The sequence below is a fragment of the Hyperolius riggenbachi genome, chromosome 1 (genome assembly GCF_040937935.1).
Source record: "Hyperolius riggenbachi isolate aHypRig1 chromosome 1, aHypRig1.pri, whole genome shotgun sequence".
NCBI lineage: Eukaryota > Metazoa > Chordata > Amphibia > Anura > Hyperoliidae > Hyperolius > Hyperolius riggenbachi.
In genome coordinates, this window is record NC_090646.1 from 559,839,844 (window position 1) to 560,128,201 (window position 288,358).

The window sequence follows — 288,358 nt, forward strand, 5'->3', positions numbered from 1 at the left end:
TGCCAGGGCAGTATAGGAACCCCACAAATGACCCCATTTTAGAAAGAAGACACCCCAAGGTATTCCGTTAGGAGTATGGTGAGTTCATAGAAGATTTTATTTTTTGTCACAAGTTAGCGGAAAATGACACTTTGTGAAAAAACACAATTAAAATCAATTTCCGCTAACTTGTGACAAAAAAATAAAATCTTCTATGAACTCGCCATACTACTAATGGAATACCTTGGGGTGTCTTCTTTCTAAAATGGGGTCATTTGTGGGGTTCCTATACTGCCCTGGCATTTTAGGGGCCCTAAACCGTGAGGAGTAGTCTTGAAACGAAATTTCTCAAAATGACCTGTGAAATCCTAAAGGTACTCATTGGACTTTGGGCCCTTTAGCGCAGTTAGGGTGCAAAAAAGTGCCACACATGTGGTATCGCTGTACTCGGGAGAAGTAGTACAATGTGTTTTGGGGTGTATTTTTACACATACCCATGCTGGGTGGGAGAAACACCTCTGTAAATGACAATCTTTTGATTTTTTTACACACAATTGTCCATTTACAGCGGTATTTCTCCCACCCAGCATGGGTATGTGTAAAAATACACCCCAAAACACATTGTACTACTTCTCCCGAGTACGGCGATACCACATGTGTGGCACTTTTTTGCACCCTAACTGCGCTAATGGGCCCAAAGTCCAATGAGTACCTTTAGGATTTCACAGGTCATTTTTGTTTCAAGACTACTCCTCACGGTTTAGGGCCCTTAAAATGCCAGGGCAGTATAGGAACCCCACTAATGACCCCATTTTAGAAAGAAGACACCCCAAGGTATTCCGTTAGGAGTATGGTGAGTTCATAGAAGTTTTTATTTTTTTGTCACAAGTTAGCGGAAATTGATTTTAATTGTTTTTTTTCACAAAGTGTCATTTTCCGCTAACTTGTGACAAAAAATAAAATCTTCTATGAACTCACCATACTCCTAACGGAATACGTTTGGGTGTCTTCTTTCTAGAATGGGGTCATTTGTGGGGTTCCTATACTGCCCTGGCATTTTAGGGGCCCTAAACCGTGAGGAGTAGTCTTGAAACAAAAATGACCTGTGAAATCCTAAAGGTACTCATTGGACTTTGGGCCCCTTAGCGCAGTTAGGCTGCAAAAAAGTGCCAATCATGTGGTATCGCCGTACTCGGGAGATGTAGTATAATGTGTTTTGGGGTGTATTTTTACACATACCCATGCTGGGTGGGAGAAATACCTCTGTAAATGACAATTGTTTGATTTTTTTTACACACAAATGTCCATTTACAGAGAGATTTCTCCCACCCAGCATGGGTATGTGTAAAAATACACCCCAAAACACATTATACTGCTTCTCCTGAGTACGGCGATACCACATGTGTGACACTTTTTTGCAGCCTAGGTGCGCTAAGGGGCCCAACGTCCTAATCACAGGCCATTTTGAGGCATTTGTTTTCTAGACTACTCCTCACGGTTTAGGGCCCCTAAAATTCCAGGGCAGTATAGGAACCCCACAAGTGACCCCATTTTATAAAGAAGACACCCCAAGGTATTCCGTTAGGTGTATGGCGAGTTCATAGAAGATTTTATTTTTTGTCACAAGTTAGTGAAAAATGACACTTTGTGAAAAAAAAACAAAAATCAATTTCCGCTAACTTTTGACAAAAAATAAAATCTTCTATGAACTCGTCATACACCTAACAGAATACATTGGGGTGTCTTTTTTCTAAAATGGGGTCCGTTTCTGGGGTTCCTATACCGCCCTGACATTTTACGGGCCCAAAACCGTGAGTAGTCTGAAAACCAAATGTCTCAAAATGACTGTTCAGGGGTATAAGCATCTGCAAATTTTTTTTTTTTTAAAGAATATTTTTATTGAGTTTTAGTCTTTCATAAACATACAAAACATTGCAATATAAAACATTGCTAACCATAACAACCTAACTTGTGGCAATCAAGGTGTACCCAATATCTTCCTAGACAAATTGTGTGTTCCCCCGCCTGCTAGTCCCTTAGATTAGGCAATAAATGTGTATATTATCATACTTTAGTCATCAATACGTAAGTTATAAAAGGAGGTCCAGCATGACCAGACCTTTAAGAATTTTTTCCGGCACTTGCGCTTGTGATATATCCGCTTCAATATCACTACCTCTTTATGTACTAGCAATATCCAGTCCCTCCTTTGAGGGGGTATGGGTTTATTCCAATTTAGGACAATCATCTTCCTCGCATAGGAGGTCAGCATACGAAATGCCAGCAGCCCATGCGGGGAGAGCGCGTCATCTGGCAAATAGCTTAATAGTAGGGATTCCGGGGTAAAGCCCAGGGAGACCTTAAAAATATTCTGGAGCTCTGTATGTATTTGGGACCAGTACACTTGTATGTGTTGACACTGCCAGACTACATGGTAGAAATCTGCATTCATCTGGCCGCACCTATTGCAGGCCCCTGATGACTCTGGAATGAATTTCTGTAGGCGGGCTGGGGAGAGATAGCTCCTATGTAGGAACTTGAAGGCGATGAGTTTGTCTCGTGCAGATATGCTGACTGTGATATAGAGACCCAGGACGGAGTTCCAGATCTCCGTAGTTAGTGTAGGGATGTTCTCTAGCCATTTTTGATACAATTTGTTAACCCCCTGCTGTCCCCTGTATGGAAATGTTTTATAAAGTACTGAGACTACATGTTCCAGATCTTTTTTTGCCAGTTCCCCCTCGGTGGCATGGGACTGCATCAGTATGGTTCTGTCATGTGCAAGGAATTGGGCGTGGAATGCGTGTTTTAATTGCATATAGCGGAAAAACATGTGGTTAGGGAGGCCGAATGTTCGTTTAAGAGCTGTGAAAGGTTTGAGCGTATTATTTTCTGTTATGTCAGTGAGTTTGTAGATCCCGTGATCAGCCCAGATCTTAGGATCAGGAACTGTAAGGAATTCGGCAATAGAGGGATTGTTCCAGAGGGGTGTGTGGGGGGAAATCTGGCCTGGATGGTTGGAGAGTTTATTAACTTTTTCCCATATTTGCACTGTTGCTAGCATGTTAGAAGTAGCTCTTGGGATATTTTTGCTGCCCCTAAATGGGAGGCTGGAGAGGGCCATAAAGGATCCCATTATTTCAGCTTCTAGTGTTGTAGCTGGGTTTTGTGGGGATTGCTCAAACCACCACCTAACGGACACCAGGGAAGATGCCCAGTAATATCTTTCGAAATCTGGTAGCCCGAGGCCACCCTGAGTTTGGTCTATTTGTAAGGAGGAGAGGGCTATCCGTGGGGGTTTGGGATGCCAAAGGAACGAGGTGACAGCTTTGTTTATTTCCCTGAAATATTTAGATGGGATGACAATAGGTGCGTTGCGGAAAAAGTACAGAAACTTGGGTAGCATGTTCATCTTTATGGCATTCAGTCTTCCCACCAGCGTCAGTGGAAGAGACTGCCATGCTTTGCATTTAGATTTAAGTTTGGCGAGAATCGGGTCTAGATTTAATTTGTGGTAATCTTTAGGGTCTCTGGTGACTTTAATACCTAGATAGGTAAATTCAGATACCCATTGCAGTGGCGTGGGATTGGGGGAGATTGGGATCTGGTTATCGAGTGGTAATATCAGCGATTTTTCCCAATTTACCTTGAAGCCTGAGAATTTGCCAAATTCTTGTATGGTGCTGAGTGCTGCAACCAAGGAGGGGCCAGAGTCAGCTAAGTACAGTAAAATGTCGTCCGCATAAAGCGATAATTTTTCTGTCTTCTCCCCAAAGCACAAGCCCTTGATTTGGTTGTTTGAGCGGAGCAGCGTTGCTAAGGGCTCTACTGCCAGTGCAAACAAGGTGGGGGATAGGGGGCAACCTTGTCTGGTGCCCCGCTGAAGGTGGAAGGAGGCCGATACATCCAGACCAGTGCGTACTCTGGCCTCCGGTGCGGTGTATAGGACCCTCAGCCAGCTGACAAACTCGCTGCCGAATCCAAACTTTAGGAGGGTTTCCCATAGAAATGTCCACTCCACCGCATCGAAGGCCTTTTCGGCATCCAGTGATACAATAACACGTGTATTGCTATTTTTGTGTGTTAGAGATAAGTTTGTCATAAGCCTTCTGAGGTTTATGTCAGTGCCCTTCCCGGGGATAAAACCTGACTGGTCCGGGTGTATCAGCCCCGCCACAAGTGTGTTGATTCTGATGGATAAGATTTTGGCTAAGATTTTGTAGTCCTGGTTGAGCAGGGAAATCGGCCTGTACGATGGACATAGGAGAGGATCTTTTCCTTTTTTAGGTAGGACTGTGATCAGGGCTTCTCGCATGGATTGTGGAAGGGTATGATTATTGAGGGCATGTTTGAATATTCTTTTAAGGCGGGGCACTATCAGTTTTTTATTTTGCTTATAGAATTCAGGGGGGAAGCCATCAGTTCCTGGTGACTTTGCATTGGGTAAATCTTTGATAACACTGAGGATCTCTCCTTCTGTAATATCTGCTTCCAGAAAGTTTCGGTCATCGGCTGAAACTTTAGGGAGGTGAAAAGTACCCAGGAAATCGTGGAGTTGTTCTGACTGATATGAGGTTTGGGAGGTATAAAGGGATTGGTAATATTTTAAGAATTCTTTATTGATGCTAGAGGCATCTGTCAAAATAGTTCCTTGACTGTTCTTTATGGCTCCTATGTGAAAAAACGGCTTTTCTTCCCCAATCAAGTAGGCTAATAGCTTACCAGTTTTATCTCCCTGTTCATAGATGCGAAGATGCCGGGCGGATTCTATTTTGGAGGAGGCTTGTTTCTGCTTGTCTGCCAGGTGTGCTAGGGCACTTTGCCACTGTGTGTAGGAGGTATTATTTTTCTGTGAGATGTAGTCTGCTTCTGCTGAAGCTGCTGCTTGTTCGGCTTTTGTTAAGTAAATTCTGTCTTGTTTTCTGGCTTCATTGATTGTTTTAATGTAGTGCCCTCTTGTCACTGCTTTGTAGGCATCCCATACCACCGAAGGGTCTGCAGATCTGTCATTGTTACCCCAGTATTCTTCGAGATGGGGTTTCATTCCCATTTGTACGAAGTCGTGGGTAATCCAGCTAGCTGAAAGCTTCCATAAGGGGCGAGCAGGAGCTTGTAGGGGAGCAATTGTAAATTCTAACGGAGTATGGTCTGAGATTCCCCTAGGGAGTAAAGTAATCTGGCTCACCTGTCTGGCCAGAGTGGGAGTCGCTAATATAAGGTCTATTCTGGATAACGAATGGTAGGATGAGGAGTGACAGGTGAATCCGGCCTGGTCTGGGTTGCGTTGGTTCCACATGTCTAATAGATTGAGGGACTTAGCCCAATCCCTCAGATGAAACGTGTCTCTGGGGTTGGGCGTCAAACGGTCCCTAACAGGTGAGATGACCATATTGAAGTCTCCACATAGTAAAATATTCTGAGTTGGGAATTTGGAAACGTATGACATAATGTCGCCAAGCATGTCAAGGCCCGCCGGGGGAGGGTTATACAGTCCTACAATAACTAACTCCTCTCCGTGAATCCTGGCATGCAGTATGACATATCTGCCCAGATTATCAGAGAAGGTGTGTAAAAGCTGGAATGGTAAAGTTTTGCGTATAAGTATGGATACCCCCCGGGAGTAAGAGGAGTAAGCGGTGTTGTAGTAGTGGCCTACCCAGGGTTTTTTTAGGGACATAATTTTGCTACCATGGAGGTGAGTTTCAACAAGTATGCAAATGTGGGGGCTGTAACTTCGCAAGTAGTTGAAGACTAGTGACCTTTTAACTGGCGAGTTGAGGCCTCTCACATTCCATAGTATAACCTTAGTCATCATATCTTGTGAATACAGTGCCTATTTTCAGGTAAGCATACATGATAATTAGCAAGGCGGGGTGCAATGGTTGAGCATACAAATCATCTAGGAAAGCCACAAGAAACACATGTAAAACATAATACCCAAACCGTACCATACCCTGAGATAGCAGTCTATCAGGGTTGTTACCCTAACCGTTCCCTAACCCTCCCTGCTAATCCTTTTACAACTAAGGTAGCCTGGACCCCCAACTAAACCACCCTCTATGCTAAGCTATGCCTACACAGAGAGCTAATAATAAAAGATGGTGTTGCCCCCTCCCCCCTTGTCGGGATCGATCAAGAGTGTTAGGGCAATTCCTTACCTCCAGAGCTGTGCATTTGTTAATTATGCTGGGTAGCTGGATAGGTGTCTGGATCTCCCCCCCCCCCCCCCCCCCGAGCCATATCAGCCCCTTCCCCCTCACGCTTGTTTTCAATCCCGCCTCTTAGCCGGTCTACTGTCAACCCAGCCTCGCTGTTTTTAGTGTTAACCCAAAAGTGTCCATAGGTAGAAATACTACTAAACGGGTGTATGAGCCTACTATCTTTGCTGTTGCGAAGAAAAGCAAGGTGAATCTAACTCACTATTTAACTATCTGTACTCTGGTTCTATTCCTATTCATGATATTATTAATTCTTGTCGTATCATGCATGGGAGTTTAAACCTTATCTGCCCGCTAAGTTGTACACAACACAGAAGGTCTGCATAACAGTTTAACATTTTCTTGTACATGGAGTGTGAGGGCTGTTGCAGTAAAAGGCATCCTGCATGGTGATTTTGCAGCCCCGCTACTGCTTAGATAGTAACGCATGTTCTTTGGTGGGCATCGATAAAAAAAAGGAAAAAGAAAACCCGAGTTTTCTAACGGATTTTAGAAGTATATCACAATTAGTGATACACTTAAGGTAGTTAAGGCCTGCGTCGCCCCATCGTCAAAGGGCAGCCAATGTCCATAGAGTGTGGAGAGAAGCCTTGGGCATGCTGGGGTAGATAGCCGTCCCCAGGCCTATGTGTATGTACCGCTTTTCGCTGGATGTAAAACATGAGGTACATAGGTTGGAAGGCGCAGTGCATATAGTCAGCTTTCGAGATCGGGTAAGATCGGGTTAGCAGGTCACCTGTGTGTGTGGGGGAGAGAGGAGTTTACTCACAGTGTCTTAGGATGCTTGTCTCGGCAGCTTGTCAAGCCAGGTCATGGCGTCTTCCGGAAGAGAGAAGAAGCGGGTGGAATCTCCATGTATCACCTTTAGCCTGGCGGGAAAGAGCATGGAATATTGTATTTGTTGGTCGCGTAAGCGCTTCTTGACCGCCTGGAAGGCTCTACGTTGTTTCTGGGTTTCCACTGAGAAGTCCGGAAAGAACTGGAGTTGCGCGTTTTGAAATGTGATCGGGCCCAACTTGCGGGATTCCTGCAGTATTACATCCCGGTCTCGGAAATGTAGCATTTTGAAGATGAACGTGCGGGGTGCCGCTCCCGGTGGGTTCGGTGTAGCAGGCATGCGGTGAGCTCGTTCGGCAGCCATGAACCGGGTAAACGGGGCTTCAGGCATGATCTCTCTTAGTAGGCCTTCTAGGAAGCTGACCGGGTCTTTGCCTTCCGCACCTTCTGGCAATCCCAGGAGTCTTACATTACTCCTTCTATTCTGGTTCTCGGAGTCTTCAGCTCTAGACTTCAGTGTTTTTACCTCTGCCTGTAGTTCTCTGATAGAAATGCTGCGTGTTGCCGAGGTATCCTCCAAGTCACTGATCCTGGTCTCCGTATTAGAGACACGCTGGCGCATGGTGGCCATGTCTTCCTGGATTAAAGCGAATTTTGCCTCCAGGTGATCCATCTTGCCGGTGAGTGTGGCTTGGCACGTTCGGATGGCCTCCATCAGCTCGGGGGCTCCGATGCTGACCTCGGTGTTCGTTGCACAGTCGGCCATGATGGTCTGCGTGGCTTTGCACTTGGTCTTGATAGGCAAGATGGCGCTGGAGTCCCGGTGGGAAGATTTCAGCGTGTCGTCTCTGAGGTGAGTGTCTGTCTTCTTTCCCCTCCTAGACATATCAGGGGGTGCAGGAGGGATGGGGGCTCCGTTTAGGATACAAAACAAGCTTGTATTCCCTGCTGGTGTAAGTCGGCTGGAAAAAGTAATGCAGCAGCTCTCTCCTGTGCGTCCGCTCAGGCGGCCATCTTGCTCCGCCCTCGCATCTGCAAATTTTGATGACAGGTGGTCTATGAGGGGGCGAATTTTGTGGAACCGGTCATATGCAGGGTGGCCTTTTAGATGACAGGTTGTATTGGGCCTAATCTGATGGATAGGAGTGCTAGGGGGGTGACAGGAGGTGATTGATGGGTGTCTCAGGGGGTGGTTAGAGGGGAAAATAGATGCAATCAATGCACTGGGGAGGTGATCGGAAGGGGGTCTGAGGGGGATCTGAGGGTTTGGCCGAGTGATCAGGAGCCCACACAGGGCGAATTAGGGCCTGATCTGATGGGTAGGTGTGCTAGGAGGTGATTGATGGGTGTCTCAAGGTGTGATTAGAGGGGGGAATAGATGCAAGCAATGCACTGGCGAGGTGATCAGGGCTGGGGCCTGAGGGCATTCTGAGGGTGTGGGCGGGTGATTGAGGCCCTAGGGGCAGATAGGGGTCTAATCTGATAGGTAGCAGTGACAGGGGGTGATTGATGGGTAATTAGTGGGTGTTTAGGGTAGAGAACAGATATAAACACTGCCCTTGGGAGGTGATCTGACGTCGGATCTGCGGGCGAACTATTGGTGTGGGTGTGTGATCAGATTAGGGGCTGATTTATCAGTGGCAGTGACAGGGGGTGATTGATGGGTGGCAGTGCCAGGGGGTGATTGATGGGTGGCAGTGACAGGGGGTGATTGATGGGTGGCAGTGACAGGTGATTGACAGGTGATCAGTGGGTTATTACAGGGAAGAACAGATGTAACTAATGCACTGGCGAATTGATAAGGAGGGGTCTGAGGGCAATCTGAGCGTGTAGGCGGGTGATTGGGTGCCCACAAGGGGCAGATTAGGGTCTGATCTGATGGGTAACAGTGACAGGTGGTGATAGGGGGTGATTGATGGGTGATTGATGGGTAATTAGTGGGTGTTTAGAGGAGAGAATAGATGTAAACACTGCGCTTGGGTGGTGATCTGATGTCGGATCTGCGGGCGATCTATTGGTGTGGGTGGGTGATCAGATTGCCCGCAAGGGGCAGGTTAGGGGCTGATTGATGGGTGGCAGTGACAGGGGGTGATTGATGGGTGGCAGTGACAGGGGGTGATTGATGGGTGATTGACAGGTGATTGACAGGTGATCAGTGAGTTATTACAGGGAAGAACAGATGTAAATATTGCACTGGCGAATTGATAAGGGGGGGTCTGAGGGCAATCTGAGCGTGTAGGCGGGTGATTGGGTGCCCGCAAGGGGCAGATTAGGGTCTGATCTGATGGGTAACAGTGACAGGTGGTGATAGGGGGTGATTGATGGGTGATTGATGGGTAATTAGTGGGTGTTTAGAGGAGAGAATAGATGTAAACACTGCGTTTGGGTGGTGATCTGATGTCGGATCTGCGGGCGATCTATTGGTGTGGGTGGGTGATCAGATTGCCCGCAAGGGGCAGGTTAGGGGCTGATTGATGGGTGGCAGTGACAGGGGGTGATTGATGGGTGATTGACAGGTGATTGACAGGTGATTGACAGGTGATCAGGGGGGATAGATGCATACAGTACACAGGGGGGGGGTCTGGGGAGAATCTGAGGGGTGGGGGGGTGATCAGGAGGGGGCAGTGGGCAGGGGGGGAGATAAAAAAAAATAGCGTTGACAGATAGTGACAGGGAGTGATTGATGGGTGATTAGGGGGGTGATTGGATGCAAACAGGGGTCTGGGGGGTGGGCAGGGGGGGGTCTGAGGGGTGCTGTGGGCGATCTGGGGCAGGGGGGGGGAGAAATCAGTGTGCTTGGGTGCAGACTAGGGTGGCTGCAGCCTGCCCTGGTGGTCCCTCGGACACTGGGACCACCAGGGCAGGAGGCAGCCTGTATAATACACTTTGTAAACATTACAAAGTGTATTATACACTTTGTATGCGGCGATCGCGGGGTTAACATCCCGCCGGCGCTTCCGTATAGCCGGCGGGATGTTGCGGCGGGCGAGCCCATGCCCTTAAATGGACCGCCGCCTCTGTGGGTGAGCTGGTCCTTCAGGGCTCCACTTCCCGGCCGCCTCTGTGCGTTAGGCGGTCGAGAAGTGGTTAAACCCCATGTTGTGACACTGTGCTCATTTGCCCAAAATCTGCTCAGAGCACACATAGGCCTCAATTCGCTAAGTTTAGCTCCTGTCTTTAATAACTCTTCTGAGCTGTTTTACAGTTATCACCATGGTGATATAATTGTGATAACTGTAAAACAGCTCAGAAGAGTTATTAAAGACAGGAGTTAAGCTTAGTGAATTGAGGCCATAGTACAAATGGTAAACTTAGACTGAGGCCCGTTTCCACTAGCCGCCATTCGTCCTGCGAGACGCGAGGCAGCACTTCCTTTCTGTGCTAGTACACAGCCGAATCCCGGATGCCGTGACATATACAGCTATGGGATTCGCTGCCTCCCGCATGAAAAATGCTACAATGACGGCCGAATCACTAAGGCAATCGATTCAGATGGTGGCAGTATTATCCCCTATGGCAGAGTTTTCCGTCACTAATTACTTGCCGGATTTGGCCCGATTTCTGCAGAAGTGGAAATGGGCCCTGACCACTATTCATAGATCAACATTTTTATACATAATATTCACTACTTTATTAATGCCAATCAATGCCAATGGAGACCTCATAATTTGGGCAAGGCTGGTAAAATATATCTACCGCACAAAGGGCAGATTGGCAGTGGGCATTCCACTGAAAGACTATGTTTTAGAAATATCTAATAGTGTCAGCTAAACAAAATATGGTGTATAGACGCTAGGCACATTTTAAACAAATGTGTTAAAAAGTTCAAACCTTCAGTATGCATCTCAACCAAAATAGTTGAGTCGGACTTCCTGTTCAAGTTATTATAGTAACTGACCAAGGAAATGTATTTTGTAGCGCAACAACATTGAAAAATACGGTCCGCACAGGAGCAGTTGGTAAGGCCACACAGCAATTCTTGCCCCAGATTAAGAATATGTGAATAGGTAGGGGGCTCAAGACAACACTGTGCTTTATTGATATTGTCAGTGCCTGAAGTACATTTTGTGGATAATAGCCTCTTCAGAGGCTAAAAGAGGAACTTTGCTGAATATAACTTAATTTTTAAATGTGCTTATTTTTTACAAGAATTATTTATAAATTATTAATTAACATTTGGCAATTGTAAATTGTAAGTACCCTGAATTACATAATGAAAGGATCACTATCGCATCAGAAAATCATAAAATGTAAAATACATGTAAACATAAGATATATTTATATATAAGATATATATATAAGATGTACATTTGTCCCAGAGTAAAATACACTTTTATTTTTTTTTCCATAGGTCGCTGTCACAGACCTACCCTCAGATCGCCTCCCAAGTGCATTGTTTACATCTGTTCTCCCCTCTAATCACCCATCAATCACCCATCAATCATCCCCTTTCACCACCTGTCACGGCTACCCATCAGATCAGACCCTAATCTGCCCCTTGCGGGCACCCAAACACCCGCCCACACCCTCAGATCGCCCTCAACCCCCCCATTCACCTCCCCAGTGCATTATATACATCTGTTCTACCCTCTAATCACAGACTGATTACCCATTAATCATCCATCTATAACCCCCTGTCACAACCTGTCACTGCTACCCATCATACCCATCAGATCAGACCCTTATCTGCCCCTTGCGGGCACCCAATCACCCGCCCACACCCTCAGATTGCCCTCAGACCCCCCCTGATCACCTCCCCAGTGCATTATTTAAATCTGTTCTCCCCTCTAATCACCCACTGATCACCCATCAATCACCCATCAGTCAACCCTGTCACCACCTGTCACTGCTACCCATCATGTCCATCAGATCAGACCCTCATCTGCCCCTTGCGGGCACCCAATCACCCGCCCACACCCTCAGATCGCCCTCAGACCCCCCCTAATCACCTCCCCAGTGCATTGACTGCATCTATTCTCCCCTCTAATCACACCCTTATCACCTATCAATCTCCCCGTCACCCCCTGTCACCACCTATCACTGCTGCCCATCAGATCAGACCCTGATCTGCCCCTTGCGGGCACCCAAACACCCGCCCACACCCTCAGATCGCTCTCAGACCCCCCCCCCCCCCCCCCATCACCTCCCCAGTGCATTATTTACATCTGTTCTCCCCTCTAATCACCCACTGATCACCCATCAATCATCAATCACCACCTAGGCTGCAAAAAAGTGTCACACATGTGGTATTACCGTACTCAGGAGAAGTAGTATAATGTGTTTTGGGGTGTATTTTTACACATACCCATGCTGGGTGCGAGAAATCTCAGCTGTCAGATTCTGCAGCTGGCCGCTGGCCAATCAGAAGAGGCGGAGAGGAGAGAGGCGGTACAGCGGGAGAGGAGGAAGCCGCAACGTCATAGCTGGGGGCGGCGCTGGGCACAATGCATCAACGCACGCTGCCCGTTGCCCCCTTCACTCGCCGGAGTCTTCATTAGAGTGCCCATCTGCACTCTAGCCAGCACGGCTGAAGGAGGGGAGACCAGGAGGAGCCCCAAATACTGGAGGGAGGTGAGTGGCACCTACGCCTAACTACACTATACCTGGCTAACTATACTGAAGGCACCTACACCTAACTACACTATACCTGGCTAACTATACTTAAGGCCCCTACACCTACCTACACTATACCTGGCTAACTATTCTGAAGGCCCCTACACCTAACTACACTATACCTGGCTAACTATCCTGAAGGCACCTACACCTAACTACACTATACCTGGCTACATATACGGAAGGCACCTACACCTAACTACACTATACCTGGCTAACTATACTGAAGGCACCCACACCTAACTACACTATACCTGGCTAACTATACTGAAGGCACCTACACCTAACTACACTATACCTGGCTACCTATACTGAAGGCACCTACACCTAACTACACTATACCTGGCTAACTATACTGAAGGCACTCACACCTAACTACACTATACCTGGCTAACTATACTGAAGGCACCCACACCTAACTACTCTATACCTGGCTAACTATACTGAAGGCCCCTACACCTAACTACACTACACCTGGCTAACTATACTTAAGGCCCCTACACCTAACTACACTATACCTGGCTAACTATTCTGAAGCCCCCTACACCTAACTACACTATACCTGGCTAACTATACTGAAGGCACCTACACCTAACTACACTATACTTAGCTAACTATACTGAAGGCACCTACACCTAACTACACTATACCTGGCTAACTATACTGAAGGCACCTACACTTAACTACACTATACCTGGCTAACTATACTGAAGGTACCTACACCTAACTACTCTATACCTGGCTACCTATACTGAAGGCCCCTACACCTAACTACACTATACCTGACTAACTATACTGAATGCACCTACACCTAACTACACTATACCTGGCTACCTATATTGAAGGCCCCTACACTTAGCTATCTGTACTGAAGGCACCTATACCTAACTAAACTATACCTGGCTTCCTATACTGAAGGCCCCTACTATTCCTAGCTATCTGTACTGAAGGCACCTATACCTACCTACACTATACCTGGCTTCCTATACTGTAGGCCCCTACTACACCTAGCTATCTGTACTGAAGGCACCTATACCTAACTATACTATACCTGGCTTCCTATACTAAAGGCCCCTACTATACCTAGCTATCTGTACTGAAGGCACCTATACCTACCTACACTATACCTGGCTTCCTATACTGTAGGCCTCTACTACACCTAGCTTTCTGTACTGAAGGCACCTATACCTAACTATACTATACCTGGCTACCTATACTGAAGACATGTATACCTAGCTACCTAAATATTGGTAGATCTCCTGGACTCGGCAAATTTTAAAGTAGCTCGCGAGCCGAAAAAGTGTGGGTACCCCGGCACTACATGCATAACCTTAACTCGCAATGCAGCCCCTTGTTCTAGTTAAACTTTTATACCATTAACATAAGCAAAACCTATCTCTTCTACATTTATTCTAAATTTAAATGTCTGGTTGTCATGGAAATGAATTTGCTAACTTAAATTCACAGCCAAGAGTAAAATCATGATTATATTACAGAATGATATGCAACAATAGAAATAAAGGTGCTCAAGGAGTCTATTTTTTAAGCAGTAAAAAAAGGTAACAACTTCTTACAAAAGAGTTGTAAAAGCAAGCATAATGCCAAATGATTTATAACTTTTTTTTTCTTTTAGGGTGAATGGTGTTTCAGATTGTAGATAATTATGCTGATTTATTTTGCAAAAAATGAGAAAATTAGCTTTTCTTCTCTGTCATAATTAAGTTATTATGTTACATTTTTATACCTTTTCAACCTGCATTAACTTGAAACACATTAATAAATAGATACTGGAGATAACCTGACTACTAAAACACAGAGGCTTGGCTTACAAAGAAGAGTATCAGCCATGGAAATCTTACAAAAGGGCTCAGCTCAGCACATTTTAATATATTTATATCTTTTAAATTATCATTTTATTTAGTGTACAACAATTCAATATTATAAATAAATAGATCGCTAGTCTGGGGTATGGAGAAAGTACTTCAAATTAAAATCAGACTTACACGTAAAACAACCAGGGTTTTCAAAATTGATATTTTCTAATCAGTATGTTGAGTTGAGAACATTGATCCTCAGTTCACTACTCAATCCCATCAATCTTTCTCAGATTACTCATACACACGTGATAAGGACCTGTTGATGGCACTTTTAGAAATGTCTCAGTTACTGATCCCCATTGGTGATCATGTTTTATTTTAAGATGCTTCTGATCCCTATCCTGATCAACTGATCAATGTATCCCTCAAAATGTATCAAACACATGGCTCTGAAAGGTTGATACATTTGTTTCTACAGAGGATGGTAACAGTTTCCCCCAAAAAACGTATGAAGTAAAGTAATGGAGTTCATTAATATACAGTACATCTACTCTTCTCCATGCTACTGTGCTCTGTTTGAAAATGAAGCCCTATAGCTGACTCAGCTGACTGATTCAAGCAGCTCTGAATATTAACCTCTGGAGCCCTAGAGGTTTATTCGGCCCTTCACAATTGTAACGGTTTATTGCTCTGTCATACAACTTAGCATCCAAATTAATTTTACCTCCTTTTCTTCTCACAAATAGAGCTTTTATTTGGTGCTATTTGATTGCTGCTTCTATTTTTTTTTTATTAATAAAAAAAGACATACATTTTGTAAAAAATACATACAGATAAGTTAATCAGCTTCCCCCTAAATTGGCCCTAGACTAAGATACATAAATTTGCTACACAATACATAGACATAGGGGCTATGGTAGGGATTAGATTGTGAGCCCCTCTGAGGGACAGTTAGTGACAGGACAATATAATCAGTACATCACTGTGTAAGATGTCAGTGTTTAAATAAATATTCAATAAATTAAAAAAAACAGCCTGCCAGCTCCAATAGCTGGCTGGCAGGCTGACTGCTGGGGTCCCCTGCATGCAGTGACGATAGAGCATGCTCATGCGAGCACAAGTTCCCTTCTAATCTAGCTCCTCACAAGATGATGCCATATGGCATTGCTGAGACCTGAAAGAGCCGCTGTCCCGCCTCCATCCTGTGTTAGGTGGACGGGAAGCGGTTAAAGTAGTCTGATTAGTCAATGGCCAAGTGGGAGGCTGGCCATGTGAAAAGTCTTTGTAAACACAAGCTTGTCATGCCAAATCTTTCTCTCACTGCTCAGTCTGTGAACAGAGAGATATACTATGTGAAATTTAATAAAAATACTGTTAAAGGACAAAAGAAATAAAAAAGACATAAAACCAAAAAAGGGTATATAAATAAACAAAACATATTAATAAATAATACAAAAAAAATTTAAAAGAAGTAGAGTATTGTACCATGTTGTGTGACTTGAAGCCACCCATTAATACATTAATGAAAATGCGTGACTTCCTGTCACATAAAGAAATATAAAAAAAGAGACAAAATATATACATTGCTTCAAAACTGTAGATAAAGGTTTGAACAAGGATAGCAATTTTTGTGCTGGCATGATGTTGATGGCTTTAAGTGCCACATTTCCTTTTAGCCTGTAACAATCTGCCCAGAGATTATATGTTCTCCCTGTATCTGTAAGGGATTCCTCTAGGCACTCCGGTTTCCTCCCACATTCCAAAAATATACAGATAAGTTGATTGGCTTCCCCCCTAAAATTGGCCATAAACTGTGATGGACATATGGCTATGGAAGGGATTAGATTGTGAGCCCCTCTGAGGGACGGTTAGTGACAAGTAGAGTTGGGCCGAACGGTTCGCCGGCGAACTTACGTGGTTCGCGTGCGGAAGCCACTTTTGGCCAGTCACCCCCTTGCCCGGCGTCTGACAGCTGGCGTGGCGGAACTGTTAGCTCGCCAGCTGTTACCATAACGGCTGGTGGACTCTGAGGCCTTCCGTAAATTTGTGGCCATCGGAACACCGCAGTGGAAGATGCCAGGCCGCACTTATTTTTCGAGAAAGGCCATACCCCAACTGCACCGTGAAGTTGAGAGGCAAGTGGTGTCATCTCTTGCGAAGAGCGTTGGGTCAAGGGTACACCTGACCATGGATGCCTGGTCTGCCAAGCACGGGCAGGGCCGCTACATTACCTACACAGCCCATTGGGTGAACCTGGTGGTGAACGATGGCAAGCAGGGCGCAGCGGACCAAATTGTGACACCTCCACGGCTTGCAGGCAGGCCTCCTGCCACCTCCTCTCCTCCTGCTACATGCTCTTCGCTGTCCTCCTCCTCCTTGGCTGAGTAGCAGTTCTCCTCTCCAGCTACACAGCCCCAGCTCCGCAGGGCCTATGCTGCATGCCAGGTACGACGGGGTCACGCCATCTTAGACATGGCTTGTCTCAAAGCGGAGAGTCACACTGGAGCAGCTCTCCTGGCTGCTCTTAAGAAACAGGTGGATGAGTGGCTGACCCCGCACCACCTGGAGATAGGCAACGTGGTGTGCGACAACGGCAGCAATCTGCTTGCCGCTTTGCATATGGGGAAGCTGACACACATACCCTGCATGGCACATGTCATGAATCTAGTTGTTCAAAGATTTGTGGCAAAGTACCCTGGCTTAGCGGATGTCCTGAAGCAGGCCAGGAAGTTCTGTGGGCATTTGAGGTGGTCTTACACAGCCATGGCACGATTTGCAGAAATTCAGCGGAAAAACAACATGCCGGTGAGACGCCTCATTTGCGATAGCCCCACTCGCTGGAATTCGACCCTGCTCATGTTCTCCCGCCTGCTAGAACAGAAGAAAGCCGTCACCCAGTACCTCTACAACTGGAGTAGAACGAAACAGTCTGGGAAGATGGGGATGTTCTGGCACGACAACTGGACACTGATGAAAAATGCATGCAGGCTCATGCGGCCGTTTGAGGAGGTGACCAACCTGGTGAGCCACAGTGAGGGCACCATCAGCGACTTAATTCCCTTACTTCTTGGAGCGTGCTGTGCGTAGAGTGGCGGATGAAGCTACGAATGAGCGTGACCAGGAACCGTTACGGCAGGAACAGGCATGGGACCAATTTTCATCAGACCCAGCTGTTTCCTCAACACCTGCGGCAGCACAGAGGGGGGAGGAGGAGGAAGAAGAGAGGTCGTGTGCAGAAGACGAGTCAGACTCAGAGGATGATGAGCAAGGTGTTTCTTTGGGGGAGGAGGAGGAGGGGACAGCGGCAGGAGAACCACCGCAGCAGGCGTCGCAGGGGGCTTGTGCTGCTCAACCTTCCCGTGGTATTGTTCGCGGCTGGGGGGAGGAGGTTGACTTACGTGACGTCACTGAGGAAGAGCAAGAGGAGATGGAGGGTACTGGATCCGACTTTGTGCAGATGTCGTCTTTTATGCTGTCCTGCCTGTTGAGGGACCCCCGTATAAAAAACCTCAAGGGGAATGAGCTGTACTGGGTGGCCACACTACTAGACCCTCGGTACAGGCACAAAGTGGTGGACCTGTTACCAACTCACCGGAAGGTGGAAAGGATGCAGCACATGCAGAACCAGCTGTCAACTATGCTTTACAATGCCTTTAAGGGTGATGTGACAGCAGAACGCCAGCAAGGTACCACTGCCACTAATCCTCCTCCCGTGTCCACGCAGTCAAAGACAGGACGCTCCAGCAATCTCATGGTGATGTCAGACATGCGGACGTTCTTTAGTCCAACGCCTCGCCGTAGCCCTTCCGGATCCACCCTCCACCAACGCCTCGACCGGCAGGTAGCCGACTACCTGGCCTTAAGTGTGGATGTAGACACTGCTGTGAACAGCGATGAGGAACCCTTGAACTACTGGGTGCGCAGGCTTGACCTGTGGCCAGAGCTGTCCCAATTTGCCATCCAACTTCTCTCCTGCCCTGCCGCAAGCGTCCTCTCAGAAAGGACCTTCAGCGCAGCTGGAGGCATTGTCACAGAGAAGAGAAGTCGCCTAAGTCACAAAAGTGTTAAGTACCTCACCTTTATCAAAATGAATGAGGCATGGATCCCAGGGGGCTGCTGCCCGCCCCAAGACTAAGTCAGTCCCCGCACACACAGCATCTCTGCCTGCATGCCGTGTGACTGGCTGCCTGGCCTGCCCCAAGAAGACTAAGTCGCTCCCAGTCCCTCCACACAGCATGTCTGCCTGCAGGCCGCTTCACTACCTTCTCCGCCACCACCAACAGGGTCCGGGACTCCAGGCGGATTGCTGAATTTTTTAGGCCGCTGCTAGCAGCGGCCGCTGTAATAATTTTTCGGGTGCGTGTACATGACTGCCTAATTTTTCTGGCTGCACTGCGGGCAGCTGCAACAACAAAAGAAAAGGCATGTACATGCGCCCATTCCCCTTCGTGATCATTACCTTGCCGTGGTGAAGGGGCTTGCGTATCACAATGAAGCAATGACCGGCGCCTAGATGATTGTCTCGGGGGGCACACAAAAGATAATAAGGTCGTTGCTTCATTGTGGTCAGACCAAATTTGATCAGCTGGACAGTCACTGTTCTGTCATTCAGCTACATCAGCCAGGCCGGCGACCATATGGGCTGTAAAGCCACCAAAACCTGCACTCTCGCCATGGTGCGCACCAGTCCAGCACGGTCGTCACTACACAAACAGCTGTTTGCGGTGCGTTACACGGTGAGTTTGGTGTGTCAGTGTGAAGCAGTACCTTAATTACACTACCTGATTGATGTATACACATGCAAGATGTTTTAAAGCACTTTAGGCCTGTCATTTAGCATTCAATGTGATTTCTGCCCTTAAAACGCTGCTTTGCGTCAAATCCAGATTTTTCCCGGGGACTTTTGGCATCTATCCCACTCTGCCATGCCCCCCTCCAGGTGTTAGACTCCTTGAAACATCTTTTCCATCACTTTTGTGGCCAGCATAATTTTTTTTTTTCTTCAAAGTTCGCATCCCCATTGAAGTCTATTGCGGTTCGCGAACTTTAACGCAAACCGAACTTCCGCGAAAGTTCGCGAACCCGGTTCGCGAACCTAAAATCAGAGGTTCGGCCCAACTCTAGTGACAAGACTATGTACTATATATGTAAAATGCTTCAGAAGATGTTGGGGCTACATAAATAATAATACTCTGCTTCCAAGTTAACTTTTGAACTCTAGATTTACAATCTCTCTGTCTCACCCTGAATCTGAGGTATGTGATGTTTAATTATACAAAAGGTCTTATCTATTTGTCCTAAATTAGCAAAAATCCTTGCTAGACCCCTCTGAATTAAATTTTTAGATTTTCTTTAAAAAAGGCCTCTATACATCATTCTAATGTTATATGTGTATAAGCTGTCTATCCTAACATTTTGTCAGCAACAGGAATTGAGTCTGAGGAGGGTTATTAGGTGAAATCTTACTTTTTTTTAAAGTTAGCTTATAAATGGTAACATCCAGATTCAAAACTTCTTGCTGTTAGTGATGGCCAACACAGTACAACATTCTACTGCTACAGTTTATTTTTAGTTCATGTTTGCTTTAAGTAATTTACACATTTATTGTTACTGTTGCATCTAAATATCAGGCTCAAATCTTGAGGCGGCACTATGGAGAACTTAGAACTTATGCTTTGCTGTAGGTACACAATGTAGTGGTTTTCAGCAGGTGAGGTACGAAGGGGAACAATGGGCTCAGGGGTTGATGTTTTTAAAGGAGCCCAGGTCAAAGTTGTACTCATTGGATTCTCATCTGAGACAGCCTGAACAGTCACCTTGTTTACTATAAAGTGTGTAATTACAGTAGCTTTGGCTTGGCTCAATCACAGATAAAATCTAGGAAGCGTACCACTCCATAGTAAAAATGAGTGGGAGAGGGCAAAATTCAGTGTCTCGGTGGATGTCATGGAAAAGAGGGTTTACTAACCTTGGTCACCACCTCTGGCTGCAACACTCCACACCAAGCTCCATAATCCCGACACCTCAACTTTCACATCGGGAACACAAAAGTCTGAGGAGGTTCTAGATGGGTGTGGAGTGGCTAGAAGGGGTGATGGCCAAAGTCCACCAACACTCAGTTTCAGCATCTGATACATTTAAGAATGTAAATCAGAGTGAGTTAAATTTAAAAATGGGCAAACATTAATTAACTTATAAATTAATATTTGGAGCTATGTCCTCAATTGTACATTATGTATTTTCCACTTTTTCACAGCTTATATGTTGTTGTATAACTGATTTTTTGAAGAAAAAAAAAGTACATTCGTATTTGTACAGTTTGCAGTATAAACCTACTGTATGCTGTATATACATGGTTGTAAATGCTACTGTTATAAAACATATTTACAGTTCAAAGCTTAAATTCTAAGTATGGTAGAAAGTAGAAAACAATGAAAAATATTTGCCAAGATGAAATATTGGGCTTTCTTCCCCAGAAAATCAGACACAACTGATGTGACATTTTTATATTCCATTAATCTGACCCTAGAATCACGTAGATGACAAGATGATAAAGGATCACAATTTCAAAAGGCACAAACAGGTAGCTGTAAGGCAATCCATAAAATGTGAAAGGGCTCAAGGATGAACTGGCTGATTAAACTTTGTTAATATAAATTTCAGTGGTGCAGGATTTTAGAGTAAGTATTCAAAAGGAAGGAAAACAGTGCAAAATCCAATCCCTGCTTACCAGTAATTATGCTTGAAAAATATCTCCTCCCCACCCCAAGCATGTAATATCTTCTAAACTTACTAGTAAAAAAGGCCTGCCCATTAAATAACGGGCTCTAGGCCAAAGGTCATGACCCAGATGCATGCTCGCACAGCCGCAATCTACATACGCGCGCATGCCCACAACTGCTGCCCGAAAGTCCGCCCGCAAGCCAGGCACAATGGTCGCACGGACACAGGGACACAGGAGGACGTGAGGACAGAGAGATTATTATATAGGATGGGGTTTTTTGTGTGTATATGAGATTTGAATGTAATGGTGAAGGTCATTTTATTGCTTAAAGGAGTCATCAGGCAAGTTAAAACATAGCTGATTTACTTACCTTGGGCTTCCTCCAGCCCCTTGAAGCTGTCTGCCCCACGTTGACAGCTCCGTTCACAGCTGACGGCCTGGGGTCCCTGCACGGTGCAGAAGCCGACCTCGAGGTCGTCCTTATTGTGCTGGTGTGAACCGCCGCTGTCAATCAAGCTCACGTTGTCCACAGCGCACTGTGCAGCTGCAGAACTACTGCACCTGTGCAGTATGCCGTGGACACCGTGAGCTTGATTGACAGCAGCGCTTGCACAGGCGCAGTAGCGGAGGTTGGCCTCTGCACAACGAGCGAACCCTGAGCTGGTGGCTGCAATTAGAGATGCGGCGTGGGACATGTCAGCTGCAAGGGGCTGGATGAAGCCCTGGGTAAGTAAATAAATCAGCTACCGTATGTTTTATTATGCCTGATGACTCTTTTAAACATTGATTGGGAAAGGCCATTCTTTAAAACATGAAGCAGCTGTAAGCTGCTAGGAGGAGGCAGGCTTAGTGGTACAAGAGCAAGACTGAATTGACATAATACTACATGGTACACTACAAAAATAGCAGCTGTAGTGGTTTAGAAGGATAGAAAAAGGAGCAATGCATGAATACAGCTGGCCAAGTGGTAGAGATGGATCTGGAGGAGAAGACTTAACAATCCCCCCCCCCCCCCAGAAAATAATGATGGAAAAGTGAACCTAGATAACAGATGTCCCCCATTTATATCTACTTTGGACAGACACTCTTGATGGCCTCAGAAAGTGATAATAAAGAATTGCGATATGAACAGATTGGATCCTCATCTATCGAGGATGTTTCCAAAGAGGCCCAGATTTGTATATAACAAAGGAAAAAACCTTGGTTGGCTATAGCTTTAATTTAAAAGTATATATTGCAAACCTGTAACTGCCCACTAATATTACCTTTTACAATGCCCCCTCACTCACAATTTATGACAAAGGGCAACCATGCATAGAAAACAGGCTCATTTTTACTATGATATTTCAATAAGGGCAGAACACTTTTCCAACTAATAAAGGTTGAGTTCTGGGTACTTTATATTGCTACAGGAGAAGTATTCACCCACAGGTTTAGGTTAGGCTCAGTTATTATAGGGCTAACAGTTAGTATTGGGCCAGGCTACTGGCAGGTTTTTCTATTCAGCATGGCTACCTACAGGGTCTTTACCATTGTTTCAAGAGGAAATATCGCGAAAATCTTAAAATTTAAACACATTCAAATAAGAAGTACATTTCTCCCAGAGTAAAATGAGCCATAAATTACTTTTCTCCCATGTTGCTGTCACTTACAGTAGGTAGTAGAAATTTGACATTTGGGCCAGTCCATCTCTTCATGGGGAATTCTCAGCATGGTGTTTATTCTTTATAAAGACATTCCCTGAAAATGATTAATACAAAGATGCTGGCCAGCCTCTCTGCTCACCGTACGCTATTTTGACAGTTGGACAGAGCAACTGCCATTCACTAAGTGCTTTTAAAAATAAAGAAAACCCTGAGAACCCCCCTATGAGAAGATGGGCTAGTCCAAAATCTGTCAGATTTCTACTACTTACTGTAAATGACAGCAATATAGGAGAAAAGTAATTTATGGCTCATTTTACTCTTGGACAATTGTACTTCTTATTTGTATATGATTTAAATTTTAAGATTTTCGTGACAGTTCCTCATTAAGTCTGTGACAGTACTGATTTGCATACCTCCTGTTCTTATTATTTTGCACTTTATATCACTAGACGACACGATTGCACAACATGTTGTCTACTGTTTGTTGGAGATGCCTGCAAGTTGCTTAGGATAATGTTAGGCATCTAGGAGACAAAGGCTTAAGGTTAGATACAAGGCTAGGCCTTAGGTTATTTGGAGGGGAGACAGCTGCTGTTAGTATTAGGCTGGATTCACACTGTGCACCTTATAATGTGTGTGAACTGCAATGGACACTGCATGTGTTATGCCTTACACATTCATTCAAAGCCTGCATGCAGCGAGTTAGAATAATGCAGACTTGTGAACAGGCCCATAGAATTATTTGGACAGTGAGTTAACATGTAGAACTATTCTGCAACCCCCATGGATGTTATTGACAAGTGCAGAGAGTTATGTTAGGGTTAGACAGAGAAAGGTGGGGTGACGGGAAGGGAGGGTAGAGGGGGAGTGGCAGCAGAGGTCAGTAAAGAACTTAATATAGGAATACTTACACCGCTATTCTGCATCTAGACAACACAAAAAATACATGTATGCCAATGGTGGACCCGGCATACTGCATCAAGTGGATTATTAAATAAAATATGTCAGAGAACCAGGTGAAAATGCTAAGTTAAAAATAAGTAAACAATCTGTTTAAAACTTTACATACACTGAACGAAAAACCACTTAAACGTATGAAATAAATAAGGAAATAATCGTGTGCCCTGCAGAGGAAAGGAGGGAGATGAAACAGACTACAATAAAGAAGCAAACCAACTGCTAAGAGATAAGGCGACATGCAGCGGTTCTTAAGATCAGACACATTTTTAGCAATATAACCTTAAACCAAATTCATTGCTAGATAAGGCTTGGCATGTGAACATCTGGAACATCAGAAAATTTTACTTGTCAAGTATCCAATATGATATATTTGCTTCTGCTTTTTCAAGATACTGAACATTCTGTTTTTGTCCTCCCGGCAGACTTGTAATAGTGATAAGTATTAGTTTTATTACCTGTAATCTGTCTAAATATGTGTATTTCTATTCTGTTTGGTGACTATCCATAGTGTCTTTACAGAAAATTGCTGAATATTTATGTTTAGTATTATACAGTGTAAATCACCTACTTTTATACTTTAGTAAAGCATCAGTGGAGACTGAACAGGCATTCCTGCCAGTACTCTGGAGCTGCTCACTTACAGTAGTGTGATTGTATAACTGGTCTTCCTAACAGGAAGCGGCAAGTGGGAGGAATTAGTCAAACAGAAAAATATGGCACCCCAGGCGTCTCCAAAGACATATGCTCCTATAGTAAAAGTGCCATATTCTTACGATCTGATAACAATGATCAAATTGGTTGAAATTAGAGGGTGTTGATGTTGCCGATTGACAATTAATGATCGTTGTATTGATCGGTTTCCCTGCCAGTGTTTGATACATTTTTGGATTGATTTCACCTGATGTGATCAAATTGTTTTTTACATTTTCATTCCATTTATGGGTGTGATAAATGACTTCTGATCTTTTCCTTAACCTCCTGAGCGATAATCCCGAGCTGAGCTCAGGGTATATCGTGCAGGAGGATTTCTCAGGCCCTGGTGGGCCGATTTGCATAATTTTTTTTGTTACACGCAGCTAGCACTTTGCTAGCTGCGTGTAACTTCCGATCGCCGCCGCTCGCCGCCGATCCGCCGCCGCTCGCCGTGCAGTCCCCCCCCCCCCTCCCCGACCCCTTGCGCAGCCTGGCCAATCAGTGCCAGGCAGCGCTGAGGGGTGGATCTGGACTCCCTCCGACGTCACGACGTTCATGACGTCGGTGACGTCATCCCGCCCCGTCACCATGGCGACCGGGGAAGCCCAGCAGGAAATCCCGTTCTGAACGGGATTTCCTGCTTACTCTGATCGCCGAAGGCGATCGGAGTGGGTGGGGGGATGCCGCTGCGCTGCGGCTATCATGTAGCGAGCCCTGGGCTCGCTACATGATTTAAAAAATAAAAAATTTAAAAAAATAGTGCTGTGCCACCTCCTGGGCGATATAATTGTATCGCCCAGAGGGTTAAGAACTGTATTATTGGATTGGAAAGTCAAATGGAACAGAAAATTGTACCGTTAATGGACACCCTAATGAATAGTCCTGTAAATCGGTGAGACGATGAGTTTAAGGGAATGACTGAAATTTTACAACAGATTTCTGGGTAAGCAAAAAACCTATGACACAAACAAACAAAATACACCTATAACCTCATACTGTGGCACAGATTGAATGGTTGTCCAGGGCCCCCTTGAATCTAGGTATATCTTATAAAAGGAGTTAAGGACTTTTTCCAAAATCATAGCCAAGCTCATCTCTTTCTGGTATTTGGTCTCAGCCTATCCATTCAGTAATTTCAAGAAAAGCAATTTCACAAAGTAGAATTTAACTCAGAACTTCTACTCTGAAAGATTAGCCACAGCATGATAACCCTTATGGGAAAAAAAATTCATTACAATTTTTGGAAATCCTAAATAGAAGCAAGTTTTACTAGACTACACGTTTGCAGGGAACACTAAAAGAGTTAAGCCTCAGTGTTTACTGTAAGCCAGAGCTGCCTTGGCAAAGCTCTCCTGTAGTCTATTCACAGTTTCTAATAAGTGATAATTGTACAATACAATAATACAAAACAATAACATTTGTAAAGTGATTTTTCCCCATAGGACTCAAAGTGCATAGATATGTCTCAGATTAATACGAGATTGCAGGCTGGACTGCAGTACAGAGGAAATAGTTAAGTGTTCATAAATGCCAGAATAAACAGGTGGCTTTTTAGTTTGGACTTAAACGCTTCCAGGGATAGAGATGTTATGATTGGGTGAGGCAGGGAGTTCCAAAGTGTAGGGGCAGCATGATAGAAGGCTCTGTCTCCAAAGGTTCTGAGGCCGACTCTGGGGGTGACCAAGTTATTAGATTCTTTTAACCAAAGATTGCGGGGGGTGTGATGCAGTTGCAACTAATCCTTCAGTTATTCGGGGCCCACACAGTGCAAGGATTTGAATGTCAACCAACCAATCTCAAACAGAACTCTCCATTTTATCGGTAGCCAGTGGAGTGAGCGAAGGGCTGGCACTATGTGGAAATGGCAGGGTTGGCTCACTAACAGCCCTGCAGTGGCATTCTGTACTAATTGCAGGTGGTGCAGGTCTTTGTTTGGAAGGCCTGTATAGAGAACATTGCAGTAGTCTAGCTGTGATGTGATGAAGGCATGAACCACTGGAGGTATGAGGTGTTTAATTTTTGCAATGCTCCCTAGGTGAAAGAAGGATTTGATTCCTTAGGTGAAATAAGAGAAAGAAGAGATTTGATTCCTGATGCCTAATTCCCTATCAATCAGTGCACCCAGGCTACACACACAAAGTCTGAGTTGTACAGTGCTGGATATTAGTTAAGGTTACAGACAATATTTAGGGGTGACATACAGCAATAAGACAATACAGGAATACATGCAAACCAGATCACACAGCACAGTGTGAGTACAAGGTAATGCTTAGTCAGTCACTAGATGAGAGCATCGAGATCAGGCAAGTTGAGTTCACTCAAGAGTTCACTCAGATCCGTAGGATGGGTGTACAGTAATGGAGGTGCGTGAATAGGTAGGAGACACAAGGAGGATGACCCCGCCAAAGGCTTACAATCTAGGTGGAGAGGTAGGGACACGAAAGGTAAGGGACCAGAGTTCAGCTATGGGTTTAGAGCACCAGTGAGGATAGGCGTTTTGAGGGCCTTCTTGAAGATGTTGAAGGAGGGTGCAACTTTAATGAGGAGGTAGGGGGCTCCATAGTGTTGCAGCAGCTCTTGAGAAGTTCTGGAGGTGTGCATGGGACTGGGTGATGCGGGGGGTTCAGGTGAAATTCATTGGAGGAGCAGGGTGAGTGGCTAGGTATGTACTTCTGAGTAAGATCAGTAATATAGGTTGGGAAGGTTTTGTGGACAGATTTGTAGGCCAGACACAATATCTTGAATCTGATTCTGGACTGGATAGGAAGCCAGTGGAGGGATTCACAGAGAGGAGCCGCCCTGGTGGAGCGATGGGAGGAATGGATCATTCTGGCTGCCGCATTACTGGGGCAATTCGGGTCATAGGGAGACCAGACAGAAGGGCATTGCAGTAGTCAAGACAGGAAATTATGAGGGTATGGATGAGGAGTTCAAATAAACATAGACCTTTATTGGCATACATGTATTATCGCTGTCCGGTCACTTTGATGCAGGGTAAGCTGAATGACAGCTCACCCTGCTGCCGCTCAAATTCCGGGTGCCGTTAAATATTAAATACTATTCCCCCTCTGAGTCGTGGCAACCCGGAGGGAGAAGTAATTTGGGGTCCAGCGTTTGCCGTTACCCCAATTACACCACTGCGTGGCCATAGACATAATAACATATGTCTACGGTGGCGTCCAGGTTGGGTGCAGGGCAGAGAAGAGCGTGCACCTAAATGACCTGCTTCACTTTATTACTGTATGTTAAAATACAATGGATTCACTTTTAATGTAGATTTCTTCATTACCGTCTGTACTGTGCTCTGTACAGGGTCACACAGGTTGATCACACTATATAAATAAATTAAATAATAAATTACGAAAGTCTACTTTTATTACAAGCTCAAGGCGAAAAGTATTTCAATTTGTCCTACTTTCATCTTCTTTGTAGTCAGTTGCAAAATAGTACTATTTAGATTCTGCTCCCCTGACTGGTTTCACACTGCATCATTGTAAGTAAAGGAAATTAAAGCAAAAAGTATACACCTTTACTTAATGTGAACAGTAAAAATTTAATTTTAAAAAAGCCAAACTAGTAACTTCTCCACTCACCACTTTACAGTAGCATTGTTGTATAATGAGTTCTAAGCCGTTCTGCTTGATCATAATTCATTAAAACATGAGTGTGTTATGCAGCCAAGGATTATAGATGATCTGTTTTATTTCATTGATTCTTTGTCAGCAAGGGGCAATAAACTGCATCACTTTCTGAGCTACAAATTAATGATCACAGGGAAAAGGTAAACAATGTGTCAGCAACACCAGACAAATGAGTCCAAATTTAGACAAAAAATGTAATTTATACATTTTGGTAGTCTTGGATTTATGTTCACTGACCAACACAACTAACACTATAAGGCATGAAAATAAAATTGTGAAGGCAGAATTTAGATTTAGATTTAATTTTTAGCAGAGAGCTCTCTGCAGACCACCTAATATTAAAGTGTATTTGAACTTTCCTTCACAAAGATGAATTGACACATTTGTATTCACATCCGAGTTTCCTTTCAGTGTGTGTTTAATCCTTCCACTATAGACTTAGGCATGGTCTATGAAATACTAATATTGCTGATTTGCTTCAAATTTGAGAGTACATTTGGACATTTTTTGAGTTGGACACTAGGTGGTGCTGCTAGTAAAGAAATATTGGGAATTTACTGACATTTTACTATGCAGTTACCCGGCACCCATTCTCACTTGAACCCTCCCCTCCTAGTGCTCAAAAGTAACCTACCCCTCCTATTTCATAACATTCACTCCAGGCCCAAATAAACACTAGTTGTAGCTGATCGTCTACAATGGTGTTTCTTAACCTGGGGTTCTTGAACACCTGGGGGTACATTGGAACCTGTCAGCGGGTCCCCCAGGTGCAGTGCCCAGCGCGGCTGCGGGACTCTCTCAGCAAATCTGGCAGAAGGGCTATGGGAAAATGGCGTCTGAAGCCCAGCACTGGAATCTATTTGTGTCTCTAGTGCCTGGCTCCAGCCGCCATTTTTCTGTAGCCCTGCTCTTCTGTAAGCATAACAAGCCAGAGCTACGAAATGCAAAACACATTTTTAGGGGCAACTAGTGCCTAATTGTATGTCTTTTTTGTGAGGGAAATTCTAACAATTATGTGTATTTCTCGGTCAACCACTGTCTAATTATGTGTCGGCTTATGAAAAACATAGTCGGTACATAGGCTCTGGGATAACCCGCAAAGGGTTGCATGTGCTGAAAAGGTTGAGAACCACTGGTCTCCAACCATTATTTCCTATGTAGTAGCTGCTCAGCTACTATCAGCATCGGGCGCCCAACTCACCGCTTGGTTGCCTGGTTACCAATAAATAAACTAACACAGGTGTCTACTAGGTAGGCGCCTGCTGATCCCCACCTCCAAATGACCTGATCCGCAAATGTTATGCTACTGTATCTGATTCTTCCATTTCTAAGCTACATACATTTACATAAATATTGCATAAAATGTGCATCAACTAGGAACCATTAGCATCTTTCTGACCTATAGTGACTAACTCAGTGCTCTTTGATGTCATAAGATGTCATAAGATTGTCTAAATGCTTAAAAGCAAACTAATGTCAGGAAAGCTGGAGATGCAGAAATAAACTTAGAACATCCTTTGTGCAGGTAAGATAAGTTTCAGAATTTCCAGAAAGCATGTTGGCAGCTCCCATGAAACAGAAACAATGGAAGCTGCAGCTTTAGCCAGCAACCTGATTTTCATTCTCACATTTATCAGAGATGCCGGTATCTTTACTGCTGGCAAGGTGAATCACCGAGAAATGTGTTGTTTTTCCCCTCTGAGAGTGCTCTAGGGTAGAAATGGCCCGAACGGTTCGAACGTGAACTTGTTCGCGCGAACAACACGAGTTCACTTTCGCATCGAATCACGAACTTTGTGCGAGTTCGACCCGCCCCCTATACTACATCATTGGGCTAAACTTTGACCCTCTACATCACAGTCAGCAGACACATGGCAGCAAATCAGGCTGCACGCCCTCCTGGACTACTTCACCCCCCCCCCCTCCCCTTATAAAAGGCAGCAGCATCGGCCATTTTCTCACTCTGTCTGCTGCTGATATTAGTGAGAGAAGGGAGAGACATTGGAGAGATAGGGAAAGCGATAGTTAGGAGGTCTGTTAGCTTGCTCCTTACTGATATTTATTGCTGAAAAGCACCCCAAAACAGCTCTTTTGAGAGCTAATGTTCTTGTGATGTGTTTTTTTGTTGTTGTGGCCCACTGACACTGCATATACAGCCCTATCTGTCGCAGCTGGCCCTTGCTAATTGCTGTACTGTGCCAGGCCCAGCACATTCAGTGCCAACCTTTTCACTGCACCTGTGTGACTGCTGCACATTGTATTATAATACCAGTCACTGCATACCTTTCACTGCACCTGTGTGACTGCACATTGTTATTCCAGCAGTCACTGCATACCTTTCACTGCATCTGTATGACCGCACGCTGTTTTATATAACGGTCACTGCATACCTTTTCACTGCACCTGTGTGACTGCACATTGCATTATACCACCAGCAGTCACTGCATACCTTTCACTGCATCTGTGTGACAGCACACTGTTTTATATACCAGCAGTCAGTGCATACCTTTCACTGCACATGTGTGACTGCACATTGCATTATACCAGTCAGTGCATACCTTTCACTTGAATGGATGGCAGACTTGCCTTCCATAACAGATTCGCGTTATAGGATTTCAAGTGTATTCGTCTCATCATTATACAGCAGTCAGTGTATACCTTTCACTGCATCTGTGTGACTGCACATTGTATTATACCAGCACTGACGTATACTTTTCACTGCATTTGTGTGACTGCACATTGTATTGGTCAAGTCAGTGCATACCTTTCACTTCATCCCCCTCAATATGGACAAAACAACAGGCAAAGGCAGAGCCAGAGGCAGGCCACCCGGCAGGTCTGTTCGAGGTCATGCTGACATGATTTTGTGCAGTCTGGACCAAAGTACAGTGTTCAGAAGGCAAGTGCCATCAACTCCCAAGATTGTCAGGAGGTAGTTGACTATTTAACACAGCACACCTCCTCTTCCTCAGCTTCCGCATGGAAGCGTGACATATCTTCCTCCTCCTGCTCTGATTCTGGCACCCCACTTAACACTCAGGCGGCAGCGTAGGGACAAATGCCTTACGAAGGCACATGATGAAAAAGCACAAACTGCAAAGGGATGACCACCTAAGGGAAAAGCAGCACACAAAAGCAAAGCCACACACCACAGTGGAAGATACCAGGCCGCAATTATTTCTCAAAAAAGGCGATACCCAAACTGTACCGTGATGTTGAAAGGCAAGTGGTGTCATCTCCGGCACACAGCGTTGGGTCAAGGGTCCATCTGACCACGGATGCCTGGTCTGCAAAGCACGGTCACTCCTGCCCGCAGACTAAGTCAGTCCCCACACACAACATCTCTGTCTGCACGCCGTGTGACTGCCTGCCACAAGACTAAGTCAGTCCCCACACAGCATATGTGCCGGCAGGCCGCTTGACAGCCTTCTCCGCCACCACCAACAGGGTCAGGACTCCAAGTGGGTTCCTGAATTTTTAAGGCCGCTGTTAGTAGCAGCCGCTAACAAAATCAATAACATTTTTTTCTGGTGCGTTTACATGCCCCCCTAATTTTTCTGGCTGCACTGCGGCTGCAACAACAAAACATAAGGCATGTACATGTGTCAATTCCCCTTCGTGATCGTTACCTTGCCGCGGTGAAGGGGCTTGCAAATCACAATGAGGCAATGACTGGCTATATGAGTGTGTTGGGGGGCACACCTGACCCAAGATAATAAGGTCATTGCTTCATTGTGGACAGACCAAATTCTACCAGCTGGACACTCAGTCACTGTTGTTCTGTCATTGACCTACCTCAGCCCAACCATATGGGCTTGAAAACCGCCATCACCTGCACTCTCGCCATGGTGCACACCAGTCCAGCATGGCCATCACTACATAAACAGCTGTTTGTGGTGCGTTACACAGTGAGTTTGGTCTGTCAGTGTGAAGCAGTACTCTAATTACACTACCTGATTGATATATACACATGCAAGATGTTTTAAAGCACTTTATGCCTCCAGTTAAGCAATGCAATGTGATTTCTGCCCTTAAAACCCTGCTGTGCATCAAATCCGTAATTTTTCACGGGACTGTATTCTTCTCTGCCATGCCCCCCTCCAGGTGTTAGACCCCTTGAAACATCTTTTCCATCACTTCTGTGGCCAAAATTAGTGTTTGTAGTTTTGAAAGTTTGCCTGCCCATTGAAGTCTATTGCGGTTCGCGATGTTCGTCGGTTCGCAACCTTTTTCGCATTCCAGGTTCGCATTCCAGGTTCACGAACCTAAAATCAGAGGTTCGAGCCATCTCTACTCTGGGGGAGATGGCTGCATGACATCATTGGCAGCCTAGGCTAAACATCACTGGGTGTTGGGTTCCACTTTTAGTAAAATCCTGTTTAGGATTATTTGTATGGGTACAACTGTTCATTTCATCATATTTTTTTCCATTTTAGGTTGACTTTGGCTTTGTTTACATCTAAAATTGAAATTGCTGAAGCCAGCGATTATTGATTTTTTGCGCATATTTCCCCCCTCCCGGCTATCACTTGTATGTTGCGATTTTGTGTAAAGCGCTTTTCAAAGCTCTTTTGCAGAGCAATTTTTTTCTAGCTTCCTGATGCAAGTCAGGAAGTGAACTCTTTGACCCAGAAGATGTATTTATTCTTAAAAACGCTAATGCAACTGCCGGATAAAGCAATTTGTGAGCGCTTTGCGCTTTTCCTATACCATCCATTGTAGCAAAATCGCCCCGAAAATGGTACATGCAGCTCTTTGCTGAGCAGGAAAGTGGACAAAACATGCTGATATGTACTGTCCCATAAGGATCCATTGCACTAGCGATTTCAGGGCATTTTTAAAAATCGCCGGCTTTACAAAAAAATGCAAAAGGCTCTAGGTGTGAATGAGCCCTTTAAAGGGGAACTTCAGCTGAAACAAACATACTGTCATTAAGTTACATTAGTTATGTTAATTAAAATAGATGGGTAAGATAATCTTTTACCCACCCTGTTTTAAAAGAACAGGCAAATGTGTGTGATTTCATGGGGGCAGCCATCTTTTTGGTTGAAATGAGGTGACAGGGAGCATGAGACACAGTTCCAACTGTCCTGTGTCCTGATCACCCCTCCCAGCTGCATGCACTAGGCTTCAAGTCTCAAATAAAAAAAAAATCTGCACCAAAACAGCAGAACGAGAACAAAAACATCAGAAATCCTGTCATGCTTTGCACAGCATCAGGGGAAAAATGCCCGGGCAGTTTTCTTCTGTGCAGCTAAAAATGAGGCTTGGGTAAGAAAAACAACGTTCTGATGCTGTGAAACTGTTAAAGAAACAACAAGCCTTTTCAGTGCTACTGAGTAGATTTTTGGTCTGGAGGTTCAGTTTAAGTTTTAATTAGCAGCAAGGGAAAGCAACTCAGGCTGAATTTACTTTTGCCCAAAGTTCAGCTTTAAATCTACACATAAGGTTTTCCTGAACGTTAACCCCAAAAGTATGTTTAACGGGGAACTGAAGAGAGAGGTATATGAAGGCTGCCATGTTTATTTCCTTTTAAGCAATACCAGTTGCCTGGCAGCCCTGCTGATCCTCTGCCTCTAATACTATTATCCATAGCCCCTGAACAAGCATGCAGCAGATCAGGTGTTTCAGACTTTAAAGTCAGATCTGACAAGACTAGCTGCATGCTTGTTTCTGGTGTTATTCGGATACTACTGCAGAGAAATAGACCAGCAGGGCTGCCAGGCAACTGGTATTGCTTAAAAGGAAATAAACATGGCAGCCTCCATAAACCTCTTACTTCAGTTCCCCTTTAACACAGCTCATCTGTTTTTTTAGAGTTTAAAAGTCAATTTAAACAAACATAAATTCTTAAAAACATTATTTAAATGTTTACTACTCTCTGATTGCGGTTGCTGGCTTGGAGATGCAAAGTGAGATTTTGCTGGATTGTTTAGACAAATCATTTAAAGAAATGTAATTTTCTGCTGGTAAGGAAACAAATCATTAAACTTTCCACTGGGTTAATGAAGGTCTCGAAATGCAGGAGTGTTGATTTCAGCAGATTATCAAACTGATTTACAGACAATTCTAATTAAAAATGTAAACTAAGATATCAGCGCTGTGGGGTTCTGGCAAGAATGACACAGATCTCAAGGGCAATATCCCTGGAAAAGGCAAAAGCATAAGCCAGCAGGGAGAATACACAGGGAGATCATTTTATGGCGAATCATTACAAAGAGCACGGTGTTATTTATAGATTATTAAAATGGGAACTGCAGTGAAAAAAAGTTAAATCAGCATGTTAAAGCACTGAATGACATATTTTATATTAAAAAGCTGCATATGGTGATCATTAAAAATTGCAACAGCAGGGTTGTTTTTTACTTATAAATGTATAAAAGGTGGATATATAGCTTTATATATTTAAACTGTATTTTTTGGTATAGAGTAGCAGTATAAAGCAGTGGCTTGGGAGTAGTGTTGGGCGAACAGTGTTCGCCACTGTTCGGGTTCTGCAGAACATCACCCTGTTCGGGTGATGTTCGGGTTCGGCCGAACACCTGATGGTGTTCGGCCAAACTGTTCGGCCATATGGCCGAACTAAGAGCGCATGGCCGAACGTTACCCGAACGTTCGGCTAGCGCTGTGATTGGCCGAACGGGTCACGTGTAGTGTTGGGCGAACATCTAGATGTTCGGGTTCGGGCCGAACATGGCCGAACTCCGAACATAATGGAAGTCAATGGGGACCCGAACTTTTGTGCTTTGTAAAGCCTCCTTACATGCTACATACCCCAAATTTACAGGGTATGTGCACCTTGGGAGTGGGTACAAGAGGAAAAAAAATTTAGCAAAAAGAGCTTATAGTTTTTGAGAAAATCGATTTTAAAGTTTCAAAGGGAAAACTGTCTTTTAAAATGCGGGAAATGTCTGTTTTCTTTGCACAGGTAACATGCTTTTTGTCGGCATGCAGTCATAAATGTAATACATATAAGAGGTTCCAGGAAAAGGGACCGGTAACGCTAACCCAGCAGCAGCACACGTGATGGAACAAGAGGAGGGTGGCGCAGGAGGAGAAGGCCACGCTTTGAGACACAACAACCCAGGCCTTGCATGAGGACAAGAAGCGTGCGGATAGCAATTTGCATTTTGTCGCCATGCAGTCATAAATGTAATACAGATGAGAGGTTCAATAAACAGGGACCGGAAACGCTAACCCATCACAGATGTTCATTGTTCATGTTACTTGGTTGGGGTCCGGGAGTGTTGCGTAGTCGTTTCCAATCCAGGATTGATTCATTTTAATTTGAGTCAGACGGTCTGCATTTTCTGTGGAGAGGCGGATACGCCGCCGATCTGTGACGATGCCTCCGGCAGCACTGAAACAGCGTTCCGACATAACGCTGGCTGCCGGGCAAGCCAGCACCTCTATTGCGTACATTGCCAGTTTGTGCCAGGTGTCTAGCTTCGATACCCAATAGTTGAAGGGTGCAGATGGATTGTTCAACACAGCTACGCCATCTGACATGTAGTCCTTGACCATCTTCTCCAGGCGATCGGTGTTGGAGGTGGATCTGCACGCTTGCTGTTCTGTGTGCTGCTGCATGGGTGTCAGAAAATTTTCCCACTCCAAGGACACTGCCGATACCATTCCCTTTTGGGCACTAGCTGCGGCTTGTGTTGTTTGCTGCCCTCCTGGTCGTCCTGGGTTTGCGGAAGTCAGTCTGTCGGCTTACAACTGGCTAGAGGAGGGGGAGGATGTCAATCTCCTCTCTAAAGTCTCCACAAGGGCCTGCTGGTATTCTTCCATTTTGACCTGTCTGGCTCTTTCTTCAAGCAGTTTTGGAACATTGTGTTTGTACCGTGGATCCAGAAGGGTATAAACCCAGTAATTGGTGTTGTCCAGAATGCGCACAATGCGTGGGTCGTGTTCAATGCAGTCCTAGGCCGAAGAGGTCATAGCCTAGGGTCACAAAACCTGTTTATTGGGCAATTTCAATGGTGGCGAGTCTGACGTACATAAATCGCAGCAATAGCCGTTAGCAACGTCTGAATCTCACGAAATGTCTCATGCAGGTAGAAGACATATTGTTAGACTTGGGCTCCAAAGATGGGTTCCCTACATCTCTGCAAACCAGAGTTACAGGGCTCCAAATTTGGTAAAATCCCCCATAGGCTTTCATTGGGCCTCCTATTTACAGTTCCAAAATCTCACATCTTTTCAAAGGGCAATTACTCAGCAGTGGCAAATTTTCTAGCATTGTAGGGACCCTTAGGGGGAACATGACTGGTGAGTTTCGGGCCCCTAGGCCGAAGAGGTCATAGCCTAGGGTCACAAAAACCTGTTTATTGGGGCTATTTCAATGGTAGTGATGGTGACGTACATAAATCGCAGCAATGGCCGTTAGCAAAGTCTGAATCTCACGAAATGTCTCATGCAGGTAGAAGACATATTGTTAGACTTGGATTCCAAAGATGGGGTCCCTACATCTCTGCAAACCAGAGTTACAGGGGTCAAAAATTGGTAAAATCCCCCATAGGATTTCATTGGCTCCCTATTTCACTTTCCAAAATCTCACATCTTTTCAAAGGGCAATGGCTCAGCAGTACCAAATTTTCTAGCATTGTAGGGACCCTTACAGGGAACATGACTGGTGAGTTTCGGGCCCCTAGGCCGAAGAGGTCATAGCCTAGGGTCACAAAAACCTGTTTATTGGGGCTATTTCAATGGTAGTGATGGTGACGTACATAAATCGCAGCAATGGCCGTTAGCAAAGTCTGAATCTCACGAAATGTCTCATGCAGGTAGAAGACATATTGTTAGACTTGGATTCCAAAGATGGGGTCCCTACATCTCTGCAAACCAGAGTTACAGGGGTCCAAAATTGGTAAAATCCCCCATAGGATTTCATTGGCTCCCTATTTCACTTTCCAAAATCTCACATCTTTTCAAAGGGCAATGGCTCAGCAGTACCAAATTTTCTAGCATTGTAGGGACCCTTAGGGGGAACATGACTGGTGAGTTTCGGGCCCCTAGGCCGAAGAGGTCATAGCCTAGGGTCACAAAAACCTGTTTATTGGGGCTATTTCAATGGTAGTGATGGTGACGTACATAAATCTCAGCCATGGCCGTTAGCAACGTCTGAATCTCACGAAATGTCTCATGCAGGTAGAAGACATATTGTTAGACTTGGATTCCAAAGATGGGGTCCCTACATCTCTGCAAACCAGAGTTACAGGGGTCCAAAATTGGTAAAATCCCCCATAGGATTTCATTGCCTCCCTATTTCACTTTCCAAAATCTCACATCTTTTCAAAGGGCAATGGCTCAGCAGTACCAAATTTTCTAGCATTGTAGGGACCCTTAGGGGGATCATGACTGGTGAGTTTCGGGCCCCTAGGCCGAAGAGGTCATAGCCTAGGGTCACAAAAACCTGTTTATTGGGGCTATTTCAATGGTAGTGATGGTGACGTACATAAATCGCAGCAATGGCCGTTAGCAAAGTCTGAATCTCACGAAATGTCTCATGCAGGTAGAAGACATATTGTTAGACTTGGATTCCAAAGATGGGGTCCCTACATCTCTGCAAACCAGAGTTACAGGGGTCCAAAATTGGTAAAATCCCCCATAGGATTTCATTGGCTCCCTATTTCACTTTCCAAAATCTCACATCTTTTCAAAGGGCAATGGCTCAGCAGTACCAAATTTTCTAGCATTGTAGGGACCCTTAGGGGGATCATGACTGGTGAGTTTCGGGCCCCTAGGCCGAAGAGGTCATAGCCTAGGGTCACAAAAACCTGTTTATTGGGGCTATTTCAATGGTAGTGATGGTGACGTACATAAATCGCAGCAATGGCCGTTAGCAAAGTCTGAATCTCACGAAATGTCTCATGCAGGTAGAAGACATATTGTTAGACTTGGATTCCAAAGATGGGGTCCCTACATCTCTGCAAACCAGAGTTACAGGGGTCCAAAATTGGTAAAATCCCCTATAGGATTTCATTGGCTCCCTATTTCACTTTCCAAAATCTCACATCTTTTCAAAGGCCAATGGCTCAGCAGTACCAAATTTTCTAGCATTGTAGGGACCCTTAGGGGGAACATGACTGGTGAGTTTCGGGCCCCTAGGCCGAAGAGGTCATAGCCTAGGGTCACAAAAACCTGTTTATTGGGGCTATTTCAATGGTAGTGATGGTGACGTACATAAATCGCAGCAATGGCCGTTAGCAAAGTCTGAATCTCACGAAATGTCTCATGCAGGTAGAAGACATATTGTTAGACTTGGATTCCAAAGATGGGGTCCCTACATCTCTGCAAACCAGAGTTACAGGGGTCCAAAATTGGTAAAATCCCCCATAGGATTTCATTGGCTCCCTATTTCACTTTCCAAAATCTCACATCTTTTCAAAGGGCAATGGCTCAGCAGTACCAAATTTTCTAGCATTGTAGGGACCCTTAGGGGGAACATGACTGGTGAGTTTCGGGCCCCTAGGCCAAAGAGGTCATAGCCTAGGGTCACAAAAACCTGTTTATTGGGGCTATTTCAATGGTAGTGATGGTGACGTACATAAATCGCACCAATGGCCGTTAGCAAAGTCTGAATCTCACGAAATGTCTCATGCAGGTAGAAGACATATTGTTAGACTTGGATTCCAAAGATGGGGTCCCTACATATCTGCAAACCAGAGTTACAGGGGTCCAAAATTGGTAAAATCCCCCATAGGATTTAATTGCCTCCCTATTTCACTTTCCAAAATCTCACATCTTTTCAAAGGGCAATGGCTCAGCAGTACCAAATTTTCTAGCATTGTAGGGACCCTTAGGGGGATCATGACTGGTGAGTTTTGCCACTGCTGAGCCATTGCCCTTTGAAATGGTGTGAGATTTTGGAACGGTAAATAGGAGGCCCAATGAAAGCCTATGGGGGATTTTACCAATTTTGGACCCCTGTAACTCTGGTTTGCAGAGATGTAGGGACCCCATCTTTGGAATCCAAGTCTAACAATATGTCTTCTACCTGCATGAGACATTTCGTGAGATTCAGACTTTGCTAACGGCCATTGCTGCGATTTATGTACGTCACCATCACTACCATTGAAATAGCCCCAATAAACAGGTTTTTGTGACCCTAGGCTATGACCTCTTCGGCCTAGGGGCCCGAAACTCACCAGTCATGTTCCCCCTAAGGGTCCCTACAATGCTAGAAAATTTGGTACTGCTGAGCCATTGCCCTTTGAAAAGATGTGAGATTTTGGAAAGTGAAGTAGGGAGCCAATGAAATCCTATGGGGGATTTTACCAATTTTGGACCCCTGTAACTCTGGTTTGCAGAGATGTAGGGACCCCATCTTTGGAATCCAAGTCTAACAATATGTCTTCTACCTGCATGAGACATTTCGTGAGATTCAGACTTTGCTAACGGCCATTGCTGCGATTTATGTACGTCACCATCACTACCATTGAAATAGCCCCAATAAACAGGTTTTTGTGACCCTAGGCTATGACCTCTTCGGCCTAGGGGCCCGAAACTCACCAGTCATGTTCCCCCTAAGGGTCCCTACAATGCTAGAAAATTTGGTACTGCTGAGCCATTGCCCTTTGAAAAGATGTGAGATTTTGGAAAGTGAAGTAGGGAGCCAATGAAATCCTATGGGGGATTTTACCAATTTTGGACCCCTGTAACTCTGGTTTGCAGAGATGTAGGGACCCCATCTTTGGAATCCAAGTCTAACAATATGTCTTCTACCTGCATGAGACATTTCGTGAGATTCAGACTTTGCTAACGGCCATTGCTGCGATTTATGTACGTCACCATCACTACCATTGAAATAGCCCCAATAAACAGGTTTTTGTGACCCTAGGCTATGACCTCTTCGGCCTAGGGGCCCGAAACTCACCAGTCATGTTCCCCCTAAGGGTCCCTACAATGCTAGAAAATTTGGTACTGCTGAGCCATTGCCCTTTGAAAAGATGTGAGATTTTGGAAAGTGAAATAGGGAGCCAATGAAATCCTATGGGGGATTTTACCAATTTTGGACCCCTGTAACTCTGGTTTGCAGAGATGTAGGGACCCCATCTTTGGAATCCAAGTCTAACAATATGTCTTCTACCTGCATGAGACATTTCGTGAGATTCAGACTTTGCTAACGGCCATTGGTGCGATTTATGTACGTCACCATCACTACCATTGAAATAGCCCCAATAAACAGGTTTTTGTGACCCTAGGCTATGACCTCTTCGGCCTAGGGGCCCGAAACTCACCAGTCATGTTCCCCCTAAGGGTCCCTACAATGCTAGAAAATTTGGTACTGCTGAGCCATTGCCCTTTGAAAAGATGTGAGATTTTGGAAAGTGAAATAGGGAGCCAATGAAATCCTATGGGGGATTTTACCAATTTTGGACCCCTGTAACTCTGGTTTGCAGAGATGTAGGGACCCCATCTTTGGAATCCAAGTCTAACAATATGTCTTCTACCTGCATGAGACATTTCGTGAGATTCAGACTTTGCTAACGGCCATTGCTGCGATTTATGTACGTCACCATCACTACCATTGAAATAGCCCCAATAAACAGGTTTTTGTGACCCTAGGCTATGACCTCTTCGGCCTAGGGGCCCGAAACTCACCAGTCATGTTCCCCCTAAGGGTCCCTACAATGCTAGAAAATTTGGTACTGCTGAGCCATTGCCCTTTGAAAAGATGTGAGATTTTGGAAAGTGAAATAGGGAGCCAATGAAATCCTATGGGGGATTTTACCAATTTTGGACCCCTGTAACTCTGGTTTGCAGAGATGTAGGGACCCCATCTTTGGAATCCAAGTCTAACAATATGTCTTCTACCTGCATGAGACATTTCGTGAGATTCAGACTTTGCTAACGGCCATTGGTGCGATTTATGTACGTCACCATCACTACCATTGAAATAGCCCCAATAAACAGGTTTTTGTGACCCTAGGCTATGACCTCTTCGGCCTAGGGGCCCGAAACTCACCAGTCATGTTCCCCCTAAGGGTCCCTACAATGCTAGAAAATTTGGTACTGCTGAGCCATTGCCCTTTGAAAAGATGTGAGATTTTGGAAAGTGAAATAGGGAGCCAATGAAATCCTATGGGGGATTTTACCAATTTTGGACCCCTGTAACTCTGGTTTGCAGAGATGTAGGGACCCCATCTTTGGAATCCAAGTCTAACAATATGTCTTCTACCTGCATGAGACATTTCGTGAGATTCAGACTTTGCTAACGGCCATTGCTGCGATTTATGTACGTCACCATCACTACCATTGAAATAGCCCCAATAAACAGGTTTTTGTGACCCTAGGCTATGACCTCTTCGGCCTAGGGGCCCGAAACTCACCAGTCATGTTCCCCCTAAGGGTCCCTACAATGCTAGAAAATTTGCCACTGCTGAGTAATTGCCCTTTGAAAAGATGTGAGATTTTGGAACTGTAAATAGGAGGCCCAATGAAAGCCTATGGGGGATTTTACCAAATTTGGAGCCCTGTAACTCTGGTTTGCAGAGATGTAGGGAACCCATCTTTGGAGCCCAAGTCTAACAATATGTCTTCTACCTGCATGAGACATTTCGTGAGATTCAGACGTTGCTAACGGCTATTGCTGCGATTTATGTACGTCAGACTCGCCACCATTGAAATTGCCCAATAAACAGGTTTTGTGACCCTAGGCTATGACCTCTTCGGCCTAGGACTGCATTGAACGCGACCCACGCATTGTGCGCATTCTGGACAACACCAATTACTGGGTTTATACCCTTCTGGATCCACGGTACAAACACAATGTTCCAAAACTGCTTGAAGAAAGAGCCAGACAGGTCAAAATGGAAGAATACCAGCAGGCCCTTGTGGAGACTTTAGAGAGGAGATTGACATCCTCCCCCTCCTCTAGCCAGTTGTAAGCCGACAGACTGACTTCCGCAAACCCAGGACGACCAGGAGGGCAGCAAACAACACAAGCCGCAGCTAGTGCCCAAAAGGGAATGGTATCGGCAGTGTCCTTGGAGTGGGAAAATTTTCTGACACCCATGCAGCAGCACACAGAACAGCAAGCGTGCAGATCCACCTCCAACACCGATCGCCTGGAGAAGATGGTCAAGGACTACATGTCAGATGGCGTAGCTGTGTTGAACAATCCATCTGCACCCTTCAACTATTGGGTATCGAAGCTAGACACCTGGCACAAACTGGCAATGTACGCAATAGAGGTGCTGGCTTGCCCGGCAGCCAGCGTTATGTCGGAACGCTGTTTCAGTGCTGCCGGAGGCATCGTCACAGATCGGCGGCGTATCCGCCTCTCCACAGAAAATGCAGACCGTCTGACTCAAATTAAAATGAATCAATCCTGGATTGGAAACGACTACGCAACACTCCCGGACCCCAACCAAGTAACATGAACAATGAACATCTGTGATGGGTTAGCGTTTCCGGTCCCTGTTTATTGAACCTCTCATCTGTATTACATTTATGACTGCATGGCGACAAAATGCAAATTGCTATCCGCACGCTTCTTGTCCTCATGCAAGGCCTGGGTTGTTGTGTCTCAAAGCGTGGCCTTCTCCTCCTCTTGTTCCATCACGTGTGCTGCTGCTGGGTTAGCGTTACCGGTCCCTTTTCCTGGAACCTCTTATATGTATTACATTTATGACTGCATGCCGACAAAAAGCATGTTACCTGTGCAAAGAAAACAGACATTTCCCGCATTTAAAAGACAGTTTTCCCTTTGAAACTTTAAAATCGATTTTCTCAAAAACTATAAGCTCTTTTTGCTAAAAAAAATTTTCCTCTTGTACCCACTCCCAAGGTGCACATACCCTGTAAATTTGGGGTATGTAGCATGTAAGGAGGCTTTACAAAGCACAAAAGTTCGGGTCCCCATTGACTTCCATTATGTTCGGAGTTCGGGTCGAACACCCGAACATCGCGGCCATGTTCGGCCTGTTCGGCCCGAACCCGAACATCTAGATGTTCGCCCAACACTACTTGGGAGACATAGTTATAGCATAATTGAGTTTTCTTGGTTTGGAAGCAGCAGGTCATCTCATTAAATTAATCACACTGGTTTTTATTTTTATTTTTAATATTTTTTGTTTTGTTTTATTGGGTTCTGTACTAAAACTCACCCTTTAAGTAGTTTTTTCTTTAAAACAAAATGAATATATGGATATATAACTTTATACAGTATATTTAAACAGCATTTTTGGTATAGAGTGATCGTATAACTCATTGGTTCTAGAGTCATAGTTATAGGATAATTGAGTTTTCTTGGTTTGGAAGCAGCCGGTCATCTCATTAAATGAATCACACTGTGATTTTTTTCATTTTGGTTTTATTGGGTTCAGTACTAAAACTCACCCTTTAAGTAGATGTTTCTTTAAAACAAAATCTGGAAATAGTTATTATTACAAATGAAATGTTTTTTTTTGTAAAGCCAGAGGCACAGAGTTCCTGGAACAGATTCTCCTACTACCTTTTTGTCTATGGAAGCGGGTTAAGGCCTCGTTCACATCTGCTGCGCTGAAAAACGTGTTAAAGCGCATGGTAAAAAACGCATGCGCTTGTGCGCGCTTTAGTCTGCGTTTCTGTGTGTTGCGCTGCGCTTCTTTAAAGCACGTTTTGCTTACTGTAGCAGCAGCAGTTGTCAATAAAACTTTGTTTTTGTATGTAAATGTATTTTTTTCTCCAATTAGGGGTAAAAAACGCATGCGCTTCTATGCGCTTGTACGCGCTTCTATGCGCTAAAAAAGCGGACCCATTCACTTGCATTGCTGTGCGCTTTCCAGCTCAACGCACAGAAATGCCTGCAACACTACGTTTCTGTAACGCTGCTCAGCGCAGCGCATAGATGTGAACCAGCTACATTTAGTTACATGGAAAAATCAATACCTTGCAGAACGCACAGGGCAGTGCGCTGTGGAAAGCGCACAGAAACGGCCCTGATGTGAACGAGGCCTAACCCAGCTTCCATAGACAAAAGGTAGTGTCACAACTTGAGGTTATTCATTTACTGTATACTGATCTTAGTGTCTTCAAGCAGGAGATAAGTCTGAATCTACCTCCTGATTGGTACCTCTGTTTACTGTTTTTCTGCTGATTTGATTTTTAAAGCTCCCTCTAGTGAATTGCTAGGCAAGGTTTGCACATATCTGAAAGGCCTATTTTTACTTATGTGCAATAAACATAATACTGCTCCATTCCGAAGTCAGGACATTAAAATAAAATATAGCTTAGACTTGATTAAATCAATGTACAGTTGAGTCTGTCTCTTTTCAGTTCAAGTTTACCAATAAACAAGCAGGCAAAGTTATTTAAAATGGTTTGTTGTTCAACTGTTTAAATTGACCCTCCTTGCGCACTGGTTGAATTAACAACAGAGTAGGGGCAAGTAATTTGTTAACCGCAAATGCTGAAATATAATCAAACAATATTTGTTGACATATTGGAATATTCTATAACATTTTGTTCCTCTTCTCTAATCTTTTTCTTTCTTCTCGCAAATTAAAATGATTTATATACACCCTCTCTAACATGTTTCTATTGAAAATAACATTAATTTCCAAAATATTATTCTTTTGTAATAAACAAATCTGTATTGTTTTTTTGTTTTATTTCCTCACAAAGGAATATGAGTCAAGGGAAAAAATAAAAATATTGTATTCCATTCAGTTTGTGCAGGGCTATCCATTAGTGTTGGGCGAACAGTGTTCGCCACTGTTCGGGTTCTGCAGAACATCACCCTGTTCGGGTGATGTTCGAGTTCGGCCGAACACCTGACGGTGCTCGGCCAAACCGTTCGGCCATATGGCCGAACTAAGAGCGCATGGCCGAACGTTCCCCGAACGTTCGGCTAGCGCTGTGATTGGCCGAACGGGTCACGTGGTTCGGACCCGAACGCGCTCTGATTGGCCGAACGGTCACGTGGTTCGGGTAAATAAATACCCGAACCACGTCATATCTCCGCCATTTGTCTGTGGGTTTAGCTTTGGGTAGGCAGGCAGGGTAGTTCGCGCTCCAGCCACGCTAGCCAGGGTCCCCCCTGTCATTGTGTCACTGCTGGGAACAGTAGTACACCGCTTGCTCAGCCACACTATATAGCATTCTGTTTACTGCCACTCTGTGTACCTCGCTCAGCCACACTATATAGCATTCTGTTTACTGCCACTCTGTGTCTGCTGGGAATAGTAGTACACCGCTTGCTCAGCCACACTATATAGCATTCTGTTTACTGCCACTCTGTGTACCTCGCTCAGCCACACTATATAGCATTCTGTTTACTGCCACTCTGTGTCTGCTGGGAATAGTGGTACACCGCTCGCTCAGCCACACTATATAGCATTCTGTTCACTGTTCTGTGTCTGCTTGGAATAGTGGTACACCGCTCGCTCAGCCACACTATATAGCATTCTGTTTACTGTTCTGTGTCTGCTGGGAATAGTGGTACACCGCTCGCTCAGCCACACTATATAGCATTCTGTTTACTGTTCTGTGTCTGCTGGGAATAGTGGTACACCGCTCGCTCAGCCACACTATATAGCATTCTGTGCACTGTTCTGTGTCTGCTGGGAATAGTGGTACACCGCTCGCTCAGCCACACTATATAGCATTCTGTTCACTGTTCTGTGTCTGCTGGGAATAGTGGTACACCGCTCGCTCAGCCACACTATATAGCATTCTGTTTACTGTTCTGTGTCTGCTGGGAATAGTGGTACACCGCTCGCTCATCCACACTATATAGCATTCTGTTCACTGTTCTGTGTCTGCTGGGAATAGTGGTACACCGCCCACTCAGCCACACTATATAGCATTCTGTTCACTGTTCTGTGTCTGCTGGGAATAGTGGTACACCGCTCGCTCAGCCACACTATATAGCATTCTGTTCACTGTTCTGTGTCTGCTGGGAACAGTAGTACACCGCTCGCTCAGCCAGAGTATATAGCATTGTGTTTACTGCCACTCTGTGTACACCGCTCAGCCAGACTATATACCATTGTTTACTGACACTCTGTGTACACCGCTCAGCCAGACTATATACCATTGTTTACTGACACTCTGTGTACACCGCTCAGCCAGACTATATACCATTGTTTACTGCCACTCTGATTCTGCTGGGAACAGTAGTACACCGCTCGCTCAGCCAGACTATATAGCATTGTGTTTACTGCCACTCTGTGTACACCGCTCAGCCAGACTATATACCATTGTTTACTGACACTCTGTGTACACCGCTCAGCCAGACTATATACCATTGTTTACTGAAACTCTGTGTACACCGCTCAGCCAGACTATATACCATTGTTTACTGCCACTCTGATTCTGCTGGGAACAGTAGTACACCGCTCGCTCAGCCAGACTATATACCATTGTTTACTGACACTATATAGCAGACTATATAGCATTGTGTGTACACCGCTCAGCCAGACTATATACCATTGTTTACTGACACTCTGTGTACACCGCTCAGCCAGACTATATACCATTGTTTACTGCCACTCTGATTCTGCTGGGAACAGTAGTACACCGCTCGCTCAGCCAGACTATATACCATTGTTTACTGACACTCTGTGTACACCGCTCAGCCAGACTATATACCATTGTTTACTGCCACTCTGATTCTGCTGGGAACAGTAGTACACCGCTCGCTCAGCCAGACTATATAGCATTGTGTTTACTGCCACTCTGTGTACACCGCTCAGCCAGACTATATACCATTGTTTACTGACACTCTGTGTACACCGCTCAGCCAGACTATATACCATTGTTTACTGAAACTCTGTGTACACCGCTCAGCCAGACTATATACCATTGTTTACTGCCACTCTGATTCTGCTGGGAACAGTAGTACACCGCTCGCTCAGCCAGACTATATACCATTGTTTACTGACACTATATAGCAGACTATATAGCATTGTGTGTACACCGCTCAGCCAGACTATATACCATTGTTTACTGACACTCTGTGTACACCGCTCAGCCAGACTATATACCATTGTTTACTGCCACTCTGATTCTGCTGGGAACAGTAGTACACCGCTCGCTCAGCCAGACTATATACCATTGTTTACTGACACTCTGTGTACACCGCTCAGCCAGACTATATACCATTGTTTACTGCCACTCTGATTCTGCTGGGAACAGTAGTACACCGCTCGCTCAGCCAGACTATATACCATTGTTTACTGACACTATATAGCAGACTATATAGCATTGTGTGTACACCGCTCAGCCAGACTATATACCATTGTTTACTGACACTCTGTGTACACCGCTCAGCCAGACTATATACCATTGTTTACTGCCACTCTGATTCTGCTGGGAACAGTAGTACACCGCTCGCTCAGCCAGACTATATACCATTGTTTACTGACACTCTGTGTACACCGCTCAGCCAGACTATATACCATTGTTTACTGCCACTCTGATTCTGCTGGGAACAGTAGTACACCGCTCGCTCAGCCAGACTATATACCATTGTTTACTGACACTCTGTGTACACCGCTCAGCCAGACTATATACCATTGTTTACTGCCACTCTGATTCTGCTGGGAACAGTAGTACACCGCTCGCTCAGCCAGACTATATAGCATTGTGTTTACTGCCACTCTGTGTACACCGCTCAGCCACACTATATAGCATTGCGTACTCTGCCAGTCAGTGTGTATATTGCTGGGATCAGTAATACTCCACTCACCGTCAACCACTATATGAGCTCAACATGAGTTCCCCAGAGACCTCCGCTGTGAGCAGCACTCCCAACAACAGCAACAGCCAACGCCCCACGCAAGCTATAACATCCACCCCAGCAGCCAGTGGTCAGCAGCAGCCCTCCCCGGAGGAGAACGTTGTGTCCATCAGTCCGTCGCCAGAGCGATTAATGAGGGCTGCCATTGAGGAGATGATGGGGCCTGATGTGGAGGAGGAGGTCTGGCTCAGGCCAGCATCCCAAGTTAATGTTGAGGACGATGAGGGGTCTGTGTCTGGGGATGTTGGGGTGGCAGAGGTGGTGGGTGGGTCAGACTCAGGAGAAGAGTTGTATGATGAGGATGATGATCGGGACCATCTGTATGTGCCTCAGAGTCCGACCCCGGAAAACATGTTGTATCGTGTGTTTAGGTACTAAAATCTGCGTTCCCTCCCAGTAGTGTTGGGCGAACAGTGTTTGCCACTGTTCGGGTTCTGCAGAACATCACCCTGTTCGGGGTGACTATATAGCAGACTATATAGCATTGTGTTTAATGCCACTCTGTGTACACGGCTCAGCCACACTATATAGCATTGTGTTTACTTCCACTCTGTGTCTGCTGGGAACAGTAGTACACCGCTCACCCGCCACTGTATAGCATTGTGCTCTGTGTCACTGCTGACAATAGTGGTACACCGCTCACCCACCACTGTATAGCATTTCTGTACTGCCACTGTACTGCTGCCAGTCAGCGTGTACTTTAAGGATAAGTGAAATGAGGAAGAAATCCGTTGAAAGAGGGAGGGGCAAGGGAAGAGGTGTTTCCCCTGACGGTTCACGTACAGGCCACAGGGGAGCACCCAAGAAAACCCACTCAATACTGCCCATGTTGTCCAGGACAACAACCCTCACAGATCCAAAAGAACAGGACCAGATAATTACTTGGATGACCTCTCAAGCGTCCAGCAGTGGGTTAAGCAGCACCAGCACATCACGCACGAGGTCCGAGTCCTCAGCCAGTTAAAGTCTGGGCTTTCTTTGAAGACTGCACTGAGGATGTTACCATGGCGATTTGCAAGGTGTGCAAGACCCGCCTGAGCAGGGGGAAAAGTATTAACAACCTCTCCACCACCAGCATGAGCCGCCACATTCTATCCAAACATCCCACTCTGTGGGCAAACGCGGCAGGACAGGGTACCACCAGCAACACTGCCTCCCTTGGGTTCACCAGACTCACCACCAGACCCGCCTCAGCAGCAGCAGTAGCCCAGCCATTGCGTGGTTCACAACATTCACAAACATCAGACGATGCTGACACTGTCACTTTCCGGACTAGTGCTCTTGAGGTCTCCCAGTGTTCATCAAACACAACAACCAACAGCCCTTCGGTGTGCAGCGCTACGGTTGAGTTGTCTGTCTCTGAGATGTTTGAGCACAAGAGGAAATTGCCAGCAAATGACCCCCGGGCCGTGGCAGTAACAGCCAGCCAGCATAGCCAAGCTTCTGGCCTGCGAAATGCTGCCATATCGAGTGGTGGAGACAAACAGCTTCAAGGGCATGATGTCAGTGGCCATCCCACGTTACGTTGTTCCCAGCCGCTACCACTTTGCGCGCTCTGCAGTGCCTGAGTTGCATGAGCACGTGGTCAGCTAAATAACCCGAAGCTTGAAGAATGCCGTTGCCTGCAAGGTTCACCTCACCACTGACACCTGGACGAGTTCGTTCGGCCAGGGTCGATACATCTCCCTTACCGCGCACTGGGTGAACCTTGTGGAGCCTGGCAGCGATTCCTCACCTGCTACGGCGCGGGTGTTGCCCACGCCGCAAACAGCTGGATAACAACAGCAGCACCTACCTCTCTGACTCCTTCTCCTCCAACGCATCTCAAAGCTGTACCTCATCCGGAAATGCTAACCCAGCACCAGCAGCAGTAGGATCGTGGAAGCAGTGCAGCACAGCTGTTGGCATGCGTCAGCAAGCGTTGCTGAAGCTGATCTGCCTTGGGGATAAGCAGCACACAGGGGAGGAAATTTGGAGGGGAATAAAGGAACAGACGGATTTGTGGCTGGCACCGCTGGACCTGAAACCGGGCATGAAGCTAGACACCTGGCACGAACTGGCAATGTACGCAATAGAGGTGCTGGCTTGCCCGGCAGCCAGCGTTATGTCGGAACGCTGTTTCAGTGCTGCCGGAGGCATCATCACAGATCGGCGTATCCGCCTCTCCACAGAAAATGCAGACCGTCTGACTCAAATTAAAATGAATCAATCCTGGATTGGAAACGACTACGCAACACTCCTGGACCCCAACCAAGTAACCTGACCGATGAACATCTGGGATGGTTTAGCGTTTCCGGTCCCTGTTTATTGAACCTCTCATCTGTATTACATTTATGACTGCATGGCGGCAAAAAGCATTGCTGCTATATCCGCACGCTTTTTGTCCTCATGCAAGGCCTGGGTTGTTGTGTCTCACAAAGCGTGGCCTTCTCCTCCTGCGCCTCCTCCTGTTCCATCACGTGTGCTGCTGCTGCTGCTGCTGCTGCTGGGTTACCGTTGCCGGTCCCTGTTTATGGAACCTCTTATCTTTATTACATTTATGACTACATGGCGGTACAAAGCATGCTATCCGCACGCTTTTTGTCCTCATGCAAGGCCTGGGTTGTTGTGTCTCACAAAGCGTGGCCTTCTCCTCCTGCGCCTCCTCCTGTTCCATCACGTGTGCTGCTGCTGCTGCTGCTGCTGCTGCTGCTGCTGGGTTACCGTTGCCGCGTGGTCCCTGTTTATTGAACCTCTTATCTTTATTACATTTATGACTACATGGCGGTACAAAGCATGCTATCCGCACGCTTTTTGTCCTCATGCAAGGCCTGGGTTGTTGTGTCTCACAAAGCGTGGCCTTCTCCTCCTGCGCCTCCTCCTGTTCCATCACGTGTGCTGCTGCTGCTGCTGCTGCTGGGTTAGCGTTGCCGCGTGGTCCCTGTTTATTGAACCTCTTATCTTTATTACATTTATGACTACATGGCGGTACAAAGCATGCTATCCGCACGCTTTTTGTCCTCATGCAAGGCCTGGGTTGTTGTGTCTCACAAAGCGTGGCCTTCTCCTCCTGCGCCTCCTCCTGTTCCATCACGTGTGCTGCTGCTGGGTTAGCGTTGCCGCGTGGTCCCTGTTTATTGAACCACTTATCTTTATTACATTTATGACTGCATGGTGGTACAAAGCATGCTATCCGCACGCTTCTTGTCCTCATGCAAGGCCTGGGTTGTTGTGTCTCAAAGCGTGGCCTTCTCCTCCTGCGCCACCCTCCTCCTGTTCCATCACGTGTGCTGCTGCTGGGTTAGCATTACCGGTCCCTTTTCCTGGAACCTCTTATATGTATTACATTTATGACTGCATGCCGACAAAAAGCATGTTACCTGTGCAAAGAAAACAGACATTTCCCGCATTTAAAAGACAGTTTTCCCTTTGAAACTTTAAAATCGATTTTCTCAAAAACTATAAGCTCTTTTTGCTAAATTTTTTTTTCCTCTTGTACCCACTCCCAAGGTGCACATACCCTGTAAATTTGGGGTATGTAGCATGTAAGGAGGCTTTACAAACCACAAAAGTTCGGGTCCCCATTGACTTCCATTATGTTCGGAGTTCGGGTCGAACACCCGAACATCGCGGCCATGTTCGGCCTGTTCGGCCCGAACCCGAACATCTAGATGTTCGCCCAACACTACTATCCATCTGTAAATAATGTTATGTTATGCTAGTGTTTACCAAATACTACTGTACAAATAACAGCTGTTTATCCACAGATGGTTTTGCTTAATCTAGAATTGATAAAACAACATTTAGAAAACTCATAACAAAACAAACACTGTAAGGGACAAGAGGTTAAACAATTAACACCGTGTATAGTGTTGATATTTTGTGTAAAGTAAGTCTGGCAGTTTATTTTTAATAATATAGATCAAGACAAAGACATGAGAAACATTTACATACTGTATAAAACTGAAGGTTTTGTTGCTTAAACATTTTTAGCAAAGAGAAATACATTTAAAGGTATATAAGTAGCTATACAGAAATTGCTATTATAAAATAACAGAATTCACTGAAAAATGAAGCTGGAGAGTGACAGAGAAGGCATTATATTATCAATACCTTTATCATTAAGGTTTCATTGAAAAATGGCCATATGTTTGCACAATCTTACCTTAACCCATTCAGGTTCCGTCGTTTTCACGTGAGAAATGTTCACTTCCCATTCATTAGCCTATAACTTTATCACTACTTATCACAATGCACTGATCAATATCTTGTTTTTTCCGCCACCAATTAGGCTTTCTTTGTGGGGTACATTTTGCTAAGAGCCACTTTACTGTAAATGCATTTTAACAGGAAGAATAAGAAAAAAATGGAAAAATGCATTATTTCTCAGTTTTCAGCCATTATAGTTTTAAAATAATACATGCCTCCATAATTAAAACTCACGTATTGTATATGCCCATATGTCCCAGTTATTACACCGTTAAAATTATGTCCCTATCACAATGTATGGCGACAATATTTTATTTGGAAATAAAGGTGCATTTTTTCCATTTTGCATCTATCACTATTTACAAGTTTAAAATAAAAAAAATATAGAAATATTTCATCTTTACATTGATATTTAAAAAGTTTAGACCCTTAGGTAAATATTTACATGTTTTTTTTTTTATTGTAATGGTTTTTTTTTTTTATACTAAAAATTTTATTAGGGTACTTTTGGGAGGGTGGGAGGTAAACAATAAATATATAATGTAAATGTGTGTTAATTCTGTTTTTTTTTTTTTTCAGGTGTAGTATTACTTTTTGGCCACAAGATGGCGGCCATGAGTTTGTTTACATGACGTCACTCTAAGCGTAGCACGCGCTTAGAGTGACTCATCGCAGAGGGAACGGCCAGAAAAGGCGCAGCTTCCGAGAGAAGCTGTCGCTTTTTCAGCGGGGATGAGGAATCAATGATCGGGCTCCGTAGCCCGATACATTGATTCCTTGGCTACCGAATCCGCGGCCGGGAGTGCGCGTGCACGGTAGCGCGCATGGTAGAAACTACGTCCAGGAACCAAAATAGGTTAATCTTCCGACCCACTGTAAGGGACTTACCTGAACGATCCCACGGTAAGGCTTCCCGCAGCGATAAACAAGCGCTCCGTCTTCTTCCTCCTCTGCGCGCGCAGCCCATAGCAACGCGGCGTCCTTCCCGACGGGGCTGCGCGCACCGCTTCAGGTCCTCTGCATCCTAACACTGTGCGGGGACGGACGTTCTGGAGTAAATGTCCGTCCTATTCCCTAAGGAAACATAAAAGTTAGTGTCAGCTGACAGTCTTAGTCACCTGACACATAGTTAGGATTTGTAATGTTGTGTCAGCTGATCTGTTAGTCAGCTGACACTCAGGCAGGGCTGCAGTTGAGTGATTGGTTTCTGTGTTGTGTGGCCGGCCACTGATTGTATGCTGTCAGTATTTAAACCTGCTGAGTGCAATCTGTCATTGCCCGTGATAGCTTTGGCTGTGTGCTTTTGCTGGTTGTGATTATTGTATTGGATTATCTGTGTATCGACCTTCTGCCTGGAAATTGACCACTCTCTGTCTGCCGCCTGTACCGACCTTTTGCCTGGAATCTGACTACTCTCTGTCTGCCGCCTGTACCGACTTTCTACCTGGAATCTGACTACTCTCTATCTGCCGCCTGCATTGACCTCGGATTGTCTGACCTTGATCTTGCCTGCTCCTAATGTACTTCGATACTTCTGATACTACGTGTATGACCTTGGCTTGTTACTGGACTTTCGCTATCTCTTGTTAGGTTCTGGTGAGTTACATAGTTCACTCTACATTCAGCTCCTATACCTTGCACCTACAAGACCTAGGTGTAACCAAAGTCAGGCAGGTGTTGCTCTAAACCTCCTGTTCAAGTGGGGACATGCCACATAGTGTGAAGAAGGTGGTGGTAGATTGGGGCATAGCAGCTGAGCTGTGAACTGATAACTTGCCAAGCCTGACACCCACCTTTACCAGGGAAAAGTGACTGGCCAGGTTGGCTTTTTTTCAAATAAATTACATTGTTTTCTTGTGAGATGTGGGCCCATATGCAATTAACTTTTTCTCCTGAGTTTTCTTCTAGGAGATAATTTTTCATTTTCGATTTAAAAACACTTTTTAGCACCTTGCAATGGAAAAAATAGCAAAAAGTAGGTGAAAAAGTACTTTCAAAATTAGGTTGAGTATTTGTTTTCTTGCTGGTGGTTTGAAAGGCATTTATTTACAAGTTGTGAAAATATCACCTTGGAGAAAATGGCCCCTTGTCAATAAAATCCCCCTAAAACCCCCAGCAAGCAAGTCAAAATAGTATTTTTTCACCTACTTTTTCAATTGCAAAGAGCTTAAAAAATATTATAAAAAGAAGATGAAAACTGTTTTCCTAGGAGAAAACGCAAAAGAAAAAGTTAATTGCATATGGGCCATGGGACCATAAGCAATTATTGTTTATCCTACTTCTTCCTCTAGGTGATATTTTCACACCTGTCAATGAAATGCATTTTAAACTATCAGAAAGCAAGAAAATATTCAAAATATTATTGATAGTACATTTTCCTACTTTTTGGTACTTTTTTAATTAAGTACTGAAAAGGTATTTTAAACAGAAGATGAAAAATTATCTCATAGGAGAAAACTCAGGAGAAAAAGTGAATTTCACATGGGCCATGGGCCCATATGCAATTCACTTTTTCACCTGAGTTATCTCCAAGTTGACATTTTCACACCTAGTCATCAAATCGCTTTTAAGCCACCAGCAAACAAAAAAATACTCAAAATAATTTTGATAGTACTTTTTCTTTACTTTTTGGTATTTTTTAGATTACAAAATGCTGAAAAGTTATTTTAAAAAGAAGTTGAAAAATTATAGTGAATTGCATATGGGCCATGGTCTCCTGACCTCCTCTTCTCTTGACCCCTCTCCATAGATGTACAAAGCTGATTGGGTTGGCTGAGATACTGTCCATACAAAAACTTGTTTTGAAAAAATAAAAGGTTGCTTGGGAAGCACGAGTCAAAAACAGTTTCTGGTATTTGCCACCAGACTTAACGTCAGTGCCCTTCAATAAGATTAGCCTGCAGCAAATATTCTCAAGCAGTGATTTTAGGTAATGTGCAAAGTAAACAAGTCAGTAAAAGTAAATAAATAAGAAAAACATAAACTGAAAGATAAAATAAGGAACATTCAATAAAAAAATGTTTGATACATTTCTGTAAATGTTATATCTACATCTTAAATGTAAACTAGTTTTGCTTTAAGTCTTTTGGTTAAAGATTAATTTCAGCAACAGAAATAACTATAGAAGCCCAGCCCTAACATTCAGAAGGGCTCCCAATCTTAAGAACATTTTGGCCCCGAGCCGACTACGCTCACACCCCACTGCCACTGCAAAAACACTGAAATTGAAACAACCAGGCTCCGCCCCTTGTCATAACCGCAGATGCCAAGCATGCCAATTTGTCTCAACCACTACTATCTTCAAATCTGCATCTACCAAAGTAGAATTTAAAATTAAAGACCCCATTACCTGTGATTCTTCATATGTCATTTACCTAATTTCTTGTCCCTGCCAGCTGCAATATGTAGGCCGCACCAAACAAAAAGTACGGAGTAGGGTTGGTCAGCACAAAATAAACATTCTAAACAACTTCCCATTACACAGCCTGTTGAGACACTTCACTACCATGCACAAAAGCAACCCAGATTTGTTCTGTATCACCCTAATCGAAACCAATAACCATGCACTCCCAGATGCCTTCGACAATTTGAAAAAATGCAAAATGTACTGGATCCAGTTACTAAATACCCTCACACCTAGCGGCCTCAACGAGCAGCTAGAAAAACTATATTAATGCACTCCGCTTTTTCCTTTTTTATGGACCTCTCTTTTATTTTTATGTTTATGTATATTTGTGGTGTTGTTTATATTCAATATGTCTTTTATTAATTAATTATTAATATAATTCTGGCTTTATACCCATTCCTTGCCATGTTTTCACTTTTTTTCCATTTTAGACCCATCCAACTTTTAGACCTTTTTAGATCATTTGAATTTTAGACTTTTTAAACTTTTAACCACTTGAGGACCACAGTCTTTCTACCCCTTAAGGACCGGCCACTTTTTTTCCATTCAGACCACTGCAGCTTTCACGGTTTATTGCTCGCTCATACAACCTACCACCTAAATGAATTTTGGCTCCTTTTCTTCTCACTAATAAAGCTTTCTTTTGGTGCTATTTGATTGCTCCTGCGATTTTTACTTTTTATTATATTCATCAAAAAAGACATGAATTTTGGCAAAAAAATGATTTTTTTTAACTTTCTGTGCTGACATTTTTCAAATAAAGTAAAATTTCTGTATACATGCAGCGCGAAAAATGTGGACAAACATGTTTTGGATAAAAAAAACCCATTCAGTGTATATTTATTGGTTTGGGTAAAAGTTATAGCGTTTACAAACTATGGTGCAAAAAGTGAATTTTCCCATTTTCAAGCATCTATGACTTTTCTGACCCCCTGTCATGTTTCATGAGGGGCTAGAATTCCAGGATAGTATAAATACCCCCCAAATGACCCCATTTTGGAAAGAAGACATCCCAAAGTATTCACTGAGAGGCATAGTGAGTTCATAGAAGATATTATTTTTTGTCACAAGTAAGCGGAAAATGACACTTTGTGACAAAAAAAAAAAAAAAGTTTCCATTTCTTCTAACTTGCAACAAAAAAAAATGAAATCTACCACGGACTCACCATGCCCCTCTCTGAATACCTTGAAGGGTCTACTTTCCAAAATGGGGTCATTTGTGGGGTGTGTTTACTGTCCTGACATTTTGGGGGGTGCTAAATTTTAAGCACCCCTGTAAAGCTTAAAGGTGCTCATTGGACTTTGGGCCCCTTAGCGCAGTTAGGCTGCAAAAAAAGTGCCACACATGTGGTATTGCCGTACTCAGGAGAATTAGTATAATGTGTTTTGGGGTGTATTTTTACACATACCCATGCTGGGTGGGAGAAATATCTCTGTAAATGACAATTTGTTAATTTTTTTTTACACACAATTGTCCATTTACAGAGATCTTTCTCCCACTCAGCATGGGTATGTGTAAAAATACACCCCAAAACACATTATACTACTTCTCCTGAGTACGGCGATACCACATGTGTGGCACTTTTTTGCACCCTAACTGCGCTAAAGGGCCCAAAGTTCAATGAGTACCTTTAGGATTTCACAGGTCATTTTGAGAAATTTCGTTTCAAGACTACTCCTCACGGTTTAGGGCCCCTAAAATGCCAGGGCAGTATAGGAACCCCACAAATGACCCCATTTTAGAAAGAAGACACCCCAAGGTATTCCGTTAGGAGTATGGTGAGTTCATAGAAGATTTTATTTTTTGTCACAAGTTAGTGGAAAATGACACTTTGTGAAAAAAAACAATAAAAATCAATTTTCCGCTAACTTTTGACAAAAAATAAAATCTTCTATGAACTTACCATACTCCTAACGGAATACCTTGGGGTGTCTTCTTTCTAAAATGGGGTCATTTGTGGGGTTCCTATACTGCCCTGGCATTTTAGGGGCCCTAAACCGTGAGGAGTAGTCTGGAAATCAAATTCCGCAAAATGACCTGTGAAATCCTAAAGATACTCATTGGACTTTGGGCCCTTTAGCGCAGTTAGGGTGCAAAAAAGTGCCACACATGTGGTATCGCCGTACTCGGGAGAAGTAGTACAATGTGTTTTGGGGTGTATTTTTACACATACCCATGCTGGGTGGGAGAAATAACTCTGTAAATGGACAATTGTGTGTAAAAAAATCAAAAGATTGTCATTTACAGAGATATTTCTCCCACCCAGCATGGGTATGTGTAAAAATACACCCCAAAACACATTATACTACTTCTCCCGAGTACGGCAATACCACATGTGTGGCACTTTTTTGCACCCTAACTGCGCTAAAGGGCCCAAAGTCCAATGAGTATCTTTAGGATTTCACAGGTCATTTTGCGGAATTTGATTTCCAGACTACTCCACACGGTTTAGGGCCCCTAAAATGCCAGGGCAGTATAGGAACCCCACAAATGACCCCATTTTAGAAAGAAGACACCCCAAGGTATTCCGTTAGGAGTATGGTGAGTTCATAGAAGATTTTATTTTTTGTCACAAGTTAGTGGAAAATGACACTTTGTGAAAAAAACAATAAAAATCAATTTTCCGCTAACTTTTGACAAAAAATAAAATCTTCTATGAACTTACCATACTCCTAACGGAATACCTTGGGGTGTCTTCTTTCTAAAATGGGGTCATTTGTGGGGTTCCTATACTGCCCTGGCATTTTAGGGGCCCTAAACCGTGAGGAGTAGTCTGGAAATCAAATTCCGCAAAATGACCTGTGAAATCCTAAAGATACTCATTGGACTTTGGGCCCTTTAGCGCAGTTAGGGTGCAAAAAAGTGCCACACATGTGGTATCGCCGTACTCGGGAGAAGTAGTACAATGTGTTTTGGGGTGTATTTTTACACATACCCATGCTGGGTGGGAGAAATAACTCTGTAAATGGACAATTGTGTGTAAAAAAATCAAAAGATTGTCATTTACAGAGATATTTCTCCCACCCAGCATGGGTATGTGTAAAAATACACCACAAAACACATTATACTACTTCTCCCGAGTACGGCAATACCACATGTGTGGCACTTTTTTGCACCCTAACTGCGCTAAAGGGCCCAAAGTCCAATGAGTATCTTTAGGATTTCACAGGTCATTTTGCGGAATTTGATTTCCAGACTACTCCACACGGTTTAGGGCCCCTAAAATGCCAGGGCAGTATAGGAACCCCACAAATGACCCCATTTTAGAAAGAAGACACCCCAAGGTATTCCGTTAGGAGTATGGTGAGTTCATAGAAGATTTTATTTTTTGTCACAAGTTAGTGGAAAATGACACTTTGTGAAAAAAACAATAAAAATCAATTTTCCGCTAACTTTTGACAAAAAATAAAATCTTCTATGAACTTACCATACTCCTAACGGAATACCTTGGGGTGTCTTCTTTCTAAAATGGGGTCATTTGTGGGGTTCCTATACTGCCCTGGCATTTTAGGGGCCCTAAACCGTGAGGAGTAGTCTGGAAATCAAATTCCGCAAAATGACCTGTGAAATCCTAAAGATACTCATTGGACTTTGGGCCCTTTAGCGCAGTTAGGGTGCAAAAAAGTGCCACACATGTGGTATCGCCGTACTCGGGAGAAGTAGTACAATGTGTTTTGGGGTGTATTTTTACACATACCCATGCTGGGTGGGAGAAATAACTCTGTAAATGGACAATTGTGTGTAAAAAAATCAAAAGATTGTCATTTACAGAGATATTTCTCCCACCCAGCATGGGTATGTGTAAAAATACACCACAAAACACATTATACTACTTCTCCCGAGTACGGCAATACCACATGTGTGGCACTTTTTTGCACCCTAACTGCGCTAAAGGGCCCAAAGTCCAATGAGTATCTTTAGGATTTCACAGGTCATTTTGCGGAATTTGATTTCCAGACTACTCCTCACGGTTTAGGGCCCCTAAAATGCCAGGGCAGTATAGGAACCCCACAAATGACCCCATTTTAGAAAGAAGACACCCCAAGGTATTCCGTTAGGAGTATGGTGAGTTCATAGAAGATTTTATTTTTTGTCACAAGTTAGTGGAAAATGACACTTTGTGAAAAAAAACAATAAAAATCAATTTTCCGCTAACTTTTGACAAAAAATAAAATCTTCTATGAACTTACCATACTCCTAACGGAATACCTTGGGGTGTCTTCTTTCTAAAATGGGGTCATTTGTGGGGTTCCTATACTGCCCTGGCATTTTAGGGGCCCTAAACCGTGAGGAGTAGTCTGGAAATCAAATTCCGCAAAATGACCTGTGAAATCCTAAAGATACTCATTGGACTTTGGGCCCTTTAGCGCAGTTAGGGTGCAAAAAAGTGCCACACATGTGGTATCGCCGTACTCGGGAGAAGTAGTACAATGTGTTTTGGGGTGTATTTTTGCACATAACCATGCTGGGTGGGAGAAATAACTCTGTAAATGGACAATTGTGTGTAAAAAAATCAAAAAAGATTGTCATTTACAGAGGTATTTCTCCCACCCAGCATGGGTATGTGTAAAAATACACCCCAAAACACATTGTACTACTTCTCCCGAGTACGGCGATACCACATGTGTGGCCCTTTTTGCACCCTAACTGCGCTAAGGGGCCCAGAGTCCAATGAGTACCTTTAGGCTTTACAGGGGTGCTCAAAATTTAGCACCCCGCCCACTTGCCAGGACAGTTAACAAACCCCACAAATGACCCCATTTTGGAAAGAATACACGCTAAGGTATGCCATGAGGGCCATGGTGAGTTCATAGAAAATTTTATTTTTTGTCACAAGTTAGCGGAAAATGACATTTTGTGAAAAAAAAAAAAAAAACACAAAACCACAATTTCTGCTAACTTGTGACAAAAAATAAAACATTCTATGAACTCACCATGCACCTCACGGAATACTTTGGGGTGTCCTCTTTCCAAAATGGCATCATTCGTGGGGTCTGTCCTGGCATTTTAGGGTCTCTGCAATCATTACATGTATGGCCAGTATTAGGAGTTTCTGCTATACTCCTTATATTGGGCATAAGGGTAATGCACTGTGGGCTGAAAGGAAAAATGAACGTCAAACAATCAATCAATGTGGATGAAAAAATATCTGCCAAAAAACTTTGGAAAAAAAAAAAAAAAAGAGGAGGAAGGCGTCTGCCAGGACATAGGAGCTGCCGCCCCAAAAATCCAAACCCACCAGCTCGTATGCCCTGGCAAACCTGATTTATCCATTCACACCGATCGATGTGGATGAACAAATCATTGCCAGAGTTCTTTTTTGATACAAAGTGTTTGCCAAAGCATATGAATCCCCAACACCACTCCTCGGCCCATATGCCTCGACAAACGTATCTTTTTGACTGCGGAGGAGAAATCTCGTCCTGCAGCGCTGCATGCACCGACTTGTGTGTAAGCTGACAGACGCGCAACGTTCTGTCAGGATGCACCATCAGTACTGCAGCTGGTTAGTCATTCGCTCGGTCCAGGTGGAAGGTTATTGGATGGAAAAAGAGAAAAAAAAACCCAAAAAACAAGCAAGCAGCAAAGCAATTACTTCATTAACATTAATAACCTTTGAACTTTTTTAATAAAAAACTTAACATTGCAAACCAAACATTAACTTCTTTGCTTACCTGTTTTTTGTTTTTTTTTAACTTACCTCCCGAGGACAAACCTCTCCTCCCCCATGGAACAATGTGCGAAGTGCAAATTGCACAGAGTTGTGGCGAAATACATTACGCAATTTGTCCCAAGTGAAAGGAGAGGTTTCTGGCAGCCCTGTGTATTAGGGTCTCTGGAAACCCGATGTTTGGTTTCACACTGCATATTGACATATCCGGTGGGTCGAGCCCGCCGCACCGTATCGTCCAAAACAGACCTTCAGGCAATACCACAAGAGTAGCATTCGGCCTAGTAATGAACTGCGGTGCCATAGACTAACATGACTTCCGCGCCGATCGATATTGCCACAGAAGCCACGCAGTAACGTAGGCATGCACTAGCGTTAAGTCAAGCACTTCCGGCGTAGGGGGGGACCGCAAAGTGTGACTTTTGCTAGGCATTTTGCCCTAACGCATCGCAGCAGTGTGAAATAGCACTGAGAGACCCTTGTGTGCCTACCGCTGTGTGTGGAGTTCCCTACTCTCTAATAGTGTACCTGCTCGTGGTACCTCTCAAAACACTCCCCTAGGCATAGGCCAGGCTGGTCAGGACAGGTGGGACAATAAACAGTGGTGTCACGCCTTATTCCAGCCCTGCTGCAGACACGACAGCGTTTTCTTCGGATTCGTTGACCTGGGGTAGTCGGAATTGGATAGGCGTAATGCCTTCCATGCAGCCGGCTAGTTGCATCTTGGGGTTGGGCCACGGCACCTCCTGGATACAGGAGTTCCATCACGATCTGTTTATTAAATTGAATAAACGAGCCAGTTCTCCCAGCCTTACTGTAGAGAACAAAGCTGTTGTAAATTGCCAATTGAATGAGGTAAAAAGACACTTTTTTATACCAGCGTCTTGTTTTTCGGGCAACTAAATAGGGCGCTAACCTCTGGTCATTGAAGTCCACCCCTCCCATGTTAGTATTATACTCGTGGACGACAAGGGGTTTTTCAATGACCTTAGTTCGCCGTTGAATTTCAACTGTCGTGTCTGCGTGAATGGTGGACAGGAAGTAAACCTCCCTCTTGTCCTTCCATTTCACCGCGAGCAGGTTGTCAGCACACAAGGCGGCCCTCTGCCCCCGTTGAAGTCTGGTGGTAATGAGCCGTTGGGGGAAGCCCCGGCGACTAGGCCGCACGGTGCCACAGCATCGGATTTTTTCTATTTTTAAGTGCTGAAAGAGGGCCACACTTGTGTAATAATTGTCCACAAAAAGATGGTACCCCTTCTGGAACAAGGGTGACACCAAGTCCCACACAACCTTTCCACTGCTCCCCAGGTATTCAGGGCATCCGACCGGCTCCAATTTTGAGTCTTTTCCCTCATAGACCCTAAAATAAGATGTATAGCCTGTGGCCCTTTCACAGAGCTTATACAGTTTCACCCCATACCGGGCGCGCTTGTTTGGGATGTACTGTTTGATGCGAAGGCGCCCGGTAAAGCGTATGCTGGACTCGTCTACGCAGATGTCCTGGTCAGGGGTATAAGCATCTGCAAATCTGGATGACAGGTGGTCTATGAGGGGTCGAATTTTGTGGAGCCGGTCAAAAGCAGGGTGGTCACTTCGATGACAGGTTTCGTTGTCATTGAAGTGCAGGAAGAGCAGGATGTTCTCAAATCGTGTCCTGGACATGGCAGCAGAGTACAGGGGAACATGATGTGCTGGGTCCGTAGACCAATAAGACCGCAACACATTCTGCTTTACTAGTCCCGTGTGAAGGAGAAGGCCCCAAAAAATGTTCATTTCGGAAACTTGGACTGGTTTCCACCGAAAAGGCTGGGCAAGGTACTTTTCCGGATTGGCGGTTACATATTGTGTGGCCTTACGGTTGGTCTCTGCCACAATTAAGTCCAAGAGATCCTGGGTGAAGAACAGATAGAAAAAGTCTAGGGCCGATCCTAGATTATCTGTCTCCACCTGGACTCCAGACTGGGCGGTGAAAGGGGGAAGTACGGGTGCGGCGGAATCAGGGGATTGCCAATTTGGGTTTGCCAGCACCTCTGGTAAATTAGGGGTAGTACGGGCCCGTCTTCTTGGTGGCTGCGACTGGGATCTTACTGCACGTGCCACCGAACCAGTTTCAACTTCCATGCTGGTGCTCGCCACTTCACCAGGGTCTACGGAAGTACTGGTGCTAGGTCCAGGAGATGTTGTGCTGCTGGTGCCTGCCCCACCATGAAATCTCAGACCAGCACGAACACCACTCTGCTGCCCTTGAGGCTGATCCTGCGCCACCTGCGGTCCAACAACATGGGGTGTGGTACGCCTGGCTTTAGCCGGGACCTCAACCTCGTCATCACTATCGGTCAGTGAGCCACTGCTCAATTCAGGTTCAAACTCTGACCCGGAAGATTCGTCGAATGAGGCGTCCCAATCGTCCTCATCCGACTGGGCCATGTACCTGAGAACCTCATCATCGGAATACCCCTTTCTTGCCATGGTGGGCTGCTAAATTTAGGGGGTATTCCTCTGAGACTACGCAGAAAAAAGAGCACCTACCTAGCAAAAGGGAGTATTTGAGAGGTAGAAAGCTGTGCTCACTGAGTTTTGATAAAAAAAAATCAAAACTGAGGTTTACAGTGCCACAGCTATTGTACAGTGTTTTTTGCAGTGATCAGAAAAAAAATTCTGTCACTGCGGTGGGGCGGGCTGAACGCAAGTGCAGGCGAACGATCAGGCCTGATCGGGCAAACACTGCGTTTTTTTTTGTGGATCCTAGTGACCCTAATAGATCTGACTGCGATCAGTAATGATCACTTACAGATACTATATAGTACCAATGTTGATTAGCGACAGTGATGACGCTAATTAGTGACTGTGGTGCAGTGGGCTGAGCACTAACTGACACTTACAAAGGGGCCTAGCTAACTGGCCTAACTGCTAACACTAGTGATACTAAAAAAGTGACAGTTTTCACTGTTTTTAGATCACTTGGATAGTGACAGGGGGGTGGTGGCGAGTGGGGAATCGGAGGCAATCAGAAACAATCACAGGACAATCAAAGGCAATCACAGGGCAATCGCAGGCCAATCACAGGGCACTCAATTCCCGGGACAATCAAAGTCAATCACAGGGCAATCAAACCAATCACGACACAATCAAAGCCGATCACAGGCCAATCAAAGCAAATCACAGGCCAATCACAGGCCAATCACAGGGCAATCAAACCAATCACGACACAATCAAAGCCGATCACAGGCCAATCACAGGGCAATCACAGGGCAATCACAGGGCAATCAAAGCCGATCACGGGACAATCAAAGCCGATCATGGGACAATCAAAGCCGATCACGGGACAATCAAAGACGATCACAGGCCAATCAAAGGGCAATCACAGGGCAATCACGGGACAATCAAAAAAAATCACGGGACAATCAAATACAATTACAGCACAATAAAATTGAATGTCAGCACAATGAAATTGAATGTCAGCACAATCAAATACAATTGCAGCACAATCAAATACAATGCACTGGGAAGGTGATTGGGGGGGGGGGGGGGGGGGCTGAGGGCGATCTAAGGGTGTGGGGGGTTGATTAGGTGCCCGCACGGGGCAGACTGGGTCCTGATCTGGTGGGTGGCAGACACAGGGGGTGACGATAGGAGATCAGTGAGGGATTACAGGGGAGAATAGATGTAAACAATGCACTGGGGAGGTTATCAGGAGGGGGGGGTCTGAGGGCAATCTGAGGGTCTGGGTGGGTGATCAGGTGCCCCCAAGGGACAGTTTAGGGTCTGCGCTGATGGGTGGTGGTGACAAGGGGTGATAGACAGGTGATAGACAGGTGATCAGTGGGTAAGACAGCTATATAGCTGTATACAGCATACAGGGGGGTGGTCTGGGAGGGGGGTCTGGGGGGGATCTGAGGGTAGGGGGGGTGATCAGGGGACCCTAGGAGGCAGTTAGGGACCTAACCTAGGGGATAGCGTCCCTAGATAGTGACAGGGAGTGATTGATGGGTTTTTAGGTGGGTGGTGGGGTGCAGATGCTGGTGTGCTGGGGTGGTCAGGGGGGTTCTGAGGGCTGGGGTGGGCGATCGGGGGGTCTGTGTGGGTGAAAATGTGTTGTGTTACACTTAGCTGCAAGGCTGCCGTCCTCTCTGATGGTCGCACGACGAGTGACCATCAGCGGAGGAGGCAGCCAGTATAATACACTTTGTTACAATAACAAAGTGTATTATACTCCTCTGATTGGCCGGATCGCCGCATTTGAAACCCGCCGGCGCTGCTAATTGGCCGGCGGGTTTCCGTGCAGAGTGGGCGGAGCCTATTGCCGGCGGCGATCGCGTCATTGATGACGCGATCGCCGCACAGCCACCGCTGATGCCGCCCCCGCCGATGGGCGTATTGCGGTCGTTTGGGCCCGGTCTTTGCCGCCGCCCATCGGCTGGGGGCGGTCCTCAAGTGGTTAAACCACCCAGTCTCAAACTGTATATATGGGTCTATACCCAACAATCCTTCACAGTGTATAAATCATTCATTTGCCATTTTGCACAGCGTTTGAGTTATTTTTATAATTACTATTGAATGTACTCATTTACTAATTTTATTGGTCTAATGGTCTTATGTTATATGTTTTACACTATTCATAATTTCTATCTCGTTTATTACTCGTGAACTATTATGTCTATTAATTATTTTTATCACCACATCGATTTTTAATGTTATATCTACTTTTATGTTGATTTTTCCTTTATAACCTTTATATTTTTTATACTCAAAATGAGGTATCTCCCAAAATAGGCATAAAACAGCCATGATTAATCCCCCTCTCAACATGCTGCCTGTCCTAACTAACATACTGGCAGGTTATATACATTTTGTTGGGGAGATTTTGCCCGGTGTCTCCTGCTGGGTGAGTGCTGGCTTGCTGAGCAGGCAGAGCCGGGATTCGAACCCAGGTCTCCTGTGTCAGAGACGGAGCCCTTGACCAGTGCACTATCCAGCCATTACAACATCAGACATGCAAATCCTGCCCTCACCAGTTCTTACCATGGGGACTGCATTAGACATGTGGGTGATGTCATACACAAAGCGACGGCCCGCACTGATGATGCACACCCACACTCTCCCTCCCATTGGCTAATTACCCCCTAATAGGGGATTAACACAGTATAAGAGGCCTCATTCCAACATTGCCAGGTACAGAGGTGCCAGGCTATGTACCGGACTGCATTGGGTGAGTCTTTTGATTACTTTATTTAACCCCTTTTTAACCACTTGTTCAATTACTGAATTTTTTGTATGTAGGAAGACTCTTTATCCACACACATTACAGGTCCCTATGTTTGCACATGTAAGACCACTTAACTATATGCATATGAGATTGCTTCTTTTACTAGCCCACACATTGATGCCCCACCCAACCCCCCCCCCCCCCCATCTTTTTTTGTAGTTTCTTTCCTATATATATGTGTATGCAGCAATGTGAGCATGCATATACACATATATATATATTTAATTCAAAGCCCGTTTTATGAAAATATTCTAAGTATAATTTTTTTATATCTCGGCTGTCTGTATGAGTACCTAGCATACTGTCTTCTGTCAACAGTTATATGCTCCTATTTATTTCCTGAGGAAGTGGGATATACCCGTGAAACGCGTTTGTTCGGAGTATGTAAATAAACTAATTTTTGCTTAAAATGGCATTTTTTGTGTCTGTTTTAGAGGGGTAAGTCCACCGCTACCTACTTCATTTTATCCATTTTAAAGAAATATTGTTTTTATCCTGTTGGTGCCTCTGTACTACTATTGCAGTTGTTTCCACCCCTGGTGGAGGGGAATTCTTCCTTTTTCCTGATGTCCAGAGAGAGACTTCTTAATCCTGAGTGGGGACAGGTCTAATCTCCTCACCTGCCTTCATAGTGGTTACCTGGACAGTAACCCTTGTTTGTGAGTATAACCAACCTATACTTACCTTCCATACCCAATTTACAGTACATACAACACTATACTGGGCTCTCTGCATCTTCCCTTATAACTATAGAAGCCTGTTTTGGCTCAGACCTGATCCTGAGACATTAGCGATTTGAGAGTGCAAGCCAATTAGTCACAATGCTGCTGAGATACTTCATTGTGAGGTGAGTATGGCTACTTTTTTTTAGAACCACATGGCCATATCAATAAGAATAAGTACATTATGCATGTATAGATATGTTTTATAAATGGAGACTTCAAATTCTAACTAGCTAGCATCTGGATTTATGTCCTTGGTCTGCCACCCCTGTCACAGGTAAGTGTGGCTTTTTTTCTTGTTACAAATTTAGGTCTGTCAATAAATTCATGGTCATTCATGGCATTTTGTGTTATAAAATTTCCCTGAGGCTGTGCTGCTACTCTGAAGGGCAAAAAGAGGTAGCAGAACATAACGATCAATACAATACTAATGTGCTTATCCCCATTGGATTTCTCCACTTGCCAGCTTTAAATATATTCTTTAAAAAAAAACCTAAGCCAATTTCTCTGTATTCTAAGTCAAACCTTGGCAACTACACAGTACCCAGCTTCTGTATGTTGTTTGGAAATGCCGCTCTTTCAATATCTGTAATTCATTTCAAAGCAATTATGTCTGAAACTATAGTGAGCCTTATTGCTTTTATGACAGACAGTTGTTATTATTGCCCTTTCAAGTAATGTGATTTTCTACCTTTGATTAATTTTCCGGGATTCTGTCACATACAAGTGCTTTTATCTCTTCAAAGTTTCATATTGCTCTATTTCATATCTGATCTCCATAGATGAACTTTGATATGTATATCTGAACAAACATGACCTCATCCGCACCATCAGGCTGGAGCCAGTAAGTATGATCTGTATTAATCAATACATGGAATCCTCCGCTGCCTCTTACCATGTTAGCCGCCCAATGCGGGTGGCAAAAAATGAAATAAATAATAAGAATAAATGTAATGCAAATGGAAATTTTTTACTGTTTTCCATTTTGGTTAAGTACACCGAATGTGTCAGTTTCACGTAATACAATAAACAGGGCTGCTAATCAAAGACCATTACATATATGCTAGATTTAATAAACGTGTGGTACATAACAATTTTATTTGATTACAATAGTATTTTTTAAAATAAGCTCCAGAAGTGCCTTTTATTGACGTTAAGAAAAAACCCAAAAAACAATAAAGGTCCGTACACACGCCCAAACAAAAGCAGAAAACAGACAGTGAATGCAGTGGAAATTACCTTTACAGCAATGCCATTGGAAAGACTTGGGGCTTGATTCACAAAAGGGTGGTAACTGTTAGCATGCTGTGAAAAGTGTTTTGTGTGAAATTTCGTGTGCAAAAATTTGCGTTCGCATGATAACGCAATTTTTTTGCACGTTAATGGTCGTGTTTGCATGATAAATTCATGTTATTGCGCGAACACGAGTGTTAATGCGCAAAAAATTTGCATCAACTGCGTTTGCATGAAAATCGTTTTTTACACATGAAAACGTGCTAAAACACACAAAAAGCTGTGCTAACAGTTAGCACCGTCTTGTGAATCAAGCCCTTGTTGTTTCTGCACATCGATATTGCAAATGACCAACTCATTTAACCTCCTTGGTGGTAACCCTGAGTCAAGCTTGGGGTGAAAAGAATCCAGGAGCGGTAACCCCGAGCCTGACTCAGGGTAGCCGCCAGGAGGTATAGCGTCACAGGGAAGCATGTGCGGCATTTCAACTCACCACCCCTGGGGATCCAGACACTGGCAGCCATTCTTCTTCTGACCCTCTAGTTACCTCAGGTAAGATCGCCATTTGTCAGCAAGATGACAGACGGCGATCTCACTATGGGGTAGAGCGCCACTCGGAGGATTTAGGGAGAATTGCAGCACTGGATCCCAGGGAGCTGAGAAAGTGCAGGGCTGCTGCAGATCTCACTGTGGTATAATTTCTTCCTGCTTTTAGGATCTAAAAGCATTGAAAAAAACTTTTTTTCTGCTTTTAGACTCCAAAATCCAGAAATAATCATTAAGCCAGGGGGATAAATACTGCACGTTCAAGCAGAACACGCCAATACAATCCTATGGGCCTGTTCACAGTACTGCGTTGTAACTGATTGTATTATTCTAACTCGCTGCATGCAGGCTTTGAATTAAAGTCTGAAAAACAGGTCTGCACAACACTTCTAACAAAATGTAAAATTCTTAAATGTGCATGTAGCTTTGAGAGAACCTGATGCCAAAGCTCGGGTTCAGAAAAACACACTTACCTAAGGAGAGACAAGAGAGAAGCTTCGGGATCCTCCAGGGGCTTCCCACGATTTACTCCGCTTCTGCCTGGTACCCTCCAGCTGATCAAGGTTGCATTCCTTTTCTGGCATGACCACAACCACACCTGCGCATCAACACAGAGCCATTCGTGCACAAGTGGCTGTACTCATGCAGGTGCAGTACGGCCATGCTCATGCTTGAAGAAAAGCATGGCCCCAATCAGTTTACCCACAAGCCCTTGTCGCTAATCTTTGGAGGGTTCATGAGCGGCAACGGGAGACTGGAGAATACCACATTAGGATCCAGAGACTTCCCTCTTTATATCTTTATAGGCAAGTATACTTTAGTAAGAGGGCTTTTTGGTCCATTGTAGCGAGTGCTGTAATAACAGCGCAGGAGATTTGGGCGTAACCGGGGCCACCATAGACTGTAATAGGAATTACAGCTATAGCAGCGCACAGTGAGTAACTTCGGCGCCGTCAGAAGATGGAGCTGAAGTTACTTTTAAAACACTGTAATTCCCCACCATCCACATGGACCTAGAGGGGGAATAGTATCTAATGCCGCCGTGAACTTGTGCAGTAGCAGGATAAGCCATATACGGGCTGTTTTCTGCACCCAAGTCTCCCGACGGCGAGATCACAGGGGCGCCATTGTAGCCCCTTTCACACTCCTAGGAGTTCTGGTTCACCATGAGCTTGCTGGGCAATCTGTAACTTTAGGAAAGTATGTGATTTAAATCTTAAACTCACTACATTGCTTGAACAGGTTCTTTCATTCTGTGCACATGGTATTAACATAAAATGTAAAGTGGATATAACACTGTAAGGACATTATCCATTTTTTCAAGAAACAATGCCTATTGTTAATAGTAAAACTATTTATTATGTAAAACATTTATTTTTACATAGCTTTATTTGGTGGCATGTAAACACGGAGAGTGTCAATTTAAATCTATGAATCATTCTGCAGATTTTGAACTTGAGCATTTGTTATAGGAAAGGTTGCATCCCTAGATTCTTTTACTATGCATCTGTCACTTTCTCTGCCCCAAGCTACATGTATAATAATTCGGTTCTGTTCCCTGAATTTGAGGATGCTGAAATTTGTAAACTGGCTAACAAAGAAAAAAGAAGAGGTTGTCTTGTTCATAACTTATCTTGTTATGATCCCTCAACACACCCTGCAGCCCAGGCTTAGATGACCACAGACTAGAGTTTGCCCCACTGTTCAATTAATATTACATCAGATAAACAATCGAAATCTTTTAGATATCAGTCGCTTACCTGTTCTACCGCTCTGCGCTGTTCAATATTAGACAAGATTTCAACAGAAATCTTATCTTATAACAAGGTCATCACTACAGCCACAATGCATTGTACTGCCTTATGCACTACAAACTATGGCCAACCTCCATCACGCAATGCCACTGCACACCCGGTGTGATCAGTCAGCAAAGAACCAGCATTTCTGATGTATATTTGATCAACACACCATATTAACAATAGCAAATGCCAGTGTTTCAATAGATTTCTATTATATTAGATGCTTATATTAAATCTAATGTCTAAGCCATTAAAAAATATATTGCTTTATAGCCATATTAACAGCTTTAAAGATAAATAAATATATATATATATACATTTTTCTGTTTTATAAGTTCCACTTCAACTGCATTTGTGTCTGGAAGGTTTAATCTACTGGTTAAAACAACTGTTTAATATACAATATTTTTATGATTTAAAAGTCATCATCATCATTATTATCATTCACCAATAACCCTCATGATTAATTCATCAATTAAGACTCATTGATATTCATCAATCATCATTATCATATTCATCAATCGTAATAATTCATCAATCACTAGTAATATAATCCTCATTCATATTCAGTAATATACAGTACAGTTTATGTTTCCACATTCCAAAGGGACTAGACATTCACATCTCCTCCTTCCCCTCTGCAATTGGCCTTAAACATAGTTTGCCCCCTTCACCCCAGACACCCCCCCCCCACACACTTCACTCCTTAGTATTTTCATAGGGTGTTTTTCCTTCATATAACTATAGGTCCATACAATTGAATGAACTATTCAAGCCTATTGCACACTTAAAAACTACTGAACATCCCATTAATTATGCCTTCTCTTGACTCAATGTATTTCATGCCATTTCTTTTTTTATATTTCACATTTTGCAACAAAAATGGTTTGGGTTTTTTGTCTCCATTTAAATCCATTTAGCCAGTATTTCATTTGATTTTTGTGTTGCAGTGCAATGCCATGTTCCTGCCGCATTCCACCGCATCGCAAAACATGACAAACATATGACCCTGTCGCAGAGTGCGCCGACGGTCATATGCATAGTGCTTCCCCACATTCAGTGACAAACTCCCTGCTGGGCAGGATTCTTGTCAGTCTGCGCATGTGCACTGCTAAACACCACACTTACTGCATCACTGATTGACTTCCATTACACCACGCACCGCGCGTTAAGCATGGTCCTTGCGGTAACATGCTGCAGGCTGTGCTTCGGTTTTGTGGCTGGATGAACACTTCCGGTGCAGTGCGACGCAATGTGATGAGTGTAAAAGGCCCCATTGACTTGCATTTCCATTGCGTTACCATGTGGTAAAACAGGGTATTTCAGGCCTAAAGCAAAAGTAGCGTGGATTATCGCTAAAGAAGAAAAAAAACCTCTTGTCCACCTAATAGCAGACAATTTGTAATAAACCCAGACTAAGTTTGTGGAAAAATTTATATTTTCCCGATTGTCTCCAGGCCAGACAACCTTTGTTATCCAGTTCAGCCTATCTGGACGAGCTTCCTCGTCCAGATAGGCACTGCTGCTGCCGCCGCCTCGTGCGCGCGATCGGGCGCCGCCCCCGCGCGCGCTCCCGCTGCCCGCCGCTAGCCCACCGATCAGTGAATGGGAATATAATTCCCATTCACCGATCTATCTTCCTCGCAGAAATACCGACGCTTTCTCTCCAGAGAGCGCGGTATTTCTGCCCCCAGGAAACATTTCCCCTGCTTTTAAGTTCCTAGATGCGAAATCGTTCGCATCTAGGACTTTTTTCACTGTGGCCATCTTGTGGCCGAATAGTAAACTGCACCACAATTCATTTTTAATTAAAAAAAATATATATTTTACATTAAAAATTAACAGTTTCCCTCCCACACCAAAAATTACCCACATACACTTTTTTTATTAAAAATAAAAAATACAATAAAAAAAAACCAAAAACAACATAAATAGTTACCCAAGAGTCTGAACTTTTTAAATATGCATGTCAAGAGAATATGTTATTATATTATTTAAAATTATAAGCTTATAAATAGTGATGGACGCAAATTGAAAAAATGCACCTTTATTTCTAAATGAAATATCGGCACCATAAATTGTGATAGGGACATCGTTTAAATGGTGTAATAAGCGGGACAGATGGGCAAATAAAATACATGAGTTTTAATTACGCTAGCGTATATTAATTTCAAACTATAATGGCCAAAAACTGAGAAATAATGAATTTTTTTCATTTCTTTCTTAATCTTCCTGTTAAAATAGATTTAGAAAAAAATAATTCTTAGCAAAATGTAGCACCCAAAGAAAGCCTAATTAGTGGCGGAAAAAACAAGATATAGATTAATTCATTGTGATAAGTAGCAATAAAGTTATAGGCGAATGAATGGGAGGTGAACGTTGCTCGGATGCATGAGATTTTCGGACTGTGGTGCTGAACCGGTTAATAAGCCCCATGATCTTATAAAGAGTCAACCTTGTCAGGTTTAGGGTCGGTTTGTATAGAATAGCTGAATTGATGATCTAATAACTGATGCATATAATTATTTCATGCTTAGCGTTGCATTAGGGAAGCGGGAAAGGAAGTATCACATTGATTCTAGAGAGCAGAATCTTTCTCTGCATTGATCTTTTCTGCTAAATGTAATTAAATAAATATATTAGACATTTAAAGTTCTCAGTGCATAATTTAGACGCTTAAACTATACTTACCTTTAACTGCTTGTATTGTACCACAAGAACTGGACATCAATATAATAATCATTGAGGCAGACGTGCTTTAAATAACTCACAATAAAACCACATACAAGCTTTAGTCCCCTTAGCATTGATTATTCAGGCCTTCAAAGACTGCCTGCATTTATCAGAAACAGTGCAAACCTTTTATGTCTGCATTCCCCTAAAGAGAGAAAACAATCCCTGCTAAAGACTTGTGCCTGGCTTGTCATTTAAGCATACATTAGAAGCTAAAAATTAGATGAGCAATTTATTTTGGAGGCTTAACTTTCAAAATATTTAAAATGGTCCTTAAAGAGGCACTGTAGTGACATAGAATGCATGATACCCCCTCCTACGGTAAATTTCCAGGTTTGAACATAATAAACACGTGAAAAAAAATCAACCTCCGCATTAGGAAGGTTCATAATAGTGTGTGCCACGGGGGTGGGGTGGGGGGGGGTCAGGAGGAGCACCATTACTTACCTATGGGTTGCTGATCCTCTGGCTCTCTGGTCTGTTCAGGATGCTTCATCTTTTTGAACCAACTGTAGGCATTTGTAATTCTCAACAGGGAGATGTAGTCCAGGGAGTACAGTGCTGCACTCACATCTCCCGGGCTACATCTCCCATCATGCATCACAGCGTGCACACGTGACCCCTGTTATTACAAATGCACCAGAGCAACTGTAGTCAGCTTGAGACATTTGAGGATCACAAAGGGTCTGAGGTCAGAGGAGCAGCACCCCATAGGTAAGTAATGGCCCTCCCCCAACCCCCAAGGCACACACCATTACAAACCTCCCTTATGGTGAACCTTTTTTTTAACATACAAAAATGCTGCTCAGTACACTTTAAATCTCCTGTCAGGGTCCATTGAATCAATATGAATCCTCCCAGTTAAAACACCAATGTGGAGCCCTGGTGGTAGACTCAAAAATGCTTCATGCTGGAACTTTTACAATGTACTATTGCAGCAGTAATTGGAACCCTGGCAAAAGTATCTCTGAGTATGAAGATGAAAATGCCAGAAGAAAAAAGATGAATACAAAAAAGAAATTTCATTTTTTTCTTTAATAAAATGAGGGGGGGGGGGGGGGGGGTGGTTAAGTCCCTTGTCCTTTACATGGATGGGAGCTTTGCAAAAGAGAGAGAAGGATATCTTCTCCTGCAGAGTCCCCTCAGTCTCATGGACAATGTTGCCTGGTATGGTTCAGTATATGGCACAATATGATTTCAGAGTGCTCAGACCAAATGTTAAATCTCTTCAATAAGAATAAAACAATGATAATAAAACACTATTGGTTACAATTGGAACCTGATATGTACATACACATCCACTCAATTAGCTCACACCCTCACTAAAGTGAGTTCAATCTTTGGTTGCAACTACAGTTCGGGGAGATCAGGAAAAACTATGAATATATTTGTTGGAAAAAAAATCCCAGGATAAAATTCAAATAAAATGTTCCTTGCACTGAAAATGTTGTCATAGCTAGAATGCAATGTTCAAGGATGTACCAAAGTTGTGACGATACTAGCAGTTTATGCTGGATAAAGTGGTTAGACACATCTATGACATTAAGAGTGGATTGGAGCTTACCTTCTGCTTATTTGAAGTCTTCTGGAGCTGCTCAATGCACAGCGTGCATCGGCACGCTGCAATGCTTCAAGAGAGTCTTAAAAGCTGACACAGAAATTAGTGTCTGGAATCGAATGCAGTGATCCTGTCTCTGTCCTGTGATGATACTGCAAAGTTCTGTGCACCAGATCCGGCGATGAATGGTGCTAGGTGCTCAGCTGATGAGTGCCAGCACCAAAGCCTATATGAGTTGACTAGTTCCAAGAGGCCCACCTTCCTACTTTAGAGTTGGCTACAGCAGGCACTCTGATCAATTTTTATTTAGCAGATTTACATAGGTTCAGTATATTCTCTCTGGCTCAGCCATTCTGGCCATATGAGCCTGCATGTGATGGACAAGGTATTAAAAGGGTTTGGGAGGCAGGGAGATGTATTTTTTTTTTTTATCAAAAAAATAAAAAAAATAAGAAAACACTGAGACGAAACGTAGTGCATGGTTGCTGGCAGAATAGAGCTTCACTCACAGCACCTTGCTCAGTAATTCACAAGAACCTATCATCTCCACTGATTTGCTCCCATTAACTTATGTGTAATGCCCCGGAGATTTAGCCTCCCTGGTGGTATGATTATTTCCAAATTTATTGTCCAAAAGCGGTGCAATTTTTCTTCAAGCTTTTAGACAATAAAAAAACATACTGCTACAGGTCTTCGGCAGCCCTGCACATACCACACCTCCGATGGATCCAATTCAGGATTATCACTCTGAGCCGCTACTTTTCGTCCCGAGCCTGACTCGGGGTTATCACTAAGGAGGTTAAGACTTGCATAGGGCCAAAGTATCACTGCCTATAAGGTGGTTCCAATCCTGGCCTTTGCATGAATGAAACTTGGAAAGAGTCCCGTACTTCTACTTCATTTTAGCTTTAAACTTAGTCTTAATTTTATACTTCTCCCCCACTGTTAAAAAGATTAACTTTTAAATGACCATATATCAAGCATTTGAATCATGATCAATCCAAGTGGAAACATGCTGTAGTCATTCCATTATGTACATTATTTACAAATGAAATCTAAAATGCAAAACTGTACTCCTTTGTTGATTTTGGCCCCTTCCATTTTCTCAAATGCAACCAAAGATACTGTTATGTGGTAACCTTAAACTCATGAAAAGCTGATGGACATTTTTATTGTGTAGTTTATGGTATAGTTTTGACCTAGGCATCATTTGATTATAAATGAGGATGTTTCTTAGGGGCAAACATTTTTTTTTTAATTCTTATTTCTAATGATTCTTTACCCCATTCTTCCAAATAAAATTGAAAAAACAAACAAACAAAAACAAGAGTCAAATCCCTTCTTATGTCTCTGCCAAATATGCCTGGAGGAATTTCCTAGATTTGTAAAAGTTATTTGGGTAATATAATAAGTCTTGATACATCTGCTCCACCATGAATTATGTATGGTTCCAAACAACCTATGATGACTTTACAGTCTTCTGTAACCCAAAAACACAAGAATCCTTTCTCCTTTTGGTATCTCCACACTGAACATGATAAAAAAATAAAAATAGGAAAAGTCAAGTGAGGATGCACACCCCTAATACAAATAAATCAACTTGATACAATTAAAAGCACAAGGATGCTTAATAGGCGCTGTGTCACAAAATAGGACCATACATGTACAACAAGTCATGTACAGCTAGCAGTATTTGAATGCAAAAAGAGCTTTGTATTAAAGATTGACAAGTAATCGATCAAAATATGCCAAAAATTACAAATCTATACACAATATTTACTTAGAGTACATAGTATAGTAACAGCAATGTACTGTATATGCAAGACTTATAACTTAAAAAGGAACTCCAGTGAAAATAATGTAATAAAAAAAAGTGCTTCATTTTTACAATACTTATGTATAAATGATTTAGTCAGTGTTTGCCCATTGTAAAATCTTTTAAATCCCTGATTCACATTCTGATATTTATCACATGGTGACATTTTTACTGTTGGAGGGTGATGTAGCTGCTGCATTCTTCTTTGGCAGTTGGAAACAGCTGTAAACAGCTATTTCCAACAATGCAACAAGGTTCACAGACAGGAAACTGCCAGAAGTACCACGGTACTCAGAGCTTCTTGTGGGAGGAGTTTCACCACAATATCAGTCATACAGCGCCCCCTGATGGTCTGTTTGTGAAAAGGAATAGATTTCTCATTTAAAAGGGGGAATTAGCTACTGATTGGGATAAAGTTCAATTCTTGGTCGGAGTTTCTCTTTAAGGCAGGTATTTAACAGGATCACCTAGTGGTCCTAATGGCATATGCGTCAGGATAGAGCAGCCAATGCATATAAACACACTGTCACAATCAAAGTCTAGTGAGCAATGCAATAACAGAGTTCCAGAAAATACAGTGTGGCATAGAGAGGCATCAACCACCTATTTACCCAGACGGATGGCGTCGTTTTGAACAAAAGTTCTTTATCAATGGGCCAACAGCAGAGGAGCAACAGAAGCGGTGCTGGTGGCGGAGGTGTCTTGTACATTGCTAAAAAAAATAAAAATACACATTACTTCTGCTTTCAAAATACATTTTGTTTTGGCAAACAAAAAAAATGTTCATTTGTTTTCATACGTGTTTTTTTTTTTTAAATCTAATGCTAATGTAAAGATTTGGTATCAAAAGAAGGCCCTATTCATTTACATAAATTATACAAAGATTGTTTACATCAGTACATGAACAATTGTAAGCAGCAAAGAAAAACTTAAATTAACCAGTACTGGGGGTGTTTGTTCTGGTAGTAGTCAAGTGGCTAAGTTTATAAAAATGTAAGAAACAGTAAAGTCAATAGGATTTGAAGCTCGAATCAGAGTTCACTTTTGTAAACAGTGGTCACATTGAGAATGGACTGTAAGAGCATCAAAGGATCTTTTTTGCAGTACCGAATAATTTAAGAAGGGAAGATTAAAACAGGAAGCTTTTTTAAACTAGCAAAATATAATTTGCAAATTCTATTATATTCACGCTGCTGGAAAGCCAAATTTACAAATACTTAAACCAGTTTTGTTGTATAATTTAGTTCCAAAATCCAGAAATCAAATGTGTTTAGACCTACAGACTGGACACTATTTTACATTTATCATATGTTAATCACTGTTCAAAGTATATACATTAAGCAAAGAAGATACAGTGTATCCAAGGTCACATTTTAAAAACATTTCGTTAATTAATAAATGCTGTTCCTATTTTGCATGATTATGGAGTACATTTGTACTTCTTTTCCAATGTAATGTTATAACATTATGATTTTGGCATGTTTAACCACTTGAGGACCCTGGGCTTAAGCACCCCTAGTGACCAGGCCATTTTTTAGAAAATAGGCCACTGCAGCGTTAAGGCCTCACTGCAGGGACGTACAACTCAGCAAACAAGTGATTCTCCCCCTCCCTTTTCTGCCCACCAACAGAGATTTCTGTTAGTGGGCTGTGATGGCTCCCAGGATGTTTGTTTGTTTGTTTGTTTGTTTTTATAAATATTTATTGTTTTTTTATTTAAAAAAGCTAATTTGTTTTATTATTTTTATACCCCTCCCTCCCTCTTTCTGCCAGCCTATGACAGTGATCGGCTATCATAGGCTTCAGCCAATAAGAGCTGATTGCTCTCCTGCATCTCAATGGACAGCCGTGTCTCACAGCTAGATCTCAGCGCTGTACAGACTAAATAGACGGCCATCTATCAGTCTCCTAGCAGAGTTGTGAGACTGGTGACGGAGTGGAGCTCCGTCATGAAAGCGGAGATGCGCGCGCATCAGCGCACACGATCTCCTGCAAATCCCCGTTAGGCGGTCCTGGGGCTTCCGCCACGATCATGCCCATCGACATGACGCGGTCGTATACTGATCAAATCCTCATGATCACTAGCATGAACCTTGATGAAAGCAATTTTTTTTTCTGTGGCAATGCTGTGTGCATCCAATTTCACTGTAGAAAAGGATCAGAGTTAAGGTGGTCACACACAATACAATAAAATGATCTGATTTTATGGAAATTCGATAAAAAATCTGGTCGGATTTCCCGTTTTTATTCTATAAAAGTCGATCGGGAGTGTTGGATTTTCCTGATCAATTTTTATGAAAATTGAATGGTGTGTGGTATATTGTCAATTTCTTAATATATACACCCAAGCAATTTCTTTAGAATTTTCAATCATTTTTTTCATAATTGGGGAAAGAAAAGTGTGTGTGTGTGTGTGTGTGTGTGTGTGTGCGTGCGTGCGTGCGTGCAATTTTTGAAATGTTACAATCAGTCAGAAAAATTGATTGCAATTCTTGAATTGGAAAGAAATTTTAAAAATTGTATTGTGTGTGACCACCTCTACAGATATATAGTATTAATGAGGTACTGCAGAGTTTCCCATAAGTCTGAAAACTTGTACAGCAATATCTCTGTTTTTAATTAATTTTACAGAGGAATTTTTTTGCAGATCTATTATAAGTTTTTGCTTGGGTGCTGGTTTACTTATTAATTTATTTTTTATTGCTTGATTGGGTTATTATTACCTCATTTATTGTGCTCCACCCACAAAAGTTATACGTTGAAATTAAACTATGGCTTTAAGAAGGAAGAGAGAGGCTAACACAAGTCCTAGCACCTGGCGCCCCCCTAAATCATTAATCCTAAACCATAGCCCACCTAGCCATCCTCCCCACCTGCAACTGTAAGTGACTTTTTTATCTTGCTTTTTTGGATAAAGGCTTAATGGCAGTGCCAGCCTATCGCCTCCTTCTTAAATCCATACACACTTGTCTACTTCCAAGGCTAGAGCATACCTCTAAGTACAATCCAGGACAATGCAGCAAGGCATATATTGGTATGGATCAGTCTAGTCTCCTATTAGCGAATGGGGAGTGCTGAGAACCCTCTTCTCTTCCCTGAAATAACTGAAATTAAACAATGGCTGTCTATTTTTAAGCTTTGTAGTAGAGATAGCTAGGGTCTGCTGCAGCCATTTAAGCATACTTGGTACCTGATTATGTATTCCACTCAGGTCTTCTGCTCCTATTGTCTGTCTGCTGCAATATATTTTGATATTTTCATTGTAGAGCAGGACCACAGCTACAGAGACCGCCTTGCAGAAACATTGTGGCTTTTCATATGTTTGCAGAAATGTGCAATCAAAATATCTGTTTTTAATTCAGTTTTCTTTTACAGACTAGATAGGGGTTTGAGCTGGGGTGGCTTTTTGTTTTTTTACAGTGCATTGGGGAAAAAGTGTAAGTGCTCAAACCAAGCAACACCTAACTTATCAATGACTACAGGAAAGATTTCTCTGCCAATTCAAAGTAAACCAGAGACAGAATAATTAAAAGTTTTGATACTTACCCGGGGCTTCGCATGTGCAGAAGACCCCAACTGACGAGACTAAGCCAGTTACCCGGGCTGATTGCGGCTGAATGGCAGACTGCAGGAGGACGGCGAGGGAATCTTATGTTCTTATGGGGCTGGAGGAAGCCCCGGGTAAGTATCTTTTAATCATCCCGTCTCTGGTACACTTTAAAGGCACATACTGCGCTTTTACTTCTCCAGCACAAATACAGCAGGAGCTGAAAACCGAATGCAAGAGACGTTTGTTGCACATAATGCAACACATGTTGGAAAGGACACTACTTACAGAGGTAGTAGAATATAAGTAAATTTACCAATATTCTACTAATTCATTCATATAGTAAAAATATCTGTAATATTTATTAATATTTTACTATGACTTAACTTCTCACTACTCGCCCACAGAATCCCCCCCCCCCCCACCCGGGGGTACTTAACCTTCCGTGGAGGCCAGTGCACACCATCCAGTTAGAAGGGAGTAAATGCACCTTTAGGCTAGGTTCACAGTGGGACATTGCGTTGTGATGCAACGTTAAAGTTACAACGCAAAATTACAATGCAACTAAAAAATAGCAACGCACCTTAATGCCGCATTAACATTGCATAAAGTAGGTACAGTGAGGCATACAGGCAATCAAAAGTATGCTTCCCTGTTTCTGTTAACATCTGCCTTTAGAGGTAACGCACTGCAGCAGTACATTACCATAATGCAACATTTACAACACAACGTTAAAGAGAATCTGTACTCTAAAATTCTTACAACAAAAAGCATACCATTTTCTCTATTATGTTCTCCTGGGCCCCTCTGTGCTGTTTTTGCCACTCTCTGCTGCAAACCTGGCTTGTAATTGCCAGTTTTAGGCAGTGTTTACAAACAAACTAACCAGCTTGTGGTAGGCTCACATAAGCAGAGTGTGTGAGTCATACAGAGCCTGCAGCGGGCCTGGAGAGGGTGTGTATAGCTTCTATGCAATCACAAGCAGCCCTGCACATTCCTGCCTGACTGCCTCAGCCCAACAGAGCCAACAGAGGAGAGAAGATTAGATCATATAACAGAGATAATACAGTCACTGTGCAAGTAGGAAAGGCTGCAGTAAGCCAGACCACATTAGAACAGGTATAGGAACTTAAAGGATAGAAGAAATAAGAATGAAAATTTTGTTACAGAGTCTCTTTAACATCGCACTGTGAACGCTGCATATTCATTGCACTGCAGTAAACTGCGTTATTAAAACTTTATAATGCAGGATATTAACCTCCCTGGCGGTTAATTTTTTTTTTCAAATAGGAAAAAATCCTTTTTTTTTAATTTATTTTTTGTTTCATGTAAAGCTACCAGAGTGGTAGCTACATGAAAAACCACTAGAGGGCGCATGTGTCCCTCTAGTGCGATCGTCGCCGGCACTAATAGCAAACAGGGGAGCGCGTATATAACGCGTTTCCCTGTTTGGCTTCTCCTGTCGCCATGGCGACGATCGGAATGACGTCATGGACGTCAGCCGACGTCCTGACGTCAGGCGCACCCGATCCAGCCCATAGCGCTGCCCGGAACTCATTGGTCCGTGCAGCGCAGGGCTCTGGCGGGGGGGGGCCTCTTTCGCCGCTGCGTGCGGGCGATCGCCGCAGAGCGGCGGCGATCAAGCTGTGCGCGCGGCTAGCAAAGTGCTGGCTGCGCGCACAGCACTTTGAATGGGGAATAGAGCCGGAGAAATCCTCCTGCGCGGCATAGCCCGAGCTCAGCTCGGGCTTACCGCCAGGGAGGTTAATGTCCCACTGCGAAGTGAAAGAAAGATTGCTTTCTTTCACTGCACAACAAAGATCTAAATTGAAAATATTCAGTCTTTCATGATACAATACAAACAGTCCTGAAAGTCACTTAAATAATATTTATATTCACTGCAACCTATTGTGCATTAAACTTTCATGTCTCAATCTTCAACTCAACATCCATGCACTGCTAAAATTACCTTGAGACATTCAAGCTGTGTAACAAAGAAAAGCTAATTATGTTATTGGGATTTAAATTAAAGGACCTTTAATCCAATTGAGACTAATGTGACTGTAAACCTAATTGCAGATACTCTGAAAACAGTGCCATGAGATGATAATAATTACAGACCAGCAAACATATTGAAATCCAACAGCAGTTTTCCCGACACACACATCCATGAGACTGTTAGGCTGGATCTGATCATCTGCGTTTCTGTTCTTTTCCCCTTAACTAAAGACTTATGTTTATTTGGAAATATAAACAATACAACACATATTGGAGATGGAGAAGGCACCCCTGTGTTATGAATACGGGAAATATGATCCACTCTATGCACAAATACCAGTTTTCCTGCCTGTTAGAACTCAGCTTATGTTTTAGGAGAGGGGAAGGAGGCAAAACAAAACAGAGCCTGCCTTGTGAAAAATGTTGCTTGATGATGATGACTACTAGGTTTTCCCAGTTTTTCTGTACCCTAAAAAAGATCTTTAAATGGGCATATTTATAATAATTTATCCCTACTACAGTCATATGTCTATATCATGTAGTGTATGTATCATAGTCTAGGGCCCATTAGGGGGAAGCCAATTAACTTATGTGTATATTTTTGGGATGTAATGGATAGCGCCCTGGTTAAGATTCAAACCGGGGACCCATCGCTGAAAGGCAAGTGCCCTAACCATTACGCCACCATGCTGCCTCTACTGCAGAGTTCAAGCATTTTGGATTGGCGTCAGTGGTTGGCGCAGTACCATTACTCCCAATCATGTTGTCTAACTAAGAACTAAAACATAGCATCAATTTGTAATATATTTCCCGCTCTTCAAATAAGTATGGGATTATTACAATCTCACAATGTCATGGTGTGCAAATCCCGATGTATTCCTCCCTCTTATGCCTATGTCTGACTTCATAAGGTAAATATGAGTTTGGTTATTAAAACTGTAGCCATTAAGTAACTGTGCAACGGAAATTCTCTTCCTAAACAATAAATGTATCTGGTGACACAATCCTCAGATAAAATCAAAGTATTGGTTTTACTCAGTGAAGTTAATGAATGGCAACAGGAGATACAGTGACAGCAATGACCTTTCCTATGGTGGAATTATAATTTCGTAGGTATTACAGTACAAATAAATCAATGGCAGGAAAGGACATAATGTTTATAGCTGACGTCACTATTTTAATGATTGGAATGAAAAGCGACATTATTTCTAAATTAAAGACTACTTTCATTTTAATGAACATGGAACTTACTAAACAAACCATACTCTCCATTACATTTTTTCAAAAATAGTTAGCATTAACTTGGTAATCATATTGCTTTTACTTTGTAAACTGCTGTGGTTAGTCTCAAGCAAACATTTGCAGAGATATGTCTTAGGTTTCACTGAAGTATTGCATCATATGTTTTTTGATTTGAGCATTTTAAAGGATACCTAAGGCGACTTCATTTGTATTAATGGAGGGAGCAGGCATGTATGCGCAGCACATGCAGCATCCTTGATCACACCCTCGTGGCCAGGAGCGCTTTGCCCATAAGCACCATGAGTCCTTGCGTAGCGCACACAATCACAGATGCGCACCACCAGGCCAACGCTTGCGCAGCAGCACACAATGTGGCTAACTTGACATGGCTTATGGGGGCTTTTACAAGGGATCAGAGGGAATTGGAGGTGAATGGGGGGAGTGGTGGGCATGAGGACTGCTGCCCATAGATGCCTGCTCCCTCCGCTTCTGCAAATCTAGTCGCCTCGTACACTTGAAAGGGGAATTCCATTTTAAAGAGACTCTGAAACGAGAATAAATCTCGCTTCAGAGCTCAAAGTTAGCAGGGGCACGTGTGCCCCTGCTAAACCGCCGCTATCGCGCCGCACAAAGGGGGTCCCTTCACCCCCAAACCCACCCCAGCACGAGTGAAGGAAGACTGAGAGGGGCGGGGGAGAGGCGGAGATACGCGCTGACAGACGCGCGTGGGGCAGGGCTGCGGCGGTTAGCCCTGCCCCAACCAGGAAGCGCTCCCCCCGCATTACGGAGGGGGATTTGGGGGTGAAGGGACCCCCGTTAAGCCGCGCTATAGCGGCGTTTTAGCAGGGGCACACATGCCCCTGCTAACTCTGAGGTCTGAAGCGAGATTTATTCTCGCTTCAGTCTCTCTTTAAGTCCATAAATATAGATCAGTGCTGCAGGAATCGAACAGAGGCGTCAACAGGATAAAATATTCTAAAAACATTAAAACTGCTGAGGAGGCAAAGGTGGACTTACCTCCTCAAAGCATCAAAGGTTTAGATTTATTAATATACTCCAAAAAACAGTTGCAATGCTATCGCAGGTGTGGCCCTGCTCCACCAGGCAATAGGGGATGGAGCATACAGCAACAAGTGTCTATGTCTCAGCCTAATGCCTCTGACAGAGCCGCTAGGCTGAGACATAGACACTAGAGCTTAGGTTCTCAACATGTGGTACATGTACCCTAGGCAGTACTTCTGATGGGTCCAGGGGGTAAAATACACTGCCTCCGGGTGAGAGGTCCTTGCTGATCCACCCCAGTGGCTGAAATTCAGTCAAAAATACTGGGGTGTAGCTATTCACACTGCAGCAGAGTAATTGTTACATTTGGAACATAAGACGCAGGTACTTTACAATAAATTACAGTGCTGGTGTCATTCGACTAGGAATAGTTTCACTCTATAAAACAAGCGCTTCGTCAGGAAATAGAACACACAGTGTATAAAATAAAGAAAGCATCCCCCCACCACAAAAAAACCCACAGCAGTATAGCCCACAATAGAGCTGGAGCGTTCGCCGCTCTCTGCTCTTAAATACACACAACAACTGGCTGTATCAGCCTCACCTGTATATGTCACTGCCCATCTCAGCACTTAAAGCAACCATGTTCCCATCCACCACTTTGTCCCACAGTACGTTCTCACCATGAAAAACAGGCGTCGGGATGTCTGCATGTGTTCATACATCCCTTCCACGCTGTATCGTACAATGCAAAATCGTAATGAAAAATTTCAGAAAAAAATGTAATTAATTTTGTTTGTAATCAGGAACTGTAATTTCTCAATTAGGGGTAAATTTGCGTAATTTTGCACTGACTATCTGTTAATAGTAAAGACCCATACATGCTATCATGCCAAAATTGCTACATACAGTGGGTTGCAAAAGTGTTCGGCCTCCTTGAAGTTTTCCACATTTTGTCACATTACTGCCACAAACATGAATCAATTTTATTGGAATTCCACATGAAAGACCAATACAAAGTAGTGTACACGTGAGAAGTGGAACGAAAATCATACATGATTCCAAACATTTTTTACAAATAAATAACTGCAAAGTGGTGTGTGCATAATTATTCGGCCCACTTTGATCTGAGTGCAGTCAGTTGCCTATAGACATTGCCTGATGAGTGCTAATGACTAAATAGAGTGTACCTGTGTGTAATCTAATGTCAGTACAAATACAGCTGCTCTGTGAGGGCCTCAGAGGTTGTCTAAGAGAATATTGGGAGCAACAACACCGTGAAGTCCAAAGAACACACAAGACAGGTCCAAGACAGGTCAGGGATCAAGTTATTGAGAAATTTAAAGCAGGTTTAGGCTACAAAAAGATTTCCAAAGCCTTGAACATCCCAAGGAGCACTGTTCAAGCAATCATTCACAAATGGAAGGAGTATGGCACAACTGTAAACTTACCAAGACAAGGCCGTCCACCTAAACTCACAGGTCGAACAAGGAGATCGCTGATCAGAAATGCAGTCAAGAGGCCCATGGTGACTCTGGACAAGCTGCAGAGATCTACAGCTCAGGTGGGAGACTCTGTCCATAGGACAACTATTAGTCATGCACTGTACAAAGTTGGCCTTTATGGAAGAGTGGCAAGAAGAAAGGTATTGTTAACAGAAAGTATAAGAAGTCCCGTTTGCAGTTTGCCACAAGCCATGTGGGGGACACAGCAACCATGTGGAAGAAGGTGCTCTGGTCAGATGAGACCAAAATTGAACTTTTTGGCCAAAATGCAAAACGCTATGTGTGGCAAAAAACTAACACTGCACAACACTCTGAACACACCATCCCCACTGTCAAATATGGTGGTGGCAGCAGCATCATGCTCGTGGGGTGCATCTCTTCAGCAGGGGCAGGGAAGCTGGTCAGAGTTGATGGGAAGATGGATGGAGCCAAATACAGGGCAAACTTGGAAGAACACCTCTTGGAGACTGCAAAAGACTTGAGACTGGGGCGGAGGTTCACCTTCCAGCAGGACAATGACCCTAAACATAAAGCCAGGGCAACAATGGAATGGTTTAAAAGAAAACATATTTATGTGTTAGAATGGCCCAGTCAAAGTCCAGATCTAAATCCAATCGAGAATCTGTGGCAAGATCTGAAAACTGCTGTTCACAAACGCTGTCCATCTAATCTGACTGAGCTGGAGCTGTTTTGCAAAGAAGAATGGGCAAGGATTTCAGTCTCTAGATGTGCAAAGCTGGTAGAGACATACCCTAAAAGACTGGCAGCTGTAATTGCAGCAAAAGGTGGTTCTACAAAGTATTGACTCAGAGGGCCGAATAATTACGCACACCCCACTTTGCAGTTATTTATTTGTAAAAAATGTTTGGAATGATGTATGATTTTCGATCCACTTCTCACATGCACACCACTTTGTATTGGTCTTTCACGTGGAATTCCAATAAAATTGATGCATGTTTGTGGCAGTAATGTGACAAAATGTGGGAAACTTCAAGGGGACCGAATACTTTTGCAACCCACTTGTGAAGAAACGCGGAAAAGCCGCCGCATGGATGCAAGATAAGGCGGCTGTTTCCGCTTCTGGCATAGAGGAACGTAGAGAAACCGCCGCGTTTGATGCGGCGGTTTGTACGCATAGGCCTGCCTCTCTCAGTAAGGTGGGACGCGGAGAAAACACCGCACGCTCGGGCAGCGTGGTGGCGGATTCCGCATCCCATACGGCGACTACATTACAACACATGACTGGTGTGGCTGGGACTGATAGTCCACACTGGTTTAGGAGGACGCGTGCGCGCGCAGAGAGGCAGGGCTTTTATGGCAGTCAGAGGAAGGTCAGCTGACCAGGCCGGATACAGACTCAGACCTGTCTGTATCTGTGTTCTAGCATAGTTTCCAAAGGTGTTGACGGCCAAGGATCTCACACCTTAGCGTTAGGTAATTATACTGTATTATTTGTTATGACCTTCTGCCTGCCTGACTATTCCTTTGATCTCTGATTCTGTACCTTGCTATTTCTGATAATCTGTTGCCAAACTCTGCTTGTTCCTGGACTCTGTATCTGTCTCCTGATTCTGTACCCTGCTATTCTGATACTCCGTTGCCGAACCCTGCCTGTTCATTGGATTCTGTATCTGTCTCCCGAATCTGTACCTTATCTGTCTGTGTGTTAACGACCTGGCTTGCCCGACCTCGAGAACTAGCCTTACTGTTAGAGGCAGTTCCCAGATCTGTCAGTGACACTCCCTCATTGGTGTCACTCACACTCTGTCCTTCCTCTCTCTGCTTAGCTCCTCCCCTGGGAGAGTCTAGGCCACGGAAGGTACTTACTTCTGTGTGAACTCAAAGTATTACTGTTGCATTAACACTCACTCGTTGCTCAGGTGTCCAGAGGTTAGAATATATATCTGATTATCGGTGATACTGCAGATCATCAATAATCGGGTATATTCTGCATTGTCGGTGATACTGCAGTTCACGGGTAATCAGACCCTCTCTGTGTTACACCGATCGTTACAGAACGCCAGACCATAAAATACAATGGACGCACATCCCGACCGTCTGGGCGCACTTGCTACTTCGGTGGATCACATCAGCCAAGTGCTGGGTAGCCACAAGACGATGATTTACGCCTTGTCTGGCTCTTTGCAAACCCTCCAGACAGCCGTGGAGGAGGTGAGATCCCCTCCTAGTTCCGACATACTTATGCCAGTACCTGAGAAATTTTCTGGTCACAGATCAGACTTTCGAAATTTTAGGAGTAGAGTGTTATCCTACTTTGAGTTGAGACCCCGATCTTTGGGAACTGTGGCCCAAAGGGTCACATTTATTAAGACCTTGTTATCAGGCGACTCTCAGACCTGGGCATACAGTTTGCCCCCCAGAGATTTAGCCCTGATCTCAGTGGATGAATTCTTTAAAGCTATGGCTGTAATTTACGACGACTCAGACCTTGCTGCGACTTCTGAGCGGAAGCTCAAGCTTTTGCGTCAAGGCAAGGGTCCAGTCGAGGATTACGCAGCAGAGTTTAGGAGGTGGTCAGTCTCAGCCAGGTGGGACACTTATGGCCTCCTAGACTGCTTCTTATCAGGATTGTCAGATAAGGTATCAAATCTTATGTTAAGTCTGCCAGAACCTAAAACTGTCGATGAGGCCATTTCATCAGCCATCCGAGTTGACCGCAGACTACGCTATCAGAAGCAGACCCGGGGTAGTAGTCAGGTCAGATTGGTGTCCTACGCTGCGCCTCCAGTCACTCCATCTCCTTCCGTCTCGCCTCCACCCGAACCTATGCAAATTGGGCAGTCAAAACTATCCGAAGTGGAGCGAAGACTTAGGATGTCTGAGCAGTTATGTCTTTACTGTGCAGAGGGGGGCCATAGAGTACGCAATTGTCCAAATAAGTCGGGAAACGCTACCGCCTAGGAGTTGTAGAGGGTAACACCCTAGGCGCACGACTTTCACCCCTAGAAAATAAACGATTACTTCTCCCTTGTACTGTCACATGGGAGGGTAAATCTGAAGTCTCTGAGGCTTTCGTTGATTCGGGCTCAGCGGCAAATTTTATGGATTACAAGTTTGCTAACAGATTAGGTGTTCCGCTCACCCTGGTTAAACCACCCCTGCAGGTTACGGCAGTAGACGACTCCCCTCTACAGCGTAATCATCCACTGTCCCAGACTCCAGAGGTAGAAGTCACCATAGGGGTATTACATGAAGAGAGGCTGCAGTTTTTTGTTTTACACATGACAACCTCCACTATCATCCTTGGTATGCCGTGGCTACACATCCATTCGCCACAGATAGATTGGTCCACTGGTCAGTTAACGAGCTGGTCCCTCCATTGTGTTCAGCATTGTTTAGGGAGGGTGAAACTAGGCCAGACCAGGATTCAGGTGGAGGGTGTCCCAGAGTCTTACGTTGAGTTCTCAGACGTATTCTGTCCCAAAGCTGCTGATAAGCTACCGCCCCATCGCCCATTCGACTGTCCGATTGATCTCCGATCAGGTTGTATGCCCCCTAGAGGCCACCTATACAATTTGTCTGGGCCGGAAAAAGTGGCCATGCAGGAATACATCCGTGAAAACTTAGCCAAAGAGTTTATTCGCCCTTCCCGGTCGCCTGCCGGAGCAGGTTTTTTTTTTGTTAAGAAAAAAGACGAAGGCCTTCGTCCATGCATTGATTACCGGGCGCTGAATAAAATTACAGTTAAAAATCGCTATCCATTACCCTTGATAGACGATTTGTTCACTCAGGTCACTAATGCCAAGATCTTTTCTAAACTGGATTTGCGGGGTGCATACAACCTGATGCGGATCAGAGAGTGCGATGAGTGGAAGACGGCCTTCAACACACCCGACGGGCACTACGTGTATCTGGTCATGCCCTTCGGGTTGTGTAACGCCCCGGCCGTCTTCCAAGAACTCATGAACGAGGTTTTTAGGGGGGTGTTGGGTAAATTTGTCCTAATTTACCTAGATGACATTTTAATCTTCTCGAACAACCTCTCTGAGCACAGAGCTCATGTTAAATTTGTGCTGCACAAGCTTAGACAGAACAGGCTTTATGCTAAACTAGAGAAATGCATTTTTGAGGTGACAACTGTTGCTTTCCTGGGATACATAATTTCCACTTCTGGCCTGTCTATGGATCCCGCCAAAGTCTCTGCGGTACTGGAGTGGCCTCTCAGCCAGTGGGACTCAAATCTCTTCAGAGATTTTTAGGGTTTGCAAATTACTATAGAAGGTTCATAAAGGGATACTCTACAGTCATAGCACCCCTCACCAGTTTTACTAAGAAAGGGGCAGATACCAATCACTGGTACCCCGAGGCTCTGTCCGCCTTCTCCACTCTGAAGGAACTGTTTTGCTCTGCACCCATATTGAGACACGTAGACACCTCTTACCCATTCATTGTGGAGGTTGACGCCTCAGAAGTTGGAGTAGGGGCTGTGCTGTCTCAACGTTCTGGGCTGCAGGGGAGGTTGCACCCGTGTGCCTATTTCTCTCGGAGGTTTTCACCTGCGGAGAGAAACTATGATATAGGTAACAGGGAGCTTCTAGCCATTAAGTTGGCCTTTGAAGAATGGCGTCATTGGCTAGAAGGGGCAGAACATACGATTACAGTTTATACTGACCACAAAAATTTGGAATACATTGAGGGGGCTAAGAGATTGAGTCCCCGTCAGGCTCGGTGGTCACTGTTCTTCTCGAGATTTAGGTTTATAATTACGTACACTCCGGGCAGTAAAAACATTAAGGCAGATGCCCTGTCCAGATGTTTCAAGCCGGAGACAGCACAGCCCCCTGAACCAGAGCCCATTGTTCCATGGAAGGTGGTGCTGGGAGCCACAGAGACTTGGAGAGACTGGACAGAGACTTTAAGTCCCTTTCAGCAGGATGTCCCTGAGGGAAAGCCTGAAGGGGTCATGTTTGTGCCTCTGCCATTTCGTCTCCAGATTTTGCGGATGTTTCACTCGCACAAAAATGCCGGGCATCCAGGGGCCTCTAGAATGCAAGACTTGGTGGCTAGATGTGCTTGGTGGCCTTCCCTAGCAACAGACTGCAAGGAGTATGTTAGAGAGTGTGCTGTGTGTGCGAGAAGCAAGCCCTCCCGTCTGGCATCGGTGGGAACCTTGCAACCTTTGCCCACCCCAAGTGAGCCGTGGACCCATTTGTCCATGGATTTTGTAGGCGAGCTTCCTAGGTCTGAAGGCATGTCGGTCATCTGGGTGGTAGTCGAACGTTTCAGCAAAATGGCCCATTTCGTGCCCTTGAAAGGACTCCCCTCTGCCCAGGAGTTGGCCGATCTCTTTGTCACCCACGTTTTCCGACTCCATGGCATTCCGGAAAACATAGTGTCAGATCGGGGAGTCCAATTCATTTCCAGATTTTAGAGGGCATTTTGCCAGCAAATGGGCATGGAACTGTCATTTTCGTCGGGCTACCACCCACAGACCAATGGTCAGACAGAAAGAACGAATCAATCATTGAAACAGTTCTTGCGGTGCTATGTGGCAGAGACACAAAATGATTGGGTCAAATTTCTACTATATGCAGAATTTGCGCACAATAATTTGAAGAGCTCTTCCTCCAGGTTCGCTCCATTTCAGGTGGTAACTGGAAGGTTGCCCAAATTTTCCCCGTTACCAGTAGCCTCCACTCCGTTTCCAGCTTTGCAGGCTTGGCAAGAGTCATTCAGAACCACTTGGGGAATCGTAAAAAATAATTTGGAAAAGGCTTTTCAAAGTCAGAAAGGTCAGGCTGACAAAAGACGATCTGTTGAGTGGAAGTTCCAACCAGGAGACCTGGTCTGGGTGTCCACACGCCATTTAGCCCTGAAACAACCCTCGGCTAAGTTAGGTCTCAGGTTTGTGGGTCCTTTTGTTGTATCTAGGAAGATCAACAACGTCACGTATGCCATCGATCTTCCTGCCAGCATGCGTGGCGTAAGATCTTTTCACGTGTCACTACTTAAACCAGCTGTCCACGTGGGTCCCATTCCTCCTCCTCCTGTGATGGTAGACGACCAACCTGAATATGAAGTAGAAAGGATTTTAGACTCACGGATAGTGCAGAATTCACTACAGTATATGGTGCACTGGAAGGGGTATGGTATGGAGGAGAGATCGTGGGTACCTGAGGGTCGCATGCATGCTGACAAACTGAAAAGTGAATTCCACGCTTTACATTATGAAAATCCTGGAAGGAGCTGTCCAGGGTCCACTGCTCGGGGGGGGGGGGGGGGGGTACTGTGAAGAAACGCGGAAAAGCCGCCGCATGGACGCAAGATAAGGCGGCTGTTTCCGCGTCTGGCATAGAGGAACATGGAGAAACCGGCGCGTTTAACGCGGCGGTTTGTACGCATAGGCCTGCCTCTCTCAGTAAGGTGGGACGCGGAAAAAACGCTGCACGCTCGGACAGGGTGGTGGCGGATTCCGCATCCCATATGGCGACTACATTACAACACATGACTGGTGTGGCTAGGTCTGATAGTCCACACTGGTTCAGGAGGACGCGTGCACGCGCAGAGAGGCAGCGCTTTTATGGCAGTCAGAGGAAGGTCAGCTGACCAGGCCGGTCAGCTGACATTTGCAGCATCTTTCATTGGTCCAGCAATTAAGGGAGGTGCTGGAGAGCACTGAAGTATATATACTGGATGCTGGTCATTCTCTGGTTGTCTGGCGTTGCGATCACTACGTGGTAGCATTCAGACCTGTCTGTATCTGTGTTCTAGCATAGTTTCCAAAGGTGTTGACGGCCAAGGATCTCACACCTTAGCGTTAGGAAATTATACTGTATTATTTGTTATGACCTTCTGCCTGCCTGACTATTCCTTTGATCTCTGATTCTGTACCTTGCTATTTCTGATAACCTGTTGCCAAACTCTGCTTGTTCCTGGACTCTGTATCTGCCTCCTGATTCTGTACCCTGCTATTCTGATACTCCGTTGCCGAACCCTGCCTGTTCATTGGATTCCGTATCTGTCTCCCGAATCTGTACCTTATCTGTCTGTGTGTTAACGACCTGGCTTGCCCGACCTCGAGAACTAACCTTACTGTTAGAGGCAGTTCTCAGATCTGTTAGTGACACTCCCTCATTGGTGTCACTCACACTCTGTCCTTCCTCTCTCTGCTTAGCTCCTCCCCCGGGAGAGTCTAGGCCACGGAAGGTACTTACTTCTGTGTGAACTCAAAGTATTACTGTTGCATTAACACTCACTCGTTGCTCAGGTGTCCAGAGGTTAGAATATATATCTGATTATCGGTGATACTGCAGATCATCAATAATCGGGTATATTCTGCATTGTCGGTGATACTGCAGTTCACCGGTAATCAGACCCTCTCTGTGTTACACCGATCGTTACACCACTGTATGTTAAGGGGAATTGTGAAGACAAGTACATTTTATCAAAAGACGTAGTTTTTGAGAAGACCAATTTTAAAAATTCAAAGGAAATGGTTTTTAAACTTGGTAACCACAGCAAAATGTAATTTTACCAAGTTTAAAAAACATTTTTTCTTTGAACTTTTAAAATCCATATTCTCAAAAACGACAAGGTCTTTTAAAAAAAATGTGTTTTACTTGATTCCACTTTTCTCCTTAACATACATAGCAATTTTGGTGACGACAGCATGCATGGGGACTTTTACTATTAACTGATAAAGTCGATGCAAAATTACACGTAATTACGCAAAATTACAAATGGATTATCTCAAATCAATTGAATTTCAAAATCTTAATTACTTGTGGCTGTTGTAATTGCAAAATTTTATGTGGAATTTTACATAATCTCTATCAACTAAGTATAATAAATTTAGAGCTTTGTAAAATGATAAATCCTATCTAATATACAGTATATAAACATTGCCAAATTAGTATTTTTTTTTCAACAATTTTTATTGAAGAGGAAGTAAGACAAAGGGGAATATACAGAAAAATTCACAATTGCAATTACGAATATTAAAAAGGGAAAGCAATCACTAACAACAGATAGTGTTATTATGACAGAAAATCACATCAGACCGTTGGCAAAAATCCAAACGAGTTATATGAAACACACACAAAAAAAAGGAAAACCCAATATCAAGTTGTTCTAGATTCTCTTATCACAAAAGGTGGATCATTTTAGATCTCTCTTTCTAAATACCACTTTGTGTAACGGAAAGTTGCAATAATGCTCTCCTTAATTGGCTTAGATAATGTGTCCTCAAAGACATTTTCGGTACAAGTCTCCTTCTTTTGGGATGTTTCCACCCAGTCCATCAAGAAAACATTATAGAGTTTTCATTTGAACTGAGTGAGCATTGGAGGAGTGCAGAAATGATAAGAGCAAGCTTCTTACAACCTTTAGTAACTCTTATTCCTTCCATCTCTAAAATGCCCAAAAGTGCCCAATCTGGCATAACCAAATTAGCATTTTAGCTGAATAAAAAGAATAGTACATGCTGGAAATTGTTTAGAACCAATTACCATGTACTATGATTACATATAATTTTGTCAATGGGTACTCATAATAACCTTTACCATGCCAGGGGGTACTTGGTATACACAGGCTTTCACAAGGGGTACATTCCAATAATAAACGTTGAGAAACACTGCTCTAGTTTACTCTTATCACAAGACTGTCCAGAAACTCCCACCTTGCTAATAAGTAATTAGTTGCACAAGATAACCTTTACTACCCAATTTTAACTCATGGACTAATCCTCTGAATGAGAGCAAACTTTCACACTCATATCTGCCACTTTGGCCCATATCCAATTAACTTTTTCTCCTGAATTTTCTCCCAGGAGATAATTTTTCATTGTATCTAAAAAATAGCTTGCTGGGAGTTTTAAATGTACTTTACTGCTAAGGTGTGAAACAATTTCCTTGGAGAAAAATTAATAGGATATGGGCCTTTCTGTTAGGAACACCATGGAAACATATCATTTCATAGTCCTATAAACACAAAAACAAACTGAAATAACATCTGTTAATCCTTGTAAAATATATGATCAAGCTAAAAGCAATTAGTTTGTAAGCCTTTGGCCCTTATGCTGGGAATACATCATACGTTTTTATCCCCGATAGATGTGTTCGATAGATAATTTCAGACATGTCCGATATTCTTTCCGATCATTTTCTGGCTCGATTTCTCATAGAAGTGAATGGAAACAAATAAGAAAAAACAAGCAGAAGATAAGAGAATTGAGCGCAGAATCGAGCGAAAAAAACGATTGGGTGGAAAATCGAGTGGAAAAACGTATCGTGTGTACCCAGCATTGGATTGTAAGCCTTTGGTCCTGCCTTCCCTAGTGTATTCTACATGATTGTGTGCTCTTTTTCTATGACCGCCTTGTACTTGTATTACTGGGCCTACCCAATCAGCCCAGAATCACATGATCATGTATCTTGTACCCTGTTTTCCTTGTGAAGCTTTCTCCTACGTTATATAACCTGGTTACGTCTGTCATCCTTTGTATCATTGTATGTACTATCTACTGTTAACGCTGCATAATACAGTATGTTAGTGCTTTATAAATAAAATAAATAACAATAATAAAGCAATACGTTTTCATAAACAAAGGTGGAATTTCTTTTTAAGCAACATACGGTATTGGTCCTAATGTACAAGGGCACCCTTGGGTGCAATGTATATTTACCAAAGTGTTTATTCCTTATAATTCCTCTCACCTTGTTCATGTCTCAGTGCTGCGTATCTCTAAACGTATATATGAGACCTACGTATATAGACTGTGTGTTCCTACATTTGGAATCTTACTTCTCCACAGGCACACATACTGTACAAGACCATGACATCCAGGAAAATAGCTGCTGGCAATGCTAGCTCTAATATTTTTATAATCATAGGCTCATGAAATAGCACTGTTGGGAAGACCTATAAAAGGCTGATAAATATGCCCCTAAGTATATGTCTTTAAATTGCAGCACTTTGCAAAAAAGCAACCCATTGATGCATTTATAAAGCAGGCTTGACTACATTGAATGGTGTGACCAATGATAGTGTGAAGAACAAAAATCTTAACCCAGCCATTAAAAATATAGCAGTAATTGGAGTCAGTGTGGTAATTACCTGATATCCTGTAGTCGAAATTATCTGTGCACAATGCAGTTCATGCAATACATTTACTTTGCTACCCTTAAGGTTACAAAGTTCCACTTGCAATGTCATTACGCAATATAATTTATAAATATGCTATGCAGGCTTTGCAGTTATGAAACATGAAACATGAATTTCAGATATTCAGTGTTCCACTATCATTAATTTAATGTTTAGCTGTCTCTTTGATAGCATTGTCTTTACCTTCGTCTGTTGTTGGAATCACTTAACCACTTCACGACCGCAGTGGTAACCCCCCTTAAAGACCAGGCTCATTTTTGCATTGCTGAGCTCTGCAGGCTTTTCAGCCTTCTGCACAGCCCAGCTTAGATGCCCAGCAATCGGACTCACCTCCTTTTTTTTGTCCCTAAGGGGACATACCGCCGGAGGGGTCCAATCGCTGCAGGCTTTGTTTATTTTTCATTTCAATTGCCTCAGCGAGGCTCTCTCTCTCCCCGTCCCCCTCCCTCCCCTTCCCTCCTCCCCTCTGTCACAAGAATTGGAACAGGACGGCGATCCGTCCTGTTGCGCCTCTCATAGGCATCAGCCTATGAGAGGAGGGCGCTCCCCGGCCAATCAGAGGCCGGGGATCGCTGATCTGTACAGCACTGCGTCCCCCGACAGTGCTGTACGCTTGTAAACAAAGGGGATTTCTTTCCCCTTACGTTTACAAGCAGCCTGCTAGCCGCGATCGGCGGCTAGCAGGCTCTTCACGGAATTCCGTTCCGTGAAGCGGCAGGGAACAATCGCGCATGCGCGCGGCCGTTCCCTGGGAAACTGCAGCCCCAGGACTTGACGCCAATTGGCGTTAGGCAGTCCTGGGGTTGCCGCCGCGGTCACGCCCATTGGCGTGAGGCAGTCGTGAAGTAGTTAAAGAGGAACTTCAGCCTAAACAAAGATACTGTCATTAAGTTACATTAGTTATGTTAAAGAACAGGCAAATGTTTGTGATTTCATGGGGACAGCCATCTTTTGGGTTGAAAGGAGATGACAGGGAGCATGAGACACAGTTCCAACTGTCCTGTGTCCTGATCACCCCTCCCAGCTGCGTGTGCTAGGCTTCAAATCTCAAATAAAAAAAAAAAAATTTGCACCAAAACAGCAGAACGAGAACAACATCAGAAATCCCATCATGCTTTGCAGAGCATCCAGGGAAAAATGCCTTGGCAGATTTCTTTTGTGCAGCTAAAAATGAGGTTTGGGTAAGAAAAACAAAGTTCGGATGCCGTGAAACTGTTAAAGAAACACCAAGCCTTTTCAGTGCTGCTGAGTAGATTTTTAGTCTGGAGGTTCACTTTAAGAATGGCTTCACATTATGCTGGAGCATTATTGTATCCATTGTAACCCTTTACAAATCCTTTACCCGATCAGCCACATCTCCTCCCCCTCCCCCCACCACCCTGCATTTACATTTTTCAGATTACTGGGGGATGTGGTTGATCAGAGAAAAGGTTTGGGGGTGATCCGGAGAGCCTTTACCTCCTGGCACTAAAGGGAAGAGGTGACCCGACACCAGTGGTAGGGGTAGGGCCAGTTGGAGCTGTAGCTAACCCCTCCCCCCCCCCCATGCATGCACACCACAGTTATTCCATTATTGGGCTGTATAGAGGCTGGATAGAGGGAACACCATCGCCAGTGGTGCCTCTACAGCAAGCTCAAATGCACTCACTTAATATTTTTGTTACAAGGGGCGGTGGATGGGGCTGGAGGTAATCAGACTATTGGACTTAGTCCAACACTTTTATTTGATCTCGCACTTTGATCTGATTATTGGCAACAGCGCCTCCTAGCACCACCCATTTTTTCACTATGTCGGACTATGTCTGACATTGGACCTATAGAGGAAAAGGCCAATGTTAGACATAGTCCAAAATAGGATTGGAAAGAGTTAATGGGTGCGTTGTAATCCATTCGTTTCTGTTTTGGTCCTGTGATGTCATCCTGGTTAAGAGCACTGCCTCTGACACAGGAGACCAGGGTTTTAATCTTGATCCGATTCAGTAAGCCAGTGCTATACAGTAAAGAGTCCATGCGTAAGACTCCCTAACACTACAGGGTGGCCTATTGAGTTCATAGTGGCTGCAGCTTTCAGGTGCTTGGTGTCCTATAGGAGAAAAGCGTTATAAAAATGTTGGTATTATGGTTATATCCTTTTTTGTCCATTGATATCTGATTTGGAGTGAATTTTCTGTCCTTTCTAATGGCCTAGAGATACCAGTTTTAGTTTCAAAGATGTTTATTGATCTTTGTTCCCCAAAGAGGCAAAGATTATTGCAATGGAGTCCCCACACATGGGGCAGTCTTTAACAACATACACACCAAAATATATCAAAAAAGGTAACAAAATATAGGTCAAACAAAAAGCTACACTAAAATGATTTGGTTATTCAGTTGAATATAGTGTTTAGAGGATCCACCTGGTTTCCTCCTGTTAGATTGAAACTAGTGAGGAAACCCCCCTATCCAATGGAGATTCTAACTGGCTATTATGGGTTATAAAAAGGTGTCTTCTTTAGCACACAGTTCAGATATCAAGTCCATCATTAGCAGTATAACCTTTTTGCTGCTCATTTCTAATTTTGAGCTTTCCTCTGTGCAATGTTGGTTCTTCTCAGCACTGTTATTTCACATACACTATGAATAGGCATGCAAATTATGGATGTCATGATACCCAGTTCATGGAACAGTATCAGGCCAGCAGTTCTGCTTTCAGAGTGTCAGTTTTCAACATTTTTGTTTAATCCTTTGGCTAAAAACCTTAGCGCAGCTAATTGAATGCAACTGCTTTTCTCTTTCTCCGCTTTAAATATTGTTGTTTAAATTGATTTTTCAGTGTTGGGGTTGCCAATAAAGCAAGTGCAATTTATTACAATTTCTACTGAGATTTTGTATGTTAAATTCTTGCTTGAATAATCAGTGATCCAAAATCAGCATTTTTTTGAAGAGACTCTGTAACAAAATTTTCAGCCTTATTTCTTCTTTCCTGTAAGTTCCTATACATGTTCTAATGTGGTCTGTGTTACTACAGCCTTTCCTAGTTGCACAGTGACAGTATTATCTCTGTTATATGATCTAATCTTCTTTCCTCTGTTGTCTTTGTCAGGCTCAGGCACTCAGGCTGGAATGTGCAGCTCTGCTTGTGATAGGATAGAAGCTGTACACACCCTCTCCACATCCCCCTGCAGGCTGTGTGAGTCACAGACTGAGCTTCCCTGAGCCTATTACAAGCCATGTCTTTTGTTTGTAAACACTGCCTAAAACTGGCAATTACAAGCCAGGATTGCAGCAGGGAGTGGCAGAAATTATTACATTATCATGTGACCACACTTTTTGGCAAATTATAAATGTGAATTTTTATCTAATAGCATCAGTATAATCTGCGAGGTGGAGGAATTATAATATTAAAATATTAAGAAGTGATCTTAGTAATCAAAGCTCAGACCTCAGATAATACTGTGTGGCATCTACAGCTTAACCCTCTGGGCGATACAATTACATCGCCCAGGAGGGGGCGCAGCACTTTTTTTTACATTTTTTTATTTTTTAAATCATGTAGCGAGCCCTGGACTAGCTACATGATAGCCGCTGCACAGCGGCATCCCCCCACCCACTCCGATCGCCTTCGGCGATCAGAGTAAGCAGGAAATCTTGTTCAGAACGGGATTTCCTGCTGGGCTTCCCCGGTCGCCATGGCGACGGGGCGGGATGACGTCACCGACGTCATGACATCAGAGGGAGTCCCGATCCACCCCTCAGCGCTGCCTGGTACTGATTGGCCAGGCTGCGCAAGGGGTCGGGGAGGGGGGGGGCTGCGCGGCACGGCGGGTAGCGGCGAATCGGCGGCGAGCGGCGGCGATTGGAAGTTACACGCAGCTAGCAAAGTGCTAGCTGCGTGTAACAAAAAAAAAATATGCAAATCGGCCCACCAGGGCCTAAGAACTCCTCCTGCGCGACATACCCCGAGCTCAGCTCGGGATTATCGCCCAGGAGGTTAAAACCCTTTTTTATTAAATGGAGAGAAAAGAAAAGGATGGACACCACTCTCTTGTGAAGTGTCCATCCACAGATAACAGCGGAAAGTATGAGCTTTCACTCTGACCACTGGGTCCCTCTGACCGGTGCCGCCTAGTGGTACTGACTACACAGATAACTACATCTGCACAGAGCCTTATTGCTGTACATTATCAATGACATTGTCAGCCAACAAATCTGTTGGGGATTCTTTATTTAAACAAATATATGTCACCACACTCAGTTTCCCACTGTGATGAAACGCGGAAAAGCCGCTGCCTCTCAAGGTGAGGCGGCTGTTTCCGCGTCCAGCATGGCGTCACAACGCGGAAAAAACGCCGCATGCCGCATAGGCAGAGTGGCGGAATCCGCATTGGTAACGGCGGAATCCGCATTGGTAACGGCGGAAGCCGCATTGGAGGCGGCTCCCGCACTCGGTTCACTGGATACATTGCAAAACAGTACTGGTGTGGCTGGGACTGATAGTCCACCTAGATTCAGAGTGACACGCGCGCGCGCACAGAGGCAGAGCTTATATAACAGCCAGAAGGGAGTCAGCTGACCAGGCGGGTCAGCTGACATTTTCCACTACTCTCATTGGTCCTGCAATTAGGGAGGTCCTGGAGACGTCCTTGTGTATATATACTGCTGGCTGTTCACTTGCTCTTTGTCTGGCGTTGCGAACACATACGTGGGAGCACTCAGACACGTAGTCAGATCCTTAAGTGTGCCGGGACCAGCTGGAGCTGTAATCCTACACTTAGCTAGATTCTGTTGATAGCTTAAAGTACTAGTTTGATTGTGATTATCTGTTATGACCTTCTGCCTGCCTGACCATCCTCTTGTATTCTGATCTTGTACCTTTGCTATTCTGATACTCTGTTGCCGAACCCCGGCTCGTCCTTAGACTCTGCTTCTGCCTCTTGATCTTGTACCTCGATATTTCTGATACCCTGCTGCCGAACTCTGCCTGTACCTAGACTCCGCCTCTGCCTTCTGAATTTGTACTTTATCTGTCCGTGTGTTACGATCTGGCTTGTCTGACCTCGAGAACCAACCTCACTATTGGAGGCGGTTCCCCGTCCTGTTAGTGACACTTTCTCCTGAGTGTCACTCTCAGACTTACCTTCCTACTCGCAGCCTGACTCCTCCCGTCTCGGAGAGCTCAGGTCTTCGGAAGGAATCCGTGCAGTACACCTCACTGCACTGAGGCTCAGTCCTCTTAGTGTTACTGTTACACCAAACACTACACTCTACTCTAGTACAGAGGTTATCTGGTATATCGGATTATTGGTGATACTGCAGATCACTTATAATCTGGTATACATCTGTATTCCCAGTGATACTGCAGATCACCGGTAATCAGATCCTCTCTGTGCTCCACCGTTCGTTACACCCACACAGGGAGCGCCTGTACCTTTTTTTTCTCTCCATGGTTTAACATTGATGTCTGTGGTCAAAAGAGGCTGCACACCTGTTTCAAGATACTCGGTACAGACTAATCTGAATAGATTGGTACAGGGAAATAGTCAATGCAACACATTCCTATTGGTACCTAAAGCTTAACCTTTATTGGATATATATTAAAACTTAAAAGTAATGAGAAGTATAAAAGAGTATTTACACTTTTACATGTGGAATAATTCTAACATGAGCAAATCCTCAGTAGTAGCCTCTCGTAAATGCAGTCTTTCCCTTTACAAGTCTGCCCTGTCAGGCTGCTCAAGACTGTAAGGACAGTAGTGCTGCAAAGGATTCCCCCAGCCTCCAGCTCAGTATAGCTGGATGGGAAAAGTGCACTGGTCCACAAGGACAATACAAGTGTGTGCAAACACACATACACAGCTGAAAGCTACTAGGCATCCTGGCAAGGCACGATCAACAAAAAGAGGGAGCTAAGCTCAAGAAGTATCAATGGACCACACATATACAATGGTACAATCACAGTTTTTACCGGGAACATCAGCTAGCATCTGTATAAGAGGAAAAAAAATAGCTTTTTATAAGCATGATATTTCAATATTGTATATATGATCAAATTTAATACTATGTTTTAAAGAGACGCAAGTCATTTATTGTGTGAAACTTTTTTTACTAGTGTTTGTATACTGCATCTTAGCCCTTTCTTCCCCAGTTCCTTTTTCTCCATTGACTTGCCTGATGAAGCGTGTTTTTTCCCGTGAAACGGGTTGCCTATTGGAGCTAGGATTAAATGTTTTTTTTTTTATTACTGAAATAACGACTCCTAGTCTGTTTCTTCTTGAGAGAGGTAAGTCCACCAACTTCCACCTTTTAAACTGCTTTTAGACGTTTTTATCCTGCATTGGCGCCTCTCTTCAAAACCTTTATATATAAGCTGAAGAAGGGCTGGGGGAGTGCATTTACGGAAAGGAGATGTTCCATCATTGTGTTGGGTGATTATAGCTAAAGATTATAGACAAGGATGCATCTTCCCTCTTATTTATATTTATTATACAACCACTATTGCAAAAAAAATATGCAGTTAAAATCTGACAGAACCCACAGGTTTTGGGCGAGTCTATCGCCTCATGGGGGATTCTCAGGGTTTTCTTTGTTTTCAACAGCAATTCCTGAACAGCTGTTTAACTGCCAAAATAGTAAGATACCAGCCAGTCTCCCTACTCACTCACACACTATTTTGTCAGTTAGACTTTGCATCTGCTGTTCAGGAAATACTGTTACAAACAAAGAAAACCCTGAGAATCCCCCATGAGTAGATGGACAGCCCAAAGCCTGTCGGTTCTGTCACATTTCAACTGCCTACTTTTTTTTGTGATAGTGGTCTTTTGAGAGGCAGTACTGTTCTAAGCATCTAAGCCAATTCCAACATTAACCCAGAAGGAGTTGGAAACTCAATATGAGGGGGCGGTACACTGATTGGGGGATGGATCCTCCCAACCTATTAACTCACATAAATTTGAGTGCCAGTTCAGAGATGCTTTACCTCTGATAGGAGCCGCACGTATATGTGACAGCTCTCATGTCTTTGCTGCGGGGGAGAGTGGTATTGCTTTGATGTTTTAAGCACGTTATTTTGCGCACTGCTAGTTTCCCTGACAAAGTCCTTTCCCTTAATTTAGACATAAAACACTCCAAATGTGTTTCACAAGAATCTCCTGCTTCTTCATGCAAAAAATGTGGTATAATCTGTGGCACAGTGATGCAATTGGGGAGTCGCCAAGCCTTGTATCACTGTGTCACAGATACAACCACATTTTTAGCCTGAAGAAGCAGTAGATTCCTGTGAAACATGTCACATGGCAATATTACCCTTACCAGCCGCAAGAACCGGGAGTTATGCTATTAGCGCAACCTGCGGTAATGTGCGTTACTAATGAGCGTGACCATAGCAATGGTCTCGCTACTCAAGCACCGCAGGTCGCAGTAATAGCGTAACTCCTGGTACTTGCTGCCAGACGGAAGGGTAATATTGCCATGTGCTGTGTGTGCACGGCATTGTTATTGCGTTTTTGTGCATCAGGCCCACTGTGTCATATACCTGGAGGAAGGCCCACCAACATATTTAACCAGATGTTAGCGTATTTTATTCTGTTTGTGCCTCTGTTCACCCACATTTTTATATCATAAAATGTAACCTTATTTACAGTATATACATTAAAAGATCTATGTCTCTGGTGTGTACAGAAATTATATACAATCATTAATCACTGATTGTATACAATATGCTGCGCCACCTGCAATATTTTTGCACAAACCCAATGTCTACAAAAAATTTTCAGCAATGTCCTGTTAGTGCACTGTGTTCCATCCACTTGAGTATGTATTCCAATATAAATAATCCACCGCGCACTTCCAGGAATCCCTGCAAAAGTAGCTTCACATAGCAGCCCCTGATGAGTCTTGATGACGAAACGTGCAGGGCTGAGCCAGTACGCCTGACGCACGTCACGTGGTAGAGGTGGAAAGCGGAAGGATTGGGTGGGTGCGGACAGCTGAGAGCGCGGGACGCCGCGTAAAGCACATGGAACGTCAAACGCCGGGCCTGAGAGACCTACCGCTGGAACACACTATCCTGTCTTTTAAATCCTGTAAGTTGCTGGAGTTGAGTTATTGCAAATTGTATGGACATACTGCGCAATTAATTTTTTATCTGTTTTATTAAAAAGGCCTATTTTTACAAGTTTATGCTGAGTATGGATCATTGATGAGCGGAGTGAAATATACAGTTTGAGCGAGTTTTCCACCTGAAGATAGGTGGTTTGGATCTGGTGAGCCTCTTGGTTTATGAGGTGGTGGGAACACATTATTGCACTGTTTCACCTGCACGGAGAGTTGGGTGAAGCATGAGGTTTTGAAAGTGAAGCAGTATTACGCTATGTGAAGCTATTTTTGCAGGGATTCCTGGTAGAGCGCAGTGGATTATTTATAATGGAATCAGTAATCACTGCTGTATGGAACACTTGTCAGTTTGCTCCTACAGTTCAAAAATAAGTATGGAACACTTGTCAGTTTGCGCCTACAGTTCTGAAGTAAGTTTCCCCGCAGTGAGCGAGAAGGGGGAGAAGAAAGGTGTCTAGTACTAGCACTATCCATTGTCAGTGATCCTATTTCTTAGATTTAGAGTTACTGAGACACTGTCTTGCAGACATATTCATTAGCTAGTACAACATGGCAACTGACACTTTTCTCTTCTTCCCCCCTCTCTCTCTTCCTGTGGAGAAACTTACTTCAGAACTGTCTGCAAACTATATATTACAATTGCACGTCTCCCTACTGTTAGGAGGCATGCCGACCGGCAGGCTGGGTACCTAGATACTAGAATGGTAATATACAGGCTGTTAATCAAAGTGTGACATTAGAAAATGAATTGAGTGCACACTATGCAGCCTCTCCTGATATAGGAAACACTTCTATACACTTCTTGCAGACTGACAAGTGTTCCAAGCAGCAGTTTTTTATGATTGGATACAATTTGGGTACATAGATCGTTTAATATAAGTCAATAAAGGTTACATTTTATGATAGGTGCCCTTAGGATTGAAAGTTTACCCGAGGTGACGTGACATAATGAGATAAACATGTGTATGTACAGTGCCAAACACACTAATAACCAGGCTGTGTTCCTTTTATTTTTATTTTCTTCTTGAAAGAGTTAATGCATGCAAATGACAACTTCTGTCTTGTTGGATCCTTGTCGGGTTATAGCGTAACCCTTAATGATAAGGAAACACAGCCACAAAACTTTTCCTAACAGAACAACTTCTGAGAGCAGTGGACAGGTAAAAAAGGTCAATAGTTCATATATTTCAACTCTGGGACTCTTGAGACACTGCGATTGAGCAGAGACAATAAAACATAAAACTACTTTGTAAATGTTTAAATGTGTAATTAAAACCATGGGTTGTCTTAAATAGTATTTTTTTAGGAGTAGGAGGATAGAGGCAGTTGTTTTATCTTCTCAGTTTATTTTCACCTTGGGTTCACTTTAAAGGAAACCTGAAGTGAGAGTAAAATGGAATGTGCCATTGCTGACTTGCTTACATTTTTTTTTTAAACTCACTAGTATAAACAACCCAGAATAAATACGAGGATCAGGCCTTCTAGTTGCTTTCTCATTGCAGTTAAAGAGGAACTCCAGTGAGAATAGTGTAATAAAAAAAGTGCTTCATTTTTACAATAATTATGTATAAATGATTTAGTCAGTGTTTGCTCATTGTAAAATCTTTCCTCTCCCCGGTTTACATTCTGACATTTATTACATGGTGACATTTTTACTGTGGGCAGGTTATGTAGCTGCTGCTAGCTGTTTTGGCTGTTAGAGACAGCTGTAGACAGCTATTTCCTGTCTGTGAACCTTGTTACATTGTGGCAAACTGTCAAAAGTACCACGGTCCTCAGAGCTTCTTGTGGGAGGGGTTTCACCACAATATCAGTCATACAGCGCCCCCTGATGGTCTGTTTGTGAAAAGCAATAGGTTTCTCATGTAAAGGGGGGTATCAGCTACTGATTGGGATAAAGTTAAATTCTTGGTTGGAGTTTTTCTTTAAGTGGCTCAGACTGCTGAAGCCAAATCATCAGCTAACTGATGTATTTGAAAAGGAATAAAGTAGGCAGCCACCATTTTACTTTCAGTTCAGATTTCCTTTAACCCTGTGCTCCTGGAATTGGATCATGCATTTGAATTTAAATATGGTATGTGTTTCAATACATGTATAAAATCTGATGAAGAATAAAAGGAGCAATAAACTATGAACTGATTCAATTCATACCCGTAACTCCAAAACTGCCATCAGTGTCATAAAAAAATCGGTAAACGATAAGGTTTCTATCCACCGTGTCATGTTTTATTACTTTTAGTGATTGTAGGTGGAATATGGCATTACTATTCTTATTTTTGTCTAGAATAAATGATATCACTGACCTACAAGAACTTATCCTAAAAAACAACTATCATTTGCCACAAATTCCATTTCACCGTTCATTTGTTGCAAGCAATGAGGTATGAAACTGGCCAACAGATAACTGAGGAATCTGAACGTCATGGTTTGTTACCTTTCTGTTCACTTGACTTGACTGCATAAGGATGGAATTCATTTTGTTTCCAGAGTTCACACTAACAGTACAAAAGGAATTAGTTGGTGAGTTAGTTCATATCTCACAGTGATAATTGTTTAAATTATCAGCCTAAGAAGAAAGTGTAGCTTTTGTCCTAAAACATTATTAAGACATATATCATTGGTGCTCAGGCTGAAATTGTTGCTAAAATTACTTTCCCATTCCCGCTTTCAGTCAATCTATGATCATCTAGTTAGAGCGCGCGGAAAGTGAGGAAAATAATTATATTATACCCTGCCAATTTGTACGTTTTGTAATTTTTATGGTAGTTCCCTTTAATAAAGAGAGACAAAGGCCCATAAACAATTAACTTTTTCGCCTGAGTTTTCTCCTAGGCGATAATTTTTCAACTTATTTTTAACTACCTGGAGACCGCTCCACGCCCATGGGCGTGGCCGAGCCGGTAGCACCTGGACCGCCTGACGCCAATTGGCGTCAAGTCCTGGGGCTGCATTTTGCACGAGATCGCGCGCAGGCTGCGCGCTCATCTCCTGCTCGGGGGCGGAGCTCTGCCTTGCTTTCAGTCTCCGAGCGGCTATTGCAGCTCGGGAGACTGTTAGACGGCGAAACCGCCATCTTTACTGTTAGTACAGCGCTGCGATCAGCAGCAGCGCTGTACTGGGGACAGCCGTGTGACACGGCTGTCCCCCTAGGGGACAAGAGAGTGATTGGCTCTCATAGGCAGAAGCCTATGACAGCCGATCGCCGTGATTGGCCGGCTGGGGGGAGGGAGGGGATTGAAGAATAAATAAATAAAGAAAAACAGTCAAAAACAGTCAAAAAATCAAACATAAATATTTATAAAAAAAACAAACAAACAACTTGGGGGCAATCAGACCCCACCAACAGAGAGCTCTGTTGGTGGGGGAAAAAGGGGGGGGGAATCACTCGTGTGCTGTGTTGTGCGGCCCTGCAGCTTGGCCCTAAAGCTGCAGTGGCCATTTTCGAGAAAATGTGCCTGGTCTTTAGGGGGGTTTACCATTGTAGTCCTCAAGTGGTTAAAAATATCTTTTCAGCACTTTGTAATTGATCAGTTGGGATGTGTATTCATCTGGGATCAGCAGCTGCTGCAGATCCCAGATGAATACACATCCCTGTGTGCGAGTGTCTAGAGGAGCCAGACTCTCACTTCCTCTAAAGGCACTTTTGTACAGCAGCAGACAGATTTTTGCCTCCGAGCAAACATTGCCTTGATAAAGGGACCTTACGTGGCTCTAAAACATTGGCCATATTTTTTTACATGGAACCAATAATGATTAACTTTGGATGTGCCAGCTCTTTTCTTTGTTGAATACTGCATAGATGGCATCATCCCTCTTTTTCAGCTGTTGTACTCCCCTTAAAGACTATGGGTTTGATCCTTTAGTGTGTGCTAGACAATACTACTAATGTGATGCCTTTCCTGCAAGAGGGCGGTACTACATGCTAGAAGTTGGTGCAAATAGGTCTAGTTGAGAAATTTGAAGAAAACAGACTCGAGAGGTAATTATATCATTTTACCAGAGGATCTATCGCATCTATAATTTTCACTTAATATGCACTTTAAGAAGTCACTTTCCTCTGGGTTCATATAAAGGATAAAAATGATTGATAACAGGGGCCAAACGATAAGGGGAGCAGCTCCTGCGGCTGCAGGAAAGGGCTGTGAAAGACCCCCAACTGTTTGCCCTCCCTCCTTCTGCTATTAGCTGCCCCATTCCAGATCAGGTGTTTTTGAGTCCACACTTGTTATTGGTTCAGTGAGATTGCAGCCGTCCATGTTATCCGATTCCTGCTATACGGGCCTCCTTGCCGTGAGTGTCACCATGAGGGAAGGGCTCTAACAATGTTTGGCTGAGGGACCTTATGATTTATAGTTAAGTCTCTGACTAATAAAGTTCACTCATTGAGTTTTTGATGGGGCTGCATTCCAGAGTTTTGCCTCACTACCCTTTTTACCCCTTGAAAACCAATTATATTTATTTTTTTGTTAAATTGTTCTTTAAACTCTGGTATGTCCCTTTCTGAACCTGCTAAAATATTCACAAATTACAACAATTACTTTCTGTTCCCTTGAGAAGAATTTCACTCCAGCAGCTACAGTTTTCTACAGTTTATCACTTTTTGACGAGCGAAAATTAGTTTCTTGAATGAAAATGATTAAGTACCTCGGCTTGCCAAAAGGCCAAAGTTAATTTAATCTTTTTTTTCCCTACAGTTAATTTTCATAATTATGCAATACAGACTAGTATACCTGGCAAATTATGTGTATTCTTTTAATTACGCCGCAGACATTGCTGGAACATTTGCAACTGCTCGAAAATTAACTCAGTCCATTTATTTTCTGTATTACAACAGTTTAATTGGATATTCCAATACTATCGTCAGTTTTGTTTTTCATGCTCAAAGTTACTACTAGTCCAGTTGTGTAAATACATAATTCTTCCTGTAAACGAATAACGATTTATATTTGTGTATCTGTCTCTGTGTGCCTTGATGTGTTGTCTGTTGTGTACTTCCCGTCTCTGCATACCTAGCTTCATACCAGATAGACCACACAGTCACAGTCAGTGCCTTCTGCTATCACACACTACATTATAGTACACCTGAAGGGAGAGGGATATGGTGGCTGCCATATTTATTTCCTTTTTAGACAATACCAGTTGCCAGGCAATCCTGCTGATCTTTCTGGCATCAGTAGTGTCTAAAACCCACATGAAATAAGCATGCAGCTAATCCAGTCAGATAAGTTAATTCGCTTTCCCCTAAAATTGGTCCTAGACTAGGATACATACACTAGACTACGATACATACATATAACTATGGTAGGGATTAGGCTGTGAGCCCCTCTGAGGGATGGTTAGTGACCAGACAATATACTCTGTACAGCACTGCGGAAGATATCTGTGCTATACGAATATTAATTAATAATAATAAGACTTCTGCCAAAAACATCTGATCTGCATGCTTGTTCAGGGTCTATGGCTAACAACATTAGAGGCTGAGGATTAACAGGACAGCTGGGAAATTTGCATTTTTTAACAGGGAATAAATATGTCAGCGTCCATAAGCCTCTTAGTTCAGGTATCCTTTAAGTTTAGTACACATGCTACACTACAAACAGTCAAGGCAACCATTCGCAGTCATGCTGGTCAAGAATCTCTTGGATGTTTAGATGTCCCACGAGGTTGATTAAAGATCCAGCAAACCGGATCTTTTATCGACCATGATGGCTGAGCACTTTGATTCCCTCTGAATCCCGTTACACTAGATTGCAGGTAGATGATGTAAATTATCATTATCTACCAGATACCAGTTATTTACCTGGCCTGCCACCTTACACCACTAGATTGTAAACTGGATTGTAGCATAAGTCTTGTCCAATATGAATCACATTGGCGCTGTCTCTAGCTTTGTACTTTCCAATGGATTAAAAAGCTATACAATTGTCACTTGCATTCTACTCCCACCCACGGCATACCTGCATTCCCAGCAGCAGGCAGTCTCCAATGAATAAGATACCATACCATTACTTGTGCTATTTTCATATTTGATGCAGCTGTCTAGATATCATTTAAAAAAGTCAGTCACATGGCTCAGAGATCTGTACACAATATATAAACATAGGGAGAGTTTCTTGCTCAGCACAGAGCCAACACCTGACTCCTCCCACCTGCTCCCTCCTGTGTAGTGCATAGAGGTGCACAGAGTTCATCTCTGTTTTCACAGGAAAAGACTGGCTAATGCCCTCTCCCAGTTCGAACAGCTCCCAGGAGCTTGAACAGCTCATAGACTGTTCCTTAGTCCCGCCATGTTGAATGTGACATTCATACAGGAAGAAAAAAAATCCAGTCAGGTAAAAACGAATAGTGCAAAACAGGATTACTTGCAACTTACAAAACTGTGCACACTCATGTAAATGTGCATTATTAAAACTTGACTATGAACAAGGGCTTTAAGGTTACAGACTGTATTTTACTGCAAGAGTAAAATAACACTCTCTTCTGTTACAAGGTATTGTGCTATTTAAAAGACAACTGTCACAAAAAAAGTGTAAAACTCAAAATAGAATAAATATAAACATACATTTCTCCCACAGTAAGATGAATTGTAAATTACCTTTTTCCTATGTTGCAGTCACTTCCAGTACATAGTTAAAGCTGACAGATTTTGGACTAGTCCATCTTCTTATAGAGTATTCTCAATATTTACTTTATTCTTTACAAATGCACTCCCTGGAATGGATGTGTATACAAAGATGTCAGCCAGATTCTGTACTCCATTGACCAGTATTTTGGAAGTTGGACTGCAGTTCAGTAAGTGAATTCTTAAAAAAAAACAAAAAACTTGAGAATACTCCATGAGAAGACAGACCAGTCCACAACCTAACAGCTCAAACAGATTTTCACTACCAAGTGTAATTGATCATAGTAAAAGGGAATACATAGTGCATTTACTCTGAGAGGAGTGTACATTTTATATGTATGTACTTTACATTTCTCTATTTCTCTCAATAGTGGTCCTTTAACCTCCCTGGTGGTTTGATTATTTACAGATTTTAGTCTAAAAGCGGTGAGATTTTTCAGCATGCTTTTAGACCCTAAAATCAGGAAAAAAATCACACCGCAGATATCTGTGGCAGCCCAGAATTTACTCACCTCCCTGGGATACAGTGCTGCAATTCTCCGTCCATCCTCTGGGTGGCGCTGTAGCCCTAAAGTGAGATCACCATCTGCTGTCATGATGACAGATGGCGATCTCACAAGGGGGATGCAGAGCCTCCGAAGAGAGGAAGAAGAATGGCTGCCGGCATCTGGATCCCGGAGGAGGTGAATAAAAATGCCCGCTGCACTTTGCATAGAGCTCCCGACGGCTACCACGAGTCAGGCTCCGGGCTACCGCTCCTGGCTGCTTTTTTCCACTCCAAGCCTGACTCGGGGATACCACCAGGGACGTTAGCCTGACAAAACACAAAAAAATTAAAAATCATTATACATTCTCTTTTAAAAACAATAAATCTTTCTTTATTTTGTTCACAAATTTTAAGTTAAAACCATTGTTAGGCAGTGACTGGGGATCATGTGTAATTTGCACCTTGAAATCCACTTTAATATTACCTAAAAAAATGAAAGAGGACATTGACAAAAAATTACTTTAATTAAGGAATGGCTGCTTATCCAAGTGTTCTATTCTAATGAACTGATTGCTTTTAGCACAGCTCAGTGATGTGCAGCAACACATAAATGCCAATAAAAATCTTAACCATTTAATGAAGGCAGACTAATGGCGGCTTCTTCATTGGTCAGTATGGTTTATTACACATCAATGTGTTGTGTTATTAAATGCAGTTTAAAATATATTAAACACAGCAGGATCCTTCATTGGTAATCAGTGCAGCTTAGTAGTTTCACCGCAATCAGTTGGGAACTGCCAGAATATACCTCTGATTCTCCACTGCTTATAAAATAACATGCTACACAAGCTAGGAGTATGTGTGGGAAGCTGACAAGCTGAAGGATTCATGTGAAACACCCAGTTAGGCTGACCGTAAATGTAACTGATGAGAAATATAACCTGACTGGAGCTGTGCAGTGACAGTTTTAAATGGAAGTCGTCTTGTGCCCACCTGAACCATGTGAACCACAAAGGGGTAGCAAGAAATTTGGGAGCCGGAGGCGCTGTGGAAGTTTGGGTGCCCCATAGACACTCATGTTAATATTGGCAATAATCAGAAATTTGGGTGCTGGAAGTGCCAAATAAAATAGTGAGTGTCAGAGCACCCACTATACAAACTGGTGTCCAAATTTCCAATTAGTGCTAATATTAACATGGATACCTAAGGGGTGCCCAAACTGCTGCGGAACCTGATATTTAGCATATATAGAAGTGAAGGAGGCACAGATATTGTCGGGTTTGCAGTGGGGGGGGGGAACAATATGGGTTAAGCATGGGGGAGGTCGATTAGGGTTATGAATCGATAAGGCAGTCAGTTAGGGGGAGGCATGAGTTGGTTAGGGTTAGGCATTGGTGGTGTGTTGGGTAGAATTAGGCATTGGAGTGAGGAGGGCTCATGTGAGATTAGGGTTAAAAACATACTGATATTTCACTTGCAGCACACATGTTCAAATGATCCATTTCTCGTCACAATTAGGTGGAATGGAGATTTGCTTTTGAACGCTCATCCCTAAATAAAATTATAATTTTACTTTCGCGAAAAAAAACCTAGCTATTTAAGTGTACCCAAGGTGACATGTGACATGAGATAAACATGTGTATGTACAGCTCAAAACATATTAATAACCAGGCTGTTTTACTTGTTTTATTTTGCTGCCTGAAAGGGGTAATTTTTTGGGATGGAAGTGACATCTTCTGTCTTGGTGGTAGCTTGTCGAGAATTTAGTAAACCTCACTGATAAGCAAATTACAGCCATAAAAGTTTTCCTGGCAGAACACAACTTCTAAAAGCAGAGGGAGGTACAAAAAGGTCAGTAGTTTGTTTTGTTATTTAGGGACACTTAATAGACTGCGACTGAACAGAGACAAGAAAGCATTTAATGTACGTTGTAAATGTTTAAATAAAATAATAACCATGAAATATCTAAAAAGCGTCATTTTTCGGACTATAAGGATAAATAAAATTGCTTATCTCATCAATTTAATTTCATCTCGGGATAACTTTAAACTAGTGCTCTCTTCTTTAACTGACATATATATTAAATTGCAGAAAGGCAGAATAAAAACCATAATCATTTTGCATTTTTCGATGAGGCGAAAAAAATTGTGTTATCATACAGACTATACTCAAATCATAAATACTGATTTGTAGCACAATCTCATTGGCCATAATTGGAGTGTAACACGGATCAAATTGGAAGATTTGAAATGACCGTACAGCTTTTATCTCTGGATGATTTTCACAAACGACACAATTCATTTTCAATTTACAATGACAATACAGCCTCTTTATGTTCATTCTTTTGCCAGAATGTTCAAAGGGAACCAATTTGCTTTCCAATTAAAACAGGCAAGCATTTTCAAATCCAAGATCTAATTTAACTGTCCATTTGATCACAAGAGACTGCTCATCATCTACCCCAAATCATTCATTTAAGAATTGTTTTTAATGAAGACACAAGCAAACCATGAGATGGAGTTTAAAAGGGGAAAAATAGTCTTTCAAATTGGATACGGTTGTTTTACAGGCAATTGAAGAATAGTAATTGTAGGGCCTTTTCAAACAATAGCAGCAATCACAAAACATATCACTTGAAAACTGACAAGTATATTTTCAAAGTATCTTCACATTTTCGGCCTTGTTTTGTGCAGATACACAGTTTATCTGTTTTGTGATAATGAAATGTATTATTATTATTATTATTATCAATTTATGTAGCAACAGTATTTTTGCAGTAGGGTCAAGTGGTCAGCTCACCCAAAACACTCAATTATGACCAAAGTATAAAAAAGATTAATCTGTGCCCCTACATATAAATACTTAATTAGAGTCCTAACAATATTTGTTTACTCAAATGCAGAATGGAATTTGCATAAAATCAGCTCATTACACAGTAATATTTTAGAGGCTATAATGTTCAAATCCTTACCATTTGTTATTTTTAGCTAATTTTTCAATGCTGTGTTATCTTGATAGTTGCCTAACACTAACCTTCAAACTGAGGCTAAAACACACTACTACTAGCTAAACAACAATAAAACAGTCTTATAGTACAGGTGGTAAGGTGTAAAAACGCTGGGTTTAACACAGTGTAATGCACTTGCTTCAGCCAAACACACTGGAGTTGTCTCTCAGTGGCAGTCACATGCAAGGACGAGATTCTCATCATGGCCGCCTCTTTATATAAAGGAGGGACTGGCCAAGGTTCCCCTCTGTGATTGGTTGCTTGGACTTAGGCTAGGAGCCCTCTGATTGGCTCAATGATGTCATGGACGTCATCTCCATGGTAACAGTACCAGGATCCGGATATCTGCCGGATATCCGCGGATATCCGGTATGCGCCCAAATATCCGCATAGAGCTATCCGGATTTGGGTCCAACTATCTGGAATCCGAATCCGGTCGATAGGGCCTAAAAAGTTTGGATATCCGGGTTACCCGGATATCAGGAATCCGATTAACAACCCTGATAATGAGGATACTTATCTATAAGCAGAGTATTGCACAATATAGTCCCGGTACATCATAGGATTGGTCTCAGATGAGGCAAGTAAGAGAAAGGTTCAAAGCGCTAGGTGGCTTGACATGCTTTGAGGCATTCAAACCACTTTCAAATAGAGCCCCAATCCAAAAACCAGCATTTTGGGCTCTATTTGAAAGTGGTTTGAATGCCGCAAAGCATGTCGAGCCACCTAGTGCTTTGAACCTTTCCCTCACTTGCCTCACCTGAGATCAATCCTTTGATGTACCAAGACTATATTGTGCAATACTCTGCTTATAGAAAAGTATCCTCATTATAGTTGTTAGTGCATGCCAAGCCTGATGCAAAAAATGACAAATAAAATGGGAATTAGAAAATCAGAAATCTTTAAACCGAAAGATTTAAAAATTGGGAAATCTGAAATTGGAAAATGGGCATTTCTGACCATCCCTAGCTGGTACTATAGAAATGCATAATAATCGTAACAATAACAGAAATAATAATAATATACTAAAGAACAAAACAAAGATCAGTGAATAAAATATACTGTATATCATAAATACTCATCTCTGTTGAAGGTTGCTGATGTTAATAACCCTAACGCATTATTTAATTACTCTTATTAATGTGAACATGATTTCTCTTCTGACATGGCATTAGAGGAAATAGGAAATCCATTGTCTTTATGTAATGTCACAGTTAGGCCAGGCCATTTTCCTAATAAGAAGGGCCCATTTTGTTGCCAACCTTGCAAATGCAAAATGAATGAGGAGAGTTTTTAGCTGCATGGAATGTAGAAATGTTAATCTATATGTACTACACAGAGAAGTAGGTTTTCCTCTAAGAAGAGCATCAGTTTAAAGGGCTTATTAATAAAAGCACATACACATATCATCAACAAGATGATAAGCCATTTTCATTGGAGCATAAAATGAAATTGAGAACTTTATTGAATCAGCTTTACTGCCAGAACATAACTCAGCAACATGGCGCTAATTGAGTGCTTGTTGGCTGAGACTACTTTGCGCTTTCTTACTGTGCGCGTAGATCAATCATGCAACTATTTCCTTATTGCAGTTATTATTGAAGGAGCAAGCACTTTAAGCAAAGGATCCTGGTGGCTATTTCTTTTTAACTTGATGCTAAAAGTCTTTAAGCTTCATGTAGGCTCCAGGGAGATGTAATGATTACTCTTATGATGTCATTCCTACAGGGAGCATCTTAGGCATTTTTCTATCAGTATTGCAGACACTGCTGCAAAGCTAAAGGCAATTTCCTTTCCATTACAGCTGTAAATGTGAAATGTCTAGGAGCTAGCTTTTTGAAGGAGTTATTTGAAAGTGTTATCAAGATGTTATTCACACTTTTCCAATGAAAACCTCACAAATACGCTGTGTAAATGTGGCATTAGAGAAAGAAGAGAAATACTTGGTGTTTAAGTAATGTCATAGATAGCAATCTGTCTGGATAACGGGGCAATTTGGTGGTAAAATAAGAACTTTCTTATTAGCCAAAGATTTATCTCATTCATTTTACAAAAATGCTTTTTTTTGTAAGCAGCGAAATTAGAGCATATCTGAGTATCGCGGCTTCTGTCAGGCAGGCATTTTTTAAAAAAGAATTAGCCAAGATATTTTGGTCTTAATTGTTAATATTACATTAAGAATAATTGTATTCCAACCCAGCAGGATTAGATTCGGTATATAGATTCAGTAGCTTTGAGAACATAAAAGAGCCACAATGTCATTTGTAACAAAAAATTGCTTAAAGTGATACTGAAGCGTAAAAAAAAGTATGCTATACTGGATTGTATGTGTAGTATGGATAATTAACCTCCCTGGCGGTGCATTTCTATCTGGAATTAGGAGCCAAAAGCGGTACATTTTTTTTCAAGCATTTTAGATCTCCAATTCTTAAGTCTTAACTCACCAAAATATATCAGAATAAAAGACTGGAACACAAATTTGCTGAAATAATAAAATTTATCAATAAACTGAAAAAATAGGAAAAACTGTACAAATAAGGCAGCAAGAAGATAATTATACATTATACACTATGTACATGTATACTTAGTACACCTACCGTGTATGATAAGTTTTAAAGTAGGGAGCAGCACAGAGTCCAACATTGCAGTCAGGGCAGTAGATGCGCAACTCCTTCCTGACTTTTTTGCCCCTCTCATCTGTCTTGGAGCAGCACACCACACATGTCCTGGTTGGTGTGTTTTTTTTGGCAGTGGGAGGTATGTGCTCTGGGAAGTGCCGGCCAGTGAGTCGGTTAACTACATAGGAGGCACGTCGGCCGGTTCTGGCATCTGCGGCAGTCTGGTACCTCAAACAGATACACTCGCGCATCCTCCATATGTAGTCCGCGTGAGTAATTGGCCTTTCACTGCGCTGCTTATAAAGTACATAGGAATTCCACAGAGACTGCTCCAGAAGATGTCAGAATATCTTTTTGTAGTACTTCTTCTGCTGTTAGCGGACTGTGGGATAAAATGTCACTGCTTCGTCCGCTCTGTCCACTCCACCCATTGTTAGGTTGAAGTCCACCACAACCTGCGGCTTCTGTATTTCCTTTCTTCCTCTCGTTTTGGTGGGAACAGTGGAGGTGTCGTGGACCGTGGAAAGGAGACAAACGTCTTTTTTATCCCACCAGCGGAGAGCCAGCATCTTTCCTTTCTGCCAAGCAGCTATGTCCCCGGTTTTCAATTTCTGCTTCCCAAAAGATGTAGGCATCTCCCGCCTGTTTGGCCTAACTGTGCCATAGGCATCAGTGCGACGCTTTATGAGGATCTCAAAGAGTTCCGGGGAGGAATAAAAATTGTCCGTGGTGACACAATATCCCTTGTCCAGTAACCGCTCAGCAAGTGATAAAATGAACTTGTCGCCACTCCATAGTCGCTGAACCGGGGATTGAACTTTGTTCCCTTTCCGGTGTACAAAACTGTATTCCATATGTACCCAGTTGAAGACTCACAAAACATATAAGATTTTATTGCAAAGCGGGCTCGCTTAGAAGCTATAAATTGCAGCCAGCTCAGCCTCCCCTTGTAAGCCATCAGGCTCTCATCCACGGATATATCCCGCTCTGGAACATACGTGGTCCTGAAGTTCTCCACCACCATCTCGTACACTTCCCAGATTTTTTTCAGCTTGGGAGCAGGGTAAGTGGACTCCTCAAAGGTGTCGTTATTGGCGAAATGGAGAAATTTCATGATGAGCGAAAACCGGTACTCGCTCATCACTGTACCAAAGAACGGGGTCGCTATCATTTTGTTGGTAGTTCAATACCACTTCTGCAGGGGCTTCCCCACCACCTCCTGCAGAATTATAAGTCCCAAAAATAGCCAAATATCTTCTTTGGTCACCGGCTCCCAGGTCCTGCTACTTGAGAAAGGGCGTCGTGGAGCAGCCAGTTGTTGGGTGGCATAATGATTAGTCTCCTCCACAATCTTCTCAATAACGGCCTCATCAAAGAAGAGCTGCAGGTAGGCCAGGGGGTTGTGCTCGCACACTTTCTTCAGGCCAGTCTCCCCAGTAAAAGGAAAACGGGGGCGGGGGGGGGGGTGGCGGTGCCTGAGAAAAGTCAATGGGGCACCAGACCCAGACATTGCTAACATCCGTGGTGATGGAATCACTCTCGCTGTCGCTACCTGGGTCGGATGAGAGGTCCCCAGGTGCGTCACTGTCGCTTGAGTCCGCCAGTGACTGCAAATCGCTGTCCTCCAACTCCACCAGCGATTCCGCAGCGAGCTGCCTTCTTGAAGCTGTGGCCATAGCAGAATACAGGCAGACAGAGGTCAGTGAAAATGGCAGGCAGAGAGTTGTCAAATCCACGCAGGGGTCGGTACAGGCAGCAGGAAGAGTAGTCAAAGTCCAGGCAAAAATCGGTACACAGTAAATCAATCAAAGTCCAGGCAAAATCAGTACAGGGAGAAGGCAAAGAGAATAGTCAAAAATCCAGGCAAAAATCAGTAACGGGTATCCAATAATCAATGATCAGCAATCAGCAACTCACAGATCAAACAGCCAGCAGCCACGGTCTCCAGAGAGCAAATGGCAACATTGAATTGAATACAAACCAACTTGTATTCAATGCAATGCTACTTGTGGCCAATCAGATTACTTGTCATTTTTTTTTTTATATTCTGCCTTCCTCCCCCTGTGGCCAATCAGATAATGTGTGTTATTTTTCATTTTTTTACTCTCCCTCCCCCTGTGGCCAATCAGATTGTTTATTATATGTATTTCATTATTCCTTCTCCCTCCCTACCCCTGTGGCCAATCACAGTCTTTTATTGTTATTTTTTTTTTCCATGACTCCCTCCCTCCTTCCCCCATGACCGCACGCCGCCCCCAACGTCACGCCGCACCGCCGCTCCATGCCACCGATTGGCCGCCGGGTCCCCGGAAGATCAGACAGGTAATGGGGACTCCGGCGGTCGAGAGGGAGAAGCCTGGGTCCCGCTGTGCGGCGCGATCAGCGTGCGGGACCCAGAGAGACAGAGCGCGCAGTGTTTTCAGCCAGCCCGACCTGTGTTCGGGCTCACCGCTTTCAGCACACAAAGCGGAGCCCGAACACAGGTCGGGCTTACCGCCAGGGGGGTTAATAGAACGTTAGTGACAAAGAAAAGAGTCTCATATTTTTATTTTCAGTTATATAGCTTTATTTTTATGATATTGCATCATTCTCTAATATTTGCAGTTTACAAACTACACTCTGTATTTTAAACTATGAAACAGAGCAGAGCTAATGATCTTTTGAACTTTCCTGTAGTAAAACCTTAAAACAAGAAACAGTGAGAGACAGTTTGGGATAAGTGCTTCAGAAGACAGCACTATAGCTGACCAACCTTGGTCAGAGAGCTCAGAGAAGCTCTTTTGCATAGATAACCACTGAAGTTTAACTCCTCCTGTTCTGGAAAACAATAGGAGACTCATATCTGTGCTAATAATGTTCTATTTCTTAGCTGTACTACACATACAAATCATTATATCATAAGTTTATTTTCACTCCAGTTTCCATTTAAAGGATACCTGATCCACTGCAAACCTACCTACGGTAAGCACAGAGGAATCTTCATGCAGGAGCCACATACCTTTGTGCATTGTCCGGTTCTCTCCTCATTCACCCCCCCCCCCCTCCGTCTCCATAATCACTCCGTAAAAAATATGACTTCCAGCTAAAGTCAAATTTTTAGACAGGAAGAGGTAGGCTTACAGCAATGTTCCCTACTATCACTTTCACATTCTTTTCACCACCATATTCACGTCCCGTAAAAGGTTGCTGTAAGATAAAAAAGAGCCCCTTGGTGATACTTACCTCGGAACAGTGGTACCATTCGGAATGCTCATACCTTATTGTGAGTACTAGTGTTAAAGTAAACCTGTAATACAGAAGACTTTCCCTGGTGTGTACGTACTTCAGGAGGGGGAAGCCTCTGGATTCTAATGAGGCTTCCCCAGCTGTCCTAAGCCTCGGTGATCCAGCCCTGGCAACCCCCGAATGGAAGTCATGTCAATATTTAGGTTTGGTGCTCTTACGCAGGTGCAGCTTTCCGATGGGCTTCAGTGGAAATAGCTGAGCCCGATCGAGTCCACTCTACTGGCAGGTGCAAGTGGACTTGAACACTCAAATAGGTAGAGAAAAAAAGAGCAAGCAGTGATGAGCGAAAATGCCAATATTCTTTTTGCATTCATTTTCGCAAAAATAATGTTAAATTCGACTTTCAAGTGAAAATGCCATCAACAATCATTTTATATAATAAGTTTGTGATTTTTCACATTTTTGTGAATTTTCACATGTAAACAATTTTTTTGCGGTTTTCACAAATTTCAGCCTCTGAAAGAAAAATTCATTTTCTTTGACCATATTTTTCGCAAATATATTCTTGAAATGGACAATACATTTTCAATGCAAAAATGACTTTGGTGAAAACTCGCTAGCAACACTGAGAGCAAACAAACATCTGTATTAATCACAATGATGGGACAGAAAAATGTATGGCCACCCCACAATATTTGTCATCAGTGAAATTGCTTAGTATATGGTCTAAATTGGCTGTAAGTAGACAACATTTTTTTTAAATGTAATTTAAATTATACATATATTGTGATCATCTCCAAAATTCCTTTTATTCCTAATATACCGTGTCTTAAGAAAGTGAGTACACCCCTCACATTTTTTTTAAATATTGTATTATGTTTCTATGAGATAACACTGAAGAAGATATGTACTCACTTTTGTGAGATACTGTATCCAATACGTTACATATCACTTTCTCTTAAACTAGGTTATTTTTGGAATATATATCGATTCTATTTGTGCACTCACATCCACTTTGTCTATTGGCTCAGCAAGCTGGACAGATTGCTAAATTGATAAAAGATTGCTTATCGAGCTCTCACCTGTATTCTGGCATCAGTTCATAAAGACATTATTGCTTTGTACAGCTGTAAATCCATAATATATCTGAGTATTACAAGGCACAGCTCTGGATGCAAAGGTCGAGTCACTTTGAAGCATGGAAATATTAACTGACCTTGTCTTATCATAGGTAACTAAAATGCAGCTAAGCATACAAGACATAAGCTTTATTTGTTTTTCTACTGTTTTCAGATCCCACACTTAATATAGATTATGCAAATGGATAGAGACTTTCACCCAGGCACGTGCACAAAGGGGGGCTCTAGGTGCTTGAGCACCCCCCTCCCCTTTTTTTCCCCCTGGCAGCATGTCTGGCCCTTCTTCCTTATTACTATTGTTACACTCTGGGACAGAGTTCCTCAAAGTCCAGAATGTCGGGGAGGAGAGCTGGGGGGAGGGATAGGAGGGCAGAGACAGGAGATCAGAAGAGGAGGAAGAAAACAGCCTGTGGGGAGATGTAACTACAGAAGATGCAGGCCCTGTACTGTCACTGCCAGTTCTGAACATCAAGAGGTAGAGAGTAGCCAGAGTCACTGGCAACTGTGATAGAGGATTCTCTGCATGGCCCTCCTTTCGCCCTTCTCCCTCCCCCAATACCAACCCAGGTGTTCTGAAATAGCATGTATACATTAACTGAAGCCTAGTACAGGCTTGCAATTTTGGTGGCCTTTTCCTGTACAAATACCCTGTATGGGTTTCTGCCAAGCAGCGTATTCCGCCCTTTAAAAAGGGGATCTTAGTGTTCATGTCCATTTTAGCCACCCAGCTAAAAAAGAAACAACATTGAGTTTCTATTACGTTATACAACTGCTTTCCACAATAACCACAATGAACAAAAATATTAGATCATCATTAAGCAGCCATATTCCCCAAATAAAATGATTAGGAAGTATATACCCCCAAAAAGCATGATTAGGCAGCGTATCCCTGCAAATGGCAAAATTAGGTGGCATATACCCTAAAACACAAGCTTAGTTCTGCATGTCCCTCAAAAAATGTAATAAGGTGGTATGTACCCCAAATATTGTAATGTGGTGGCTTGTACCCCCAATACCATCATCTATTATTTTTTACTTCCCAAATAACATAATGCAGCAGTATGTACCCCCAAATAATATAATGCAGCAGTATGTACCCCAAATAACAAGTACCTCCCAAATAGCGGAATGTGGCAGAATGTACCGCCTGAAAGAACATTATGAGGCACCATACACAATTTAATTAAACTCCTCCTCAAATATATAACCCCCACCACCACAATAATCATATCACATTTGTAATGTCTTAAAGGGAACCTCAAGCGACATTTGACATGATGGGATAGACACGTGTACAGTACAGTGCCCAGCACACAAATAAATATGCTGAGTTGCTTTTCTGCTTTCTCTGCATGAAAGAGTTAATATTCTACTATGCAACTGGCAGTTTTTCTCCAGTCCAGACTACTGATAAGGAATTACAGCCATAAAATACTTTGCTCTAGGAAGCCCAGGTCTCTGCAAGGAGAGAATTGATAAAAAAAAAAGGTCAATAGTTCATATATTTGAGCACTCGGAGACACAGACACAGACTGATACATTCAGCTGAGACAAAACAAAAATCTGTCTTTTAAAGTTTATAAACATAACATAAAACTGGGGGATATCTTAAAGTAATTTTAGTAATCTTTATCGCTTCCCTTTATTTTCACTTAAGTATCACTTTAAGCCTGTACATACAAGGTCCTCCCAATATTGTACCTTGTCAAAGCTTTACCTTTATTGTATGTTATATACATGAGCTATGTAAGCATTTATCTTACTATTGGCTGTATTGCACTTTAATGGCTGGATAGTGTACTGGTTAAGGGCTCTGCCTTTGACACAGGAGACCTAGGCTCAAATCTCAGCTCTTCCTGTTCGGTAAGCCAGCACCTATTCAGTAGGAGACCTAAGGCGGCACGGTGGCATAGTGGTTAGTGCTCTTGCCTTGCATCGCTGGGTCCTCGGTGCGAATCCCAGCCAGGTCAACATTTGCAAGGAGTTTGTATGTTCTCCCCGTGTCTGCGTGGGTTTCCTCCAGGCCAACCATTTTCCTCCCACATCCCAAAAACATACAGATAAGTTAATTGGCTTCCCCTAAAAATTGTGTTTAGACTTTAATACATACACTACAGAATACATACATAGACATATAACTATGGTAGGGACTAGATTGTGAGCTCCTCCGAGGGACAGTTAGTGATAAGACTATATATACTCTGTACAGCACTGCGGAAGATGTCAGCGCTATATCAATACTAAATAATAATAATTATAATAGGCAAGACTCCCTAACACTACTACTGCCTATAGACCGTGGTTGCAGCTCTGGTGCTTTGATTCTGCCAGGAGAAAAGCGCGATATAAATGTTATTTGTCTTTGTCTCTGTACAGCAGTGCATACAATAACCGTGCTTTACAAATAAATAATGATAAAAATCACAATAATTTCTTTTGCAAGAAATTTTCCTGAGACAGACGTTAAATTATGAACACATTGCTTCAATTATTGAGTGTTTCGAAAGACTTTATTCTATTTACCACTTCAAATCTACACATTCATGAGTGGTAGCCTGACTTCTGTAAACTCTCGATGATTGATACCTTAAATAATATATTGTTTGAAAAAATTAAGCATTATACAGGAAGTAGAATACATTTAAAAGCAATTGACTTTAATTGTATCATTGGGATTACTTTGTTGAGCTTGCAGCTGTTTTTTAACATGAGAAAAGGCAAAGTCCGTGATACACCCTTCAATAATTGCTGAAATAGTAAAATCATTCCATGACTAATCTTCACCCGCTGAATAATTTTATGCTGCTTAGAGTCATGATTTGTATTATTCAACAACCTGGAGACTTTAAGTGCAACGCCTCACTAGGTTTAATTGTTTTCAAGAAAGATATAGCTTGCATCGAAATTTTAAAAGCGGGGTATTTTAAGTGATTAGAAGCATGCTGCAAAGTAACGGTAGACTTAAACACAATTGTATTCTTTGCTCTCTACTTTTTAATTTTAGGCTAAATCTTGTTTAAACAAACAAGAATGCTTACTTGTTGATTTTACGTTTAAAGCGGAACTGTAACCAAGGATTGAACTTCATCCCAATCAGTAGCCAATACCCCCTTTTCCCCATGAGAATTCTCTACCTTTTCTCAAATAGATCATCAGGGGGATCTGTATGGCTGATATTGTGGTGAAACCCCTCCCACGGTGTGATGTCACGACCTAGGTCCTGACAAATTCCAACTGCCAAGCAACTTTGTGCATGTGTAGATCTATAAAGAAAAAACTTTTAGCCTATCGCATTATTAGGGGTGTGTTTATAGATAATGGCAGTTGGTGCTGTTTTTTTTCATGTCGGTCAGTAGTAAAGATGATTACCTGCAGGCTGATTGTGGATCAAACAGTATGAGCAAATTACATGGCGAATATCAATCATTTCTTGATCTCTCTTCTATATTTTAACTTCTTACTTTAGCAATGTATTGATTTATTTTTTACCCTACAACTATTTTTCAGTTAAAGTTCCTCTTTAACTCCTCACACAAAGCTTTCTTATCCTCCATTTTTGTCACCCCCCCCCCCCCCCCCTCACAATTATGAGTCCTCAATTTTACTTCCTTTTTAGAACTATCTTTCACATTTCACAACACGTCTTCAAACCTTACAATGCACCTCTTCAGACAAGCATATATTCTGTTATAGTCCCCCTCATAGATCTGACCCCATCTGCACCAGATGTCATAACTCGCTGCCTCATCTGCATACTCCTTTATCAACTCATTTGGGCAGAGTCCTCCCCCGAATGTTTCTCCTAGCAGTACCGATTCACTGAAATGAACATGGACCTGTACAGCTGGACGTTAACTGCTCATGTATTTTGTAGGTGTGTTATATGTTCAGATTGTACTGTGTATAAAATAACTATGTACTTTGGTCCTCACTGTTGTCTGTTTTAAACAGTTGGTCAGCTTATGGACTAATTAACATTGTAATTCCCAAGCTAAGAATCCATTTTTATTCAAAAATATATAGACGCGAATCCTTCTTTCCATGCTGAAGCAGCTCTGTTAGTTAAATTAATGGTCCAAACTCCAGAGTGTTTAATGATTTGTTGCAATAAGCCTATAGTAGCAGCAATGGTTATAAGCAACTGCACAAGCCACTGTAATAGACATTCTTTGGCCCTTATTCAATTAACTATTTATCCTACATTTTCTCCTTGGTGTTATGTTCACACCTCATCAATAAAATGCAGTTGAAGCTCTCAGCAAGGAAGAATTGATTCCAAATAATTAAATAGTACCTTTTCAGCTACTTTTTAGTACTTTTTTTAATTGCAGAGTGCTGGAAAGTTACTTTAAACAGAAGATGAAAAAGGATCTCCTAGGATAAAACTTAGGAGAAAAGGTGAATTGAATAAGGGCCTTTTTTGTCTTATGTATCCAACAAACACTCTTCTACTGCCTTTTCCATGTGGTCTTTAACAAAATGTAGACAGGTAGTAATGCTATTTTAAAAAATTTAGTGGCTTTTCCTCGCAGGCTTGGCATTTACAACACTGCTATTCAGAATTGGTTGATGGTGGATTCATTAATATTGATTGACCTTTACCACCACAAGAGAGGTGTTTGGTTCCTTAGACCCAGGGTTCTTTGAGATCTCCCCAATTACGACATAGCTTGCTCTGCATGTGATTGTTGGTGGTGGCCCACTCCTGAGGATGGTAATAGTGATGAATTTATCCTATATGAACAGATCTGTCATACTGTGGTCTAAAATAATCCTGAATTTGTATAAATAGTTTTGTAACCATTTCTCCTGGTGAGCATCCACAGCTGTTTTTCACAGGCTTGCAAAAGGTTCCTTAATTTGACTCCTGACAACTTTCCTAAAATGTGTGTGCCGTAAAATCCTACTTGGATAGTGAAGAACCAGATTTCTGTTCTGTAAATAAGGTTGGGCTTCCAACATTCACCCTTGATTATCACAATGCGAACTGAAACACCTGACTCTAATTTCCCCTTCAAATGAACTGATAACTCCAGAGGTTCATGTACTGTCCTTTGCCAACAGCAACTATGTAGTTCTGAATTAATGGGTTTTACTGCTTTTCCTAGCTCTAGAACTTGTGAGAAAAAAATAGATTGCATTTTAGATCATGATTATGCAGCAAAATTGAAAATGTAAAACAGTTCACAGGGTTTCAAGCAATACTGTTTATTGTAATTATTTACGCTGACTATTTGTAAACAGTGCTATCTGACCTCTACTCACAAAGTAAGTGCACAGCTGGTCTCAGAATATTTATAATGCATTCTCTAATAGCTAACTGCACCAACTGATTGAAATAAAATTAGTCGCTTATTTTACCTTAGAATACCCAAGCTGCTCAGGGTGACCCAGAGCCACTAGGAAAATGCAGGTAGCCCTCCTACTAAAAAGCAATCTTCTTCTACCTTAAAGAGTTCTCCCTCTAGGTGAAGTAGGTTAGATTTATGGCATGAATGCTTTAAGGAAATAAACTCTAGGGTCCTTATTGAATTCACTTTTTCTCCTACGTTTCCACCTAGGTGATAGGTTCACACCTTATCAGTACAATGTCTTTTAACCTTTTGTCAAAAACCTGAGCGGTTTTTGCCTTTTTCATGATTGCTAACTCAGTAAAGGACCAGCCCTTAAAGCGTTGCTATCATATAAATCCGACATAGTGGGGTCTGAACCCTCTATAACAGTAATTATAGATTGACGGTATACCTTGAAATGAATCAGAGCACTCAGTATATGATTTTATATAAAAAATTGTATTTGCTTATCATACAGCATATATACAAAATATGGACAGTTCCAAGTAGTGTTTCCTTCTAACAGTATTCCATCTTATCAAGGCTTTATAGCCAAGCAATCATCAATCTTCTAAGTACATTATAAAAAGAATATAACGGTTGTGTTATGTAGAATACGATCAAAAATAGTCTCATCTGTATCAATAGCTGTGTATCTAGTAGCTGTGTAAAACTTGTAGTAATCTTCTTAAAGAAATTGCATAAAAAATAGCTTCTAAAAAAACTTCTTGCTAACATCTTAACAAAACTTAATGCTGAAAAATTAATAAAGTAAATCACCAGAATATTAAGCACATTACCCCTTCTCTGTTATCTCTTCAGCATCTAGAACCACTTGTGGGAAGGTAGCTTCTGCCTCATGTGTCTTCTCAGGAGATTGTTGGGCTTCTGCAAACTATGAGCTTACAGCTCCTACCTTTATAGGGGCAGGATGCAATATGGCTGCCTAATCTGGAATTTCCCTGGATCCCAGGTTCTGATTGGCTAAAGCTTCCGTGCGTCAAACGCTATCTATGTTTTGAATACCTAAATCACAATATTATTGTTTATAAATTCTTAATTACCTTATCTTGTGGGAATTTACGTAGGTTTGCAATGTTTACACATTCTAATCAGGTCATTTCTGACGCAGTTAATTAAAAATGGACGTCACCAGCCATCTTGTCTGCTGGTTTGCCCCAGACATTGAGACTAAACAATGTCATTCATGACGCATTTCTGATAAAGTGTTCTCTGCTAATTAGTTTTTGGAAGGTGTCTGTACTTTCCCAGGTCAACTTGACACTATAACACTGTACACAGACCTGTAAGAGCCTTCAGCAATTTAAGGCTTATTGAAGCATACAGGGCTTCTAATATACTTATTTAAATATAAAGCTTATTATATAATTCTTCTTAAAACAATTAATCATATAAGATATAATTGCATATTAAATCTTAATAATATAAAATCATGTTGTATATATTTGTCTTTCTTATAAAATAAACATTATATGTCTAAACGGCAGACGTCGCTATCTTATCATAAATAACAATCTATTAATAATAATTATCAGACTATGAAACCGCCAGGTGGCATCATTGAATCATCTTTAACTAATTGGGAAAACCCCTTGTTTTATATTTTATATCTTTCATATTTTGACTTTCTCTGTCTGGGAAATGTTTATCTTTTCTTGCTGGCCTTGGCCTTCAAGAAAAGAAACATGTAAACAATTGTCTAGCTTACAAGTTAAAACAATCTTATAAAAGTTTTACTTTCTCTAACTATCACTGACAGAATCTATTACTTTGAATTGCATTTAATGCTGGATTCTAATATATAGGGTTTAACAATAATTATTTATTTCTTTAGAAGGACTGTATTGATTATTAATGTTTATATATACATACACATATGACAGTTTTTCCTGCATAAATAAAACCGCTAGAATTCTGACACTTTTGCAGTCCAAATTCGGCAGTAGATTATTCTCCTCCAGCTCAGATGTCAATCAGTAGCTGCTGCTAGGGGTGCCATTGTTGGAAATAATTGTAATGAAAAATCCGCAATGCCGGATGGATTGCGGAAATATGGTCGCATCCAGTCCGGCAAGCGGACCTTCCAACGCGGGATGCGGAAATTCGTCCGCATCCACTGCGCAAACCTGTCCGAGCACTCTGCTCCAAACTCACCAGCATGCTGCTCACCAGGGCTCTGCCATCTTGCCTCTAGGGGGCATGCGGGCACGACAGACACGCCTTTATACTCTTAGAAAGCGTGTCAGCTGACCTGGAGGTCAGCTGACATTTTAGCCTGCTCTGATTGGTTGCTGCCTGGGGTGGAGACTTCTCTCCCAGGAAGTATATTAGGAAGTGCTTTTCAGTCACACTTCGTCTGTGTTTGCGATACTCTGTGTCAGCACTCAGACCTAGTCAGCTTTGTCTCTGATATTGTGTTATATATTGGTTTATCGCCAATATATACACATATTATACTGTTTGATTTATCGTGTATGATTCTGTGCCTGTCTTAACTACTCTTCTGCTTCCTGATTCTGTACTTCGCCAGCCCGTACCGTTATCGACTATTGGCTTGGTTTCTGACTATTCTCTTTTCTCACGTTTCTGTACTGCTGCCGCCTGATCTGTTGCCGAACCTCATTTTGTCTGACCTTTCTCCCTTCAGTGGAACGTCTCCCACTGTAGGGTTCTATTAGAGGCTTGCCTCTTTGAGATGACCACCACTAGCAAACCCTTGCTGCTAGAGGCCGAGAATCCTCCACTCCGTCCTTTGGAGGATCTCACACACGGGGTTCCCATTCAGAGGTAACCACACCTCTGAGGAATTACAGTGTGGTGGATATTTCAACAGACTTGAATTTACACTGTATATTATTATTGTTGTCTGCTGTTCCAGCTTGCTGGAGGTTGTATCTCTGTGCCCTATAGAGATACTCTATTGCACCAAGCACCCTCTTGCATACGATTGTATCGTGTCACGCTATACTTGTATTATTGGTGATTCTGCAGATCACCATATAATCAGGTATAGCATCTGTATTATTGGTGATACTGCAGATCACCAATAATCAGAATATCTGTGCTTGCTGACACCAATCGTTACAATAATCCAACTTTGAATACTGCTGACCCCACCCTTTGCTGCAATATAAAATATTATGTGGCCACATTTGAGTTGCTCGCTGCCTGCGCCACTACCAGATCGTGCCTATCAAACTTTCAGGCTACTTCGATCAGTCTAAGTCGGACACTTTGATCTTCTTCGGCACCATGCTGTGCTGCATAATTACGTATTATGCTGGTGTGCATGCAGCGCAATACATGCAATAAAGTGCAGTACAATGCGTGAGCCGTTCCTCTTCACATTCTGCAGCTACTGACTGCTTTGCTACATCTACTGTAAAGTTCCCAATGCATGCATTTGACCCAATGCGGGTCAGGTGACACTTCGGGAGCTGTATGGAGGGGGCAGCAGAGCAGCCGGCAGCTGTAGAAGAGATAAAGACCGGTGCCCGCAGCTCTGCTAGGTGGTTTCTGCTGCAATTCCTGACTTGACTTCTCAAGCAACTAGAAAGAACACATATCTGGGATCAGGCAATCCCCACCTGTGCCAAATAAATGAGACTGTATTTTTCTGGGGAAGAAACACACACACACACACACACCAGGGCCGGGCCAAGGCCGAGGCAAGAGAGGCTCCAGCCTCAGGGCGCAGTGTAGAAGGGGGTGCACAACTCACTCAGCTATCATTCTCCTATTGTGTTTGAAGCAGAGAGAAATAAGAAAAGGGGATACATGGCAGTGACTGCAAGCCAGATAACTAGAGATTAAGGTGTTGGGGTCCCTGGGCACCTCTCATCTAATAGCAATCAGTGTGTGATGGCTGGGGTGGGAGGGATGGAGGGGTGCTGTTTGGTGTCTCAGCCTTGGGTGCTGGAGGGAACACACACACACACACACACACACACACACACACACACACACACACACACACACACACACACACACACACACACACACACACACACACACACACACACACACACACACACACACATACATATAATCAAAATCAATCTTTATAAAGCTAATAACTAGAAAAAAAATGAAAGAAAATCATAGTCCTTTTAAATAATACGTAATTGTTTATAATGCAGATCAACACTTTCCATGCTGCTCTTTACAGTTAAGTACTTTGCTGAGTTGGGTTTTACATAGCAGTTTACCCATAGCTATAATCGACATCCCAGTGTATATCCTGTCTGTAAAATTATACAATCAATCAGTAGACATGACAGTCATTGTGTTAGGTAGCTGCCAGAAAAAAAACCATAATGATAAAGGCAATTAAGAATTGTTTCCTAGCTGAAAGCTATTTGTAAACAGAGCAGAGCTGAATGCTCTCAGAATAAAGTAGCAAATGAACCACGTGGCAAGCACATTAATTAGTTAGATAACAAACCAGGAATACAATCAGTATGCAAATAATTCTGCAGCCTTAATGAAGTACTAAAGCTTCATTTGGATGTGCTCTCAGTGTAATTTGTGATCATGAAGTACATCTCGCATCATGCTATTCCCTCTCCCAATAATATCCACAAGAGGACCAACCTGCTGAAGTGGGTTATAGATTCTCTACTGACAGATAGAAAATAGCAGCTTCATCATCTGTTCTGTGTTGCCAGCTTTAATGCTCAAGGAGTACAGCACAACACACTTTTTTCTACAGCCACTTAAAAAGGAACTGTAACCACGGATTGAACTTCATTCCAATCAGTAGCTGATAACCCCTTTCCCATGAGAAATCTTGCCCTTTAATAAACGGATCATCAGGGAGGGGGGGGGTCTGTATGGCTGATATTGTGGTGAAACCCCTCCCACAGTGTGATGTCAGGACCATGGTCCTGACAGTTTCCTGTCTTTGAACCTCATTGCATTGTGGGAAATAACAGCTGTTTACAGCTGAGTCCAACTACCAAAAAAGCAAGCAGCATCTCCTTCCACTGACATCACCTGCCAGCAGTAAAGATGTCACCATGTGATAAATGTCAGAATGTAAATCAGGGAGAGGAAAGATTTAACAATGAGCAAACACTGACTAAATCATTTACATATAATTATTGTAAAAATTAAGCACTTTTATTCATTACGTTATTTTCACTGCAGTTCTTCTTCAAAATTACACACAGACATCTGTCGTACAGTAACAGAGAATGCAGAGGTCATGACTTCACCTGGGGCCCATGCAGATCAATTTGCATTGTACAATTTGAACTGAGTCCTGTGATCTAGCTATGTCACTTAATGTTTCCTAATCAAATTGCAGTTAAAGCAGGGGTGTCAAACTCAAATACAAAATAGGCCGAAATTGTACAAAGGCAGCTAGTCGCAGGCCGAAATTGTACACTGGGACCAAGTCGAGGGCCAACCTCAATGTCTACTGGCCACCATCCTCCATTATATTATAAAGTTCCCAGGTGTCTAATGGATCCCCTCCCACCCCTATACAGTTCCCTGGTGTCTAGAAGCCCCCACCCTCCCCTATACAGTTCCTTAGTGTTTAATGCATACCCCCTAACTCCCCCATATGACTTCCCTGCTATTCTAGGGCTTCACCTAAAATATTGTTTCCCTGGTGGTCTGGAATGGGCCAAACATAATGCAAAGTGGGGAAACCACTTGAGGACCAAATTTAATGGCTTTGAGGGCCAGATTTGGCCCTCGAGCCAAAGTTTGACATGTATCAGTTAAAGTAAGAGGGATATGGAAGCTGCCATAGTTATTTCATTTTAAACAATGCAAAAAAAAATCAAATTGCCTGGCTGCCCTGCTGATCCTCTGCCTCTATAGGTGCGTACACAACTTTGACTGATGTCGCCTGTCGGTGATCAGGACCTTATCCCCTTTGGCAACATCACTGGGCTGGGCTGCACACAAGCGTGTCAGCTGTGTGTGTGTGTGTGGGGGGGGGGGAGTGACAGAGGGACGATGATCAGCGTGTGCGTAAAATGTCATGCGGCTGGTGGGGGAGAGGTACGTACAACTGGATTGGCAGGAGATTGTGGGGGGTGAGTAGATCCGCTGGGTGGATCGCTCGCGGGTTGGGTGCTGCCGTACACACGCCTAATTATCTGCTGAGGCGGTCGTTATCGTTGTGTGTACGGGCCTTTATACGTTTAGCTGTAGACCCTTAACAAGCATGCAGGTCAGATGTTTGTCTGAAGTTTGTCTGGATTTGCCATATGCTTGTTTCAGGTGGGTGATTCGGACCCTGATGATGCATGAAAGATCATCAGGGCTGCCAGGCAACTGGTATTGTTTAAAAGGAAGTAAATACAACAGCCTCCATAACCCTCTCATTTCACGTGTCCTTTAATACTACCTCTATACAAAGTGTATGCATCTCGTGCATACAGTATCTTGGTTTGAGCCATGCTGCATGTTTATAAGGTATGTTGCAGTTTGAAGATAGTTGTCAGATCTTGCTAAACACAGTCACAGGGGCCATAGCAATAGCCATAGCTGCCATAGCAGCTGCTATGGGGCCCTGGAGCAGAGGGGATCTACTTGGTACTTGATGTATTCACTATTCCCTTTCTTGTGTTCCTCCACCCTCTGACTTTCTCTTTGTCTGACTGTCCATGGACTATACAGTGTAGATTGCATGAGAATATACATAGCCCAATTAACTCCTATTCATAGAGCAAAGGCAGGTGGAATTGTTCAAGAGTGCCTACATCTGATTGCCTTATGACATTTTTGCTATGGGGCCCCATAATATCTAGCTATGCCACTACACAGCCACCTAATTTCTGTGCCCAGTATAAACTTACTGTGTGCCAGAAAACATATGTATTGAGAAGTATTAGTTCTGTATGGTGGACCTTGGAGAGGGGTACTTCCCTGCCCTCTTGTTTAAAAGGGCGCAGGAAAAGTGGTAGTAGAATATCAGTAAATGTACTGATGTTCTACTACTTCATTCATATAGCAAAATATCAGTAATGATATCGACATTTTACTATGACTTAACATCTTCCTCCACTGGTGGTGCCTAACCCTAACCTCCCCCTGGTGGGCAACTAACCTTAACCCCCACATCTAACCTTAACACCCCCCACCCCTTGGAGGATTACACCATTTTATATTTGGCAGACCACCACTCCTCTATTCAAGTTGCATATGACCTTATTGTAGAGATGAGTTCCTACTCGGGTCCTTCTATTAACTAAGGAATTCCAGGTTTAGATAATTCTGCAGTTTATTTCTTACCACTTCCCTGCCCTCTCCAAATTGTAACCTCATCCAAATACTTGGGCCTCACATTTCATGCTAATCACAATATGTACATCCCAGATAATGTCAAGCCCCTTCTCTCCCTTACATATCATAAACTGACAAAATGGACCAATGGTGGCCTGGGTGAACCTTATTAAAATGGTTCTACTCCCGTACTATACTATATTACACAAATCCCCTGTTTACATCCCTATGACTTTTTCCTATAAACTTAAATCCTTTGTGCCCAAATCTAAAGCATACTATTTTGCAAGATCCCTCAGGTTCAGGGAGTTTGGCCTTGACTGTCCCTCGATAATATTACCTGGCTTCTCAATAAGAACATATGTCTAATTGGTTTGTTTCCAACTCTGCACCTGACCCTAAACTTTCTGGCTTTTCTGATTTGGACAGATCCAATAATCTACCATTTGCTTTACTCAAGGGCACTATAACCCAATCTAATCATGTCAATACAAAACTGAATCAATCTGCAAAGGAGTGACACCAGACGGCCAAGATCCTGCCGTGCACTACCTTGGAACATTTTACCCCACTTTGGCAAAACTGCCTAAGTTAAATAAACTGGAAAATACTTCCCTGTGGGCTGACAAGTGGGTAGTATAATTGGGACAAGTTGTGCAAAATACCCATTTGATTACATTTGCTGCTTTACATACTCTGTATGGACTTTCCTTCAAATACCATTTTATGTATTTACAACTTCATAATGTCCTTAGGGCACAATTCCCCCTTAGTATTCCTCTTTCTGGTACTTCCCTGGTGATGGAGAGTATTAAAGATGGACTGGTCAAACATCATATAAGAAATCTTTCTTGTTTATTGAACATCAGGCTCTCCCCACAATTGAAAAAGCTCAAGCTAAATGGATGAGTTTGAGAGTTCAAATATACGCAGAGGAATAAGAAGAATGTCTGCTAAACTCTTGTTACTTTTCACTTTTCTTGTTACCTACACAATTAGACATTCTACACCAATGCTATCTCACTCCAGCTTTACTCAATATTCCCCAAATGCCTCTAATGTTTGTCCTAAATGCTCTCTGCGTAATCTCACATTTCTACATCTATTATGTAGTTGTCCCCCTCTGGAAGCAGGTGATAAGATTTATCCATGACACAATGGGGTCACCAGTTTCAGTAGTTCTTAATCTGCATTTTGAATGTTATTGAGGAAGGTTTGCCAAAATATGATAAAAAGTTTATAGCACAAACACTCTGCCAAACAGTGTGTAGCTTATAGGTGGTTATCCACACTCTGTCCTTCCATTGATGACTGGAAGGCAAGAGTTAAAGCTGTGCTACCATTCAAAAAACTAGTCTACAAACATAGATGTCCTCATAAATTCCCCAGTGTTTGGAGTAGATGGAAAATCTGCGTATCTAAGTGATTTGTTTTCTAGACTTTTATACAGCTTAACATATATCTACATACCTTTTTCTCCTAGTTCCATACAATGTTTCCTACATAAATTTTGCAAACACGTGTTACTGTATATTATAACTGGCATGTGAACTATTTTATTGATTTTTTTTGTACTGTGCTATTTTGATACTCAATAAATAACCTTTGGTTAAAAAAGAAAAAAAATGTGTTGGAGGCGAAGAGATCAAAATGCAGCTATAGATAACAGACGTTCACACAGCAAGCAGGTGGGCCTGAATGCAATAAATCCCTGGAAGAGTCTCAGGGGAGTGGACACATTCAGAGAAAGCCCACAGCTTTTGCATGATTGCTTGGAAAATAGTAGAGGGTCTCCTGCTGGTGCAGAGAGGAATTGCAAGACAATGCAGGCACATGCTACCCACTGATGAAACATTAAGTTACAGGTAATAATATAGAGCACCTGCTGCTGTTTGGAAAACCATGCATGCCTGGTAAAAGGAATTGCTCATGCATGTCTTCTTTCCTTCATGCATGAGCAGGACCCTTTATTGGGCATGCACAATTCCTGAGATTTTTGCTTATTGACGGGTGGAAATTTTTGGTATAATTTTTATATTTTTGCGTCTTTTATGCAGACCGCGGTCTATCTGCCCCCACTTTTCACCTGTCTCCGAAGTTGGACTTGTGTTAGCGAGGGATTGGAGCAGGAGCCCATGTCACCCACATGGCTAATTTGCATACACACTTAGCATGTGTGCGATTTTTTTCTTCCGCCCTGTTCTTTGGCGGACGCTGTAGGCTTTTACCTTATTGGTTTATTTTCCACCTTGTCCCTAGGCGGACGCTGTAGGCTCTTACCTTATTGGCTGATTGGGGCACATGATGCGGTAGTATTCCAATCACGTGGTCCCCTTATATTTACATGCCTTAGTGCAGACGCTGTCGGCATCGCCCTTATTGGCACTGAGACGTTGTGACTAGTGTTGATCGAACAGTGCTCGACACTATTCGTTATTCCCTGAATAATGGGCCGTTCGGGTTCAAGTCGAGCACAGCCGAACACCCCATGGTGTTCGTGACGATGCTCGGCCACGCTGCTCAAACTCCTCCCCCCTACTGTGATTGGCCGAGCATGCACCGAACTTGGCCGAGCGGTCACCCGAACACGCGGCTCGCGCTGTGATTGGCCGAGCGGGTCACGTGGTCCGGGACTATAAATACTCGAACGCGCGTTATCGACGCCATTTGCTTTGGGGTTTAGCTTTGGGTAGGAAGAAGGGAGCATCAGCGTAGCGCACTTCCAGCCAGGCCAGCCACAGGTCCCTGGCCCCCAGCCTCACCGCTGACAGTAGCACCCACAGGGCCTCTGCCTCACACAGCACTGCTGCAGCCACAGAGGACAGAGCCTCTGCCTCACCGCTGACAGCAGCACCCAGCCACCCACAGAGCCCCTGCCTCGCTACTGTCAGCCAGGCCAGCCACAGGGCCCTATCCTCACCGCTGACAGCACCCACAGGGCCTCTGACTCACCACTGCCAGCAGGCACTGCCAGCAGCAGTGTGACACCAAAAGACAGTACTTTCAGTGGCAGGTGGGATCAGTTGTCTCCAAAAAATCACACTTTATTGCAATTAATTTTGTCATAGTGTTGCACCAAAAGACAGTACTGTCAGTGGCAGCTAGGATCAGGTGTGTCTCCAAAAAACACACTTTATTGCAAATAATTTTGTCTAAGTGTTAAACCAAAAACAGTAATTTCATGCATTTTGTACTCAGGCAAGGCCTGGGTTGTGTCGCAAAGCTGTGTATGCAGCAGATGCACCGATTGGCCGCCACCCTCCATCTCACCTGTGCGTATTTTTGGAATGAGGTTTGTCCTGTCAGGTTGTAATAATAATTATAGCTGGGTGTCATCAGCATAGCAGAAGTATGTCAGACTTAGACCATGTCAAAAAGTCATTGGCTCATATTCAAACGTGGACCTTAGAAATAGCATCTGAAAGCTTATTAGTTGATATGGACAATAAAATAATTCCACTTAGCAAACTTTTCTGAGGAAAAGACCAATATGCTTAGTGGTAATTACTGTATTCCTGACATGCTCTTATTGTCATGTCATTGCCTTATTTGCCTTTGTATGCAATCTAACAAAGGAGATTAGTGCATGACAGGGAGTTATAATGTCTCTGTAGAACAGAAGCAGTGTGACATTATAATAAGATGAAAGCACTCAAGCTTCCTATACCTTTGTTATCAGTGAAGGAGGTTCAGTAGGATAAGGAGAGGCAGACAAGGAAGCAGCAGCTGTCTCACGATACAGTCAGTAGACAGGTGCGTTTGAGAATACAGTTTGTCATTCACAAGTGTCTATCAGCTTTACGAATGCACAACAGCATCAAAAATACTTATTCAGTCATTTTCAAAGAGAAGCCAATACTGGGGTAAAAGCTTACCAACATAGTCTAGCCAAGCTTAAAAATCAACAGAGGGTTCAATTCACAAATAATGTGATTAATCTGCAAATTATTACAGCTTTCCTTTTTCTGTTCCTTCTCAGAATGGCTTTCAATTATAAAAGGAACTTTAATTGTAGTCAGCTTATCTTCAAGAAGGTTTAGCGATAAAACATTATTAAAGGCTCGTACACACAATGAATGACTCATCGTTCATAATCAGATTTCTGGGAACACAGCAGACTGTTAACCACTAGTAGCACTAATGGCTTTTACAAAGCCATTTTTTTGTCACTAAAGTAATAGAGTCATTATTTCTTAGCAATGCCACTGGAGTATCAGAACATTCAAGAAATAGCCATAAATGTTACCATTCTGAAAACTAGAAACCGATGCCTACTCCCGCTGGAAGAATGGCGGGGAAGGATTTGGTATAATTCACTCAATCGCACTCTCTATCGCCATCTCCATGGCACGGTGTCATGTGACATGCTGGTATGTAATGATGGTGGGTCACATGATGCCGCCATTACCATGGAGATTGCCACTGGAGAGTGTGATTGGGTTAGTTACTTTTCTTGTACATGCTCTTCACATATTTTTCTAAGGACGGCAGGAGGGAGAAGGGGAGAGGAGCGGATGATGGCCCTCTATTGATGGGCCGACTTTATAGCAGCCACTGGCTTAATCTGTCCCTCGGGCCGTAGTTTCCCCAAGGCTGGGCTATGTGAACACATGTTCCCATTCACCAATCACTGGCCAAGCAGAGACAGTAGGGGACGTGTGTAAGCAGGCACAATCAAGAACAGCATCAATGCACACATACCTGAATGATAGATCACTGCTCTTTCATTGAATATTAATTTGTGAGATAAGTTTCGTGAATCAACCCCATAGAGAGGTTTGATAAGAATTGCTTTATTTTTTCCTCCAAGGAAATGGAGATACAATTTGAACCAAATGACATGCCTTTAGGCCCTGTTCACACCTAGAATCACAAAAACACTAGCGATTACTGCTAACGTTTTGCGGGAGTGATTTTGCCACGATTAACGTGGAAAAATCACTGGACAGAGTAGCGTTTTGGGAGGGATCGCGATTAGCGGTTCTATACATGCTAATCGTGAATGCTCCAGAATCGCCGACAAAACGCTGCATGTAACACATTTGCGATCAATGCTAATCACAAAATGCCCGTGATCGCAGCAGTGAGAACACTGCCATAGGGAAATATTAGCTATGCGGTTTACAAAACCGCTAGCAGTTTGCGGTGAGCGGGAATCGCGTGATTCCAGCTCAAGTGTGAATGAGCCCTCTAACAGAAATACGCACAGCACCATCATTTCCAGAGGAGCTCATGGCCGTTAGCTAGTGATGAAAACTTTTGAAATGAAAACTTTTCTATCTATAGCATAAAATGTTTATTATTTTCATAGTAGCACTGAATGGGGTTTTAAAATAACTGTTTCCTTCATTGTATGTAAGTATAAACAGTGCTTGAAAGTGAAACCCTGCTTCCAAGCTGGTCCAGCATGATGTGTCTCTACACAACAGTGCCAGTGCTGAAATCTCCAGCACTTAGATATCTATTATTCCTCTTACAGCCATGTAATGGCAATTTCCTCAGTGGTAGCTTCTGCAATCTAGCTAAACACATCATTACATTTTTTCCCTTGCTGGCATAGCAGTATCTAACCACTTTAGGTCACTTGTTAGCCTTGATCCACGGGATCAGTGTTTCTACAGACTTTCTTCCTTTTCTATTCTATTATTTCCGATAAACTCGAGTAATTGTTACCATGTCGCATTACGCCAAGATAAGTCACACTATGAAAGCTCCATTTTTTTCTATTTTGAAATTTACTCTAGTGGTAAATCTGCTGGAGACGTCTTAAAACCCCAAATTTTTCATCAGGGGAAAAGAACGGGAAACCGCAGACTGTCGTTAAACAGAGTCATCTTGGAGCACAAAAGGAAGTGCAGTGTTGACAAGCTTCAATCTTATTTTAATGAGCAGAAAATTAAAGTAAATGCTTCCACTTATTACGTGCTTATGACAGTATGAGGGTGACACGGAGTCTATCAAATCCAATTGCAGAGGCACTCTAATCAGGCACAGTGGGAACGATTTATCTCATGTTATTCTGCAACACGCTGCTAAACTGGAGTGTAATCTTACTGAAGAAATCAAATAAGGGTTTCATATGCTATTTCTTTCTTTGTGTATTCTGCTGCATGAATTATACTCCTATTTGTGGCATCAAATTAAAGCAGTATTTTTCGTAAGAGATACTGGACAAAATAATCAGTTGTGCTTTATGCAGATTTTATGGGCCTAAGAAAAAGAGGATACATAACATGAGGATTACGAAAAGGGCATGCAGGATCTTGTAAATCTAGCCTGGATTTACTACACTTGTCTATTTTCAGGTGACAAGAGATTGGGTCATATTAATTGCACCACAGTGAGTATTGCTTAACCCTTTGTGTACTAGCAGTCTCTAGCCCCTTAAAGAGAACCAGAGACGAAGCACCCTTGTGTATTTTATTACATTTATCAGTGGGAACATGACAGTAAACACCTACCCTGCTTTTAGTTTTATTCTTCTCAGTCTAATCTATCTGTTATCAACTGTGATAAGAATCCACTGACTATTCAGTCGAGGTTTGACCTGGAATCATTATAGATGAGTCACTCTTCTGTGGAGTCTTTTCAAGCCCAAGCCTGCCACCTCCTGGATCAGATTTCATACTCAGAGCTGTTGGCATGGGAGGGGCTGCTGCTGCCGAGAAAGAAGCTCTGAAACGGTGTATCTGTGTGCAGTGTGCAGCCTGTCATTATCTACTGTATGCAGTTTCATTTCTATGAGAGACACTTCCTATAGGCAGCCACACAGCTTTCCAGAATAATAGTTGAAAGCAGACAGATGAAAAGCTGCAGCAGCCCTGCTTGTCTATAGTCTTATAGAGGATAGACAGCACATCCAGAACAACTTATAACCCGGAAGCAGAACAGGTATGAGCCGGCGGCCATATTGGATATTTCCTGGAGCAATAATGGATAAAAAAACAAAAAAAGGCACACCAGAGTGGCGAAAATATCAGGTAGAGCATTTATTCTTTACAAGCTATCAACTGATATGTTTATTTTGTGTGAATCGTTCATCTCTGGTTCCCTTTAAATAAAAACCTGAAGTGAGTAAAATTATTTAAAATAAACACATGACGTAGCTGCAAAATGAATATTACATACTAATCTTACTGTATGTACCTCTCAGAAGCTCGCCATTTTCTTCTTACAGTGATCCCTTCCATTTCTGACAATATTTTGTCAGAACTAAAATATATCAGTTGCTGTCAGTTATATATCAGCAGCTGTCAGTTACAACTGAATGTGCAAGGTAATGTCCATGTTTCAATATGGCTCAAGTGGGTGATATTAGTTTAACAGTGTGCTGACCAGGAAGCTGTTATGGGGTAATGGCCATTTTTAAAATGAAGGAAGGAGAAATCCATTGATCACAGTGGACAAGTGGGATGCAGAGATTGAGGAGTAGACTACACAGGAGGTAAGTATGACCTGTGTATGGTTATTTTGACTTTTTATTTTCAGTTCAGGTTCTCTTTAAAGACCAGAGACTGCTGGTACCAAAAACCACCGCATACCAACGAATCGCCACACATACCTGCCTCTCTCACTGCCGCAGGCCCCTCTCTGCCATCACTTTGGCGGCAGAGCTCTGTGCACTGGTCAGGAGCCACTTTCATTGGCTCCTGACCCTGTTTATCAATGTAAGCCAATGGGGTTGACTTACAGTGGTCACACGATCAGGAGCCAATGAAAGCGTCTCCCAGAGCTCTGTCATATAGAGGGCAGGGCGAGTGAACTGCGGCGGGGAGAGAGACACACAATCGGCGTAGTGGCGGGGACGCTCGTTTCCAAAGCAGTAAAATCTATCACCTTTCAGAGCCACAGCACCACCTGCAGGACCTAGATTCATACTGTTTCAGTCCGGAAGCAGTTAAAGGACCATTACTGCTTCCGGATCCTCCCCGCCAACTTGCACAGTTTTCTGGCAGTTGGACTGAGCGATTGCCATTCACTTGTGCGTTTGAAAATAAAGAAAACCCAGAGATTCCTCCATGAGGAGATAGGCTATTCCAAAACCAGTTCTGTCAGATTTCTACTACCAAGTGTAAGTGATTGCAACATAGGAGAAAAGTAATTAATAGCTCATTTTACTTTGAGAGAAATGCACTTTTTATTTATATGTTTTTTCAAGTATTTAAAATTGTACATTTTTTTGCAATAGTGGTCCTTTAAAGGCATACATGATAAAAGGCCACCTGTATAATATCCACTAGTATAATATCGGCAATACTGCTGACATTCTACTATCACTTTACATAACTTACCTCTCGCACTAACTTTCTTGCCTCTTACCCTACCTATTCCTTACACTAACTGTACCCTACGCAAAACATTACTTGTCCCTTCCTGCACATTACCTCCTACCAGCTATAAGTCCAGTGCCTAAATTATACACTGGGCACCACTATAGCTGCAATTAACATTTCATCTATAACGGCACCCTGATTACCAGGTGTAGTCAATCGGATGAGCAGGCACACCATCAATGTTGTAGTTAATTTGTAGGGTGGGGTACTGGGGATTAATGTTTTGTATATTTCATTGCACTTGTGGCTGTATAGTGTATTGGTTAAGGGCTTTGCCTCTGATACAGGAGACCTGGGATTGAATCTTGGCTCTTCCTGTTCAGTAAGGCTGCACCTATTCAGTGAGGAGACCTTGGGCAACTGCCTATAGAGCGTGCCCTAGTGGTACACATAGGAGCATCTTCAGTAAACTTTGATAAAGTTGCTGCAAAGCAATTTTGCCATTAGTTGCACTGACTAGGCAGCGTATGTTGCATAATTAGTGTGCAATTGGCATGGCCACGTTACCTAGGTAATGTGAGCGTTACTTTCTAACAATGCTCACATTACCTAGTTAACGCAGGTAATGCTAATTTTGTTGAACTTGCTACCCTGTCAGCATAAGCAGCAGTACATTTACCATGCACTCCTTGCGCACACCAACTTTACTGGAGTTGTACTGAATATGCCCCATAAAATGAAAGCTCAGTGTTTCTTATCAAGTTATGTTAGTCATTCCTTAAATGATCGCATTTCCTGCTTAGTAAAATCACTCATCCCCTAGGGTCCACCAGAAAAAAAGGAAAGTATTGAAACTCTAGTAACACATATCATACATATAAAAAATTGTAACAGGAAACAACATTTTCTTATAACCCTTTAACTACATCATTAACATAAAACAGTTATTATAGATGAATGGCATACAAGGCAGTATTTTTCAAACACCATTAACACTGGTATTAAAGAAGAAATTAAAATGCTCATGTAATAATGAGAATGAAAACATTTCATGAAAAAAACTGCTACTGCTTGCAAAAATGTTGACTTAAAGGGATACTGTAGGGGGTCAGGGGAAAATGAGTTGAACTTACCCGGGACTTCTAACGGTCCCCCGCAGACAACCTGTGTTGGCGCAGCCACTCACCGATGCTCTGGCCCCGCCTCCGGTTCACTTCTGGAATTTCAGACTTTAAAGTCTGAAAACCACTGCGCATGCTTTGCCGTGTCCTCGATCCCGCTGATGTCATCAAGAGCGCACAGCGCAGGCCCAGTATGGTTTGTGTCTGCGCAGTACACTCCTGGTGACATCAGCGGGAGCGAGGACACTGGCGTGCAGGCGCAGTGGTTTTCTGACTTTAAAGTCAGAAATTCCAGAAGTGAACCGGAGGCGGGGCCGGAGCATCGGTGAGTGGCTGCGCCAACACAGGATGTCTGTAGGGGACCATTAGAAGCCCCGGGTAAGTTCAGCTCATTTTCCCCTGACCCCCCTACAGTATCCCTTTAATTTTTTAATAATTCATATCTAACAGTGTGTTCGCTACTTGTTATTTATGCAAAATATATGTATGAGAGATTTTCACTTTACTGAATTCCTACCCCTGGGGCAATTACCTTTCATGCTTCCAAGTGTGACATCTCTTAGGTTATAAGAAGTATTGCTATCATCAACAAACAATAGCAATGTTTTTTATAGTTTTACAGATTACCCAACAAGCTTATTGTGAACCAAAACTCCTAGGAGTGTGTAAGGGGGCTACAAAGGACCAAAAAGCCCTCTTACTAAAATGTTATGCAAAACAAAAATTTGCTGTCATGATCGCTGCTGCAGCAGGTATTGCTGGAAGTAGTAGTGCTGCAGCTCAGGCAGTTCTGATCTCTTTCCATGCAAGCTGCATAGCTTTGTCTGCCTTTCCCTGCTGTCAGCTTGTGACTGATTATCATTCACCTGTGTGGGAATCTGCATGTCTGCTCCCATTGGATGACCTCAGTATAAAGATCTGCTTCCTGCAGGACTCCTCGGGTTTTCATAGCTTCAGTTTAAGCCTGTCTTGCTGTCGCTTCAGCCCCCGATCGTGTTTCTCGTTCTAAAGATACTTTGCTGGTCTTTGCATCATATATTGGTTCATTGCCAATATATATGCATACCAGCACGTTTATTATTTTCCTTGTATTCGTGTTACGTTGATACATCAGTGTCGCTGATGTATACGTACACGAACTGTTTATATCCTGTGTGCAGTTAGTCAGCTTTCCAGCACGTTTTGGTAGGTTGCGCGTACCGTGATCACCCGTGCTGAGGTAGTTACCCTGCTCCTGGTTCTGTTTGTGGATTGCGTTCATCTCTGCGAGGAGATAACGAATCCTTCTGAATCCTGTCCTGTTACCGTTTGTGGATTGCGTTCATCTCTGCGAAGAGATAGCGAATCCTTCTGAGTCCTGTTCCCTGTATTACTCCTGTCCTAGTCAGAGTTCCTGTTTATGTCATATATCGGTTCATTGCCGATATATACATATGTTAGTCAGACGTTACAAATAGTTTCATTGATAGCTGTAATTGTAATACGCTAGGAAAACATACTTATTGTATATTTATCTGTGTTACGTTCATCTATCTTGATCCTGCTATTTCCTGACTATCCTGTCCTGTCTTTGTGAGGCACGCCATCGCCGCTACGCTTTGGCTGCCTCATTCCAGTCTGTCTTGTTGTGGACGCTTGCTGTCGCTAAGTAGCGGCTAGCTAGCAAGCGTTCATTCTGTCTACCTGTCCTGATCTCCTCAGTTCTGGTTGATGCGCTCAGCGCTACTTTGCGCTGAGACGTTATAGCGAAAGCATTGTTTGTGGCTGTCGGATCTGCACCGGCCCTGTGCGCCACAATCTCCTTTTGGAGTCAGTCCTCCCCTCCACTATACTAGGGATAGCCTGTTTCCTTGTGCTAGTGTGTGTACCTCCTCCACGTCAGCTCATGCGTTGCATGCTGACTGTGGAGAATACACCACCAAGCCTTACATTTGCCTTCTTAAAACAGAAGGCATTCGCGATTATTCAGGATGGAGTGAGTGTATGATGTCTCCCACGATGCCTCAGTGCTGAATATGCAAAACATCCTTTGTTGTCACTGTAAGCTAGCCACACCTCCAGAACCGCTGGAATGCAACGATGTGTCAGCTTGTTAATTGTACAGAGCCACAATAATCCAACATGCATACTGACTACATTCATAGTGAGCCAGAACTCCTAGGAGTGTGTCAGGGGCTACAAAGGACCAAAAAGCCCCATGAGCTGGCTCTGTGTGCTTCAAGTCCTACTCCATAGAGCCACATTATTCCATGCCATGCACTGATGAGGATCAAACAATCTGAAACAGTCTGTATGCATGTTGGTTAGTGTGGCTTTTTACAATTAACAAGCTGACCCTCATTGCATTCCAGTGGATCTGGAGTAGTGTTGGGCAAACACCTGGATGTTCGGGTTCGGGCCGAACAGGCCGAACATGGGCCAGATGTTCGGCATGTTCGGCCCGAACCCCGAACTCAATGGAAGTCAATGGGACCCCCGAACATGCCCATTTTGGGGGCCCTATGGAGTCGCAGGCATAAGGGGGGAGCATGCCCCGATCGCGGGGGGGGGTCGGAAATTCCCCCCACCTCCTCCGCTAGCGCTCACCCCTCTGCCCGCTTCCCCATAAAAAAAGTTTATTGCAAGTTAAATAGTACCGGTGGCTGGCAGTGGAGTGAGGAGGAGGAGTCCGAGTAGGAGAGTGACGCGTTGAGGCCGGGCAACAGGCGGTTCAGCGGTAGTACCCTTGTGGTACTTCCGCCCTTTCTCTGACCTCACGTCCTCTGCATACGAGGGTACGCGTCACGCGTACCCTCGTATGCGTCATCACGTAGAGGACGTGAGGTCAGAGAAAGGGCGGAAGTACCACAAGGGTACTACTGCTGAACCGCCCGTTGCCCGGCCTCAACGCGTCACTCTCCTACTCAGACTCCTCCTCCTCACTCCACTGCCAGCCACCGGTACTATTTAACTTTCATTAAACTTTTTTTATGGGGAAGCGAGCAGAGGGGGGAGCGCTAGCGGAGGGGGTGGGGGGAATTTCCGACCCCCCCCCCCCCCGCGATCGGGGCATGCTCCCCCCTTATGCCCACGACCCCATAGGGGGGCCGTATTCGGCCGAACAGGGGCCCTGTTCGGCCAGCCATTGAGCAGTTCGGGCGAACCCGAACAGTTTGGCCGAACACCATTAGGTGTTCGGCCGAACTCGAACATCACCCGAACAGGGTGATGTTCTGCAGAACCCGAACAGTGGCGAACACTGTTCACCCAACACTAATCTGGAGGTGTGTTTAACTTACAGGGACAACAAAGGATGGTTTGCATTTTTAGCAGTGATGCATCATGGGGGACATCATATGCTCACTGCAATCTGATTAATCGCAAATAACTTCTCTTTTAAGAAGGCAAACTTTTGTTTATAGTTTTACAACTTATTGACAGGCAGAAACAGTTAACAGGCGTACATTCAATAAAGGGGAGAGCTATCTGTAGCTCTTTAGCTCCTGCGTTACAAACTCTCGCATGCACTGTATATTTTACATACAAGGACACTTTCTGCAGGAGAATTTTAGCTTTAGCCTTGAGTTCAATATGCATCTAGGACACTTTAAGTTAATGAAATACATCACTTTAGCCAAAGTTAGCACAGATCTGATTAATTACAACTTACATCACTGCCTGGCATGCAAATACATCACAGTCATCAAATCATCATGGGGAGATATTATTAGAAAGTGAGGCTATAGTACAAACTATCATCATTTAAATGCCGCAGTAAAACTATACTGTTCCCTTACATTTGTTCAGCAGCTTCTTGGAGCGCCACATCCAAAAACACTTCAGGCAATATTTCAGTCTCTTGGCAACCATCTGTGTCATTTTTCAGGAGAAGACACTAAAATTACTGTACTTAAAAAGCAAAAAAAAGCCACTGCTTAGTTGTGGAACAGGGCAATTTGTGGTCTCGGAGCCATAATATTTGCAGAAGGGAAAAAATGCATTATATAGACAGGAAAATAGCATCTGCTGAGCGTAGGACACATTTGGAACTTCATTATGGAGCCCTTATGTATTCTTTGAGTGTTCAGTTATACCCAGAGTGCTCTTTGACATCTAAGCGACAATGTGTAGTGGTTGCTATGGATTTTCTGAAAATTGTTTTGTCAGTATACTTTGTTTATAGAGAAGAGCATTAAAGGTAAGATCATTTTTACTGGAAACCTAACAAGAAAATTGGTACACACATAAAGCACAATGCTGCATTTTAATAGCTGTTATCAATATAATAAACTCAACAGATATTCCCTTTACTATGAATAGCAATATTTGAAGCCGAACTCCAGCTGAAAGTGTTTTCCAAGTTCTGTGTAAGTCCTAAGTGGCAGATCTCTTTTTATTTGTGTGTAAACTCTCTGACTCGCTGGAATCAATTAAATCACTTAAGCATTTGGTTGGGAATCCATTCCCCAGCCACTTCCTGCTTTACAGACTCGCAAAGCCACAAACATCAGCCTTCACAGGAAACCCTTATGAACTGTTTCATGATATTAAAGTGTACCTGAGCCAAAGCTCAGGTCAAACAGGAAATACCTAAGAGCGAAGCCTCTGCATCCTATAGAGGCCTCACAGGTCCTTTTTGCTCCTGTCTCCACTTGCTGACACTCTCCAGCTGATCATCAGGGCCATGTTTTTCTTTAAGCACAAATGGGCCTGCGCTGCACCCCTATGAGCATGGCCACGCCTGCGCAGTAGCACAGAGCAGCTCGTGCACAGGCGGCTCTGGTTACTGAGCAGGGACAGCCTTTGGAGGACCACGAGTGACAATGGGGGAACAGAGGAAGCCGTGGGAAGCCTCTACAGGATCTGGAGGCTTCCCTCTTCTTAGGTAACAATTTCCTTTTTGATCTGAGCTTCAGCTCAGGTACAGTTAAAGGCAAGCAGCACTAGCCCCAACTACAGGGCTGCTGTTCCAATAAAGTTAATGTAGGTGAGCACACCATAGTACAAATATTTTAATTCAGTTAGGCGACCTGACATTTTTTAGCACACTTGTTCTTTGGTGGTGGTGCCATCCACACTTATGGTTTATCCAGACGGACACTGCAGACACTGTTGCAATGTTGTGGGAGAAGAACAGGGAATTAAGAATTCCGTTAATGGTAAACCAAACCGCTATTTTCAGGAACAATGGATGTTTTAAAGGAAATTGACAATACTGTGTAGATGCAGAGGCTGCAAAATCCCGGCAAGTACTTTTGTTGTAGTGGCACTATGGTTTTATTATTGTGTTTTTATCGTTGTTATTATGTATTTACATAATGCTCTTTGGTGCTCTATAGAGTGTTCAGTCATTTCACCAACTGTTCCTCAGAGGAGCTCATAATCGAATTCATCCTATGTAATTAGTAAGAAAAAAATTGTACTCTGGGCTTGCAGTTGTATGGTCTGATTCTCACTAAGACATTTTCTGGGCAGCAGTCTGATTCTCACTAAGACACTTTCTGCACAACGGCTTCTTCCGGGCAGCCTGGAAGATGCCGCTGTGTAGCGGCGAATCGCAACAGCGTCAGGCGGCACACTGAGCAGTTTGTCCACATCCCTTCAGTAAGCTCTATCATTACAGCCCTCGACCTGCCTCTTCTCTTGCACTTTTACTGCGGGTCATTCCCGCAGCTCTTCCACACTGGGGCACTTGATTTTCCACTGTGTTATTCTTCTGGGCAGTTTTCTTTCAGGCCAGTCTTTTACTGCTATCACCTTTCAAGTTGTTCTTGACCTCATCAGGTTATGGTATTTCTCTTCAATCTTTCACTTCACTTTCAGCCTTATCATCTTATGTTTGCTTACACCAGGGGGTTGTTTATTTACTACTATGTGCAATATTGTCCACTAATTGTGGTAGAGCGCTGAAGTGATTTTTCATACACAGGTTTATATCACTCTATTCATATCGAGCTTTCTGTGTGGTTTTGGAAAATACTATTACTATATTATATTAGGTTTGATTGTATATACTTGCATGCCACCCAATATCTGGTTTTTAATGGCGATTATTGTTTTCTAGGTGACTTTTTGGTATGCAATAAAGATGGAATTTAATATATACTTCTTTGAGTATTGCGGTTTTGTGCAGATCTGCTTTTCTTCTTGAGAGTGTTTGAAATCAGTACATTACCAGTAAGGAATCCTTGATCAAGACTCCCTAATGCCCTAAATGCCTACCAGGGCAGCTTACTGAATGAGCTCGGCAAGTAGCTGCAGCCCTCCTTGTTAGAATTTAAGTATTATATGTTTGAATTCGTAGGCCTCAGTTACTTTAACTGAGTTTAGTTAAAAGACTTGATGTGCAGAATTTCCCTTTAAGAAGAATTTCTCTTAGAGATAAATAAGGACAGTTCTGATTTTTAGTAGAATATTGTACTGGAACTCCCAAGGCTGTATCAGAGATATCCAGTGCAGAGGCCAGACTAGCTGGCGACGAACAACATAAACATAAGCCATTGTTATGAAAATATTTTCACAAGTACATTAAATAATGGTCTCCTCAGAATAAGAGGACAGGTCCTTGAAAAATTGAATTTTCCAGTGCATGCGCAGTAAAGACTGTGCTTGTCATGATATCACGGGGTCTTGTCAGCCAATAGCAGGCGATGAGTTATCCCTGCTCAGATGATGTCACATTTAACTCTTTAGAGTTTAGTATAAGATGAGCTACTGAGCTCCCGAGGGGGCTACTTCTGACTTCTGGCTGATGACTTACACTTTCTACTCTTTTTGTAATGTCTTGTCATCTTATCTAACTGTATGCTGTATATAGGCCTAAGTGAAACATAGTATAGATGTAACATAAGAGAAAGCCTGGTTGCCATTCAAAAGGAGTGGACCAAGAGCCTGTAACGCAAAGAGGACTTATTACAGACCAATTGCTTTGCTGAGGTGTAACGAACATGTAGAGATAAGCATCTGTATATCTGTTTACTGAAAGAAGTTCTATCTCCTATGCTGTTGCTGTGATGAGAGTCGAGTTATCACACTTCCTGTGATATGGAACTAAGGTGTAGTGTTGTTGCCCATAGCAACCAACAAATAGTTCTTACAATTGGTGCCGTGAAACCCAGTGCTGTCTCGCAGAAAAAGGCAGCAAAGGTCCAGGGCCAGAGATATCAGTCTATCAAGGACTTTCACAGCAAAAAAAAGTGGAGAAGACGCTGGAAGCTTATCGAGAGGAGATAAGTGAGTGCGGGGCTGCAAGGGGCCCGGAGCACGGAGGAAGTTCACATACTACAGCGGCGAATCTCTAGGACGCCGTACACACAGTTAGTGCCAAAACAGGATCCAGAGGAAGGAGCAATCCTGGGCGTGGCCAGGCAAATTGCCGTGAGGGGAATACGTGAATCCACTGAGAGAGGTCTCAGGCTTCAGGGAGACATCAGACGAGAGATCCGTGAGAAAATTTGCCACAGCTGTATGAACTTCATTCGAAGAGCATCTAACTGAACAGGCAAGTGGAGTTTAGTTGTTATAGAGTATAATCTTCATTGTATTTGGTGATATACAATAAATTTTGATAATGCATTCTGTGTGGTGTTTGGCAGTGTTTGGTTTGTTAGCTGCGAAGCAGAAAGTGAGGAATTCTCACCCCCGCCCCCAAGAGTGGAGTCGGGGGAGTAAAGCAGCACACGTATGATTTGTGTGAATAGGCATATTTCTTGTGATTTAAAGTTTTTTTCTGTGTAGTATGCCGAGAAGGCAGTGTTATGGTTAAGCTAGTGTGTATGAAGTTTGCAGTTTGAGTTATGTGTGGTTTTCAAGCCATGGGTGAATGATTTCAGTTTGTCATGTATTTGGGATCTGCTGCTTTTCCTTAAAACAGCTTCAAACAAACCAACACATCAAAAAGCATGTCCATGCAACACAGCAAGCAGATCTCCTACCTTCCCAAGTCCTCTTCCCAAGGTGAGGGAATTCATCCTCCTTCCTCAAACAGCAGTAATATCTTTCAGCTGGCAATCCGTTTTTTGCAGACAGTACAAATACTTTAAATGCATTCAGAGACTGAAATTATATTGACTCCATTGCCTTTCTAAGTGAACCTTAGTAGGCCCCATGTTTCTGCACTTCAATGGAATTTTTACACCTCTTCTAGCAGATTCTCAAGGCCAGCATTTGCTTTTGTCTACCCCCCACTGATAAACAACAACAATTCAAAGGAAGAGCTTACTTAACCCATTCCTTCCCAAAGAGCAATGTTAATCTATACGGCCAGCTTCTTACTATCTCTCAGGCCATCGAGAGCTGCATCTCACATTGGAAAAAACAAGCTAATTTGCTGGAATCTCTAGGGATTTTAAATAAAATGCACAGAGGTAAAAAAAGGTGGCCAGGCCCATAAAAAGTGCCACACTCAGACTCAGTCCAACTTCAGGGACCCAGGTCCATTCAAGGAAAAGAACTTTCCAGCGATCTCCAGTGACGTTTACTGGAAATCAGAGGCTGAAAGTAGCAGAGGTTACCATGTCCCTAGTCAGAGATGCAGTAACACAACGGCAGTGAACCCAGTCACCATTGCTAAGCCCCATGCAGTCACCGCATTGCTCTGCAATGCCCGCTCTATAAACAATAAGACAGCCACTATTGCGGACCTTATTCAGACATTCGATTTTTAATGCATCACTGAAACCTGGATAGATGCCAATGCGGGCCCCACATTGGAAGCAACGATCCCATACAATTACTCAGTCCTAAGTGAGGGAAGACGAGACCGCAGAGGAGGGGGTGTAGCAATTTGTGGCAAAACAACTCTACAGCTCAGAGCCCTGAATGTTGGCTCAACAAAGTCCTTTGAATGTATAGGTGCCCAGATCTCAGCTGGTAAAGGCTTCAAAATTTTAGTGGTTTATCGTCCCCCCGGAGATGCTGACCCATTCCTACAGGAATTCTCAGAACTTCTGGCCATGCTGACTCTGTCGTATCCGAGATGGATCATCCTTAATGACTTCAACATCTGGGCTGATAACACTCAATCACAAGATGCAAATTAACTAATAAATCTCATGGGTGGACTAGGCTTCACACAAGTTGTAAAATCTGCTACCCACAGAGGAGGGCATACACTAGACTTACTGTTCCACCTTGGAATGGACATTAGTAACATAACAGTAACCCCAGTGGTGTGGTCAGACCATTACATAATACAGTTTACTATTGAACATCACCCTATCAAGCAGCTCCCTTAAGAAACAATTAAAATCCGTCCCCTGAATAAATTAACACCGGAGAGGATAAATGACAACCTGGATTTTACAAATCTGCTACACAGTCAAATGGACCCAAACACTCTAGTAACCCAGTACAACAACACGATATATGAAACACCTGACAGTATTGCCCCATGGCGCACCAAATCAGCAACCAAAAAGCAGAAAGCTAATTGGTTTGATAAAACCATCATGGATCTAAAAAAGAAAGGGCGCAGACTAGAAAGACAGTGGCGTAAATCTGGGTCTGAGGAGCACAAATCTAGCCTAGTTCAACACCTCAGACAACACCAACAAGCAATAACCAAGAAAAAATCAGACTTTATCTCGCACAAAATATCTACATCCAACAACAGAGCTGCTCAACGCTTCCACACAGTGGAATCACTCTGCAATCCTTCCTGCCTAAAAGTCCCAACCACATTCTCCAGGGAAAGGTGTGAAGAATTCTCTGCCTTCTTCACAAACAAGGTGTCTACCATCCGTGACAGCATTACACCAACAACATCAATTGACCACTGGACTTTGCATATGCCTACTACTGTACCACCATAGCAAGTCTTTGGCACTCTGAGTGAAGAAGATTTTGGAATTCTCATTCAAAGTCTCTGCCCCACTACCTGCGACCTGGATCCTGGCCCAACTGGATCCTTAATGCAGTGCCCAGAGCTGATCAGGCCAGCACTTGACAAAATCACTCGGTGCTCTTTTCAAAGTGGACTTTTCCCAGAAGAACTAAAGAAAGCAATCATAAAACCCCTCTTGAAGAAACCATCACTAGATCCTGATTCTGTAACCAACTACTGACCTGTGGCGAACTTACCATTCCTATCAAAAGTTATCGAGAAAGCAGTCGCCAACCAGCTAGAAGCCAGGCTTACAGATAACAACATCTTTGATACTTTTCAGTCAGGATTCAGGAAAAGGCACAGCACTGAAACGGCATTAGTCCGAGTAATGAATGATCTACTTACTGCAAGGGACAAGGGTGATTGCTCAATTCTGATTCTTCCTGACTTGTCTGCAGCATTTGATACTGTGGATCATGAAATACTAATCCAGCGACTGAAGAATTACTGTGGCCTAAGGGGTACTGTTATTAGCTGGTTTCAGACCTTCCTATCTGGCAGGACACAGCAAGTATGTCTGGGCACACACTTCTCTAATCCAGTGCCACTTACCTATGGAGTTCCACAGGGTTCTGTACTATCACCATTACTCTTTGCAGTCTACATGCTCCCACTGGGCAAAATAATCCAGAACTATGGCCTAGGATACCATTGTTATGCAGATGACACACAACTGTATCTGTCCTTAAAGTCTGGCACCCAAGACCCATCAGCATCCATAAATGCGTGTCTAGTGGATTTACAAAATTGGATGAACACCAGCTGGCTGAGGCTGAACTCTGACAAAACAGAGGTGTTGGTGGTAGGTGGTCCACACATGATGGATAAAGTTCAAAACGCTCACCACCTCAAACTAGCAATTGGGGGAGATACTGTACAGTATAAATACTCTGTGCAAAACCTTGGAGTGATCCTGGATGGAAATCTAAAACACAGACAGCAGGTATCAGCTGTCGTCAAGTCTTCCTTCTTCCATCTAAGAAATATAGCGAAAATCAAACACCTTATCCCAGCTGAAGACCTACCTGCCCTAGTTCATGCATTTGTATCCTCCCGCCTAGACTACTGTAACGCTCTGTTCATCGGATCTACAGATAAGGTTCTGCGCCTCTTACAGCTAGTACAGAATGCTGCAGCCAGACTCCTAGCCAATTCCCCCCGCAGCTCAATAGAGTTGGGCCGAACGGTTCGCCTGCGAACGGTTCCATGCGAACTTCAGTGGTTCGCGTTCGCGTCCCGCAGGCGAACTTTTGCGAAAGTTCGGTTCGACCCATAATGCACCATGAGGGTCAACTTTGACCCTCTACATCACAGTCACAGAGCCACTCCCCCCCTAATACAAGGCAGGCAGCGGCGGCCATTACGCTCACTCGTGTGCCTGCGTTAGTGAGAGTAAGGCGAGCTGCTGCAGACTGTCTCTCATAGGGAAAGAATAGTTAGGCTTAGCTTGTTCCTGGCTGCATACCTGTTCTGTTCAGTACCTGCATACCTGTTCAGTGAACCTGTTCAGTGAACCTGCCACTGCATACCTGTTCTGTGAACCCACCACTGCATACCTGTTCAGTGAACCCACCACTGCATACCTGTTCAGTGAACCCACCACTGCATACCTGTTCAGTGAACCTGCCACTGCATACCTGTTCTGTGAACCCGCCACTGTATACCTGTTCTGTTCAGTGAACCCACCACTGCATACCTGTTCTGTTCAGTGAACCCGCCACTGCATACCTGTTCTCGCCATGGTGCGCACCAGTCCAGCACGGCCGTCACTACACAAACAGCTGTTTGCGGTGCGTTACACGGAGAGTTTGGTGTGTCAGTGTGAAGCAGTACCTTAATTACACTACCTGATTGATGTATACACATGCAAGATGTTTTAAAGCACTTTAGGCCTGTCATTTAGCATTCAATGTGATTTCTGCCCTTAAAACGCTGCTTTGCGTCAAATCCAGATTTTCCCCGGGGACTTTTGGCATGTATCCCACTCCTCCACCTGGGGGTCCAGGTGTTAGACCCCTTGAAACATCTTTTCCATCACTTTTGTGGCCTGCATAATTTTTTTTTTCAAAGTTCGCATCCCCATTGAAGTCTATGGCGGTTCGCGAACTTTTACGTGAACCGAACCTTACGCGGAAGTTCACGAACCCGGTTTGCGAACCTAAAATCGGAGGTTCGACCCCACTCTACAGCTCACACATCACCCCAGTACTGCAAACTCTTCACTGGTTGCCAGTAAAATGGAGAATCAATTTTAAGATCTGCCTGCTGACATTCAAGGCTCTACACCACATGGGACCCAAATACATAGCGGATCTATTGGAACTTTATGCCCCTCCACACACCCTCTGTTCTGCCAACAAGATAAAGCTGGTTATTCCCAGGATACACCTAACATTTGGTGCTCGGGTCTTTTCCTATGCAGCCCCTACTCTATGGAACTCACTTCCACAATCACTACGAGAGGCTCCTTCTCTGAACAGCTTTAACAAAAGGCTAAAAACTCACCTCTTTTCCCTAGCCTTTGAGACTGCATAATGCAGGGTCACAGCGCTTTGAGTCCCCAGGGAGAAAAGCGCTATATAAATATTATTGTTATTGTTATTGTTAAAAAGGCATAGCAGAGGTTTGTTTTTGGCTTTCTACTGTATATGTGGAGAGATGTTTCCCGAGCAGTGCGTTTGTTTCTGGGGCACACAGGAATGCCCCCTCCTTTGGAGTGAGAAGGAGCGAGGGATGGATGGATCAGATCGGCATATGTGAGATTGTGTGACGCTGTGTGTTTTTGTTGTTGTGGCGAAACTATAGCAGTGGGTGTTGGAGTAGATTTGTGGTTCCATCCATGAGTACATTAGTTTTTTCTGAGTGGCTGTTTTTCGTGATTGTGTTTTGGACACCCCACACGAGAAATTACATTTTGGTATGTCTGGGGGGTGAGCGCATAGTAGGAGGTTGCTTGTGGTTTTTTGTCCGTCACAGACAGTTTCTGTTTGAAGCTGTATGATGGATGATACAGGAGTACATGTGTATGAGTCCGTGAGTTTGAGCGAAGTTTGAAGATGCAGGATTTGTGTGTATGAATGCTGCGTGGGATTGAAAGATGTTCTGAAGGGTAAATCATGTTTTAAAAATATCAATGTGGTTGCATTGTTTTTTGTCAACGTTTGTTTGTATTACGATCAATGTCTGGCAGTTTCCAGTTTCCAAGATGGTGACACAGCTCAGGGAAGGGCCGTCCCAAAATTTGTGATGGTGGTGGGGGTGCTGGAAGAGCCCACGAAAAGGCACGCCCCCAATGCCCATGGCAAGCTAGCGTCATGTCAGTGAGGAAGGGGGGGGGGGGGGTTGGGGTCAGGGATCCACATCAGGGCTGTGCAAACGGGCACCTTGCATGGAGCATCTGATCTGAAGATCCAGAGAGGTGACAAAGATACTGTACAGAGTATCCGATTCCAGATTATTTTCCCAGAGTCTGGTCACGGGGGAAAGAATGCCAGAGTATGTGAAACAAGCAGTTTCTATGAGACAATCATTGTTACTGAGGTCATAGGAAGTGTTTCACGCAAGGTACATGGAGACACATAGATGTCAGACATTTCCCGGGGAATGATTTGCAAGAGCGGATCAGGGTGGTATCTGGACAGGGTTACCTATGGGATTATTCCTTTAAGTGATGCACCTTAAACAGTGGTGCAACATGAGTTCCCAACAGAGGAAGGGGGAACAGTACATAAGGGTGTACCGGAAATGGAAAAAAAAAAGGAGTTGACCAATCCAAGTGTCGTCGCCGCGGCTGCAGAGCGGTAGACTTTTTTTCAGGTTGTGTCGTGGACAGGACCAGAGATTGACAAAGAGGTCGATGCTGGGCTGTTTGTGTGTTTTTCCTCATCCACCTATTGGTCAAATATATTTTTTCCAGCTCCTATCAAGTTTAACATAAAGAACAGAACCGAAAGCAGTTCAAGGGGCAATTACAAAGAAGCAAGGAATTGCCATTTACAGAGTGACAGTGTATCAGTAGAATGTTTGCCATAGGACTACCTACCTAGTGGGCATTCAGTGATTCTCGTGCAGGCATATGAAGCTGGCATGCGTAACCCTGAACCCTGTGTAGTTAAAGTGTAAAGCACAACTTCCTACAGAGAGGTAGCGATTTTTTGGGTAAGTATAGAGGTAGTAGCATTGGCAAACTTTGGTCAGAGGGTACAACAAACAGGACTTCTAGCAGAGCTGGTTGCGATCAATGAAGTTCTAGGTAAGTAGAAACGAAAATGAGTAGGAGCATTGCAAGCTCAGCTGAAAAGCAGTCTGCAGGTAGCAGCAACATGTGTGTGGCATCCGTACTCAGTACATACTGTGGCCGAGTATGTACAGGGGGTATATGAGGTAGGAGTTTCCAAAAGTGAAGTCCATGGGAGCATATTTTAAAAAGGTAAGTACTTATGACATTGTACATTAGGTAGTGGAGAGGAGTTTAGCTCCATTCTACCAAAAAGAGTAAACAATGTTCAAGAGAACTATAAGGAAACAAGATCAATTAGGGTGTATATTGATCAATCTAAGACGTACAGAGTAAAAGCCGCAGGGCGAAACCCAAATCATTAATAAGAATTGATTTGTTTGTATTTCGGTTTCAGGAGGTTTGGCAATATGGAATCGAGAAAGCTGAGGTGATGGCAGCAGAGACAGAGACAGACATGTCAGTCGGATAAGCGAAAGTTTCCAGAGGCCAATCCTGGTTTGGAGAACAGTGAGCTTTCCGAGATCAGAAAGAGACTAAAAAAACTGACGGAGCAAAGCATAATGCAAATTGATAATGTTTTTCTTTCCCAAGGAGGTGCTCTCATAATGAAGAGTACCGTGCTGATGGTGATCCTTGTTTGCCATTTCGTCCTAGGAGACCGAGGAGAGGACATTCTCATGAACAATAAGGGGTTAATGAGAACACAAGGCCCCAGCATGTTAATGTTGGGAGAAAAAGGTACTGATCCTTTTGCACTTCCCTCTGATTGGTCCGACTAGACCGAACAGGGAAGGAGGAAAAGATCACTCGTGCCAGGTGGAAACAAATTTCATGGCACAATGTTGGTGAAAGGTATGAAGGGTCAAGTGTGCTGGAAGTGTGATGTGAACGGCAGCTTAAATCTGCTCTGGAATGTCACACTCTCGGAACTAATGCAGCGATCCAAAGTCTTGTTAAAAGGTACCTTGCACAAAATGGGTACATGCAAAAGGTAGAGTGTGTTGTTCAGGATTACCTTGTCTTGGTTCTCTGGAGTGAGATGGTTCTAGATTGGAGAGGAACGAGCAGTAAGTATCACATCTCCTCCAGGAGAGAAGCAGTGAACAATATCCCACTCTGCAGCAACCAACAGAGGGTGTCTCTGAGACAACTATACACACGTAAATGATTCCTGAGCAAAGCCAGATTGAATGCTTAGTCTGGGATTTTATCAGGGTTGATAACAAGCAGGCTGAGCAGTGGAGAATGAAACAGAGAGCAGGGTAGGTGTTTTCTCTAATGTTCCCACTGATATATATGGTAAAATGCATGAGGGTGCTTCATCTCTGGTTCCATTTCTTTAATTTTGTATTCAGTATTACTTTAATTTAAAAAAAATAAACCATATTTTAGTTGTAGTTATATTATGTGTTAAAGCCCATGTCGTTTATAATAGCCAGCATAAGTATAAACTGTATATTAAAAGGAGCATTCTCGAGGTTAAGTAATGTTGAATAAATGTATTTTGTTCGATAGAAAAATGATACAGCTACTCTCAGGATAGAACTACCAGTTGTTCTGCTCACATACACTGAATCTGAGATTCATTTCACACAACAGATTTCATTTAAATGTCTATTCCCGACATAATGCAGTTTAGGTTGTTTCTATGGCAACATCATCGCATGGAGCTGATCAGCATGGTAGAACATCTTTATTTGTTGAGATATGTTTTTATTCTCACTTTACAAAAGTGATCCATGTTGTTCTGTCTAGTCTGCTAGACCTCTCAGCTGTGTTCTGTATATGTGCTTAGGTTCTGTTGAGTTGTTTTGTCTGCTAGACCTCCCAGTTCTACTTTTACGTATATTTAGACTTTCTGTAGCTGTCAAACCTGTCAGACCTCTCGGCTGTATTCTGAATATCTACTTAGGCTGTCTCTATTGAAAACAGGTGGTGAAAGCTAAAGACAACTTTTTGCATGCTTTTTCCACCTGCAACAAACCAAAAGAAAGAAAATCTCGCAAGGACCCTGGTGGAGCTGCAAAGCCATAAAACCTACTGTGAATATGAGGTGTAAAGCACTAGACCCTACCATTCAAAGAGATTCAGCAGGCGTAGGAGAAGGGGGATGCTGTTAATGCTAACCACTGTTTTAACCAAAGCACAAATAAGTGATAACTGACCCTATAGAACCAATGAAGAGTTAATGCAGTTTGTAAAGGAAGGCCCTTTGGAGGCCCTCTGGTCCAGAAGTCCAGCTGCAGTAACAACAGTAAAAAAAACTTTGCATCCCCTATGGCTACGGCTGAGATCAAAGTTTATCAGCACACCTACTTTTTCAATTACAGTACACTATTGTGCAAAAATCCACAAATATTCCAACAATTGTTTGGGAGCTTTGCAGGGCCCCCCTATATTAAGGCGTGTAGCATACAACAGTAACAAACTTTGCACCCCCTACGGTTACAATGCTATGTTACTGATTCAGAAAAAAAGCTTACTTCAGCACTCCTCCAGGAGGCATATAATTAATTCTTCCTCTTTGATTCCTACAGAAAAAAATCAAACATAGCACCAGTGGTGCTCAAATACCCCTTTTAAAAATTCGAATTTGGTCGAATTCGAATAGTAAATTATTCGAGGTCAGTCGAATATTCGAGTCGAATATTTTTTACTATTCGATTCGACCTCGGACTTCGAGCTCACTATTCGAGTCGGTATTCGAGCTCACTATTCGAGCTGACTATTCGAATTGGCCCAAAATAGCTTCCAACACTTGTTTTGAGGGTGAATGATGCAAGAAACATCTTTTTTTCCAAGTAACAACAGCAAGTGATTATGTGGGGATGTTCCTTTAAAAAAAAATGTGGAAAGAGAAGTTGTGTCCTTAATTTGGTTCAGTAGTGTAGTGTTACTGTATATACTTGTTCTTCTTCTTCTTTATCTTTCTTAATCTTCTTCTAGATCTTCTTCTTCTTCTTCTTCTTCTTCTTCATCATCTTCTTCTTCTTCTTCATCTTCATCTTCTTCATCTTCTTCTTCATCTTCTTCTTCTTCTTCTTCATCTTCTTCTTCTTCTTCATCTTCTTCATCTTCTTCATCTTCATCTTCTTCATCTTCATCTTCTTCATCTTCATCTTCTTCTTCATCTTCTTCATCTTCTTCATCTTCTTCATCTTCTTCTTCTTCTTCTTCATCTTCTTCTTCTTCTTCTTCATCTTCTTCATCTTCTTCTTCTTCTTCTTCATCTTCTTCATCATCTTCTTCTTCTTCTTCATCTTCATCTTCTTCATCTTCTTCTTCATCTTCTTCATCTTCTTCTTCATCTTCTTCTTCTTCATCTTCTTCTTCTTCATCTTCTTCTTCTTCTTCTTCATCTTCTTCATCATCTTCTTCTTCTTCTTCATCTTCATCTTCTTCATCTTCTTCTTCATCTTCTTCTTCTTCATCTTCTTCTTCTTCTTCATCTTCATCTTCTTCATCTTCATCTTCTTCTTCTTCATCTTCTTCTTCATCTTCTTCTTCATCTTCTCCTTCTCCTTCTTTTTCAATATCGTCTTCTTCTTCTTCTTCACGTATTTCTCTTTTCAAATTTTTTTTTAAAGAAATGCAGCTATTTTTGAGCGTAACAAATAGCTGGTGGGCGCACGCATGTTGGAAGCGCCATTGTATGTGCTCCCTGGCAGTGGAAACACAAAGACAGCAGGAGGTAAATTCAGCAGCAGGAGGAGGAGGATGAGTGTGTGGCAGCAGGCAGTCAATGAGGCAGGCAGCTCGCCGTGACATAATAGCCCTGGTACCTAGCGGTGATACCAGGGCTGTAAATAAACACAACAGGAGGTCCCAGACAGCGGTCGTGCAGCCCACATTGTGTCCAATACACAACTGGGACAACACAGTTTTCAACCCGGGCACCTCAGAAAAATTAAACCTTTTTTTTTTTTTATTGGTTTTTTTTGGTTTTGGTTTTACAACCAATATAGCTATTGTTTTGACGTAATAGCTGGTGGCAGAGTGGCAGCAGAAGGTAATTCTGTGTACCCTGGCAGTGGGAAACACAGACAGACAGCAGCAGCAGGAGGAATGGAGGAGCAGTGTGAGCAGCTATTGTTGTGACGTAATAGCTGGTGGCAGAGTGGCAGCAGACGGTAATTCTGTGTACCCTGGCAGTGGGAAACACAGACAGACAGCAGCAGCAGGAGGAATGGAGGAGCAGTGTGAGTGTGGCAGCAGGTAGGCAGCGTGACATAATAGCCCTGGTACCTAGCGGTGATACCAGGGCTGTAAATAAACACAACAGGAGGTCCCAGACAGCGGTCGTGCAGCCCACATTGTGTCCAATACACAACTGGGACAACACAGTTTTCAACCCGGGCACCTCAGAAAAATTAAACCTTTTTTTTTTTTTATTGGTTTTTTTTGGTTTTGGTTTTACAACCAATATAGCTATTGTTTTGACGTAATAGCTGGTGGCAGAGTGGCAGCAGAAGGTAATTCTGTGTACCCTGGCAGTGGGAAACACAGACAGACAGCAGCAGCAGGAGGAATGGAGGAGCAGTGTGAGCAGCTATTGTTGTGACGTAATAGCTGGTGGCAGAGTGGCAGCAGACGGTAATTCTGTGTACCCTGGCAGTGGGAAACACAGACAGACAGCAGCAGCAGGAGGAATGGAGGAGCAGTGTGAGTGTGGCAGCAGGTAGGCAGCGTGACATAATAGCCCTGGTACCTAGCGGTGATACCAGGGCTGTAAATAAACACAACAGGAGGTCCCAGACAGCGGTCGTGCAGCCCACATTGTGTCCAATACACAACTGGGACAACACAGTTTTCAACCCGGGCACCTCAGAAAAATTAAACCTTTTTTTTTTTTTATTGGTTTTTTTTGGTTTTGGTTTTACAACCAATATAGCTATTGTTTTGACGTAATAGCTGGTGGCAGAGTGGCAGCAGAAGGTAATTCTGTGTACCCTGGCAGTGGGAAACACAGACAGACAGCAGCAGCAGGAGGAATGGAGGAGCAGTGTGAGCAGCTATTGTTGTGACGTAATAGCTGGTGGCAGAGTGGCAGCAGACGGTAATTCTGTGTACCCTGGCAGTGGGAAACACAGACAGACAGCAGCAGCAGGAGGAATGGAGGAGCAGTGTGAGTGTGGCAGCAGGTAGGCAGCGTGACATAATAGCCCTGGTACCTAGCGGTGATACCAGGGCTGTAAATAAACACAACAGGAGGTCCCAGACAGCGGTCGTGCAGCCCACATTGTGTCCAATACACAACTGGGACAACACAGTTTTCAACCCGGGCACCTCAGAAAAATTAAACCTTTTTTTTTTTTTATTGGTTTTTTTTGGTTTTGGTTTTACAACCAATATAGCTATTGTTTTGACGTAATAGCTGGTGGCAGAGTGGCAGCAGAAGGTAATTCTGTGTACCCTGGCAGTGGGAAACACAGACAGACAGCAGAAGGGCAGTACACAGCAGCAGCCCACTGTAGGTGTGAAATGTGTGGCTGCAGGCGACGTAATAGTCAAAGTGAACCAGGCTGGCTTAGTGAGCAGGAGCCAGGAGGTGGTAAAGGGTGGTAAGGCACATTAACGATGGTACTAAGTTCCGGCAGCCAGTTCATGTCCCCCTCTCGCCGACAACAGGGGCCAGGAACTCGCCTTCCACCCACGCCTGGTTCATCTTGAGAAACGTCAGTCTGTCCACAGACTTGTGAGACAGACGTGAGCGTTTCTCGGTGACCACGCCACCAGCTGCACTGAAGCAGCGCTCGGACAGCACGCTGGAAGGGGGGCAGGACAGCACTTCCAGGGCGTACTGCGCCAGCTCGCTCCAGATCTCCATGCGCTTGACCCAATACTCCATGGGATCAACAGGGGCATCGCTGTCAAGCCCGCTGTAGGACCCCATGTAGTCAGCCACCATGCGGGTCAGGCGCTGGCTGTGACCGGAGGAGGATGCTGCTGCATGCATCTCCTCTCTAGTCACTGCTGCCGGAGCCTCTACAGTCCTGTAGAGCTCGTGGCTGAGAGACAGCAGGTCTGTGGGGCGCTTGCTGCTGCTGGATGCAGGCACCTGCTGCTGCCTCTGTGCTGGCTGCTGGACAGTGGGGGTGGAAGGCTGGGGGAAGGCTTCCTCCAAGCGCTCAACAAGGGCCTGCTGCAAGCTCCTTATTTGTTGCGCTGGGTCTCCTCCTGCAGGCGGCAGGAACTGGCTCAACTTCCCCTTGAGGCGTGGGTCCAACATCATGCTGATCCAGATGTCCTCCCTCTGCTTCATCTGGATCACCCTGGGGTCCCTGCGCAGGCACGTCAGCATGTGCGCTGCCATTGGGAAGAGGCGGGCCACGTCTGCTGGCACATCGACGTCAGTGCTGTCCTCCTCATCCTCCTCCTCTGCTGCCTCATCCTCTCTCCACCCCCGCACCAACTCAGCTGCACTGCGCTGATCCCCCTCATCAGCAGCCAGGTCAGGGACCTCCACCAAGTCCTCCTCCTCCTCCCCCTCAGAGGTGGACTGTGCAGCTGCTTGCCGCTCCTGCTGGTCCAAGGCTGCCGCTCCCTGTGCCAGCAAAGCATCGAGTGCCCTGTTCAGCAGAGAAACCAGGGGCACCCACTCGCAGACCATAGCATGGTCCCTGCTCACCATGTTTGTGGCCTGCAGGAAGGGAGCCAGCACTAAGCACACCTGCTGCATGTGCCTCCAGTCATCATCGGGGACGATGGACGGGATGTTGCTGGTCTTGTCCCTTCTCTGAGCTGCGGAAACAGTGGCCAGGGCAAGGTAGTGGTTGACAGCGTGCTTCTGTTCAACCAGACGCTCCAACATCGCCAGGGTGGAGTTCCAGCGAGTCGGAACGTCAATGATCAGCCGATGGCGTGGCAGATCCAGCTCCTTTTGCACGTCTTCCAGGCTCGCACAGGCTGCAGCCGAGCGCCGGAAGTGACGCACAACGTTCCTTGCCGTTTCCAGCAGCTCGTCCATCCCCTGGTAGGTGCGCAGGAACTTCTGCACCACCAGGTTCAGCACGTGGGCAAGACAGGGGATGTGGGTCAGGTTTCCCCTGTCTATGGCAGCAACCAGATTGGCCCCATTGTCGGACACCACCTCTCCGACTCTGAGGCCTCTGGGGGTCAGCCAAATCCGCTCCTGCTCCTGGAGTTTGGCCAACACGTGGGCTGCCGTCAGCTTGGTCTTGCCAAGGCTGACCAAGTGCAGCAGCGCTTGGCAGTGGCGGGCCTTCACACTGCTGCTGAGGCGGGGGGTTTGGCCAGGTGTGGCGGAGGATGGCAGAGGATCGGAGGAACCCGCTGCAGTTCCCCTGACCCTGCGGGGTGGCACCACCCACTGTGTTGCTGCTGCTGCTGTGCCCGCTGCTGCTCTCCCATCCTCACCCCCTTCCACCAAGCTGACCCAGTGGACAGTGAAGGACAGGTAGCGGCCTGTCCCGAAGCGGCTGCTCCAGGAGTCCATGGTGACGTGGACCCTTTCACCAACCGCGTGCTCCAGCCCTCGCTCCACATTGGCCATCACAAAGCGGTGCAGTGCAGGAATGGCCTTGCGGGCGAAGAAGTGTCTGCTGGGGAGCTGCCAGTCTGGGGCTGCACAAGCAAGCAGCGCCCGCATGTCGCTCCCCTCCTGCACGAGCGTGTACGGCAGGAGTTGGGAGCACATGGCCCGTGCCAGCAAGCCGTTCAGCTGCCGCACGCGACGGCTGCTGGGAGGCAGAGCCCTAACCACCCCCTGGAAGGACTCGCTCAAAAGGCTCTGGCGTGCCTTTTTGCTGGCACGGGAATCAGCAGACGGAGCAGAGGAGGCCACTGAGGACTGGCTGCCAGAACAGGCCTCAGTGTCGGCGGCAGGAGTTGCAGAGGGGGGAGGAGCAGGGCGTTTCCGCACTCCTGCTGGTGCTGCTGGAGGAGCAGGAGGGCGGGTGGCTGCTGTTGCTGCTGCTGCTGCTGAAGGCTGTGCAGTGATGGGATTGGTGCCACTGCCAGCACCAGATGCCTTCAGCCTCTGGAACTCCTCATGCTGGTGGAAGTGTTTCGCAGAAAGGTGGTTGATCAGCGAGCTGGTGCTGAACTTCAAGGGGTCTGCACCTCTGCTCAACTTCCGCTGACAGTGGTTGCAAGTGGCGTACTTGCTGTACACTGTGGGCATGGTGAAAAACCGCCAGATTGGTGACAAAAACATCCCCCTACGGCATGGAAGCGCTGCTGCCTGTTTCCCTGTGGTGGTTGGGGGGGGGGGGGGGTCTTGGGTGCGGCTGGTGGTGGTACTGGCTGATGCTGCTGCTGCTGCTGCTGAGCCTGAGACACCAGCAGGCTGTGGGACGCTGCCAATGCTTGCAATGATGCGCCTCCTTGCAAGGCCCACAACCGCATCCTCCTCCTCCTCCTCAGAGCTGCTGAGGACGACATCCTCTGGATGTGTTGGCACCCAGTCTCTGTCTGTCACCGGGTCATCATCATCATGCCCCTCCTGAAACATGTCCTGCTCTGATGATGACCCCCCAAACTCCTCTGCTGATGCATGGATGGGACGCTTGACTGTCGCCACAGTCTTGCTGTCCAATCCCTCCTCCCCCAAAGTGCCCATCAGCATCTCCTCCTCCAAATCGCCAACAACAGCATTCAATTGACTCATCATGCCTGGGGTCAAAAGAGTGCTGAGTGACAGGTCGGCGACTGACGGTGAACTGGCCTCCTCCCCAGGCCCTGCTGGGCGGCTGCTGCGAACAGGGGTGGTGGTGGTGAGGGTGGAGGCCTCGGATGCAGAGCTGATGGCGGGCTGCTCATCCTCCGTCATGAGTTGCACCACAGTGTCTGCATCCTTTTCCTCAATGGGACGTTTCCGACCCGGCTGGAGGAAAATGGGAGCAGGTGCTACACGCTGCTGCTGCTGTGTCTCTGCAGCGTGAGTTGCAGATGCTCCTCCTGGGCGGCGCCCAAGGCGTCCACGGCCAGTGGCTATGGGAGGAATGTTAGCCACTGACGCTGCTGCTGCTGCTGCGGAACTGTGCATGGTGGCGCGCCCGCGGCCGCGGCTTGCCACAATGCTGCTCCCTCTCTTCCTGATTCCCTTGCTGCCCTTCCCCTTGCCCAAACCGCGCTGGCTGCCACTTCCAGACATCTTCAATGTTTTGGGCGTATAGACAAAAGTTTTGTAAAAGGGCGGGTGAAAAGTGGGGTACTTTAATGGAGTGGGTTGGTTGGTGAGGTGACTGAGTGAGTGTCCCCTAGTACAGTAAGTAAGTATTAACAGTCAGGAAGTACAACTAGCAGTTACAATAATCAGTAGTAGTAATCACAAGTAAATTTAGTGTGTGTACACTCAGACAGTGAGTGCACGCACGCAGGAGCTAGTAGCCTATGGACACAGTGACTGAGTGTCCTAGACTCCTAGTACGGTAAGAGTAAGTAAGTAGTAACAGTAAGTAGAACTAACTAATAACAATAATCAATCAGCGATCAGAAGGAAATGGAGTGTGGGTGGTGTGTGTGTACACTCAGACAGTGAGTGCACGCACGCAGGAGCTAGTAGCCTATGGACACAGTGACTGAGTGTCCTAGACTCCTAGTACAGTAAGAGTAAGTAAGTAGTAACAGTAAGTAGAACTAACTAATAACAATAATCAATCAGCGATCAGAAGGAAATGGAGTGTGGGTGGTGTGTGTACACTCAGACAGTGAGTGCACGCACGCAGGAGCTAGTAGCCTATGGACACAGTGACTGGGTGTCCTAGACTCCTAGTACAGTAAGAGTAAGTAAGTAGTAACAGTAAGTAGTAGAACTAACTAATAACAATAATCAATCAGCGATCAGAAGGAAATGGAGTGTGGGTGGTGTGTGTACACTCAGACAGTGAGTGCACGCACGCAGGAGCTAGTAGCCTATGGACACAGTGACTGAGTGTCCTAGACTCCTAGTACAGTAAGTAGTAACAGTAAGTAGTAGAACTAACTAATAACAATAATCAATCAGCGATCAGAAGGAAATGGAGTGTGGGTGGTGTGTGTACACTCAGACAGTGAGTGCACGCACGCAGGAGCTAGTAGCCTATGGACACAGTGACTGAGTGTCCTAGACTCCTAGTACAGTAAGAGTAAGTAAGTAGTAACAGTAAGTAGAACTAACTAATAACAATAATCAATCAGCGATCAGAAGGAAATGGAGTGTGGGTGGTGTGTGTACACTCAGACAGTGAGTGCACGCACGCAGGAGCTAGTAGCCTATGGACACAGTGACTGGGTGTCCTAGACTCCTAGTACAGTAAGAGTAAGTAAGTAGTAACAGTAAGTAGTAGAACTAACTAATAACAATAATCAATCAGCGATCAGAAGGAAATGGAGTGTGGGTGGTGTGTGTACACTCAGACAGTGAGTGCACGCACGCAGGAGCTAGTAGCCTATGGACACAGTGACTGAGTGTCCTAGACTCCTAGTACAGTAAGTAGTAACAGTAAGTAGTAGAACTAACTAATAACAATAATCAATCAGCGATCAGAAGGAAATGGAGTGTGGGTGGTGTGTGTACACTCAGACAGTGAGTGCACGCACGCAGGAGCTAGTAGCCTATGGACACAGTGACTGAGTGTCCTAGACTCCTAGTACAGTAAGAGTAAGTAAGTAGTAACAGTAAGTAGAACTAACTAATAACAATAATCAATCAGCGATCAGAAGGAAATGGAGTGTGGGTGGTGTGTGTACACTCAGACAGTGAGTGCACGCACGCAGGAGCTAGTAGCCTATGGACACAGTGACTGGGTGTCCTAGACTCCTAGTACAGTAAGAGTAAGTAAGTAGTAACAGTAAGTAGTAGAACTAACTAATAACAATAATCAATCAGCGATCAGAAGGAAATGGAGTGTGGGTGGTGTGTGTACACTCAGACAGTGAGTGCACGCACGCAGGAGCTAGTAGCCTATGGACACAGTGACTGAGTGTCCTAGACTCCTAGTACAGTAAGTAGTAACAGTAAGTAGTAGAACTAACTAATAACAATAATCAATCAGCGATCAGAAGGAAATGGAGTGTGGGTGGTGTGTGTACACTCAGACAGTGAGTGCACGCACGCAGGAGCTAGTAGCCTATGGACACAGTGACTGAGTGTCCTAGACTCCTAGTACAGTAAGAGTAAGTAAGTAGTAACAGTAAGTAGAACTAACTAATAACAATAATCAATCAGCGATCAGAAGGAAATGGAGTGTGGGTGTGTGTACACTCAGACAGTGAGTGCACGCACGCAGGAGCTAGTAGCCTATGAACACAGTGACTGAGTGTCCTAGACTCCTAGTACAGTAAGAGTAAGTAGTAACAGTAAGTAGAACTAACTAATTACAATAATCAATCAGCGATCAGAAGGAAATAGAGTGTGTGTTGTGTGTGTACACTCAGACAGTGAGTGCGCACACGCAGGAGCTAGTAGCCTATATGAACAGTGACAGTGAGTGTCCCTACGGGTACAGTAAGAGTAAGTAGTAAGTAAGTACAACTAACAATAATCAATCAGTAATCAGAAGGAAATAGAGTGTGTGTACACACAGACAGTGAGTGAGTGCACACACGCAGGAGCTAGCTAGTAGCCTATAAACAGTGACAGTCAGTGAGTGTCCTACTCCTAGTACAGTATAACTACAATACTATTAGTAAAGGACAGCAGAAATACTGGTATAGATGATGAGAGAAATAAACAGAGGACAGCTGCCCACAGAGGCAAGGCCCCCCTGAGGCCTAAACCTGTAAGCTTGCAGCAGCTGCCTGTCTCTAATGTAACACACAAGCTACTAACTAAAATACAATGTCTATCTAAATAACAACAATACAGGTGTATATGGCAGGTGTAGGTGAGCAAAAACGCTAGGTAAATGAACACAATAGAGCACTTGCTAAGCCAAAGCACAAAGGAGCAGATCTCTCTCTGTACAAGTCTCAGGCAAGCATGGAAAACCCGAACATGGCGGCCGCTATTTATAGGGTAGGGGCTGGCCAGGGTCCCCCTCTGTGATTGGCTGCCGTCAGAGGGCCTGGGAGCCCTCTGATTGGCTCTAAGCACATCAATCTGGGCTATGACGCTATTCGAGCTCGGTACCGAGCTCGAATAGCGCCGGTTTGCTCGAATAGCTCGAATAGTGAATGGGCTATTCGAGTGTTCTCGAATAGCCCATTCGAATAGCTACAGCTATTCGGAGCTCGAATACCGAGCTCGAATAGCTGAAAAAGAGCTCGAATATTCGAGCTACTCGAATATTCGAGCTCTGCTGAGCACCACTACATAGCACAGTTCAATTTGCTAAGTACCACATGAGGTATTGTGTTTACTAGAGTTGACCACCGGACTGATCACCACAGTCAGAGCATAAATCCACCTCTCTCACAAAACTCAACATGCCATAATATGGTCTATAAAAAATATTAGTTACTCTCCTGCTCCGAACCTCACACTATCCAGGTCACTCGTTAAGACATCCTGCTCAGCTTCACCTCCCGTGTGTAGCTCTGCTCAACACGTTTCGTCCTCCAATCACACTTGTCAGGGGCTTTGCAAATTGTACTGTGCTAGGTTAGATTTACTTCTGTAGGCAACAAAGAGCAGGATTTAATGGTATTCATCATTCTGGAGGAACAATGAAGTAAAGTTTTTTCTGAATCCGTGACTGTCTTCGAACTGAGAGCGCACGCAGTGATACTGATTTTGGGAGAGGAGAACTTCTGCAAATTTCTTAAATTGTGTGGTAAAAGCACACCAACTCACTGCCATATAATGCTGTCATACTGGATGCTATGTTACTGCACAGGAAGCAATCACATCTTGCATAGTACCATGCTTCTCAACTAAAATGAGAAAGAAGAACAATTTAATTTATTTATACAATTCTGAGATGTTCTGGTTCTGAGAGAGGGATTGTCCCTTCAAATTAGTGATAATTTTAAGCTAGAGCAATTTAGATCAGTAATTCTGGATCAGAAAAGATGCGTTAGAAGATGAAACATCACTTGAGATGGAGGCAATTAAACAATGGGAGAGTGCAATAGAATTTTGAGTATGGCCTATAAGAGATCAAAACAGAGTGATCAACATCTTATACTGAGTGAGGGGCAACCGAAATCTTGTCAGGTTGATTTTATGTGTTTTGCACTCGCATCAACTATTTTTGGTATATATTCATAAATGATCAGAGGCTTGGGGAGTTTGTACCTGCTAGACTCACCTTCAGTTTAGCAGGGCTAGATCTCTGTGTGGCATTTTAGTACATAGTCATTTTGAACCTAATGAGCTCAACCTAAAAAAACTGGTACTTACTCATGTGGGGGCTGCTCGGTTTGTATGCCACTGTTTGAAAATAAGTAGAGGAGTCGAGTTGCCTAGTGGGAGGATGCTGGATTTGCCACATTTTGTGAATTGCAATACTACCTTAGGCCAGAAACCCACTAGAAGCGATTTTCTGAGCGTTTTGCGGTTTGAAAACTCTTGCTAATGTAATGCTATGGGTGTGATCCCACTTGAGGGATGTGATTTTATAAAAAATCCCCCATAGCATTGCATTGGCAAGAACTTTTTCAAATCATTAGTGATTAGAAATCGCTCCTAGTGGGTTTCTGGGCTTAATTGTATATTTATTATTATACCCCTATGGGGGATTTTATGTGTAAATCAAACGGAAAATCACGAGGAAAATGGAATCACAAACACTATTGCAGAGCGCCGCAAACCCAGAAACCCCCCACAAAATCGCGATGACAAGTGTGCTTCCAGCCATGCACATTAAGAGGCTTGCTTTGGAATATGCAGACATTATCAGAGGTTATTTTGCAGGCAGTTTTTTTTAGCTGGCTCTTTTTTTGAGTAATGCGTCCTTTAAGCTGCCTAATGCAGAAGAGATCTGCTTTAATTAAAACTTAGACAGGAAAAAAAAGTTTTTGGCTTGATTTGCAGTGCAAATGTCCTGTTCCAGCTAATGTCATAGACACCATGTAATTATAAGCAGGGGTAGAGCAGATAAAAACAATTTCTACGAGTCCTCCTGATAGGTGAATGTCAGTAGATTTCCTAATTAATCTGTTCAAGTAGCAAGAGGCTGATGTACCTGACATGTGCGTTTATTAAAATAGTACAGCCTTCTCTGGGCTGAATGTGGAAAGTGAGGTCTGCTGTTTAATTGATTTAAATTCGTACACTGGAGGATTCAGGAAAGTTTATAGAGACACAATTCTTCCCCAAGGCAATCAGATCCAAGCATGGAACTTGCCAGTTGTTTTGGAATTGCTAAAGAAAGCTGAATCACAATAATGTCAATTCCCTAAATAATTCATTTCTGTGTTCTTTTAACTCAACCTCTTACTTAGATGCTCAATATAAATACAAGCATTTTACTAGAACACTTATGTCACCTTCCAATAAAATGTTGCTGTAGCAAAGTGTAGAGACATGTACTAGTGGAGAAAACCAAAGCATACATAATGATGACATAATGATGTGTATGTGTAGTACGTATAATCAACAGAACATTAGTAGCAAAGAAAAGAGTCTCATATTTATATTTTCAGTTATATAGCTTTTTTTTATAACGTAGCATCATTCTGTCATATATGCAGTTTACAAACAACACTCTGCGTTTTAAACTATAAAACAGAGCAGAGCTAATGACCCTTTGAACTTTCCTGCTGTAAAACCTTATCTCAACCTGTCTCTCACTGTTTCATGGTTTTTTAAAGTGGACCTGAAATCTTAAACATGACGGAAGGAAAACATATCGAAGTGCACCCTGTATGTATTTAGAGAGTTTAGCCTCATTCCCCATCAGCTGTGTTGTAATTTGATATCTTAGCTGTGTCAGCTGACTGCCACGGCAGAGAGGTAATTGGAAAACACAGGATTTTAACAATATGTCTGCTTCCATGAAAGCAAGAAATAGAAACACTGTGGTTTTATTGCAGGATTTGTATCAACTGTAACAAAAAATTGTTTTTTTTAATTTTATTATGCTGTTGTGTATCTTTTAGAGCAGAGAGTTCAGGTTCGCTTTAAGTGCTTTAGAAAACAGGACTAAGAGCTCAGAGAATCTCTTTTGCATTAAACTAACTGACGTGTAACGATCGGTGGGCGCAGAGAGTATCTGATTACCGGTGATCTGCAGTATCACCGAAAATACAGATATATACCAGATTATAAGTGAACTGCAGTCTCACCGATAATCTGATATACAAACTAACCTCTGATCACCCGAGTAGAGTGTAGTGTTTGGTGTAACTGTAACACTAAGAGGACAAGGCCTCAATGCAGTAAGGAGTACTGCACAGATTCCTTCCGCAGACCTGAGCTCTCCAAGACGGGAGGAGTCAGACTGACAGTAGGAAGGGATATCTGAAAGTGACCCTCAGGAGGAAGGATCGCTAACAGAGCGAGGAACCGCCTCTAACGGTAAGGTCGGTTCTCGAGGTCGGACAAGCCAGGTCGTACACACACGGACAGATAAAGTACACGATCAGGAGGCAAAGGCAGAGTCAAAGTACAGGCAGGGTTCAGCAACGGGGTATCAGAAATATCGGGGTACAAAATCAGGAGGCAGAAGCAGAGTCAAGGAACGAGCCGGGGTTCGGCAACAGAGTATCAGAAATATTGAGGTACAAGATCAGAGTTCAGGAGGATAGTCAAGGCAGGCAGGAAGTCATAACAGATAATCACAATCAAACTAGTACTTTAGCTATCAACAGAATCTATCTTAGTGTAGGATTACAGCTCCAGCTGGTCCCGGCACACTAACGGATCTGACTACGGATCTGGGTGCTCCCACATATGTGATCGCACGCCAGACAAAGAGCAAGTGAACAACCAGCAGTATATATACTCTAGGACCTTTCCAGGACCTCCCTAATTGCTGGTCCAATGAGAGCAGTGGAATTTGTCAGCTGACCCAGCTGGTCAGCCGACACCCTTCTAACTGCTATTTAAACTCTGCCTCTGTGCTCGCGCGCGTGTAAGTCTGAATCTTGGTGGACTATCAGTCCCAGCCACACCAGTACTGTTTTGCAATGTATCTAATGCGGGGGTCGCCTCTGATGTGGATTCCGCCGATACCAATGCGGATTCCGCCGCACTGCCCATGCGGCATGCGGCGTTTTTTCCGCGTTGTGACGCCATGCTGGACGCGGAAACAGCCGCCTCACCTCGAGAGACGGCGGCTTTTCCGCGTTTCCTTACAGTACCCCCCCCCCGAGGAGTGGACTCCGGACAACTCCCACCAGGTTTCTCGGGGTGTAAGGCATGAAACTCCCTTTTTAATTCGTCTGCATGCATGCGCGTCCCCGGTACCCATTGCCTCTCCTCAATGCCGTACCCTTTCCAGTGCACGAGGTATTGTACCGAGTTTTGTACAGAGCGTGAATCTAGAATCTTCTCCACCTCATATTCGTGTTGGGCATCTACCAAGACAGGAGGAGGAGGAGTGGGACCCACCTGGACTGCTGGCTTAAGAAGGGACACGTGGAAAGACCTCACCCCCCGCATGCTAGAGGGAAGATCGACGGTGTAAGTAACATCATTGACTTTCCTGACAACCGGGAATGGACCCACAAACCTGGGACCAAGCTTATTCGAAGGTTGTCTTAGGGTCAAGTGACGTGTGGACACCCAGACCAAGTCTCCTGGTCGGAACTTCCACTCCAGCGACCGTCTTTTGTCAGCTTGACCCTTCTGACTCAAAAAGGCCTTCTCCAGGTTACTTCTAACCGTCCCCCAAAGGTCCTTCAATGACTTTTGCCAGGCCTCCAGGGCTGGGAAAGGAGTGGAGGCTATAGGTAATGGGGAAAATTTGGGTGATCTCCCCGTCACCACCTGAAAGGGAGAGAATCCGGAGGACGAGTTTTTTAAATTATTCTGGGCAAATTCTGCGAAGGGCAGAAATCTGACCCAATCGTCCTGCGCCTCTGCCACATAACACCTTAAAAATTGCTCTAAAGACTGATTTATTCTCTCAGTCTGGCCGTTGGTCTGTGGGTGATAGCCCGATGAAAAAGACAGCTTTATGCCCATGAGGTGGCAAAAAGCTTTCCAAAACCGTGAGACGAATTGGACTCCCCTGTCTGAAACTATGTCTTCGGGAATGCCATGTAAACGGAAGACATGAGTGATAAACAACTCGGCCAATTCCTGAGCCGAGGGGAGTCCTTTCAAAGGCACAAAGTGGGCCATCTTACTAAAGCGGTCGACTATCACCCAAATGACCGCCATACCTTCAGACCTGGGAAGCTCGCCCACAAAATCCATGGACAGGTGGGTCCACGGCTCATTCGGGGTGGGCAAAGGCTGCAACGTACCGACAGGTGCCAGCCGGGAGGGTTTACTCTTGGCACATATCAAACACTCTTTTACGTATTCCTTACAATCCGCTGCCAAGGAAGGCCACCAGGCGCATCTGGCTATCAGATCCTGTGTTCTGGATGCCCCAGGATGCCCTGCGTTCTTATGTGCATGAAACATCTCAAGAACCTGCAGGCGAAAAGGCAGAGGAACGAACAGGACCCCTGCGGGCTTCCCTTCCGGAATGTCTTGCTGAAAGGGAGCCAATGTCTCCCTCCAATCCTCCCAAGTTTCAGTGGCTGCCAGTATTAATTTCTGGGGAATAATGGTCTCTGGAATGGAGGGCTGTGCTGTCTCTGACTCAAAACATCTGGAAAGAGCATCCGCCTTAACATTCTTGCTCCCTGGGGTGTACGTAATAATGAAACTAAACCTGGAGAAGAACAACGACCATCGAGCCTGGCGAGGGCTCAACCTCTTAGCCCCCTCGATGTACTCTAGGTTTTTGTGATCGGTGTAAACCGTGATGGTATGCTCAGCTCCCTCTAACCAGTGTCGCCATTCCTCGAAAGCCAATTTGATGGCCAAGAGCTCCCTGTTGCCAATATCGTAATTCCTCTCTGCAGGGGAGAACCTGCGAGAGAAATACGCACACGGGTGCATTTTACCCTGCAAGCCTGACCGCTGTGACAGCACAGCCCCCACCCCAACCTCCGAGGCATCCACCTCCACAATGAACGGGAAAGAGGCATCCACATGTCTGAGGATGGGTGCTGAACAGAATAGGCCCTTCAGGGTGGCAAAAGCATGTAAAGCCTCAGGAGACCAGTGAGTGGTATCTGCCCCCTTCTTAGTGAGGCAGGTAAGGGGAGCAATGACAGTGGAGTACCCCTTTATAAACCGTCTATAGTAGTTGGCGAAGCCAAGAAAGCGCTGAAGGGATTTCAACCCAACCGGCTGTGGCCACTCCAGAACAGCGGAGACCTTGGCAGGATCCATAGACAGGCCTGTGGTGGAAATTATGTACCCCAAGAATGCAACAGATGTTACTTCGAAGATGCACTTCTCAAGCTTTGCGTATAACGAGTTCTGCCTTAACTGATTTAACACAAACCTCACATGGTTTCTATGTTCAGTGAGGTTGTTGGAGAAGATAAGAATATCATCAAGATAAACTAGTACAAATTTCCCCAACACCTCCCGGAATACCTCGTTAATGAGTTCCTGAAAAACGGCCGGAGCATTACATAACCCGAAGGGCATCACCAGGTACTCATAATGCCCGTCTGGTGTATTAAAGGCCGTCTTCCACTCATCGCCCCTTCTTATACGTATCAGATTGTACGCGCCCCGCAAATCAAGCTTAGAAAAAATCTTAGCGTCAGTAACCTGAGTGAACAAATCATCTATCAGTGGCAACGGATAGCGATTCTTTATAGTAATCTTGTTGAGACCGCGATAATCGATGCAGGGTCGCAGGCCTCCGTCTTTCTTTTTGACAAAAAAGAACCCTGCTCCAGCAGGTGACCGGGACGGGCGAATGAAACCCTTGGCCAAATTTTCACGGATGTACTCCTGCATGGCCAATTTTTCGGGCCCTGATAGATTGTACAAGTGACCCCGGGGGGGAACACAACCTGAACGGAGATCAATGGGACAATCGAAAGGACGATGTGGGGGCAATTTATCAGCTGCCTTGGGACAGAACACATCGGAAAATTCAGAATACTGATCTGGTACCCCTTCCACCTGAAATCTGGTTTGCCCCAAGGTCAACTTCCCCAAACACCGCTGAAAACAACGAGGTGACCAAGTGGTTAACTGACCCGTGGCCCAGTCTATTTGAGGTGAATGAAGTTGCAACCACGGCATGCCTAGGATAATAGTTGAGGTAGACATGTGCAGTACAAAAAACTATAATTGTTCCCCATGCAGTACCCCTATGGTGACCTTCACCTCCGGGGTCTGCGACAGAGCACGATTCCGTTGTAGAGGGGAATCGTCTACTGCCGTGACCTGAATGGGGGGTGTCACAGGAGTGAGCGGAATACCCAACTCCTGAGCAAACTTAAAGTTCATAAAATTGGCCGCTGAGCCTGAGTCAATGAAAGCCTCAGTGGCCACAGATTTCTTCTCCCATGTAACTGTACAAGGGAGAAGCAATTTCTTTTCTTTAAGGGGTGCAAGTGGCGTGCCTAGGGTGTCACCCCCCACTACTCCTAGGCAAATTCGTTTCCCGACTTGTTCGGGCAGTTGATCCATCATTCTCCGCCTTCGCTCCACCTGGGTCAATTTCGAACAACCAATCTGCATTGGTTCGGGTGGAGGCAAGGCCGGAGGAGATGAGACAGATGGAGATGGCGTTACTAAGGGTGCAGCGGAGGGTGCCACATATGATGTTACCCTGGCACGGTGACTGCCCCGAATCTGCCTCTGATGGCGTAATCGACGGTCGACTCGAATGGCCGATGTGATGGCCTCATCGACTGTCCTGGGCTCGGGCAAGGTTAGCATTAAATCGGAGACCTCCTCCGACAACCCAGACAAGAAGTAATCCATGAGGGCAAAATTATCAAATCTGGCCGTGACTGACCATCTGCGAAATTCTGCCGCGTAATCCTCGACTGAACCCCTGTCTTGCCGCAAAAGTTTGAGCTTCCGCTCAGAGGTTGCCGCAAGGTCAGGGTCGTCGTAAATTACGGCCATGGCCTTAAAGAATTCCTCTACCGAGGTCAGAGCAGTATCGGTAGGAGGCAGGTTGTATGCCCATGACTGGGAGTCACCAGTCAGCAAAGTTTTAATAAAGGTGACCCGTTGGGTCTCAGTCCCCGAGGATCGGGGTCTCAACTCGAAGTACGATAACACTCTACTCTGAAAATTCCGGAAGTCAGACTTGTGGCCGGAAAATTTATCTGGTACGGGCATACGTATGTCAGCACTAGGATGGGATCGCACTGAATCAACTGACGTCTGGAGGGTTCGCACAGAGCCTGATAGGACATCAATCATAGTCTTGTGGCTACCCAGCACTTGGTTGATGTTTTCCACCGAAGTGGCAAGTGCGCCCAGACGGTCAGTGTGTGCGTCCATTTGCATTTTTTGGGTCTGGCGTTCTGTAACGATCGGTGGGCGCAGAGAGTATCTGATTACCGGTGATCTGCAGTATCACCGAAAATACAGATATATACCAGCTTATAAGTGAACTGCAGTCTCACCGATAATCCGATATACAAACTAACCTCTGATCACCCGAGTAGAGTGTAGTGTTTGGTGTAACTGTAACACTAAGAGGACAAGGCCTCAATGCAGTAAGGAGTACTGCACAGATTCCTTCCGCAGACCTGAGCTCTCCAAGACGGGAGGAGTCAGACTGACAGTAGGAAGGGATATCTGAAAGTGACCCTCAGGAGGAAGGATCGCTAACAGAGCGAGGAACCGCCTCTAACGGTAAGGTCGGTTCTCGAGGTCGGACAAGCCAGGTCGTACACACACGGACAGATAAAGTACAGGATCAGGAGGCAAAGGCAGAGTCAAAGTACAGGCAGGGTTCAGCAACGGGGTATCAGAAATATCGGGGTACAAAATCAGGAGGCAGAAGCAGAGTCAAGGAACGAGCCGGGGTTCGGCAACAGAGTATCAGAAATATCGAGGTACAAGATCAGAGTTCAGGAGGATAGTCAAGGCAGGCAGGAAGTCATAACAGATAATCACAATCAAACTAGTACTTTAGCTATCAACAGAATCTATCTTAGTGTAGGATTACAGCTCCAGCTGGTCCCGGCACACTAACGGATCTGACTACGGATCTGGGTGCTCCCACATATGTGATCGCACGCCAGACAAAGAGCAAGTGAACAACCAGCAGTATATATACTCTAGGACCTTTCCAGGACCTCCCTAATTGCTGGTCCAATGAGAGCAGTGGAATTTGTCAGCTGACCCAGCTGGTCAGCCGACACCCTTCTAACTGCTATTTAAACTCTGCCTCTGTGCTCGCGCGCGTGTAAGTCTGAATCTTGGTGGACTATCAGTCCCAGCCACACCAGTACTGTCATGCAATGTATCTAGTGCGGGGGCCGCCTCTGATGCGGATTCCGCCGTTACCAATGCGGATTCCGCCGCACTGCCCATGCGGCATGCGGCGTTTTTTCCGCGTTGTGACGCCATGCTGGACGCGGAAACAGCCGCCTCACCTCGAGAGACGGCGGCTTTTCCGCGTTTCCTTACATGACGTTTCTTAACTCTTCCTGTACTGGAAGACAATATAAGACTTTTTCTTTGCTTCTAATGTACTATTTCTGTACTACATATACAATTCATTATCTCATAAGTTTATTTTCGCTTCAGGTTTGCTTTAAAAGCATATGTAGCTAGGAGACTAACTTTTGAATTGTATTTTTAAGTGGTATTCTCCCTCTACCTGAAACAAATTATTTATTCCTCAGTTTTGGATAAGAAGATATCAATGCTATTGCTGTATGATTCCCAGCCATTGCAATGCTACTGGCAATGACTGCAGTAACTGCAGCTATCAGCTGATGATGATGCTGTTTCTGCATGTAAAAACATACAGGGATTCATAAACATTTCTTCAGACATCATTAGTTAATATGAATAAAATAACATAGGCTAACTCCAGAGTTTTATTAATCCCCTCATCCAGGATGGCCAGGAAAGTGGAGCCCACAAGTGTATGACTCTGACCATTACTAACTGTAGAATGTACTAGCTTATGTTACTTATTTCTATGTTAATAACCAGACACTTGAAGTCCTTTCAAAGGGTTAAATAAAAGGGGTTTATTTTCATATGTACAAGTTACAGCATATAAAATATATGATTACATAATTGCGGGCTCAGTGTAGAGTACTACTAGGAGCATTATTAGTGTAACCTTGCAATCCATACACACCGCATTCGCTAGCTGTGCCCTGAATCCATTATCATCTCAAGTCTATATCAGCGTGGCAGGAGAGAGAGGGAGTGAGAGATCCCAAAACAAGTCTTTTATCTGGATACAACAGGTATAGAGACCCCTCCTCCATGGGAGGTCATTTAGGTATCCATTGGATGTGTAAGTGCCAGGCCCAGCAACCATTGTGTTGATAAACTGGATAAACCAGGCTTCTCTCAGCTGGTGTCGAAATCTCCTCAATGGCCGTTCGCAGGGGCTGGGGTCAGTGCCTGAGGACTCAGCCATTGTCTTTGCTGTTTGTTAATTACTCATATGTAGCTGCAGTGTGTCTGAAAACAGTCATTTATGAAACACAGGCTTTGCTTAAAGCCCGACTGATCAAATAGATTCACTGCAACTCTCTCATAGCAACATAAATGTCCAGACATGCTTTTCCATGAAGGCACACATAAAAAGTATGTTGTTTATACCGATAAAATACAACACTAACCGACATACAACCGACATTGTTAAGGACAAAGGGCTCTTCTCCACCTGCAGTGCTCAGTAGGGGGCAGTGATGATCCTTGGATCAAATTCGGATGAAATCTGAATGAGTTTCATTAGGATTTCATACTCCTAATTAGTGCAGCAGAGCGGATGTGTGCGGGGGGGGGGGGGGGGGGAGGGGGTTAAACTTACCCTGCAGCCTTCTTCTTTAACCCCTACCGTACTGTGTTTCCTTCAGTCATGGCCGTAACCAAATGGACCACCAGCATTTTGTTTGAAAGCTGTTCATAGTATTAAAAATAATACTACATGGAGGTCGTAAAATTTGCAAATCATTGGTCAATCAAAATTGGATGTGTGTATTAGGCTAACCTAAAAGCACCCCCCCCAATGCCTGACACTAACCCTCCTTCTGAAATGCTGTAGCTGATTGACTAGTAATAGCCGAATGGCTACTATTGGCCATCGAACTCCCATCTCAGCGCAGCCACTCAGGTAAATGCAGTCAGTCCAATACTTGCAAACATGTTCTGTTTCCAGAGGCCATTTGTAAGTCTATTTTGTTTAAGTCCAGCATGTGTTATACATACTGGTACTTGTGGATAAATGTCTTACTTCAAGACATCTCTGGATCTGAACATGCAGTGTAAACAATTGAATAATGTCTAGCAGGTGATAATAAAGTATAAGAAAACTTATCACAGCATGTCAATTATTAATTTTAATGTCAATCAACTTGTCGTGATTAACGTTTTGCGATACATTTTCCCTGTAGAGTGTGTTGATTTATCACTCTAGTCCTTAAGTCATCCTCTCTATCATTATCTTAATGCTAACCAGATAAGGAAGGTAAAGACTCCCATAAGAATCAGCATCAGTAACAGCAGGGAAAAAAATCAACTGCTATTCTCTCTTTTCTATTTAATGATTAGATGGTGGGGAGAAGGAGGGTCCTTAAAAGGAAGGGTCCGCTAAACAGAAGAATTGGCAGGAGTAGCTGGAAGGGAAAACTGGCAGTATGGCCTGAAAGGAAAGACTGGCAGGATGGGCTGACTGAAGTGTCAGGACCACATGATCAGTGTGGCAATATGTTATGGCCGTACAAAGATGAAACAGCACTGGACGCCAGTGCTGTGACTCCCGCCCCCCTCCACAGCACTCAGAAAAGGAGAGACATGTGGCGTAAACACACGCTCCTAAAGAGTGCAGCCAGTGGAGAGGCAAGCACATCGGGTACTCTACCAGCTCCGGATGGTCCGGCAATAGTGTGATATAACCCACAGCCTGCAATTTCCACCTTCGCAACAGCTCCAAAATGTGCCCCTTTCTGATCCCAGACACTACTAAGTTTCACATCCATGCCCTCATTATCTCCCGCCTTGACTATTGCAATGCCCTACTGTCTGAACCCCCCTTGAAATGTATTGCACCCCTTCAGTCAGTCATGAATGCAGCAGCTAGACTCATCCATTCTTCCCACCACTCTGCATCCACTTCTCCCCTCTGATTCAGTATCAGTTTTAAGGTTCTGTGCCTTACCTACAAATCTGTGCACAAGACCTGCTCAACCTACATCCTGAGCTCGTCCACAGATATATACATGCCCGCCCCCTCCGGTCCTCCAATGATCTCCGCCTGACCTTCCCATGCATTTCTCCCTCCCATGCACGCCTACAGGAATTCTCAAAAGCCGCCCCCCACCATATGGACCTCCCTCCAAAACACCTTCAGACTCGCTCCTACCTTCAACATCTTCAAGCAAGCCCTCAAAACACATTTCTTTAAAATAGCCTACCCCCATCTACCACACTTTAACTCACTCAGACGAGCACCTTTTCCACAGCCCTAGCTTATGTGTTCCTCTCCCACTCTTTAAATTGGAAGCCTTTGCCGGGGTCTCCCCCCCCCCTCCCCTTAGTGTGTCCTTCTTGGTCTTGCAACCCCAGCTATGTCACCCTTCTCATAAACTAACTCGGACTTGAATTGCTGGGTCTCTGTAAAATCACATCATCATGCATCCTACACCTTGTTTGCTTGTATAACATTGTGCTATGTTGTATAACTATCTGCTACCTCTCTGTCTGTCACCCCTTGTTTACATTGTATGTATCCCTATTTATTGTCCAGCGCTGTGTAATATGTTGGCGCTATATTAATACAATAAATAATCATAATAATAACCCACACTGTCTGCCTATCGGAAGCATTCCCTGTCCTTGGATACAACAAACCTTCCATTGCCCACTTTTTATCATCAACATTTCAAGAAATCTCCCTCATGATATCACAGAAAACATTCCCCTATCTGGAGAAATAGACTGTGTGAATGGGCCTATAGGAATGCATGGGTACATTCTACATGTTCATTGCTATTCTGCCCCCTGCTCCAGAAAACTGACAGGGCACTTATTGTGACCTGGCAGTCAATCTGATTCTGTAGATGGAGACTGCCTATCAGTGAGAGATAAAAGAAAAACAGCACAGGTCTCATGATGTTTCTTTTCCCAATGCTGCAAGTACCGAAATATGTTATATACAACAATTGTTAAACCCGTTATTAATGTTTATTTAGTGCATGGGGTAATATATGGTGGAGGTAGGAGGTATAATAATCTTTACATGTAGAGGTGCTTTACATCCATTACTGACACAGCCCAAAGCCAAAGCAACAACTTTGAAAAGAAAATATTCATTTAAAATGTTTCGTTAAGAGAAAAGCATCAGAAGAATTGAACTTGAACTCCAAGCACAGCATCAAGTAAATGAGTGACGACTGGCTGGTAGCCTCAGCAAAGCTGTACTAATTGTTGAAAAATGTTGCCAAATACCTTCATTTTGAGCTAAAATGTTGCGCTCACATGACAGGAATCCAAACCAATGTCTCACAGAGAACTACTTTACTGATTAGCTAAAAACAAACATGCAGAGCCAAAACAAAAAATATGAACAGTGGATGCGTAATGTAACCAACATAAATATCAAGAGACATCTATCTAGCAAATAAGTAAATACAAAATCTACAGTCCAATATAACAAAGTTTATTAGGAACTTGACCCTGAATAAAAACAATCTAAAAACTGCAGCAAGAGAACACGGGGTATATATAATACTAAAGGAAACTGAGATGTCGGAATAAGAAGATGTGATACTTACCTGGGGCTTCCTCCAGACCCATGAGCAGCGATGCATCCCTAGCCATCCTCCTGAGTGCCTTCGTTCAGCCGCAGCCACTCCCTGTATTCGGGCTCAGTCGCACCAGTCGGCCCTTCTGCGCATACGCGGAGACTGAGACAGATTATGCAGGAGTATCACATCTTTTTATTTTGACATCTCAGGTACACTGAAAGATCAGGTGATACATATAATAATAATCCCAGAATAAAATAATCCTACCTAAGAAAACACAAGTGTCTCTGCGTCCCGTGTCCGTGTGTGTGTTTTTTTGCAGTGCGCATGTGCAGGGAGGGACGTGCATGCGCACAGCGGATGAGCGGTGACAGACCTAGCCCATTTTTAAGCGGGCTAAGGTCACTAGTCAAATATAAGTAACATGGTCACATGTTATTCATATTTGATTATCTTATTCTGAGATCATTATTATATTGTATATATCACTGGATCATTAGCATTATGTATACCAGAGGTGCTCACACTTTTTTGGCTTGTGAGCTAATTTAAAACATTTGCAAGTCAAAATGATCTACCTAAGTACAATTTTAGGAGCACATTTGTTTATACAGAATGGAAAATGTAGTGGGGTCGGGATCTACCATGAAGCCCTTCGTGATCTACCGGTAGATCGTGATCTACCTAATGCTGGCCACTAATGATCCAATCCTTTTCATCCAATCTTACCATTTCTATCTAATATAAGGGAACTGCCTATGGTATCCAATTAATATATTCCATCAGTTTACTCTTCTACTACATAGATTTGGTAAGATTGGATGGAAAAGATTGGATGATTAGTGGCCACCCTTATAGGCACCCCTGATGTATACCCTGTCTTCTCTTACTGCAGTTTTTAGATTGTTTTTATTTAGGGACAAGTCCCCAATAAACTTTGTTATATTGGACTGTAGATTTTGTATTTTCTTATTTGCTAGATGGATGTTTCTTGATATTTATGTTGGCCACCTTACTGTTAGGTCCGCCACAATCCCATCCTCCTTTCCAGGAAGTACCAGCCAGAGCAATTGCACATCTGCAGCTACTAGCTCACAATCCAGGTATTTGGAAGTTTTTTTTTTTTTTTTTTGTCAAACCACGTTTTATTGAGCAGGTAAATAATGGGTAAACGTTGTTACATCATCCATAAATGCAATAAAACTGTGTCAGATGTTAAATTTAACAGAAAAAAAACAACAAGAACATATAAACATCAGCAGTATTGTTGATTGGCAATATCAAAGCTTATTCCATGTTTCGGATGCAGACAGTGCACATTTTATACTATGTAATATATAAGACTGTGTCTTCAGGAGGATAAAGTAAAAGGGAGGTCCTCGGCCAGTGGAGAGATGGGATTAGAGCATTAGCAGTGTATAGCGGTCAGGTTAGGGAAAAGAATGATTGCCTAGATTCTAGTTCTAATTGAGGAGAGCCAAGCTGTCCATATTCTGTTGTATTTGACCTCTGCGCCTCTACGTTGATACACAGCTTTGCGGAGTGGAAGGACTTGGTTAACAGATCTGATAAGGTCCGAGCATGTGGGAACGGTTGCAACAATCCAGTGCTTGGTGAGTAATTTACGAGCCATGTGCATTAATTCAAGTAAAAAGAACTTGGTGTACTTATCAGTAATGGAATCAGGGAAAATACTCAGCAAGCACAATTTAGGATCGCATTCAATTGAGCATCCCATGTAGTCATTGAGGAACTTAACGACTTGCAGCCAGTAAAGATTAACATTTGGACAGCTCCACATTAAAGGAAAGGTTCAGGGAGGGTGGAGTAAAAATAAAAATCAATTTCCACTTACCTGGGGCTTCCTCCAGCCCGTGGCAGGCAGGAGGTGCCCTCGCCGCCGCTCCGCAGGCTCCCAGTGTTCTCCGGTGGCCGACCCGACCTGGCCAGGCCGGCTGCCAGGTCGGGTCGGCCACCGGAGACCACCGGGAGCCTGCGGAGCGGCGGCGAGGGCACCTCCTGCCTGCCACGGGCTGGAGGAAGCCCCAGGTAAGTGGAAATTGATTTTCATTTTTCCTCCACCCTCCCTGAACCTTCCCTTTAAATGGAAGAAGGTACCAGGCGCAGTAACACACTTGGGGCAGTATGTAGACGTTCCTGGTTTAAATTTAGCTAAGCGAATTGGTGTGAGATATGCTCAATGTAAGATGTATAGGTACTGTAGTCTATCTGGTTTGTGTGGCGAGACCTTTACAACCTTCTCAAGAGTTTCCTCCCATTCTTCGTCCTCAATTTCACCTATATCGTTTGTCCATGCTATGCGTTTAGTGTTAAAGGGGAACTGAAGAGAGAGGTACATGGAGGCTGTCATGTTTATTTCCTTTTAGACAATACCAGTTGCCTGGCAGCCCTGCTGATCCTTTGCCTCTAATACTATTAGCCATAGCCCCTGAACAAGCATGCAGCAGATCAGGTGTTTCAGTGGTTCAGACTTATAAGTCTGATCTGACAAGACTAGCTGCATGCTTGTTTCTGGTTTTAATCAGATACTACTGCAGAGAAATAGACCAGCAGGGCTGCCAGGCAACTGGTATTGATTAAAAGGAAATAAACAAGACAGCCTCCATATACCTCTCTCTTCAGTTCCCCTTTAAGTTTGTACTGTGCTGTACGTAAAATCAGAGAGTGATACAATAAGGAGATCAATTGTTTAGAGGAGGGGCCATTGATTATTCCCAGTATATCTGAGTTTACTGGAGGGGGCGGTATGTCTTTTAATTGGGCATAGAAAGCATGTCTGAGCTGCAGGTATTTATAAAAAGCAGATTGTGGTAAGTCAAAGTCCGTGGATAGCTGAGGGAAGGATTTCATTCTGCCACTAGCTATGATTTGGTGCAGGTATACAATTCCCTTATTTACCCAGTACTTAAAATCTGACAGTTTCATAAATTCTCTAAAGTTGGCATTCTCCCATATTGGAATCTGATTAGGTTTGTCATCTAGTTTGAGAAATTTATGTGAGCGGTCCCAGACAGAGAACATTTGCTTCAGAGTAATCGGTAGGGATCTAAAATTAGGTATACCGGTTGTACCCTTAAGCAGATTATATAAAGGGTCTGTATTTACAATAGGGTAAACTAGCAAATAGCAATTGTTGTATTAGTAACTTGTCATCCCGGAAGCCTGAATACAGATGCGACAGCTGCGCTGCGAGGTAATATAGATAGCAGTTAGGAAGAGCTATTCCACCCACATCTTTTGGACATTGCAAGGTAGATATTGCCAACCGATGCCGCTGTTTGGCCCAAATAAACTGAGTTAAAGTAGAGTTAAGTTTGATAAAGGCAGCAGGTGGGAGAAATATGGGGGAGTGCCATGTTACATAGAGAATCTTGGGGAGTATCATCATTTTAAACAGGTTGGCCCTGCCTACTACAGTAAGAGGAAGCTTTTCCCATGCCCTCAGCTTTCCACAGACCGCACCCAGTAATGGTTCTAAATTAATCTTGAGGAAGTCTGAGGGAGACCTAGAGATTAAAATTCCCAGATATTTAAAAGAATTAACCCACTGCAATGGAGATTTAGTTTGTTCTAATGTAGTGGGAAATAGATCTATGGGCATTAGGTAGGATTTGTTCCAGTTGATCTTAAGACCGGCAAAATGGGCAAAATCCGTGATAGTGGAGAGGACATTGCTCAATGAGTCTCCAGGATCAGACAGATATAGCAGCATGTCGTCCGCATATAGACTGATTTTTCCATGTAAGATTCCTTTTTCCCATCCTCTGATCCCGGAATGTGATCTGATCAAGGTGGCTAGTGGCTCTAGGGCGAGATCAAAAAGAAGCAGGGAGAGGGGATACCCTTGACGGGTACCCCTGTGTAGTTCAAAGGTAGGGGAAAGCCACCCGTTAACCTTAATTCTGGCCACTGGTTTCGTATATAACAGCTGTACCCATTTGGAAGGTTTTTTTTTAAATAATAAGCAGACTTTAACTATACAAAGGAGAGAACTAGTAGTGATTTGCTTCACATTATGCCCAGATTCCGGCTTTCAGAGAATGTTCATGTTTGTAAACTCTGATGATTTAGAAGCATAATAAAAAAGGTTATTGACAAAAATATTCCTAAACCCCAAGGATAAAACTGACCATTATCTTGGCCAGAGGAAAATTTGGCTTTGGAGTTATCTGTCACTGGAACATCTGTGGTTGGTTGTTTTATTTATCACATTTCCCATTTTTATAGGTTTATTTTAGTGTCCTCCAGACCTACTCATAAAAGATTTTTATTGATAGTTTAAATAGTGTATAGCTTTATCACACCTCAAAGTGTTTTGTCATCTTTTTATTATACAATGTGTCCGCTGAAGATCTTTTTGACCAGAAATGTTACCTCCTCATTTCTTGCTAATCCTTGGGATAATAAAATATATTTTGCAATGTCATCTTTACATGTTAGTACGGATCTACTATCAAAATTGTAATCATTTTATCCACTGTAGAAAGTGTAAATATTGTATTTTCCCTTTCTTTTGTGCATAGAGTTCTAGAACTGCTGACAAGTATAAGTGTGAATTTTCAGAAGGAATTAAATCCTTTAGGCAGCCAAATAAAGTAAAACTTTATTTGACTGCAGGGCAGAATTTTTCTTGCCACTGGGGAAGTGTGCCTTCCCCAGCCTGGCAGGCTCGGCAGGGTATTATTATTATTATTTAGTATTTATATAGCGCCGACATATTACGCAGCGCTGTACAGTGTATATATATATATATATTGTCTTGTCACTAACTGTCCCTCAAAGGAGCTCACAATCTAATCCCTACCATAGCCATATGTCTATATTATGTAGTGTAAGTACTGTAGTCTAGGGCCAATTTTTTTTTTTTTTAGGGGGAGCCAATTAACTTATCTGTATGTTTTTGGAATGTGGGAGGAAACCGGAGTGCCCGGAGGAAACCCACGCAGACACGGAGAGAACATACAAACTCTTTGCAGATAGTGCCCTGGCTGGGATTCGAACCAGGGACCCAGCGCTGCAAGGCGAGAGAGCTAACCACTACGCCACCGTGCTGCCCAGGGTATGTGGTGTCTTCCATCTGTAATGCTGAAACGGTCTCCTGGATCCCAATCAAATGTCATATCATGTAATCGGAACCGAGAGGACCTGCTGGGAGTTTGTCCCCGCCCCGGTAGAGGAAAAAGAAGCTGATCCAGCCATCCAGATGTAAGTATGAAACCAAATCGGGACCCAGAAGACCTGCCAAGAGCTGCAAACACTACTGCACATGACAGGCGAGGGCCCCGAGCACTGCCACTGCTCGGACCCCCCAAACCAGCATGTAACACAATAGAGGAGTGCAGGTGAGCCCCAGAGCTGCCACCACCAGGAACTCACCCCCACCACTCCTTCAACTTACCAAACACAAAAGGATTACTCACTCCCAGACAGCACTCTGCCACTTATATAGTCTGCAGACAACCAGTCAGCCAATAAGAAGTGCAAATACATTACACTTAGTCTGCAGTACTTAATTGAGCAGAGGCTGAACAATTCAGCCAATCGTTAGAGAGAGTTCAGTCGCATCTGGCTATATGACCAAAGACTATATGACTAGCAGGGGGCACCAGCGTGCAAGAAACTCCCTCTCATCTGAGTTCAGAGCTGCCGGTGGAGAAAGAGAAGAAGCCGTTTGGGGCAGGTAAATTTAAACTCTTACTGCCACGCACTCGTTTGGCTGCACTAGGCAGCCAAACAAGATATGCCAACACGATCTCGCAGTGCACAAGGAGCTTCAAACAAAGCATTTAATTTTAGGTTGCCATTGGGTTAAGGAAGTAAAGCACGTAAAAGAAAATTTGACCTACTGGTTAAAAACAAACACAACTGTGATGCCTAGAAGGAGGTCAGTGGTGTACATAGGGCACATGAGGACTGACTCAAATCAGTTGCAGAGAACTGATGCAACAAATATACATCATAGTAGTGATGTGCTTGAATTTCACTTAGTAGTAATTTCGCAGTAAAATTCACAATTATGATGTGAAATCGTAATGCAAAATTTCAAGCTAATGCGGAATTAATTTTGCTCATAATTAAAATGTATCATTTTGCATTGGCTTGTCATTTTGCAAAATATTAATCTATGTGAGAAGATGTTTCTCGCCCCCATTGTCTTCAATGAATTTGGTGAAAATGAATTTTTGCATGCATGCCCATAATTTTTTTCACATATACTCATCGATGAGAAAATGTGTTCAAAATACTTTACTGAATTCCATGAATGTGATTTCGTGTAACTTGCTAAAATGATGGGAATTAAAAAATACATGCAAAATCATAGTTTAGTGCATCAGGCCGAATGTATCATGTTAGTCTGGGAAGAAGGCATGCTGCTGATGAAACATCTCTGAACTTTAACCTCCCTGGCGGTAAGCCCGTGCTGAGCACGGGCTATGCCGCGCAGGGGGATTTCTCAGGCCCTGCTGGGCCGATTTGGATACTTTTTGGTTTGCAACACGCAGCTAGCACTTTGCTAGCTGCGTGTGCAGTCTGATCGCCGCCGCTCTGCGGCGATTATTTGCCTCCGCTCGCCGCGCCGGCTCCCCCCCCCCCCCAGACCCCGTACGCTGCCTGGCCAATCAGTGCCAGGCAGCGCTAAGGGGTAGGCCGGGACTCCCAATGACGTCACGACGTCGATGACGTCGGTGACGTCATGCCGCCCGTCGCCATGGCGACGGGGGAAGCCCTCCAGGAGAGATCCCGTTCTTTGAACGGGATCTCCTGATCTCCGATCGCCAGAGGCGATCGGAGGGGCTGGGGGGATGCCGCTGAGCAGCGGCTATCATGTAGCGAGACTTTGTCTCGCTACATGAAAAGAAAAAAAAAATTTAAAAAAAAGATTTGCTGCCCCCTGGTGGATTTTTTGCAAACCGCCAGGGGGGTTAAGCCTCCAAGCTGTGGAAAAAATATACACGGCTATATTATAAACGTGTGATCAGCGGAATAAGCCTAATAAATGGTTAATAAATGTCAATGAAAAGAGAAATGTTTGCCCATATATTATAACACTACTCCAGATATGTCATAGTGATCACAGTTTAGAAGGAAGTTACCTCTGTTTTCCAGAATAATTTTATTACAGTTCATAAAGAAAAGTAATAATTAATTAGCGTGTGTGTGTGTGTGTGGGGGGGACGGCTTATCCACAAGTGATAGGCCTATCTGTGGGGCCTGTCTATGCAGAGTATGCATTAAAAGTGCACCCATAATCACAGTTATTTCTCCTCACTCCAGCTCCAAACCTCCTATGCAGCTTTGTAACTCACTACCAGAGCTCTGGGACATCCCTGTGGTCACATGACAGTAACCTAGTGGAGAGATACAAAGCTGCAGGGGAGAAGTGAGGACTGAAGCTCACGTGGGGAGAGGTAGCTATAGTTTCTGGTACGCTTCCAACATGTACCTTTAAGCATGGACACTCTTCCAATGCACACTGTGTATGGAGGGCTGACAAAATTAGTGGGCAAGAGTCTCAACTACCCTACAACAGCTTTTCTAAAGTTTTTGCTTTATACAGGGGCCACTTGAAATATAATAATGTCTTCACACTCATCAGATTTAACCCACGCTTGCTCTTTTTCTGCTGCTTTTTACATAACAAAAATCAAGAAGTTTTGAATCAGGATGATACCATTCATTGGCTAACTTAGAAGAAAAGGAGTAAGCTTTCAGCTATGAAGACTTCTTCAGACTTGATTCCTGAATACCGACTAGAGATGGCCTAAATGCTTCACCGGCGAGCACAATTCGGCAAAGATTGGGTATTCATGCTCACCACGAGTGGCGAGCACATGGTGCTATTCGACCCGCCCCCGTACATCATCATTGGGCTAAATTATGATCCCTTACATCACAGTCAGCAGGCACATGGCAGCCAATCAGCCTGCACTCCCTCACGGACCCCCCCCCCCAACCCCTGTAAAAACACACCCGCCATGTTTCAGTCTTCAGCTAGAATGGTGAGAGGAAAGGACAGAGCATGCTGGAGATAGGGAAAGCGTTAGCTAGGCTTGTTTATTTTGATCCTCGCTGACTGACTTGCTGACAGTACTTCTGAGGGCTGCTTCATCCTTCTGCTGGTTTTTTTTTTGTGTGTGTGCGACACTCCACAGTCCTCAGGCACCCACCGAGAGCTGTGCCCAGTGCCCACTACTGTAATTGTCTGTCACATTAGACACAAGCACAATAGTACTCCAGGGCATCTGTTATTATCATTGTATTGTGTTTAAACTGTTGCATATCTCAGTGTCAGTCTTGTACTCCACAGACAGAGCCCACTGGCACTGACCCACACCTGTGCCCACTTCTAGTGATATTGAATTGTGTGCTACATAACACACAAGCAGAGTACTATCACTACTGCTCCAGGGCCTCTGTTATTATCACTGTATTGTGTTTGACCTCACCTGTTGCATATCTCAGTGTCTGTCTTATACTCCACAGACATAGCCCACTGGCACTGACCCAAACCTGTGCCCACTTCTAGTGATATTAACTTCCCAGCCTGGTCTCTGCTATACGCCACGTTGGTCCATTCAGTTGAGCACACATGCAGCACCACACACACCTAAGGGCCTTATAGACCCTTTAGTGCTCAATCTTGGTAAACGCGGCATATGTTCTGTTAGTGTGAAGCGGGCAAAACCCTTACATTACCACTCTATACATTTAAAATCATCCCTTTATTCCACCAATGTAGGAATGTACTCAGGGGCGTAACTAGAAATCACTGGGCCCCCTTGCGAATATTTGGATGCCCCCCCCATAGGTGCCAAATAATGGTAATGGGGCAGCGTTTCACTGTAAATTAATTGTAAAGGGGGCAGCATTTCACCAGACAATCGTAATGTGGGCCAGAAAATCGTAATGTGGGCAGAGTTCACCAGAAAATCGTAATGTAAGCAGAGTTTACCAGAAAATCATAATGTGGGCCAGAAAATCATAATGTGGGCAGAGTTCACCAGAAGATCTATAAGTTGCTCATTGCACTCTTAACCTTAGTGTGTGCTAGAGCAATAACAGGGCTAGGGAAAAAGAAAATCAGCTCATACAAACAGCACCACACATGATTGTCGATATAAATATATATAACACTTTATTATACTGGATACTTCCAAAAAAGACCATAAAAACATTAAAAACAGCGCACACCACAACAATTCCTTAAATAGTAATAATCAACCAATATATTGAGGCATATCAGATTGTAGATAGTAAGGAATCAAGTATAATCAGGGGTGGGTGCTCAGCACTGAGCACACCAACACCCTATGAACCCGGGTTCAGAACCTCCTATAAACCTATAAAGTGCATTAGTGCAAAAATACATGTGAGGGTACAAAATAAAGTAAATACATATTACAATAATCCAAGGAAATGGCAACCTAAGTGATATATCTGACAGGTATGTGCTATGAGGGAGACAGACAGAGCCTGAAGCATGCATACAGTGTGCACAAGAAGGAGGGATACTTAGCCGGGCAGAGGGGTGTCGTAGGAGAGTTGTGGTGGCAAAAGAGACCCTCGGTAGATGACTGCACCGGTTCCGCGGCCGTCACGCCGTTTCTTCAAGGAGTGTGAGGGAGACTCTAGCATCAGACAGCGTACACCGCTGTTTAAGTATCGGAAGTGTGCCAATCACGTATGCGCACAATTGGCCGCGTCGTAACGTGACGTGAGTGGGCGGAGTAATCGAATGGAGAGTGAGTGAGGCCAAAAAGGGGATTCGTTGGAGCGCACAGATAGGAAATAAGTGTAGTATCGTCATAGCTGGAACGCAAGGACAGGTATGTATGTATGCAGCTACAGCACGGCAATCCTATGTCTGTCACCCAATACAATACCATCTAAAATCAGCAGTATAATACATAGCAAATGCATAAATCATTTTGAACAGACCAATCCTAGACACATATTCATAATTATATACAGATAATAATTATTATATCAAGGCATATTGAAGGGGGGACCCCACATGGAAACATCAGCCAGAGACAGAGCAATAGCATACCAGAGGGAATGAATCTACCCCAGGGGACCCCTGGGCATCTATAAATATGCAGGACAATTAGAACATCAATCACAATGCCATAGCAGAAATCGTCCATCTTAATCCACTACAGAGTCCGCACACGGTCATTATCCCAAGGAACAGCGTCGCAAAAGATAGAAAAACCCGACGAAAATTGTGTCCAGAGGGTCCATGAATCCAGACAGGATAGAGTGTAATGTATGAGTCCAATAAGGTCCATAAAGGAGTCCCATGCAGAATATAACACAACCAGCAAAGATATCACCATATACATGGTACAATCTGCAACACAAAAAGCATATGTAAATACATCATTAAATAAAACCAGAATAGTCAATTTCCTCATTTAAACCCAGGGGGGACATAGACTCCAGATTGTAAATCCACCTCGCCTCCTTCTGTAACAGCCTGGACACAATGTCACCTCGCCTGTTGGTCATTTTAATGTGTTCAAGGCCAAACACCTGTAACCGGTTATATGAACCTGCATGGTGGTCCAAGAAATGGGCTGCAACTGAGGTAAGTGTATGGCCCTCCCCACGATCTCGTTCAGCCAATCTAATCTTAGACATGCGTTTTTGCACTCTAACCTTTAGAGCATTCTTAGTCTGTTCCACATACAATTTGGGGCAGCTGCATCTCAGAGCATACACAACTCCCTGAGTGCGACAGTTTATGTATTGATTTAGCTTAAAGTTGTGAGTTTGTGAAGAGTTACTAATCTCAGACTGGCAACTCATATATGGACAAACATTACAGGCGCCACATGGGTAACTCCCATGTACACCTGCCCCAATAGTGCGTCCCACACATGGGGCAAAGTGACTCGCACACAGTTTGTCTCTAAGTGTGGGACATTTTTGGCAGTGATAGAAGGATGGGTCGTAATGCATTCCCTCAAGTCAGGATCTGATTGGAGAATCGGCCAGGATTTTTTAAGGCCCTCATAAATTTCTCTCCAACTATTATTATTATACATAGTGCTTAGTCTCACCACTTTGTCATTACTCCGTGGTCTTTGATGTATGAGATCAGTCCTACTCTTGTTTTTCGCGATGAAGAGGGCTTGTCTGACCACTTTTCTGGGATATCCACGATCCACAAATCTCTGTTGTAAGTCCGCTGCCTGTCTGAGAAAGTCAGATTCATTAGTGCAAATAAGTCTAAGCCTTAAAAATTGACTGATCGGTATATTGTCTTTGAGTGCCTTATTGTGTGCACTCTTGTAATGAAGAAGACTATTTACCGCTGTCGGTTTTCTATATAGATCAGTGACTACAGTACCATCCTCCTGCAGCTGTATCAACAGGTCCAGGTATTCCATTCGTGATGGTGACATCTGCATGGTTAGAAAGATATTCATATTATTCCTATTCAACTCTGACACAAACTGGTTGCACAATTCCCGAGGACCATTAACAGACAGGAGTATTAACAGATAGTCTATGTAACGATGCCAACCCAAGATATATGGGTGGTAGGTGACATAGCGATCTCCAAAGACGGTTTCTCTCTCCCAAAAACCTAAGAATAGATTGGCAACTGCCGGTGCACACTTTGCACCCATGGCAATTCCGCATATCTGTTTATAGTACTTTCCATTAAACAAAAAATAGTTATGGTCTAGGACAAACCTCAGTAACTGCAATAGGAAGGCATGAAGCTCTGAAAGTGTGTTGTCTTCCATGTCCAGGAAGTATTTGACCGTAGATATAGCCCAGTCATGTGATATATTCGTATACAATGATTCTACATCACAGATTAGCAGCAACGTCCCTGGCGGCCCCCGAAGGTCTTCCAGTATTCTTAAAAGGTCCATGCTATCCCTGAGGTACGAATCAAGAGCTGTAACATGGGGTTGCAGAAAGAAGTCAATAAAGGAGCAAGCTGGTGCTGTAAGACTATTAATGCCCGCAATTATTGGTCTACCAGGAGGATCTGTAAGGGTCTTATGGACTTTAGGTAGCATGTAGAAGGTGGCAATGGTAGGTGTTCTGGGAAACAGAAAATCAAATTCCTTAGGTGAGATAGTCCCTTGGCACTTAGCCTCATTAAGTAACATTTCAAGCTGAACATGATAATAGTCCGTAGGATCACCCGGGAGTACTTGGTAGTTAGTGGTGTTATTCAGTTGTCTATAAGCTTACTTAAGGTATGCCTCTCTAGGTCAGATAACGATGTTGCCACCCTTATCTGCCTCCTTAATGATTAAACTGGTGTTACTTTTCAGGGATTGAACTGCTGCCAGCTCATCCCCTGTTAAATTAGCATCCCGATGCTTTTGAGGTCTCATACCTGATACCTCTTTGAACATAACCTCAAAAAATATCTTAATAGCCGGGTAATTCTGAAAGGGAGGCATGTATTTAGACGGATTCCTAAAAAGGAGTGTTCTTTGACTCACCGCTTGGGGCTCGTTCTCAGATTCAGCAAGTAGGTCCATCAAATCACTGAGAGCTTGTCTATCCATTTAATTAAGTCCCAATTCTCTGGAAGATGGCGAGTGAAAATGTTTCCTAAAGGCCAGCCTTCTGCAAAAAAGGTATAAGTCCTTTATTAGTTCAAATTTATCAAGGGTTTTAGTGGGAGAAAAGGTCAGTCCCTTCTGTAGCACTGTCATCTCAGGTACTGATGGTACGTACTCAGATAGATTAATAATACTCAGTACGTTGGTCTCGAATGGTCCCACACCCTCCTGCGTTTTAGATGTTGGGGTGTGCGTAATAAGTCTCTGAGTCTGTTTACGCCTGCGACCCCCCCCCCCCCCCCCATCTGGTTCTCCTTCGGTGTTGTTTGATAAAAAATCATCACTTTGTGTGTCAGATGGTTCCACATTATCTTGTCCCCTAGGGTTCACCGGCACTGGTTTATTCGGCCTGGGATTTTTAGGTTCGTAATGAGGCCTAGGATTACCGCCCCTTGGTTGAGGTCTGGGCCTAGGTCTAAACCGTCTAGTATTCCCTCTATGTGTCCATCTGTATGCATTGCCTGTATCATAGTCATGTCTGTCACGCTCAAACTTCCTCCTCTTTCCATCTATAATGGATGACTCCATTTTATCAATATCTTTCTTAAGTAGTTTAATAAATGGCTGTACTATGTCATTCTTATCAAGATATGATATTTTCGACTCCAGATCAGATAAACCAGATTTCATTTGGGACAATAATTTTCTATCATGATCTATAAGCATATCAATTATAATTATGGAACATTTAGCAAGACCCTCCTCCCAGGTGTGTTTTAGGTCACCCTGGAGTTCCCAAGTAGGGAAAATCTGGACTCTCAGTCCTCTGGGATAGATTTGTTCCCTTTTATATTGTTCCAAACTATTGATGTTCCACCACAATCTGATGTGGTTTTTGTGTAAATCTTTATATTGTCTAAAGAGAAATCTCGTGTCATCTGGTAGCTGTTGATCTGGGTCATTACATGTGGGAAAAGCTTTTCCCAGATTGGCACTCCAATTGGCCTCCATGGAGTCCCACAAACCCATACCTTAAGGAAGCTTATAGACAACTGAATAACACCACTAACTACCAAGTACTCCCGGGTGATCCTATGGACTATTATCATGTTCAGCTTGAAATGTTACTTAATGAAGCTAAGTGCCAAGGGACTATCTCACCTAAGGAATTTGATTACTGTTTCCCAGAACACCTACCATTGCCACCTTCTACATGCTACCTAAAGTCCATAAGACCCTTACAGATCCTCCTGGTAGACCAATAATTGCGGGCATTAATAGTCTTACAGCACCAGCTTGCTCCTTTATTGACTTCTTTCTGCAACCCCATGTTACAGCTCTTGATTCGTACCTCAGGGATAGCATGGACCTTTTAAGAATACTGGAAGACCTTCGGGTGCCGCCAGGGACGTTGCTGCTAACCTGTGATGTAGAATCATTGTATACGAATATATCACATGACTGGACTCTATCTACGGTCAAATACTTCCTGGACATGGAAGACAACACACTTTCAGAGCTTCATGCCTTCCTATTGCAGTTACTGAGGTTTGTCCTAGACCAGTGGTCTGCAACCTTTAAGAATTAAAGAGTCACTTGGACCCGTTTCCGAAAAGAGAAAAAAAACTGGGAGCCGCAAAACCATTATAAAACAGATATGACCCTAATATGCACAAATCGTTAGCAGATATGTCCCCAATATGCACAAATCGTTAGCAGATATGACCCCAATATGCAGATATGTCCCCAATATGCACAAATCGTTAGCAGATATCACCCCAATATGCACAAATCGTTAGCAGATATGTACCCAATATGCACAAATCGTTAGCAGATATGACCCCAATATGCACAAATCGTTAGCAGATATGACCCCAATATGCACAAATCGTTAGCAGATATGCACAAATCGTTAGCAGATATGACCCCAATATGCACAAATCGTTAGCAGATATGACCCCAATATGCACAAATCGTTAGCAGATATGTCCCCAATATGCACAAATCGTTAGCAGATATGACCCCAATATGCACAAATCGTTAGCAGATATCACCCCAATATGCACAAATCGGTAGCAGATATCACCCCAATATGCACAAATCGTTAGCAGACATTACCCCAATATGCACAAATCGTTAGCAGGTATGACCCCAATATGAAGATATGACCCCAATATGCACAAATCGTTAGCAGATATGTCCCCAATATGCACAAATCGTTAGCAGATATGTCCCCAATATGCACAAATCGTTAGCAGATATGACCCCAATATGCACAAATCGTTAGCAGATATCACCCCAATATGCACAAATCGGTAGCAGACATTACCCCAATATGCACAAATCGTTAGCAGATATGACCCCAATATGCAGATATGACCCCAATATGCACAAATCGTTAGCAGATATGTCCCCAATATGCACAAATCGTTAGCAGATATGACCCCAATATGCACAAATCGTTAGCAGATATGACCCCAATATGCAGATATGTCCCCAATATGCACAATCCTACAGCAGAAATGACCCCAATATGCACAAATCCTTCAGCAGATCTGAAAAGAAAAACCCATTTACTCACCTAGTCAGAAGAACTCCTGATACGATCTCCTCCTGTCCCGACCGCCGGTCCCGACCTCCTTGTGGCGCGCAACTCCCTCGGCTCCTCTTCCTTCCTTCCCGACGTCACGCCCTGTCTGCACTACACTGCAGGGCTACGGGAAAATGGCCGCCCGAAGCCCTGCACTGGTCCGGCGGCCTCTCTGATAGGCTGCCGGCCAGCTGGCAGCACACATCACACGCGCACATGTAACAAGCGCGCCGCAGCCACTGACACTCACTACCGGTGTAGTGTCAGAATGGGCAGCCCTGCAGCACCGGAGCCGCGACTGAGCCGCGGCCTAGGAGCTGCGGCAAAGGTGAAAAAGAGCCGCTTGCGGCTCCGGAGCCGCGGGTTGCCGACCCCTGTCCAAGTCCATAACTATTTTTTGTTTAATGGAGAGTACTATAAACAGATATGCGGAATTGCCATGGGTGCAAAGTGTGCACCGGCAGTTGCCAATCTATTCTTAGGTTTTTGGGAGAGAGAAACCGTCTTTGGAGATCGCTATGTCACCTACCACCCATATATCTTGGGTTGGCATCGTTACATAGACTATCTGTTAATACTTTGGAATGGTCCTCGGGAATTGTGCAACCAGTTTGTGTCAGAGTTGAATAGGAATAATATGAATATCTTTCTAACCATGCAGATGTCACCATCACGAGTGGAATTCCTGGACCTGTTGATACAGCTGCAGGAGGATGGTACTGTAGTCACTGATCTATATAGAAAACCGACAGCGGTAAATAGTCTTCTTCATTACAAGAGTGCACACAATAAGGCACTCAAAGACAATATACCGATCAGTCAATTTTTAAGGCTTAGACGTATTTGCACTAATGAATCTGACTTTCTCAGACAGGCAGCGGACTTACAACAGAGATTTGTGGATCGTGGATATCCCAGAAAAGTGGTCAGACAAGCCCTCTTCATCGCGAAAAACAAGAGTAGGACTGATCTCATACATCAAAGACCACGGAGTAATGACAAAGTGGTGAGACTAAGCACTATGTATAATAATAGTTGGAGAGAAATTTATGAGGGCCTTAAAAAATCCTGGCCGATTCTCCAATCAGATCCTGACTTGAGGGAATGCATTACGACCCATCCTTCTATCACTGCCAAAAATGTCCCACACTTAGAGACAAACTGTGTGCGAGTCACTTTGCCCCATGTGTGGGACGCACTATTGGGGCAGGTGTACATGGGAGTTACCCATGTGGCGCCTGTAATGTTTGTCCATATATGAGTTGCCAGTCTGAGATTAGTAACTCTTCACAAACTCACAACTTTAAGCTAAATCAATACATAAACTGTCGCACTCAGGGAGTTGTGTATGCTCTGAGATGCAGCTGCCCCAAATTGTATGTGGGACAGACTAAGAATGCTCTAAAGGTTAGAGTGCAAAAACACATGTCTAAGATTAGATTGGCTGAACGAGATCGTGGGGAGGGCCATACACTTACCTCAGTTGCAGCCCATTTCTTGGACCACCATGCAGGTTCATATAACCGGTTACAGGTGTTTGGCCTTGAACACATTAAAATGACCAACAGGCGAGGTGACATTGTGTCCAGGCTGTTACAGAAGGAGGCGAGGTGGATTTACAATCTGGAGTCTATGTCCCCCCTGGGTTTAAATGAGGAAATTGACTATTCTGGTTTTATTTAATGATGTATTTACATATGCTTTTTGTGTTGCAGATTGTACCATGTATATGGTGATATCTTTGCTGGTTGTGTTATATTCTGCATGGGACTCCTTTATGGACCTTATTGGACTCATACATTACACTCTATCCTGTCTGGATTCATGGACCCTCTGGACACAATTTTCGTCGGGTTTTTCTATCTTTTGCGACGCTGTTCCTTGGGATAATGACCGTGTGCGGACTCTGTAGTGGATTAAGATGGACGATTTTTGCTATGGCATTGTGATTGATGTTCTAATTGTCCCGCATATTTATAGATGCCCAGGGGTCCCCTGGGGTAGATTCATTCCCTCTGGTATGCTATTGCTCTGTCTCTGGCTGATGTTTCCATGTGGGGTCCCCCCTTCAATATGCCTTGATATAATAATTATTATCTGTATATAATTATGAATATGTGTCTAGGATTGGTCTGTTCAAAATGATTTATGCATTTGCTATGTATTATACTGCTAATTTTAGATGGTATTGTATTGGGTGACAGACATAGGATTGCCGTGCTGTAGCTGCATACATACATACCTGTCCTTGCGTTCCAGCTATGACGATACTACACTTATTTCCTATCTGTGCGCTCCAACGAATCCCCTTTTTGGCCTCACTCACTCTCCATTCGATTACTCCGCCCACTCATGTCACGTATGACGCAACCAATTGTGCGCACGTGATCGGCACACTTCCGATACTTAAACAGCGGTGTACGCTGTCTGATGCTAGAGTCTCCCTCACACTCCTTGAAGAAGCGGCGTGACGGCCGCGGAACTGGTGGAGTCGTCCACCGAGGGTCTCTTTTGCCACCACAACTCTCCTACGACACCCCTCTGCCCGGCTAAGTATCCCTCCTTCTTGTGCACACTGTATGCATGCTTCAGGCTCTGTCTGTCTCCCTCAAAATCACGCTCTCATAGCACATACCTGTCAGATATATCACTTAGGTTGCCATTTCCTTGGATTATTGTAATATGTATTTACTTTATTTTGTACCCTCACATGTATTTTTGCACTAATGCACTTTATAGGTTTATAAGAGGTTCTGAACCCGGGTTCATAGGGTGTTGGTGTGCTCAGTGCTGAGCACCCACCCCTGATTATACTTGATTCCTTACTATTTACAATCTGATATGCCTCAATATATTGGTTGATTATTACTATTTAAGGAATTGTTGTGGTGTGCACTGTTTTTAATGTTTTTATGGTCTTTTTTGGAAGTATCCAGTATAATAAAGTGTTATATATATTTATATCGACAATCATGTGTGGTGCCGTTTGTATGAGCTGATTTTCTTTTTCCCTAGAGTTCACCAGAAGATCGTAATGTGGGAAGCAGTTACCAGAAAATTGTAACGTGGGCAGCAGTCACCAGAAAATTGTAATGTGGGCAGCAGTCACCAGAAAATTGTAACGTGGGCAGCAGTCACCAAAAAATTGTAACGTAGGCAGCAGTCACCAGAAAATTGTAACGTGGGCAGCAATCACTAGAAAATTGTAACGTGGGCAGCAGTCACCAAAAAATTGTAACGTGGGCAGCAGTCACCAGAAAATTGTAATGTGGGCAGCAGTCACCAGAAGATTGTAACGTGGGCAGCAGTCACCAGAAAATTGTAACATGGACAGCATTCACCAGACAATCGTAATGTGGGCAGCGTTCACCAGAATATCGTAATTTGGGCCAGAAAATCATAATGTGGGCAGAGTTCACCAGAAAATCGTAATGTGGGCCGCGTTCACCAGAAAATCGTAATGTGGACAGCGTTCACCAGAAAATCGTAACATGGACAGCATTCACCAGACAATCGTAACGTGGGCAGTGTTCACCAAAGAATCGTAATGTGGGCTAGAAAATCGTAATGTGGGCAGAGTTCACCAGAAAATCGCAATGTGGGCAGCAGTCTCCAGAAAATCGCAATGTGGGCAGCAGACACCAGAAAATCGCAATGTGGGCAGCAGTCACCAGAAAATCGCAATGTGGGCAGCAGTCACCAGAAAATCCTAATGTGGGCAGCAGTCACCAGAAAATCGCAATGTGGGCAGCAGGCACTAGAAAATCGCAATGTGGGCAGCAGTCACCAGAAAATCTCAATGTGGGCAGCAGTCAACAGAAAATCCTAATGTGGGCAGCAGTCACCAGAAAATCACAATGTGGGCAGCAGACACCAGAACATCGCAATGTGGGCACACTGGGCAGCAGTCACCAGAAAATCCTAATGTGGGCAGCAGTCACCAGAAAATCCTAATGTGGGCAGCAGGCACTAGAAAATCGTAATGTGGGCAGCAGACACCAGAATATCGTAATGTGGGCAGCAGTTACCAGAAAAAAAAATGCCCCTGTAAAAAAAAAACAATTCACTTACCTGTCAGGAGTCTTTCCTGGCCTCTGGTGTCCAGCTCCCCGACGATCCTCCTGTGCACTGCAGCACATCTCCCGCGCTGACAGGCAGAGTGCAGGGCTACGGCAAGATGACTGCCGAAGCCCTGTACTGGAGACACAAATAGTCTCCAGTGCAGGGCTTCGGCAGCCATCTTGCCGTAGCCCTGCTCTCTTGCCGAAGGAATATGCAGGCTGCTGGAGCGGAGCTTGGGGAATTAACTGGCGCAGCATCTATTAGACGCTGCGGCCAGTTGAGCACCTTGCTGGGGGGTCCAGAATCGGGCGGGCGGCGGCGCTCCCCCCGCAAACAGTAAGCGGGCCCTAGAGCGGCCCCGGGCCCCCCTGCGGCTGATGGGGTCACATCCCCGGTAGGTACGGCGGTGAATGTACTGTGATTTCTATACTGTGATTTCTATGGATTAAATCCCAACTCTGTGTCAACTCCAATGTAGGAATGTACTGTGATTTCTATACTGTGATTTCTATGGATTAAATCCCAACTCTGTGTCAACTCCGTAATTTTTGGTGGGACTTTTGGCATGGATCCCCCTCCGGCATGCCCTGTTCAGGTGTTAGACCCTTTGAAACAAGTTTTCCATCACTTTTGTGGCCAGAAACAGTCTTTGTAGGTTTTAATATTCGCCTGCCCATTGAAGTCTATGGCGGTTTGCCCGGTTCGCACGAACTCGAACTTTCCTGGAAGTTCGAGTTCGACATTCACTAACTGAAAATGTGATGTTTGCGACATGTCTAATACTGACAACATATTAGAACACACAACTTATATACACTGGAAATTAAAAGGAGATACATTGTTTTGCAAACATGAATAAATGTGATTAGATGACTTAATTACAGCATCATGAGGGTCTCACAGGGATGCTAGCTAATTTATGACAAATAGATAAGACTGTTTGTTTGCTTAAACATCACAAACCACAGACTCAGGATGATGAGGAGACATCGTAAACCCAGAGTTTAAAAGTTAAAGTCAGAGTACATGTAATATTTGTTATAGTCTAAAACAAATTGTGGCATTTAAAAACCCATCTTACCAACACAAGAAATAAAAATACAAGAAATAAAAAGAATTGTGGCATTTAAAACTCATCTTACCAGCATAAGAAATAAAAAGAATTGGGGCGTGGCTTCCGCGCTGGAAGAGATAGACGTGGCGTAGCTCAGCTCCCGCTCGAAAGCAGGCATAGCGGCACAAAGCAACAGAGCCCAAAGTCCCCAAAAGATGCAGACAGCAGAGGAGACGCTGATGGAGACCTCGGTCTCCAATAAAAGGAAGCAAGCACCTCCGCAACCCCGTAAGGTGACGGATTTCTTCCAACCACGCCACCCGGAGCAGACCCAAGATGGCGCCGGACGGGAAGGAGGTACGCAATACGCCCAAGAGCGCACACCAGGCACCACAAACCGGGCAACAGATCCCGAACACAGCGACTCTCCGGGCGAGGGATCCTCTCCATCAGGCAGCCCAGCCAAATCGAGACCGAGACGAGAGTCTATGGATCCGGTAAGCGAAGAGGCGCCTTCCCACACCATTACAGACAGTGCGCCCATATCGATAGAGGCCTTCCCCGCCTCTGATACAACAGCCACCCAGGCCTTTATAAAAGACATACTACTAACATTCCGTGCCTCACTCATGGCTGATTTCTCATCCATAACCGCAAATATGCAAACAGAGCTGACGCTCTTGGGAAACAGAGTAAACATGATAGAGGACAAAATGGGGGAAATAATAACTGAACACAATACTATGGTGGACGCCTCCACTACTAACACTACAGACATACAATGGCTTAAGGCCAAATCGGCGGACTTAGAAGATAGAAGCCGGCGGAACAACTTGAAATTTAGAGGGGTACCAGAGCAGATCCAGACATCAGAACTGAAGCACTACCTGCAAAATCTTACTAAAAGTGTTTTACCTGACACACCAGAAATAGAACTCACTCTAGACAGAGCGCACAGGCTCCCCAAACCGGCTCACCTACCGGACTCTGTCCCCAGAGATGTGATTGCGAAATTTCTTTTCTATCACGTAAAGGAGGCCCTGGTGATTGAGACACACAAAGCAGGCTGCCTCCCAGAACCGTTTAAAAATATCCACATCTACGCTGACCTATCTGCCACCACTTTAAAACTGAGGAGAGATCTGCAACCCTTTACTAAGGCCCTACAGCAGCTAAAAATCCCCTACAAGTGGGGCTTCCCAACAAAACTCCTTTTCTCCTACCAAAACAGGCAATTTGTGGTGACCAACACAGAAGTAGGATTCAAACTGTTTAAACAATTGCAAATTCAAGTTCAACAACCCCCTCCATACCCACAACAAGCAGCCAGATCTAACAAACTGATGCTGGAGTGGCATAAACAAGGGAAACGTTGACCTGGGGATAATAGGGCCACCTGATTCCGAGGAAAACCTGCTTTCTATGAAGATACCAGATTGTTTTTTCCCCACCACTTGATGTGGACCAGGAACTGTGTCTCACATACCTGTTCTGTGACAACTCGGTTGTCATATGCGTTATGTTTAATGTGTTTTATGCTTTTAGAACTCATATATAGCTTTCTTAGTAAGTTACGGTCATTGCCTCAAATCTGTATGCCTCTAGATACACACCACACTTTAAAGGGGAACAGATGCATTGGTATTAAGCATTTGGTTCTACTTCGGACAGTTCTATATTTAACGGTTAACAATGCCTTACACAATTACCCATGCCTTTAAAAATTACTACTATGAATGTGCGGGGCTTAAACTCCCCATATAAAAGACATTTATTATGGGATGAAGCCAAAGCACAGAAATCGCAAATCTTGTTTATCCAAGAAACCCACTTATTGGGGAAAGATACCCACCTGTGCTCCAATAGCACCTACCCATTAATATACCACAGTACCTTTAAGAAAAAGAAGAGAGGGGTAATGATGGCGTTCCACAAGGATATAAAAGTGGATCCTATAACGGTCATAAACGACACGGAGGGTAGGTTTATCATATTCGTGGGACGAATTAATGAATCCATCACCACACTAGTAGCGGTATATGGCCCTAATACGTCACAAAAAACTTTCTTCCAAAAACTCTGCACAAAGGTGGGGTCAGTTCAGAAGGGTCTATTACTAATGGGAGGCGACCTAAATATCTGCCCTACCAAGCTAGATTTTTCAGCTAAATCTAATCACCAAACAATCGAGAAACAACTACATTGGAACAACCTATACGATCCCTGGCGAATCTTACACCCTTCTGAACGCGACTACACCTATTTTTCACAGGTCCACAAATCATACTCTAGGATCGACCTTTTCCTTACCGACAAGATACTGCTACAGACAGTAATAGATACGAGCATTGGGGTGAAAACCTGGTCTGACCATGCACCAGTTCACATACTTTTAGAAGATAAAATATCTGTAGAGAAGCCATTCATGTGGAAACTCAACACATCCCTCTTAACCATGGATTTATTTGTAGATAAGTTAACATCTGAGTTACGGGAATTTATAAAAAATAATACAACACCTGGTATGAAAGCAGCAACGGTCTGGTCTGCATTGAAAGCCTTCGCAAGGGGACTATTAATCAGACAAGGAGCGTTTATAAAAAGAGAAAGATCGGCCAAAATAAACACATTGCTAGAACAAATCAAGAACCGAGAAACACTTAACAAACAAGCCCCCTCCCAGGAATTAGGGAAAGAACTCTTCCTCCTTAGACAGAAGCTCTCAGCATTGTTACAAGATAGGTATGACTATATGCTCCAAAAATCCAAAACCACATTTTACTCACAAAGCAACAAAGCTGAAACATATCTAGCAAGATTGCTGAAACATAAACAGATGAAAGCTAAAATCCACTCCATTATACACCCGACCACAAAACAAACAATCACTAACCCTAAGTCGATTGCAGATGCTTTCTGTGAATATTACACACAACTATACAATCTCAAAAACGACAACCTGCTAACCCAACCCACAGATGAAACTATTGCAACCTTCCTAGACTCAATCGACCTCCCTAGGCTTAATCAAACCCAGTTAAAAAAACTAAACGCCCCTTTTAACGCTGCAGAGATATCTAAAACTATTAAATCGCTAAAAAGGAACAAAGCGCCTGGGCCCGATGGGTTCTGTAATGGATTCCTAGTAACTTTTAATGCAACCATTTCTCCCCTCCTAGAGGAAACGTTTAATGAATTTGCTATCACGGGCACAATACCAGCAGAATACCTCGAGGCCAATATCACTGTCATTCCTAAACCGGGGAAAGAACCTAACCTTACAACTAACTACAGACCCATTTCGCTTCTAAACAGTGATGTGAAACTATACGCCAAACTCCTGGCCAATAGACTCATGGAATTTACCCCGATGCTCCTAGCCCAAGATCAGGTGGGCTTTACCAAAGGTCGTCAGGCCTCAGATGCCACCAGACGTATGACTAATATACTAAGGCACATTGAGCTCTGTCGGACGCCTTCTCTCCTCCTGACTTTGGATGCGGAGAAGGCGTTCGACAGAGTTCACTGGCATTTTCTTAGGGCCACACTAAATAAATTTGGACTATCAGGTACAATAAACTCAGCCATTATGGCATTATACACTGCCCCATCTGCCAGAGTGAATGCTGCAGGATTTATCTCTAAACCATTCCCAATCTCTAATAGCACCCGGCAGGGGTGCCCACTATCCCCAATAATCTTCGTATTACTGATGGAAACAATAGCCCAAAGAATAAGAGCGAATCCTAATATCACAGGAATTAAAATCAAAGACACCAACAACGTAATCAGCCTGTTCGCTGATGATGTAGCTCTATTGCTAACCGCCCCGGAATCCTCCCTACCAGCACTTCTGGATGATCTTAAGACCTTTTCTGAAGTGTCCCTATATAAATTGAACCAACACAAGTCATTTATCCTAGCACTTAACCTGTCCCCAAATAGGGAACGATACCTGAGATCACAATATTCATTTGCATGGGCAGATGGGGCAGTGGCATACCTCGGGATCCAATTAACAAAACGCTCCTCTGATCTATTTAAATATAACTATGTCAACTTACTAGCAGAAGTAAGGAAAGAATGTGCAACCTTTACTAAATTCTGGATATCATGGGCTGGGAGGATAGCCGCCTTCAAAATGTTCTTACTACCCAAAATCCTCTACATATTTCGTACCTTACATATCCCATTACCAATATCTTGGCTATCAGACCTTAAAAAATGTATCAACAACTTCATATGGAATGGAAAGAAAATCAGGACTGCATTCCAAGTTATGACCTTACCCAAACTAATGGGGGGTATGGGCCTCCCTGATATGGAAAAATATTACCACGCAGCCAACTTAGAAATGATCAGACACTGGTGGAGTCATACGTCTGACAAACCTTGGGTGAACATAGAAGCTCAGACAATGGGCGTCAATCTTAGAAATCTGTTGATAAGTATAGCTATGGGTGCAAATACGCCAACCACCCAATTCCCCACAATACAAACCTCCCTTAAAGCGTGGGAATACTTCCTAAAACACCCACCTCCCAAAACAGATGAAACATTCATACCAACTCCCTTTTCGGTCCTCGCACATTTTATTCCAAATATTGACCTCAGAGTATGGGAAAGTGTTGGAATCCACCAACTACAAGATATTATGGAAGGAACCCAAATTAAAACATTTGCTGCATTAACAAACCAATACTACATCCCACAAACACAGCTATTCTCATATCATAGAATCTTTCATTTATTTAAAACAAAAACAATCTTAACCCCATCACTACCCTCCCGGATCCTAACTATGCTTAATCACAGTGGCCCATACACTGGCGGCATAGCACTATGGTATAACTCCATTCATCTAAGTCAGGGCTCCCCGATAAACAAATACGCCTTAACTTGGTCGTCAGACCTCAAGTGCAATATCACGGTAGAACACTTAAATCTAGCACATAAGATAATTACCAAAGCCTCTAAATGCAATACCCATTGGGAGATTTCCAGAAAGATCCTTTTCAGATGGCACAGAACCCCAAGGCAAATAGCATCATTCTCACCCAATACACCACCCACTTGTTGGAAGTGCAACAAAGAAATAGGAACCTACCTACACATGCTTTGGGAATGTCCAATAGTAGCTAAACTATGGAACAAAGTTGAATCTTACATTCAAAAAGCCTTCCTACATAATTTCGAATTGCAACCTAAATTAGCATTGTTGTTTGTGGGGATTTCAGACTTACCTAACTCCTGTCGCCATCTAATCGCACATATTATCTTAGTGGCCCTACATATGATTCTAATAAACTGGAAATCCTCTGAAGAATTTTGCTCTACTCAATTATTATCCACTACCAGATTAAACATACTTATGGAACAGAAGATCAGAACCAGACTAGGTCTTAGAGGATACAATTTTACAATACCTCAAACTTGGGAACCATAAATTCCGATCCCCATACTCTGAGGTCAGGTCTATCTGGATAAAGGACCAAATCCAATACCCCACTCCATAATTAGATATCCCCCTTCCGAACCAACATAGACGTTAACTAGAAGGCGAAAGATAGTAGACAAGTAAAGAGGCTATTAATGGTGATAAAAGCCGATAGATGTTATTTGTTGATGTTATAATGTTAGAATGTTAGAATACAGTTTAACCTAGAACGTATATTTTAAACAGCTAATCTCACTGGGATTGGTAAGTCAGAATTTGGCCTTGCATTAGGTATACCTTATATGATATATAATTAGCAATACTCTGCTAGGGGCCCTTATGGCCACCTGATCCTACCAGAGACGGGAAGCTTAAACTACTTGTCCGGATACCCCTCGGGTTATGTAAATTTCGGATTAGCTAAATTTAAAGGTTAAATAATTTCCATGACTTACCTATGTGAAATACTGTGGAATACTGTATTGATTTGTATTCGCTATAGATGTAATACATGCGATGTTCTGCTATGTTTAACCAGGTCATGCTAAAAAATCTCAATAAAAAGATATTGATGGAAAAAAAAAAAAGAAATAAAAAGAATTGTGGCATTTAAAACCCATCGTACCAGCACAAGAAATTGCAACCCTTGTTTAAACCTTCATCTACAGTTGTGAACAAATGTGTACATTTTGTTTCTTTTGTTAGTCTTTCTTTATGCCACCCATTAATACAGTGACGAGAAGATCATTTAAACTGTGTCCACGTAATGAGAAATGTGTGGGCACTAGGAGATCAGTATATTTATTATTGTTTCTTGCTGTTAATAGTGAAAATGTGATTGTTCATATGCTTGTGTAGAGTTTGTCCTGTTTCTCCCACATACATTCCTTTGGGGCATTTTGCACACATGATCAGATATTCCAGATTAGAAGAATCACAGGAAAAAGTGCCTTGTACTTTGTATTCCTATTGTGTACCTGGTATTGGTATCCTGTCGGTGGAATGGATGCAGGGGCGCCCAAAGGCAAAGGCAGGCCAAACCGTTGCCTAGAGCGCCGTTCACTGTCAGAGCGCAATGGCTGCTGGATCTTGTAGTCCGCCTAACACACAATCACGTAGGCATCCATTAGTTTCAAAACACTGTCAGCGGTGCCTTCTCCCACTCCCCACCAATAGATACAGAGCAAATTTGCTCTGCCCCTCCTACCCCTTCCCTCTGGGCCAATAGAAAACTATGCAATGTTGCTCCGCCCCCCCCACCACACGGAAGTTCGGAGTAGCAAGTGCTGACTGCTGAGCAAGGCTATGATCTGACCTGCTTTGGCTGCCTGGCGTGCCCGCTTATTGTAATGGAAACTTGGCAAGAAGAAAGTGCTTGGGACATAATTTGCAGTGCAGCCCCAGCCAACTCGCCCTGCCTAAGTCACCAAGAGTGTGTGAAAAGTGTGTGTTCGGGGGTCAGGCGCTCATTGACTCTAAAAACTGCTGCCTGAAAGAGGTTACTATCAGATCAGCCTTCCAGTCTGCCCGGGAGAGGAGGAATCAGCTGCAGGATCTCGTAAGATATACAGCCTGCAGGAAAGACAATGGGGAGGCAGCAGCAGCTGTATATAGCAGAGAGTGGCACAGTGAATAACACACGTGCACTTCTCTTCTGATGTGCTCCCATCTCCTGAGCTCCAGTCTGAGGTTCGTCTCACCTCTGATGTTCCTCCCTGTCACCGCCTACACATTCCAGCTCTTCTTGTAACAGACAACAGCACATCTCAAGCCCGCTGTCTGGGTGTCACCCTGGACTCCGCACTCTCCTTCACTCCCCACATCCAAAACCTCACAAAGTCCTGCAACTTCCACCTTCATAACATCTGTAAGATTCGCCCTTTCCTGACCCCTGCCACCACCAAACTCCTCATCCATGCCCTCATAATTTCCCGCCTCGACTACTGCAATGCCCTTCTGTCTGGACTCCCTAAGACCCGAATAGCCCCACTGCAGTCCATCATGAATGCGGCTGCCAGAATTATCCACTCCTCCCATCGCTCCACCAGGGCGGCTCCCCTCCGTGAATCCCTCCACTGGCTTCCTATCCAGTCCAGAATCAGATTCAAGATATTGTGTCTGACCTACAAATCCATCCACAAAACCTGTCCAACCTACATTTCTGATCTTACTCAGAGATACACACCAAGCCGCTCACTCCGCTCCTCCAATGAACTTCGCCTGACCGTCCCCCGCATCACCCAGTCCCATGCACGCCTCCAAGACTTCTCAAGAGCCGCTCCGACACTATGGAACTCCCTACCTCCACCCATTAGGGCAGCCCCCTCCTTCAACACCTTCAAGAAGGCCCTCAAAACTCACCTTTTCACTCTTGCCTACCACCCCTCACAATTGCTCTAAACCCACAGCCGAACTCTGGTCCCCTACCTCTCGTGTCCCTACCTCTCCCTCTAGATTGTAAGCCTTTGGGCAGGGTCCTCACTCCTTTTATGTCCTACCTGATCATGCACCTCTATTACTGTGCACCCATGCTATGCATTTGAGTGAACCTAACTTGCCTAACTCCATGCTCCCATCCAGTGACTGACTAAGCATTACCTTGTACTCATACTGTGCTGTGTGATCTGGTTTTCTTGTATTCCTGTATTGTCATATTGCTGTTTGTCACCCCTAAATATTGTCTGTAACCTAAATTAATGTCCAGCGCTGCGTAATATGTTGGCGCTTTATAAATACAACAAATAAATAAATAAAAATGAATTAATTGCAGGCTGTATTCCTCCCTCCGTAGCTGACCAGCCTGCAGGGACGTTTGGGCACATTTAGTATGTGTCTCACTATGCTGCTGCTGTTGCTGCTACTGTGGCATTGGGGATTATTGGGCAGAGCATGCAAAACTCTGGCTTTTTATATAACTATGTATTTTATTTATGACCTCCTCCCCCAGCAGTGGTTGTCATGCTGCCCCAGTTTACCCCTCCCTCCCTGACACACATGTTAAAATATTGAGACACCTGAACAATGAATGAAGCGCATGGTGGGCTAGATAACTGCCTCCTGTCCTGAGTGTGCTGATAGTGCTTGTTGATGCTGTCGGGGTACCCTGTCCCTCCCCAGTGTCACTGCATGACAGAACTGTGCAGGTACAGTTATGAACTGTGCAAACACAGCAAAAGCAAGCGCTTATTCATGGGTGCTTTCTGCACAGATGCTGTCTGAAACTCATGCCTGCGCAGTTCATAATCCCTGTGTGCCACTCTGAGGAACTTCCTGGCTGTCTGCCCCTGTTCATGGCTCTGACTGAAAACAACTGAATGGAAGCTGAGTGTGGCATGTCCCATCCACAGCTGCAACTGGGAGCGTTCTGGCAATGTATACTTCAATAGCATCACTTAACGCTTCCAGCAGCGACTGTTGTGCGCAGGCGCGTGGGAGAGCTTACATACAGGGAGAGTGGAGTGCACAGAGCATTTTACACTCACTCACCTTCAGTCAGAGCCATGAATATGGGGGGGGGGTTTGGTAAAACAGTGCAGGACTTGAGCCCTTCCAAACAGAGGGACCTTTTAGTATTTGCACCCCAGGACACACATTGGCAAAGAAGGGGCTACTGTGCACTTTAGTAAAGTTCAAGTTGTGTCCTTAACTCCTTTTTTGCCAATGTATATACTGTCAGTTACCATGATGTGCATGATATCCTCTTTAGATCTATGGGGGGCAAGTTGTCTGCACATGATCCTTTCGCTGTACTTGAAAAATCTCTCAATTCCGGGTACGACCTCGGGCGCACTTGGCGAAATAAAAGATTCTGATATTATCTATGGGATGGGGCATAATATATGCATTTGACCTGTGGAGGACTGCCTGCAACTAGTATAGAATGTTGCTGCCAGATTACTAACAAACCAGCCTCATCATATAACACGTTTCATCACTCACTGCACTGGCTACCAGTAAAATGGAGAATGCTCCATTTAAACATTTAAATCCCTACACAATTTGGGCCCTGGATACATGAAGGCCTTGCTGATGAAACTGCTCCACACCTCTCACAACCTAACCTAACACATAAACTTGGTCATTCCCAGAGTGCACCTCAGAACCTGGAGCCAAAGCTTTCTGTCATGCTGCCCCTACCCTTTGGAACTCCCTACCACACCCAGTAAAGACAGCTCCATACCTGGAGCTATTCAAATCCAGACTGAAAAGCCACTTGTTTATCCTGGCATTTGCAGACTTATAGAATTCTTCATCTGTACCACAATTTACCAATCATCCAATTACTGGTCTGATTCATGCTTAAGCACTTTGAGTCCTATGGGAGAAAAGTGATTTACAAATGTTAGTTGTTGTAGTTATCTGCATTTGATCTGTGAGGGACATGTTATCTCATGTGTGTGTGATCATGTATGTAAGGGGGGGGGGGGCGCCGTAGATTGTCAACCAAAAGGCAGATGGGGGGGGGGGGCGCCACAGGTTTTCTTCCCTGGAGTGACAAAAAGGCTAGAAGCGCCCCTGAATGGATGTATTTACAGGTCTCACACTTTTTGTGTCGGCAGGGGAATGTTCCATTCTGATTTGGCCTATTCAAAGAACTCCTGACAATCATCTGTTTAAGATTGCCCCCCCCCGTGGAAAAACAGGACAAACTCTACATGTACGTATAAACCAGTCCCTGGTCGGTTTTGAGGATGCGGCTAGAGATATGGCTTCCTGAAGGGATTCTCCTTTTGCATGCCTTTACCCCATAACAGCTAACTGGTCAGCACACGGTTAAACTGTAATATCGCCCACAAACATGGAAATTACCTTGCTCATTAGTTGTCTTTTCAGTTATAACTGACAGCAACTGATATATAACTGACAGCAACTGATATATTAGAGTTCTGACAAAATCTTGTCAGAACTGGAAGGAATCATTGGTAGAAGTGAGGTGAGCTTCTGAGAGGAACTGACGGCGAGGTAAGTATGCATTAATTTTAAATAGTTTTATTCGGTTCAGGTTTACATTAAGTATAAGTATATTATCACTAAATCATACAAAGTTGTGTGTATCTTTTGTCTATTAAATCACTTAAATGTGTGAATGTTATTTAAACTTGTTTCACAAAAAGGTAGCTTAAAAGACTGTAGTATTTGGTTTAGACAATTCTGCTTCAATCTGCAGTTTATTGTTCTCTGTTGAATGTGCACATAAATTACTAATTCTACAACACACAGGAGGATCAAGTTACCGTAGCTTGTTTTCACATCAAGGATAAAGTTTATCAAACATCGGTAATGTGCTATAGCAGGTGCAAAATCATTAATGGCTTTGGGTAAAATATTTATAATTAATATTTTGCTGTAAAAACTAAGAACATATTCTGCTGAAATATTTCATTCTCCTGAATCAGTAGGATAGGATAAAATGCATTCTTTTCCAAGAATATTAAATTCCCATGAGTGGTTTTAGGTTGAAATGTTGCACAAATATTAACAAATTCTTTTTTTTCAAACTTTTTATGTAAAGAAAAAAAACTTTGTCTTTTTTTAAAAAGAATGTGCTCATTCCACTTGAGGGACATTTTATATTCTATTTTGGCATGTCACATAGAACAAAGCACCAAATTAACATGATGAATATTCATTAATATTCATGAAATCTAGCCTCACTTAATAGAAGTGGTATGCATTTTTTAGAATTTAGAACTGTACTGATTACCATATGAAAACCACCCTACTTGAAACAAATTTCTTTCATATTAAGTATTAACATTTTGCACTGCTTTCCTTACTGAACAAGTTATATCTCATTTTAAATTCTGCCAAGGATTTCTGAAGAACAAAGACCCTAATCTTGTCTTAAAGTAATGTTTTATGAGGTTATCCAAGGAAATTTGAGAAATAACAATGTCATGAAAGTTATAAAGTAAAAAAAAAATCTTGATGGTTTTTTTCAGTGTGATGTAGTTTGCAGAACACATAAATAAATCATTATTTTTTAGCAATAGACCCAAAACCCAGTGCAACAATAGCTAAAGGTGACCGTGAGTGTTAAAGCATATTTCAAGTTTCACAAAAAAAGGAATACAATTACAGAACAGATTCTAACGCTATCAAACATGTATAATTTCTGTGGCTATGAGCTGATAACATTTTTTTTAGGTTTTGTGCAATATTTTTGAGAGAGATGGGCGATATTTTTACATAAGATGAATTATACAGTGAAATAATCCTAATATTTTTGCAAAATTGTTATTTTTTTGTGCAAACTGACCAAAAACATATAACAAAATATGCATTGGGTCAGAGTTCATGCTTGGCCATTGGGTTTTTATGGCACTGATGATGTATTCAGAATGATCGTAGCAGGCCCACACCTGGAGAACACTCTTCTGTCTTACTAACTCTCTAAAATAATGTGTTTTTATTCAGGGGAATCCTCCAGTGAAAACACAATTCCTCTGGTTTACCTGAGATCAGCCAATCACAGCATGCAACGTCAATCACTTTGAGCCGAATTGAACCATTTAGTGTTATATAGGAAAAACAAAATTTGATTTAATAACTGACTGCTTGGCACCAGAAATGTCAGCACAGTCCATTGTCAAATGCTCAAAATTGGTAACACCTCTCTCTGGCCCTTATTCAATTCCCTTTTTTACACAAGGTTTCTCCTAGGTGAAATTTTCACATCTAATCAATAAAATGCTTTTTAAGCCATCAGCAAGCAAGAAAAAACTCTGAATAACGTTGACAGTACTACTTCACCTACTATTTGGTACTTTTTCAACTGCAGAGTGTTGAATGAAAAGTTATTTTAAACAGAAAATGAAAAATTATCTCCTAGCGAAAACTTAGGAGAAAAAGTGAATTGAATAAGAGCCACTGGCATGTTTCCATTTAACTTTTTCTCCAGAGTTTTCTCCCAGGATATAGTTTTCATCTTATCACAAAAACAAAAACAAAAAAAAAGTTTCAGCACATAGTAATTGAAATAGTACTAACAAGTAGGTAAAAAAAAGTAATATCAAACTTATTTTGAGAATTTTCTTGCATGGTGGGAGCAAAGTATTTTATTGATAAAGTTTAAAAATATTATGTCGGAGAACACTCAGAAGAAAAGGTAATAGGATATGGGCCAATGTGTCTTTAAGAGACAAAAATCAATTTGTATCCAATAAGTTATATGCTTTACTACCTCACTCCTTCCTGAGCTTTAAATCAGGGTTAAATACTGTTTCCTCTCTTAGGTATTTCCCCATGTGTAAACTACTAAGGGCCCAATCCAATTCACTTTTTCTCCTAAGTTTTTACCTAAAAAATCATTTTTTGTCTTCTGTTTGAAATAAATTTTAGCACTTGCCAACTGAAAAACCAGGGCTGTGGAGTCGGTACACAAATCATCCAACTCTGATTCCTCAGTTTATGAAACAACCTACTATGACTCCGGGTACCCAAAATTGCTCCGAGTCCTCGACTCCGACTCCTTAGTCTAATTTTTATAAAGGCTATGGATTTGGTTCAAAAATCATACAACTCTGGCTTCTCAGTTTATTGAAACCACCGACTCCAGGTACCCAAAATTGCTCCGACTCCTCAACCCCGACTCCACAGCCCTGTGAAAAAGTACCAAAAAGTATTTTATTGTTTGCTGGTGGCTTAACCACTTCGCGTCCCTGAGATTTTCCCCCTAAAAAACCAGAACAATTTTCTACATTTCACACTCCTCCCATTCATTTGCCAATATCTTTATCACTACTTATCATACATAAATGATCTATACCTTGTTTTTTTCCGCCACCAATTAAGCTTTCTTTGGGTAGTACTTTTTGCTAAGAATTATATTATTTTCTATGCATTTTAAAGGGAACAAGGGGTAAAAAATGAAAAAAAGTCATTATTTCCAAGTTTTCAGCCATTATAGTTTGAAAATAAAAGTTGCTGCTGTAAGTTAAACCCACACATTTTATTTTTCCATTCGATCTGGTTATTTCACCATTTAAAATTAAATCCTAGTACAATGCATGATGACAATAAATTATTTGGAAATAAAATGCATTTTTTCATTTTGTGTCCGATGTTTATTTAGTTATTTTTTTCCTCTTTTATAATTCGATCCTCCTCCCAGTTAGCCAGATGTGCACCTACATATTCCTCCCTCCCCCATAGTTGGTCAGATGTGCCTCTGGATACCCCCCCCCCCAGCCAGGCCTTAGTACCCCTCCCCCCCAGCTAGCCAGATGTGGATATTTATCTATTCATCCCCCCCAAGCTGTCTGGATGTGTCTATCCCCCCCCTCTCCATAGCCAGGTGAGTGCGCACCCCTTTACCCCCCCCCTTGTTGATCCTGCATGTGTTGCTCCCCGACACCCCCCCCCCCCCCCCCCCACAGAGCAGCGGTGTTTCTTTAATGATCCCCATCCACCCCCCCCCCCCCCCTGCAGAGATCGGCAGCTCAGGGAAGCTATGAAAACTCTCACCTAATCTTGTTCCTGCGGCGGCGATTGGCTCCCCTCCTTTCAGTACCGCTGACAGCCTCCCTTGCCTCCCAATGCCATTCGTTTCCAAGGGCTTGCACTTAATCAAAATCTATACACAGCACATCTCTACCTGCTTCCTGCTGCTCCGATAACTTCCTGATGCCTCTTCCTGCTCCACAGAAAAATCTCTGTGATATAAATGTGCTTTGTACATCTAGTCCTTTGTGTACCCCAATAGATTTCTGTGGGTATGTTATCCTATATTCTGCATATATTCTACATATCCTATATATATAGAAATAGGCAGGTATGTTATACCAAAACATAATCCCAAGTATCATCATATTTAAGAATCATATACAGCAGAGTCCCGGGAATCCGGCACCGGTGGGGATTGCCTGATGCCAGATACATGTGCTTGTCGGTTGCTTGAGCAACCGGTCAAAAACGCACAAACCCCCTCTAAATAGTCACTGAACCTCCAGTGATATCTTGTAGTCTCCCTGCAGCTCCTACCAGCTTTCCGGCGTCCTTACGTGCATGTAAGCTGCATCAGGTCAGGTGACACGCCTGCTTCCGTGCACGGGTGCCAGGAAAGCCGCTAGGAGCTGCAGGCCTTCGCTGGAGGCCCAGTAAGTACTTTAATGTCTCCAAACCCCCCAAAACAGTCCATTATCTATCATGTATGCCAGTTACCTGAGACTTCCGGTTGCCTGAGTTCCGGATAACAGGGACTTTATATACATATGTATCTGTTTTTAAACAATTAAAAGCATATTTACAGCCAGTGACATAGTTAGAGAAACACAGGCTGTAATGCAAATGTTACACTTTTTCTCACTGTCACGGTGTGGCCCTGCTTGTGCATGGAAGGGAGCAGAGTCGCAAAGAAGAAGAGAGTTCCAGCCAGCAATAGAGGGGTCGTGGAGGATCGGAAAAGCCTCTGGAGCATCCAAAAACTTTCCCCTACCGACATAAGTATGTAACTTTGTTTTTTAAGTTACAGGTGTGCATTACGGCAGCAAAATGCTTAAAGACGAGCTGTCAGCCATACTATCTCAGAAAAAAAATATATATAAGTAGATAAATACTTGCTCTACTTACATAACATATGTATTGCACTGTCCACGTTTTGATTTTAGTGATTTTACAGTACAAAAAAAAAGAAAATCCTTCTTAGCATTTCCCATTTTAACTGTGGCTATTTTGAAGCCAATCCTGATATCATTTCCTCCTGTACTGTCCTCTTCTTGATTGTGTATGCATTGCCTGCCCTCATCCCAGTTTTCAGACACTCCCACCCATGCCCTGCAACTTCCTTTGTGTGTACCAAATAAGAGTCAGGTAAACTGGGGAATGATCATTTATTAACAAGAAAAGTAATAGTGATTTTAACTTTTGGATTGCCTGGTTAGCATCCTTATTACTTGTTTACCAGATTAAAAAAAGATAAATAAGAAACACAGAGAGCCCAATATAGTGTAGTATGTATTGGAAACCGTGGATAAATGTAAGTGTGAGATGAATATACTCACAAACATGGGTTACCTCTTAAGCAACCACTGTAGATTAGGGATGCTCATTCGGATTCCCCGGAAATGCAATTTCCGAAATTCCGATCGGAAATTGCATTTCCGCATCGAAATGCGGAAATCGGTAATGCAAGTGCCGTAGGCGGATTTCCGCCGAAAATCGCGAAAATTCCACTCGACTTTAACATCAATTTTCTCAAAAATTATAATGTCTTTTTGAAAACTTTTTTTGCATCTTGTTCACAAGATTCAGTTTAATAAACCCTGAAAATTTGGTGTGTCTAGGACTTAAGGTGGCTTTGCTATTAACCGCTAAAGTCGGCGGATTTTTACTGTAATGTAAAATGCAAAAAATCTGCATCTGCCTGTTTTCTGCATTTTACATTACAGTAAAAATCAGCCGACTTTACCGGTTAATAGCAAAGCCCGCGTAAGTCCTAGAAACACCAAATTTTCGGGGTTTATTAAACAGAATCTTCTGAACAAGATGCAAAAAAAGTTTTCAAAAAGACGTTATAGTTTTTGAGAAAATTGATGTTAAATTCGGGCGGAATTTCCACGATTTCCGGTGGAAATTCCGCATTGGAATGCAGAAATTGGTAGCGGAAAGCGGAATCGGTAATTGGTACATGACGGAATGCGGATTTACCGCGGAATCGGAAATTGGCATTCCGACCATCCCTACTGTAGATGCAGGTGAGGAGATTAGACCTGTCCTCACTCAGGATTAAGATGTCGCTCTCTGTAGATCAGAAAAGTAGGGGTAGGTCACCTCTCCACAAGGGGTGGACACAGTATTATCATAAGAGAACAGAGGCGCCAGCAGGTTAAAAGGTAATAAAAATTTTAAAATTTGCTGGGAGGCAGTGGTGGACTTACCTTTGGAAAGCAGACTCAAAATACTGTCTGAATTAAACAAATACATTTATTATTGGTACACCAAAAGATGCAACACGTTTCGCAGGCACAGCCCGCTTCATCAGGCAATAAGATAGGGGACAAACAGTAGCTCGTCAGTAGCACGAATAGCGCCTCTGTCAGATAGCGCCTTCTCTTACGATAAGATTAAAAAAAAGAATTGATTTTTTATTTTATGCCCGACAGTTACACTTTAAAGCATGAATTAAAATAGGCACTAATGGCACCATGGAAGTTTACTGAATCAACTCCAATATCATCAGTTAATTATCCGAGTACAAATCAGACTGTGATTGTTACAGGGCTGCAATGTTGCTGAACGTTTCTTCAATAATCAAATGAACAAAGAGCTGTATGTTGCCTCTATAGAAAATCACAAATCAAGAGAAGTAAATTGCAGCTTATAAAATAGCTTTATAAACCAGTGTTCCAAGCCTGTTCTCACTCTCTTTGCGAGAAGATAATATACTTCTCTCTGTTTACTGTAAAATACATTTATATCCGTTAACAAAACAGCAGTCTCCAGATTCTGTCAGTGCTCAGAAAAGATTTTTCCCTGTATACAAGTAATAATCTCTGATATTTTCAAGGATTTCATTGATTCATAGTACCAAAGGAGCATATAAATCTAACAACTTGCAACAATACTATTCAAAAGAAAATCTGAACAAGGTCCTGTGTGTGCAGATGGGCATAAAGGGCACCTGAAGCAAACCTGACAAATCTTTAGTGCCTTGGGCAGGAAGAGCGTGTTGAGTTGAACATATACAAGCGATAGGCAGAGGATTTATTATTATTATTATTATTATTATTATTTATAGTATGTATACAGCAGATGCACTTTGCTGTACACTGTTCTGCGGTACACTGAACGTTGCCTGCAGCATCTATTTGCTCTGAGGCCCTTACACTCATTGGGGGAGGGGATCTACTGAAGAATGATATAAACCTGTTGTCAGGCCTGGCAAGATACCAGCTCACAGCTCACCCCCTATGCCACAATCTAACACTACCTTCTTCACCCTGTGTGGCGTGTCCCCGCTTGAACGGGAGGTGAAGAAATAACACCTGCCCGACTTTGGTGACACCCAGGCCTTGGAGGTGTAAAGTATAGGAGCTGAACGTAGAGTGAACTAGATAACTCACTAGAGCCCCGACAGGAGACACAGAGAAAAGTCCAGTAACAATCAGAAGTCATACACGTAAGATCAGAGATATCGAAGAACACAGGGGACAGGTAATTTCAGAGTCAGACAACCCTAGTTAGGTCCGGGCAGAGATCAAGAGTAGTCAGGTTCCAGCCAAGGATCAATGCAGGCAGCAATTAGAGAGTAGTCGGTTTCCAGGCAAGGATCAATACAGGCAGCAATCAGAGAGTAGTCAGGTTCCAGGCAAGGATCAATACAGGCAGCAATCAGAGAGTAGTCGGTTTCCAGGCAAGAGTCAATACAGCCAGCAATCAGAGAGTAGTCAGGTTCCAGGCAAGGATCAATACAGGCAGCAATCAGAGAGTAGTTGGTTTCCAGGCAAGGATCAATACAGGCAGCAATCAGAGCGTAGTCGGTTTCCAGGCAAGGGTCATTACAGGCAGCAATCAGAGAGTAGTCGGTTTCCAGGCAAGGGTCAATACAGGCAGCAATCAGAACGTAGTCAGTTTCCAGCAAAGGGTCAATGCAGCCATCAATCAGAGAATAGTCGTTATCCAGGCAGAGGTTGGTATACAAGCAATTTCCAAAATAAACAGGAGAGCACCCAGCAAAAGCACACAAAGCTATCACGGGCAATCTCCAAGTGTCACAGAAGGCTTTAGATACAGGCAAGCATCCAATCAGTGGCCGGCCACAAACACGGCAACTATTCACATAGTAGCAGCCCTGCCTGAGTGTCAGCTGACTAACAGATCAGCTGACACAAAGTTATACAAGCCTGCCTAAGTGTCAGCTGACTAGGTATGTCAGCTGACACTAGCTTCTGCGTCTACTAGCAGCGTAGGATGGACGCCTAAGCAGATGCATTTGTCCCTTCTCTTTCCCTGACTGCGTGCGCCCGCCCCTGTTGCTAGGGACGCAGGGGTTGCGAAACACATGCGAGAGCGGCGCTGATGCGGAAGTGCCAGGACGCGACCTGCTCTCGTCGGAAACCAAGGAGGTAAGTCCAGAACACCTGTGTTTCTTCCAAACATCCAGTAATGTGTCACATAAATAATAAAACAGAAGCTTATCTGCACATGATTGGATGTAGGAAAGAAGGAAAAATAACATGTGATTTTTTGAATAGAATAAACTGCGCTTTACCTTTAGCAAACTAACTTCACTGTTTTCAGTGGTTCCACCAACTAAACAAGAAGATTTAAAATGATATCTATCATAAAAAAAAGTTCATTTTTTCGATCGTAATGAATAGTATTGCCATCAATGAAACAATCAAAAAGGACTATTTTTTTGTATAAGGTATGCCTCTATTCATTAAAATCTGTCACTTTTTATATGTTAAAACTCAGAACTACGTAAGCAGGACTGTACCATTAGCAGTGTGGTAGCAGGGGTGATTTCAGCTGACTATATGATTTATTTCTTTATTTTTTTATTGCATTTGAAAGCCTCAGAGCATTTGGAAAGAAGTGTAATCACAACAGCAAAATGGCACAGTCCTATTTCCTTAGATGTTGTGTTTTGACATAGGAAACATGATTGAAACACTTAAGAAAATAAAAACAAATATGTTACAAATAAATTTGTCCTCTGTGATTGTTACATAGTTATTTTGGTTAAAAAAGACATCCATTCATTCGTTGAGTTCAATCAGAAAATAGGATACAAAACTAGTTGATCCAGAGGAAGATGAAAAACCCTTACAAGGCGTGGTCCAATTAGCCCTAAAATTTTTTTATTTTTTTTATAAAAAAATAAAAAATTCTTCCTGTCTCCAGATAATAAGAAAAAGAAAAAATTCTTCCTGTCTCCAGATAATAATCAGATAAAATCCCCAGATAAACTTGCAGGGAAATACCTCGTAATTATAGCCGGGGATGTCTTTCAATGCAAGGAAAGGATCCAAGGCCCCTTTAAATGCAGATATAGAATTTGCCACAGCTACTACTGTGGTAGTACATTCCATATTTTGATCACTCCTACTGTAAAGAAACCTTTCCTAAATAAATGTCAAAAAGTTTTCCTCCATGCGGTGCAGATCATGTCCTCTAGTCCTTTGCACAAACCTAGGGACAAAAAGATCATCTACCAAGCCCCCTGATGTTTTTAAATGATGGTAATTCTATTCTGTACTAAAAAAAAGTTTTCTTTTTCCAAACGTTAATGTTTTATTGATGCCTAATTGTAACCACCCCTTTATGCCACCTGACCTTAAACTTTAAATCCTAAACTCTAAACCTAACTTCTTTCTACCTGTAACCCTAACCCTCCTGTGGAACCCTAATTCTGAACATCCTGAATTGTGAACTGCAAACAAATGTCATTCAGTCGAATGGTCAAAAGTTTTCCATTTTGTTGAGTTCATTGAACGGAAATGATTGATTGTAAAATCATTTGATGATGATAAAGAGAACATGTTTGTTCCAATTGTATCATTGCTTTGATCCTGTGATTTAATTTAGGATTCTAAAAAGTGAATGAATTGTATTGTGCATGAACCCCTTGGAATTGTAACTGAGTGGCAAGGCAAAGTTGGCTTCCTTAGGCCAGCAGTGCTCACCTGGCAGCCATTAAGAGCTCTCTTGTTGCCTACTTGATATCGACCATTGTGGTTGACAATAAGTTGTCCTACCAAGGGTGCTAAAATGGCTAGAAACAGACTTTATCCAAAAGATCCAAAAAAGTCAAACAGGTGACTGAGGGAGTAAAGCAGCTATCAGTTCTCCTTTCACCCACTGTACTGTTTGTTAAATTTTGATTCCTAACGTCAAAGGATGGTATCAAATCTGTACGCCATAGGTGTGGTTCAGGGGCGTAACTAGAAGTCTCTGGGCCCCGCCCCTGCGGGTGCAGGAGCTGCATCCCCTATTGTTACGCCCCTGGCGTGGTTGCACTCTCTTCTGTTCATTGTTTATTAGGCTTCTATACAGGACCTATCACAGTTCACATGCTATGTGAAGGTTAGGATCTTAGCAGTCAATGGACCTTATTCATTAAGCTGCGCTGCTATAGCAGTGCAAGCTAAATTACACCAACACAAGCTAAATACAGGTCTGCACACAATGTAGCGTGCACTCCTAAATTATCAGCGCTCGTTACTATTTTGCGGCAGCATGTACTGTAAGATACTTCACTAGTGCAGCCACTACTAAATTAATTAACAGTAACGGCCGCGATAGTGAAGTATCACAGTCACAATACTTTGCAATACGTTGCATCTTGTGCTACATGCAAGGAGCGGCCACAAAATAGTAATAGTTTAGGAGCGCACGCTACGTAGCACTACCGTGTGTAGCGTGCAGCCCTATATTTAGGCTCGCACTGCTATAGCAGCGCAGCTAAATGAATTTGTGGACTTTTTTCTCTATTCCACAACTAAGAACAAAACAAACAGACACATGTTCTACACCTGTTTTATCGAAGAAACTTGGATAAAAACCTGTAGTGAGAGGGATATGGAGTTTGCCAGTTTCCCTGTGGCCATGCTGTTCTTTTGGCTTGGTGAGTGTCGGAGTCTCACACCTGGAATAAGCATGCGCCCAGCGGAGCCAGATTTTAATTAGAGCACCTGACTTGCATATGCATTCTGGGTCAGTAACTCAAAACATTAGCATCAGATGATCAGCAGGAAAGCAACTACTGAGCCAAATGCACCAGTAGCTTAGAAGGTTTAGGAGTGTCTGCTCGGAATTAGCTTTTACCATAAATAAAAAAAACTTATTGCAGTTATTGGGCAAAAAGCTTATTTTCTTAATAGATATAAGGAGGATAACAAGCCAGAAGCAGAAATGAACTTTACACCAGGCATTTGTCACTCACTGTAACTAAAATGTACAGCTTCAGCACTCTGATTAAAAAGAACAATATAACACAGCATTTGCATGGCATTGCAAAGCAGTTAGCTTTCTTTGTATCAGATCTATAGTGTCAGGCCATATGTGAGCATCTTAACATTTTTCAATTACAGTAGTCTATAGTACCACATTTGGACAGCAGCAGTAACAAGTCTGAATAATCAGGCAATATACTGTAAGTACTAAATAATAAAATAATAATAAAGAATGTCCTTGGGGAGATGATGAAGGGCGGAGCCCGAAACATGTAGTGTATATCGACATGCAATAAAATTGAACGCAAGTTCTTGCCTGTGGAGTGCCTATCTAGTATCACTGTGTGGAGCAGGGGTGGTGTACCTGCTTGGAGGAGTAGCACCGACACCAGCTCTCCTGATCTAGGATTGAGCCAACAGAGCTAAGTTCAGTCAAGCATACTCCTTGGGGAGATCTGTCTAAAAATCCTAAAAAAAAGTATGCAGGCCTCATAACAGAGGCAGTGGGTCCTTGGAGGGATCTTCCAGAAAAATGGAAGATCCCTTTTAGGAAGCTGTCACACATTATAATTCATCAATCTACTTGACTCTCTATTCTAAATAAATACAGGCCAAGCTAAAAGGACAGGTTTGAACATCTGAGCATGTAGTCAGGGCCGGTTCTAGCTCCAGTGGGGCCCCCGGGCAAAAGTAACTTGGGGGGCCCGCTTGACACCCTGAATGATTTCACCACTGTGTTGCCATAGGTAGTCCCCCCAGCATAGATAGCCAGATGTGTCTCCCAGGATTAGATAGCCTACCCCCAGTATAGCGAGATGTGCCCCCCAAGGATTATTTAGCCCCCCAGTATGTATAGCCAGATATTCCCCCAAAGATATTGTTGCCCCCGGCGCGGTATATATAGTCAAATGTGCCCCATTGCATTACGCAGCCTCCCCACAGTAAAGATAGCCAGGTGTGCCCCCCAGGATTTGGTAGTTCCCCCCCCCCCCCAATTATAAAGCGACAGCTGTACCCAATTGTAGGTAGTCTCCCCCTAGTATAGATAGAAGGCCCCCGTTGTAGGTGGTCCCCTTCCCCCACGATATGCAGAGTGATGCCAGCAGAAGCAACAATAACACTCACCTGTCAGCGCCACCACCAGGAACTTCTTCCAATCACAGAGTTCCGTGTCTCCTCTCTGACTCCTCTAGTGGTGCAGTAATGAGAGGCGCCACTAGAGGCAGCAGAGAGGAGACACGGAACTCTGTGATTGGGAGAAGAGAAGACTTGGAGATGTTCCCGGCAGTGCTGACAGGTGAGTTGTAATGTCGTGCTTCCACTCGCATCACTCTGCATATGGGCAAGCGAGGGGGGACACTAGGGGAGACTCTTTCTCCTTCTGCATGCCGCTGCCTGCCTAACAGCCGTGGTACCCGGCAGCCCGGCCGGCCGGATTACTTTTTTAAAAGCTGAAGTTTGGACAGGCTTGAGGGGCTCCCCTGAGCTCTGGGGCCTACGGGCATTTGCCCTCCTTGCCTTAATTGTAGCGCCGGCCCTGCATGTAGTACCACACTGGAACAGCAGCAGTAAGAATTCTGAATTGTAAGACAGAAGATCCTTGGAGGGTCTTCCTAAAAAAATGACCCAGGCCTCACAGCTGAAGCAGGGGGCCCTTAAAATGATTGTCCTAGAAAAAAAAGCAGCCAGGCCTCATAGCAGAGGCTGTGGGCCCTTGGAAGGATCTTCCTAAAACATTTCCAGTCCTCATCAGAATCAGCTTTATTCACCATAACAGAGGCAGTTGGCTCTTGGAGGGATCTTCTAGAAAAATTAGCCAGGCCTCATAGCAGAGACAGTGGGCACATAGAGGGATCATTTTAAAATATTAGCCAGTCTTTATAACTAACTAAAACTGCATGTTGGTGGATGCAGGCTGCGACAGAGACAACTCACTTATGCAGTTCAGCATGCTCCTTTCCATTTTTTCAACTCTTCCGCCTTCACAACTGGAAGCCAACCAACACGCAGGCTCAACTTCGCCAAAGTTCAAATGGACTTTCATGCTCACCATATAATCTCTGCTGATAGCACAGGCAGCAAGCTCTTGGAAGGATCTTCCACAAAAATCATCCAGACATCATACCAGAAACGTTGGGCCCTTAAAAGGCTCTCCCTTAAAAATTAGCCAGTCCTCATAGCAGAGGCAGGAGGCCCTTGGAGAAATCTTCCTAAAAACAAAACTTTTTTTTTCCATTTTTTTTCTTTGGGGAAGGGGGCATGGGGAGGAGTTTGAAGTTGAATAAGAAGGCTGTGCTAGGTACTAGGATTTACATTGATTGGGAGTGTGTCTGTTGGTTGTCATTTTTTAAAGCTTTTATTAAAATCATAGGCTTTTGAAATTTTGAAATTTTAACCTCCCTGGCGGTAACCCCCGAGCTGAGCTCAGGGTAGGAAACAATAGCCCAGAGCGATAATTCCAATCTCAGCTTGGGTTAGTGAATTCCCTATCCTTTCTGCTGTTTTGGGTTTTTGTTCAGCCGCCGGGATCCCCATATCCCTGCTCTTCTTCCGGGGACCCGACGGCAGTGGCGGCAACGGCGGGGCATGATGTCATGGAGGGTGGCCCAAATTTTAAAGTGGAACAAGCTTTGAACAGGGCAGAAGGAAAACATAGAGAAATGTGCCCTGTATGCATATATATATATATATATATATATATATATAGAGTGAGAGAGAGAGAGAGAGAGAGAGAGAGAGAGAGAGAGAGAGAGAGAGAGGGTTTAGCTTGTCTAATTCCTCCTCATTTGTCTCTAATCACAACTTGTATATTGATCTCTCCCCGGTGTCACCTGCCTGCCTGGCAGAGATGGCAGATAAGATCATTTGAAAGCACAGGATGTTAACAATGTAGTCATTTGGTTCCCATATGCTTTTGTGCTAAGTGCTTCTGCCTTAATGTTACCGAACTCTGCCTGGATTTTGACTACTCTCTGCCTGCCTTATGTGTACAGTTTCACCATTTTTAAAGTTTATTTACAAATTTAATTAATTCAACAATGTTGTGTTCCAGTCTTTTATTTATATGCAGAATGCCTTTACTCTGATATAGAGTTATGCATGGGAAGGGGCTAGTATAGAGGGACACTTTCAAAAATATATGCAGTATTAAATGGAATAGAAGACCCTACCGCAACAATCCACGTCAAATGCGAGAGAGATTTAGGAAGAACATTTTCAGTAGACCAATGGAAGAATGTAATGAAGATGGCGAGTAGATCATCCATCTCCACTACGGGACAAGAGACAGGGTATAAGATTTTTGCCAGATGGTATTACACACCAGATATGCTGAGCAGGATGTACCCAGGTACCTCGGCGCTGTGTTGGAGGTGTGGGAAGGAGAGGAGAGATCTACTGCATATTTTTTTGGGGTGTAAGGAAATACAGAAGTTCTGGACAGGCGTCAGGGGTTATATAAGCTACGGTGACCATACGCCCCGCTTTTAGCAGCGGGACGTCCCGGCCTCGGGACTCTGGCCACCGTACTGAATGAGCTAGCCACAGCATCTCATAGACGCTGTGCTAGTTCATTCCCCGCAGCCCCGCTCCAGCAGCCTGCATTGTCCTCCGGCAGGCACAGGCAGAGCAGGGCTACGGGAAGATGGCGTCTGGAGGCGGAGCCCTGTACTGGAGACTATTTGTGTCTCCAGTACAGGGCTTCGGGCGCCATCTTGCCGTAGCCCTGCTCTGCCTGTGTAAGCGCGGGAGATTGGAGGAGGATCGTCCGGGGGAGCTGCACACACACCAGAGGCCGGCTGCGTGACGGGACTTCTGTCAGGTGAGTACATGCTTTTTTTTCCAGGTGAAATGTGCGTTTATTTTGTGCTGACATGTTGCCCGCAATGCGTTTATTTTGTACTGACATGTTTGCCCCAATTGCGTTTATTTTGTGCTGACATGTTGCCCGCAATGCATTTATTTTGTGCCGACATGTTGGCCGCAATGCGTTTATTTTGTGCCGACACGTTTGCACGCATTGCGTTTATTTTGTACTGAAATGTTGCCCGCAATGCATTTATTTTGTGCTGACATGTTGCCCGCAATGCGTTTATTTTGTGCTGACATGTTGACCGCAATGCATTTATTTTGTGCTGACATGTTGCCCGCAATGCATTTATTTTGTACTGACATGTTGCCCGCAATACGTTTATTTTGTGCTGACATGTTGCCCGCAATGCATTTATTTTGTACTGACATGTTGCCCGCAATACGTTTATTTTGTGCTGACATGTTGCCTGCAATGCGTTTATTTTTGTGCTGACATGTTGCCCGCAATGCGTTTATTTTGTGCTGACATGTTGCCCGCAATGCATTTATTTTGTGCTGACATGTTTCCCATTGCGTTTATTTTGTGGTGTCTGGGGTAACTGTTGCTGCATTTATTATTTAATGGTCATAGTTGGCTATATTTGCTTCTTTGGGGTTACGGTATACTATTAAATAGCATCGCACAGTTTCTGCACAACCATAATGCGAATCTTCGTTTGACCACATCATGGCGTAAACACTGCTTTCTTATGCCTCGCTGTTACATCATTATGCTACCTCTGCCCATACAATGTCATAGCCACGCCCATTTTTCGGCGCGGCGCGCGAAGCTCCCCATCTTTCGACCCGGCACGGTTTGGTTTTTGCCGACCGGCCCGACAGAACTGGCCGCGCGTAGCTTTCTCCGCATTCCCAACTGTAATTGGCGCTATTGCGTGCCGCAACGCGTACAAAGATACGCGTTGCTGCATTACCTATGCATAGATATGCGGCAATGTGTATTTTTGTACGCTTTTCGGCCCACAATAGTGCTAATTACAGTCAGGAATGCAGAGAAAGCTACACATGGCCAGTCCTGTCAGGCCTGTCGGCAAAAACGAGACTAGCTGGCAGCGGGGGACCAGAGGATTAGTGAGTGGCTGCGAGGGCACAGGACTGCTGCAGGGGGCTGGTAGAAGCCCCAGGTGAGTAAAACTCTTTTTTTTTTCTGGCTTAACCTTCTTAGCGGTAACCCCGAGTCAGGCTCGGGCTAGAAAGCCACAGCTCAGAGTGGTAATACCGAATTGAATCCAACGGAGCTGTGGAATGTGCAGGGCTGCTCCAGATCTATCTAGCAGTATGATTTTTAGGATCTAAAAGCTTGAGAAAAAATTGCACCGCTTTTGAAAAATACATTTGGAAATAATCATACCAATAATCATACCGCCAGGGGGGTTTTTAAGTGTCCCTTTAAGCGCTGAAGATGTATAAAATATGGAAAGAAAAAGGAGTTGGCTTAAAAGAAATGGGTATATGTATTAGCAACTTTTTTTTTTAAATAATCTATGTATTATTGTAGCCCCTTTCTTTATTTATTGGATAAATGCATCATTTGTATTCTGGAAAAATTGGAAATTGAAAAGAAACATAATTTAAAAAAACAAAAAAGTTAGATACTTACCTCAGTAGATAAGCCTCTGAATCCTCCAGAGGCTTCTCCAATCTTTCTTGAGCCCACTTCTACTCACCAGAACTCTCATCTTGTTTGAGGGAAGATGCACTGATAGCCCATGCGTATGCAATAGCATAGAGCCACTTGTGCATGAAGAAAAAATCGGAGCAGCTCCGTGCTACTGCGCAGACACAGGCCATCTTGTGCCTGCCTACACAGTGTGGCCAAGCTTATACACGGATGGGAGCATGGCTGCGCAATCCTATTTGACAAGTCCATGTAGAGTAGGTTCAGAGGGTCCCAGCGCAGAAACGACGGCTCGTATGGGATGGGAAAAGCCTCTGGATTATAACGAGGTTAGTATTTAACTATTCTGCTTTTTTTCCCATCAGGTGCACTTTAAGTCATGCCCTCCGTTTTATAAATAACTTGAAAAGAGCATACTGTACATAACTAAATAAAAAGTAAAAAATTACTATGTGAGTATTTTATAAAACGGATAAGTACTAATATGAGTCAGTAAACATTATCTTAACTTAAAACTACTCTTTACATTCTGCACTTAATTAAAAATGCTTCTAAGTAAGCAAAACATAAATGATAAAATCAGTAGAACACTTCATTATAAATGAAAAACATACTGTAAATAGAGTAAACTATCATAATGGTAATTACTGCAACAGTAAAATATAACAATGCTATGTACGAATTAAGGATACAATAACAATTCTGATTTCTCAAGCCATTCAATGGAAAATGAAATGTTTCATATTTTAACATTTCTAAGTATACTTGTGATTTTATATACAGTATGTGCTCATGTCTTTGGATTTTTATGGTAGCTTTTTATTTACACCACCACTCACTTCTTCTCTCATGTTCAAGTTTCCACGATAAAAAATATATCATTAAAGGTGTTATACTGCCATCTTGTGGTTTAGTATAGAGGACTGCTGAAGAGATCGTCGCTTCAAAACTTCAAAAATAACAATGGTGGCCGAATACTATGGAAGTGGAACAAAGCCCTCCTTTTCTATTTAGTGTGCCTGCTGTAGTAAGGACAAAGTATATGGGTGCAATTTAAGATCAAAGCCACATAGCCATGAAGCAATTTTATTTGCTCTTTGTTATAGTTTCAGGTAGAGCTCCCCAGAAATGAGGGCTCTTAGTGCAAGTGGTGAACGTTTCACTGAAAATAAAAACTAATGCCAGTGGCGTCGTGAGGGGGGTGCGGTGGGTGCGACCCGCACCAGGTGGGGTGACCCCAGCCGTCCTAGAGGGGGTGCACTCATAGCCAGCGCTGTGTGTGTGTCCCCGCATGTTGTGCAGCTCAGCTGCAGTGGCAGGGCAGCTAGGAGGTCAGGGTGGTTGCAGCTCGGAGGAGGGGGGTGGTCGGTAGATAATAAACAAAGCGGAGGGTAATTATACTTTACTCATCCTGTTATGATACAACGTAGTGATGGGTCGTTCGCGAACGAGCCGGCTCTAAGAGCCGTCTCTTTGCTGTGAACGACAAGAGCCGGCTCTCAGTTTTGAAAGAGCCGATGCCTCAGCCGCCCCACACAGCTCTGGTTTGCTGTGTAATAAAGGGCGCTGAGGCATGCTGGGAGATGTAGTCCTCCTCGTGCAGCTTGTAGGAGTGTATGGGGCGGAGCAGAGCAGTAGCAGGAGGGATTGCCCGAGCAAAAGAAGCAGTCTGGAGTTGTCATGAAGATGGGGGCGGAGCTTTTACGCCGATTCTGAGTGGCGTCTAGTGATATTTAATGAAGAGCCGATTGAGAGCCGTAAGAGCTGGCTCTTTAATGGGAGCCGATTCAGAAGAGCCGATTCTCCAAGAAGAGCCGGAATTCCCATCACTAATACAACGCTCCTTCACTCCACTTCCTCTGCAGTTGCATGAGCCGTACAGCCAGCCAATCACCTTGCAGGGAGTGAAGCCGCATGGTGATTGGCTGGCTGCACAGCACATAATAATAATAATAATAATAATCTGAACATTTATATAGCGCTTTTCTCCTGTCGGACTCAAAGCGCTCAAGAGCTGCAGCCACTGGGACGCGCTCAGGAGGCCACCCTGCAGTGTTAGGAAGTCTTGCCTTGAACTCCTTACTGACTTATAAAGAAGTGGAGAAGCTGTGTATCCTAACAGGACCAGGTAAAGTATAGTTACCCTCCTCTCTGTGTTTACCTTGTACAGACCTCCACAGACTGCATGAGCACTGCTGGCTGCTTCTCAGCAGCTGACAATTGCTGGAAAACTTCGGTGCAAGTCTGTGAGGCACTAGTGTCTGATGTCAGGCAGAGTAACCCCGCCCCCTCCCATAGCTGCCAACACTGAGTGTAATCGAGGCTGGAGCTTATCCAGGACAGCATGCAGACAGCAGCCACAGTGCACCCACCAGGAGATGTACAGGAGAGGAGAGTTTGCGGGATCTGTGTGTGTGTTTATCTGTGAGTGTGTGTGGTGTGTGTGTGTGATGTGTCTGTGTGTACAGTGTGTGTGTACAGTGTGTGGTGTGTGTGTGGGATGTGTCTGTGTGTACAGTGTGTGTGTGTGTGTCTGTGTACAGTGTGTGTCTGTGTACAGTGTGTGTGTGTGTGTGTGTGTGTGTGTGTGTGCACAGTGTGTGAGTAGAGTGTGTATGTCTGTGTACAGTGTGTATGGTGTGTCTGTGTGTGTAAAGTGTGTGGTATATACAGTGTGTGTGTGTGCACTGTTTGTGTGGTGTGTGTTTACGTGTGTCTATGTACAGTGTGTGTATCTGTGTACAGTGTGTGTGTGTGTATACAGCATGTGTGGTGTATCTATACTGGGGGGGCTGCTAACTATCTAACCTTTACTGGGGGGCTGTTACCTATCCAACCTATACTGGGGGGCAGCTACCTATCTAACCTATACTGTGGGCACCTACCTAATCTAACCTATACTGGGGGGGCAGCTACCTATCTAACCTATACTGGAGGCACCTACCTATCTAACCTATACTTGTTGCAGCTACCTATGTAATCTATACTGGGGGCACCTACCTATCTAACATATATTGGGTCACCTACCTACCTAGCTAGCCTATACTGGTGGCAACTATACTGGCTACCTATATTGGAGGCACCTACCTAACTAACCTATACTGAGGGCACCTACCTATCTAACCTATGCTGGGGGCAACTATTCCGGCTACCTATATTAGCCCACTGCCTTACTGTTACAGTTACATTACAGTTACCCCCACTCATGTGATGTCATGTCCACACCCGTTTTTTTGCTGCTGCGCGCTGCGCTTTTTTTTTAGGGGGGGTGTCGGTAAATTATCCGCACCGGGTGTCAAACACCCTAGCTACGCCACTGCTAATGCTATATGAGTTTGTGTTTCTCTTAAGAAGACTACTTGCAATTTGTCCATCTACCTGTCTCCCTATTCTAAATAAATGCAGGTCAAGCTAAAAGGCTGTATTTGAGCATCTGGGCACTTTGCAAACAAAAATGGAGTCCATTTTTTGTATTTAATTTATTTATGTATACATAAGGCTCTTTTCCACTACACTACATTCTGCGATCCGATTACGATCTCTAACAGATCGCAAAGCGTATGGTACCGTTAAACCAATGAAAACCGCGCCGACCGTTTCAATTAGTGAAATCCATTTGCACCTGAGATTTTCTCCTGAGTGCAATAGTCATTCTGCCATGTTTTGGGTGCGATTTCGCTCCAATACTGAGTATAGTAGTAGAAATTAGGAAGCAATACAGTCACATCCCAGCGAGATTGCGATTGCATTTCCTAGTGGAAAAGAGCCCTAAATTACTATGTAGAACAAGTATTGCGATTCTCCAATATATACTCATAGTTGGTATGCAAACTGTCTTTATTTATAAATAAAACACAGATATTAGTTACGCTTATCTACATGATAAACTGTGGGGACATTTTTATGTTATAGAACCTTTTGTAGCATACAGAGAAGGATGTACAGTATACTGCAATAGCTAACCACCATCTGACACCGGGAATAGATGGACACTGTCATGCTCTGCTTCTGCTGGTGACATCCTTGTGTTTATGGTGCATGAACTTCCTCTCTTCATCAGCAGATGTCCGCATAAACTTTGCTTTGCATCCTGTTGTTTCTCTGCCTGCCAGCAGAGGGCTCACTCCTCCAAAACTTGTACTCCTCTACAGACTGTTGTTGGGAGGAGATTTAGATGGTCACCTGATATCTCAGCACAAGGATTTAAACAAAGCCTAAACACTAATCCAGGGCTAGCTCATTGTATTTGTGTCCTGGCCCTCCTAGCCCGAGTTACCGGCCCTTGTATGTTCTGTTTATCCTGTGTTCTTGCTATCCTGTGTATGACCTCTAGCCTTGCTCTTGACGATTCTTTGCCTAAGTGACTACATTGTATGGTTTGATATCTTGGTTCATGTCTTGCCTGTTTGACTGCCTGTTAGCTTGCTCCTTGTGTAATTATCCCCTATATATATTTGTAAATATCGATATTTAACCAGGTTCCGGGGTCTTTGCGCACACAATAGTATATATACATTGGGTTGCTTTGCATTACTCCTTATGCAAGGAGATCTATTTGTATATATTCCGGATGGCATCTGTATGTCAATCTGAATACATTTGCCTGCAGAGTTATTATCTTGTGTATATGTCTGAATATCTTTGCATTTATTGCCATTGCTGTACATGCGGTTATCATTGCATTCATTGCCATTGCTGTGCGTGAGATTAATGTACATTGCTGTTCATGTTCCTTTATGTCCTTGGTTAATAAACTCTCATTATTCATTTACTCCTTGTCTCAGTATTCCGGTTTATTTCCTGAATAGTGACATTTCCATTTGGTTGCAGCATTCATGCATTGCTCATGAAGTGTTTTTATGCTGGATGTGCAATGCATGATTTGTATGCAACCCTTACAGACACCAGGCCTTTCAAAACTGGCCAGCTGATGATGATTCACAGCTGTCTCCCACAGACAAAGGTCCCCTTTATGGCCTGTACTCACGGGCTGCAGAAGTGGCCTGTCGCCAGCACACGTGAGCGTGCTAGCGACAGGCCGGCGACAGCTTCTCTCCAGGTCCCTCCGCGTACACACGCGGAAGAGGGACCAGCGGCGAGACGGAAGCTGTCGCCGACGTTCCTCCTCCCCCCGCCGGAAGCTCCATTTACCTCTATGGAGGTTGCTGTCGCTAGTCCGCGTACTCACGCGGACCAGCGACAGTTGCGGCGGAGGTGCGGCGGCGACTGTTGCCATGCGATTGAAACTTTCAATCGCATGGCGACAAGAGCGACGGGCGACAGTTCGGGGTGCGCGCGCGTGCAACGGCCCATACTCACGGGCGACCTGTCGCCGCAACACGCGCGCGCCGCGTGTTGAGGCGACAAAAGTCCCTCGTGAGTATGGGCCATTAGTTTGCTAAGAAATCTACTTCTTATTTGTAAAGATGACCCGAACTTGTTCTATCGCGAATAGCTATGGGGAATGACCTCGGGGTAATTTCCGCGTACATCATTTTCCGTATTAGAGCGCAGACGCTTTCCCAGCTGCTGCACATACTTGATCGCACGCCCACAGCCAGGAGCACTCTGCGCATGCCCATGACTTCACCGGCTGCAGGCGCGTGACCAAGGATGCGCGAGGTGCTGGGAAAGCGCCTGCACAGTAATGCGTAAAATGACATATGCAGAAATTACCCCGAGGTCATTCCCCATAGCTGTTTGCTATAGTACAAGTTCGGGCCATCTCTACTTATTTGTATGTGCTTACATTAAATTAACATTTTTTTTTGTGATAGTGGCAATGTTTAGGCAGACACAATTTAGGTGAGCAAGTGTTGATGCAGCAGAAATGCAGTAGTGTATGATTAAACTCCACTTTGAGACAACATTTCGTAGGCAAATAACATTGATGCCATTGTGCAAAAATGGTCCACCCTGAACAATCAAGGTTTAGTCGGACATCTTTTGTTTATTGGCAACAGCAATTCGTGTTTTAGGTGCAAATGGTCCATATCAACCATATTGGATATTATTATTATTATATTTATAAAGCGACATTTATAAAGCAACAAGATATTATGTTCCATGGCTCTGTGCAAAGTAAGAAACAAACATGGGGTACAAAACAATACAGACACTAGAATACACCAATATACAAAATTACTACAAAATATAAAATTGGTAATTACAGTGACAAAAGTAACATGATTTAAGGCCCATACACACGTCGGATTTCCGCGAACGACGGGTCGTTTGAACGTCCCGTCGTTCCGTCGTTCGCCTGCTAAATCTGGCGTGTGTACAGACTATCGTTCGTTTGATAAGAGTGAGTTTGAGCGATCTGCCCGGCGGATCAAACGACCCGTCGTTCGCGGAAATCCGACGTGTGTATGGGCCTTAATACAATGTATGACTGTCAGGATCTGTGCATTTGTGATCCTGCTGGTGGCAGCACTGGTGAACTTTGGTGTGGACAGCCACTATCCACCAGCAGATGGATCTCCTCTTGCTGGGAGCTGTGCAGTTCCCTGGCTCGCCAGCACACGGAAGTGTGAGGCATTCTGGACAGTCACCTGAGCAATGTGCTGCATATTTAAAGCTGGGTACACACGGTGCGTTTTTCAGCCGATTTTTCCGTCCAATCGAATTTTGATTTGTTTTTCCGCTCGATTCTCTTATCTCTTCTTATCTATTTCCATTCACTTCTATGAGAAATTTAGTGGTAAAACGATCGAAAGTAAGATTGGACATGTCGGAAATGATCTATCGAATCATCTATCTGCATGGTGTATTCCCAGAATTAGAGTGGACTTGCTAGCAGCACATTGCTAGATCATTCTGTTACTCTTGCAGTGTTGTGACTCTGGCCATTTTCCTGTGCTCCCTGATCCTTGTTCCTGTACTCTGAACTCCCGGTATTGACCCTTGCTAGTCTAACTATCCTTGCCTACTGATATATTCTGATTGCCTGGTTTGAGTATTGCCTGTCTGACTTGTCTCTTGTATGCCGATTAGGTTTATCCACTTCTGTATGTATTGTGTGATCCGTGTTCCTGCATGTGACAATTGTATATGGTACGGCCAGAAACCGAAGTCTGGCCACTTCGGGATCTGGCCGGCCAAAACGCGATGTGGCCGGCTGCTGCGGCCAATGTTAGAAATGAAATGATTCCTGTAACATTCATGTATTTTCTGGCCATCTCGCTGCGGCCAAATTTATAAAAGTGAGTTAATTTAATTAAATTAAGCCAACCGCAATGTAACAGAATACGCTGCCGGCTTCGGCTCTGCCTCGTCTCCCTGCCTCTCTCCTATACAATACTGGCAGCCGAGGACACGCGTGTCCCCCCAGAGTTCTGGTATATGTGGTTCATCGTGTTTGTCACTGATTGTATGATTGTATGTGTATTGTGGTTGTATATTTGAATTGCTACACCCATGTAAATAAACACGTTTTCCCCTTCAAATCAAGTCATGTGATTTCTTGCTCCTGCCTTGTCTTGATAAGAATCTGCATGTTAAGCTCCTTACAATAACAAACTCCAAGACACAAAAGGGTGAGAGAGCCCTGCCCTTGCAAGCTTACAATTTAAAACATCATAGACCATATCCTATTCCAGGTGATAAGCTGCTTGCAGCGTTCGCACTAATAAACATCTGACATCGGACGAGGATTACCGTCAAATCCAATTTCTGTCTTCACTCGTGCAATGGGCAAGCGTTAAGAGTATTACTCAGGCGAATATTAGCTATTTACCTGAGTGTTGCGCCTGTGTTGGGCAATGGGGAGCAAGGCATTGTGTTGTGGAGCTGTCCTTCAGAACCATGGCACTACTGCTTTACTCCAATGGGACATAGGTTGCTGCCCCTAAAGTCACTAAGGTCAAAGACACTTACCCACCTACTACATGCCACGCCCTCCTGGTACCATTGCTTCTCATCGCTTAGCGCTGACCCGCTGGACCAACACCGCTCTCCTCTGAAGTTTCCTCTTATACAGAAAATTGGAGCATTGGCAAAAGCATCTGAATAGGAGGAGGTGAGGATGGATAGGTCCTAGGAGGCATATATTGGGATCTGAGGGCTCCCTTTAATTTAACGTAAATTGGTATGTCACTTTTTACCTTATAACTATTTTGAGTAAAAGGAAACGTCTTTATTTTTCTGTTTTTCATGTTACTTCTTTCTTTTTCTTTCTTTCTCTTGTTTGGAGCATTGTTTACTGGCTGATGCTGCCTGCCAGACTACCACTGCTGAGGTGGATTTTTACTGATCAGTTTATTAGACCAATTTGAGACAGCCGGACTGGGAGGCAGGAAGTAACAGGACCAGGGGGGGGGGAGCAGAGGTGGGGACCAACAGATCCGGTGGTATCGCCAAGGAGCAGTGTGTAGTGAAGTGCAGCAGCAGTAGTCTTGCCGGGAGTCTCCTCAGTAAAATCCAATCTGTAATTGCAGAGGTGCCCACACTCTTTCGGCTTGTGAGCTACTTATAAATTAGCAAGTCAAAATGATCTACATTTCTACAATTTTAGGAGCACAATTGTATATACATAATGGAAAATGTAGTGGGGTCGGGATCTACCATGAAGTCTTTCTCGACCTACCGGTAGATCGCAAGCTACCTAATGGGCACCCCTGTGTAATTGGATCAGGTTATCGGCGCCTGTTTTATGGACTTTCCAGCAAGGATAGGGTGCCACGTTTATTGTCTCCTGGATTCGTTCTGGAACATTCCAACATAAGAAAATTGTCAGGGGAATACATATTTCAGTGCTCAGCATTACTGCACTTACCGATTTTTCAAAAGAAAGAAGAAATTGTGAATGTTTTTCATTTCAGGCATACAGTGAGTCAGAATGCCTGTGTGAATGAGTATAATTAGCCTAAGCATTAGATGTTGTGTGTCACAGTGCTAATTATACAATTAAAGATAATTTATTAGGTAAGTGATTTTGTGCCATTAAAATTATACGAACCAATTTGAGCTCTCGGGGAGTTTATTAAAGCAAATCAAAATATATGATTTGGCTCCTCTCGTCAGACAATAATTAACATCTCACAGTAGTAAAACATAAATGCTGATCGTATATCTCATGTAGCATTGTAGAAGGGGGAGCACAAAGAGTGACTGGCTTGTGCAAGTATCACTGTGTCTTCTTTATTACCTTTATCATGAATATGCAAAGTCAAAGTCTTTATACAGTATATTACAATCTTGGTTCAGCCTTCCTATCTATTAATGCATATGATAAAAAAATTGCATTAATTAGCAATTAGCAAGATTTATGCATTGAACATACTCTTTGAAATAAATATATTGAAAGTACCTGTCTGGCTTCTGGCAGGCTGCAATGCAACAACTCCTTAAAGAGAATCTGTATTGTTAAAATCGCACAAAAGTAAACATACCAGTGCGTTAGGGGACATCTCCTATTACCCTCTGTCACAATTTCGCCGCTCCCCGCCACATTAAAAGTGGTTAAAAACAGTTTTAAAAAGTTTGTTTATAAACAAACAAAATGGCCACCAAAACAGGAAGTAGGTTGATGTACAGTATGTCCACACATAGAAAATACATCCATACACAAGCAGGCTGTATACAGCATTCCTTTTGAATCTCAAGAGATCACTTGTGTGTTTCTTTCCCCCTGCAGCTATCTTCCACTGAAGTGTCAGGCTGTTTCTTCCTGCAGAGTGCAGACAGCTCTGCCTGTATGTAATTCTTCAGTATGTGAAAGCCCAGCCAGCTCAGAGGACGATTTATCCAGCTTGTAAAAGATAAGAGAGAAGAGAGAAGCAGCTCTAATCCTAAATAACACACAGGCAGTGTGCATAGAGGGGCCTGGAGGGGGGAGTGCATAGCAGAACCACAACACTGAAGAACTTGGCAGCCTTCCAGACACAGGCCGACAAGTCTGACAGGGGAAAGATACATTGATTTATTACAGAGACTGTGATAGTACAAAGTGCTGCAGTAAGCCAGAACACATTAGAATAGCTTTTGGAACTTGTAGGATGATAAAAAACAGGATGCAATTTTTGTTACGGAGTCTCTTTAAGCAGAAATTCAAGCCGGCACCACCATAGTATTATGCTTTTTTAGTTTATTAAAAGAAAAACAGACATAATGTACACATTTTGTACCTTATGTCTGTTTGTCTTTTAATAAACTAAAAGAGCATAATACTATGGTGGTGCCGGCTTGAATTTCTGCTTTAGGACGTGATTGGGACCTGAGTGCTGTGAGCCCCATTAGCCTGGCACACCACAACTTTAAACCCACAGGAGTGGGTTACTTTCTATATACATGCAACAACTCCTTAAAGTGACCCATAGATGAAGAAAACTGCCGTTTTTACTTATCCAGGGCTTCCTCCAGCCCCACAAGTATGGATGCGTCTTTGGCTGTCCTCCCGCGGTCCTTCCGCAGTCCTCCCGAAATCCTCCATTCAGCCATCTCAAACCCTAGTAAATGACGTCAGCTGGGGCCTTCTGCTGTGCGCAGGTCCGTGCATGCATAAAAGGTCCGCCGCTGACGTCACTGAGCTGCTTACCGGGGCTCGTAGGAGGACGGCGAGGGACACAGCCATGCTTATGGGGCTGGGGGAATCCCCGGGTAAATAAAAAACAGCAGCTTCCTTCATGTCTGGGTCACTTTAAGCAAGAAAAGTGAGAGTGTAGCACAAAGCAGATCAGCTGACCCAACCCACTGCTAAGACAGAGTAACAGCGTGTGCTCCAACTTTATATTGCCCATTTACTTACCCGGGGCTTCTTCCAGTGCTGGCACAGTAAGAAAAGATTGCTACACCCCCCCCCCCCCCCCCCCGCATGTTCAGAGAGCTTCCGGCCATGGGAGCACGATAGAAGACACTAGTGTTGTCCGGATCATGAACGATTCGAATCTTTGATCCGAATCTCTTTTGTGAGTCGAATCATCCAAATCATCAAAATGAACGATTCGGTTCACAAAGGGGGTGGAGCCAGGAGCGGCACACCCCCCCTCTCAGCGGGCAGGGGGCTCCTGGAAGCAGAGAATAGATGGATCGCTCAGTTGGAGGGGAGCCAGCCTTGCAGGGACAGGTAGATGAGAGAGGGGACATGGGTGCCACTGCCAGATATGTGTAGAGCACACATACTGGCTATAATGTGCTACTCATTATAGGCTGTCTGTTCCATAGTTGTGCACAGTGATCACATTGGAAACTTTTGGCTCAGAAGCACAGCTCAGTAACTTTGGAGACAGTGTGCTGGGCTAGAATGACAGGGCAGGCACTGTGATTGCAGTGCAATATGATCCTTATGATGAGTGTTGGAGGTGAGAAAAGGACACATTGGGATGGGGAATGCTTTCTTTCACTGTGAGACGTTTGCATTCAAAGTATACAGATGAACATATAGGTGAAATATATTTAAAGCGTATGATTGCAACATGTGGGTAATGTGTGCAAAAAAATTTCTGCTCTCTGCTCTCCCCTCTTCGTCCACCTCCTCCCTTCTCTGTCTACTCCCTGCCCTTCTCTGTCCACCATCCCCCCTTCTCTGTCTGTCCACCCCCTCCCCTTCTCTGTCCACTGCAGGGAAAGTCCTGTCCTGCTAGCCATTTCACCCCAGAATGCTTCCCTAGTAAAATGATTCGAGATTCGGATCAAAGATCCGGATCTTTTCAATGATCCGATTCGAATCATCCGAATCTTTGAAAAGATCCGGACTTCCCATCCCTAGAAGACACACGTGGTCAGAGCCACACGTGCAGTGGATGGGCAACACTTGAGTTGGCCGGATTATGGAGGGGGATAGCAGAGGATTGCCTGATCAAGGAATCATGCCGAGGGAGCACAGGAGGACTTCAGGGAGGTGGAACAAGCCCCAGGTAAGTAAATGGGCACACACAAAAAAATAATAATTTTAGTTTCACTTTAACTTGGGTGTGGTTTATGCCTGATAATCTGGGTGCGGCCACAGGCCACTGTACAAATTGCAGTTCCGGACACTCATTTGGGTAGTGTTAGGCATAGGTAGGGGAGGACTCATGTGAGGATTAGGCAGCGATGTCATAGCAGAATATCACTAAATTTATCAATACTCTACTAATGGTAAAAGTACATAGTAGGTGTACTTTAGTCTGAATGCTACATATTTTTACTGGCCCACTGTCTCTCTTGCACCGCCCAGTAATCCCTGCAGAAACTTTAGAGCCTACGGAGGAGATTGAGCATAGCAATGAGGCCATGACCCAGGGGCGCCCTTGGGCACAGGCACTACAGCAATTGGCCTACAGCGCCATCCAGTTCAAAGGCACAATTGTTTGCCTTTTATGCTCCCTCGGCATGGCCCCTTTAAGCCGCGGGAGCTCAGCGGTATTATCTGCCGGGCCGGCTGCTCAGAAGGCAAGCGGCAATGGAGGGAGAAGGAGATGGCCAGCATGGAGAAGTCCGCCCACCCCCTTCGCATCATAGGAGGACGGCCAGGAACGAGGGAGTGCCGTTGCTCCGCCCAGGGGGAAGGATGTGGCACACAGAGCACCAGAGAGCTGCCTGCTCTATGTCTGATTGTGTGTCCGCCCCCTCTCATTCCCCAGGAATTTGAAAGTTCCAGGCATCAGTGACGACTTGCACAGATGCCATCACAGGGCTGCCTGAAGGAAAGAGCTGCACGGGGAGCATGTCAGGAGGTGGTGGAGAGATCAGCCATGCACAGATGCCATCACAGGGCTGCCTGAGGGACAGAGCTGCACGGGGAGCATGTCAGGAGGTGGTGGAGAGATCAGCCATGCACAGATGCCATCACAGGGCTGCCTGAGGGACAGAGCTGCATGGGGAGCATGTCAGGAGGTGGTGGAGAGATCAGCCATGCACAGATGCCATCACAGGGCTGCCTGAGGGACAGAGCTGCACGGGGAGCATGTCAGGAGGTGGGGAGAGATCAGCTGTGTGTGTCCTGCATCTGGTCAGCTATTCTCTGCATGCATCCTGGTGACAATGATGGCAGCCATAGTGTCAGGAGCAGGGAAGCACCATATAAGGTACATTCACTGTTTACATGCACTGTAGTGATAGCTGGCTGAAACGATGCTGTGCCTGAACTCCCTGTGACTGTCCTGCTAGTCTCTGGCTCCATATGTTCCACCCCTCCTCCCTCCCTATGTAACCCCCTCCCACCCTCCTTATGTACCCCCCTCCCAATGCTTCAATCTGACCCTGTCAAACAGGACCACCTGTGGTGAGAGACAGCTTTCTCTCCCACATTCACTCTGACTCTCCATTTTCTGCCATCTCTCCCTCCTATTTTTTCCCCCAATCTTTTTCCTCTACCTCACCACTCTTAGGACACTCTCCTACTTTCCTGCATCTTTCTCTGCCATCTCCTACTGCCCTCTGTCTACCTGCCTTCTCTCCCAGTCTGCTGTGTCTTTCACTTTTTCTCACTTTCCTTTATCTCATGATATAACTTATTTAAGGCACATACACACGTCTGATTTTCGCAAACGACCTGTCGTTTGGACGTCTAAACGATCGGTCGTTCGGACGTCAAATCAAGCGTATGTACAGTCTGTCGTTCAGCTGATAAGACTGGACCTGAGCGATCCACCAAGCGGATCGCTCAAGTCCAGTCTTATCAGCTGAACGACAGACTGTACACACACCCAATTTGACGTCCAAACGACAGGTCGTTTGCGAAAATCAGACGTGTGTATTGGCCTTTATTGTCCTGTATTAGTGTACCTGAGCTGAAGCCCGAGTTAAGAAAGATACTTAGCTAAAGAGAGGCAAGCCTCAGGATTCTATTGAGGCTTCCCTCTGCGTTCTGTGGTCCCCCCCCCCCCCTTTGCCATGCGCAGCTGCTCTCCTCTTCTGGCATCAGCGCAGCCGTCACGCATGTGCAGTAAGGTGGAGCTGCACACGCATAGCCGTGCTCGTCACAGAAGAATAGTGCAGCCCCGATGTGGAGGGAGTCTGCACTGGGTAGTGGGAGAGCAGACGACGCTGAGGGAAGCCTCAAAACCTCAATACGATCCTGAGGCTTTCCTCTCTTTGGCTAAGTATCTCTTTCTGAGCTTCAGCTCAGGTTCTTGAACATTATAGTGCATTAATTTCATAGTGCTGTTATCATGTCTCTGTCTTCACATAGTTATGTCACTGACTGTCCTCAGAGGCGCTCACAATCTAATCCCTACCATAGTCTAGTGGCCTACCATATTATTATGTATTTCTATAGCACTGACTACTGTATTCTGCAGCACTTTACAGAGTACATAGTCATGTCACTGACTGTGGTGAAACGGTGACGCATTACGATTATTTTCTGGTGAAACGCTGACGCATTGGGGGAGCGGGAGCCACAGGTTTTCTCGCCTGGAGTGACAAAATGGCAGGAGGCGCCCCTGCTATGACCTTTTAGGTTTTAATTGCCTGTCCCCTGCATATCTACTTTTGAAATGCCGGGTGAAGGGACAGAGGGAGCTGGGAGGCTAACGTAGCAGAGTACCTGCACCTGTGCATAGCGGAGCGGCTGTGAGCTCCGTCTGTGGCAAGAAGATCTGTAGCAGGTTTTAATTGCCTGCCAGCTGCCTATCTATTGCTGAAATGCCAGGTGAATGGAGAGAGTGAGCTTTAAAGGACATTATATCCGCACTTTGATTGGCCCAATAGGCCGAAAACTTTAATTCTAGCGGAGGAGATTTGGGTGCAACCGGCACCACCATAGGCCGTAATAGGAATTACGGCTATAGCGGCCCACAGTAAAGTTACTTATTATTATTATTTATTGTATTTATAAAGCACCAACATATTACGCAGCGCTGGACAATAAATAGGGATACATACATTGCAACAAGGGGTGACAGACAAAGAAGTAGCAAACGGTTATACAACATAGCACAAGGTTATACATGCAATCAGGGTATAAAATGTGTTTTACAGAGCAAAACAAGTCTGAGTTAGTCCATGAGAAGGGTGTCATTGCTGGGGTTGCAAGATTAAGAAGGATACACTAAGGGAGGAGAGAGGCCCTGCCAAAGGCTTACAATCTAAAGGGTGGGGGAGGGACACATAAGGTAGGACTGTGGAAAAGGTGGTTGACTGAGAGAGTTAGAGTGTGGTAGATGTGAGGTAGGCCATTTTAAAGAAATGTGTTTTGAGGTCTTGCTTGAAGGTGTTGAAGGAAGGAGCGAGTCTGAGGGGGAGTGGAAGGGAGTTCCATATGGTGGGGGCAGCTCTTGAGAAGTCGTGTAAGTGTGCATTGGAATGAGAAATGCTCGGGGAGGTCAGGCGGAGATCATTGGAGGACCGGAGGGGGTGGGCAGGTATATACAGTATCTGTTGATGATCTCACAAATGTAGGTTGGGCAGGTCTTGTACACAGATTTGTAGGTAAGGCACAAAACCTTAAAACTGAGCCTGAAGCTGATAGGGAGCCAGTGTAGGGCTTCACAGAGGGGAGAAATGGAAGCAGAGCGGTGGGAAAGATGGATGAGTCTAGCTACTGCATTCATGACTGATTGAAAGTGTGCAATGCATTTTAAGGGGCGGCCAGATAGTACGGCATTGCAGTAGTCAAGGCAGGAGATGGTGTACCTGTATAATTCGGACTCCAGCAATTGCTGGAAGCCGAATTATTTCATTCCTCACCATCCATGGTGGCCTGGAGGGGGAATAGTATTTAACGTCACCAGGAACTTGCGCAGGAGCAGGATAAGCCATACCAGCTGTATCCTGTGCCCAAGTCTCCCGGTGTCGATTCCTCTTGTAATAGGCTGCCTGTCACTTGACAGGAAACTTGACAGGCAGCCTATTGGGCCAATCAAAGCAGGGCTGTGGAGTCGGTACAAAAATCATCAGACTCCAACTCTGACTCCTCAGTTTATGAAACCTCCGACTCCAGGTACCCAAAATGGCTTAGACTCCGACTCCTTGACTTCGACTTTTTAGTCTAATACTTATCAGGGCTATGGATTTGGTACAAAAATCATCCGACTCCGTCTTCTTACTCCTCAGTTTATGAAACCACTGACTCCGACTATAACTCCGACTCCAGGTACTCACAATTGCTCCAACTTTGACTCCTGGACTCCAACTCCGACTCCACAGCCCTGAATCAAAGTGCGGGGATAATGTCCTTTAAAGTGATTGGACCCACAGGGGCCCATGGCAGGACCAGTGGAGCTCTCGTCATTTTCAGTTAGCAGGCATAATGCTACTCTGATAAGGCACACTAACTCTAATAAGGCATGTTAACTCTGACAAGGCATGCTAACTCCGATAAGGCATGTTGACTCTGATAAGGCATGCTAAGAGTGCAGTAAAGGGAGCTATAGTGATAGTGAATCCCCTTAGTCCTCTGACTGTGGTTTCTAATTGAACAACTCAGTCACATTGAGCACAACAGTACCCACCCTGGAACATTTGCTCCAGGTATCTGTACAATGGGTTTTAACCCTGCAAACTTTGGCAAGCGAAAGCAAATGCATATTTGCATGAGCTATGTATCGTGAATAGCCAATTACGCCAAATTTGCAAAGCCAGATTTGTCAGGTGTTACTTGGTTTGATGCACACATCAATTCTCTATAAAGTGTAGTGTTTCATTTCTATCCCCCTTTGGAGGCAGGTGGTGGTTGGCTTGTTCTAGGAGGTGAGAGCCCTGGAGCAAGCTGTCTGCGCCTGCCTCCCCCCCCCCCCCCTTGGAGTGTTGTGTGAAAGCCAGCTCTGAGCTCCAAAGCTTGGAGTGGCCCATGCTACACTCCTTTCTCATGTGTTCGCTCCCAAGTCGTGCTCATGTAGCAGAACGCAATAGACGTTAAGGTAAGTGCCTGTTTTTAAATTTTGGGAGGCAGGTGCTCTTCCCGGCGCTGCCACACTTGGGGGGGGTCGCCTGCACCTCCCAGCCTCCCCCTCGGGGATGCCGCTGTGGTTTCCAGGCAGTGAGAGCGCTTGGGGCCCCGCGGCACCCCGGTTGTATGGGGGCATTGGGAAGCCTCCCCGTGGCACTCCTGGATAGTGCTAATGTAGCATGAACTAATTCTCCCAGGGCAACTGCTTTGCGGTATTGGTTTTAACCCTGCAAACTTTGGCAAGCGAAAGCAAATGCATATTTGCATAAGCTATGTCTCGTGAATAGCTTATTAGGCCAAATTTGCAAAGTCAGATTTGTCAGGTGTTACTTGGTTTGATTCACGGTGTAAGTTAGCTCTATTTCACACTATTGACATGATTGTTTACAATAATTGTAGCCCCCAAAGAAAATGCCAGAGAGACCACTAACTAAAAAGTCCCTTAGAATGTCCACAGGGTAAACTTCAGCATTCCTTCATCACATATGAATAAATTAATAGAGCTTCAGCAGACGAACTGCTCCAAAAGATAGAGATGGCCACCACCAGCACCCTTTGTGTGCCACTCACCGCATCCACTGACCAATATGGCCAGTATGTTCTCGGGTCGCCCCCCACCTCTCAGACTAACACAGCAGTACCTCCTCACAGGGATAATCTTCAGTATTAAGTCACCTTAAAGGAAAACTCCACATAGTATAATACCGTTTAAAATTATTTATTAAAACAACCGATTACACTCACATGGTCCAACAGGGTAAAAATGGCTCAGAGTTTTACAACGGGCTCTCCCCCGTATAGGTGGCCTAGGCTGGCAGGCTTCCGTCCCGTCGGGCTCACTCCTAACACCGCCTCGCGCTCGGTGCACTGAGGATTCCCTTGCTGGGTTCGTCTCGCCGCCTCCACGCCACTCCGTAGTGTGCTAATCCCGCTTCCGCATCAGGCTCCGCCCTATCGATTTCGTCACACCGTGACTCATCAGGGGCATGGAGCCTGATGCATACTGCGGAAATTTTTATGGGACTGTCGCGCCATTACGCATGCGCCCTATGCCTCCTCTAAAGTCTGAAGGGCTGCCATCTTGTGTCTTAATAAAATATTGCGCCCTATACTCTAGTATTACAGGCAATTATAGACCTTCACTTTCCCTAACAGCCTGCAAACCTGTCCTGGACAAACGGAGGTGGGAAGTAGAAATAAGGGGTAGTTATACATTTTTATTTTTATTTGTGTTAATTTAAAAAAAAAAAATTCCCACACTCTAAACATAAAAAAAAAATTGGGAAAATAGGAAAAAAAATGCCACAGATCTTCATACAGCCATATTGCGGCTGTATAGCGATCCCTGGCCAAAACGCTGTGGCTGCATATGGACCCCCTGGAAACCCCGTCAGGAAATGTATTGCTCTTTCTTTTGACACATGTAAAATTACACTACCGTTAGGTACTAAAAGTGACATTTACCGCATTTAAAAGTATACTTTGTTCCTTCGAAACTTTAAAATCGATTTTCTCAAAAACTATAAGGTCTTTTTGAAAAATAGTTTTTTCCTCTTATTCCTAATGATCTCCTTAACATACCCTGCAAATTTAGGGTTTCTAGAATTTAAGGTGGATTTGCTATTAACCATTAAAGTCGGCGAGTTTTTAAATGTGTATTTTTTTTCCTTTGAAACTTTAACCACTTCCCGACCGCCCACTACACAGGGGCGGCGGGGAAGTGGAGCCCTGCAGGACGGCCTCACCCACAGAGGCGGCGGTCCATTTAAGGGCATGGGCGGAGCGATCGCGTCATCCGTGACGCGATCCTCCGCCGGCGCCTGTCACCGCTCGCTCGCCGCAACATCCCGCCGGCTATACGGAAGCGCCGGCGGGATGTTAACCCCGCGATCGCCGCATACAAAGTGTATAATACACTTTGTAATGTTTACAAAGTGTATTATACAGGCTGCCTCCTGCCCTGGTGGTCCCAGTGTCCGAGGGACCACCAGGGCAGGCTGCAGCCACCCTAGTCTGCACCCAAGCACACTGATTTCTCCCCCCCCTGCCCCAGATCGCCCACAGCACCCATCAGACCCCCCCCCTGCCCACCCCCCAGACCCCTGTTTGCACCCAATCACCCCCCTAATCACCCATCAATCACTCCCTGTCACTATCTGTCAACGCTATTTTTTTTTATCCCCCCCCCTGCTCCCTGCCCCCTCCTGATCACCCCCCACCCCTCAGATTCTCCCCAGACCCCCCCCCAGACCACCCCCCCCTGTTTACTGTATGCATCTATCCCCCTGATCACCTGTCAATCACCTGTCAATCACCTGTCAATCACCCGTCAATCACCCATCAATCACCCGTCAATCACCCCCTGTCACTGCCACCCATCAATCAGCCCCTAACCTGCCCCTTGCGGGCAATCTGATCACCCCCCCACACCAATAGATCGCCCACAGATCCGACATCAGATCACCTCCCAAATCCATTGTTTACATCTATTCTCTCCTCTAAACACCCACTAATTACCCATCAATCACCCATCAATCACCCCCTATCACCACTTGTCACTTTTACCTATCAGATCCTAATCTGCCCCTTGCGGGCACCCAATCACCCGCCCACACGCTCAGATTGCCCTCTGACCCCCCCTTATCAATTCACCAGTGCATTAATTACATCTGTTCTTCCCTGTAATAACCCACTGATCACCTGTCAATCACCTGCCAATCACCTATCACCCATCAATCACCCCCTGTCACTGCCACCCATCAATCAGCCCCTAACCTGCCCCTTGCGGGCAATCTGATCACCCACCCACACCATTAGATCGCCCGCAAACCCGCCGTCAGATTACCTCCCAAATGTATCGTTTACATCTGTTATCTTCTCTAAACACCCACTAATTACCCATCAATCACCCCCTATCACCACCTGTCACTGTTACCTATCAGATCAGACCCTAATCTGCCCCTTGCGGGCACCCAATCACCCGCCCACGCGCTCAGATTGCCCTCTGACCCCCCCTTATCAATTCACCAGTGCATTAATTACATCTGTTCTTCCCTGTAATAACCCACTGATCACCTGTCAATCACCTGCCAATCACCTATCACCCATCAATCACCCCGTCACCCCCTGTCACTGCCACCCATCAATCAGCCCCTAACCTGCCCCTTGCGGGCAATCTGATCACCCACCCACACCATTAGATCGCCCGCAAACCCGCCGTCAGATTACCTCCCAAATGTATCGTTTACATCTGTTATCTTCTCTAAACACCCACTAATTACCCATCAATCACCCCCTATCACCACCTGTCACTGTTACCTATCAGATCAGACCCTAATCTGCCCCTTGCGGGCACCCAATCACCCGCCCACACGCTCAGATTGCCCTCAGACCCCCCCCCCCCTTATCAATTCGCCAGTGCATTAATTACATCTGTCCTTCCCTGTAATAACCCACTGATCACCTGTCAATCACCTGCCAATCACCTATCACCCATCAATCACCCCCTGTCACTGCCACCCAACAATCAGCCCCTAACCTGCCCCTTGCGGGCAATCTGATCACCCACCCACACCAATAGATCGCCCGCAGATCCGACATCAGATCACCACCCAAGCGCAGTGTTTCCATCTATTCTCTCCTCTAAACACCCACTAATTACCCATCAATCACCCCCTGTCACTGCTACCTATCAGATTAGACCCCTATCTGCCCCTAGGGCACTCAATCACCCGCCCACACCCTCAGAATGCCCTCAGACCCCAGCCCTGATCACCTCGCCAGTGCATTGCTTGCATCCATTCCCCCCTCTAATCACACCTTGAGACACCCATCAATCACCTCCTGTCACCCCCTAGCACACCTACCCATCAGATCAGGCCCCAATTTGCCCCGTGTGGGCTCCTGATCACTCGGCCAAACCCTCAGACCCCCTTCCGATCACCTCCCCAGTGCATGGATTGCATCTATTTTCCCCTCTAACCACCCCCTGAGACACCCATCAATCACCTCCTGTCACCCCCCTAGCACTCCTATCCATCAGATCAGGCCCAATACAACCTGTCATCTAAAAGGCCACCCTGCTTATGACCGGTTCCACAAAATTCGCCCCCTCATAGACCACCTGTCATCAAAATTTGCAGATGCTTATACCCCTGAACAGTCATTTTGAGACATTTGGTTTCCAGACTACTCACGGTTTTGGGCCTGTAAAATGCCAGGGCGGTATAGGAACCCCACAAGTGACCCCATTTTAGAAAAAAAAGACACCCCAAGGTATTATGTTAGGTGTATGACGAGTTCATAGAAGATTTAATTTTTTGTCAAAAGTTAGCGGAAATTAATTTTTATTGTTTTTTTTTCACAAAGTGTCATTTTTCACTAACTTGTGACAAAAAATAAAATCTTCTATGAACTCGCCATACACCTAACGGAATACCTTGGGGTGTCTTCTTTCTAAAATGGGGTCACTTGTGGGGTTCCTATACTGCCCTGGCATTTTAGGGGCCCTAAACCGCGAGGAGTAGTCTAGAAAACAAATGCTTCAAAATGACCTGTGAATAGGACGTTGGGCCCCTTAGCGCACCTAGGCTGCAAAAAAGTGTCACACATGTGGTACCGCCGTACTCAGGAAAAGTAGTATAATGTGTTTTGGGGTGTATTTTTACACATACCCATGCTGGGTGGGAGAAATTTCTATGTAAATGGACAATTGTGTGTAAAAAAATCAAACAATTGTCATTTACAGAGATATTTCTCCCACTTAGCATGGGTATGTGTAAAAATACACCCCAAAACGCATTATACTACTTCTCCTGAGTACAGCGGTACCACATGTGTGGCACTTTTTTACACCCTAAGTACGCTAAGGGGCCCAAAGTCCAATGAGTACCTTTAGGATTTCACAGGTCATTTTGCGACATTTGGTTTCAAGACTACTCCTCACGGTTTAGGGCCCCTAAAATGCCAGGGCAGTATAGGAACCCCACAAATGACCCCATTCTAGAAAGAAGACACCCAAAGGTATTCCGTACGGAGTATGGTGAGTTCATAGAAGATTTTATTTTTTGTCACAAGTTAGCGGAAAATGACACTTTGCGAAAAAAAACTATTAAAATCAATTTCCGCTAACTTGTGACAAAAAAATAAAAACTTCTATGAACTCACCATACTCCTAACGGAATACCTTGGGGTGTCTTCTTTCTAAAATGGGGTCATTAGTGGGGTTCCTATACTGCCCTGGCATTTTAGGGGCCCTAAACCGTGAGGAGTAGTCTTGAAACAAAAATGACCTGTGAAATCCTAAAGGTACTCATTGGACTTTGGGCCCCTTAGTGCAGTTAGGGTGCAAAAAAGTGCCACACATGTGGTATCGCCGTACTCGGGAGAAGTAGTACAATGTGTTTTGGGGTGTATTTTTACACATACCCATGCTGGGTGGGAGAAATACCTCTGTAAATGACAATCTTTTGATTTTTTTTACACACAATTGTCCATTTACAGAGGTATTTCTCCCACCCAGCATGGGTATGTGTAAAAATACACCCCAAAACACATTGTACTACTTCTCCCGAGTATGGCGATACCACATGTGTGGCACTTTTTTGCACCCTAACTGCGCTAAAGGGCCCAAAGTCCAATGAGTACCTTTAGGATTTCACAGGTCATTTTGAGAAATTTCGTTTCAAGACTACTCCTCACGGTTTAGGGCCCCTAAAATGCCAGGGCAGTATAGGAACCCCACAAATGACCCCATTTTAGAAAGAAGACACCCCAAGGTATTCCGTTAGGAGTATGGTGAGTTCATAGAAGATTTTATTTTTTGTCAAAAGTTAGCGGAAATTGATTTTAATTGTGTTTTTTCACAAAGTGTCATTTTCCGCTAACTTGTGACAAAAAATAAAATCTTCTATGAACTCGCCATACTACTAACGGAATACCTTGGGGTGTCTTCTTTCTAAAATGGGGTCATTTGTGGGGTTCCTATACTGCCCTGGCATTTTAGGGGCCCTAAACCGTGAGGAGTAGTCTTGAAACGAAATTTCTCAAAATGACCTGTGAAATCCTAAAGGTACTCATTGGACTTTGGGCCCTTTAGCGCAGTTAGGGTGCAAAAAAGTGCCACACATGTGGTATCGCCGTACTCAGGAGAAGTAGTATAATGTGTTTTGTGGTGTATTTTTACACATACCCATGCTGAGTGGGAGAAATATCTCTGTAAATGGACAATTGTGTGTAAAAAAAATTAACAAATTGTCATTTACAGAGATATTTCTCCCACCCAGCATGGGTATGTGTAAAAATACACCCCAAAACACATTATACTACTTCTCCTGAGTACGGCAATACCACATGTGTGGCACTTTTTTGCAGCCTAACTGCGCTAAGGGGTCCAAAGTCCAATGAGCACCTCTAGGCTTTACAGGGGTGCTTACAATTTAGCACCCCCCAAAATGTCAGGACAGTAAACACACCCCACAAATGATCCCATTTTGGAAAGTAGACCCTTCAAGGTATTCAGAGAGGGGCATGGTGAGTCCGTGGCAGATTTCATTTTTTTTTTTTCGCAAGTTAGAAGAAATGGAAACTTTTTTTTTTTTTTTTTTCCTCACAAAGTGTCATTTTCCGCTTACTTGTGACAAAAAATAATATCTTCTATGAACTCACTATGCCTCTCAGTGAATACTTTGGGATGTCTTCTTTCCAAAATGGGGTCATTTGGGGGGTATTTATACTATCCTGGAATTCTAGCCCCTCATGAAACATGACAGGGGGTCAGAAAAGTCAGAGATGCTTGAAAATGGGAAAATTCACTTTTGGCACCATAGTTTGTAAACGCTATAACTTTTACCCAAACCAATAAATATACACTGAATGGGTTTTTTTTTATCAAAAACATGTTTGTCCACATTTTTCGCGCTGCATGTATACAGAAATTTTACTTTATTTGAAAAATGTCAGCACAGAAAGTTAAAAAAATCATTTTTTTGCCAAAATTCATGTCTTTTTTGATGAATATAATAAAAAGTAAAAATCGCAGGAGCAATCAAATAGCATCAAAAGAAAGCTTTATTAGTGACAAGAAAAGGAGCCAAAATTCATTTAGGTGGTAGGTTGTATGAGCGAGCAATAAACAGTGAAAGCTGCAGTGGTCTGAATGGAAAAAAAGTGGCCGGTCCTTAAGGGGTAGAAAGCCCTAGGTCCTCAAGTGGTTAAAATTGATTTTCTCAAAAACTATAAGGTCGATTTGAAAAAATGTTTTTTCCTCTTGTAGCCACTGGGGGCCCCTACAAGCTCTGGGGCACTGGGGCAGCTGTCTCCTTTGCCTTCTATGGTAGCGCCGGCCCTGTGTGCACCGTCCCATAGAGATACATTAGCCAAGCGTTTTCACAAGCGGCAGCAGTTTTGAAAACGCTACCAAAAACGCTTTGTGTGCACCAGCCCTATAGGTTTTTTCTTTGTGTGGAGGAGTTTTGACTTGCATTTGTGGATCCAACAACAATCTTTACAGACTGCATATTTCCAAAGTGTTCCTGTGCTCTAGCAGGGTTTTCCATTACAGAAATATGTCTATTGTGAATCTGGGCCACTTGAGGTTCTGATGATCAACACTTATTCATATTGGCTTTTAGCCTTATCCTTTTCATACAGAGATTTCACTGAATTTGCTCAATATTTTAAAGTGGTGTGAAACTCAAAATTGAGTTTATGGTTTAAAACATTAAACACAGCATAAAGCTATTAGAAAACAAAAAAAGACTGGTATTATTTCACTGGCCGACAAATTTCCACTTTGATAACATTGCCTGTTGCAGGAAAAACTATCAGATTGTCTTGTTATTAAATACGTAGTTGCTGAGCAAATGAACACAGAAAGTTCTCTGCCCAATGCTCTGGGAGAAGAATTCTGCATAGCTACACAGCCTAGGCTAAGACATCACTAGGAGGGAAGGGCTACATACTAATATACAGCAATTTATAGATATAGGTGTTTCTGATGCTGAAACCAGTATAATTAAAGTAAAAGTAGATATCCTGATGTAAGATCCATTGGCCGCTCATGGCGGCGAAACGCTGAGACCCACGCTGAGGCACAAGCCTCTGGGTCTCGGGCCTATCTCTGACGTCACTAAAGCGCATGGCCCTCAGTTCCCATTGGATAAGCTGCGGATGCGCTCTCAGCACGCGCTCCACCGCTGTAAACAATGTCCAAGTGCGCGCACAGCATGTCAGCTGATCTGCTGATACGCTCTCTGTGGATTGGTCACTTTGGATTCCTTTAGTTCTGATTGGTTTAGCGCTAGTATAAATGTAAGGTGAGCACCCTCAGTTATCGCCCGTGATAGCCTACGCTGGGCTTGTTGCTGAGATTGCGCTTACACCAAGTGCTTGTCTTGCTGAGGACTTATGCCTGTCTCTTGACTAAGCATCTTCTAGATTGGACACCCGTTACCGACCCGGCTTGTACCTGACCACGATTCTGTATTGGATACCTTGTTACCGACCTGGCTTGTTGAAAGGATTCGCATGAACGCTGCCTGCATTGACCCTGGCCTTATTGACCTTGCATCTGTCTAGTGATTATTTCAGCCATTCCCTGTTACTTTGTCTTCATCTGGATTGTCTCAGCCTACAGGCCTCAGGTGACTATTCAGTATATTGGATTATATTGCATTACTGTGTTTGGTGACTGCTGTCTGCCAGTCTGTATGCTACATCTGCCTGCAGGGTATTGTAGTTTGTATTAGGCAGGAGCTTTCACAGGTGTTAGGGCTGGGTTATGGGCATACAGACTGACTCATAGCAGGTGACCAGGCAAGCCTGACACCTGAATAATTTACTGCATCCTATTATATGTCACTACAGTGCCTCTTTAAAGCAAACCTGAACTTAATAATAAAAGTCAAAATAAAAATACACATGGTATACTTACCTCCTGCATAGTCTGATCATCAATGTCTTTCTACTCTCCCACGTCGTTTGTCTACTGTGATCGATGGAATTCTCTGTCCTCCATTTTAAAAATAGCTATGAACCCATCACAGCTTCCAGGTCAGCACTCCCTTAGCCAGTAATATCGCTTAAGCCATAGTGAAATATGGACATTACCTTGCACATCAGCTGTCCCTTCAGTTATAACTGACAGCAACTGATATAGTGAAAAAAGGTCCTAAGGCTTTCAGCTTCTGGAGAGACAAGTCTGACTAGATCTAATCTTTTTTAGCTTTAGTTAAGGCTAGGTCAAGGTTTCACTGTTATCTGTGTCCCCAATGGTGATATTTAGTTTTAGTTTTTGTTACTTTAGGTGAATTCCAAGTTGCTATGGTATTCACTGGACAAGCAGATCAATCTTTTAATGGGCCTTTACTTGGTTTACAACTGTCATATTCCTCTTCTGTTGAAGACATTTCTATGTTATGTTGCTGGAACAGGAAATTAAATAAAATCTCCCCCGGTGTGTGCAAAAGCAGCAATAAAATAGATAGATGTTTCAGCCTCCTATTTCCTCCTCTATGCAAAATGATACAAGATAATTTGCTGACATGAAAGTGGGATTATACTAAAATTTCAGTAACTACCTTTAGTTACATGAAAGAACATTTGAAAGCTTTCCCAGGTATTCCATGTGTGTGAAATCATTTATTTTCACTGCAGAGAGAAGTAAAAAAATGCTTATCTCTGGTCATCGGCAAAGGCAAGAATTTCCCTGTGTCTGTGTTTTCACTTTACCCCCTCCTGTTCTGCTGAAGTGACTCAGTTGTTGCCAGGGTGATGTGTCTATTCAGCAGAGGGAGGGGGCAGAGTGAAGACACATTCAGAGAGCTTCAGCTGGCAATGATCACATTTGCTGATGACCAGAGATAAGCAAGCTTCTCCATCTCTCTGCAGTGAAAAGAAATGATTGTACACACAGAGAATGCTTTCAAATGTTCTTTTATGCAACTAAGAATAGTTACTGAAGCTTTGGTTTTAGGAATATAATCCCACTTTAACAAATCTCATGATACTCTGACCAATTAATGTCTTGCGCTCAGACTGCATCCTACCTGCATACTGAAAAGTGGAAAGTCACAGTTCCATTTCTAATGACATTCTATGCATATAACACAGTGCTGTGCTGTGTGAGCCATCAAATAAGTTGTACTTTGACAATTCAGATTAGTACCAAGCTTGTGGGAGAGATTTGAGACTTTAAAAGTTTACTTTTTCAATTTCTTAAGTTAACAAATAAGTCGTATAATCCTTAAATCTTTCAGATTTTTTATGTGAATAAATAAAGATGTTTCTCCTCTTATATAGAGAACCTCTAATGGTCTCCTGCTATTCCTTTGTCACAAGAAGCATCTCTGATGGAGTGCTTACAGCTGCTGCTGCATCTTCAGTATTACAAAGCTCCAGCTTCAGAAGCTAGCAGAAGGCGAGTGTCTTCCGAGTAAATAACGGAAAATTGTATACTTACCTACCGGTAATTTTCCTTTCCTGATGCATCCATGGCAGCACCTACGGGTAGTTGCTCCGCCCACTAACCGCTATTGGACAGGTAACTAGATAAATTTGCTTCCCACCCCTATACACCTGTCTGGTACTCTTTTGACCTCACCGAGCAAAGGGGTGGGTCTCCCCTGCTGCCATGGATGCATCAGGAAAGGAAAATTACCGGTAGGTAAGTATACAATTTTCCGTTTTCCTTATGCCTCCATGGCAGCACCTATGGGAACTAACTAGAGAAATTAAATTAACACAAGGGAGGGTCACTTCGCAGGTGCAGAAATAATTCAATTTTAATGAGACAAATTAATCTCAACATAAATCAAAAGAAATCAAACAGAATTTACAGATAACACTGATCTGCCAAACTGTATGGTAGAGTTCACAGCTGGGTCTACCTTATAGTGTTGAATAAATGTGTGAATAGTCTGCCAATTGGCTGCCTGGCAGATTTTATCCGCTGAGACCTTGGCATAGGCTGCCCACGAGGCTGCAATAGACCTTGTGGAGTGCGCCCCAATCTGTACTGGTGGCGTCATATTAGCTGCTGTATATGCCGCCTGAATGGACTTAACTATCCAGCTGGCTATGGTTCTGGAGGAAGCTGCCTCTCCCTTCCTATAGCCGGCCGGGATCACAAAGAGTGCATCCGATTTCCTGAAGTCTTGAGTAACTTGGAGGTATTGTTTCAGAGTTCGTCCTACATCCAACTTATGTGGTTCCTCCTCCCCTGTTTCTAGAAATGTGGGTAACGTCCAATCCTGGTTGAAGTGGTATACAGAGGCAACCTTGGGTATAAAATGTAGCATCGGCCTAATCACCACTCTGTCAGGGTTAAAAAGTGAGGAATGGCTCTTTGATCCCTATCGCCTGGAGCTCTGATACACGCCTTGCTGAGGATATTGCCGTGAGGAACACGGTTTTCAAGGTTAGGTTCCACAGTGTGCAAGAGTGCAGTGGTTCAAAGGGAGAACCTGACAGGAAGTCAAGTACCATCGGTAGTTCCCACTTTGGGAAGACGTTTTTCCTGGGGGGTCTCATCTTCATTGCTGCCCTTAAGAATTGTCTGACCAATGGTTCCGTGGCCCATCGGGTTCCAGTTAGTGCAGAAAGGGCTGTCACTTGTACCTTCAGTGTAGCATAGCTAAGTTGTTTGTCAAATCCCGTCTGTAAGAACTCCAGAATTTGGCTTGGTCGGGGCTGATCTGCGTTGAAATTGTTTAGCGCCACAAATTGTAGGAATTTCTGCCATGTTTTATGATAGGTCTTGTTGGTTGTAGGCTTTCTGGCCTTGAGTAATGTTTCTATTACTCTGTCCGAACAACCCGAGCTACTCAACTTCCTCCCCTCAATCGCCAGGCCATCAAATTCAATTTGCGGGGATCGTCCAAGGTGGTTCCAACTTCAGGCTCCAAAGGAGGGAAAACCATGGTCTGTGTGCCCAATAGGGTATTATTGCTATCAGAGTGACGTCCTCCTGCACAAGTCTCCTGAGAGTCCTGCCTATCATTGGGGTGGGGGGAAACACTTACCCCAGTCGAAAATTCCATGCCGTTGTTAGGGCATCTATGGCCTCTGCTCTCGGATCCCACAGACGAGAGAAGAACCTGGCGCACTTCGTATTTCTGTAGGTGGCCATCAGGTCCACTTCCGGAGTGCCCCATCTCTGACAGATCATCTGAAATATTTGATCGTGCAGGGCCCATTCGTTGTTGGACATCTGGCTTCGACTTAAGCAGTCTGCCTTGATATTCTCCACCCTTGGAATATAAACCGCTCTGAGGCTGTGCAAATTGTTCTCCGCCATCAGCATAATCCGTTCTGTCTCCTGCAGAAGTCTCGCACTCCTTGTGCCCCCCTGCTTGTTTACGTAGGCTACGGCCGTCCTGTTGTCCATCTTCAATAGTATTGCCTCGTGTTTTAACATAGGTAGAAAGTGTAGGAGTGCCTGGTATGCTGCCCTCAGTTCCAGTATATTGGCAGGTAGGTATGAGGTCATTTGATTCCAGGTTCCTTGAGCAGAGTGTTGTCGAAAGTGAGCACCCCAGCCCTTGCTGCTGGCATCCGTGGTCACCACCAGTTGAGTTCTCGGCTGTATATCGTGCGGACTGGCTAAGTGGGACATCACCATCCACCACTGTAAGCTGTTCTTCATTTGTGGAGTTATATGAATTGTCTGCCGCATACTGGCTCCATTCCATTTGGATAAAAATCCCCATTGGAACCATCTGGAGTGCCACTGTGCCCAGTGCACCATCGGTATCGTTGAAGTTAGAGTTCCCAATAAACTGAGGCATTGTCTTGCCTGTAGTGTTCTCCACTGGCTGGTCTCTTGGACTCTGTTTAGTATCACCAATTTCTTCTCCTGTGGGAGAGTGACCATATTTTGGGCCGTCATCAGTCTTGCCCATAAGAAGACCATGTCCTGCGTTGGCTGGAGACAGCTCTTCTTCCAACTTATCCGCCAGCCAAACTGCATTAGTGTTGAGAGGAGGAGTTCCCTTTGGGCCAGGATAACCTCCCTGTCCTGGGCTAGGAGAATTATGTCGTCCAGGTAGTGGTGAAGGCGCAATCCCCTGAGACGAAGTAGGGCAATCAGTTGAACTAAGATTTTTGTAAAGGTCCTCGGAGCTGTATTGATCCCGAAAGGGAGGCACGTGAACTGGAGGTGTAATCCTTCTACCGCGAATCTCAGATATTGTTGGCATTTCGGGTGGATTGGTACATGCAGGTATGCGTCCTCGAGGTCTGCCGATAACATCCAGTCCACCTGCCTTGTCGCTAGAAGTATGGACTGTAAGGACTCCATCTTGAAGTGGTGTAGGTTTATATGTTTGTTCAGGGTTCTGAGATCTAAGACCGGCCTGAGTTCTCCTGATTTTTTCGTCACAAAGAAGAGTGGGGAATAGAGTCCTCTGCCCCTCTGTGATTGTGGCTCGATCGTTACTGCTTCTTTTAGTATCAAATCCTGTATATATTGTTGTAGTATCTCTCGTTTCCCCAGTGAATCGGGAACATGCGTAGGGACAAATAAGTCGTGTGGTGGCTGGGTTTTGAAACTCCAACGGTGCCCCTCTGTTGTCGTCTTCACCACCCATGGGTTTCTGATATGTTCCGCCCAAACGGACCCAAATCTTTGAAGTCTGCGACCTACTGGACCCCCCTGGGTGGGCACACCATCAAAAGCCCTTCGCGTGGTTGTCGGGTTAGAAGTGGCCTTCTGTTTATTTAATCTTGACAGGTTCGCTTGTCCTCCTTGCCAATTTCGACGGTAGTCTTTCCCTGGCCTGTAGGCCCTTGAATTGCGTAGTCTAGATTGTTGGGGCCGGCTCTGCTGACTAAAGGTCTTCTTTTGCCTCCTGTCCTGTGGGATTAGCCCAGATTTCCCTTCCGGTTCCGGTTACCCGTGATATGGCCGTTTCCAACTTCTCCCCGAAGAGCTTCTTCCCATCAAAGGGGATCCTACACCAATTCTGCTTTGACGTAGGGTGTGCTGACCAGGATCTAAGCCATAGGGCTCTTCGGGCCGTCACTGAATGTAGAAGAGCTACAGAAGCCTCTCCTATGAAGTCAGAAGTTAATCTAAATTCCTGCAGTGATCTTATCAATGATTCCTTGTCCGCGTCAGAAGATATTGCAGTCTCCAAGTTGTCGGCCCATGACTTGATTGCACGGCTTACAGAGGTTAACGCCACTGCCTCTCATGGCACCTCCCATCACTGCATACACCTCCTTTAAATCTCCATCTATCTTTCTCTCTATCGGTTCCTTAAAAGATATGGCGTCTTCTATAGGTAAAGTGACGTGCTTTGCCAGGCGCATCACGGCTGCGTCAACTGCCGGTACGTTATCGAAACTGCTGCTCTTTTTTTCCGGTAACGGATAAAGTTTAGAAAACTTGTTATTAAAGTTTGCTTTTTTGTCCAGTCTGCTCCACTCCTCCTGGATAATTTCCGCAATTTCGTCCATGAACGGGAATGTAGCTGATGATTTCTTTAAATGTTTAAAGTACGTTATCTTTTGTTTCGTTTCCTTCTGCTGTTCCTCATCCTCATCCTCCCAATCAATGGCCTTTTTGACTGCCGTTATATAGGGGTCTACTAGACTGAAGTCAAAGCATCCGTTTGTTTCCTCCGTCTCTAATGGCTCATCCTGTGACGTGGAGGGCAGCGGATCCATCTGTGCTCCCTGTGGTCTGCTGGCGATGTACTCCGCCATTGAGTCCTGAACTGCTTTCCGTATGAGCTCCGATACTTCCACAGGCTGCTGCTGTTGTTCCATCGACATCTGCGAAAAGCATGATTGGCATACTAACTTATCTTGCATTGGCTTTTTTCCGCATGCCCAACAGCCTTTAGATGAATGCCTGTGGTGGCGATGCTCCCTGTGGTAATCCCTGGGAGATCTACTTCTGTCTCTGTAGTAAGAACTGTAATAATAGTCCCTCCTGGGCGACTGCGGTCTCTCTGAATAATGTCGCTGTAAACGTCTGTAATCTCGGGATTCTTCATAACTCCTGTAGTCCGTTCGGCTCCTTTCCTCATTATAAGCATGGTCCCCATACTGCCCGAGATCTTGATCGTTGGGTCCGGTGGATTCCAGTAGTCTTCCGGGGCTGTCAGGAGACATAGTCATGCCTTTTAGTCTTGTGCGCTCTTTTAACGGAAAATAAATACTCACCTGGTGCAATCGTACCTTAAATCCTGAGGCTGGTCTGTGCTTTGTGCCTCCTGGTCCATGCTTTCCAACGGATAGCCTGACAGCGTCTGGGGAGAGAGATTGTATTACAGACTCTATCTGCTACTGTCCGCGGCCCCCCTCAGCCACAATCCCAACCTACCACGGATAGCCACTGGCTCCTGCACAAGCGCTCGGCGTCCTCCTCACTGTCAGAGGGATGCTACCGCATGGACGCCGAAGCAAATAGCTTGAAGTAGCCGCCTGAGAAGGGGGGCGTGCTGCTGGAGAACGGAACCTCCCATCCTGACAACTTCCGGTTGACGGAGCGCAACCGGAAGTGACGACACGCCTACCCTGGCAAGCGGCCGCATCTCTCCCCGGAAAGCACAATCTGCGCCCGACGCTGCCCCGCTACCCCGCCGGGAGCAGCTGGAGCAACGTCCGCTGTAACCCAGGTATGCCTCCTGAGCCGCATGACACAAGTCAGTTGGACCGACACGTAGGTAGCATTTAGCCACCGTAGACAAATAAGTGGGGTATGCTACATGAGAATATTTAATTCTTAAACCTGACAGCCAAGTAGCGCTCCCAACCCCTCAAGGCCAGCAGAACTGGGGTTACCACTGGACTACATTTAGTAGCCTGCAGGGTCCACATCAGGAGAGGCTGAACCTGATGGAAGTCCACATTAGTGACCGGTAGCTGCACCGCAAGTCTTCCCTGTCCGAGGTGAGGACGAAAAACATAGACAGGTGTATAGGGGTGGGAAGCAAATTTATCTAGTTACCTGTCCAATAGGGGTTAGTGGGTGGAGCAACTACCCGTAGGTGCTGCCATGGAGGCATAAGGAAAGATGGAATAACAACATTGTACTAAGACCAAATTGCACTCCTACTAGGTATCCTAAAACACAAAGCCTCTATATATTTGCTGCATACTACCCCTCCTCCTGTCCCCCCCCCCCCATTCCCTTTAGATTGTAAGCTCGCAAGGGCAGGGCTCTCTCCCCCTTTTGTGTCTTGGTAACCATTATACATTTTATTTATCATGTTAATTTTATCACTGTCATTACCAATTCGATAATTTGTATTTTGTATCATTCTTTGTATTTTGTCACTAATTATGTATTTTGTATATTGGTGTACACCATTGTCTGTATTATTATGTACCCCATGTTTGTTTCTTACTTTGTACAGCGCCACGGAATATGTTGGCGCTTTATAAATCAATAATAATAATAATAACATTCACATGTAAATAAATGATTAGGGAGACTGCATTCTGAAAATCACCAGCAGGTGTAGATGTAACTCTATTCTGAGACTACATAAAAGAGCCTCGTGCACAAAATGACAAAACAAGGGCTTTATGTTAGTTCTTATCTTACATGCAGAAAGATGGGAGTTTTTAATGATTGGAATGTGCTAAGCATTCACTAACTATCTACGTATAAGCCACAATGCTTATTTGTACTTAAAGGGAATCTAAAGTGAAATAAATGTTCGATGTAATGAACTGTATGTGTAGTACCGCTAAAAATTAGAACATTAGTAGCAAAGATATGAGTCTCATATTGTTTCCAGTACAGCAAGAGTTAACCACTTAAAGACCAGGGGATTTTTGTTTGATCTGTACTGCGTGGGCTCTCCAGCCTGCAGCACAGATCGTGATTTAGGCAGGGCGATCAGACTTCACCCCTTTTTTCCCCACTAGGTAGAAGTCCTGCTGGGGGGGTCTGATCGCCGCCGCACTGTGTGGCCGAGCGGGGGGGGGGGCTCCTCAAAGCTCCCCTCCACATCGATTTTCCTCCCTCCCTCCCTACCTCTTGCGCTGACAGTGGGCGGCACAGGACGGAGATCCATCCTGTACAGCCTCTAATAGGCTTTAGCCTATCAGACTGCAGCGATCCCCGGCCAATCAGAGGCTGGGGGTCGCCATTCTCCTTTACGCCGCTGCTGCGCAGCAGCGCCGTATGGATGTAAATACAGGGGATTTCTTCCCCGCGTGTTTTGCGAGCCGCGATCGGAGGCTCGCAGGCTGTTCACGGAGACAGCCTCCGTGAACTGACATGCGAGCGGCCGTTTCCATGGAAACACCACTTCGACCTGCCGACGCGGTCGTTAAGTGGTTAAAGTGACACAAGCGAATTTTAAAATAAAAACAAAAACAGATACTCACCTAAGGAGAGGGAAGGCTCTGGGTCCTATAGAGCCTTTCCAGGGTCACTTCTAGACTTTTTGCTGCCTGAGGCAAACCTGTGAGAATGTGCCTCCTCCTCCCCCGATTTGGAATGATCACACAGCACCGAAAACAGTATAGGTAGGTAGCCAGGTATAGGAGCCCTCTGTATAGGGTAGCCAGGTATAGTTGCCCCCATATATAGGTAGCTAGTTTAGTTGCCCCCAGTATAGGTAGCATAGTTGCCCCAGTATAGGTAATATAGTAGCGGGCACACAGCGGTGGGGAGGGGCGCCAGACCAACCCCACCCCCCTCCCCCCACCTGAGGCTCCCCCTTCAGATATTACAGACAGCGTGAGTGAGGCAGCAGGCAGGGAATGAATAACTCTCCTCATCCTTCCATGTTCCAGACGTGACGTCAGAGCGCTGCGTGCGTGCGTGCCACGTCTCCTCCTTCTTTAATGCCGCCCACTGCTTACAGTACGTAGTAAGCAGTGGGCGGCATTGAAGGAGGAAACCTGTGGCATGCATGCATGCAGTGCTCCGACGTCACACCTGGAACGTGGAAGAGGTGAGTAATTCCACACTTATGCTGCATGTAATATCTGGAGGGGGAGCAGGAAAAGGAGAGTCCCAGGTGAGGAAGGGCAGGGTCTGGCCCCCCCTCCCCTGTGTGCCCACTCCCAGGGGCGTAACTAGACATCACTGGGCCCCCCTGCGAAACTTTGGAAGGGACCCCCCACCCCCCTCGCTTTCTGCACAGGAAAACTGAGAACCAATGTGTTTTCCCCATGCAGAGAAAAACACTTATAGTGGCTATACATGGTACAATAAAAACGTTGATTATCCCGTTTATTCGATCTAAATGATTAAATCAAATGAAAGTTTAAAATTATTTTTTTTCAATCAAGAAATTTGAACGATTATCCCGTTTTTTCAAGAAAAATCAGATCGGACATGCTGGAAAAATCTTTATATTCGATCTAACGGAATAATTGAACTAAATTATCTAATCGAAAAAAAATTAAAAATTGTACCATGTATGGGCCACCTTTAGACTTAAAGGAAATGTCAGGTATTCTATGCTACCCCCAGATCTACTTACCTGGGGCTTCCTCCAGCCCCTTGCAGCTGACAAGGACTTGTTGCAGCTCTGTTCCCAGTACATACATACACACACAGCCGTATTACTTTACTACATGAGAGCACATGCTATATGAAGGAACAACAATGACATACTGAACATAACATATAGTATTCACTGTAACTTTGGCAAAGCATTCAGAATGTCACTGATTGATACTGTTATTACAGGATCTGGGACTCCGTGTGAGACAACAAGCTCTCAATGAGGCAGCCACAGTCAGACATCAATCTTTCCCATTCCACTGTGTCCAGTAATCAGACACCATAAGGTCACGTGTGTGTGTGTGTGTGTGTGTGTGTGTGTGCGTGCGTGCGTGTGTGTGTGTGTGATAAGAATCTAGGAAACTCTTCTGAGGGACAGTCTACAACTTTTTTTTTCCAACTGTGACTCCTCTGTTTGTAATTTTGTACATGAAGTCATCAGAACTGCTGCAATGTGAGACAGATGTTTTTACGAACCCGAGGGAGCAGGGACAGTGTACAAATTCCAAAGTGTGTATGATTCCTTATCTGTGTAGTGGACACATGCAGTCAACACACAGCGGCGGCTCCAGCTTCAGATTTTTTTGGGGGGGCTCAAAAGGGGCACAATTGCTGGCTAGTGGGGCTCAGGGAAGTGGGCTTGGTCATGGTGTCATGTGGGCGGGGCTAACTGTAATGTAGTTGTACCAGCTAATGTAGTTACATTAAAAAAAAATGAAGTAAATGCACGTAATGACAGACAGCCTTTCACCAGTAAATGCATGTAATGAGAGACAGCCTTTCAATAGTAAATGCACGTAATGAGAGACAGCGTTTCACCAGTAAATGCACGTAATGAGAGACAGCGGTTCCCCACTAAATGCACATAAGAGACAGCCTTTCACCAGTAAATGCACATAATGAGAAACTGCCTTTCACCAGTAAATGCATGTAATGAGAGACAGCGTTTCACCAGTAAATGCACATAATGACAGACAGCATTTCCCCAGTAAATGCATGCAATGAGACAGCCTTTCAATAGTAAATGCACGTATTGAGAGACAGCATTTCACCAGTAAATGCACATAATGAGAGACAGGGTTTCCCCACTAAATGCACATTACAGACAGCCTTTCACCAGTAAATTCATGTAATGAGAGACAGTGTTTCACCACTAAATGCATGTAATGAGAGACAGGGTTTCACCAGTTAATACACAGGGTATATTGTTACGCCACTTTTTCCCCCATGGGGCCCCCTGAGGCTTCTGGCCCCCCTGCGGAGGCATCCCTTGCAAGGTATATTGTTACGCCCCTGACCACGGGGGCCCCCCACCACGGCCAGCCTGGCGCTACCCCGAGACTTCCGCCGCCTGAGGAAGACGCCCTACTTGGTGTCATGGTGGGCCGGGTCCTGAGCCTTCCCATTATCCTGCCAGTCTCCGCGTTCCCCCGCATGCTCCTGGACTGCTCTCTTCCGGGTTGGGGAGACATAAGCAGTCTTCGGAAGCACTCAGGCTTCCAAAGACTGTCCCCTCTGTACTACTCTAACACGCGAGCGCCCTCTCTGGCACTCTCGTGCACACGCAGTACAGAGCCGCCGGTCTTCGGGAGTCTGAGTGCTTACAACGATTGCCGAAGTCTCGCGCAGTGGGAGATTCGAACATAGCAGCCTGCAGGGGAGTGAGCAGACCGGTAGGAGAATGGGAAGGCTCTATAGGACCCAGAGCTTTCCCTCTCCTTAGGTGAGTATCTGTTTTTTTATTTTAAAACTCACTTCAGACTCCCTTTCAGAAAATTGTTATCTATGGAAAAGAGCTTCTCTGAGCTCTCCTACCCAACTTGGGTCGGCTACAGTGCTATTTTCTGAAGAACTTATCTCAACCTATCTATCACTGTTTCTTGCTTATTTAAGGCTTTACTGCATGAAAGTTCAAAGGGTCGTTAGCTCTGCTCTGTGTTAATAGTTTAAAATACTGAGGGATTGATTCACTAAACTGCATTAGTGCCTAACTCGTAACTTTTCTGCACGCGTGTAGCGCAACGCAATATGCGTGCAGAAAAGCTATGTCCGTAAAAAAAACGCAATTTAGTGAATCAACCCCGAGAGTGTGATTTGTGAAATGCAAATATTAGAGAATGATGCAATATTATAAAAAAAAGCTATATACTGTAACTGAAAATAAAAATATGAGACTCTGTTCTTTGCTACTAATGTTCTATTAATTATCCGTGCTACACATACAATTCATTATAATCATACCTTTTTTTCGCTTCAGTGTCACTTTAAGAAACAGGGAACATTGGTGAGTAACTGGAAAATGTGCTTGAATAAAATATAAATGCAGGGTAAATGTTAGGTGCTTCACGTTGCAAGGCGGAGGCTATAAAACCACTGTAGCACACTCCATATGAACACTGAGTAAGGGCTGGAACTCACCAGAGTGATTTTTTTTTAGCGTTTAGGGAGCGATTCAAAACGCTAGCGATCTCCCTAAATGCACAGCTAATGTTAATGGATGGGCCAAATTCCACTGGAGTGATTGCAATTAGCAAAATAGCAAACGCAGGTCAGGCAGCATTTTTGAGCATTAGCGTTTCTGCAATGTAAAGTATATAAACGCTGGCATTATCGCTCATGAATCGCTGTACAGAGCGATTTTGAATTACTGCACACTGTAAAAAAATGTAAATGACTCTCTGGCAAAACGCTTACACATTTTAAAATCGCTACCAAAATTGCCAGAAAACGCTCATGAAATCGCTTACAAAACACTCATTAAAAATGCTGGCGATTGCAATTAGCGGTAGCACTTTGTAGTGGGTTCCAGGCCTTAGATGGGGAAGGGGCGTATATGACCCTATTAAACTAAGGTTTTATTTGCAAAGGGTACCTGATTTGTCACATGATGTGATAAATATGTGTATTTACAGTCCCAATCCTAGTGTCGTGCTCAAATTTAGCCTAATCCAAATTTTACAATAAAATTTGCATTAAGGATGCCAAATCATAATGTAAAATTTCCTGCAAATTCCTAATTAATTTTGAATGTAGCCATAACTATGTTCTGTAATTCCATGAAAATGCAAAATTTGATTCTTCAGGAAGAAGTCTAAAAAACATTTTTCAAAAAAAACCTTGTGGTTTTGCAGTCTGGAGTTGTAGAGGAGGTCAAGTGAGGGGAGGGCTTTCCCAATGATCCTCTCCATAGATCCCATGACCCTCTGTAGTTTGTATCTGTCGCTGGGGGAGGAGCCAGCGTACCAGACCAGGATGGACGAATGATGGACAGATTGAATAGTGGCAGTGTAGAAGCCTGACAGGAGCTTCTGGGCCATACTGAACATCTTCAGTTGGTGGAGGAAGAAAATTCTCTGCTGGCTGGGTAGAGGTGGAGTTTGCCTTCCAGCTCAGGTCGTTGGAGATGGTTGTGCCGAGGAGGCAAATGCAGGATGCTCTTTCAACCTCAGTGCCATCAATGTAGATTGGGGGTAGGGCATACTTCCTGAAGTCGAAGATCATCTCAATGGTTTTGGCTGTGTTGAGGACCTGTCTGTTCTCTCTATACCAGTGGCATATTCTGTTGACCTGCTGGCGGTAGGCCTGCACATCATTTTCGGTTACAAGGCTTATGATGGTAGTGTCGTCAGCAAATTTGATGACCTTGACAGAGTTTGCCACAGATCTGCAGTTATTTGAGAAGGAGAAGAGGATCGGGGATAGGATACAATCTTGTGGGGTGTCCATGTTGGTGACGCTTGGCTGAGAGATAACACCCAGTTTGACTTGTGACCTGTTACGCTATTTTTTTTGGGTCTTTGTGTGATTTTTTTTAAGGTAATCCACATTCGCTTATCACTCAAACAGTATGTAATCATACGTAATTTATTGGTTATACAAAAAAAATAAACCTTTTATTTCAACATTTAACCTACTGACGGTACGCAGTTTCAGTGGCTGCATCCGCGGGAGGGATTTTTTCAAAATAAAATTAGTTTTTTTATTTGTTAGCTAGCACTTCGCTAGCTATGTGCCCCAAGTCTCCTGGCACATCTCTAACCTCCCGATCGCCGCCGGCAATATTTACCCGTACGCGATCCCGCGAGAGCTGCAGCTTCGTCAATGAGCTTCACTCGTCTCTATGGCGACGATTGGACATTACGTCATCGACGTCATGCGCAGGCCCGATCCTCCCCATAGCGAAGCCTGAAGCTGATTCGGAGGCTGTGCCATCGCGGGATCCCTGGGGGGTGTGTATAACGGCGGCGATCGGGGGCAATCAGTGGGGACCGGAGGGACTTGGGCCCCATGGTTAGCTAGCGAAGTGCCAGCTTAACTAAATACAAAATTTTTTAAAAAAAACCTCCCGGGGCCATGTGATCCCCTGCGGCGGCTAGCCCGATTAAAAAAAAAGCAAACGGGTCATAATAGATAAAGTCATTACATATACTGTACAATATCATTGACATTACAACCTTACTTCAGATGAGATAATTTTCTGCTCTCAGTTGGTTAGGGAAATATCTCATGCTCCCTATCCTACCACAGAGAGCAACATACATAATACTGATACAAAACCACTTATTAAAGCAGAACTGAAAATTCCTTAAAAACAAAGTTTCACTTACCTAGGGCTTCCTCAAGCCCCCTGCAGCCGTCCTGTCCCGCGCCGGACCTCTATGATCCTCCGTTCTCCCGCCGCGGTGCAGTTTTGTTACCGCCCACTTGTCAGTCAACGGCAACTGCGATCCCCTGATGATGCAACATTGCGAAACTGCCCGGGAAGGAGTCAGACAGCACCTTATCTTTTTAGCTGTTGACCAGCACATGCGCGCAAATTCATATCGGGGTTCCCAAAGTCTTGGGCCCCATATGTAAGTTCTTATTCTTTTATGGTTTACACATATACAGTAGTTTTTAAATAAACAGTTTACACTTAGAGTTGGCGTTTGTTGTTTTTCATGTTAACCTTCTGGATACTTTACCAGCTTGGATCGAGGGACTGGAGGTTGTGTAGATCCCCGGTGGACTATCATTGAAAGCGATGTATACAACCTTAAAATGTGGGTTGTTTGGAGCTTGTAAGCTACTTTTATTCCTTTGGGTGATGGTGAGTACAAGAATATAGGAGGCCTGTATACCACCATGGTGAAGTCTTACAGGTATTTATTATATTACACTGTATTTGAAGATCTGCGCTGATTTGTACTACAGTAACAAAACATGATTTATCTGCTGTAAAGGATAGCGGAGATACCGCCACAGAGGCAAGCGGCATGGCGGCTATCTCCGCGTATCAGCCGGCGGCCTCTGCCGTGCAGTTACATGCTGCTGCTTTGCCTGGTCCTTCTAGTGCACATAGAATGAGAGCTACGCATGCGCGCACACGCCAGGCGACAGGACCTTTATGCAAGTAGAAGGGGAGTCAGCTGATCAGCCGGTCTGCTGACTCCAGGAGTGCTCCGGATTGGCTGAGTGACTGGGGCGGCGCTGTGGAGCGCTCTGAGTATATATATATATATATATATATATATATATATATATATATATATATATATATATATATATATATGACCTGCCTGTCAGTTGCTGGTTGTCTGCTGTTGCAAATGCTAACGTGTTAGCGCTCAGACCCTAGTCAGATCCCACAGTGTGCTAGAACCAGCTGCAGCTGGGGATCCACACTTAGCCAGATTCCGTTGATAGCTTAAAGTACTAATTGCATTGTGTTATCTGTGTATTAGACCTTAGACTAGATTCCAGGTGTTGAAACCAAGGACTTCACACCTAGACTAGGATATTGCTATATTGTTATTGTTTATCTGTTATGACCTTCTGCTTCCTTGACTACTCTCCTGTTTGCTGATTCTGTACCTCTATCTATCTGATTACTTATGCCGACGCTGCCTGAAACTTAACATTGAATCAGCCTTCTGTCTTTGTACTTTATCTGTCCGTACGTTGCCTACTCTGCTTGTCTGACCTTCCTGTCCTCACTAGTGGGACTTACCATTAGTGAGGAATCTCTTATAGCTGTCACCTACTCCTTAGGTGATCAGCCCTTGCAGCACTGTCTGTAACACTTGCTCCTCAAGTGTCCGCTAGCTGCAGTATAGTCTTAATCACCTGCTCCTCAGGTGATTATCCTTGCAGCACAGTCAGTGGTCCCTGCTCCTCAGCTGTCCACTGGCTGCAGTACAGTCTGAATTCCCTGCTCCTCAGGGGATCCTTAGCTGCAGTATAGTCTTAATCACCTGCTCCTCAGGTGATCATCCTTGCAGCACAGTCAGTGGTCCCTGCTCCTCAGGTGCCCACTGGCTGCAGTACAGTCTGATTTCCCTACTCCTCAGGGGATCCTTGGCTGCAGTGTAGTCTTAATCACCTGCTCCTCAGGTGATCATCCTTTGCAGCACAGTCAGTGGTCCCTGCTCCTCAGGTGTCCACTGACTGCAGTATTGTCTGAATCTCCCGCTCCTCGGGAGATTGCCTCTTCTCATTACTGTTGCACCAAAACACAATCCCACATTGGTTGTCCTGTGTCTGGCTATGCTAGCATTATTGGTGATTCTGCAGATCACCACATAATCAGGTATAGTACCTGTATTATTGGTGATACTGCAGATCACCAATAATCAGAAAATCCGTGTTGCTGACACCAATCGTTACATCCGCTTTGTGTACCACTATTACAGAAAATAATTCTGATGAAGACAATACCATGCATCCAGGGGCATAACTATCACCTCACCCCCCCCCCCCCACACACACACACACACAGCCCTGATTGCCAGGGAAGGGCCCTACTTAAGTGGATCAGTGCTGGGGTGGGTGAACCCCCTAATCAAAAGATTTACTTAAAAAAAAAGCCTGCATCATGCTACCTAGTACTAAGTAGACAGCTCTGGCTACCAAATAATAAGAGGGGACACCTCAGGCTAAAAAGGGTCACCTCTGTCTACCTAATACTGTGGGCACCTCTAGCTACCTAATATGGAGGGGGAACCTCTGGATATCTTATACGGGGGGAAAACATCTGGACACCCACTCCTCTCCCACACCTCCTTTCCTAATTGGCAGAGTAGTCCAATCAAGATTTACCTTCTTCAGCACTGAGTCGGTCTACTTGGTGTTCACAGTCACTCTTTATAGCACAGCTCTGCTTTGTACGGCTCCTGATGCATGTCACATGACATACATTGGGAACCATATGGAGGTAAAGAGCGGAGTGGACCAATCTGTTGCTGGATCAGGTAAATCTCTGTCTGGCTGCTCTGCCAATTAAGAAAGGAGGCTTGAGTGGAAAGTGGGTGTAGGGAGACAGACTATACTGCTCACCCTTACTGAGGGGGAGGGCAGGGGTATTTATCTTTGTGCGATTCGACTACGATTCTATTTACGATCCAACTAAATCCGACATGTCCGATCGGGATTCGATCGGATATGTTGGATTTAATCGGATCGTAAACAGAATCGAAATCGAATCACACAAACAATCGTACCGTGTAGATTGGGCTTTTGAAGCAGAGGATCAGCAGGATAGCCAGGCAATATGCATTGTTTAAAAGGAAATAAATTTGGCAGCCTCCATAGCCCTCTTGCTACAGTTGTCCTTTAAGCGCTTCCTGTTTACAAAATACTGCAACTGAATGGAAGTATTTGTAACTACAAGCATGAAAACTATTAACACGCAGAGAGGTTACTGCCCGGTAAAAAAAAAAATGCATGTAGCGTCCTGGGGCAGCTGACATATGCTCTAATGTACATGCAAAAGATCGCCAAAATTAATACAGTCAGGTGGCAGCGACAACATCTATTGCTTTCCTTGACAAAGAGGTAGTTCAATATATGTACTGAAATTCAATATATGTAAAACTAAAACCTCCAATTTGTTTTATTTTTGCCTGGTTTGAGTAACTTTGCCTTACCATCAAGCTACAGTATTACGCTTATCTAAGCATGCAAATAATAGAAAGCATCCTATGATACAAGAATAGGACCTGAAGGCCGCAATTGAATCCCCTCTAAAGCCCCATCTACACGATACGATTCTTTGAAGCGATTCAATTACGATTCTATTTACGATCCGATTAAATCCAACATGTCTGATCGGGATTCAATTTGAATCAATTCGATTTGCCATTGCAAAACAATGGCTAATCGAATTGAATCGATTCCCGATCGGACATGTCGGATTTAATCGGATCGTAAATAGGATCGTAATCTAATCTCACAAAGAATCGTATCGTGTAGATGGGGCTTAACCCTTTGCAGTTTACTCAGTGATGTAAGCCTGTTGACTTGACTAGGTGATGTTTGTTGTGAGAGGGACAGTAAGATGTGGCAGTAGGGAAAGTTAACACTGAGCTGGGTTGAAAAACAAAACAAACAAAAAAAAAGAGGTCAGAAATGATGTCACTTTTGGCATCACAGAGAAACTGTAAAGATGTAAGCCAACAGAAATATTATTTTCTTTTTTTCACATGACATTTCTCATAAATTTGACAGTGGACACTAAAAACAGGATAGGTGAACTAAATAATTTCCAATTGGATGATTTTTATTTTGTATTTTTTAGTTAATTTGGAGTTTCATCCCACTTTAACTGCAATTGTGCATTGGCCTTCCATTTCCTGATTGCATTCCCAATGGACAGTTTCCACCACCGCCGTTTGTCCATTCTGGAGACACTTGTGTACCGTGATTATGCATCTGAATCACTGTAGCCATGCCATGTATCGCTATGCGGATTATGACTCATAGGCCTCAATTCATAAAAGGCTTTGCGGTAAAAAAAAATCTGGGAGGGAAAATACTGCATTCGGTATTTTAGACCTTTGTGTGCTAATTCATAAAGATTTTCACAGCTGCCTTTCAAGTTCGGTAAATTACCGCAGCCCATTGAGCAGTACAGCAGAAGTGTGGCTGCACAGACTCACAGAGACTTCGGTTCCCTGCACAGACTCACAGAGACTTCGGTTCCCTGCACAGACTCACAGAGACTTCGGTTCCCTGCACAGACTCACAGAGACTTCGGTTCCCTGCACAGACTCACAGAGACTTTGGTTCCCTGCACAGACTCACAGAGACTTTGGTTCCCTGCACAGACTCACAGAGACTTTGGTTCCCTGCACAGACTCACAGAGACTTCCGTTCCCTGCACAGACTCACAGAGACTTCCGTTCCCTGCACAGACTCACAGAGACTTCCGTTCCCTGCACAGACTCACAGAGACTTTGGTTCCCTGCACAGACTCACAGAGACTTTGGTTCCCTGCACAGACTCACAGAGACTTCGGTTCCCTGCAGAGACTCACAGAGACTTCGGTTCCCTGCACAGACTCACAGAGACTTTGGTTCCCTGCACAGACTCACAGAAACTTTGGTTCCCTGCACAGACTCACAGAGACTTCGGTTCCCTGCACAGACTCACAGAGACTTCGCATTGTTAAGACCTCACCAAAGGTGTCGGTAATTATCATCTGACTTAGCGCTTGTTGAAAACTTCATGAATTGACATTTGCTGACAATTTACTGACATGTGTTGGAGGTAATTATAGCCAAGTTGGTAATTTACCTCACTGCTCGGTAATTTAAGTTTTTCATGTGGTAACAGCCTTTATGAATTGACACTTTGCTAAGTGCTCAGGAAAGTCTGCTGTTTTCAGCATTACCGCATGCAGTAATGCTTTATGAATTGAGGCCATTGTCCAGAATTCTGAAGCAAGGTTTCAGAATTTTTTCATGCATGCCCGTTCGGAAGCAGCCTATTGATTTCAATAGGCTGAGATTCCATATCAATGAGCATGAAATTGGAATCAATCAGCCCTAGTGGAAACAAGCCCTTACAGTACACAATGACAGTTTAAACCTTGGCTAGAGCCTTTTGTATCCTTCCCCTAAACCAAGGGTCCCCAAACGTTTTGGGTCGAGGGCCGGGTCAACATACTTCAGACTGCTAGGGGGCTGGAGTATACATAAAATGCTGTAGAAGTCTTTGTGGGCCAGACAGTGAAGCATACCCAGGTGACACCCTGCAGTCCAATTGGACAGCAGTGCCACCTGATGTGGAATTTGATTGGGGACCACCGAATTACTGCTTTCTGGCTTCCATGGAGATGGGTGGTGCCAGCACTGCTATTCTATATGTGGGCCACAAATATTTAAAGATTTAGCTGACTGCATCTATAAGCAATACATTTTCTGTGTGGAGGCCGGTAAAAAAGCCTCAGGGGGCCGCATTTGGCCCGCAGGCCTTAGTTTGAGGACCACTGCCCTAAACCATGACACAGTAGAATCTCATTATAGTAAACTCTGATATAGTAAACTCTGTCCCCAGCTGTGTGCCTGATATAGTAAACTGCTTGGCTAGGTCCCATGAAGTTTACTATAAAGGGATTCTACTGTATTGAACAATCTGCTTTCAGATCTTTGGAGAGTTGCTTCGAGGATTTCATGCTGTCACTCCTCAGAAGACAGTCAAAGAGAAGCACAACTTGCAATTGGTCACCATACACACCTTTTTTAATGTGTATACACACCGTCTATGAAGTTCAAGGCTAAAGCCTGGTACACACCCTCAATTTTGATTGGCCATTTTTACCACCTCAGTGTAGCATGAGGGTCAACAGATTTTGAATACTGAGCAGATGGTGCAGGGGAAAGGAGGATAAATTGAAGGGGGATAAATTGATGCCAGGGGAAGAATGCAAAGCACATTATGGAGGCACACTCGGTGTGGGGGAGGGAGAAAGGTAGCAACATTTATTGCGGCTGGAAAAGGGGAGGTGACCACTGACCACCCTTGCCAAATGGAGGGTGGAGCATTTGAATGGGGTGGTGGTGGGGGAATTGATGACAACCCTTGTTATGGGGCACAAGAATCTATGGTGACTACACTTTTACCATGATTCTGCGGCGGGAAACCAGGGTGGTGGGAATATAAAGAGGCGCCATCAAGGTTCCACAGGGGGACTCCCATAGCTTGTAGTTACCACCTTCCACACAATTTTGCTCATGTGCTACGGGTGATGGCACTGGTAGAGAGAATTCAAAGCTATTACAGTATTTATGTTTTGTAAAACATTGTGTGCTTCCCTTTATATTTAGTAAGTTTTCTGCACTGTTTTTGTATGCGTTTGTGATGCATTTATTTACATAAATCAATGGAATAAAACAGTAAAGTTTAAAAAAAGTATGTAAAAAACATTCTTCTGCGTCTCCATTGAGATACAGTATGTGCATTTTACATGTGTTTTTGAAAACTATGCCACAAGTTGTGCGTTTTCAAAAATATAAATGCACATATATGCGTTTTTACATGCAGCCCATAGACTAGCATTAGTGGCAATAACTACCCTTTAGATTTTAAGCTCGCAAGGGCAGGGTCATCCTCCCATCCTCCTCATGTTTACTGGGTTTTTTTTTTTGCAATATCTGTGCTGCTTGAGACTCTGCTGTACAGTTCTTGGTAGTACCTATGTTCCCCTTGTTGTCTTATTGTGCTTTGTAAAGCACTGCGAAATATGTTGGCGCTATGTAATTAAATAATGCTAGCCTAGTGTGTTTCTAGCCTGACAGAACCTTAACCTCCTTAGCGGTATGCCTGACACTGTGTCCGGCATAACGCTGTCTGTCCTCAGGAGTGCCCCAGGATGAATAAATGTGCAGTAATGGCTGGAAAACCTTTAGCTAGCACTAGGCTTGCTAGTAAAAGTGTCCTCTGCAATCCCCCCGTTTATAATTACCCTGCCTGGATCCAGCAATCGCGCAGCCTCCATGCACAGCTCCAGTCTCTCTATGGGGAGGATCGGGTTTGCACATGACGTCGGCGACGTCATGTGCGATCCTCCCCATAATGAAGACCGGAGCTGTCCGGGGAGGCTGCGCCGATCGCTGGGGCCAGGCTGGGTAATGTATAAACTGGCTGGATCGGGGGGTGCCGGACACTTTTACTAGCTAGCCTAGTGCTAGCTAAAGGTTTTCCAGCTATTACTGCACATTTATTCATCCTGGGGCACAAAGTCACATAACCTCTTGAGCGGCGTAACACTCAGGAGGTTAAGGTGCTCATACTATCAATATTTTTCCATATATCATTTAACCGCATTACCACTTTTTCTGATTCTGCAGTGCAAGATTTTTGTTGAAATTTTGTCTAATCTTATCTATTATTGATATGATCTCTGCAGCTGTTTAGCTTTGTACTGTTCAAAATGGGAAATATTGATTGCATGGTGATGCTGCCCGTGGCCAGTGTTATATTTAGCCACAGACATATTAAGGCTGGTTCCCCTTACAGTTCTGACATTTTCACTTTAGAGCTATAGGGTAAGAACACTGTTAACACCAGTCAAGGCTTTTAATAAGAATCCTGTTGCAGGAATGTTATTGGCACTAATGACTCGTTTGAGGTCTATGGCACACAAAAGAAAATGCACACCACTGAAATCACTTGAAGTCCCAATTACTGCCTCCAGTATGAAAAAGTTGTTCTTTTTACACTTGGTTTTTACTGCAAAATGGTAAAAGGCTCAAAATAAAACATTTTCACTATCATCAAGAACAGTAGACTACAAAAGATCACTAGCATTTTGAACTCCATTGGGCACGTGTGACGTCTCACACGCGCCCATGTTACTAGGCAACCACATGGAGCGTGTGTATGGACGCTCAGGGAGCCTGGAGCAAGCGGAGGACAAACGGCGAACAGGTAATGTATATAGCATGTGTGTGTGGGGGGAGGGACCCATTACACAATAAAGGGAGACGGCGAGGTGGCACACAAGGCTGATTCCGGATCAATTTCAGCATGAAAATGTTCGGGAATCGGCCTGCGGTGTATGGTTAGCCGACAGATCTCTCTCTAATGAGTCTTGATTAGAAAGATTTGTCTCTTAGTCAAATCTGTCCATCATCGCTACATGTATGGCTACCTAAACTCTCTTCTTAATTAGAGGGACCAAAAATATGCAGCACTGGGAGGCCTTTAGTACTGTACTAGTATAACAATACAATTTATACACCATGCAATTTCCCATCAGATTGATGGATCGAATAATTATTTCCGACAGGTCTGTCACAGGAGCCCTAGTGGTCAGACCGCCTTCCAATCAATTTCAGCACACAGACCATGCCAGCTTTGGTCGCGATCCTTGCGCAGAAACAGACAGAAATTTGGGCAGCAGCCCGACCAGAAGGGAGCCTGTGAGGTACGGTAATTACAACTTTACACACTATTTCAGGGTATCTGCCACCACCACTGGTATGGGCCAGTGGACCCGACTTGACTGGCTGGTCCTGCGAATAAAAACGGTTAAACACACTCTATTCTGTCTAGATATCAACAATAGTAGCGTCTCTTCAGAAGTCTGAGTTCAATTCCTGTGTATGCTGAATAATAGGGTAGCGGAACAGTGAATGACTTTGGTAAAGTCTTTTATTCACGGGCAATATAAATAATTAATATATACAGACAATTATTAAAATCAACAATTATTAAAACAGTAATAGCCAGTATGAAAAATAAAAGCAAGGGAGAAAAATACTTAGTTTCATGGAAAGATGTCCTTTTTGTAGGTAGAATCATAAAGTCCTTGGTAAAATCCTTTGTTTCAGATCAAAGTTCAGCAAGATGGCCGCCAACCATGTGTCCTCTGGCTGGCAGCAGACCGTTCTCATATAGATGGAATATGGAGGACCGAGGGAGTGGTCCCTCGCAAACACTTTTGAACAATGCACATCTTTGGGTGGAGCCTCAAGTACAGCCCAGGGGTTGGACAGGGGCGGTGAGCTCCATGGATGGGTGCTCTATGCCCACCAAATATGACATTTGCCATATCTTGGCTTACGCTTTCCGCACACACATGACCATCACATATTCATATTTCTCAGACTAGGCCAGTTCATATGATACCAAACTTGGGCATGTTTGCATGCCCGGTTAAAAAACGGTGGAATTCCCTGAGTTCTGGTTATGCCAGTGGCCCCAATTTAATATCAAAATACTCACAAGATCCGGACCAGCAGAATGATATAACGTTCACATTTATCACCTGAACGGTATTGCTTAAACATGCTCAAAATCCTAAACTCCATGCTTTCTTATTCTGTCTATATGGCTCTGGCCTGGGTCTGGGGGGAAAGCAGTGCTTTGAATAGAGTCACCATTTGGTGAGCCCATTGACATCTATCTGAGGTAATGAAAAGTAAACACTAGCCTCCTGAACACAAGGGTTTGTTCCTGCTCATTAGCATATCAAAAGAGCCATCCTGCAGTTAAGCTGATACTATCTCTCTGCTGAAAAAAGACTGCAGATGCTCCTACACAATCAATCCAGATATAGCACGTCACTGGCAATCGGTGCAATAAACCGATAGCGTTTGCGTTCTCGCTTCTCACGGCTGTTCCGTGACACATCCCCTTCCTGAGGCTGTGTAGGGGGTTGTCATCAAGACATCCTCCGTAGCAGCCATTGGCGCTGTTGGGTCTAGTTCCCCCTGACACCGGGACAGCCCATCAACCTTCCGGTGTCGGCTGCCCACGTTGTGTCGGCCAACCTGGCTGACGGGTCTCGAGCTGCCGGCACGGCGGGAAAACCCATTGGAGCCTGCGGCTCGGTTCCCCTGGACAGGTCGCTGTCCGCTCCCCTCAGGTTTGACCCAACCTGGACCGTTCTGGACAGGGCATTTGCGCCACTGCGTTCGGACGTGGCGTCTGCCAGGACTGCTGACAACGGGAAGTAGGTTGGGTAGATCAACAGCCAGCCCACGCAGGGGTTCCCTGCTAAGTGGCTGTGGACCTAAGGGAACCCCTGGACCTTCCCAATTCCTGACAGACGGCACATGCTTTGCAGTATTTGGCTACATCCCTGTTCATCCTGGGCCAATAAAACAGTTTCCGAATACAGGCAAGTGTCTTGCGGACACCTGAGTGCCCTGTCAGAGGATTAGCATGTGCGGATTTCAGCACGTCCCCTGAACGCACTCGGGACCACAAGCCATTTGGTATTCGCATGTGATCTACCAGTAGGGGGCTGTACAGACTTGCTGTAAAGTCTCCCACCTTCCCAGTACACCTTGAAAGCGGCCCCGTCTGCGAGGGGCTCAGAGGCTTGCTGCCTGAGCACCTCCAGGCTTGGGTCCCTTTGTAGAGCTGCTGTGAATACGCTGTCAGTGTCAGCCACCTGGCTCATGTCACACGAGGCCAGCGGCTGAAAGGTCTCATCCCTATGGTCAGAGGAGGGGGAGGAGGCCGGAACCCCCTCCACCTGTTCTGAGCTCAGGTTCTGAGCAGTACAGCTGAGCGGTACTGCTAGCACAGGTATACCTTCAGAATGGCACAGACTGGCATTACTCAAATCATCATTGCATGCATTAACCTCCCTGGCGGTAACGTTCGGGGTAAGCCGCGCAGGAGGTTTTCTCAGGCCCTGCTGGGCCGATTTGCGTAATTTTTCTTTGTCTGAACGCAGCTAGCACTTTGCTAGCTGCGTCAGCACACCGATCGCCGCCGCCCCGCGCCGATTCACCGCTATCCGTGCCGCCGCAGAGCCCCCCCCTAGACCCCTGCGCTGCCTGGCCTATCAGCGCCAGGCAGCGCTAATGCTAGGTACACACCATACAATTTTCTGTTAGATTCTTCTGTTAGATTTACCTACAACATGGAAAAAAGCTATCTGGCAGGTAAATCTAAGAGAAAATCTAACAGAAAATTGTATGGTGTGTATCGGGACTCCCTTAGACGTCACAACGTCCATGACGTCATCCCGCCCCTGTCGCCATGGCGGTGGGGGAAGCCCTCCAGGAAATCCCGTTCTTTGAACGGGATTTCCTGATCGCCTATCGCCGGAGGCGATCGGAGGGGCTGGGGGGATATCGCTGAGCAGCGGCTATCATGTAGCGAGCCCTAGGCTCGCTACATGATTTAAAAAAAAAAAAAAAACGCAGCGCTGCCCCCTGGCGGTTTTTAATAGACCGCCAGGGAGGTTAATGACAGTGACAGGCATAGACACATTTTCATTACAGACAGTTGGTACATTAAACACAGGTACAGTTACATCATCACGACAAAGACAGTTCGTGCATCAAACTCAGGTGCCTTTTGTAACGATCGGTGTAACACAGAGAGGATCTGATTACCGGTGAACTGCAGTCTCACCAGGAATACAGAATATACCCGATTATTGGTGATCTGCAGTATCACCGATAATCAGATATATCAGATAATCAGATATATCTACTAACCTCTGGACACCAGATAGAACAAGTGAGTGTTAGATGCAACAGTATACTTTGAGTACTTCTCAGAAGTAAGTTCCTTCCTAGGGCCTAGACTCCTGGGGGGAGGAGCTAGGCTGAGAGTAGGAAGGGCAGAGCGTAAGTGACACCCGAGAGGCCAGTAAGGCCAGTTCTCGAGGTCGGCAAGCCAGGTCGTTAACACATTAACACACAGACAGATAAGGTACAGATTCAGGGGGGCAGATAAGGAATCCGATAAACAGACAGGGTTCAGCAACGGAGTATCAGAATTAGCAAGGTACAGAATCAGGAGGCAAATACAGAGTTCAGGAACGAGCAGAGTTTGGCAACAGGATATCAGAAATAGCAAGGTACAGGATCAGAGTTCAGAGGAATAGTCAGGCAGGCAGAAGGTCATAACAAATAATACAATATATATTCCTAATGCTAAGGTGTGAGCGCCTTGATGTCAACACCTTTGGAAACTATGCTAGAACACAGATACAGACAAGGTCTGAGTGCTACCACGTTGTGATCGCAACGGCAGACAACCAGAGAATGACCAGCACCCAGTATATATAGCAAAGCGCTCTCCGGCGCCTCCCCTAAGTGCTGGACCAATGGCAAGTGGTGAAAATGTCAGCTGACCCTTTTCTGGCTGTCATATAAGCTCTGCCTCTCAGTGCGCGCGCGTCCTTCTGAACCTGTGTGGACTAGCAGTCCCAGCCACACCAGACATGTCTTGCAATGTAACCACTGATTCAGGCGCGGGGACCGCCGCTCCGCTCTCTAAGCAAGCGGCGGTTTCCCCGCGTCCAGCCGAAATGTCAGCAGCTTTGCCATGCGTGCAATCCGCTGCATCCAATGCGGACTCCACCGCTCTGCCCATGCGGCATGCGGCGGTTTCTTCGCGTTGTGCCGCCATGTTAGACGCAGAAACAGCCGCCTCACTCTGAGCTCTTGTGGCGGCTTTTCCGCGTTTCCTCACACCTTTGAAGCAAGCACTATTGAACCTGGTACCCTTGAACTGGGCACCTTCAACCCACCTTCCCCTGGTGCTCCCCCAAGTGTATAAAGAACCTGGTGGTGGGTGGAGAGTCCGTCTCCTTCCGTGAGCGACAAGGCGGTCGTGGCAGGTTCGTAGTAGGACACAAGCTTGCCCAAATCAGTCCCCAGCAACACAGGGACTGGGAGATCCTTCACAACCCCAACAACCCTTTTTCTTGGACTCCCACCCCCCCCCCAGTCGATCTTCACTCTTGCGTGGGCTATGTGTAAAGGGGTGCCCTCTACTCCAGTAAGGGCAAGGGATCGGCTGGAGCTGATGCTCTCCTTTGGCACAAGGTGTGAGTGAACTAATGTGATGTCAGCTCCGGTGTCTCGGAATCCGGTGACAACTTTGCCGTTCACTCTAACAGGCTGCTGCTGGTCGGTTCGGTCGCGGATTTCCTTTCAGCGGGCAAAAAGAACAAAATTGGATGATCCAGGCTGTGGTTCGCTGGCGGGTTGCCTCTTCTGTGGGTGAGGTACAGGGGATACAGGTGCTGCCTGTCTCCGCTCCGGACAGTCGAATTTCATGTGTCCGGGCTGGCGGCAGTAGTGACAGGTGACCTCTCCAGGGGCTGCAGGCCTGGGTGCAGCAGCTGCGCTGGGTGGCCTCTGTGGCTGATGGCTCACAGGGGCAGGAGAGTCTGCCGGGGTATTGGGCTGACCTCCTCTCCAGCTGGATGAAACAGTTCTGCGTGTGTCAGACACCCGGGTAGTTGCAAAGGTTTCAGCGAGGTCTGCAGCGACAGTTGCTGACGCAGGCTTGCGCTCAAGCACAAACTGTCGTACATCAGCAGGGCAAATGTTCAGAAATTATTCGAGGACTATCAAGTCCTCCAGGACACCATAAGACCCTTTGGTGAGGCCTAGAATCCACTGGCGGAGTGTGGTGAGCAAGCTGCTGACCACATCTCGGTACGAATCAGAAGACTTTTTCTGCCAGGCCCTGAACTTTTTGCGATAGGCTTCTGGCGTCAGCTGGTATTTGGTAATGATAGCGTCTTTTATAGCAGCATAATCATTATCTTTTTCCGCAGGTAACTCTGCGAAAGCATCAAGCGCTTTGTAGCGCAGCAAAGGTGTCAGATATCTGGCCCACTGGTCTTGGGACAGACGATACTGACGGCATGCTTTTTCAAAAGACCGCAAAAACAAGTCAATGTCAGTGTCTTTTTCAATATGAGCAAATTTAAATTTTGCACTTATGGGTGATGCTCCTTCAGCAGGGAGGCTGGGCGGCGAACTCCGGCTGGCCTGTTGCACTTTTGCCATGTTAAGCTCATGCTGTCGTTGGAGCTCCCGTTCCTCTGCAGATTCTCGCTCCCGTTCCTCTTGTGCTTCCATGTACTGCAGGTACTTGTCCAGGTCAGTGTCCATCAGCCTTTGTAATGCCTGCTGCATTAGCGGATCAGCACGAATGGACAGTCCAGTACTGGCCGGTTCTGGGCGAGTACTTACAGGAACTCTGGTATTGGGGTCCACACTGACAGCCTCCTGTGTAACTGTTGCCGCATTGCCCGCAGGTTGCTCAACCTCTGTACGCTCAGGATCTTCAGTCTCTGGTTCCCCTCGACGTGAGTCAGATGGGCTGGTATCCACTTCAGCAGACACTCCCGGCTCCCGCAGTTGCTGGGTATCCCATCTGGACAAGTCTACTATCAGGTCCCGTTTTTTCTTGCGGAGGATGTCCATGCCCCTCGCTTTGCAAAGATTTTCCAGGTCTGCTTGGCACATGTTCTGGTAGTTCCCGGACATTTCCATGCCACATAAAATTTGGGGAGGGGTACTGGCTACACAGTCACTCTGTATATATAAAAAATATATTGCCTTCCAGCTACACCAACGAATTAGTTCATTTCTTGATAGCGCTAGCGCTATCTTAGATACTTTCAGCACAACACAGGTCCCACCGCTGCCAAACACTCTCACAGGAGCCCTAGTGGTCAGACCGCAAATTGCCTTCCAATCGGTTTCAGCACACAGACCATGCCAGCTTTGGTCGCGATCTTTGCGCAGAAACAGACAGAAATTTGGGCAGCAGCCCGACCAGTAGGGAGCCTGTGAGGTACAGTAATTACAACTTTACACACTATGTCAGGGTATCTGCCACCACCACTGGTATGGGCCAGTGGACCCGACTGACTGACTGGTCCTGCGAATAAAAACGGTTAAACACACTCTATTCTGTCTAGATATCAACAATAGAAGCGTCTCTTCAGAAGTCTGAGTTCAGTTCCTGTGTATGCTGAATAATAGGGTAGCGGAACAGTGAATGACTTTGGTAAAGTCTTTTATTCACGGGCAATATAAATAATTAATATATACAGACAATTATTAAAATCAACAATTATTAAAACAGCAATAGCCAGTATGAAAAATAAAAGCAAGGGAGAAAAATACTTAGTTTCATGGAAAGATGTCCTTTTTTTGGGAAGAATCATAAAGTCCTTGGTAAAATCCTTTGTTTCAGATCAAAGTTCAGCAAGATGGCCGCCAACCATGTGTCCTCTGGCTGGCAGCAGACCGTTCTCATATAGATGGAATGTGGAGGACCGAGGGAGTGGTCCCTCGCAAACACTTTTGAACAATGCACATCTTTGGGTGGAGACTCAAGTACAGCCCAGGGGTTGGACAGGGGCGGTGAGCTCCATGGATGGGTGCTCTATGCCCACCAAATATGACATTTGCCATATCTCGGCTTACGCTTTCCGCACACACGACCATCACATATTCATATTTCTCAGACTAGGCCAGTTCATATGATACCAAACTTGGGCATGTTTGCATGCCCGGTTAAAAAACGGTGGAATCCCCCGAGTACTGGTTATGCCAGTGGCCCCAATTTAATATCAAAATACTCACAAGATCCGGACCAGCAGAATGATATAACTTTCACATTTCTCACCTGAACGGTATTGCTTAAACATGCTCAAAATCCTAAACTCCATGCTTTCTTATTCTGTCTATATGGCTCCGGCCAGTCTGGGGGGAAAGCAGTGCTTTGAATAGAGTCACCATTTGGTGAGCCCATTGACATCTATCTGAGGTAATGAAAAGTAAACACTAGCCTCCTGAACACAAGGGTTTGTTCCTGCTCATTAGCATATCAAAAGAGCCATCCTGCAGTTAAGCTGATGCTATCTCTCTGCTGAAAAAAGACTGCAGATGCTCCTACACAATCAATCCAGATATAGCGCATCACTGGCAATCGGTGCAATAAACCGTTTGCGTTTCTCACGGCTGTTCGGTCTGATTTCCGATCGATTTGCATAGAAGTGATCAGAAAAACAATCAGATCTGTCGGAAATTATCTATCAACCCATCTATCTGATAGAAAATGTCATGGTGTGCACCAGGCATAAGGACTCTGCCTCTGACACAGGAGACCAGGGTTCAAATCTCAGCTCTTCCTGTTCAGTAAGCCAGCACCTTGGGCAAGGCTTCCTAACGCTGCTACTGCCTATAGAGCGCGTCTAGTGGCTGCAGCTCTGGCGCTTTAATTCCGCCAGGAGAAAAGTGCAATAGAAATGTTCGGTGTCTTCTCTTCTTGACTTACATCAACGTGTAAACTCTTCAAAGGGAGGGTGGATTCAATTACTTACTAGTCACGGTTTCCTCATCTCATCTGAAATGGGAGGTTTCTGTTATTTAGCATTTTTATTTATATAGCACCGACATCTTCCACAGCGGTGTAGAGTATACTGTCTTATCACTTAACTGTCCTTCAGAGGGGATCACAATCTATTCCCTATCCTGGTCATAGGTCTATGTAGTAACAAGAGGAACAAATTGGAAATTCTTCAGAGGCAACAACCTTGTTGCCTCTGAAGAAGCAGTTTTATCTGTGAAACGGCTGTCAGGCTTTGCAATAATCTGTCAGGACTCTTGGGGATGTATTAAAGGTGTTGTGTGCAGCATATCCTGCTGGCTGGTGCCCGGGTTTCCAATTTGTTCCTCTTGTTACTACATTGTATGCTGACTGATCCGGAGGCACAACCTTTAACTCCTGCTACCCCCTTGGGTCTGCCTACCAGGGTATCTAGTGCCACCCTACGTGTCTACTTTTTACTGTCATATGTCTATGTATGTAATGTGTAGTGTATCTATCTTAGTCTGGGCCAATTTAGGCAGAACCCAATAAACTTATCTGTACATTTTTGGGATGTGGGAGGAAACCGGATTGGCAGGAAGACACCCACACAGGGAGAACATAGGCTTATTAAGGTAGCTTGGGGGTAAAAAAAAAAAAAAACTCGTCCCACAATCCTGTTGGCACTGCACAGTTCAGTGGTGCACAAACCAGGTAAAATCAAATAGGGGACCTAAGAAAAAAAAATGGGAGTTAAATATATTCGGGGCACGTACTATTTTAAGGCATTTGGGGAGGGGGGGGGGGGGGGGTGGTACAACCTTCTTTAACCACTTAAGGACTGCAGTCATAAAACCCCTTAAAGTGAACCAGAGAGGAGAACAGAAAAGATGTTATACATACCTGGGGCTTCCTCCAGCCCCATACGCACGGATCGCTCCCACGCCACCGTCCTCCGCTGCCTGGATGCGCCGGTACCGAGTCCCGTCATTGCCGCGAGTCGGCGGGCGGACGCGGCCAATTGTCCGCATCACAGGGGCTCCCTCCATACACTTACGCTTGCCGCTGTGTACTGCGCAGCCGCAATGCTTAAGGGTATGGAGGGAGCCCCTGTGATGCGGACAATTGGGCGCATCTCCCGGAAGTGACGGGCCCGGTACCGGCGGAACCAGGAAGCGAAGGACGGCGGCGTGGGAGCGATTCAGGCTTATGGGGCTGGAAGAAGCCCCAGGTATGTATAAAACCTTTTCCTTTTTTCACCCCCCATTCCTCTCTGGTTCCCTTTAAGGACAAGACACTTTTTTCCAATCAGACCACTGCAGCTTTAACGGTTTATTGCTCGGTCATGCAACCGACTATCCAAATGAATTTTACCTCCTTTTCTTGTCACTAATACAGCTTTCTTTTGATGTTATTTGATTGCTGCTGTGATTTTTAGTTTTTATTATATTCATCAAAAAAGACATGAATTTTGTCAAAAAAAAATGATTTTTTTTCTTTCTGCGCTGACATTTTTCAAATAAAGTAAAATTTCTATATAGATTTTTGTCCAAATTTATTGTGCTACATGTCTGATAAAAAAAAAATCCAATAAGTGTATATTTATTGGTTTGGGTAAAAGTTATAGCGTTTACAAACTATGGTGCAAAAAGTAAATTTTCCCATTTTGAAGCATCTCTGACTTTTCTGAGCACCTGTCATGTTTCATGAGGTGCTAGAATTCCAGGATAGTATAAATACCCCCCAAATGACCCCATTTTGGAAAGAAGACATCCCAAAGTATTCACTGAGAGGCATGGTGAGTTCATAGAAGATTTTATTTTTTGTCACAAGTTAGCGGAAAATTACACACTGTGACAAAAAAAATAAAGAAAGAAAAGTTTAC